Here is a 288,358-nt window from a genome sequence, read left to right on the forward strand (position 1 = left end):
TTTGGGTGAAAATCTTAGACAAGCTGCCTACTTCTTAATGACAGGTGTCATTGAAAGGAAATTAAGTTTGTTTTTAGAAGAAGAGATAGAGTTTAACTGAATCACCTTGGGATTTTCACCCATGGTTTGGGACTTAGGGAAAATTAGTCCCTCAATCTAAGTAGAGACTTGTGATATTTATAAAGTAATATGGTATTAAAAATAGAATACAGACATATATTGTGGAAGTTATTAATAAATAAAATCTGAGGCTCCAGGTAGAGAGCTTGACAGATCAATATATTTTAGGCTAAAGTTTTGGCTCTATAAGTTGCTTACATCTTATTCGTATTAGAATTGATAGAAGGTGTTTAATTTGTTTTATAAGTTATCCTGCTAAGGCTATGTGGCTCAATGATGCCAGCTAGTGAGGGTTCATGGCTATTTTTGATATTTACCACAGCAGGAAGATCAGGTTCTCATAAAGTGGGCTCCTCAGGAATTTTGGGTTAATTTCCTGACATGAGAGACTAGAAAAGTCTAAACAGGCTCATCCACTATTGTTTAGCTTACTTCTTTTTTTAAATTGTTTAATCTTCATAATGGGTGTGACTTTGAATTTTTTGGTTATATTATAGCTCTGGGAGAGACTGCAAGATATAGACTTTTCTGGTTACAGTCTAAGAAGCACAGTGCTTTGGGAGAAATGTTTTGTCTTTGTGTTTTTAAAAAGGGTAATTAGGCTCTGGACACCTTCCAGAGTCATATGGATTAGATTTGATAGAGGGAGACTGCTTGGAGAACTAAATTCAAAAGAATCATACAAAAAGATATCCCAATTCTAAACATTTTTCTTGAGAATTATACTTTGGATTCCTGATCTCTAGGACTTTCAGCTGGGACCAATCAAGACTGACACATCCAGCTACAACTTTTGCTCCATTTTCCTACCACCCCCCACAAAGATGTCTCAATGCTCATGTACAACTTGAAGAAGTTATTGAAGTGTCACTGCTATGATTCCCTGGATTTGGGTGGGTCTGAAGGTGGTTATTCTAAGTTTATTTCTATGAGGAATTTAGAAATGATCATAATTTAACAAGGAGGAATTAGCTAGATTGATTTGTAAAGCCATAATCTCATTTAGTAACTAAGGTAAAATCATATCTTCACTTTGGTATAGAATTTATTGGTTACAAAATTTTAAAATACAAGGTTTGGACCCTTCTATTGATGCCATAACAAAATTCTGATAGACTTCACCGAGCCAGAATTATCAGGCCTTCAAGACTTCTGCATTTCAAGGGTCTGTCAGTTGATCCTAGGCCAGAAGGGGGAAGACTTGCGCTCACATGTATCTAGTAGAAGACTGTGCTAGTGGAGATTTGTCTCCACAACCCTATTAAAGATGTTGGAAGCAAGAGAACTGCCTAGGATTTTAAAATACATCATTTCTGTGTCAGTTTTATTTGCCTAAACATTCAACATAAATTAAAAACACCAAATCCAGTAAATAGTGTCAGATCAGCCTGGAAATTCCTGTGCTGGCAGGAGGCTCAGTGAGAGTGAGTGAGTCCATTCCTCATTCTGTTAGTGTGTGTAACCAACTCCATTATCATTTCCAAAGGTCTGGGTATGAGTGTATTGTTTTATTTAGTTAGTTGCCACAAGGCAGGACTATCCTGAGTGAGAGAAATGTGGAGGGTGTGTGGGTCACAATAAAATGACCCAAAAGGACAGTGAATAGTAAAACATTTATACTGATATCATGTCTGTTTTCAGGCAGAAAAATAGCCACTGGAGAGACTTGCCTTAATACTTAAAGTCCGGTCTGGACCGGTCTTGACCAGTCTGGACTGGTCTGGTCTGGTCTGAACCAGTCTGGTCTGCTCTGGATACAATCCACAGACAACATGAAGCTCAAAAAGAAGGACAATCAAAGTGCAGATGCTTCACTCCTTCTTAAAAAGGGAAACAAAAGTATCCATAGGAGCAGATATGGAGGCAAAGTTTGGAACAGAGACTGCCTGAGCCCATTTATATACAACCACCAAAACTAGATAAGATTGATTAAGCTAAGAAGCACAAGCTTACAGGATTCTGATATAGCTGTCTCCTGAGAGGCACAGCCAGAGCATGTCAAATACAGAGGCAAATGGTAGCAGCAAACCATTGAACTGAGAAAAGGATTCCTGTTGGAGGTATTAGAGAAAATTTTGAAAGAGGTGAAGGGGCTTGCAACCCCATGAGAACAATGTCAACCAACCAGAGCTTCCAGGGATTAAACCACTACTCAAAGACTATACATGGACTGAACCATGGCTCCAGCTGCATATGTAGTAAATGACAGACTTGTTGGACACCAATGGAAGGAGAAGCTTTTAGTCCTACCCAGGTTGGGACTACCCCCCAACACTGTAGGGGAATGTCAGGTGGCAGAAAAGCTGGCAGATGGGTAGGGGAAAACCATTATAAAAATGGGAGTGGTTGCAATACGGGGCTTATGTCCAGGAAACCAGTGCAAGGAATTACATTTGAAATGTAAATTTAAAAAACTAATAAAAGAAAAAATGGAACAAGGTATGCCCAGTGTACTGTGATTGGTGTAGCATCTCTGTGAACCTCCCTTCTCTCAGCATTAACACATTTACTGTGTAATGTCCAACATTTTTGTTTTCATTTCTTTTTCTTTTATCTTTCTTAACTTGAGTATTTCTTATTTACATTTTGATTGTTATTCCCCTTCCCGGTTTCTGGGCCAACATACCCCAACCCCTCCCCCTCCCCTTCTATATAGCCTTACCCTCCCCATCCTCCCTGCATTACCAACCTCCCCCCAACAATCACGTTCACTGGGTGCTCAGTCTTGGCAGGTCCAGGGCTTCCCCTTCCACTGGTGCTCTTACCAGGCTATTCATTGCTACCTATGAGGTTGGAGGCAAGGTCAGTCCATGTATAGTCTTTGGGTAGATGCTTAGTCCCTGGAAGCTCTGCTTGGTTGGCATTGTTGTTAATATGGGGTCTCAAGCCCCTTCAAGCTCTTCCAGCCCTTTCTCTGATTCCTTCAACGGGGGTCCCGTTCTCAGTTCAGTGGACTGCTGCTGGCATTCTCCTATGTATTTGCTGTATTCTGGGTATGTCTCTCAGGAGAGATCTACATCCAGTTCCTGTCAGTCTGCACTTCTTTGCTTCATCCATCTTATCTAATTGGGTGGCTGTATATGTATGGGCCACATGTGGGGCAGGCTTTGAATGGGTGTTCCTTCTGCCTCTGTTGTAAACTTTGCCTCCCTATTCCCTCCCAAGGGTATTCTTGCTCCCCTTTTAAAGAAGGAGTGAAGCAAACACATTTTGGTCATCCTTCTGGAGTTTCATGTGTTCTGTGCATCTAGGGTAATTCAAGCATTTGGGCTAATAGCAACTTATCAATTTCTGTGATTGGGTTACCTCACTCGGGATGATATTTTCCAGTTCCATCCATTTGCCTATGAATTTCATAAAGTCATTGTTTTTAATAGCTGAGCAATATTCCATTGTGTAGATGTACCATATTTTCTGTATCCATTCCTCTGTTGAAGGGCATCTGGGTTCTTTCCAGCTTCTGGCTATTATAAAGAAGGCTGCTATGAACATAGTGGGGCATGTGTATTTTTTATATGTTGGGGCATCTTTTGGTTATATGCCCAAGAGAGGTACAGCGGGGTACTCAGGTAGGTCAATGTCCACTTTTCAGAGAAACCTCCGGACTGATTTCCAGAATGGTTGTACCAGTCTGCAATCCCACCAACAATGGAGGAGTGTTACTCTTTCTCCACATCCTCGCCAGCATTTGTTGTCACCTGAGTTTTTGATCTTAGCCATTCTCAGTGGTGTGAGGTGAAATCTCAGGGTTGTTTTGATTTCCATTTCCCTTATGACTAAAGATGTTGAACATTTCTTTAGGTGTTTCTTAGCCATTCTGCATTCCTCAGCTGTGAATTCTTTGGTTAGCTCTGAACCACATTTTTTAATAGGGTTATTTGTCTCCCTGCGGTCTAACTTTGTGAGTTCTTTGAATATTTTGGATATAAGCCCTCAACCTGTTGGTTGCAGTTTTGTCCTAACCACAGTGTCCTTTGCCTTACAGAAGATGTGCAGTTTTATGAGATCCAACTTGTCCATTCTTGATCTTAGAGCATAAGCCATTGGTGTTTTGTTCAGGAAATTTCCTCCAGTGCCCATGTGTTCGAGATGCTGCCACACTTTTTCTTCTATTAGTTTGAGTGTATCTGGTTTGATGTGGAGGTCCTTGATCCACTTGAACTTAAGCTTTGAACAGGGTGATAAGCATGGATTAATCTGCATTCTTCTACATGCTGACCTCCAGGTGAACCAGCACCATTTGCTGAAAATGCTATATTTTATCCATTGGATGGTTTTGGCTCCTTTGTCAAAAATCAAGTGACCATAGGTGTGTGGGTTCATTTCTGGGTCTTCAATTCTATTCCACTGCTCTATCTGTAGGTCTCTGTACCAATACCATGCAGTTTTATCACTATTGCTCTGTAATACTGCTTGAGTTTGGGGATAGTGATTCCTCCAGAAATCCTTTTATTGTTGAGGATAGTTGTAGCTATCCTGGGTTTTTTGTTATTCCAGATGAATTTGCGAATTGTTCTGTCTAACTCTCTGAAGAATTGGATTGGTGTTCTGATGGGGATTGCATTGAATCTGGAGATCGCTTTTGGTAAAATGGCCATTTTTACTATATTAATCCTGCCAATCCATGAGCATGGGAGATCTTTCCATCTTCTGAGCTCTTCTTCAATTTCTTTCTTCAGAGACTTGCAGTTCTTATTATACAGATCTTTTACTTGTTTGGTTAAAGTCACACCGAGGTAATTTATATTATTTGGGACTATTATAAAGGGTGTTGTTTCCCTAATTTCTTTCTCAGCTTGTTTCTCTTTTGTGTAGAGGAAGGCTAATGATTTATTTGAATTGATTTTATACCCAGCCACATTGCTGAAGATGTTTATCAGGTTTAGTAGTTCTCTGGTGGAACTTTTGGGACCACTTAAATATACTTTCATATCATCTGCAAATAGTGATATTTTGACTTCTTCTTTTCCAATCTGCATCCCTTTGATCTCCATTTGTTGTCTGATTCCTCTGACTAGCACTTCAAGAACTATGTTGAATAAGTAGGGAGAGAGTGGGCAGCCTTGTCTAGTCCCTGATTTTAGTGGGATTGCCTCAAGTTTCTCTCCATTTAGTTTAATGTTAGCTACTGGTTTGCTGTATATGGCTTTTACTATGTTTAGGTAAGGGCCTTGAATTCCTATTCTTTCCAGGACTTTTATCATGAAGGTGTTGAATTTGGTCAAATCCTTTCCCCACATCTAATGAAATGATCATGTGGTTTTGTTCTTTCAGTTTATAGAATGGATTATGTTGATGGTTTTCCGTATATTATACCATCCCTGCATGCCTGGGATGAAGCCTACTTGATCAAGGTGGATGATTGTATTGATGTGCTCTTGCATTCGGTTTGCCAGAATTTTATTGAGTATTTTTGCGTCGATATTCATAAGGGAAATTGGTTTGAAGTTCTCTGTCTTTGTTGTGTCTTTGTGTGGTTTAGCTATAAATGTAATTGTGGCTTCATAGGAGGAATTCGATAGCGTTCCATCTGTTTCAGTTTTGTGGAATAGTTTGGATAGTATTGTTATAAGGTCTTCTATGAAGGTCTGAGAGAAATCTGCACTGAACCCATCTGGACCTGGTCTCTTTTTAGTTGGGAGACCTTTAATGACTGCTTCTATTTCTTTAGGAGTTATGTGGTTGTTTAAATGGTTTATCTGTTCCTGATTTAACTTTGGTACGTCGTATCTGTCCATTTCCTGCAGATTTTCAAGTTTTGTTGAATATAGACTTTTGTAGTATGATCTGATGATTTTTTGAATTTCCTCTGGTTCTGTAGTTATGTCTCCCTTTTCATATTTGATTTTGTTAATTTGGACAGACTCTCTGTGTCCTCTCAGTATTCTGGCTAAGGGTTTATCTATCTTGTTCACTTTCTCAAATAACCAACTTTTGGTTCTGTTGATCCTTTTTATGGTCCTTTTTGTTTCTACTTGGTTGATTTCAGCTCTGAGTTTGATTATTTCCTGTCTTCTACACCTCCTGGGTGTATTTGCTTCTTTTTGTTCTAGAGCTTTTTGGTTTGCTGTCAAGCTGCTGATATATGCTCTCTCCTATTTGTTTCTGCAGGTACTCAGAGTTTTCCTTTTAGCACAGCTTTCATTGTGTCCCACAAGTTTGGGTATGTTGTACCTTCATATTCATTAAATTCTAAGACGTCTTTAATTTCTTTCTTTATTTCTTCCTTGACCAGGCTATCATTGGGTAGAGCATTGTTCAACTTTCATGTATATGTGGGCATTCTTCCCTTATTGTTATTGAAGACCAGCTTTAGCCTGGGGTGGTCTGATAGGGCACATGGAATTATTTCTATCTTTCTATATCTGTTGAGGCCAATTATATTGTCAATTTTGGAGAAAGTACCATGAGGTGATGAGAAGAAGTTATATCCTTTTGTTTTAGGATAGAATGTTCTATAAATATCTGATAAGTCCATTTGGTTCATGATTTGTCTTAGTTTGCCTATGTCTCTGTTTAATTTCTGTTTCCATGATCTGTCCATTGATGAGAGTGGGGTGTTGAAATCTCCTACTATTTTTGTGTGAGGTGCAATGTGTGCTTTGAGCTTTAGTAAGATTTCTTTTATGTATGTAGGTGCCCTTGTATTTGGAGCATAGATATTTAGGATTGAAAGTTCATTTTGCTGAATTTTTCCTTTGATGAATATGAAGTGTCCTTCTTTATCTTTTTTGATGACGTTTAATTGAAAATCAATTTTATTCGATATTAGAATGGCTACTCCAGCTTGCTTCTTCAGACCATTTACTTGGAGAGGTGTTTTCCAGCCTTTCACTCTGAGGTAGTGTCTGTCTTTTTCTCTGAGGTGTGTTTCCTGTATGCAGTAGAATGCAGGGTCCTCATTGCATATCCAGTTTGTTAATCTATGTCTTTTTATTGGAGAGTTGGGACCATTGATGTTGAGAGATATTAAGGAATAGTGATTATTGCTTCCTGTTATATTCATATTTGGATGTGAGTTTATGTTTGTGTGCTTTCCTTCTCTTTGTTTTGTTGCCAAGACGATTAGTTTCTTGCTTCTTCTAGGGTGTAGCTTGCCTCCTTATGTTGGGCTTTACCACTTATCCTTTGTAGCTCTGGATTTGTAGAAAGATATTGTGTAAATTTGGCTTTGTCGTGGAATATCTTGGCTTCTCCATCTATGTTAACTGAGAGTTTTGCTGGATATAGTAACCTGGGCTGGCATTTGTGTTCTCTTAGGGTCCTATGACATCTGTCTAGGATCTTCTGGCTTTCAGAGTCTTCGGTGAGTAGTCTGGTGTAATTCTGATAGGTCTGCCTTCATATGTTACTTGACATTTTTCCCATACTGCTTTTAATATTCTTTCTTTATTTTGTGCATTTGGTGTTTTAACTATTATGTGACGGGAGGATTTATTTTCTGGTCCAATCTATTTGGAGTACTGTAGGCTTCTTGTATGTTTATGGGCATCTCTCTCTTTAGGTTAGAGAAGTTTTCTTTTATGACTTTGTTGAAGATATTTACTGTTCCTTTGTGCTGGGAGTCTTCACTCTCTCCTATACCTATTATCCTTATGTTTGATATTCTCATTGACTCCTGGATTTTCCGTATGTTTTGGACCAGTAGCTTTTTCCATTTAACATTATCTTTAACTGTTTTATTGATGATTTCTATGGAATCTTCTGCTCCTGAGATTCTCTCTTCTAGCTCTTGTATTCTGTTGATGATGCTTGTATCTGCAGCTCCTTCTCTCTTCCTTTGATTTTCTATATCCAGGGTTGTCTTCCTTTGTGCTTTCTTTATTGCTTCTATTTCCATTTTTAATTCCTTCAACTGTCTGATTGTGTTTTCCTGGAATTCTTTCAGGGATATTTGTGATTCCTCTCTATAGGCTTCTACTTGTTTATTTATGTTTTCTAGTGTTTCTTTAAGGGAGTTCTTCATGCCTTTCTTGAAGTCCTCCAGAATCATGATCAGTTGTTATTTTAAATCTAGATCTTGCTGTTCTTGTGTGTTTGGATATTCAATGTTTGCATTGGTGGGAGAATTGGCCTCCGATGGTGCCATGTAGTCGTGATTTTTGTTGCTTGGGTTCCTGTGCCTTCCTGTTGCCATCAGTTTGTCTCTGGTGTTACCTTGTTCTGTTATTTCTGAGAGTGGCTAGACCGTCCTATAGGCCTGTGTGTCAGGAGTGCTGTAGACCTGTTTTCCTGTTTTCTTTCAGCCAGTTATGGGAACAGAGTGTTCTGTTTTGGGGTGCGTACTCTTTCCTGTCTACTGGTCTTCAACTGTTCCTGTGGGGCTGTGTCCTGACTCCACCAGGCAGGTCGCTTGGAGCAGAAAAGTTGGTTTTACCTGTGGTCCATGGCTCATGTTCCTCATGGGGGGCTGCTTTTGAGCTCTCTGTGAGGTCGGCAACCAGGAGGGCCTGTGCTGCCTTTTCCTGGTGCTCCCATGCACAGGGGTCTCAGATGGTATTAGGTGTTTTCCTCTGGAGTCAGAAATGTTGGCAGAGTGTAGTCTCTTCTGGCTTCCCAGGCATGTCTTCCCCTCTGAAGGTTTAGCTCTCCCTCCCACGGGATTTGGGTGCAGAGAACTGTTGACCAGTTCGCTTCAGGTCCGGATGGTGTCTGGACTGTAGGGGATCTCTTTTCATTTCTTTACTAATCATTAGGGGTGTGTTTCCTTTATATTTGTTAGTATGGTTGACATCATATACTTTACGCGGTAAATGTGTGTTGTTATGAAATATTTCATTTCTTGCATTTTCTTGGGCATTGTTGGCCTTGACCATACATTTGTATGTCTTTTTTTTTCTTTTCTTTTTTTAAAGATTTATTTATTTATTATATATAAGTACACTGTAGCTGTCTTCAGACACACCAGAAGAGGACATCAGATCTCATTACAGATGGTTGTGAGCCACCATGTGGTTGCTGGGAATTGAACTCAGGACCTCTGGAAGAGCATTCAGTGCTCTTAACCACTGAGCCATCTCTCCAGCCCTTGTATGTCTTTTTAAAAGGAAAATATATTCATTTTTATTTATTTTTGGTGAATATTTCCTTGGCTGACTTTTGTCATGTGGTCCCTCTGCATGCAGGTCCCTCAGTGGCCAGAAGAGGGAATAAGATATCTTGTTATAGATGATTGTTAAGCACTCTATAGGTCCTCTGAGTAAGCAGCACATATTGCACTGGGTTCTGCTGTTTATGGTCTTGAGTGTGCCTCTCCCCAACTAGTTATCTCTGGTTTTAACTGTCATGGATGTCTCGGACTGGATATGGCTCCATTGGAGGAATGTGGAGCTCTGTGAGCTGGGTTATAGCTGGTGTCCTGGGAGTCAGGTTATACTCTCTTTGTTTAGGGTGGGTCTCCCATGTCTTGGTTAGAGCAGGCCTCCAGGGTCCCTGGAGTACAAACCCACAGGCCTAAGAGAATTTTGAGAGAGTTTGTACTGTTATTTTATATCTTCCCTTCACATTTCCAACATGCTTTAGTAGGGTACAGAGTTGGCAACTATGAATTACCTTTCCTAGGTGCCTCTCAAATCAAGAATACGCATGTAACTAAGTTCTAGCCATATGTAACATATGAACAGAATATGAGAAAAGTGATAAGGTGCAGGTTCTTTTAGTATCTCATTTCCTTGTAAACCATGCACAGATGCAAGTTTTAAGTTCTAGTGTTATCTTCCTTTGATTGTTGGATTAGTGCCCTCCCTAGTATCCTATTGCATTTGATATTCCTGACATTACAAGCACAATGATCTTTTGAAAAAGAGCCTGGATTTAATCTTTTGTGCTAAAAATCTTCAAATAGCTCTGACTTACATACAGAATTGAATCTAATCTCCTTCCTGCCATCAGGGCAGCTGCCAAGTTAACGTTAGCCTTACCCCACTACTCTCGTTATTGGGCTTCAGGGTGCTACCCAGGCAGATAGACTGAACACATCTTCTGGCTGGTGGCAGTTGTTTTTGTCTTCTATTGCTGTTCTTTTCTTGAGGGTGCTTCTCCTGCTTTCTAAAATAGGAGCAAGTCTGCCTTTCACTGTCGTTTGACTCTTTTGTTTGGTAGTAAATTAAATATTTTTTCTTTTACTCTTTTGTATTTATTATCAGATACACTTTCCACTTGTTAATTATGTCCAATAAACTCTTTGACTCTATCTTCCTAACTATGGGTAGAGATTGCATTAGATTTATTCATAAATTTATCCGTGGTACTTAGAACTATGCCTGGTTTCTAATAGACTCTTTGTAAAAATTTCTAAGTGAATGCTGTAGTTGTTTTTAACCTGTTGACATCTAATTTCTAGATCCTGGTTATTTCATTTACTGCCTATTACATTTACTGATTCCATGACCCTGGACAGGTTAATGACTTCAGGTGCTTCATTTTATTCAGCTGTATATGATGACTATAGTATTACCTACTCCACAGCATTTCAATGAGTACTTGAGACAATACATGTTAAAGATCACACATCTGAGTGTTCTATGCTCTGTGCAGTGGTCAGAGGTCTGTGTTCAGAGGAACAGGTACCCTGCATAGGAAACAACAGTTTTACTCAATAAAACTGGGGTGCCTGATTCCCTTGGAAATGGAACTTCAGATGGGAGCTGATTTGTCATATGTAATTACTCAATATGTCGGTTTACCAAGTAAGTCAACTCAAGCTCCACGGGAATATTGCAAAAGAGTTCTACCAGGCCACTAGCTCGACAGAATTGCAACCTTTACATTTGGGCTATGATCAACATGTTTGGATACTTATCAAAAGATTTTTGCTTGTCAGCAACTAAAATGTGCCCATTATTTGTACCAATTGAGAAATGTCATTAAATGTACACTTCTGCCATAATATTATTAGTCTACAAGGAATTTAGAAGGATTGGGTGCCAAAATGCCCAGTGCAATACTTGTATAATTTTAGTGTCATACAGAATCAAAACTCCAAGAACTAAGAACTCTCTTGACCTTCCATTGTGTATTTCTTCAGTCGTCTCAAACACCGCAGGGCTTCTCTTGTTATCTATTTATATCTCCTACATTTACACCAGAATACATCAGGTTTGCTTTGTCATCATTCTATTTTTTAAACTAAGTCGTGCAGTGATTATTCAATGTCTCTGTCTTATTTTGTGCTGTTTGGGAAACCTCCGTTTGAAAAATCAACTTTGTTACAGAGGCACATATCTTCAAAAATGTCTCCAGACAGTAAGTCTCATAGGTGCAACATAACAGGGAGGGCCTGAAAAAGAAAGGAGAGGAGGATATTAAATACCTTTAGTAATATGTTGCCTTTGTCTTGTGCATAACATGTAGAGTATGCTCTTTAATTGAGTAAATATTTTTAAGATGTAGAGATAATTCTTAATGTAGCTACATTGTTGCAGCTAGCCAATTCTTAATCAAAATTTCTGGACTTCTTGTATTTTCCATACCGATCAGAAGTTTTACAATTCATTTTAATTATGGTATTTCCCTTCTCTTTCCAATCTGTTGTAAAGAAGAAAAACTGGGATCTGCTATTTAACTGAGCAGAGGTATTTCATAAGCAGTTAGAATAATTGGATACTTGATCATTTGTTTTATTATGCACTTGGTAAAATGGTGGTATGTATTAATGTTACTTCTACCATATATTTTTACAGTCTAGGAATGTGTGGTTATAATTCTGTGGGAGAAATAGGTTGTCAGGGCTCACCAGCTTGTAAAAACCTAGTGTGAGAGCTTAAACATCTAAATAAACGATGAAATGAAAAGTCTGAATATCATCCAACATGCTTAATTCTAGTACCGTGATTATCCTACTAACTGGGGTTCCCAAACTCCTTTTGCTCCTAGCAATAATGGCTCAATAATTTTTAAAATATTATCCATAAGCCAAAATAAATATCTAATCCTGTTATTACAAATAAATAAGACCACATAACTTAAGTATTTTAATTTAACAGGTTGGTAACTCATCAGGCAAAAACATATTATACTTAACACAACAGTGGAATTAAGATATTTATTTACTAACGGGTCATCTGTAGCCACTGGTCAATGTACCACTTCTCAAACATGGGACCATTCGACAATATCACCATTGTTTCCAACTATACATTGTCAGAAAAATGTCAGGCACAGTGCTCTGCACTTAATCTTCTATCATAGTGAATGGAGATATGTTCCTCACTGTAAGACTTGAGAAAAATCCTCCAAGTCCTACGTTCGGGATGTCCCACTCACAGAGACACAGTGAAGGAGATCGATGTAATAAACAAGAGGTCTACTGATCCAGTGCATTGGGGTCATTCTGCAATCAGGGCAGAGGTGACTCACAAGAACAAGGGCACACACTTTTTATACCTTTTAGGGGTACAAATTATATCAGCAAGGTTACAGTTTAAACTTATATGCATTGACTACTGGCTAGTAAAGGCCATCAAGCAGGAAGATATCTTTGGCACATAGAGGGGATGGGAGAGGATCCCAGCCCTACTGCCGATGTGACACTTCTTAAACAGAGTGTTTACTCAGAAAATTCTTGCGGATCTCTCCAGGGAGAAGTCCCAGTCACCTGATGTTTTATACTATAGCTTTTGTCTGCTTGGTCCCCACATTCCACATCTACAGCTTCTACAAGACAGATTTGACTAGCGGGTGTTCATGTCATCCTTTCCCAAGTGCCCCTTCCATGGCTCTTCATGAGTGTCCAGAAGGCTCCAAATTTGGCCATGCATGCAGCTCAGGATTTATTTCAGAACTTAATGTCAATTCTGCCTCTAACTAGGCTACACCCATGTTTCTATCCTGGCACTGCCTCAGTTCCCTAGGTAGCTTTTCCCTCATCCCTGAAATATTCTAGCCCTTACTGCATTGATCTATGTTTTTGCGAAGTGCTGGCCCGGTCCGGTCCCATCCGGTCTGGTCCAGTCCAGTCTGGTCTGGATCGGTCTGGATCAGTCTGGACTGGTCTGGACTGGTGTGGTAGTTTTCCTGTTGCCATTTGGACTGCAATCTTAGGAACAATTGCCTTCAAAATTCTCAAGGAACTAATCGATCACCAGGGTGACCTACTTAGCAGAACGTTCTTTCTTTTGGTTCTGCTTCAGCAATATGTTGCTTCATAAGTCTGCCTTCCTCTTTCACCTGTGTTCTCTTCAAGAAAACACTCCTCAGCTACACTTCCTTAGGTTTTCACCCGTGTCCATGTATGAAACCATTCATTCATGTGTTTCCCTCAGCAAAACCCTATCAAAGATAACTGACTTTCCAAAGAACACTGAATTTCCACTTCCGAAAGTAGCACTGAGTCCTAACAATAACTCTATCATAATCATAGGTCAAATGACTTCTTCACAATAAACAGAGACACTTCTTCCTAGAGTAGACGGCAAGAAATACAGAGACCCTCAGCAAGTGAATACACTTAGAAAAATAAGCTTCATGGCTGCTATCCCAAACTCTACTATAATGGACTGATGGCTTATGCATAAACTGAAAGTGGACCGAGCTGCTACAGCTCACAAAACCTGAAGAGACTGCCCCCAGTGGAGGGATGAGGCTGACCACCCATCTCAAAATTTTTAACCTAGAATTGTCCCTGTCTAAAGAAAATACAAAGACAAAAAAGGAGCAGAGGCTGAAGAAAAGGCCATCCAGAGACTGCTGCACCATGAGAATCAATTCATCCACAGACACCTAATCCTATCACTTGTTCCTGATACCAAGATATGTTTGCAGAAAATAGCCTGATATTGATATCCCCTGAGAGGCTCTGCCACCACCTGTCCGAGACAGATAGTAAGGAATACAATGAAAAATAAAATCAAACACTTAAGAAACACCCTGAATAGGGGACTGCTTTGTGTGTGTGAGCCTGATAGATAAGGATAAGCCCTAGTGGGAGGAATACAATGAAAAATAAAATGTAATACTTAAGAAACACCCTGTATAAGGGACTGCCTGGTGTTAGCCCTATAAGAATATGCCTGGAGGGAATAATGTATATGCTCCAAAGAGTATTGGCCAAAAGTAGCTTAAAAACCCAGGTCTGGCCACCACAACACACTCTCTCCTGGAGTCACACTCATTTTCACAGTCATTGAGTCCACCAACCCAGATGCCTGCTGCCGATCGAGAGAAATCCACTCAATGGATCAAGTTCCAGCAAGCAGAAGGACAAGTAGGTTGTGGAACTTACCAGAGAAGCAGACAGTACTATGGGTCAGACAGTAGGTTAGTGAGGAATGGGTATTGTGTGACTGCGTTCCTATTTCCCCATCTGCTGGGCAAATAAAGAACCACATTCTATTACTTCCAAGTCTGAGGCTTCCTTCTTGCCCCTGTTCACCACAGTTCATATAGTTGGCAGGTTCCATCTTGAGAGATCCTAGGACCTAAACTAAAGAACGAAACTGGAGTCCGGTTAGCCATACTGCAAACCGTGGACTATTATATTCTGGGTGGTAAAATTTGGATATTCTCCTAGTTACTACTGAGACCTTTCGCTCATTGTGTACTCTCTTGAGTCTTTTGAGTTTCAAATTACTCAAGTTGAAGGGACTCCAGGAAGCCAACCTTGACCTAACTCTGGGGAAGAGCAGGTCACTGGCACACCAATAGACCAAGTTTTTTGAACCTCTAAGGTCGAGACCTAGAGAAGTGGAGGGCTGGAGCCCACCACCCATGGCTGAATAACACCAGGAAGCCAAACTTGACCTAAATCTTGGAAAGAACAAGTCAGAATGGCAAGTGTAGAATCCACCCTTGCCAGATGAGAGAGTGGTTACAGAAAAGACTAGTGAGATAAGAGGATAAATTATTCAACAAGTATTAAAAAGTCCACCCAAAAGTAATTTTATTTTGTATTTGAAAAAAAAGTCAGTAAAGGCTCTGTACAACACTGCTAGTAAATTGACCTAATGAGTGGAATTAAAGGGCTCATCAAGGGTTTAAAAAGGCAAAAATAGAGAATGCAGAGAACTCTGACTCGGTGGAAAGGACTTGGCAGGATACTAACCGCATAGTTAAAAAATAAAACTAAGTTCAAGAAGGTTAAAATTCACATCCCACTAACATCTACACAACAGGTGGAATGTATAACGGAGAGAGCAGCACAAAAGGAAGTACTCAGTAAACTTATAAAGACTATAGTCGATTCATACAAAGACAGACTTATGGGCAAAAGGTTAGCCATGAATAATACCAAGAAACTGAAGGACTCTAACCCTTTCAAAAAATGCCCTGAAATTGGATGAAAAAGGACTGGTTCCCTCATTATCTGTAATAACCTCCTTATTCTACAAACCATATGGGGAGCCTGGCAGGCCTATACAACAGATACAATACTTGAAGTTAGAGACTACAGCCCACAGGAATTAAATGAGCAAAGGAAAGATTATGCCCAAAATGGCATGAAGAATGCAACCTATATAGTAAAACTGTGTGAGAAGGGAAAAGATGCCATACTATTATCAGATAAGGCAATGTGCAAAATTAGGAACATCGTGGAAAATCCCATTATGTTTGAAACTCTAGAACACATATTGGAAAGCTCCCAAGGAGATATGCACCCACTGCTTAATTGGATAACTACAGCTTGAAGACATGCATTCCCCTCTTTAGATTTAACTCAATTTGAGGCATCAGTTAAAAGAAATACTTTGAAGGAAGCAATTCAACTAGCAAGAAAAATAGGAGTACTTTATTATATCTATAACCAGGTTCGTATCCCACAAGCAGCACCAATGTTGCCCCAATTTAGGAAAATCCTGGTAAAAGGAGCTCCACAACATCTCAGGATGATGCTAGCTGGACCATTGTAAGACCCTGGCACACACCATAGACCTCTTAAAAGCATGGAGAGTTAGACTCAGAGAAGGGTAGAAAGGTGGATGGAATAAGAAGACTTAAAAGTACTAGATCACTTGAAAAAACAAATACCCACCTCCCTCTTAGGCCAGGACCAAGCAGATCATTTAATACCACCAGATGCCTCTTTGAACAAGCTACTAGAAGACCATGTTTAGGGCAGAGGGGGCCCAGTGGCCAAGAACCCCCAAACCTAAGTTACAACAACCAAGGACAAAACACAGGTGCAAGGCCATGGAACAGGTGTCCATTCAGGAACAGTCCATGAGGCCATCCCACATCCAAACCCTTCAGATATCAGGGTTGCAACATCTGAAACCCAGTTTCACTACTAGTTGTGCATCTGGATGGGGCCATTAAGATGCCCCATCTTATAATTATAAATTATATTTATCTTTAAATTATATGTATCTTTAAATTATAAAAGAATACCAAGAGTACTATTAGCCACAGTTAAAATCCCATAGATAGAATTTCCCAAAATACTACCCTCCTTCACAAAACAGTACCCCATAAAAGGGGAATGGAGGAAGTAAAAGAGATGATAGAAACTTTACTGAAAGAAAACATCATAGAACCAGAATAGAGCTTCAACGATAATCGTTCCATTTGAACAGTTAAGAAATCAAATGACCAATGGAGATTCACAGTAGACTACAAAAACAAACTTACAGAACAAATGCCAGAATAATTGCCAGATATAGAAGACATACTCCTAAGAATAAGACAAGTGGCACCTAAATGGGTAGCCACTAGAGATTTAACAGACATGTTCTTTGGCATTCCTTTACACCCTAATTATAGGGAAATAGCTACATTTTCATGAGAAGGAAAACAATACCAATTTACCAGGGTCCCACAAGGATATAAAAACGGTCCAATCATAGCACATAATGCATTAAGATGGGCATTAATTTCATTTCAGAGACCATAGGAAGTCACCATCTTTTTGTATATAGATGATTTCTAACTAATAAATATCAAATGAGAAACAGATTCTACAGATTCTACAGAAAACAGTATCTGATTTAATAGGACACTTAAGAAATGAAGGATAGACCATCAATAAGGATAAGCTACAGGGACCAGCAGAGGAAGTACATTTCCTTGGGGTACACTGTTCCACCAAAGGACCATCCTACCACCTCAAGTGATTAATAAAATAATAAAAACTTAAAAGACCACAAAATAAAACAAAAACACAACATCTCATAGGCCTATTTGGATATTGGAGAAAACACATACCTTGTTTACAGTTGTTGCTCAAGTCACTATATAACATAGTGAAAAAGGCATCTGACTTCACCTAGGGACCATCCCAGGAAGAGGCAGTAAAGACCATATTAGAATATATAGAGAAGTATCATAATTTAATCTATATTAATATAGATGATAAGTAATAATAGATATCCTATTTATGGAAGAATATGGAAGTTGGAAAATTTGGTTAGGCAGCCTTGAATTAAATCTATTGGATGTTATTGCAAATGCTTCCCTTGGCCAGAGAACAAGTATTCAATGTTTGAAAAAACAATATGGACTTTGTGTGAAGCACTCCAGACCTACCACAGTATCCTAAAATGGAACTCGGTGGTACTCCGATCAACCAAACATGGGAGGAGTTAGAGAAAGGACTGAAGGAGATGAAGGGGTTCTCATCACAATAAGGACAAAACACCAACCATCCAGAGCTCCCAGGGAATAAACCACCATTCAAAGAGTACACATGGCAGACCCATGACTCAGGGGCATATGTAGCAGAGGATGTCCTTGTTTAGCACCAATAAGAGGTGAAGCCTTTGATCCTACCAGGACTGGACCCCACAATCTAGGGGGATGTAGGGCAGGGATTTGGGAAGGGGTGGCTGGTTGGATGGGGAACACCCTCATGGAAGAATGGGGAGGGAATATGGGATAGGGGTTTTATGAATGGGAAACTTGGAAAGGGGATAACATTTGAAATGTAAATAAATAAATAACATATCTAATAAAATGTATTTTATTAAAAATGTACTTAATTCCCAGACAACCTAAAGGGCAATTTATAATCCTCTGTCATTTCAGTTGCATGGGCAATCCACCGAACTCTGCTGGCCTCTGGCAGTAATGCATGCAAACAAACATCAAGAGTTGGGAGAAAGTGGGTGGGATGGTTGGGGAGACCCTCATGGAGGCAGGGGTTAGAGGGATAAGATAGGGGACTTATTGAGGTGAAATGGGGGAGGGGCATAATATTTAAAATGTAGTTAAATAAAATATGCAATAAAGATGAAAAAAGAAATAATTCAAAAACCTAAACAAAATTTCCCCCTATGTCCCCTATAAAAAGAAGCTATCAAATATATTGATGAGGCCTCAGCAATAAATTAGCATTATCAAGAACAAAAACAAACGACCATCACTAATAATAATAACACCCATTTGTCTCTCCAAGGATGCTGGAATTCATTATCTTTGTTCTATAATTGTAACTGATGATATATTTCAAGAAAATCAGAGGCACACCACTCTCTGCTTCCTGATTCCATTTATATAAAAAGAGGATCAGAATGACTTGGGGGATTCAAGGAAAAAAGACAAGTTTGGGGGATGACATTTGCAATGTAAACAAATAAATGGATTTATATATATATATATATATATATATATATATATATATAACTTAACATTCTGTGTTTAAGTGCAATCAGGAAAATGATTTTCACCATGAGTACACCCTGGAGTTGTAGACTACCATGATGTGAGGAAATATAGCCTTAAGAGACATCTCAAGACAGTCAACAAAGAACTTGCATTGTGACTACCTGTTGTTTAACTCCATTCTGGGTTAAAAAGAAAGAATTTTCTGGATTTCTTCTCTCTCATTTTACATCTTGTGGAGAGCAATTTTTAGGTTCTCTAGACACTTCATTCTCTCCTCCTCATCAGGGGTCATGGAGGGTTGGGATATTGCCTTTTGAGCAAATTCTGTAGGTAGATAAATGCAAGTAAACTGGCATATATGAGGACACAGTGCCAGGAAAAACTATGCTTAATCTAAAACATAAGTCTGAGGACAAACACTTCTAGAAACACAGTGAATCCCTGACAGATCAAGAAAGATATCTTTAAGCTGAATTCAACTATGTCCCTGTTTCCCACCATCATAGACAATAACGACATATGCCACCATAGACATATACCACACTTCCTAATGCCATTACCCTGACACTGAAATGCAAAAGCTGGCCCAAACAAGAAGAAATGGAGGACATTCTCAGCTAATATCTGATGTAAGGCAGGTCCAAACTGCTTAACATCTTGAATCCCTAATCATGTGTGTTTGAGTACAACATAACTGAGGCCTTGATATATGACCAGGAGAGTATCCCTCTTGGCAGCAATTACCCATATAACCTACAGGACATGACTAAAAAGAAGTACTTCAACAGCCTATCCTGAGAGACACTTTGTCATTCTTACAGAGAATCATCCTGGTATTCTTTGACATTCCCCAAGACATTAAAGAGCTCCAAGGAAAGTTGCTTGGCATGTATCAATTCTTGGCTCTCTGTCAACCTATTGATCAGAAATTGTTGAGTCTGGGTCAGCCATTTAGGAAAATTGAGGCTCCAAATCATAAGACCTATTCCTGTAAGGACCAGCTCAAGCCAACCTCCCCAAAGTTCCCCTAGCCCTGCCCAGTACAAGTTGGGCCTTCCCTGGGGCTCGTTACTTTGTTTTGTTCTCCAATGTGATAGAAGGCTGGCCTCATCCTGCCTTTGTCTGGTCTCTACATGTATATGGTTCTCCCTCTGAAATAGAATGAGCAGCCTGGATAAGATGCCTGCTTCTGAACCCATTAGGCTCTGAAGGGATAGTGCAGAGGCAGTTGGTGTCACCACAACACTGGTGACATCACAGAATATTCTAGGTTCTCCTAGATACAAAACAATGTCCAGGGAAGAAGCTATGATGATGTCACTGGGAAATGCCATAGCCTACTTGCTAAGTACCTCTACCCAGACTGACCAGTTTCTGGAATGCTTTTTCCAGAGACTCACTTTTGATCCAGGGAATACCCATTTGCACACTCTCCTTCCAAAGCTACAGAGGTCTCACTATTTCATTACAATTCAGTTGCTGAGGTTAAGGACAGTTGGTTGAGGCCTTGGTATGGGTATAAGATATTTGTTAACACCCAAAGATCTAAAGACTTTGAGTGAGGGAGATTCTTCACTTGAAATGTATAAACCAGGGTCCATTCATGCGACATACAGTCCAATTCCCACAGTTTTTGCTCTTTCCCAAAGGCCAATATATTTTTCCTACTCCTTTAAATATATGCAAGTTGAAGTATATTGTTCCATTGAGTATGCCTGGAGAGGGGCATGGTTTCAATATATTTACCCATGTGTTTTCCTGAAATCTCTGTCTTACACTCTCATTTTGTGCAATGAAAACTCTATTGCCCTGACAACATAGGTCCTCACGTATACGGAAGGAAAACATCGAATTGTAAACTTTCTGTCCATTCTTAAAAGTTAAAGTCCTCAAAAGTGAGGGAACTGAGCCCCAAGCAAGAGCCATGGAGGGGCAGAGTGTGGAGTTGCTGCTGGCCAAGGCCGAGCAGCAGGAAGCAGAGAAGCTGCAGTGCATTCTGGTACACAAGGAGCTAGAGCTGGAGTTGGAACTGGTCAATCTGCTGGCTGTGGACAGCAATCTCCTCATGGTGCTCTACCAGGCCAGGCCTTTGATAAGGGCTGAGCTGCGGGCCCTGGCGCAGGAAAACAGGAAGCTTCTCATGAACCAGCCATGGCAGCTGCAGACCCAGACCGAGCCCATGGAGGAGGCAATGGTAGTTTGCTTTGCAACAGCCCGCCACAAGCCTGCCCTGCAAGAAACCACTGTACCAGCTACTGCCGCTCACCTGCTTTCAGCAGTTTGAGTGCCTTAAGGTTATCCATCCCGAGAAGAGGAACAACATCCTTTGGGAAGAGGAGAGTAGCCAGTGGCAATGCTGTTCTGGCTTCAAGCTCCCCCAGGATGACACTTAGGAGTGGCTGATTGAGGTACCTAGGAGCGCTGATCCCAAGGAATACCCGTTCACCAAGAAAAGTTCAGGCCAAGAAAGAATGCGGGGATAAGAACTAGTTGAACCATCCGCAGAACCTTGCCCATGCGCACAAGATGCAGATGCCCAGCTCAGCTCGCTGCAACCAAGGGGCACCAGAGGAAGGAGGACCTGTGCTGCACCGTGCAAGTGGCCAAGGTCTCCACAGCTTTGGTGGGATGCTTCCAGGAGCGTCTCTCCAAGGAGAAAGCCCCCTGGGTCTCTGGCAAGAAAAAGTTTCAGACCCTCTTTTGGGACTTCGCAACCAAGAAAAAGAACCAATTGGAGCTACTTCAAGTCATGAACAGCAAGAAACCTCCTCTGGAGGTGACCAGGACCACCAATAAGCAGATGAGGGAAGAGGACCAAGAGGAGTTTGCCAAGAGGAGGATAATGAGGCAGATAGGCAAGAGAAAAATAGCCCAGCAAGGACTATCAGGCAGAAGAAAGGGTGGCCTGCCAGGTCAGGGAGGGAAAACAAAAGGAGGCTTGGGGGCCAAGAAGCATTCTAGGCTGCCTGCTTTTGGTGACAAGAAGAAAGGAGTTCTAAATCAAGTAGGGAAGAGGAGAAAGAAGTGCTTTCCCCTCTAGACCTGTTCTGAAAAGCTAGAAATGTAAGTACTGTAGGCTGGTTCAGGAGATGGCTGCTGTCCTCAATGAGCTTAACACTCAATGAAGGATAGGTTTGCCTCCTCTCCAGTCAATGCTGTACGAATTAATGGAGACACTGGCTGGAAGTTGGTGTATTTTGAGAATATGAGAATTATAGAACTAATATGATCAGAACCAAAAATAAGTTAAGGCCTGCATTTTTATCTTGACTTTGGAAGCTGGGTAAAGGTTGATCAAATATGTAGGGTATAGTAGATTGGTTTCAACATTTTCACTTTATTTTTGTAATAAAGCTTGTATATTTATCAAAGCAGGGAGGATGGGGGGAAATTACAAGTGTGTAAAAGTATACCGGTACCTGGTGTTGCTTTTAACTTTTGCTGCCATTAGAAGTTGTATGTGAAGCCAGTGACCTGGGTACCAATGTGGAGTGTGCTTGCAAAAAACAAAGGTACAATGGTTATAAAAAGGCCCCTTGAATTAGGAAAACTCAAAAATTCTTTTGGCACTAACTATAAATAAAGTATAGTGCTTCTTGATCTTAGTTCAGGTGGTGCATTTGGCACAATAATTTGGAACCACACGAAATAATGATAATTAACATAGTTACTCAAGAAAATGATTGTCCTTCTATTTGTAGGTGTTGGCTTTTCTTTAATTGGCTTGGGTTTTAGTTTTTAGCAAATGCTGCCCTGGAATTCTCTATGGAGCTAAGCAAGGCTGCCTGGAATTCACTCAGGCCAAGTGCTCAGGTTACAAATGAGCATCCACACCCAACAGATACCATGTTACTTTCTGTCCTGGATGTTTTTCCCTGTTTCATTGTCTTTTTTCCCTCTTTCATTGTCTTTTTTTATCTTAATAAACTTAACTTTGCATAAGAAAAAAAAATGAGTTAAAGTCCCACATCCTCACAATCTCCAATACAACCAGAAAATTAAAGTAGAAATCAGTGGGCAAAGTTCAACAGTCACTGTCCTTTACTACTCTGTGGTCTCATCAACTATTACTTCTCCAATATCTACCTTCCTGAATTCTCAGGTACAGCCCCAAGTTAGTTGTGGGTTGGACCATGATTCTGTATTCATAATATAGCTAAGACTAACAAGGATAGACAGGGAATGAAAAAGACTCAGATCTAGAGAAACCTCAATTTTCATTTGTTCTTTTTCTTCCCCATCTTTATTAATTTGAGTATTGCTTATTTACATTTTGGTTGTTATTCCCCTTCCCGGTTTCCGGGCCAACATCCCCCTCCCCCTCCCTTTCTGTATGGGTGTTCCCCTCCACATCCTCCCCCCATTACCACCCTCCCCCCAACAATCACATTCACTGGGGGTTCAGTCTTGGCAAGAACAAGGGCATCCCCTTCCACTGGTGCTCTTACTAGGCTATTCATTGCTACCTATGAGGTTGGAGCCCAGGGTCAGTCCATATATAGTCTTTGGGTAGTGGCTCAGTCCTGGAAGCTCTGGTTGGTTGGCATTGTTGTTAATATGGGGTCTCAAGCCCCTTCAAGCTCTTTCACTCCTTTCTAAGATTCCTTCAACAGGGGTCCCGTTCTCAGTTCAGTGGTTTGTTGCTGGCATTCGCCTATATATTTGTTGTATTCTGGCTGTGTCTCTCAGGAGAGATCTACATCTGGTTCCTGTCAGTCTGCACTTCTTTCCTTCATCCATCTTGTCTAATTGGGTGGCTGTATATGTATGGGCCACATGTGGGGCAGGCTCTGAATGGGTGTTCCTTCTGCCTCTGTTCTAAACTTTGCCTCCCTATTCCCTCGCAAGGGTATTCTTGTTCCCCTTTTAAAGAAAAAGTGAAGCATTTGCATTTTGGTCATCCTTCCTGAGTTTCATGTGTTCTGTGCATCTAGGGTAATTCAAGCATTTGGGCTAATAGCCACTTATCAATGTGTATTTTTCTGTGATTGGGTTACCACACACAGGATGATATTTTCCAATTAAATCCATTTGCCTACGAATTTCATAAAGTCATTGTTTTTGATAGCTGAGTAATATTCCATTGTGTAGATGTACCAGATTTTCTGTATCCATTCCTCTGTTGAAGGGCATCTGGGTTCTTTCCAGCTTCTGGCTATTATAAAGAAGGCTGCTATGAACATAGTGGACCATGTGTCTTGGTTATATGTTGGGGATCTTTTGGGTATATGCCCAAGAGAGGTATAGCGGGGTCCTCAGGTAGGTCAATGTCCCATTTTCTGAGGAACCTCCAGACTGATTTCCTGAATGGTTGTACCAGTCTGCAATCCCACCAACAATGGATGAGTGTTCCTCTTTCTCCACATCCTCGCCAGCATTTGCTGTCACCTGAGTTTTTGATCTTAGCCATTCTCACTGGTGTGAGGTGAAATCTCAGGGTTGTTTTGATTTGCATTTCCCTTATGACTAAAGATGTTGAACGTTTCTTTAGGTGTTTCTCAGCCATTGGGCATTCCTCAGCTGTGAATTCTTTGTTTGGCTCTGAAGCCCATCTTTTAATAGGTTTATTTGTCTCCCTGCAGTCTAACTTCTTGAGTCCTTTGGATATAAGGCCTCTATCTGTTGTAGGATTGGTAAAGATCTTTTCCCAATCTGTTGGTTGCTGTTTTGTCCTAATAACAGTGTCCTTTGCCTTACAGAAGCTTTGCAGTTTTATGAGATCCCATTTGTCCATTGTTGATCATACAGCATAAGCCCTTGGTGTTTTGCTCAGGAAATTTTCTCCAGTGCCCATGTGTTCGAGATGCTTCCCCACTTTTTCTTCTATTAGTTTGAATGTATCTGATTTGATGTGGAGGCCCTTGATCCACTTGAACTTAAACTTTGTACAGGGTGATAAGCATGGATCAATCTGCATTCTTTTACATGCTGACCTCCAGTTGAACCAGCACCATTTGCTGAAAATGCTATCTTTTTTCCATTGGATGGTTTTGACTGCATTGTCAAAAATCAAGTGACCATAGGTGTGTGGGTTCATTTCTGGGTCTTCAATTCTATTCCACTGCTCTATCTGTCTGTCTCTGTACCAATACCATGCAGTTTTTATCACTATTGCTCTGTAATACTGCTTGAGTTCGGGGATAGCGATTGCTCCAGAAGTCCTTTTATTTTTGAGTATAGTTGTAGCTATCCTGGGTTTTTTGTTATTCCAGATGAATTTGCAAATTGTTCTGTCTAACTCTCTAAATAATTGGATTGGTGTTTTGATTGGGATTGCAATGAATTTGTAGATCGCTTTTGGCAAAATGGCCATTTTTACTATATTAATTCTGCCAATCTATGACATGGGAGATCTTTCCATCTTCTGAGGTCTTCTTCAATTTCTTTCTTCAGAGGCTTGAAGTTCTTATCACACAGATCTTTCACTTGCTTGGTTAAAGTCACACCAACGTATTTTATATTATTTGGGACTATTATAAGGGGTGTTGTTTCCCTAATTTCTTTCTCAGCTTGTTTCTCTTTTGTGTAGAGGAAGGCTAATGATTTATTTGAGTTAATTTTTGCCCAGCCACATTGCTGAAGGTGTTTATGAGGTTTAGTAGTTCTCTGGTGGAACTTTTGGGATCACTTAAATATACTATCATATCATCTGCAAATAGTGATATTTTGACCTCTTCTTTTTCCAGTCTGTATCCCGTTGATCTCCTTTTGTTGTCTGATTGCTCTGGCTAAAACTTCAAGACCTATATTGAATAAGTAGGGAGAGAGTGGGCAGCCTTGTCTGGTCCCTGATTTTAGTGGGATTCCTTCAACTTTCTCTCCATTTAGTTTAATGTTAGCTACTGGTTTGCTATATATGGCTTTTACTATGTTTAGGTATGGACCTTGAATTCCTATTCTTTCCAGGACTTTTATCATGAAGGGGTGTTGAATTTTGTCAAATGCTTTCTCAGCAACTAATGAAATGATCATGTGGTTTTGTTCTGTCATTTTCTTTATATAATGGATTATGTTGATGGTTTTACATATATTAAACCATCCCTGCATGCCTGGGATGAAGCCTAATTGATCATGGTGGATGATTGTTTTGATGTGCTCTTGGATTCGGTTTGTCAGAATTTTATTGAGTATTTTTGTATCGATATTCATAAGGGAATTTTGTGTGAAGTTCTGTTTCTTTGTTGGGTCTTTGTGTGGTTTAGGTATAAGAGTAATTGTGGCTTCCTAGAAGGAATTCGGTAGCGCTCCATCTGTTTCAATTTTGTGGAATAGTTTGGATAGTATTGTTATGAGGTCTTCTATGAAGGTCTAAAAGAACTCTGCAATGAACCCATCTGGACCTGGGCTCTTTTTTTTTGGGGGGGGGAGACTTTTAATGACTGCTTCTATTTTTTTAGGAGTTATGGGGTTGTTGAAATGGTTTATCTGTTCCTGATTTAACTTCGGTACCTGGTATCTGTCTAGGAAATTGTCCATTTCCTCCAGACTTTCAAGTTATGGTTAATATAGGCTCTTGTTGTAGAATCTGATGATTTTTTGAATTTTCTCTGATTCTGTAGTTATGTCTCCCTGTTCATTTCTGATTCTGTTGATTTGGACACAGTCTCTGTGTCCTCTCATTAGTCTGGCTAAGGGTTTATCTTCCTTGTTGATTTTCTCAAAGAATCAACTTTTGGTTCTGTTGATTCTTTGTATGGTCCTTTTTGTTTCTACTTGGTTGATTTCAGCTCTGAGCTTGATTATTTCCTGCCTTCTACTCCTCCTGGCTGTATTTGCTTCTTTTTGTTCTAGAGCTTTTAGGTGTGCTGGCAAGTTGCTGATATATGCTCTCTCTTGTTTCTTTCTGCAGGCACTCAGAGCTATGAGTTTTCCTCTTAGCACAGCTTCATTGTGTCCCATAAGTTTGGGTATGTTGTACCTTCATTTTCATTAAATTCTAAGAAGTCTTTAATTTCTTTCTTTATTTCTTCCTTGACAAGGTTATCCTTGGGTAGAGCATTGTTCAACATCCATGTATATGTAGGTGTTCTTCCCTTATTGTTATTGAAGACCAGCTTTAGCCCGTGGTGGTCCAATAGGATGCATGGGATTATTTCTATCTTTCTGTATCTGTTGAGGCCTGTTTTATGACCGATTATCTCATCAATTTTGGAGAAAGTACCATGAGGTGGTGAGAACAAGGAATATCCTTTTGTATTAGGATAGACTGTTCTATAAATATCTGTTAAGACTATTGTTTCATAACCTCTGTTAGTCTGTCTATGTCTCCGTTTAATTTCTGTTTCCATGATTTGTCCATTGATGAGAGTGGTGTGTTGAAATCTCTTCCTATTATTGTGTGAGGTGCAATGTGTGTTTTGGTCTTTAGTAAGGTTTCTTTTATGTACGTAGGTGCCCTTGTATTTGGAGATAGATATTTAGGATTGAGAGTTCATCTTGGTGGATTTTTCCTTTGATGAATATGAAGTGTCCTTCCTTATCTTTTTTGATGACTTTTAGTTGAAAATCGATTTTATTCGATATTAGAATGGCTACTCCAGCTTGCTTCTTCAGACCATTTGCTTGGAGAGTTGTTTTCCAGTCTTTCACCCTGAGGTAGTGTCTGTCTTTTTCTCTAAGGTGTGTTTCCTGTAGGCAGCAGAATGTAGAGTCCTCATTGCATATCCAGTTTGTTAATCTATGTCTTTTTATTGGGGAGTTGAGACCACTGATGTTGAGAGATATTAAGGACTAGTGATTATTGTTTCCAGTTACATTCATATTTGGAAGTGAAATTATATTTGTGTGCTTTTCTTCTCTTTGTTTTGTTGCCAAGACAATTTGTTTCTTGCTTTTTCTAGTGTGTAGCTTGCCTCCTTATGTTGGGCTTTACCATTTATTATCCTTTGTAGGGCTGGATTTGTAGAAAGATATTGTGTAAATTTGATTTTGTCCTGGAATATCTTGGTTTCTCCATCTATGTTAATTGAGAGTTTTGCTGGATACAGTAACTTGGGCTGGCATTTGTGTTCTCTTAGTGTCTTATGACATCTGTGCAGGATCTTCTTGCTTTCATCATCTCTGGTGAGAAGTCTGGTGTGATTCTGATAGGTCTGCCTTTATGTGTTACTTGACCTTTTTCACTTTCTGCTTTTAATATTCTTTCTTTGTTTTGTGCATTTGGTGTTTTGACTATTATGTGATGGGAGGAGTTTCTTTTCTGGTCCAATCTATTTGGAGTTCTGTAGGCTTCTTGTATGTTTATGTACATCTCTTTCTTTAGGTTAGGGAAGTTTTCTTCTATGACTTTGTTGAAGATATTTACTGGTCCTTTGAGCTGAGAGTCTTCATTCTCTTCCATACCTATAATCCTTAGGTTCGATATTCTCATTGACTCCTGGATTTTCTGTATGTTTTGGACCAGTAGCCTTTTCCATTTTACATTATCTTTGATTGTTACATCGATGATTTCTATGGAATCTTCTGCTCCTGAGATTCTCACTTCTATCTCTTGTATTCTGTTGGTGATGCTTGTATCTGCAGCTCCTTGTCTCTTCCTTTGGTTTTCTATGTCCATTGTTGTTTACCTCTGTCCTTTCTCTATTGCTTCTATTTCCATTTTTAATTCCTTCACCTGTTTGATTGTGTTTTCCTGGAATTCTTTCAGGGATTTTTGTGATTCCTCTCTATAGGCTTCTACTTGTTTATTTATGTTTTCGTGCCTTTCTCTAAGGGAGTTCTTCATGTCTTTCTTGAAGTCCTCCAGCATCATGATCAAATGTGATCTTGAATTTAGTTCTTGCTTTTCTGGTGTGTTTGGATATTCAGTGTTTGCTTTGATGGGAGAATTGGGTTCCGATGATGTCATGTAGTATTGGTTTCTGTTGCTTGGGTTCCTGTGCTTGCCTCTCACAATCAAGTTGTCTTTGGTGTTACCTTGCTCTGCTATTTCTGACAGTGGCTAGACCAACCTATAAGCCTGTGTATCAGGACTGCTGTAGTCCTGTTTTCCTGTTTTCTTTCAGTCAGTTATGGGAACAGAGTGTTCTGCTTTTGAGCGTGTAGTCTTTCCTGTCTACTGGTCTGCAGCTGTTCCTGTGGGACCTGAGTCTACCAGGCCGGTCACTTGGAGCAGAAAAGTTGGTCTTACCTGTCGTCCCATGGCTCAAGTTGCTCGTGGGGAGCTGCTTTTGAGCTCTCTGTGAGGGCGGCAACCACGAGGGCCTGTGCTGCCTTTTCTCTGAACCTTCGTGCACCAGGGTCCCAGATGGCATTAGATGTTTTCCTGTAGAGTCAGAAATGTGGGCAGAGTGTAGTCTCTTCTGGCTTCCCAGGCATGTCTGTCCTGCTGAAAATTTAGCTCTCCCTCCCACGGGATTTGGGTGCAGAGAACTGTTGATCGGGTCCCTTCCGGTCTGGGCTGTGTCTGGAGCACAGGGGACCTGCCACTTGAGTGCCCCTATCTTCTGGTTCCCAGAGACCCTATACAGTTTCCTCTTGGGCTAGGGATGTGGGCAGGTGTGGGCAGTATTGGTGGTCTCTCCCACTCTGCAGTCTCAGGAGTGCCCACCTGTCCGGGTGGTGAGCTCTCTCTCCCATGGGATTTGGGAGCAGTGAGCTGTGGGCCGGGATCAGCTTGGTTGAGGCTCCAGCTAGAAACCAGAAGTGTCCAGTCCCAGAGGAATTTTGCCTCTGTCCCGAGTCCACCAGGCATGTCAGAGCAGAAAAGTTTGTCTTACCTGTGGTCCCGCAGCTCAAGTAGCTTGTGGGGGGCTGCTGTTGAACTCTTGGTGAGCGTGGCAACCAGGGGGCCTGTGCCACATTTTCCTGGGGCCCCCTGCACCAGTGTCCAAGATGGCATTAGCTGTTTTCCTCTGGAGTCAGAAATGTGGGCAGATTGTAGCTCTTCTGGCTTCCCAGGTTTGTCTACCCCTCTGAAGTTTTAGCTCTCTTTCATTTTTTCGTAAGTTCCTGAGGGACTCCTTTAGACATTGTCATCTGGGGCTTCTGGCTTCTTCACAAGGGTTTGCAGGAGCCATTGTAAAATGCTGCCTAACCACAAAGGTGTAAGAGTGGAAATTGATTTCATTACCTTTGGCTACCCTCTTCAGCAGGCATTATCAGGATGACAAGGCTCAAAGTGGGAACTGGGGGAAGTTTGGGGAATCAGAAGTCCAATGAATCTCTGAGATACTTCAATCAATAGCCTTTATGGAGAACTAGAGTGCCTGGAGAATGAAAGAGAATTGGTTAGAGATTTTGGCCAACTGCTTACCTGTGAATCTGAGAAACAATGAACAAGGTATTTTAAACTTAAAATTATATGGATGAATCCCTCCACTTATGTGGTACAATAGGGCCAAGTTAAGTAGGAGGCCTAGGCATCCTTTCTTCAACACTAATGAGAGTTTTGTGCTACAAACTGTAATGTCCTTTTCTTTATTTGCACGTGACCAGAACTCTAAAGTCCCCATGAACAATAAATTTCCCATCTAAACATGTATCATTAACTTTAATTGACAAGTTTTGAGTATGAATGTTCATCTTCTATCTGAAACAAGCTTGAGGGAGTGGTAAAATGTGTGGAACAGTACCTAGAAGGATTTGTAGCTATTTCTTTTTTTCAGCATTTTCAGTCTGATGGAGAAAACATCTTCCCACCCGGAAAAGGCTTCATTAAAAACAATCATGTACCCGGCCCGCAACAGCTCTCTGCTCCCAAACCCCGTGGGAGAGAGACCTCACCGCCTGGTCAGGTGGGCACTCCTGAGGCTGCAGAGCGGAGGAGACCACAAACACTGCCCACCCCTGCCCACATCCCTGGCCCAAGAGGAAACTGTATAAGGCCTCTGGGTTCCTGTAGGGGAGGGCCCAGGAGCGGCAGGACCCCTGCACCTGAGACACCGCCTGAACCTGGAGGAAACAGACCGGATAAACAGTACTCTGCACCCAAATCCCGTGGGAGGGAGAGCTAAACCTTCAGAGAGGCAGACACGCCTGGGAAACCAGAAGAGACTGCACTCTGCGCACATCCAGACGCCAGAGGAAAACACCAAACGCCATCTGGAACCCTGGGGCACGGAGGCTCCCGGAAAGAGTGGCGCAGATCTTCCCGGTTGCTGCCGCCGCGGAGAGGACTTAGGCAGTACCCCACGAGCAAACTTGAGCCTCGGAACCACAGGTAAGACCAACTTTTCCCCTGCAAGAAACCTGCCTGGTGAACTCAGGACACACAGAGGCAAAATTCCTCTAGGACCGGGCACTTCCTGTGTTTACCGGAAGTCCCACACCCGCGGATCCCGGCCCGCAGCAGCTCTCTGCTCCCAAACCCCGTGAGAGGGAGACCTCACTGATTGGTCAGGTGGGCACTCCTGAGGCTGCAGAGCGGAGGAGACCACCAATACTGCCCACCCCTGCCCACATCTCTGGCCCAAGAGGAAACTGTATAAGGCCTCTGGGTTCCCATAGGGGAGGGCCCAGGAGCGGCAGGACCCCTGCACCTGAGACACCTCCGGAACCTGGAGGAAACAGACCGGATAAACAGTACTCTGCACCCAAATCCCGTGGGAGGGAGAGCTAAACCTTCAGAGAGGCAGACACGCCTGGGAAACCAGAAGAGACTGCACTCTGCACACACATCTCGGACGCCAGAGGAAAACACCAAACGCCATCTGGAACTCTAGTGCACAGAAGCTCCCGGAAAGGGCGGCGCATATCTTCCTGGTTGCTGCCGCCGCAGAGAGCTCGTGGGCAGCATCCCATGAGCAAACTTGAGCCTCGGGACCACAGGGAAGACCAACTTTTCTGCTGCAAGTGACCTGCCTGGTGAACTCAAGACACAGGCCCACAGGAACAGCTGAAGACCTGTAGAGAGGAAAAACTACACGCCCGAAAGCAGAACACTCTGTCCCCATAACTGGCTGAAAGAAAAGAGGAAAACAGGTCTACAGCACTCCTGACAGGCTTATAGGACAGTCTAGCCACTGTCAGAAATAGCAGAACAAAGTAACACTAGAGATAATCTGATGGCGAGAGGCAAGCGCAGGAAGCCAAGCAACAGAAACCAAGACTACATGGCATCATCAGAGCCCAATTCTCCCACCAAAATAAACATGGAATATCCAAACACACCAGAAAAGCAAGATCTAGTTTCAAAATCATATTTGATCATGATGCTGGAGGACTTCAAGAAAGACATGAAGAACTCCCTTAGAGAACAAGTAGAAGCCTACAGAGAGAAATCGCAAAAATGCCTGAAAGAATTCCAGGAAAACATAAATAAACAAGTAGAAACCCATAGAGAGGAGACACAAAAATCCCTGAAAGAATTCCAGGAAAACACAATCAAACAGTTGAAGGAATTAAAAATGGAAATAGAAGAAATCAAGAAAGAAGACATAGAAACAACCCTGGATATAGAAAATCAAAAGAAGAGACAAGGAGCCGTAGATACAAGCTTCACCAACAGAATACAAGAGATGGAAGAGAGAATCTCGGGAGCAGAAGATTCCATAGAAATCATTGACGCAACTGTCAAAGATAATGTAAAGCAGAAAAAGCTACTGGTCCAAAACATACAGGAAATCCAGGACTCAATGAGAAGATCAAACCTAAGGAAAATAGGTATAGAAGAGAGTGAAGACTCCCAGCTCAAAGGACCAGTAAATATCTTCAACAAAATCATAGAAGAAAACTTCCCTAACCTAAAAAAAGAGATACCCATAGGCATACAAGAAGCCTACAGAACTCCAAATAGATTAGGCCAGAAAAGAAACACCTCCTGTCACATAATAGTCAAAACACCAAACGCACAAAATAAAGAAAGAATATTAAAAGCAGTAAGGGAAAAAGGTCAAGTAACATATAAAGGCAGACCTATCAGAATCACACCAGACATTTCGCCAGAAACTATGAAGGCCAGAAGATCCTGGACAGATGTCATACAGACCCTAAGAGAACACAAATGCCAGCCCAGGTTACTGTATCCTGCAAAACTCTCAATTAACATAGATGGAGAAACCAAAATATTCCATGACAAAACCAAATTTACACAATATCTTTCTACAAATACAGCACTACAAAGGATAATAAAGGGTAAATCCCAACATAAGGAGGCAAGCTATACCCTAGAAGAAGTAAGAAACTAATCGTCTTGGCAACAAAACAAAGAGAAGAAAAGCATACAAACATAACCTCACATCCAAACATGAATATAACAGGAAGCAATAATCACTATTCCTTAATATCTCTCAACATCAATGGCCTCAATTCCCCAATAAAAAGACATAGATTAACAAACTAGATACGCAACGAGGACCCTATATTTTGCTGCCTACAGGAAATACACCTCAGAGACAAAGACAGACATTACCTCAGAGTGAAAGGCTGGAAAACAACTTTCCAAGCAAATGGTCAGAAGAAGCAAGCTGGAGTAGCCATTCTAATATCAAATAAAATCAATTTTCAATTAAAAGTCATCAAAGAAGATAAGGAAGGACACTTCATATTCATCAAAGGAAAAATCCACCAAGATGAACTCTCAATCCTAAATATATATGCCCCAAATAAAAGGGCACCAACATAAGTAAAAGAAACCTTACTAAAGCTCAAAACACACATTTCACCTCACACAATAATAGTGGGAGATTTCAACACCCCACTCTCATCAATGGACAGATCATGGAAACAGAAATTAAACAGAGACGTAGACAGACTAAGAGAAGTCATGAGCCAAATGGACTTAACGGATATTTATAGAACATTCTATCCTAAAGCAAAAGGATATACCTTCTTCTCAGCTCCTCATGGTACTTTCTCCAAAATTGACCATATAGTTGGTCAAAAAACGGGCCTCAACAGGTACAGAAAGATAGAAATAATCCCATGCGTGCTATCGGACCACCACGGCCTAAAACTGGTCTTCAATAACAATAAGGGAAGAATGCCCACATATACGTGGAAATTGAACAATGCTCTACTCAATGATAACCTAGTCAAGGAAGAAATAAAGAAATAAATTAAAAACTTTTTAGAATTTAATGAAAATGAAGGTACAACATACCCAAACTTATGGGACACAATGAAAGCTGTGCTAAGAGGAAAACTCATAGCTCTGAGTGCCTGCAGAAAGAAACAGGAAAGAGCATATGTCAGCAGCTTGACAGCACACCTAAAAGCTCTAGAGCAAAAAGAAGCAAATACAGCCAGGAGGAGTAGAAGGCAGGAAATAATCAAACTCAGAGCTGAAATCAACCAAGTAGAAACAAAAAGGACCATAGAAAGAATCAACAGAACCAAAAGTTGGTTCTTTGAGAAAATCAACAAGATAGATAAACCCTTAGCCAGACTAACGAGAGGACCCAGAGAGTGTGTCCAAATTAACAAAATCAGAAATGAAAAGGGAGACAAAACTACAGATTCAGAGGAAATTCAAAAAATCATCAGATCTTACTATAAAAGCCTATATTCAACAAAACTTGAAAATCTACAGGAAATGGACAATTTCCTAGACAAATACCAGGTACCGAAGTTAAATCAGGAACAAATAAAGCAGTTAAACAACCCCATAACTCCTAAGGAAATAGAAGCAGTCATTAAAGGTCTCCCAACCAAAGAGAGCCCAGGTCCAGACGGGTTTAGTGCAGAATTCTATCAAACCTTCATAGAAGACCTCATACCAATATTATCCAAACTATTCCACAAAATTGAAACAGATGGAGCACTACCGAATTCCTTCTATGAAGCCACAATTACTCTTATACCTAAACCACACAAAGACCCAACAAAGAAAGAGAACTTCAGACCAATTTCCCTTATGAATATCGACGCAAAAATACTCAATAAAATTCTGGCAAACCGAATCCAAGAGCACATCAAAACAATCATCCTCCATGATCAAGTAGGCTTCATCCCAGGCATGCAGGGATGGTTTAATATACGGAAAACCATCAACGTGATCCATTATATAAACAAACTGAAAGAACAAAACCACATGATCATTTCATTAGATGCTGAGAAAGCATTTGACAAAATTCAACACCCCTTCATGATAAAAGTCCTGGAAAGAATAGGAATTCAAGGCCCATACCTAAACATAGTAAAAGCCATATACAGCAAACCAGTTGCTAACATTAAACTAAATGGAGAGAAACTTGAAGCAATGCCACTAAAATCAGGTACTAGACAAGGCTGCCCACTCTCTCCCTACTTATTCAATATAGTTCTTGAAGTTCTAGCCAGAGCAATCAGACAACAAAAGGAGGTCAAGGGGATACAGATTGGAAAAGAAGAAGTCAAAATATCACTATTTGCAGATGATATGATAGTTTATTTAAGTGATCCCAAAAGTTCCACCAGGGATCTACTAAAGCTGATAAACAACTTCAGCAAAGTGGCTGGGTATAAAATTAACTCAAATAAATCAGTAGCCTTCCTCTACACAAAAGAGAAACAAGCCGAGAAAGAAATTAGGGAAACAACACCCTTCATAATAGACCCAAATAATATAAAGTACCTCGGTGTGACTTTAACCAAGCAAGTAAAAGATCTGTACAATAAGAACTTCAAGACACTGAAGAAAGAAATTGAAGAAGACCTCAGAAGATGGAAAGATCCCCCATGCTCATGGATTGGCAGGATTAATATAGTAAAAATGGCCATTTTACCAAAAGCGATCTACAGATTCAATGCAATCCCCATCAAAATACCAATCCAATTCTTCAAAGAGTTAGACAGAACAATTTGCAAATTCATCTGGAATAACAAAAAACCCAGGATAGCTAAAACTATACTCAACAATAAAAGGACTTCAGGGGGAATCACTATCCCTGAACTCAAGCAGTATTACAGAGCAATAGTGATAAAAACTGCATGGTATTGGTAGAGAGACAGACACATAGACTAATGGAATAGAATTGAAGACCCAGAAATGAACCCACACACCTATGGTCACTTGATTTTTGACAAAGGAGCCAAAACCATCCAATGGAAAAAAGATAGCATTTTCAGCAAATGGTGCTGGTTCAACTGGAGGTCAACATGTAGAAGAATGCAGATCGATCCATGCTTATCACCCTGTACAAAGCTTAAGTCCAAGTGGATCAAGGACCTCCACATCAAACCTGATACACTCAAACTAATAGAAGAAAAACTAGGGAAGCATCTGGAACACATGGGCACTGGAAAAAAATTCCTGAACAAAACACCAATGGCTTATGCTCTAAGATCAAGAATCGACAAATGGGATCTCATAAAACTGCAAAGCTTCTGTAAGGCAAAGGACACTGTGGTTAGGACAAATCGGCAACCAACAGATTGGGAAAAGATCTTTACCAATCCTACAACAGATAGAGGCCTTATATCCAAAATATACAAAGAACTCAAGAAGTTAGACCGCAGGGAGACAAATAACCCTATTAAAAAATGGGGTTCAGAGCTAAACAAAGAATTCACAGCTGAGGAATGCCGAATGGCTGAGAAACACCTAAAGAAATTTTCAACATCTTTAGTCATGAGGGAAATGCAAATCAAAACAACCCTGAGATTTCACCTCACACCAGTGAGAATGGCTAAGATCAAAAACTCAGGTGACAGCAGATGCTGGCGAGGATGCGGAGAATGAGGAACACTCCTCCATTGTTGGTGGGATTGCAGACTGGTACAACCATTCTGAAAATCAGTCTGGAGGTTCCTCAGAAAATTGGACATTGAACTGCCTGAGGATCCAGCTATACCTCTCTTGGGCATATACCCAAAAGATGCCCCAACATATAAAAAAGACACGTGCTCCACTATGTTCATCGCAGCCTTATTTATAATAGCCAGAAGGTGGAAAGAACCCAGATGCCCTTCAACAGAGGAATGGATACAGAAAATGTGGTACATCTACACAATGGAATATTACTCAGCTATCAAAAACAACGGCTTTATGAAATTCGTAGGCAAATGGTTGGAACTGGAAAATATCATCCTGAGTGAGCTAACCCAATCACAGAAAGACATACATGGTATGTACTCACTGATAAGTGGCTATTAGCCCAAATGCTTGAATTATCCTAGATGCGTAGAACAAATGAAACTCAAGACGGATGATCAAAATGTGAATGCTTCACTCCTTCTCTAAAAGGGGAACAAGAATACCCTTGGCAGGAAAGAGAGAGGCAAAGATTAAAACAGAGACTGAAGGAACTCCCATTCAGAGCCTGCCACACATGTGGCCCATACATATACAGCCACCCATTTAGACAAGATGGATGAAGCAAAGAAGTGCAGACCGACAGGAGCCGGATGTAGATCGCTGCTGAGAGACACAGCCAGAATACAGCAAATACAGAGGCGAATGCCAGCAGCAAACCACTGAACTGAGAATAGGACCCTCGTTGAAGGAATCAGAGAAAGAACTGGAAGAGCTTAAAGGGGCTCGAGACCCCATATTAACAACAATGCCAAGCAACCAGAGCTTCCAGGGACTAAGCCACTACCTAAAGACTATATATGGACTTACCCTGGACTCTGACCTCATAGGTAGCAATGAATATCCTAATAAGAGCACCAGTGGAAGGGGAAGCCCTGGGTCCTGCTAAGACTGAACCCCCAGTGAACTAGACTGTTGGGGGGAGGGCGGCAATGGGGGGAGGGTTGGGAGGGGAACACCCATAAGGAAGGGGAGGGGGGAGGGGGATGTTTGCCCGTAAACCAAAGAATTATTATTAAGTATTAAATAAATTAAAAAAAAACAATCATGTACCCTTAAGCTCCCCTATCCGGCAGATATCAGAGAAGTCAGTTTCTCATTCTTGACAATAGTCTCAGCACCTCATATTGCCCACTTCTGAAAGAAGTTACACTGTTTTAGATTTACACTACTACAAACCTGACACATTGCTTTGATATACAGGGCCAGCCTACCAAGTCTAGTTACAACATATTTAAATGTGAACAACTCAGTATTTTGGACCCCAGACAGGGTGCCTGGTAAAGGTTCGTTAACAGAGCCCTGCCAATATTTTCTGGCAGTGCAATCCTTCCTGTGATGTCCTCCATCAACCTTTGGGCTCAAGCTCTCCTTTTGTCCTTTGTACATTCTCAATTTCCCCATGGTCATACCATGGAGTCTCAGGCAACAGTGGGTCACAGTATTCAGCAGAATGTCAGTACATCCCACTGTTCTTTGGGCTAGTTTGGGGCAGACAATTCAGTGCCCTGTTAACCTCTGGCCTCTATGTAGAAATTATGTTGATATGCTTAGCCTTGAAACCAAGGATCTCATGGAGTAATGCAAATAGTCACCAGGAGAGCTAAGAATTACTCTTTGATTTTAATGTCCTTCTAGAAGCTGTGAGGACACTTCTTTTCCTTTAGATCATACCATGGACATGTGTAGTAACAAAGGGATATTGACTTTTCTCACACAGGATGACAAGTATTCATTTTCACCATGTATTCTGGCTCTGTCTTGGGTCCCGATCATTTCATTTGCAGTAACTGCCAAAGCCCCTTTGTATCTGTTTCCATATTTAATGAAGGTATTTTCATCTATGTAGTACATTGTATCAGAAACTTTCATAGGATGTAGGGTGTCCAATACCTCTAGACAGATTATTTAGAACATGTTGTTTTCCTCATACAATCATTGATGAGTATGTTTGGGTCAACATCAGGTAAGAGCATAGCAGGATCGATGACAGTGGTTTTTTCTATCCAGATTCCAGAATGGTTCAGAAATAGAACCTGTTACTGTTTCACACATGCAATAAAAATGCAGGGTTCTGGTGTTTCTTTGAGGAGAGCCTCAACTTCATGATGTTATATGAGATTAAGTTTCTGACCCAGAGTTAACTACACCAGTAGAGGTGGCAAACACAGCACTTAGACAAGTGGGGCAGCCTGATGGTGCAGGATTCAATAACTTGGACTGGTATATTACACAGCAATTGCATGTAACTTACAGTGACTGGTTACACATATACTGCAGTAACATTTCTTTCATGATCTTATGAATGAAAATGTTTGGAGACATATAGAAGTTCTGGGATTGGATGCAAATCATCTGTCTTTAAAGCTTCAAAAATGTTTTGTACACTCTCCTTCCAGATTAGATATTTAGTGCCCTCATATTTGCAGGGCTATTTTGGTTGGGACAGTTATAAAGACTACTATTTTCATAGATGTTATGTAATTGGGTAGATAGTTTAACAGAACGTGATTTAACTTTGTACATGCTATCTGTGTATGTCACATTTTTTTCTAGATTACCCACTTCTGTTGAGTATAAGCTTCTCTAGTGAGACATGATTTCTTTGAATTTCCTCATTTTCTGTTGTTATTTATCACTTTTCTTTACTGATTGTTTTAGCTTGGATAGAATCACTGTGCCTTGTAGTTAGCTAGTCTAAACTTTGCTCTATCTTATTGAGTTTTTCAAAGAGCCAGTTCTTGGTTTTGTTGACCCTGTCTCTTTCTCTGTATTTCTATTTCAGTGAATTCAGCATTGTGTTTGATTATTTCCTCCATTTTACTCTTCTTCAGTGTGTTTGCTATATTTTTTTCCAGGAGCATTTAGATATGCGGGTCATTTGTCAGCATAGAATCACTCCAATTACTTTCAGAACACTCAGTGAGGATCTTTCTTTCCCTGTATATCACCGTGTACATATGTGCAGTAACAAAAGCATAGTGATTTTCCTGGTATATTATTGTAGACTTTCCTTTTCACAATCTGACCATTTGAGTCAGAGTGATAAGTTCTCTCTGGGAAGAAAAACCTGCATATAAGGTTTGAGTCCAAATCACTTCATTTACAAAAACTGCTGAGGTCCATATGTATGTGGCTCTATGTTAATGATGATGCTCCCACCCACAAAAATAAGTTTGACTTGAAATTTTCATCAGTTGAAACTATGGCTTGAAGGTATAGGAAAATGGCTGGGACCATGGTTGTTATCGCACACAATCATTGATGAGTACTACCCTTAGGTCATAATGAGGTCAGAGAGGAACAGGATTGATGTCAGTGGGTTTCTGAAACCATGTCCAGGGTGGTTCAGGGGAAGCATCTGCTATGTTTCACACATGCATTAAACAGCCAGAGATCCCCTGTCCCTATGAAGAAAGACACAACCCTATGGTGGAATGTGTGTTTAAGATCTTAATCAGACTCAACTTTTCTACTTCTTTCACTAGTAGTGGCAGCCACCATAGCTCTTAGACACATGGGCCAGGTTAGGGCTTCAGGTTCCAGTAGTTTGGACATGTGTAAACCAGGACAATTCTATGGCCCTGAGTTTTGTTTAAACACCCTTTGAAGTACCTTTTGTTTCATGAACAAACAGGTCAAATTGTTGAGAAGCCTCTGGAAGTTGTAGGTCTATATAGAATTTCACCTCTGTTAAAAGACCTAAGCACAGTTTATGTACTTCATTCCTCTTTAGGGGATAGAGTCCCTCATGTGTTCTTGTGTACAGAGCTTTGCTATATCTGTAGGCCCTAGTGTCCAGGGTATACAATACCCAACCACATGGGATCTGATAAACTTGTCTTTTAGTCTGGTATCAATAGGATGTCAGGATTCCTTTGCCAGGCTCCTATGCTTCCACTAAGTTGGTGTCTAATATAAGTATGCTCTTATGAACAAAGTTGGATTTTCTCAGCTCACACTCTGTAGCACATTGCCTGGAATTCTTGCATCAGTTTCTTCCCGATCCCTTTATAATATAGTTCAGGATCAAAGATAGGAGGAGATCATATACATAGTGTAAGAGTTGGGTCATGAGAAACTTCTGAAAAGAGGGCAGGAAGTCAGCACTTCCTGTCTCATCAAACAGGGCTGGAGAAATTTTAAATCCTTGAGAAAATTTGTTCTAAGTAAATTAGTCACTTTAATCAGAATCTCTGATTCTGTCCTTCAAAAGGTAATTGAATCAAATTTCCCTAAAGGTAACTTGAAGAAGCACTGTTTGGATGTATCATGTAATGCAGAGCCACTTGGTTTTGGCTAAGTTAGAATCATGTGATGTTTTGGTGAGGCCAGCCTCTAGGGAGAACATGTTGTGTTTGTAGAAAGTATAAATAGGACTCATGGACAGAGATGGGTTGCTTGCATAACTAGATTTGAAAAGCTTCCTTGGATGTCTTCATTTTCACTGAACTTCACTTTTTTGACAGAGGCAAGACAGAGCACTTGTGCTGGTATCTCAGCTGATTCTGCTGCAAGGCTCATACCTCGATATAATAGAAGCAATATACAGCAAACCAGCATCAAAGATCAAATTAAATGGAGAGAAACATGCAGCAATTGCATTAACCTCTGGGACAAGACAAGGCTGTCTCCACTGTTTTCCTATTTACAAAATAGAACACTCAAAGTTCAAGTTAGAGAAATTAGACAACTAAAAGATATGAAATGGATACAAATCAGACAAGGAAAAGATAAGTTTTCACTCTTTGAGGATGATATGATAGTATACATAAGCAACCGACATATCTTACCAGAGTACTCCTTTGCTTGATAAAAAAAAAAAAACTTCATCAAATTGACGATACATAAAATTAACTCAAACTATACAGTGACCTTTCTCCTCACAAAGGATAAATGGGCAGAGAAAGACATTAAAGAAAAAACATCCTTCACAATACTTACAAATAATTTAAAATATCTTGGCATAACTTGAACCAAGCAAGTGAAAACACATAGAACAAGAAATTGAATTCTCTGAGGAAAGAAATCAAAGAAGACCTCAGATGATGGGAGGATTTCCCATGCTCATGGATCAGTAGAAGGAGCATATTAAAAGAAATTCATCTACAGATAAAAAAATCTCCATCAAAATTGCAACCGAAATCTTCACAGAAGAAAACAAGAAGGCCAAAACAATTCTCAACAATATAAGAGACCATTCCTGACCTCAAGATGTACTACAGAGAAATAGTGGGGAAAAAATCCTTCAGGATGTTGGTCACACTGATAGGTAGATGAGTGGAATAGAATTGAAGACCTTTAAATAAGCCAACACACCTATGATCACTTGATCTTTGACAAATATTCCAAAATGATTCAATGTAAAACAGAAAGCATTTTAGGAAATGATGCTAGCCTAACTGGTGGTCTACATGTAGCAGAGTGCAAATTGATTCATTTCTATCCTTCTACAAAGTTCTAGTACAAGTGGCTCAAGGACATCCACATAAAACCAGATATGCAGAAGGTAATAGAAGGGAAAGTGTCATAAAGTGCCTAGAACACATTTGCACAGGAAACAATTATAGGAACAGAATACTAAAGGTTCAGCCTCTAAAACCAACAATCGATATATGAAATCTCATAAAAATGAAAACTTTCATTAAGGCAAAGGACACTGTCAATAGGGGGGAAAAGCAACCTACAGATTGGGAAAAGTGTTTTTACCAACCCTACATCTGACAGAGTGCTAAAACTCAAAATATACAAAGAACTCAAAAAAATTAGACTCGCAGACAAATAAATACCCATCTTTTAAACTGGGGTAGAGTGCCAAACCAAAAATTCTCACCTGAGGTTTCTTTTCTTTTTTCTTTTTTTTTTTTCTACTCTTTTTTCCAGAGCTGGGGACCGAACCCTGGGACTTGCGCTTGCTAGGCAAGCACTCTATCACTGAGCCAAATCCCCAACCCCTCACCTAAGGTTTCTTAATTCCCAAGAAACACATCAAGACATGTGCAACATCGTTAGTTACCAGAAAAAGGCAAGTCAAAGTGAATGTGAGATTCTACATTACACCAATCAGAATGGCAAAGATAAAAAACTTAGGCCGTAGCAGAATAGGCTAGGATGTAGTGACAGTGGAACATTCCTCTATTGCTGGTGAGAATACTAGCTGAATAGCCACTTTGGATGTCAATGTGGAGGTTCAGAGAAAATTGCAAATAGCTTTACCTGAAGACCCAGCTATACCACTCACTTCTGGGCATATACTCGAATATGATCTACATATAACAAGGACATGTGGTTAAATATGTTCATAGCAGGTTTACTTATATTAACTATATGCTGGAATCAACTGTGATATACCTCAACTGAAGAATGAATATAGAATATGTGCTATATTTATACAAAGGAATACTACTCAGGTATTAAAAACGAGGAGATCAAGAACTTTGTAACCAAAGAACTGGAAAATAGTGAAGTAACAGAGATGGCAAAGGACATAACATGGGATGTACTTAAATGACAAGTGGAAATTATCCCCAAAGTACAGAATGCCCACTATACAAATCATTGATCACATGAGGCTTAACAGTGTAGAGGGCCAAATTGCGGATGCTTGAAACCCACTTAGAATAAGGAACAAAATAATCCTGGGAGACAGAGAGGTGCAGGGAACTAGCTTGAGGCAGAGAAGTATGGACAAAGGGGACTAGCAAGTATGGGAAGATAAAAGAGAGAAATCTAGAGGGAAGGGGGGATGAATAACAATAAGCATCAGTGGTGGTTGGTGAACATGGGTAACCCCTGGAAAGTCCCAGGTGCCAGGGATGCAAGAGGCTCCCACATACTTACTGTGATGATGTTAGCTGAAATACCTAGCAGCAGGAAGATAGAACCACAAGAGACTTCCTCCTGTACCTAGACATGTCCGCCATGGGAGGGATGGGACTGCCCACACACCTCAAAAATTTTAAACTACAATTGCCATGTCTAAAATAATGCAAAGACAAAAGAGGAGCAGAGGCTGAAGGAAAGGTGATCCAGATCCACCATGACAACCATTTCATCCACAGACTCCAAATCCTGGCACTATTCCTGATAACAAGATGTGCTTGCAGATGAGAGTCTAATATGGCTGTGCTCTGAGGGACTCTGCAAGCACCTGACTGAGACTGATGCAGATATTCAGAGACAAACATTTGACTGAGTCTGATGACCACAAAAGAAGAGTTAGGGGAGCGCCTGAAGGAACTGAATGGGATTTAAACCTAATAGGAAGAACAACAGTATTAATTAAGTTTACACTTCAGAGACTCTGGAAATTTACCACCAACTAAAGAATATATGTGGGCCAGTCCATGGCTTCTGTTACAAGGGGAGCAGAGCGTATGGAGAAGACAGCTGCCTCATCTGCCATCTCTGGGATGGGAGGCAATTGGTCCTGTGGAAACTTGATATCCCAGAGAAGGGGGATGCTAGAGGGTTGAAGTGGAAATGGGTATGTAGATGGGGGAGCACCCTCTTAAAACAAAAGAGGATTGGAATGAGAAAGACTAGTTTGGGGAATGACATTTGCAATGTAAACAAATATATATATATATATATATATATATATATATATATATATGTTTGCTTATCTACATGTCCACTTGTTTGCATGTATCCCTTACCCAGGTCCTCACTCCTCTCCCCAGTATTATGCCAGGTCTGTTACATGGAATAATTTCTCAGGAGTACACCTCAATTTTCATAACACCTGGGTCTGGGCAGCCATGGGCCATACTGTTTTGTATAACAACTTAAGATTAAATGCTGTTTTGTATAACAACTTAAGATTAAATGCTGTTTTGTATGAGAGCCTAAGACTGAGCACTGCCTCTAATAAAACTATTGAGACTATAGCACCATGGGGTAATGGGACTGTTTCTGTCATTGTATTTGATACAAAGACTAATTGGATTATACTTTCAGCTATAATCTATTCCCAAATCTCTGAGTATATTGACTGACCATAGCTTTAACAACAGAAACCATACTAGCTTCTTCCCCAAGGCTTCAGCTGTGTCCTCAGTTCTCTTCTTTTGCAAAATATCAGGCCTCAAGCCTCACTTAACTTCTAGGTAAGTGCTAGAGTCTAGGCCTCTAGCTGAGAAAGACAGTTTACCTTCTCAAAGTCTCAAAGAGATAGTTACAAAACAGATTTCAAAGTAACTTCTACTCCTTTATATTTCAAGGTATATAAATGCAATTTATAAAAGTAAAACAAAATATAGTTTAGGTATCTTTCCCTTGACATACTATTATTATACTTGCTTTAGGATAAGCTATTTTCTAGCTCTGGTAGAGCACTGCTAATATTTTCATAGTCCAAAGCTCAAAACTTTAAATTTTCTTTGGTTGTCTTTTAAGTACAGACTTAACAATATTTCTCATGCTGAAAACATCTCTCTCCAACCTACAGTCTTCTAAAAAATGTGTTAATGCTTTTAACCCCAAATCATTTTAGGGTCCCCAAGCTTTCACTGTGAATCAAAGGGCATGAGTCTACTGCCTATTCTATGACATAGATATTGGTACAGATTACAAATAGTGGTAATGCTAACATATCAAAAACCTTTATGTCTTTTTGTTAACTTAAGAAAAAACTTGTAAGCTACAAGGAATCTACTTGAATCTACCCATCACAGTTGAAATATACTCCAGATAAGCACTCCTGTCAAGCAACAATGTAACATTTCTTGCATATTCCTGAGGGTGGTGTTTCATCCCTTTTCCCTGATCTTGGGACTCCTCTCTGCAAGCTCACAGGACCTACAGTTTCAAATGTAGACCATGGACAATTTTTTCCTAAACTCCTTAACTTTACCTTCTCTCCCTAGACTATCTGTCTCAGCAGATTTCAGATCAACAGCAGACTGCCAGCTCCAGTTGTCCCCTAGACAACTTCAAAGTGGCTAGCCTCAGGTAGTTCAACTTTACAGACTCCTTCACAACTCTGCCTGAACTTTCTTGGCCCAAATTGTCCTGTAGAGCTTGGACAATGACTAAAAGAGCCTGCTTTTCCTGAGTGAGCATTCCAGCTTTCTTCTCCCCCACATCTTCCCTTGCCCCCAATAACACCAATGCCTCGGTGTCAGCAGGAATAGTCATAGAGAAAATTATACATAGTCTCATTTGCTTATTATCAACAAAAGGTTTCAAACCAAGACAAAAGGCTAAGGTGCTTATGTAACATATCAAAAGGGCACTGGCTGCCAATCCCTGCAGTCCCTTAGTCCCTACTGGACCTGCAGGTTGTGGTTGTAGCGTTCTTCCCTACCCAGAACTCCCCAGCCTAGGGACCTGGCATGCTCTTCCATGTATTATCTAATAATTTTAATTACCCACCATCTTTGTACCTTTGAGCCTCCTGGTTTCTGCAGGTGGGGAGAACCACATATCACACCTCAGTCTTGTGACGACCACTGTGGACTCTTCCAGATATCCATGTCTCCATCTTTGCTCTCCTCTCTCCATTTTATCTATAATAAGACTTCTACTTTACCAAAGTAGTAGTAGGAGGAGATGAGGAGGTTGTGCAGGAAAAGGATGAGGAGGGGAAGGGAAGGGGAAGGAGAAGAGGAAGAAGCAACATCCCATATCAGTTCCTTGAAACTTGGTTTGGCAGCAAGAAGTAGAAAAATATCTACCAAATAAAGAAACTTTGGCAAGAAAGCCTAAGTTTCCCTTTTCAAATTTGAGTCTTTTTATTCCATAGATGGCCTTTTCTGTGATCTCTCTGCAATGATCTCACAATATTTAAATGCTTTATAAAGTAATTAATAAATTTACAACACACTTTTATGTGATATTTTTCCTCAAAGACCCAAGAACTTGAAGCATCTCTACTCTTCTATTTTTAGTATTGTTTATTTAAATATTTCTTTTGTTTTAAATTATGTATATGTCCCCATGTTTGTGTGGAGGTTTGTACACATGAGTATAGGTGCTAGAAAAGTTCAGAAGATAGCATTAGATAGGGAGTTCCGAGTATCAGAAAGCCAACGTGAGTTCATTACAAATTGTTTTCATGATACTCTTCCCCTACTATCCTCCCTTTTGTTACTTACCTCCAAGCCTCCATCTTACTTTAATTTCTTCCTTGTTAGTCTGCCTTTCTGTTTGCCTATTACATGTATTCAATTATTCTCCTTTCTCTGCACCTGTCTTAAAATCTCATATGATTCCCTTTTCAGGTTCATGGCTTACCAATACACATATACAAAGAGATATGTGAATGCATTTGTGCACATATGTAAATGACATAATAAATTTAGGTTTAACAGTAAAAGGAAATAGTGTTTGCATTTCTAAGTCTGAAATTGAGCACATGACCAAACACATAATCATCAAAAAACCAATGATATATGATGTTCAGCTTAGCTACAAACATGGTGCAAACTACTACTGAACATGTGTTCTGTAGCTGCTGATTTTATGCTTTCGAAGAATCTTCACTATTTCTCGTAGTGCTAGCAACAAATTCAGGGTGTGTTTGTGTGTAGGTCATTTCTGTGAAGTGCACCATTGCTTCCTTGCAGAACTTCTTAACCTTACCTTCCTCCAAAATTATGATTTAGAGGAGAGGATATGCTGCATCTTTTATTTGGTCTTCAGTTAGGGACATCTGGGATTCTTCAGATTTCAGTTATTATAACAAGGCTTCACTGAATATTGGTATACAAGGTTGATGTTATTCATATATTTCCACTAAATGGGAAATGATGTAGGGATGGGGCAGATTGAGGACCTGCTAAGTATATGGTTAGATTTAAAGAAACTGCAAATTTATTTCACACATTGGTTGTACCTTCTTTTTCTCTTCCTTTCTTTATTCTTTTCTTTTGTTTGTTTTTAGAGAGTTTTTTTTAATGTAGCTTAGACTGGATTTGAACTCTCTGTGAAGTCAGGATGCCTCTACCTTGCAGTGGTTCCTTGTATGTTGCCTATAGGGTGCTAGGACAATAATTGTGCACCATCATACCAGAACCTTTCATATTTTCTTTCTTTTTATTATTTTACTTTATTTTTAACTAAAAAGACATTTTTGATAAATATCTTCCTATCTAGCCCTTCTGGCCTTGAAATCAATATGTAGACCAGGTTGACTTTAAACTCACAGTAATCTGCCTGCCTCTGCTTCTGTGCCTTTCCCCTAACTCTGTCTCTCTTAGCCTCTCCTCTTTCAGTTTTCCTTAGGCTCTCTGCCCATCTGCCCCTCTGCTCCTGCCCTTGCCCCAGACCTTGCCTCTGTCTCTGCCTCTTCTTCTGCCTCTGCTTCTCTGTCTCTCTGTCTCTTTGTCTCTGCCTTGGCCTATATCTGCCTCTCTGCCACTATGCGTCTCAGCTTCTCTCAGCTCCTCTTTGCTTCACTCTGCCTCTTTTCCCTTCTGTTCCTCTGCCCTGCCTCTGCCTTTGTTGATGATGTGTCTCTACCTCTGCTTCTGTCTCTCAGCCAATGCCTTTATGCCTCAGCTTCTAATCCCTTCTCTGTCTCTCTTGGCCTCTTGATTGAGATATATATATCCCTCTGGCTCTCCTTCTCTCTCCTCCTCTCTCCCTCTTCTCTTCTCCCCCTCTCCCCTTCTCCTCCTGTCTCCATTTCCCCTGTCTCCTTCTCCCTCTCTCTCCTCCCTCTCTCTCCTCTCTCTCCCTTCCCCACACCCTTCCTCCCCCTCTCTCTGTGTACATGCGTCCTTGTCCTCTGCCCCTCTGCCTCTTTCTCTGTCTCTGTCTTTTTCTCTTTCTCACCCCCACCCATTTCTTCCCAATCTCTGCCTCTTCCACAGTCTCTCTGCCTTTGATCTGATTCTGCCTCATCCTCTCTGCCACTCTACCTCTTCCATGGTCTCTCTGCCTCTGCATCTCTGTTTTGTTGCCTCTCAGCCTCTTGTCCTCTCTAGGCCTTTCTCAGATTCTCTGCCCCTCAACACCTTTTCCTGTCTGCTCCTTTGCCCTTCTTCTTTGCAGTTCTGCCTTTTCTTCTGCCTCTACCTTTGCCAGTCACTAACTGTGTCTCCCTGCCTCTGCCCTCTGCTTCTACCCCCTACTGCCTCCATCTGTCTCTGACTCTCAGCCTCTGCCCCTGTGTTCTACTTGCCTTAGTATCTCTATGCCTCTCTTGGCCCCTCCTCTCTTAGCCTCTCTCCCTCTCTCTTGGGCCCTCTTTTCCTCTCCCTGCCTCACTCAACCTCTCTGCTCCTCTGCCTCTTTCTGCCACTGGCTCTGCCTGGCTCTGCCTTTCTGCCTTTCAGAATTCCTCAGCCTCTTTTAATGTCTGTTGACTCTCTTATCTTCCCTGCACATGGTACTCTCCATTTCCCTGCCTCTTTCTTTGCTTCTGTCTCTCTGCCTCATCTTGATCTTGCTTCCTGTGCCTCTGATTTTCTGCCTCTGCACTTGTCTCTCTCTGCCTTTGCATGCCACTTTCTCTCACCCCTTCCTCTCTGCTTCTTTACCTCTATCAGCCTCACCTCTCTTGACTGTTCCTCTCTTAGCTTCTCTACAACTTAATGTCTCTTCCTTTCTGCCCCCTGACCCTGCCTTATCTGTGTTTCTGCCTCATCCTCTACCTATCTCTACATCCCTCTCTCCCTTTCCCTCACTCTCCTTCTCCCTCTCTTTGCTTCTGCCTACATTTCTGCCTCTCTCTGCCTCTCTGCCTCTCTGCCTCTCTGCCTCTCTCTCTGCCTCTCTGCCTCTCTGCCTCTGTGCCTCTCTCTGCCTCTCTGCCTCTCTGCCTCTCTGCCTCTCTGCCTCTCTGCCTCTCTCTGCCTCTCTGCCTCTCTGCCTCTCTGCCTCTCTGCCTCTCTGCCTCTCTGCCTCTCTGCCTCTCTGCCTCTCTGCCTCTGCCTTTTGGATTCTCTCACCCTCTCCTGATGTCTCTCAACTGTGCTTGTGTCTCTCTCGCCCCTGCCCCACCCCTGCCTCTGCCTCTGCCTCTGCCTCTAGCTGCCTTATCTTTCTGTTTTTTTTTGTCTTTCTGCACATCTGCACCTCTGCACTTCTGCACCTCTGCACCTCTGCACCTCTGCACCTCTGCACCTCTGACCTCTGTTGCTTTGCTTTTGCCTCTGCCTCTACTTGCCTCTGCCTCACAGCCTTTGCCTCTCAGACTCTTGGCCTCTTATCCTCTCTCAGCCTCTCTAGGCCTCTACGGGTCTCTCCTTTTTTGACCTACTAGACCTCAGCTTCTCTTCCCTTCTGCCCCTCTGCCATTGCCTATGCCTTTGTTTTTCTGCCTCTGTCTCTATGCCTTTCTTCCTCATAGCACCCTCGCTCAGCCTCTCCAGAACATTAACAGACTTGCCACTCTTGGCCTCTCTTTTCTTGGCCTCTATATACTTCCCCTCTGCCTCCTTGCACCTGTCCTTGCATCTGTCTCTCTGATTCTGCTTCTATCTCTATGGATGTGCCACTCTAACCCTGCCATTGCTTCTGTCTTTGTCTTGTTGCTTCTGCCTCTCTTCCTCTCTGCCTGTCACCTTCTGCCTCTGCCTCTTTCTGCCTCTTGGCCTCAGCCTCCCTAGGTCTCTCTCTTTCTCTCTTCCTCACCTCTCTCACGCTCTTCTCTCTTGACCTCTATGCTTCAGATTCTTTGCCCCTCTACCCGTGCTACTACTTTACTGTCTCTGTCTGTTTTTATGACTAATTTTCTGACTCTAGAACTCTCTCTCTACAACTCTTGATATTTTTCAACATCTCTAGGCTCTCTAGGCCTCTCTGTCTCTTTTCCTACTTGTCATTCAGCCCCTTCCCCCTCTGCCCCTCTGTCTCTCTGCCTTTCCTGTCCTCTCTCAGACTCACCTCTCTCATCCTGTCAGGCTCCATCATAGGACAATTTAATAACTAAACAGGTGATCTTCCCAAGATGGTCTGCTTCAGATTATAATAATCCATGCAGAGTTTCTACAATAGGCAAGGCCCCTGAGAACACCATTCTAGGAAACATTCCTGCTATTAATATGCTATCCCTGTTACTATTGAATATACATAAACACACACATATACATGATATGACAGTACATAAGTATTTCTGCAGATACTATATAGACAAATGGATGACTTCTTAATTCTTAATGATGATCCCATAAGAATTACCAAAATTATCTATTACCTCAGTATTTATTAAGCTTTTTTATAGTGGGACTGATATTAGATCTTTTCCTGATAGTCAAAACTGCAATGAGAAGTCTGGTAGTATCCCATGTGTCACCAGTTAATTGCTTCAAGACTTTCTATTATTCAGAGTACATTCCAAGAGGTTGCAAAACCATTAACCAAAAGTCATAAAAATGAAAATAACAATTTATTATAGGTGCAAGGACAGAAGATAACATATTGACTGGGTTTATCTATAGAAAACTTCATTAATGACTTAATTATGGTTTTTTAACTCCCAGTGACCCTGTGGGGCTGTGATATATGATGAATGTTTAGCCAGATAATTACTCCTAATGGATATGCATGTAAAAATTCTCTATTGTAAACGTCTATTTCAATTTATGATTTGAATTTTGTATGAACTTGTGATGAACTTTTACCATGTGATCATGTAGTCTTTTTTTTTTCTTCTTTATTTTGGAACTGGGGACCGAACCCAGGGCCCTTGGCTAGGCAAGCGCTCTACCACTGAGCTAAATTCCCAACCCCGTGATCATGTATTCTTAAACATATGTAAGTGCTGAGGACAAAAAGAAGAATTAGAACTGAGCTGAGGAGAACATTTTTGGACAGAATGCTTCTTAGACAAAGAGGCAAATAACAATTTTCCCTTATCCTCCTTTTTCATTCATTCCATTTCCCCCTTTTTTAGAGAGCTTTCATAGGAAACTGTTTACAACTTAGAAATAAATGCTATAATCACTTTTCAAAGAATCCCTTTTTCTTCTAGTGACTTCTACTAGCAGGCTGAAATTTAGAGCCATGTACAGTTCCTACTGAGACAGAACACAAAGAACACATTACTTAATCGCCAGCTGTTAGGTGTCAATAGCCTAAGCCAGCAGCTTTTTACCCTCAGAAAGAGCAAGAACATTTTTAGGACTTTTTAGAAGTTACCATCAGCATTTTAGTATAGTTAGAGAAACAAAGATTTTCTGTAAGGTTGTGCCTTCTAGAAATATCAGAAGCTATACCCATAAATTCCCACCAACATGACTACTCAAATATGACCCAAATAAAAATGAGAAGAATATACATGTTAATGTGGAAGGGGCAGAGCTCTTGAGGTCTTTGCCCTAGAAAAAGCACTACTAGAAAATTAAAGAAAGCTGAGAGATGGAGAAATACCCTTCTCCAGAGAAGAGCACACCAATTGTTTATCCAATACAAAATGGCCATCCCTGAAAACATGTATAGTCAAGTAACACTATATAGACTGAGCAGGTTTTATTTATGTGGTATTTAAGTATGTGTGTTTGTATGCATATATGTATATGACAATAATTGAAGAAAATCCAACCACTTGAATAAAAGGCAGTTCACATGGAGGGGTATGAAAAGAAGGTGAAAGGTAAATTTTGAAATAATGCTATAATCTCAAAAAATTTAAGACTTAACTATTGATTTACCTATGTGACAGGTTATAGAAAAAAACTAGAAGGCTATCTACTGTGTACACTATCTATTTTATCTTTTTTATTGTGATACAGTGTTTTCAGATCAGTAAATTCCCCTGTCTTAGCTTCCCAAGTAGCTGGAATTCCTTTTTGGAGCAAGTATACTTGCCTTAGTTACTTTTATGTTGCTGTGATAAAATGGCCTGACCCATGCAACTTAAAAATGAAGCATTTAATTTGGAACTTATAGTTTGAGAGGGTTGCTGTACAATATGGCAGTTCAAAACTATGGTAGCAGGAACAGCTGTGAGTTTACATCATAATCCACAAGTTGGAGGCTGAGGAACAGAGAAGGAGGACTGGAATGGGTTAAATTATTTGAAACCTCAAAGTCTATCTCCAGTGGCAAGCCTCCTTCAACCAGACTAAATACTTTACTCCTTCCAAAAAAGTTAAACAAACCATCTTGGGACCAAACATTCAAATACATAAGGCTATGTGAGACAATATCATTCAAACCACCACATTCAACTCCATGGCCACCAGGTTCCTGACCATATCATAATGCAAAATGTATTTACTCCATCTTCAAAAGTGTCAACAGTCTTTCACAGTCTCAACACAGTTTAAGAGTCTAAGGCTACCCTGACAAGAGAAAAATCTCTTATTTGTAACTCCCTGTAAATTCAAAGCAAATTACACACTTCCTTTAGGATTATTGTGTGGTCCTGCTTCTACTCTGCCACAGGGATCCAGCCACTTAGGAGGCAGGACACAGGAAGTTTGAACATGCTTGCCTCACGCTGCCACGTGGAGGTTGTCAAGCTGTGGGAAGCTGCGGGACACTGCTCCAGGAAGCACAGGCTGTGGTGCAAAACACAGCCAGAGTTGGCTCTGGGTTTCTTTGGGTCTACAAAAAGACCAGTGCTGTCTGGTTCTCAGGCTCTTGGGCATCCAGGCACCAATGGGATGCTGCAGAAGAGCTGAGAATGGAATGGATGCCCACAGGCTAGATCTAGCCCAGGGCCAAGAGGGAAAGAGGAGGGACTCCAGCTGGTTCTGTGGGGTAGTCCTTGCCTTGATGGCAGTAGGCTTGAGCTTGGTGGCGGCTGTTACTGTGAGCAAAGGGAGGCCTTCTACTGGAGATTAGATGGCAGCTCTACAGGCCTTCTTCATGGCACCCCACAGCAGATCCCGATGAAAAGAGGCAGTCTATGGTTTTAAGGCATCTATTGCCATGGAGGAAATTGTATGAGTAAAAACATACCCCACTTCTTTGGGTGGCCCTGAGGTTAAAGACATTTTTCAGGGATGAGTGTCTGGGAATAAAATTGTATTGGCTAAGCCCCCAGGCCATTAGGTACCTCATTATAATGGAGATCTGTCTTTAGCCTATGTCACCTGTGGTCATGTTCTCTAACCTGTGGAGGGTTTGGGGGCATTTCCCTTATGTGACTGATGGCCACAAATCTATGGAGTGCTGTGGCTAGTGATGAACCTGGTCTCCTCCTCAACCAGAAATCAAGGTGGCTTTCACGGTCCCACAACTTCCAACATGCAATAGCACAGATTCTACATTATCATTCCAAAAATGAGCAGAGACCACATTGATAAAGTGCTGGACCAAAACAAGAAGTTTAAAATATATATATTATGGCAAATTCCAAGTCCTGTAGCTTGATTTCCAAATTCAAAGGCCTTACATGGTTCTTCCTTCCCAGATTTACTGCCTGCAATACACACATTTCTCTCCCTTTGACTGGTTCCACTTTCTGTATGCTGCTTTTCCTAGAAGGCCTTCCTAGGCTCTGGCACATCCAACATCCTTGGGTTTCCAATGTACTCCAGGTTTCAGTTTCACAGATTCACACAAAGGTCTCCCAGGGAAGAGATACTTATGATTTTCATCTATGATGTTCTGTGACCTGGAGTTGTAAGCTGAAATCCCTATCCTCCCCATGTTGATTTTGCTCACCTTAATTTGAGAAACTTAAATAATTACTGCTTTGCTATACCTGGTCACATACTGCTATTCATTCCTGACTATTTCCTGTGAAGAGCACATTTGTGTGAACCTTATTTTAATGCAGCAATTAAGATAGAACTATAGGGGCGGGGCAGGTCTGTGTTGTTGCCTGATGAGCATTCTCCAGCATGTTAACGGATAGACTGAAAAGTCAAGAAAGATGTCTAAGCAACAACCAACCCAGTTTATAAATCCAGAAACTCCTGGCTATGTTGGATTTGCAAATCTTCCCAATCAAGTTCACTGAAAATCAGTGAAAAAGGGGTTCGAGTTCACTTTGATGGTGGATGGTGAATCTGGTCTAGGAAAATCAACTCTCATAAACAGCTTATTCTTGACTGATCCCTACTCAGAAAGAGTTATTCCTGGAGCTGCAGAAAAAAATCAAAAGAACCGTTCAGATAGAAGCTTCAACAGTTGAAATTGAAGAGCAGGGTGTCAAGCTGCGGCTTACAGTATTGGACACGCCTGTCTATGGGGATGGCATCCACTGCAGGGATTGTTTCAAGACAATTATCTCCTACTCTACATTGATGAGCAGTTTGAACGCTACCTACATGATGAGAGTGGACTGAACAGGCGGCTCATCACTGATAACAGGGTACATTGTTGCTTCTACTTCATTTCATCTTTTGGACATGGACTGAAGCCTTTAGATGTTGCATTTATGAAAGCGATACACAATAAGGTGAATATTGTGCCTGTCATTGCGAAAGCTGACACTCTTACTCTGAAGGAGTGGGAGCGGCTAAAGGAAAGGATTTTGGATAAAATTAAAGAGCACAGCATTAAAATCTATCATTTACCTGATGCAGAATCAGATGAAGATGAAGACTTTAAGGAACAGACTAGACTTCTCAAGGCCAGTGTCCCCATTCTCTGTGGTTGGCTCTAACCAGTTGATTGAAGCCAAGGGCAAGAAGGTTATAGGCCATCTCTACCCGTGGGGCATTGTAGAAGTGGAGAACCCAGAACACAGTGACTTTCTGAAGCTGAGAACAATGCTCATCACCCACATGCAGGACCTACAGGAAGTGACCCAAGACCTTCACTATGAAAACTTCCGTTCTGAGAGGCTGAAGAGAGGCAGCAAGAAAGTAGAGAATGAGGGCATGAATAAAGACCAGATCTTGCTTTAAAAGGAGGCTGAGCTCTGCCACATGCAAGAGATGATTGCTAGGATGCAGATGCAGATGCATAGTGGTGACAGTGACAGCAGCACTCTTGGGCACCATGTGTGAGGTAGAGTTTTCATATTGGAAACATTTTGGATAAAAAGAAAGTCTTCCTGATAAGTGCTACAGCATCAAGTTTCTTAGCCCCATGGAAGGGTACCCATCTACATTGAAGTGCCTGTGTCTGAGGATTTCAGTTGTTTTGGTGTGTTTTGTTTTGTTTTGTTTTAACATTTGATGGTTTTGATTTTTGGTTTTATTCTTTTTCCTTTTCCTTCTTTCTCCCTCCAACCCCTCAACTCCTTTTGGTATGAAGTACCTTTAACATTTATATTTCATTGCTATGTTACATTTTAAATTTTGTGAGGAAAACTGAAAAAATTTTATTCCTCCTAAACAACTAATATTAGAATTTATTTCTAACATTACATGTTTCTAACATACATATAATACAGATAAGAATCTGTCAACATGTATACTCTTAATAGTGAATTTCTTCATTATAGCTGGCATGACTAATCACTGACAAGTACTCTTGATTTCTATCCAGCCATTTTTGTTTGCTCAGAATGTCCCTGTGTGGTGGACATGCTGTACCTGTGAGAGAAGTGGCTGTGCATACTTGGTGGCAAGATGTTTGCTTATTAGAATGAAGTCACACTGTTAACTTTATATTTGTACAGAACACCTAAAACCAATTTTGCTGCTGAAGTTCATTTGGTTAATTCATCTGCACCATTATCTGTTAACCAGTAGACCTGAAGAGCATTATCTAATGAGATACATGTTTATACTTGAATAGCTTTTAAAAAGCAGGATTTCAGGGTTGAATTTTAACAGCTCCGGATTCTAGTGTCAGATCATTTTCAAACCCCTGTAGAGAAAACTCACTACAAGGACTTTTTATACTGTGGGTGGTGATTATGCTGTGCTGTGGAGAGAACCAAAGCAGCTATGAGCTCCAGCTTCAGTTGTAACAAGACTCTTTATAAGGAAGAGTCAGTAAACTTTTTACTCAACTAAAAAGGCAATACTTTTTTTTTAAAGAAACCAAAATTTTTATATTTTATACTGCACTTTAATGTACTTTCTATAACTAGGTGCAAAAGATCAGCCACGGCAGTGGAAATCATAGTCTTTGGCTGGCATGGGTCCAAACCCAGGCTTGGGATTGGGTGTGCTCTTGCACAAAAAGCCACTTGAAGCCCAAAATGTCTGCCAGGTTTTCCTCTAACTCTTCCCCTTTTCAGTGATTCTCCTATTGAAAGAGAAATAACAGTGCTGTGGGTTTTTTTTTGGTTTGGTTTGTTTGTTTTGTTTTTTGTTTTTTAACATGCAGACTGTCTCATCTGTTTTCCGCCACTGTCATTTTCTTCAGTTTGTGTAATATAAATGTCTTCATGACATGAATGAAAGGCTTTTCAGATCTGTGCCCCAAGCAAGTGAGCAGAGTCAGGCCTGGTTTACATTCCAGCACTTCCCTTTTCTACTTTTCTGTCAGTTAGTGGTCTTAGACAGGAAGAGGCAGGTGAATAAAGGAGGCAGAGGTGTGGAGAAGCAGAGCCGGTGCTAGCTGTGTGCTTTCTTTCATTTGCTGCAGGAGGAAGTGCTTGATTGATGATGAGGCAGGGATTTACATTTAATTCAGGCCAAAAATCAATAGGATGAATAAAGTGAAGCTTAAGAATGGTTATTTATGGTTGGGGATTTAGCTCAGTGGTAGAGCACTTGCCTAGCAAGCACAAGGCTCTGGGTTCTCAGCTCTGGAAAAAAAAAAGAATGGTTATTTATCAATTACAAAGGAAATGCATTTGCTCACTTTACCTCTTCACATCGCATCACTGTGAGCAGTCAGGGAAGTTCATTGTGTGAAGTTCCTACAAGGAAAAGTGTCAGTGACTTTAAAGTGGACCCATGCGGTCCTTTGGCTTATTTTGATATTAGTTTTGTTGGAGAAAGATTTAAAAACAAAAGCAAACCAACAAAAAGGAAGGAATTCCCAAGCATTCAGTCTGAGTTCCCTGTTTGTGAGTTAAGGGTGCCACTTAGGACCAGCTGACATTTAAGGATGGCAGTGTACATGTGAGGTCTTGCAGCCACAATTCTAATCCCCTTCAGTTTTACTGCTTTTGCTAACAAATACTTGCTCTTTCACTAAGAAGTAACTTGTACTTGTAGAAATGTATTTTGAAAACATTTCACACTTCAACTTTGTATCCATTTAAAATAACCTTTTTTCAATAAAGTACTATTGTTTGGATATTTAAAAAAAGATAGAACTATAGCCAGAATGGGGTGGGAAATGGTTTTTATGGGTGCTCTTGTGTGAATTACAAAAGACTTAGCAGCATTCCTAAGCTCTATCTACCCTCAATATCAGTGAAATATGACTGATCCTAACTGTGAAAAAGTTTAAGTCACAAAGACAGGGATGTAGGGAAAACATTTTAATTAGAAACCACATTTCTATTCATTTATTGTTGCAGGAAACAACATGCTCTCCTGTCATGGGCTTCACTGTAGTGACTTTCTTTATCAACAAAAGAGGTTCCATAAAGCCTGTACTCCTATATTTTTCATGACTGTAAAGCCATAATAATGTGAACAACATTGCCATATTGACAACCAACTGCTGTTACAGGTGGTTTTGGGCATGTTCTGCCTTAAAGATTGGCCCATACAACTACACTTTTCCTCCAGCTCTCATATTCATTTCACTCCCTCTCCCACAATGTTAAATGACATTTGAAGACAGGGAAATGATGTCTTACTTAAGGTTGAACATTCAATAGTCATTTGTTCTCAATACTTTGATGAGTTAAAAGTTTCTGCAGTAATTTCTGTCAATGTCAAAAATAAGTTTCTCTAATCAAACTTCAAAGCAACTGTAACATATGGGCATATTCACAAATGCTTAGAAGATAATTTGATTTAGACAGTATTTTATATTTCAATAATAGTCTTAAATTTTGGGTATATTTGGTATTGTTAAAATATTTATTTATTTTCACTTGTGTGTTTCTGTGTAATCTTTCAGGATTTTATATGCACCACGTGTGTGCGGGAATATATGGAGTCTATAAGAGTGCATTAGAGCTGCCACATGGAACTGGAGTTTTATATATGACTGTGAGTAGCCATGTGGGATATAGGCACTGAAACTGGGTCTATTCAAAAGAAACCAGCCCTCTTAACTGATGAACCATCTTTTCAGTCACAAATTTGCCATCTGAATGTAAACTTTATTTGATACATTTTCAAAAAATATAGAAAATTGTACATAGAAATTATTTCATGAGAGCTCATTGAATATTGATTTCTTTGCTTTCTGCAGCAATAAATGAATAGAAAGATTGTTTCCAATTAAAATGTTTTCATGATATCAGTGTCTTTTGAACTTTGCACCTTGTAATAGTTGGAACTGGACATATTCACTGATATCTAGTAGAAAGAGCTCAGGGATAGTGTTAACTCTTCTGTAATGCACACAAGAGCACCCAAAAAAATCATTACCCAGCCCATTCTGGCCATAGTTCTATTTTGAGAATTGCTACATTAAAATAAGTTGCACACAAATGTGCTCTTATTAAGAAATAAACAGGGAAAACAGAAACATGTGATCATATATCATCATTGAAGATTATTATTTATTTAATAATATATTTCAGTATTAATTAATATTAAATTTATATATACTTTATCTATTTAAATTATTTATATATACATGTAAATATATTTATATATTTACAATATATATTTAATATTTAAGATTGACCAGAGCAGTAATCATTTAACTTTTTTTTAAACTAAGTTTATATTGCTATGACGAAACAGCACTAGAAAAAGCAATGTGGGGAGGATAGGGTTTATTTTCGCTTAAAACTCCAGGTAACAGGACATCACAGATGGAAGACATCTTAGAAAATGAATCAGGACAAAAAGCTGGAGTTAAGAAATAAAGCAGAAGCCATACATGAGTACAGCTTACTTGCTTGCTCAGCATAGCTCTCACAAACTGTTTTCTCATATATTTCAGGATTACAAGGTCAAGGGTAGCACTACCCACCATGATCTGTGCCCTCCTAAATTGTTAATTCTGATAATGCCTCCAATGACTTGTCTACAAGCCAAACTTATGGGAGCATTTTCATAATTTTGATTACCTCCCCATAAACTCCAACTTGTGTCAAGTTGTCAAAAATATCAACCTCATCATAAATTTAATCTTTCATTAAACCATATAGTAATACTATGTTTTGTTGTAGATTGAAACATAGCAGGCTACTTCTGTTTAACCTCTAACTAGACAAAACAGTAAATATGATATTGTCCTATGATACATTTCTTCCTAATGCTCTAAAGCTCCACAAGCTACATGAAACAGATGACACGGTATAAAATTCTCCTCTCTAAGAGGTGTTTCTTGGAAAAGAGCTGGTCTTGAAACTCTGAAAATTAAAAGAGAGGTAAAGAGTATCCATGCTAAGTTTCTGAAAGGTGAGAAGGTGAGATGAATAAGGAACACAATTTACAAGAAGGCATGGCCATGCTAATTTGACAGGACATGTCCTCATAGGCTGAAATGTTTGAATGGTCACCATTGTGCTGTGCTCTTTGAGTAAGTTTGGGAGGTGTGGCACTGCTACGAAAATTTGTCACTGGGAGTGAGTGGATTTTTAGGTTTTTACACTATAAGAAGTATTATAATAGAGTGTGACACATAGTATGTAGTAAAACCTGATGCTTAATGCTTAGCACTGTTGGTGAATATACATGTATAAGTATGTGAATACTTCTAACAAAGTCCACTTCATATTATAGGGTCTAATAAATGCATTGTCCCCTACATCATCTGTTGTTGATTTCTTATTTAAATATTCTTTAGAAAGAGGAACACTCCTGCATTGTTGGTGGGATTGAAAACCACTCTTGAAATCTGGGTTCAGTGGAGTATTTTATCTGACCTTCATAGAAGACCTCATACCAATACTATCCAAAATATTCCACAAAATTGAAACAGACAGAGTGCTACTGAATTGCTTCTATGAAGTCACAATTACTCTTATACCTAAACCACCCAAAGACACAACAAAGAATGAGAACTTCAGACCAATTTCCCTTATGAATATCAACGCAAAAATACTCAATAAAGTTCTTGCAAACTAAATCCAAGAACACATCAAAACAATCATCCATCATGATTAAGTAGGCTTCATCCCAAGTACGCAGGGATGGTTCAATGTATGGAAAACCATCAATGTAATCCACTATATAAATAAACTGAAAGATAAAAAACACAAGATCATTTCATTATATGCTGAGAAAGCATTTGACAAAATTCAACACCCCTTCATGATAAAAGACCTGGAAAGAGGAGGAATTCAAGCTCCAAACCTAAACATAGTAAAACACATATACAGCAAACCAGTAGCTAACATTAAACTAAATGGAGAGAAACTTGAAGCAATCCCACTAAAATCAGGGACTAGACAAGGCTGCCCAATCTCTCCCTACTTATTCAATATAGTTCTTTAAGTCCTAGCCAGAGCAATCAGACAACAAAAAGAGATCAAAGGGATACATGTTGGAAAGGAAGAAGTCAAAATATCACTATTTGTAGATGATATGATAGTATATTTAAGTGATCCCAAAAGTTCCACCTGAGAACTACTAAATCTGATAAACACCTTCAGCAAAGTAGCTGTGTATAAAAATAACTCAAATAAATCAGTAGCCTTCCTCTACACAAAAGAGTAAAAGTTGAGAAAGAAATTAGGAAATGACACCATTCATAATAGTCCCAAATAATATAGTCCCAAATAATATAAAATACCTCGGTGTGACTTTAACCAAGCAAGTAAAAGGTCTATATGATAAGAACTTCAAGCCTCTGAAGAAAGAAATTGAAGAAGACCTCAGCAGATGGAAAGATCTCCCATACTCATGGATTGGCAGGATTAATATAGTAAAAATGGCCATTTTGCCAAAAGCGATATACAGATTCAATGCAATCCCCATCAAAACACCAATCCAATTCTTCAGAGAGTTAGAACAATTTGCAAATTCATCTGGGATAACAAAAAACCCAGGATAGCTAAAACTATCCTCAACAATAAAAGGACTTCCAGGGGAATCACTATCCCTGAACTCAAGCAGTATTACAGAGCAATAGTGATAAAAACTGTATGGGATTGATACAGAGACAGGCAAATAGACCAATAGAATAGAATTGAAGACCCAGAAATGAACCCACACACCTATGGTCTCTTGATTTTTGACAAAGGAGCCAAAACCATCCAATGTAAGAAAGATTACATTTTTCAGCAAATGATGCTGGTTCAGCTGGAGGTCACCATGTAGACATATGCAGATCGATCCATTCTTATCAACCTGTACAAAGCTTAAGCCCAAGTGGATCAAGGACCTCCACATCAAACCAGATACACTCAACCTAATAGAAGAAAAAGTGGGGAAGAATCTCGAACACACAGGCATTGGAGAAAATTTCTTGAAAAAAACACCAATGTCTTATGCTCTAAGATCAAGAATCGACAAATGGGATCTCATAAAACTACAAAGCTTCTGTAAGGCAAGGGATACTGTTGTTAGGACAAAATGACAACCAACAGATTAGAACTCAAGAAGTTAGACTGCAGGGAGACAAATAACCCTAATAAAAATGGAGTTCAGAGCTAAACAAAGAATTGATAGCCGAGGAATGCTGAATGGCTGAGAAAGACCTAAAGAAACGTTCAACATCTTTAGTTATAAGGGAAATGCAAATCAAAACAACCCTGAGATTTTACCTCACACCAGTGAGAATGGCTAAGATCAAAAACTCAGGTGACAGCAAATGCTGGCAAGGATGTGGAGAAAGAGGAACACTCATCCATTGTTGGTGGGATTGCAGACTGGCACAACCATTCAGGAAATCAGTCTGGAGGTTCCTCAGAAAATTGGACATTGAACTACCTGAGGACCCAGCTATACCACTCTTGGGCATATACCCAAAAGATGCCCCAACATATTACAAAGACATAGTGGATTACGTGCTCCACTATGTTCATAGCAGGCTTCTTTATAATAGCCAGAAGCTGGAAAGAACCCAGATGCCCTTCAACAGAGGAATAGATACAGAAAATGTGGTACATCTACACAATGGAATATTACTCAGCTATCAAAAACAATGACTTTATGAAATTCATAGGCAAATGGATGGAACTGGAAAATATCATCCTGAGCGAGGTAACCGAATTACAGAAAAACACATATGGTGTGCAGTCATTGATAAGTGGCTATTAGCCCAAATGCTTGAATTACCCTAGATGCACAGAACACATGAAACTCAAAAAGGATGACCAAAATGTGAATGCTTCACTCCTTCTTTAAAAGGGGAACCAGAATACCCTTGGGAGGGAATAGGGAGGCAAAGTAGAACAGAGGCAGAAGGAACACCCATTCAGAGTCTGCCCCACATGTGGCCCATACATATACAGCCACAAAATTAGATAAGATGGATGAAGCAAAGAAGTGCAGGCTGACAGGAACCAGATGTAGAACTCTCATGAGAGACACAGCAAGAATACAGCAAATACATAGGCGAATGCCAGCAGCAAACCACTTAACTGAGAACAGAACTTCCGTTGAAGGAATCAGAGAAAGGAGTGAAAGAGCTTGAAGGGGCTTGAGACCCCATATGAACAACAATGCCAACCAACCAGAGATTCCAGGGACTAAGCCACTACCCAAAGACTATACATGGACTGACCCTGGGATCCAACCTCGTAGGTAGCAATGAATAGCCTAGTAAGAGCACCAGTGGAAGGGGATGCCCTTGTTCTTGCCAAGACTGAATCCCCAGTGAAGGTGATTGTTGGGGGAAGGGCAGTAGTGGGGAAGGATGGGAATGGAAACATAGGTATAGAAGGGGACAGGGAGGGGTTAGGGGGATGTTGGCCGGGAAACCGGGAAGGGGAATAAAAATCGAAATGTAAATAAGAAATACTCAAGTTAATCAAGATAAAAAAAGAAGGGAAATACCTGATCCTATGATGATGTTGTTGTTTTGTTCTTTGTAGTGTTCTGACTCTTGTGAATTCTGGTGATTACAATGAACTATGCTTAGGTAATTGCGCACTACTCCATTTGGGGCTTTCTCTTGTGGCTTAAGCCATGTTTAAACCAAGTGATTGCCTGATAGTCAACCCTGGGGATGTTCTGACAGTGAAAAGTCTTCATTGAAATGAAAATGGAATGATTTCCATGAAGTTGACTTGTACACCTGGCCTCTGGAGCTGAGGTAGTGCATCTCTCAGGACTCACAATCCCAGGCCCCTCAGACTGGGCATTTGACACCACCATTTCTGTGATCCTACTTTTTACTAGTCCTCAGTTTAAAATATAGCAGTTCTGGAAGTTCAAGTAAACAGTTCTTTGACTTATTGCTGAGGCCCCTGGTGGCATGCTGGATCAGGGTGAAAACCACCATGTTATAAGCCATTCAAGGAATTTCTCTTACAGAGAAGTACTTCATCTGTCACTAGCATTTTGTAACCAACCAGTTTTCATTGTCTTGTGTCTTCATATATTCCTTTTTCTGTCTTTACTTTTTCTTTTTCTGTGTGAGTTATGATAAACTGGACTGTTTGGGCACCATCTTTGTTTTATTAGTCATTATCTTCTAGGTGAGGCAGACATTTAGATGAAAACTTATATATTAACCCACCTTTGAAGTATCTTTGAATGTTTCTCTGCTGAAACAGGAGATAAGAGTATACAGAAACATCCCTGCCTGTCATTTTTTATGACATTAGCTGAGCATGCTTAGAGCCATTTTGTATGCCATCAGTATAATTTAAATTGAACATGTTCAAAGAGTTCATTTGACCTTTTGGAATATATGTTCTATTACCTTGAGCTAAGCATGATCAAATATGTGTCTGTCATCTTGATTTAATGATGATATTAAGTTGAACATGCTTAGGGAGAAAGTCACCCACAACTTTCAATATCATTATGTATAGAAATTATAAATAAAATTCCCATATGTATTTTGTTTGGAATGTAGAGTTATTGCTTTAGATACAATTTCAGGTTCTCCTCCCTGCTGTAGGAATAGATATGTATTGTTTTATTTCTTGCCTGTACTCATCTTGGAATTTATTCTCCAAGATGCGAGCTCCTTGAAGTAGATTATAATGTTTTAAAGAACAGAATGACTTATCCCTCATAGAATTCTTGAGGTTAAACTTGCCCTCACATACTAGAGGACCTTGTGATCTAGTGTGATACTTGTTCAGGGAGACTGTTATAACTGTTCAATATATGCCAAAGCCTTCAGATTTCAAGAAAACTACACAGTAGGTAAGTAACACACAAAGAAAAAGTGTAGGAATAATAAACTAACCTAGGGTCTATGCCAAGATACCCACCTAGCTTTAAAAGAATCCCCATGTGGTTGCCAGTGTTGCCTGCAAAGAGCCTTCAGTGTTTTTTTTTTTTTTGTTGTTGTTTTTGTTTTTGTTTTTGTTTGTTTTGTTTTGTTTTGGAAATTATGACCATTTATAAAAGTAATCCTACCCAAGGTCTCATCTCTCTTGGAAGAACTGTTATTTATGGTTGGTTGCCATTAAACAATAAAGTCTTTTTCTTTTTTATTATGACTTTTCTCCATTTTAATACTCCTGCCATGGTCAAATCTGGAGTGTGGCTAGTTGAAGCCTTCACTGAGACATACTAAACCGCCCTCTCAAGGTTCCCAATCCTGATTTCTCACTTCCCATTACATCAATGATAGCATGAACACACTTCAAAATCAGTTTGCTTACAGTCCTTCTCAGGATCTGCTCCTCCAGTAGCACAGAGTTCAACACAAGGAACTTCAGGAAGATGACATCTGCATGATTGTCCATCACTGCATGAACTTTGCCCTTAACCTTAGCTAACAAGTTATACTGCATTAATTTTGGTACAAAAGAGGTTTTGAAAAGGACTCTCGCTGCCAACCAAGCAAATGGGAGCAACACTGACAACACAAACTAGAATTAAGGAAGAAGATTGACAACATAAAATCAGTAACTGTGAAAACAAACTGAAGTTCTCTAAACTGACCAAGGACTCAGACAAACACCAGGAGAGACAGTGTGTGTGAGATAAATGAAGGAACAGGATGTTGTCAAGCTCAAGTGGATTGTGCTATTTTTTTAAAAAGAGATAATAAAGGAGACAGACAGAAAGACAGACAGACCCACACAGAGACAGACAGAGAGAGAGAAACAAAGACAGAGAGATGATGATGATGATGATGATGATGATGATGATGATGAAGATGATGATGATGATGTGATTAGTGCCCATTAAATATATTAAGAACTTTTGAACTATTTGGTTAGTCAAGAACAAAGTAACATCATTTATTAAATCACAGTATGTTCAAACACCATTCTTATGTATATATATATATATATATAATATATATATAATTAAATGACTAATTTTTCATGCTCTAGGCATGAAATAAATGGCTACTTGAGAGTTCTAGGCTCAAGATACTTTAATATTCAACATTAAAAAAGATAAAGTGAGGGCTGGTAAGGTGGTTTAGAAGAATGATGCTGCAACATATAACAAGGACATATGTTCCACTATGTTCATAGCAGCCTTATTTATAATAGCTAGAAGCGGGAAAGAACCCAAATGCCTTTCAACAGAGTAATGGATACAGAAAATGTGGTTCATCTACACAATGGAGTACTACTCAGCTATCAAAAACAATGAAGTCAAGAAATTCATAGGCAAATGGATGGAACTAGAAAATATCCTGAGTGAGGTAACCAAATCACAAAAAAAAAAAAACCCATGGAATGTACTCACTGATAAGTGGATATTAGCCCCAAAGCTCAGATTACTCAAGATACAATCCACAGACCACATGAAGCTCAAGAAGAAGGATGACCAAAATGGAGATGCTTCAATCCTTCTTAAAAGGGGAACAAAAATAATCACAGGACAGGATATGGAGACAAAGTTTGGAGCAGCGACTGAAGGAATGGCCATTCAGAGACTGCCCCAGCCCATATAAATACAGACACCAAACTCAGACAATATTGCTGGTGCCGAGAAGTACATGCTGAGAGGAGCCTGATATAGCTGTCTCCTGAGAGGCTCTGCCAGAGCATGACAAATACAGAGGTGGATGCTAGCAGCAAACCATTGAACTGAGAACAGAGTCCCCATTGGAGGAGTCAGAGAAAGGATTGAAATGGCTAAAGGGACTTGCAACCCATTAAGAACAACAGTACCAATCAACCAGAGCTCCCTGGGACTAAACCACTATCCAAAGAGTACACATGAACAGACCCCATGGCTCCAGCTGCATATGTAACAGAGGATGGCCTTGTTGGGCAACAATGGGAGAAGAAGCCCTTGGTTCTGCCAAGGCTGGAGCCCCCCAATGTAGGGGAATGTCAGGTCAGGGAGGCTGGATGGAATGGGTGGGTGGGGAAACACCCTCATAGAAGAAGGGGGTGGGGCATGGGATAGGGGGTTTTTGGACAGGAAACAGGGAAAGAAGATAATATTTGACATGTAAATAGAAAAAGATCTAAGGAAAAAAGGATGGTTTGGAAGGTAAGGTGCTTTCAGAGCAAGCCTAGTGACTTGAGTTCAATCCCTGGAACCCACATAAAGATGGATGGAAAGAACAGACACTACTAAAAAATTTTTCTGAGCTCCACATGCATGTATGCATGGGTGTGTGAACACACACATACACACACACACACACACACACACACACACACACACACCTCATGCATACTCTATATGATATGAGGGCCAGTGAAATGTCTCAGTAGGTAAAGGACCCACATCCTGAATGGAGACAACTAACTCCTGCTTCTTGTCCTCTGACCAGCACAGACATACATAGCAAGTAAGTGTAGTTGTTTCAAAAGCAAAACAAAACAAAATGATAATGTAAATTGTGTCTCAGATAGTTATTAATGCCAGGAAATAGGCAAGCAAGCAAACAAAAATGGCAGAGGCTTAAAGGTTACTCAAGAGCCAATTAAGTCTTCATGTGAAATTGGAATGTATTTCCAGGTCAGGAGAAAGTGTTCTAAGTTTATCATCTTAACCTCAAGACTCAATCATATGAAAGTAGCTCTGTACTTAAGAAACCCAATCACAAAAGCTCCCACATGGAAAGCAAGCATCTGACATTGAGAGTTGGTAGGTGAACTCTAGAATTACTGAGTCTGGAAGTCTGCCCTTGAGATACAGAATAAAAAGATTGTCAGAGGCAAGGGGTGTTGGCAATAGATGCAATGGCCCAAACATAACAAAGGGGAATGCCACCAAGATAATAGGGGAGCAGCACCTTGGCAGTGCTAAAGCTATTTCACTCATTAGAGTGAACACAGCTTCATGTGAGAGAAAACCCAGCTCGACATGCTTTGGACAACAAGGAAAATTTATTGATTGTACAAGAAGTCCTAGCAAAAAGTGGACCCACTCCAATAATTGTTAATCTACCAGTTCAATAACATCTTAGGAAGTGCAGTTGAATTTTGTTTATCTCCCGGCTCTATCTTGTTCACATCATCTTTGTCTTCAGATCACAGCACAGCTGCAGAAGTATCAGATGTCAACAACCAGAAGAAAGGATGAATGGAGAAATATCCCTCAGAAATTTCCCAACGTGTCTCCTCTCTCATCCACAGGAACAAAATGGGGAGTTACCCATCTACTTACAAATCTCTGGCAAAAACAAAATTGTGATTGTTTTGAGTGGGCTAGCATTGTTATGAGTTGTGCCCATCATTCTAAAACTGGACAGCAAGACTAAATTAGAGTTCCTAAAACAAGGAAGGGGGTATTTGGTACCCAACCAACCATGTTGGTTCTACTATCTGTCAATGAAGCTGAAGATGTTAAAGACAACATGGTTCTGTTGTTGACAGACGATCTGACTTTTTTCTTGCAATCCAGGAATTTAGATGTTTATGCACGATCTCGCAAGTTAAAATTTATTCCTAAGAAACCAAAAACAGTTTAAAAAATAAACTCTGTGTGGTCAACATCTTTAATTTAGACTAAATAAAATACATCTGTAATCCAAACCAAGCCAGCAGGTCCCTAGTTTGTGACTTCTGGTTTATGTTCATTTCTTTAGCTGAAACATTATCTATTTAGAAAGGGAGGTTCCCTCTAACCATGCCAGTAGTTAGCATACAAATATCTGTGACCAATTTTTTCTAATAAACACATTTTACTGGATTGTAGAATACTCCCAAATAACAAGGTTACTACAAACGTCAGGAGAAAGGGTAGCACGGACACATAGAACAGGGTGCTTACATATATTTTTTAAACCGGATGTTCTAATTTGACAAGTAAAAAGAATCAATACATTGCTACTTAGTTAGCAATGAATGCACCCCCAGTGTCTTATGATTTTGTTTGTCCTTTCTGTTCTGTTTAATTTTCATTAGAGAGTACATCATTCCTATCCAAATGAGGAAATTAAGGTCTTCAAGATATTCATGCTATCAGTCAACATTATAGTAAAAATAAAGGGGAAAGGGGATCAACTAGAGTTTTACAGTTTATGTATTCCTTTAGCCATCTCCCTAGGAGTATGGAAAGGAGATCATTTAAATTAGCATGGATATTTTCAAATGTGTGTTTCTTAAATGTTTTAATCTTCAAAATATAGCACAAACCAGAACATGTTAATCTCTGAGGGTCAAGAGCACTAGTAAGAACGAAGTAAGCACATGTCCTTTCCTTCCAAAACATCAACGCTTCCACTCTGACCATCTGATCATCGACCCTGGTTTAGTTGTTGCTTCATACTTTTGCATTCGCGTCCCTTAAAGAAAGAAAAACCTCTCAGATGATCAAAGCATCCTAAAAAATTAAATAAGTAGATATAAGTTGACACTAATAAAAATTTAAAAGAATTCCATGAAAACTTACTCTCTAGTGTATAAACTATGTAATGACTTAGCAATGAAGAATTAGAAGCATCAGAACGTCAGAATGGAAGGTGAGACTCTGACTCTACAATTCTAATGTTGGTGCAGGTAATTTGCAGAATAAGAACAGAGGAAGGGAGGGGGAGTTATGAGTATAGAGAAATAGTCCAGGACAAGTAGCCTGACCAAAGGATGAGGTGCAAAGACAGTTATGGATGGGAGGTTGACATGGGGTATTGCATTTATTTCCACCATCCTTGTGCACTATTATGAAAAAATGAGAAACTGGGGTCACCATGATTTTGTAGCTGAGAATTTGTTTCAGTCTCCCTTACTTAGGTTATGAAGGAAACTCAGAGTCAAGGCACTTATGCCAGTCCCTGCCTCACAGTAAACACCTTACGTGACATGGTTGAGACTTTTCTCCTTGGCCCTAGCAGTGAAAAAGGGAAGACAATAATAATTTCATTATAGATAGCTTATGTGGGTGCAGAAGTGGTCTTGCTCTAAAAATAGTGGAGGAGGTGCTTTTGTGTTGCTAGGATAAAACAGAAAATTAAGTCAGTCAGTATAAATGGCACATTTTCCCTTCTTTAGCCAAGTTTACTTCCTTTGTGGGATTACTGCTCACCTCGTCACTTAAGTATAATCCACTTTCCAGGGGCTAGTTCACATTCCAAATACCCTGTCAATGGTCTTTGGCTTCACCAGCTTCACATGTTGACATCAAGTGTTTTTGCATTAGCATCACACACTTCGGCACTAATAGCATTTGAGGAGCTAGGTACACCGGGCATGTGTGACCAATTTGCTCACTAAATCTGAGACATCTTGACAAAAGGAGCTTTGGCCCTTCCTCTTCTATATACAACAAAGAGCTAGGCATAAAGGAACTACACATGAGTAAATGGATTCTGCCATTTACTAAAGATTAAAAAGGACTTTACTTTTATTCAAGCTTCCCTTCATATGTCTGCTTTGCACATTCTACTTCTTACAAAATTAGCAATAACTTCATAAATATCTAATTTTATATCCTCTGGAATGAACATCCAGAAACAATTTTTTGGAAGACATTTGCCTTATACAGTAGATATATTAAGTACTTTTAACATTTATAAAAGAACTATTGTTTTTACAGTAAAGATTCAGTAGCCATAGGAAATCAGTAAAGAAGAAGGCCTTGCCTTCCAATGTTCCCCAGAACAAATGTGCTATGATAGGGTTATACTAGACTAGGGAGAATTGACAAAAACACTGTGAATTAGAGCCAGTTGACAGAAAATCCACCAGTGAGAATTGGATACTTACCAGGAAACAGGAATTGGTGGCGGTGGGAAATTTGGCTTTGTGATTAGCTAGTAAGAAGATAAAAAGGGAAAATCAGCTTGGAGTAGTTTCTTCAAAAATGTTATATGCATGCTGAAATGGTTAACAGTTTTCAGGGACAGAGACTTTATAAACTCACCCACAAGAATATTTCTATACCCATGAGTTTGACACTTTCAATTAGTTCTGAGCCTCTAATCCAGATATAACCACAGTGTCAACACCTACGTGATGATAAGGGCTACTTTGGACTTAATTTTGTGTATCCACAAAAATACCATGTTAAAGACCTAAGCCCTGGTGTAATGACTAAGTTTGGGGCATTCACAGCTTGAGATGGAATTCTAAGAATTGGATCCATGTCTTTATGTGGAAAGATACAAAAAGATGATTGTATCTCTTCTTTCCCTAATCTTTCTCTCCTCCCCTTCTATTTTTTTCTTCTCCTGTCCCCTCAATTAAAAGCCAGGAAGCAGCCCTCACCAGACACCAGGAACTTCCAGCTTCTCAATTTTAGAATTCCCAAACTCAAGAATGGGCAGAAATAAATGTCGTCTAATCTGTATAACCTATGCCAAACTTATTAATAATGGATAATATAGAGGGTGAATTGTACTAGTTGCCAACTTAACACAAACCTAGTTGTATCTGAGAAGAGAAAATATCAATTAAGAATATGCCTTTACAGGATTGAAATGAAGGCAGGTCTCAGTAATATCATCTTGATCTATGATTGATGTGGTACAGACTAGCTCATTATGGGTGACGCCAGACTGGAGAGGTAGTCCTGAGTTGTATAAGAAATCAGGCTAATCAAGCCAAGAAAAGCAATTCAGTTAGCATTATTCCTCCTTGGTTTCTGCTCCAATGTTTACCCTGGCTTCCCTCAATGATAGACTTATAAGATAGAAGCTGGAATAAACCTTTTCCTCTTCAAGTTGACTAGTCACAATGTTTTAATTCAACAATAGAAACACCAACTAGGACATGAACATTCTGTTATTATCAACTTCCAGATCTAGGTTCTTAATTTGGGAGATAAGCTCAGAGGTAAAATTGTACAGATATATTCTCACATTTAGCATTTTAAAAAAGATTAGTGGAAGAGATTGTGTTTTAAGTTAATATGAACATAAATCTCTGAATAAACATAAATTCTGAATCAGTAATGTGGTCTCTGTCTTTTGGGAGCATTTCATTGAGGTTGGACTGGATGGAAGAGAAGGGAAGTTGTTAACGCACGACATCAGGTGGAGGCTCCTGCTTTTCAGTGGGCAGATCAGACACATGGAGCTTTTTCATCTGACTCATCTAAAAGGAAAATGTCAAACTTTACAATGAAACCATCAAGTGCCCAAATACAGCTTGAAGGTAAGTGACCCTTTCCCAGCTTATTTCAGGAAATAAGACAGGTAAGATCTCAGTAGCAAAGTTCGACCATTTACAGCAGGATGTCCCCAGGGATACCAGGAATAACTTCCATCACAAACATTACCATTGATGCTGTCCTATAGATTTACTTCAGATGAAAGCCCTAAACATGTAAGACATGGCAAAGGCTGTGTCATAATGTTACATATTACATGGGTAAGCATACAAATATATGCATCACATTATAGAGAGAAAAACTTACCTGAAGTAAGAATAAACTTAGAGTTTAAAGTGGACAGAATGAGAGCGGTTAGAGAGGGGAGAGGACGGGGTGCGGGTGGAGGAGGGAGAAGGAGAGGGAGAGAACCTGTAACATTTCCTCCTTTATTCTTTTTGTATTTCATGAGCTCTTTCTACAAGGGATTTTTTATTTTAGGATTCTCTTTTGTGTTAACAAAACACAAGGGAAGATTGACAATGTGGGTGTGCAGAGTTCACAATTCTTACTATTTGTTGTTGTGTGGTTGATTTCTATGTACTACTATACACAACTGACAGACATGGTCATATTGTAAGAAGGATGGAAATGACAGACTCAGGCCAAACTAGAATTCACCTCCTGGGGTTGAATATCCTTCACCTTTTGGGGTCTACACTTCTGCTTGTGTAGCTTGGCATCCTTGATGGGTGGTAGCCTGTAAAAGAAAACAAATCCTGTGAACAAAACACCACTTTTACCATGCCAGAGAGATCCAACAGAGGATGAACAACTTCTGCTACCAGTGTTCCTTCTGCTCCCTCACAGATGATCCCTCAGCTTTTAGTTGCAAGTTAGGCACCACTACTATCCTGTGATTCATAACCATGACTAGACATTTTCTTTATTTCTTGGCAGAACCCTGATCACTAATAATAATGGTGTTAAGTCAACCTTTGTCTAAATCATGATATTTAATTATTCTTAATTCATCAAGTATTTACCTAAGAGTTATTTTTTTTGAATAAGTTCCACCAAAATAAGTCAGTCTTGGAAAGAGATGAAAAAAGATCTTGCTATGCTAAGATGATGTTTGCAAGAGAAATGATCTCCATACACTGAAGCTGCTGCTTCTCACTTTAGAGGTAAACAACAGGCTTTATGAACATTTTCCCTTTCCCCACACTCATTGAAAGTGATTTCTATACCCTTAGGAGACATAAATCATATTCATGCAGAAAGTGGGAATATTGCAGCTTACTCATAGAGAATCTTTTGCACGATGTCTACTAGAAAATAAATGTGTTCTCTGCTAATAATAAAATGCAAAAGTACATAGTAATGAGAGCTAATGTCAACTCTTGTCATAAATTACAAAAATAGCCACAGGGAGAAAAGGATGCATATCTTGCTGTAAAAGATTGCCTGGGGGAGAGCTCATAGCCCGGACAGGTGGGCACTCCTGAGACTGCAGAGTGGGAGAGACCACCAATACTACTTACCCCTGCCTGCATCCCTGGCCCAAAAAGAAACTGTATGGGCCTCTGGGAACCGGAAGACAGAGGCACTGGAGTGGCAGGTTCCCTGCAGTCCAGACATTGCCCAGACCTGAAGGGACCGATCAACAGTTCTCTGCACCCAAATCCCATGGGAGGGAGAGCTAAACCTTCAGGGGGGAAGACACGCCTGGGAAGCCAGAAGAGACTACACTCTGCCCATATTTCTGACTCCAGAGGAAAACACCTGACCCCATCTGGGACCCCGGTACATGGGGGCTCCAGGAAAAGGCAGAGCAGGCCCTCCTGGTTGCCACCTTCATGTAGAAATCAAAAGCAGCCTCCCCACGAGCAACTTGAGCCACAGGACCACAGATAAGACCAACTTTTTCTGCTCCAAGCAACCTGCCTGGTGGACTCAGGACACACAGAGGCAAAATTCCTCTGGGACTGGACACTTCCAGTTTTTAGCTGGAGCCCGAAACTCGCTGATCCCAGCCCACAGCTCCCTGTTCCCAAACACTGTGGGAAACAGAGCTTACCGCCCAGACAGGTGGGCACTCCTGAAACTGCAGAACAGTAGAAACCACAAATACTGCCCACTCCTGCCCACATCCCTGGCCAAAGAGGAAACTGTATAGGGCCTCTGGGAACCTTAAGACAGGAGCACTGGAGCGGCAGGTCCCCCACAGTCCAGACACTGCCTGGACCTGAAGGGACCAATCAACAGCTCTCTGCACCCAAATCCCATGGGAGGGGGAGCTAAACCTTCAGAGGGGAAGACACGCCTGGGAAGCCAGAGACTACACTCTGCCAACATTTCTGACTCCAGAGGAAAACACCTAATGCCATCTGGGATGCTGGTGCACGGGGGCTCTGGGAAAAGGCGGCACAGGCCCTCCTGTTTGCCGCCCTCACAGAGAGCTCAAAAGCAGCCCCCCACGAGCAACTTCAGCCAAGGGACGACATGTGAGACCAACTTTTCTGCTCCAAGTGACCTGCCTGGTGGACTCAGGACACAGTCCCACAAGAATAGCTGAAGACCAGTAGTCAGGAAAGACTACACGCCCAAAAGCAGAACACTCTGTTCCCACAACTGTCTGAAAGAAAACAGGAAAACAGGTCTACAGCACTCCTGATACACAGGCCTATAGGTCGGTCTAGCCACTGTCAGAAATAGCAGAACAAAGTAACACCAGAGACAACCTGATGGCGAGAGGCAAGCACAGGAACCCAAGCAACAGAAACCAAGACTACATGGCATCATCGGAGCCCAATTCTCCCACCAAAGCAAACACTGAATATCCAAACACACCAGAAGAGCAAGATCTAGATTTAAAATCACAATTGATCAAGATGCTGGAGGACTTCAAGAAAGACATGAAGAGAAACGCAGGAAAACATTAATAAACAAGTAGAAGGCTATAGGTTATCACAAAAATCCCTGAAAGAATTCCAAGAAAACACAATCAAACAGGTAAAGGAATTAAAAATGGAAATTGTAGGATGATGTCACAGGTGAGGCAGGTACAGGATAGAAGGAGGCCTGTCATTGGAGGAGAAGGAAGGATGGGCAGGAGAGAAGTTTGAAGGAAGAGGAGGAGATTAAGGGGAGAGAGGAGAAGAGGAGTTGGAGAGAGGGGAGAAGCCATGGCAGGTGATGTTAAGATTCTGCTCTGTGTATTTACAGGTTGTTCTTAATGTTCTCAAGGGATGGATGGTACTGGGCTTTGTATGTATAAGTGGGCAATTATATCTTACCAATTGGATCTAAGATTATTGTGTTGTGTGTTCTTTCATGTTAGGGTTTGAGTGTAGGAAAGTGTGCGGCTGGGTTGTGTTTCCAACAAGATATCTAACAGATATCTTGGGACACCGTGGCACGGACCTAGCAGGGTAAAAGACTACTACTTCTTTTATATTTATATTATTACAACAACAGGAAATAGAAGCAGTAAAGAAAGCACAAAAGGAAACAAACCTGGATATAGAAAACCAAAGGAAGAAACAAGGAGCCACTGATACGAGCATCACCAACAGAAGAGAAGAAATAGAAGAGAGAATCTCAGGAGCAGAAGATTCCATAGAAATCATTGACACAACAGTCAAAGATAATGTAAAACAGAAAAAGCTTCTTGTCTTAAACATACAGGAAATGCAGGCCACAATGAGATCAAACCTAGGGATAATAGGTATAGAAGAGAGTGAAGACTCCCAGCTCAAGGGACCAGTAAATATCTTCAACAAAATCATAGAAGAAAACTTCCCTAACCTAAAGAAAGAGATGCCCATAAACATACAAGAAGCCTACAGAACTCCAAATAGATTGGACCAGAAAAGAAACTCCTCCCATCACATAATAGTCAAAACACCAAATGCACAAAGCAAAGAAAGAATATTAAAAGCAGTAAGGGGAAAAGGTCAAGTAACATATGAAGGCAGACCTATCAGAATCACACCAGACTTCTCACCAGAGACTATTAAAGCCAGAAGATCTTGCACAGATGTCACATACACATTCTAAGAGAGCACAGATGTCAGCTCAGGTCACTGTATCCAATAAAACTCTCAATTAACATAGGTGGAGAAACCAAGATACTCCATGACAAAACCAAATTTACACAATATCTTTCTACAAATCCAACCATACAAAGAATAATAAATGGTAAATCCCAACATAAAGAGGCAAGCTACACCCTAGAAAAAGCAAGAAACTAATCATCTTGGCAACGAAACAAAGAGAAGAAAAGCACACAAACATAATCTCACATCCAAATATGAATAAAACAGGAAGCAATAACCACTATTCCTTAATATCTCTCAACATCAATGGTCTCAACTCCCCAATAAGAAGACATAGATTAACAAACTTGATATGCAATGAGGACCCTGCATTCTGCTGCATACAGGAAACACACCTCAGAGAAAAAGACAGACACTACCTCAGAGTGAAGGCTGGAAAAAAACTCTCCAAGCAAATGGTCTGAAGAAGCAAGCTGGAGTAGCCATTCTAATATCGAATAAAATCGATTTTCAACTAAAAGTCATCAAAAAAGATAAGGAAGGACACTTCATATTCATCAAAGGAAAAATCCACCAAGATGAACTCTCAATCCTAAATATCTATGCTCCAAATACAAGGGCACCTACATACATAAAAGAAACCTTGCTAAAGCTCAAAGCACACATTGCACCTTACATAATAATAGGAGATTTCAACTCCCCACTCTCATCAATGCACAGATCATGGAAACAGAAATTAAACAGAGACATAAACAGACTAAGAGAAGTCATGAACCAAATGGACTAAACAGATATTTATAGAACATTCTATCCTAAAATAAAAGGATATACCTTCTTCTCACCACCTCATGATACTTTCTACAAAACTGTCCATATAATTGGTCATAAAACAGGCCCACATATACATTGAAGTTGAACAATGCTCTACCCAATGATAACCCGGTCAAGGAAGAAATAAAGAAAGAAATTAAAGATTTCTTAGAACTTAATGAAAATGAAGGTACAACATACCCAAACTCATGGGACACAATGAAAGCTGTGCTAAGAGGAACACTAATAGCTCTGAGTGCCTGCAGAAAGAAACAGGAGAGAGCATATATCAGCAAGTTGACAGCACACCTAAAAGCTCTAGAAGAAAAAGAAGCAAATACACCCAAGAGGAATAGAAGGCATGAAATAATCAAACTCAGAGCTGAAATCAACCAAGTAGAAAACAAAAAGGACCATACAAAGAATCAACAGAACCAAAAATTGGTTCTTTGAGAAAATCAACAAGATAGATAAACCCTTAACCAGACTAAGGAGAGGACACAGAAAGTGTGTCCAAATCACCAAAATCAGAAATGCAAAGGGAGATATAACTACAGAATCAGAGGAAATTCATAAAATCATCAGATCCTACTACAAAAGCCTATATTCAACAAAACTTGAAAATCTGCAGGAAATAGACAATTTCCTAGACAGATACCAGGTACCGAAGTTAAATCAGGAACAGATGAACCATTTCAACAACCCCATAACTCCTAACGAAATAGAAGCAGACTTTAAAGGTCTCCCAACCAAAAAGAGCCCAGGTCCACACGGGTTCAGTGCAGAATTCTATCAGACCTTCATAAAAGTCCTCATACCAATACTATCCAAACTATTCCACAAAATTGAAACAGATGGAGCGCTATGGAATTCCTTCTATGAAGCCACATACTCTTGTATGTAATGCACACAAAGATCCAACAAAGAAAGAGAACTTCAGACCAATTTCTCTTAAGAATATCGACGCAAAAATACTCAATAAAATTCTGGCAAACCGAATCCAAGAGCACATCCAAACAATCCTCCACCATGATCAAGTAGGCTTCATCCCAGGCATGAAGGGATGGTTTAATATATGGAAAACTGTCAACCTGATCTATTATATAAACAAACTGAAAGAACAAAATCACATGATCATTTCATTAGATCCTGAGAAAGCATTTGACTAAATTTAACACCCCTTCATGATAAAAGTCCTGGAAAAAATAGGAATTCAAGGCCCATACCTAAACATAGTAAAAGGCATATACAGCAAACCAGTAGCTAACATTAAACTAAATGGAGAGAAACTTGAAGCAATCCCACTAAAATCAGGGACTAGGCTAGGCTGCCCACTCTCTTCCTACTTATTTAATATAGTTATTGAAGTCCTAGCCAGAGCAATCAGCCAAGAAAAGGAGATCAAGGGGATACAGATTGGAAAAGAAGAAGTCAAAATATCACTATTTGCAGATGATATGATAGTATATTTAAGTGATCCCAAAAGTTTTACCAGAGATCTACTAAAGCTGATAAACAACTTCAGCAAAGTGGCTGGGTATAAAATTAACTCAAATAAATCAGTAGCCTTCCTCTACACAAAAGAGAAACAAGCCGAGAAAGAAATTAGGGAAACGACACCCTTCATAATAGACCCAAATAATATAAAATACCTCGGTGTGACTTTAACCAAGCAAATAAAAGATCTTTATGATAAGAACTTTAAGCCTCTGAAGATTGAAATTGAAGAAGACCTCAGAAGATGGAAAGATCTCCCATGCTCAGGGATTGGCAGGATTACTATAGTAAAAATGGCCATTTTACCAAAAGCGATCTATAGATTCAATGCAATTCCTATCAAAATACCAATCCAATTCTTCAGAGAGTTAGACAGAAAAATTTGCAAATTCATTTGGAATAACAAAATACCCAGGATGGCTAAAACTATCCTCAACAATAAAAGGACTTCTGGGGGAATCACTATCCCTGAACTCAAACAGTATTACAGAGCAATAGTGATAAAAAACTGAATGGTATTGGTACAGAGAGAGACAGACAGACCAGAGGAATAGAATTGAAGATCCAGAAATGAAGCCACACACACCTATGGTCACTTGATTTTTGACAAAGGAGCCAAAACCATCCAATGAGGTAAAAATAGCATTTTCAGCAAATGGTGCTGGTTCAACTGGAGGTCAACATGTGGAAGAATGCAGATTGATCCATGCTTATCACCCTGTACAAAGCTTAAGTCCAAGTGGATCAATGACCTCCACATAAAAGCAGATACACTCAAACTAATAGAAGAAAAAGTGGGGAAGCATCTCGAACACATGGGCACTGGAGAAAATTTCCTGAACAAAACACCAATGGCTTATGCTCTAAGATCAAGAATCAACAAATGGGATCTCTTAAAACAGGAAAGCTTCTGTAAGCCAAAGTCCACTGTTGTTAGGACAAAATGGCAACTAACAGACTGGGAAAAGATCTTTACCAATCCTCCAACAGATAGAGGGCTTATACGCAAAATATACAAAGAACTCAAGAAGGTAGACCGCAGGGAGACAAATATCCCTAATAAAAATGGGGTTCAGGGCTAAACAAAGCTAAGGAGTGCCGAATGGCTGAGAAACACCTAAAGAAATGTTCAACATCTTTAGTCATAAGGGAAATGCAAATCAAAACAACCCTGAGATTTCACCTCACTCCAGTGAGAATGGCTAAGATGGCAGGTGACAACAAATGCTGGCAAGGATGTGGAGAAAGAGGAACACTCCTCCATTGTTGGTGGGATAGCAGACTGGTACAACCATTCAGGAAATCAGTCTGGAGGTTCCTCAGAAAATTGGACATTGAACTACATGAGGACCCAGCTATACCACTCTTGGGCTTATACCCAAAAGATGCCCCAACATATAACCAAGACACATGCTCCACTATGTTCATAGGAGCCTTCTTTATAATAGCCAGAAGCTGGAAAGAATCCAGATGCCCTTCAGCAGAGGAATGGATACAGGAAATGTGGTACATCTACACAATGGAATATTACTCAGCTATCAAAAACAATGACTTTATGAAATTCATAGGCAAATGGATAGAACTGGAAAATATCATCCTGAATGAGGTAACCCAATCACAGAAAAACACACATGGTACGCAGTCATTGATAAGTCACTATTAGCCCAAATGCTTGAATTACCCTAGATGCACAGAACACATGAAACTCAAAAAGGATGACCAAAATGTGAATGCTTCACTCCTTCTTTAAAAGAGGAACAAGAATACCCCTGCGAGGGAATAGAGTGGTACAGTTTCGAACAGAGGCAGAAGGAACACCCATCCAGAGCCTGCCCCACATGTGGCCCATACGTATACAGCCACCCAGTTAGATAAGATTGATGAAGCAAAGAAGTGCAGGCTGACAGGAACCGGATGTAGATCTCTCCTATGAAACACAGCCAGAATACAGCAAATACATAGGCGAACGCCAGCAGCAAACCACTGAACTGAGAACGGGACCCACATTGAAGGACTCAGAGAAAGATCTGGAAGAGCTTGAAGGGGCTTGAGACCTCATATGAACAACAATGTCAACCAACCAGAGTTTCCAGGACTAAGCCACTACCCAAAGACTATACATGGACTGACCCTGGGCTCCAACCTCATAGGTAGCAATGAATAACGTAGTAAGAGCACCAGTGGAAGGGGAAGCCCTTGGTTCTGCCAAGACTGAACACCTAGTGAATGTGATTGTTGGGGGAGGGTGGTGATGGGGGGAGGATGGAGAGGGGAAGCCCATATAGAAGGGAAGGGGACGGATTAGGGGGATGTTGGCCCAGAAACTGGGAAGGGGAATAACAATCCAAATGTATGTAAGAAATACTCAAGTTAATAAAGATAAAAAAAAATGATTGCCTGGGAAAAGGAATGCCTAGTTTCTGCTCTGCAAACAAAACAAAACAGCAGCAATAAAACAAAAAAACCAACCGAACAAACAAAAAACTCCAAACCAAACCAACCAAACAACCAAACAAGAAAACAAAATAAAAGAAGGCAAAAATGAATACAACCCCCCCAAAAGCATATGTATGGTTTTATTAATATTTGAAATAAAATAAAATCTGAAGAATTAAATCATAGACTGTACTGTCAAATGAAGCAGATATCAGAGGGTCCCCAAAGCACATGAAGGCATACCTCTGAACTCTCCTTTGCTTTCTTCTGGCACTTTGATGATGGATCACTATAGCAATCACCACAAATATGGCTGCCAGAGGAAAGAGCACGCCAACCATGATGGAGACGCCTATAACAAAGAGCACAAGAACTCTGTTGAGGACCCAGAATCTTACCTCCCACTAGTCTGCCTCTTTTCTTCCATTCCTTTTTCCTCAATTCATTCTTTCCCTGTCTTCCTCTATCCTCACCCTTTGCTTTTCTTTCTTCCCTCTTTTCCATTCTCTTTTTTTCCTTCCCTCCCTTTCTTCTTTCCTTTTTTCCCCTGTAATGACACAGTCATGTAACCTAGGCTAGCATTATACAGATTATATAGCTAAGGCTATTCTCAAATTTGCTGTTATCCTCATAACTCCAGCTCCCATGTAATAAAATTGAATGCTTTGTACCTGTCCTGACATTTCTATTTGTCACAAATTTTATATAGCTTTTGCCAAGTGAATCTGTCTGCATGGAAAGTTTCTCACAACTAATGTAATGGTTAACCTTCACTGTCACAATATCTGTGGAATAGGAAGAGGGAAGAACTCTTGAACATGGGCTGGGTTTCCAGGCTGAGCTGAAGAGGGAATGAGAAGAAATACCTATGGACACTGTATTTCTTTCTGCTTTCCGACTGTAGGAATCATGTGACCTACTATCTCCTTCTCCCACTATGTATTCCCCACCATGATGGACATTATTTCAAAACTGGAAGCTAAAGCAAGCCCTCCCTTCCTAAAGACAATCAATTATTTTGTCAAAGAAACAAGAAAACTAGCAGAATTGGAAGAATGAAATTAGTGTTGGTGATGATTACAGTTTATAAAGAACAAGTAAAACAGAAATCCACAGGACACCTTCCAGAAAAGTTGGGCTAAATGTCTTCTTACTGAGAAGTCTTAGCAGAGAAGAAGGGAGGCTGCAGTAGGAGGAGGGTGAAGCCTCGGAGTCTAAAAGAGAGTATAGACTAAGAGGATGGCAAAGCAGGAAGCAAACACATTTTAAATCCAGCCTTGGAATGAGAAGAGAAAGAAATTAAAGCCTTGAGATAGCATTGCTCTCACTGACAAATAAGGAGCTAAGCCATGAGCAAAAAGCTGATGGAGATGTAGTTCCTGTTTCATCTTTGTTCCTAACCTACCAGCCTAAGCAATTAATTCAACCTGGATGCACTGACATCTCATCTGTTCATTTGTTTTACACTTATCTGAAACCATCAGAGACCAGAAAGTTCACACATCTGAAGAACAGATTAACCACTCCTCCTAGTACATAGATTAGCAATCTAGTCACAAGAGAAAAATGCAAAAAAAGTTACACATGTGAAGACATATTACACAGGTGGAGGTAGACACTACAGAAAGCAGAATTCAATAGAAGAGAATAGTGTGCATTTGAATATGTAATTCTCTTCAACTTCCATAAAATTATTATTCACTGAAGTCAAAGGAAAATAAAACTGGCATTTCTGCTAGGTACAACTTAGCTTCAGAATGGGAGTATAAATGGATGTATTTGGACTAACATTAGAATAGTAAGTATTTTAAGAACACAAAGGACCTAAATGGAGTGCTTACAAACACTCCAAATCAGAGAAAACAAAGTTGTGGCTTGGGGAAAAAAAGCCAGATAGTAAGTGTGTATTTTAGGATAAAACTAATTAAAGAGAAATGCTAGCTTTTTATATTGCTAATAATGGTGGTCTTGATCTGCATACAGCATGAAACTTTTACAAAACAAAAAATACCCTCAATCCAGTAAATCACTAAAACATAGGAAAATTTTATTTGTGGACATTAATGAGGGAGTAAGCATTTAGACAAACACAAAGGAAACAGAGTCAGTTTCCTTTAACATGTGACACCTCAAAGGTCAGCACATTCCAGGGCAGGCCCTACCTACAGGCTCAAGATGGACTGGATGGGAGAAGAAGAGAAGACAGTGCCTGGAAATTGAGTTGGGAAGGAAGGAAGGGCAGGGAAGGTGTAACTGGGAGGAGTTGGGAGAGATGGATACAGATGATCAAAATGCATTGTATGAGACTCTCACCACATTAATACAAACATTATTTATAGAGCAGACAAAGAGGAAGATGATTGGGGAAAGCAGGTTCAGTTGTACCTTGGTGGGAAAATGCTTGCCTAGCATGCACAAGGTCCCAGGTGCAATCTCCAAGACTGACAACAAAAAATGAGAAGGAAGAAAGGAGGGATAGTTTAGAATCACAGAAAAGCAGAGAGCACAAATGAACAAGTTAAACCCAAAGGAGCTATGCTTTGGATGAAATTGTGCTGTCAATAAAGGTTTATTGACTCTGAAATGTACTGCTCTACAGTAGGGATGCAGGGGCATAAGAGAACCCTTGGACATTGACTCAATGTTGCTGTGGATCCACAACTACTCTAAAAACAAAATCTAGTTAAGCAAATTAAGGTAAGTGAAAAATTTTGGGACAACTAGTAAAGGAATTAAAAACTGCACATCCTCCAAATTAATAAAATAATGGTTACTAAAATGGCCAACTGGTTTATAATATAGCACAAAATGAAATAAAAATGAGTAAAAGAAGCTTAGGTGAGGCAAAATACATAGAAACTGCACAATATAAATGAGGATTTGTGTCCCAGAATATTAGTAATATGTTCTCCAATTAAACTTTGAAAAGTAAAGCTAAACCTAATGGTTTATGAGAGAGCAAAGATTTTAATACTGCATGATTTTCTCAAAATATGCAAGTTTCAAGATGACTCAGGAAGGACGAATGTAAATGTGAAAATGTTATAGCAACACAAACACAAAAGATTGTGGACCAGCCATCTTGGTCTCTTGGAACTGTAGACTTTGAAAGACAAAAAGCCATAAAGATGGACAGCATTAAGTTCACATTGATAACCATGTGAATTTACTGAGACTACATAGCCATTCTAAATGTGTATACAAACAAAATCTTGGTTTCTAATTAGATTGTCACTGACAGTACCATCTTATAATATAAAAAAATCAGTCAAAGGTTTATTTATTTTATATTATTTTATTATATTTTATTTATGTTTGAGAGTTTGAATGCATGTATGCATGGGCATCATGGGAATATAGCGCTGAAGAGTCCAGGAGAGCTTGACAGATCCCCTAGAAATGGAGTTACTGATGACTGTGAGCTGTCAGGTGAGTTCTGGGAATCCAGCCAGCATCCTTCACAAAAGCAGCACGTGCTCTTAATTGCTAACCCATATAACTAACCCCCAAATAGAGTGGTTATTTTTAAGAATTCTACACAGCAACTGGTATAACAAAAAAAAAACTATTAGTTGGGATTAAAACAGGCAATGGTACTGACCAACCTGAACATCGGTAGCCACAGAAGGTCACAGTACAAAGCACATGTTAATACTTTTCCTGTTCATACCCAGAACACCTGCACATGTGATTACATGCTAGGCCATAAGGTAATTGTCAATGAATTTTACCATATGTTTTATATGTTCTCTGATTACCATGTAATCATTCTTGGTATTAACTAAATAACTAGAAAAATCCACATTTTCTTTCATGGTAGGAAGCAGGTGGTAGTAGGATGCTGGTGGGGAGAGTCAGGGGAATAATGGGATATGTTGTAGTCAACTACAAATGAGCTCAGTTATATTACATACTAGGGCTAATATAGAAAGAATTTCACTGTTCATCTGAAAATCTAGCAAAGGGATTTATTGGCCCCTGTTACCATAGAGAAATGATGAATATTCTTCAAGTACTTTTTGATAATGTATATATGTACCATGAGGATTTTTTGCACATAAAATATAGCTCACTTGGCATGTATTAAAAGGTTTACTTTGGCTTTCAGAGTCTGTTATCAAGTCACTGGGTAGTGAAGTTAAAACATGGCAACCATTGTTTATAGAAACAAGTCTGTTCAGAGACTACTACAAGATGAGAGTCAGATTAAAAGTGGTGATTTGTATATCATATATCGATTTAAAAGCTGTAAGTAACTGGAAAAATAATTATATATATGTTTTCAATTAGTGGACACAAAATAATTCATTAGAAAAAAATCATGTACAATGACTTTACAAACTTCCCTGAATAAATTTCAAATATTTCAACAGAAACCAGGAAATATAACAGCAAAAGGAATGTTAAATGTTTGAAGAAGAAAATGTGTTTAAACTGACTCCAAAGTTATATAATGTAAAATGTACCAAAATATCACATGGTATCTCATACCTACATAGAAATATTTAGTAACATAAATAAATGCTTTTAAATGCATTTTAGATAGTTGGGTGAAGAAATCTTTCTGAAAGATTACTCATTACTTAGCAAATTTTATTGTCCTAAATTGTTTATTAGGTATGAATTTTACCATAAACATCATGTATGTTAAGGGTGGCAATGGGCCCTAATAATGCTATTTCTTTTTTAGACTTAACAGTAACCACCACCCACTGAAGGGTAGAACTTGGGGCTTTTTTCTAAGGTCATAAGTCTTGATGCCAGCCCACCATTTCTCTGTGCTTGTGGAGTGTTTTTGGTGATCTACTGGGTGTCAATATTTCTTCTGAACTTTATGGAATGGGTCAATGAGGATAGTATCAAATCAGTATGGAGTCTTTACCAACTCAGTAAAGATAAAGAACTCCAATAGATTAATAAATACACATAAATAAATGTTTCAGGGAGAGCAAAGTCAAGATGCAAGGTTATTTTAGTAAAAGACAGAATCATCTAAGAGTTTTCTAATTAAATTGTTGAGTCTGTTCTGAATGTACCCTGCAACCACACCCCAATCATGATAAACTGAAGATAATAATATATTGTATAATATATTATATAACTTTAAAAACTAATGACGTTTAGAATCTCCGTGAAGATAGAAAGTAAAGGAATTTGGATAAAAAGAAAGAGTAAGTTGAAGTGTAAACATTAAAATTAAATGTTATTCTTTTGTTTGAAAATCTTACAAAAGCAGTTGAACTTGGGACAAACAGTTCATTTGGGCCTATTTCTATGATCTTCATTTCTATCCCCTGTGAACATAGGACAATATTGGTTCATAAACCACAGGGACAGTATTCCAGGAGTCTCTCCCTATACACACTGGGGCTTGATACACAAGTAACCAAAGCTGTTCTTACCTGGCTCCAGACTATCACCTGGAACCATGCAGAGAGAGGAGTTAAGGGAGGGCACTCAATTGGAGGAGGAGGAGGAGGAGGAGGAGGAGGAGGAGGAGGAGGAGGAGGAGGAGGAGGAGGAGGAGGAGGAGGAGGAGGAGGAGGAGGATTCATAGAACTCTCTTCTCTATGTGGAATATTATTCATGATGGCAAGTGGGAGCCAAAGTTCCCAGTTTGGCAAATCCCCTCATTTATGACCTAGAAGGAAGCCTGCCTCCTACTTACAGCCTTATCTTCTACCCAAAGATGTGTCAGTGGGAGCATCAGGCAATTCAAAATGCAAGGAAAAACCATGTTGGCCAGTTTGAATCAGCTTATCTCTTGGTCTAAAAAAAGATTACATGTCCCAAAGAAAGTGAGTCCAATGAAATGCAGGCAGCATGTGAATGAATAGAACAGCCCAAATGTAGGAACCATGTGAGTGAACAGGACAACCAACCTATAGGCAGCTTGTGAATGAACAGAAGAGCATACTACAAAATACAAGAAAATAACTCAGAGAACAGAACCCAGGGTTACCATCATAATCCAAGTCATGTTCTCAAGGAGTCCCATGAGTTAATATTGGCTAACATATTGTCTACCATGGAAGTGGAAAAAAGCCAAAAGCAAGAAAATGTGGTATATTAAAGTCATATTACACATGAAGAGTGGAAGATATCTTTCTGTATGAAGACTGACAATGCAAGAATCCTTAAAATATGATTAGAATGTTGCAAAAAGAGATCTTGGGGATGGATATCACATGTTCCGTAGCCATAGTGGATGACTCCAGGGAGACACCATGATCCAGACACAAATGAACTCAACAAGAGGGTGACAGCATTCACAAGACCTGAATAAATTCATGAGACAAAATCCCAGCAGGGAGAAAAGAAAGTAGACACAATATCCCACTCCTACACAAGAAGCTGTTTGTAATTGACATCTACTTGGAAAGGGAAGTCAGTTTTCATAAATGCAGTCTCACTGGGTATGCTAATTACACTCCAGGACTGACTCCACTTGTCCAGTTGGTCAACACAAGATGAAGTCCATGTGTTTCTGTGAAGTTTTGTATTCTTTCTGTTTTGTTCTATTCTTTAGTTTTTTGACACACACACACACACACACACACACACACACACACACACACACACAGAGAGAGAGAGAGAGAGAGAGAGAGAGAGAGAGAGAGAGAGAGAGAGTATGAAATGGTGAGTAAGGAGGTAAAAAGTTTGGGAAGGTTAAAGAGTATAACCAAAATATATTCTATGTAAGGAATTGTAAAAAAATAATATTTATAAAAACAGCAAAGAGGTGAGCACTAGAATTCATCTGTTTTCTGATTGTGGAGTCAATATAATCAGCTGTCTCATGCTTCCCCTGCCACCATGACTTTACCCCATAATAGATGCTACCCATAAACTGTGACCCCAAATAAGCCTGTCGTGTCTTGAGTAACTTTTGTTGGGTATTTTTAATCACAGCAGCAGGAAAATAACTAATACAAACAGATAGGAAGAGCATGGCAGAGACAGTTTTCTCAGACAGGATATGCAGTGTTACCTACGGAAGACTGTGGCAGAATCCTCACAGTCAGGAGGGGCCCATCCTTCCTTGCACTGACACTGAAGCTCATGGTCACACACCTAGTGGAAGATAAATACTGTGAGTGTCACCATGAGACTTAGTGCACCCTTCAAGGCCCCATTCTCCCACATGAAGTTGATTTTGACATGAAAGAGACCCCTGCTCTGCTGGCTTTCGTCTGCCAAGGTGAAGTATGAATGACACATAAGGATGCCAATAATAAGTGCTCAGAGGTAGTCTCCCATGCTCTGGAGTGTCAGATAAGCATAACAACTGTGATCACTAAGTGCTGAGGGTATTGTTTCTGCTTCATCACAATAGATCTAAGACTACATAAGGCTCAGCAAACTGGAGATGCTGGCTTTCCAAACTTACTGCGTGGCCTTTGCACTTGGAGGAGCAGTTGGCTGACTTGTATGTCTTCTCCATGTCCACACACTCTGCATTAATGCACACCTGAAATGATGTGGAAATGTGAGCTTTATGAAACATTCCCAAAGCTTCTATCTCAGTCAACAACTAAATGGGATTGAGTCTTAATTTTTCATCAACTCTGTCTTCAAACACACTTTTTTTAAAAGGACTTTTTATTATTGAGAACTTTCTACAATATGTTTTGATCATGTTTATTCCCCTAACTCTTCCTGTATTCAGCCTTTTTCCTATCCACTCAACTTTGTCTCTTTAAAACAAAACAAAACAAAAATTAGGACCAGTTTGTGTTGTCTGAATATTCTTGGATGTGTAGCTTTCCATTGGAATATGGTCTACTTTCTGGTGGTTGGGGTATGCTTTTAGAGAAAACTGATACTCTTTCAGCCAGCCGCAACTAAATTCCAATGGGACCTCAAGTAGGCATGGGGCTTTGTGCTTACCTTCTCTCCATCTTTTGGGATTTCCTTTTTTTTCCGGAGCTGGGGACCGAACTCAGGGCCTTGAGCTTGCTAGGCAAGTGCTCTACTACTGAGCTAAATCCCCAACCCCCATCTTTTGGGATTTTCAATGGCTTGAGCTTACACAGGTCTTACTCATGCTGTCACAATATCTTTGAGTACCCATTGCAGATGTCTTGATGTGTTTGTTTAAGATTTGTTATTATTTATCCAGGTGTCTTTGAGTGAATGGCATGTATATGTTGGTGCCTGTAAAGGCCAGAAGGAAGTGTGAGGTCCCATGGGAATGGAGTTACATGATGTTGTGAGCTATATGTGCGCTGGGACCCAAAGGTTAGTTCTATGGAAGAGCAGCATGTGGTCTTAATCATGTAGTCATCTCTCGGTGACTAAACTGAAACATCTTATTAGGTAAACACTATCATGCTTTGAAAGAGACAAATCAAACTCTAATTTCTACTATATAATAAAATATTTAAAAAGCCCTCCTTAAAATAGCTTTGCTTCTTTCTGATAGGTACCTCATTTACTCTAACAGCTTCTCACATATAGAGCTAAATGCTGATCATAGAACCAAGCATAGCTGTAACTGACATCTAGAAGTAAGTGCTGGAATTAAACCACACGTGATGCTACAGTAACTACCATGAGGAGGAAGTAAATGGCATTCTCCTTTGTTCTTTATCATTATCAGAGGAGCTGTCATCCACTGAGCACCCACCAGGTTTGAAGCACTGAAATTAACACACTTTGCCTTTCTGAGCCTGAATCACCTCACTCAGGATAATTTGTTTTAGTTCTTTCCAGTGACCTATAAATGTTGTGCTTCCATTTATCTTTACAGTTAATAATCCATTTTGTATACATACTGTATTTTTTAGCCACCCATCTCTTGATGGACATCTAGGTTGATTCCATTTCCTAGCTGTTGTGCATAGAGTGGTGATTAGCACTGGTGTCTATAATACCATATAAATTTCTTTTGTTTATGTCTAGAAGTAGTATGGTAGGTTCAAGTGCCTAAACAAGACCTTCAGAAGATCAAGCCAGCCACAATTTCTGCACAGAGGCAATAGATGATCTCCAGGCCCTACCCTTTATTAAGGAGCTATTTTGACAATTTATATCTGCTGGAGATGAGAGCATTGATCTTCTTTGAGTGTGTGACAACTGGTAGGTTTAATGTTCCTGTGAATGTTCCTACATCCTGGCAATTATGAGCACGATGAGGAGGATAGCGAGGGTTGGTGGGAATAATAATGAAATTATTAGGAAAAAGAGGTGGAGAGGATGCTGGGAGAGTTGAAGGGAGAAATAAGATATATCTGAGCATACACATACACATCTTGAAATCTCAAAGAATAATAAAAAGAAAAGATGCCCTACCCAGATATTTATGAAATTTTATAACATGATCCTAAAGACATGGTGGGTCCTTATTAAATGTTATTGAAGGGATGGGTGCAGACTTGCATAAAACAAAGTCAAAAAAATATTATGAGCGTGGTGTTCTGAGGGAGACAGGAGATGGTCACAGGTATGGAGTGTGGCACTACTCTCATTCTTTTTTTACATTTGAGCTTCCTTTGCATGATTGCATTTGAATAAAATGCTCTGTTAAAAACACGTGGGAAACATTCAAGTAAAGACCTAATGTATTGAAGTAGAGTTCAATGGTGGTTGTTAATTTGAATTGTTTGACAGGCATGGAAGTTGACACCTGGGTATTAATAGGGTAAGAATCTATGTGCTTTCTGGCCTTCTTTAGTCCTATGAATGAGTTTAAACAAACATAGGTCAACTTTGGTACTTCCCTGTCCTTTGTCAGGGCAGCTGACTACTATACTACAAGTTGATGCTACAAGCAATTGGGTGATAAAACTCTGACAATGAAAACTCATGTCATGTTGGTGGTCATATTATGCTTCAGGGACAAACACCCTCTTGTTAAGAAAAGATACACTAGCTGGAGTGATGGCTCAACAGTTAAGAGCACTGACTGCTCTTACAGAGGTCCTACTTTCAATTTCCAGCATCCACATGGGAGTTCATAACCATCTGTAATGGGATCCAATTACAAATGCCCTCTTCTGGTGTATCTGAATACAGTGACAGTGTACTCCCATACATAAAATAAATAAATCTTAAAAAATATAAAAAAAAGGAAAAAAAGTGCACAAGGGACAGGTTTTTGTTTCCTGCTTCTGCATTGCTGGGTAATGAGCATGGGGCATGAATGAATACAATAGCATGCTAGAAATGGCAGGAAGCAAGGAGAGACAGCATTGGTCCTTGGTGGTAGCACTGTGTCGGCGAGTTTAGCACGCAGGTTCTTACATCTCTGAACTTACTGCTGTGTGAGTTAACAATTGTCTGTATTGTTTCAGTCTCCTTTAGTTCCTCTTTTGTTCATCTGCATGTGGACTGAGATCCCAGGTTCATAATAAACAGCATTGAGTTAAAATCAAGGTACAAATGTGGAATAATGTACTGTCAAGGCACAATTTTGACTTACCTTGTTATTTCCACATTTGGTTCCATTGGCCACCATGTCTACTCCTTGATTGATGTCTTCAGGATCAAATAATTTACATGTCAGGAAAGCTATTGTAAGTCCTTTCCAGGGCAGATCACCTGACCCACCCTCACAGAACAACTTCCCACACATGGCATCTCTACAAACAACAACAACAACAACACATTACAAACTTTATCCCAGGATTTGAATTTCAGTTTTATAGAAATGTAAACCAACCTTCGCTATTTAATGAATAATATCTCCCTTATAGCTTCTAGTTGTACCCATGCACAGTGTATTAATAAGACCCTTAGATGTTAGTAAAATATGTTGTTTCTCAAATATAGACAGACCCCTTTACAAGTAATTTTTGCCAGTTGGCTAAGTTATTGCTAATGGGGGAAGGGCTGGATTGTAAACCTAAATTCTAGAAGGTGGTTTTGAATAAGGGAGCATGCCCCATTTCTGGGCATTTTTTTCCATCAGATTTGATGATGAAATGTATGCTGGTTTATTTTTATCAACTTGACTCAAACTGGAGTCACCTAGGAAGAGAAAACCTTAATTGAGGATCTATCTTCATCAGATTGGTTTGTGGACATATCTGTTTGGCAGTTTCTGGCATAATTACTGATGTAGGAGGGCCTAGCTTCACTATGGATAGTACCATCCTGAGGCAGACAGTACTGGGTGGGCTGTGTAAGAAACAAGCTGAGTAAACCATGGGGACTGAGGCAGTAATCAAAACCCCCCAGAGCCTTGGCATCAGTTCCTGCCTTCAGTTCCTGCTCTGGCTTCCCTCAATGACGGACTGTAATTTGGAAGTTAAAATCATTCAAATCCTTTCCTCCAAAAGTTGCTTTTGGTCAGAGTGCTTCATCACAGAAACAGAAAGCAAATTAGGACTGAATGTGATGGGTGAAGCTGGAGAAGCCATCACTGACAGAGAAGTGCCTGGGGATGGAGCTAGAAGATGCTCCAAAGAAAGATCCTTGACCTTACAAAGGTGCCTAGACAGTCATGCATTTTTCACTATTTTACTTCCTTCAGATAAGCTGTAAAAGTTAAGTGCCTCAATTTTCCACAAGAAAGCAGTCTGCACAAAGCCAAAGGTCTCTTGACATTTCAAAGAATTAAGCATGGCACTCAGAGTTCTCCCTCCAAACATCCAGATTCAACTGCTCAACACATACAGAAGCCTTCAGACAACCAACACAAAATGTAAGAAAAGTCAAGCCAATCAAACCATAGTCAACTGCTTCATGTGAAATTAGAGAAAGACTGTGAACAAGTATTCTAAAAGGGAGAGAATGAGACTGTGCTATTTCTCATGGTTAGAGACAATATGAGTGCTGAATCAGGAAGACACAGCTCTTCCACACTCTGCTTGGTGCTTTTCAGGAAACAGACAATGATTCATAGCAAAACTGCAAGGATGGTGCTGGGCATAGAAAATGTGGAATAAATGCCCACCACAGACAATGACTACTAGATGACCAGGTGATGTCTGAAGGGGGACAAAATGTCTGGCCATCATGTTACACTCATTATCTGTTGTTAACACAGTTAGAAAGGCTAATCCAATACTCACAGGCTACAGAGGAGGGATGGACCAGCCCTACTACCTTCCCACATACACCCCATGTATTGCTTTGCTAAACCCTGTGTATTTCCTTTTCCATTACTGTTTCACTCACACCCTAATATATGTGAATAAAATGAAAAAATAATGTAACATATTTAAGTTGAATTTTAAAGATTGTCTTAAAGTTGCAGAATAAAAAAATCATAACAAAAATCTCAGGTATATCTGATGTGGGTTTTATCCTTTTTTCAAGATATCAATACTGAAATTAAAGTGAGTTCTTTGGGTAAATTGTACTTCATTTCCTTGCTATAATCTGTCTCATGCAAATGTAATAAATTTAAATGTAATTATATATATGTACATATATATATCATGTAGTGGTTATTTTCTGTGTCAATAAATATTTCTATCCAGAAATTCATAATGAAAAGTACTAGCTTGCAAAAGTGCCAAAAGAACACCAATTTCTTTTCAGTGTTTTCCTAAATGTATTTATTGTGTGTGTATGACTGTTTTGTCTGCATGTATGTATATGTACCACCTGCATGCCATGTGCCTAAGGAAAGTCAGAAAAGGGCTTCAGTACCCCTGGAACTATAGCGACAGGTGGTTAGAAGCCTCCATGTCGGTGCTGGGGTTGAACTCAGGTCCTCTGTGATAGTAGCCAGTGCTCTTACCTCTGAACTATCTATCTAGCCTATCACCTTCTCTTGAACTAGAATAAAACAACATATGTGGGAGAAAATGTGTCATTGTCCCAGTGAGGACTGTGGAGAGAAGATTTAAACAATACATCTGCTTACTTGGCTTTGCAGGGCATGTGGGTACCATTCTCCACGTGACAGTATCCGTACTTTGACCCACCTTCATTCTGCTTGTAACATGACTTATTTGCAACCTTGGTTTCTTGAATCAGGCACAGATGAAAGTGACATATTTGAAGAGAAAATAGGTAAGAAATATAACACTATAAAGTATTAATAAAACATAAAGTTAGAATTAAAAGTACAGATTGAATATCCCTTGTCAAAAATCATTGACACTAGAAAGGTTTTTGGTTGCAAATAATTTATGCTTTGAGGTATTTTCATGTAAACCTTGTGATAGCTACAGACATAACCACTGGTCATTACAGGCAGTCATATATATATATATATATATATATATATATATATATGGCTAAGAACCAGGCTTATTCAGTAGTATGTGGGTAGTAAATATTAGCCATTCCTATTGCTGTCTCAGATTATAAATAAGGAAGTAGATATTCACTCCAAGTAACACAGAAGACCGAGAGGCCAATTTCACCTACCTCTCCCCAAGTTGAACCCTCAAACCCTGACTCTAAGCTGCCCCACTCAATGATGAATAACTCTTATACAATGGTAATTGTTAGACAAATCTTTAGTGGATAATTAACAAAAGTAAAACAAGAAAAAATTTATAAAGAGCTTGTTTGTTTTCAAGAAAAATATATTGATTTATAAACTTGCAACATTTTTAATGAATTTCATATTTTGATATTCAAGATGATAAAAATACTTGTAACTATATTTCCTGGATTATTTGGATCTTAGGAACATGTTAAAACTAAACAGATATATACTGAAAGCAAATAACTTCATATAAAAGCAAAGGAAGCATTATAATCAAAATCAATAACTTCTGAGTTACTGATTCTAATATTTTTGAAAGTATCATTTTTATGCCCACTGCCTAGCACCTTCATTGCAGTCTTTCCTCAACATCCCTGTCAATTGTTTGATCCATCTTTATTCTTGGAATTTTAAAATTCCTCTTCAATTATTTATTGCCATAAAAACCAGCATTGGAAGAAAAATTCTCATTGATAAATATTTCTGAACTCAATGGCTAGGGTAAAGAAGGGCAAAGCAATGTCTTTGGCTGTGTGTCTAGTTTTCTAAATCTTTGTCTCTGTAAACATTTCCATATTTTGCAAGTAAGGTACAGTGTTAAGTGAACATCCTGTCCCATCTTTCTTTTTTATTAGTAAGTATTTTTTATTTATATCCCAAATGTTGTCCCTCCTTCTCATCTCTCCTTGCATAATTCTTTCCTAATGTCTGCCACAACTCTTTACTGGGTCACAAATGTAGAAGGTTAAAGGTTAATTAATACTTCTTTTAGAGTTTTGTAGAGTAAAGACAGCTTTAGCCTTTATTAATTGAGCACTTACATTTCTTTACTATTATAAAATATTTTATTATATCATAATAATAATTTTGGTACCATGAGTTTTGATCTGCAGGATTATCTTGGATAAAACTGTGACTTTTATTATGAAATCATGTTATGAACTTTTTCAGATTATTTAAAATAAATACAATCATTTATGAATCACAAAATTTGGAATTTGAAGACAAATCTGATTTTCACATATTTTATGGTGGCTACCTTTGAATGAGCAATTTAATGGTCTTTTATCCAATATCTGACAAATATATTCAACATTAATTCAATAAATAATTTTGATATCAACTAAAGTCAGGCCCTGATTAAAAAAACTATGTATAAAATGCACTAGGTCCCTGGATATGGAGGTAACAAGACTTGAAATAGAGTCAGACAGAAGAAATTAATACCAAACACAACCATTCTTGTCTGTTACTAGGTAATACAGAGGACATGTTGAGCTTCTCTTATGCATGTAGGATTTTCTTGCCTTAGATTGCTGCCATCTAAGGAAGCTAAGTTGGGATGATCTCTTGTGAACTATATAAAGGGTGACTTTGTATGAAGCATCACTAGTCTCAATGTTTTGTAAATTTCTTCTCCATCACCTCCTTACTAGTTTAATAAAAATATGAATGGTGCATAGAAAAGCAGAAGACAGGCAGAACTTCCGGGCAGAGATAGGAGTTCAGGGAAAGAATCAGAGGGGAGAGATTAGCCAGATAGCCATAGAGAAAGAAACAGGTGACTGGACTTAGGTTTGCCTTTCTATGTTACTTGACATTTTCCCCTTACTACTATTAATATTCTTTCTTTGTTTTGTGCATTTGGTGTTTTGACTGTTATGTGATGGGAGGAATTTCTTTTCTGGTCCAATCTACGTAGAATTCTGTAGGCTTCTTGTATGTTTATGGGCATCTCTTTCTTTAGGTTAGGGAAGTTTTCTTTTATAATTTTGTTGAAGATATTCACTGGTTTTTTAAGTTGGGAGTCTTCACTGTCTTCTATACCTATTACCCTTGTTTGATTTTCTCGTTGTGTCTTGGATTTTCTGGATGTTTTGGGTCAGGAGCTTTTTGCATTTTATACTATCTTTGATTGTTGTGTCGATGTTTTCCATGGTATCTTCTGCCCCTGAGATTCTCTCTTCTTTCTCTTGTATTCTGTTGGTGATACTGTGTCTATGACTCCTGATGTCTTTTCTAGGTTTTTATCCCCAGGTTTGTTTCCATTTGTGTTTTCTTTATTGTTTCTATTTCCATTTTTAGATTCTGGATAGTTTTGTTCAATTACTTCACCTGTTTGATTGTGTTTTCCTGTAATTCTTTAAGGGATTTTTGTGCTTCCTTATTAAGAGCTTCTACTTGTTTACCTGTGTTGTCCTGTATTTCTTTTTTTTTTTTTTCGGAGCTAGGGACCGAACCCAGGGCCTTGCGTTTGCTAGGCAAGCGCTCTACCACTGAGCTAAATCCCCAACCCCCCTGTCCTGTATTTCTTTAAGGGAATTCTTTATGTCCTTCTTAAAATCCTCTATCATCATCATGAGATGTGATTTTAAATCCAAGTCTTGCTTTTCCAGTGTGTTGGGATATCCAGTATTTGCTTTGGTGAAAGAACTGGGCTCTAATGATACCAAGTATTCTTGTTTTCCATTGCTTAGGTTCCTGCATTGGCCCTAGCCATCAGACTGTCTCTGGTGTTAGCTTGTCTTGGAGTCTCTGACAGTGGTTTGACCCTCCTGTAAGCCTGTGTGTCAACACTCCTGTAGACCTGTTTTCTTTCAGCAGGATCTGGATAAAGAGAGTTGATGGACCAGTTCAGCTCTGGATGCAGGCAGAAACCAGAAGTGTCCTGTTCCAACTGCTCCGGTGTTTGTGTGTCTTGAGGCCACCAGGTGGGTTGCTCAGAGCAGAAGAGTTGATCTTACCTCTGCTCTCAGTTGTGTCAGTACTCCTGGCAACTGCTTTCAGCTCTGGGTGCAGGCAGAAACTGGGAAGTTCCTGCCCCTGACTGCTCCTAGGTTCATGTGCCCAGAGGGCACAGAGGGCACTAGGCGGGTTCCTCTCGGGCCAGGAATGTGAGCAGAAGTTGTTATCTCCTCTGAGCTCTCAGGATTGTCTAAACTTCTGAGAGCCCAGCTCTCTCCCCCAGGGGATTTGGATACAGAGATCTGTGGGACCAGTTCAGCTCAGGGCACAAGCAGAAACCAGAAGCTGTTTTCTTTTTAAATGTTGTGTTTTTTCATTGTGTAGAATTCTGTAACCTTGGACCAATGGCTCCTTATTTCCTATCTATACCTTGATAAGCAATTTGCTACTATGTCCTTCCAGGAGTTAAGATCTTTACAGATTTCACCTAGAAGTGAGCACATTTGTACATCTAAAGTTAGTTTTCTGAGGAAGCTTTTGAGTTCAGTTTAGATTTGGGTTTAATCTTTTCAGCTATCTTTATAAAACACTTTATTCTAAAGCCAGTATTACCATTCCCTTAGTGTGGCCACTAAACTTCCAGTGAACAGAAGTGATCACGGAAATGTCTCGTTTCCTCACTGCTATTCTGCATTCTACAGCATCTATTCATTTGTCTTCCATCTGAGATTATGGCCCATCCAGCAACACCACTGTCACTTCTGGGTGCACAAAAGAATTTGAATTTGAGGTTAAATAATGACTTTTGAAAAGTATGTCTCAAACATTGAGTGCATGGCAGACAGATATTAAAATAAAAAGTTGTCAGTCTGAAAGTAAAATTTTGTCTTTATTTGCTACATTTAATTTTTTTTTTAGTCTTAAAAAGATGCCCTCATCCAGCTTGGTTCCTCCCATTCCTGTTCTGAAGTGTATGGAATCCTCAGCAATAAGTCTTACCTTCAAGGTCTCAGAGTCAATAGCTTGTAATAATGAAGGGATTCTATGGGATATACCCTGAGCTACAACTCCAAGAGAATTTCTGTTGCTGGTCACTAGAGTATTTCATAAATAATCTATGGCTCCTGGATTATCTGTTATTGCTCAGTGTTACACAATTTCTTACAAAAGCACACACACACACACACACACACACACACACACACACATTCTTTTTTCCCCCATCTTTATTAACTTGAGTATTTCTTATTTACATTTCGATTGTTATTCCCCTTCCCAGTTTCTGGGCCAACATCCCCCTAACTCCTCCCCCTCCCCTTCTCTATGGATGTTCCCCTCCCCATCCTCCCCCCATTACCACCCTCCCCACAACAATCACATTCACTGGGAGCTCAGTCTTGGCAGGACCAAGGGTTTCCCCTTCCACTGGTGCTCTTATTAAGCTATTCATTGCTACCTATGAGGTTGGAGCCCAGTATAGTCTTTGGGTAGTGGCTTAGTCCTGGAAGCTCTGGTTGGTTGGTATTGTTGTTCATATGGGGTCTCAAGCCCCTTCAAGCTCTTTCAGTCCTTTCTAAGATTCCTTCAACGGGGGTCCCATTCTCAGTTCAGTGGTTTGCTGCTGGCATTCGCCTCTGTATTTGCTGTATTCTGGCTGTGTCTCTCAGGAGCGATCTACATCCGGCTCCTGTCGGTCTGCACTTCTTTGCTTCATCCATCTTATTTAGTTTGGTGGCTGTATATATATGGGCCACATGTGGGGCAGGCTCTGAATGGGTGTTCCTTCTGTCTCTGTTCTAAACTTTGCCTCCCTATTCCCTCTCAAGGGTGTTCTTGTTCCCCTTTTAAAGAAGGAGTGAAGCATTCACATTTTGGTCATCCTTCTTGAGTTTCATGTGTTCTCTGCATCTAGGGTAATTCAAGCATTTGGGCTAATAGCCACTTATCAATGAGTGCATACCAACACACACATTCTTAAGCAATATTATACAACATGTGTCCCTGTGACCTAGAATCCTTCCCTCAGAAGTATCAGAAGATGCTTTACAAGCTGCAAAGGGAGCTGTTGTTCCTTTGACCACAACAATGACCAGCCCAGTGGGATTTTTCCAATGGTGCAGTAATGGCATTTATATTTTGGGGATAATCAGCAATATCTAGTTAGGCTTAATAGCTAGTTCAATACAAGGGAATTCATGCCTGATACTATCAATAATTTGTATCTAGAAAGGTTATACACACTAGAGGAGACATTACTATTACTATTTATTCTAAATCAATACAGCATCTAACTTGATTCTAAACACTTATCCTTATACTCATTAACAACTCTCACTCTCATCCCCTTATCAAAGAAGCTTTAAAAAAATTTACAACAGACAGAAGCTACTACAGAGATACAAATATGGTCAAAATGCAGGGAATGCATGACTTACTGGCATCAACGTGACACAACTGGAGTTATAACAGAGAAAGGAGCCTCCCTTGAGGAAATGCCTCCATAAGATCCAGCTGTACGGCATTTTCTCAATTAGTGATCAAGTTGGGAAGGCCTAGCCCATGGTGGGTGGTGCCATCCCTGGGTTAATAGTCCTGGGTTCTATAGGAAATCAAGCTGAGCAAGCCAGGGGAAGCAAGCCAGTAAGCAGCAACCTCCATGGCCTCTGTACCAGCTCCTGCCTCCAAGTTCCTTCCCTGTATGAGTTTCTGTCCTGACTTCCTTTGCTGATGAACAGCAATGTGGAAGTGTAAGCTGAATAAACTCTTTCCTCCACAACTTGTTTCTTGGTCATGATGTTTTGTGCAAGAACACAAACCCTGACTAAGACCATGGCCATGGGATCCCTATCCTTAGCACACCTACAACACAATCCCTACACTTTAGGCTCTAGGAACATTGTTTAAAAGAGGGCAGAAAAATACAAGAGCCAAAGGACTGAGATGTTTGCTGCAAGATAGTGCCTTCTAGATAAGACCCCATAAAATCTCAACAATGCCATTGTCTACAAAAGGTCTGCATAATGACCACATCATGCAACACACAATGGAAATAAGAGAATCCACAAGACACCATTCCTAGATGAAAGAATTACAGGCTGTGGAGGGAGAACCAGTTTTCATTACTGATAAGTTATGCAATACCAAGTGGTTAACCTTAAACACATGTATGCATGAGCAGCACTAAATGGAATCAGTAAATGGGGGTGGGGGAATAATACAAGTTGAGAGTGAGAGAGGAGCTAGATTAAAGAAGAGGTGGAATTGAGGTAAATACAGTGTACTTGTGTATAAAACCTCTAATTAAATATGTTAAAGGTATTTATTTGTAATTTTGAGAAGTGACACCATTTCTAGGAGGAATGGGATAATTCCTTGGCCAAAGTCAAGCCCTGTTACTAGACTGATAGAGAAGAATTTGTCCCTGTGACACTCATCCTTATTAACATGATGACTGTTGGGATTGCCATGGAAACTCACTTCTGGGTATATGGATGAGGATGATTCCAGAAATATTTGACTAAGGAGTGAAAGTCCACCTTGAGTCTGGATAGCATCATCCATGAGCTGTAGCCCCAGACTGCATAAAAGGAAAAAGCTGGACTCATTTCATCTTCCTCTGCTTCCTGATTTGGGATACAATATAACCAACTGCCTCCTTGACTTCTCCTTCCTGAAGGACTTCCCCTGGAACTAAGAGTCAAAATTAACCCTCATTTTGTTAAGTTTCTTTCCTTAGGCATTTTTATCACTGTAGTAAAAGATGTAACAAATACAGATCCTTACCTGGGCCCCACATGTCCATGCACTGCTGCTGCAGGGTGGGACAGTTGCCCTTCAAGCAGTAGCCATGCCCATTTTGGCAAGGGAAGCCATTGACTCTGAATCTGTCAACTGGGCAGTGGCTGGATTTACCATCACACATTTCAGGCAGATCACACTCATCTTTTGCTGCTCTGCACACAACCCCAGGCTTTTTAAGCTGCAAGGAAACAGAAGTAGGGAATATGTGTCATCCTGCCTTTTGCCCCAACACCTTAGATTAATACAAACAACCATTTAGTCTTCGGGGCCATGGCATAATTTTACTGTGATTCATTTTTGCACTACATCCATGTCATGTCACTTGTGCTGGTGTTGGCCATACTCTGAGTCTTCGAACAATTAATTTTTGAATTAGTTTTTGCAGTCTTATTCTGATATGGACACTAGAGAAACTTACAGTAATGTAAGAGGCACACTGGGCAATGTTTCAGATGGCATGCGGGGAGTTGTTTCTCTCCCTTTGTTGAATGCTTCTTTGTCATGATTTACAAGATTTAAGTCTGTAAATTCAGGATTCACTAGTGAAGTGAAAGGGAGACAGATCTGCCAACAGCAGATCCGCATACCTCAAAACTTTCCCAGGCATCAAGTTTCCTTCAATCTTTTCATCCCAGAGTAGTGCATTTCTTCTCAGCTCTTGTTATGGAATGTTGTATTGTGAAAAAAGAGAAATAGCCAAGTACCCTTTTACTATATGAATTCTATTGCAACAGTACCATCAATTTTGCTCTTACTTCCTTAGAAAAACCTTGATAAAACAAACTCCTCTTCTATGTCAGTAAATCAAAGGAGGACAATTCTTTGCTAGCTGTGTGAGTAGTCACAGACCACACACACCAAACAACTTTCACTGTTTTAATATTGATTATAAGATCAGACCAAAACTGCAGCCAAAGTTTACCAACCCTCCAAACATAGTTCCCACAGCTCCAGCCAGCTTGGTTCTCTTACAACAAACCACACAACCCTTCCCACACTCTCTTATTATTTAGACATGCTTTCTTTTGGTGTCGAAATCTATATCTAAAATCAGATCATTTTGCTTCCCGGTAGGCAAATTTTTTTTCCATGTAAAGTGCCCTTTGATCTCTCCAGTATAGATCTCTGCTTCCTTTTCCTCCATGTTGTGAGGGAAAGCACTTGAATTTAGATTTAAATAATGTGTTTGTGAATTTGAGCTATGATTGAAGATGGGAGAAACTCCAGGCAATTTAAAATACTTTTCTAACAGATCCATCAATACAAGCAGTTGTAAGATGATGTGCTCTGGGTGCAGTATGAGAAGCAGTAGAAAGAGAAACTCCCAATGGCTGGCATTGAGCTAGCCATGTTTGCTCATGTTGGTTTCTCAAAGATTATACTGTATGAATTCAAGGTGAACAATATGGCATTTTGGTGTGTGTGTGTGTGTGTGTGTGTGTGTGTGTGTGTGTGTGTGTATGCACATTTCTATAGTGAACCAATTATTATGGTCAGCAAATTAACACCAATCTCCAATAGTTACCTTTTTGCATTTATGTGTATGTTTATAGAGAGAACATCTGAAATCCACTCTCATCAGACTTCCACTATAGTATCCATTATTTTTATATTACATGTAGGCAACATATGTTTGTTGTACATTAGACCTCCAGCTCTATTAATCCCATATAACTGCCTGTTGATTCATTAGCCAACAGTCCCTCATTTTTCCACCACTGATAACAATGGCTTTATTCTGTATCTGCACAGTCAACTCTTTTGTTAAATGGGGTCTGATGTATTCCAGACTGGCCTTGAACCCTTTACACAGCTAGTAATAGTTTTGAACTTCTAATTCTCTTACTTCCACCTCCTGAATGTTGAGATTAAAGACATGAGCCATCATAATTTGTTAATGCTAGACAAGCACTCTGCCATCTGAATGCAGCATTTCTCACTGACTCTCTTTTCTTTTACTTGCATAATGTTCTCATGGGTTATCTTGGCTGTCACTAATAGGAAACTTCCTATTTTTCACAATTTCTGCCCTAAGACTCCATTAACTCAAAAGAAAATGAGATTATATCTTAATGATATTTGCATTATCAGGTATCTGGCTGAATTTGTAAAGTACCCAGTGAGAGATTGAGTTTTTGTTTTTCAAGAAAGAAGAACACTGTCTTGCCTATGTGACTTAACATAATCACTGAAACATTAATATAGAAAAATAATCATAATTATAAAAGATGAAACATCCAGATCTTACTTGGCATTTCTCGCAGCATTCTCCCAAAGCACACTGGAAACCTGCTTTAATTTTACAGGTCTCTGCATCACAGCATTTGTTGGTACACTCCTAGGAAATATCAGCCACAGATGATTTGAGTCCAATTCATAATATAGATCATTTGTCACATATACTGACTATTTTATATCATTTAAAATTCTCCTTCAGTACAAGAAGAATAAACCAAGACATTATTAGAAAGCATCCGAGCAGCTAGTGGATTGGTTTTTCTTTTTTTCCTGACTTGTTCTTACATGTTTTAACAAAAATATTCTTTCTAGTCTTTTAAACAAATATATTTCCCTCAAGCCCTTCATATGACTATCAATGGGTTCTTTTTTCTTGATGAAATATGAAGAAAACAAAAGGAAAAAGATAGTTTTCAGAAAATTCCAACTTAATTAAACACAACTCATCAGTTATGTTTCTATCTCATCTTCAGGTCAATTCCATCCTCAACATAGATACTGAATGTTGTTAATTTAGTCTTTGACATACATACTTTGTCCATTAATTCAATTCTAGTACATATCCCAGAATAACCACTAATGGTGTCCAACAGATTTGTCAGGGACAATGTCAAATAGTTGGACTCCCATGAAAGCAATATAATTTATTTTGATTTTGGTATTTTTGAGAGATCCAAACTCCAAACCCTTTCTGCAGAGGTGCTAGAGAACCTAGAACCTCAGGCAAATTATATTGCACCTGTCAAGTTTCCTATCAAAAAGTAAGACCTCAACTGTTGAAATGGTTTTAGAGTTAAAACTACTTTTTCCTTAATTTAAATATAAACACCATCAGGGGAAGATGACCTTTGAAGATAGAATAAATAAATCTTTAAACTTATTCTGAAGTTACTCTAAAGCTAATCCTCAGAAGAAATCATACATCACTCCTGTCAAATACAATAATGGGGTTAGGGCAGAATCCTACTTCCAATTTTGGCTGCTCTTTAAAGAGGATGAGACCTAGACAGGGATTGTGATGTCTGGGTCTTGACAGATGTGGGATATGTGACACCAATTCATGCTGCAAGTGGGTGTGAGAGTCAATAAATAAGACTCAGGACTAGATCTTGACTCTTACTCTAGTCAGATCTGTGAGCCCCGAGGAGCAAATGATTTACTCTCTCTAAATAGTGCCATATTGTTATGCCTAAAGTGATGCCCAATGACATACAGTCATTTGAGCTACCAGAAGAATTTCAACCAGAATGCTATGGATGAAGGCAAAAGGTCCATAATGGTGAGGGTTGTTGCAAAGTAAGGATGGAAAGGGATCTAGTGAGGAAGATAAAGAAATATTGAGCTCTGCAAACCCCATATTAGCCCGAAAAATACTCATCTATCCAAAAGTCCCCAGAAGTTCAGTTTTATGGTGGGCCATAATATATGTATTCACTTAACAATTGCTAAATAAACTGGATTATTGTAAAGGGCTAGAAGTACCTTGGGAGTGCCACAGTCACAGTCCTCATTCATTTCCAATAACTGGTTCCCACAGACTGGGGTGGATATGATATCTGAAGGCAAAGGACTATTAAAGAGGCAATGAGATAATTTCTCTTCAAGAAATCGTCTGTAATTGTCACGACTGCAGGAGCTGAAGTCTGTAGGCATGTGGAATCTATGCAGATCGAGAAGGAGAAAAACCAGTACCATTATGCTTTCCATACGGGAAGCAATGGCTGATACCAGCTACAATGATACTTACAAATGACCTCAACAATCAAATCCAACACACCAGGTGCTAAGATACAAGAACAGCTGCATTTCTAGACTCACCCTCCTGTGTGAATGTAAACGTCTCAACTTAGTGGGAAAATATGACCATTCTCAAAGTGTAGCTGATCTTTCAGTAAGAACAAAAATGAGCCTTGGCCTGTCTATGACATATTCTCATCCCTAGATCATTTTGGAACAACAGAATCATATTTATGCATAGACCTTAAGGTTCATATTCCCTTAGATAAGTATCAGTTTCATTATTTTCATCTTATTAAAGAAAGTGAGGGTTAAATATGCAATAACATCTGGGAACAATGACAACTGTGCAACTGGAAAAAAGCCAGATCCTCTGCATGGAAGGAACATGGAAAAAACATGATAGACTTGGCAGAAAGATAAGAACAGCAAAAAGGAAGTGTATGTGTGTGTGTGTGTGTGTGTGTGTGTGTGTGTGTGTGTGTGAGTGTATGAGAGAGAGAGAGAGTGTGTGTGTGTGTGTGTGTGTGCGCGCGTAAAGAGAGAGTTCATTTGAGATAAGACTGCCCCAAAATTTTTTTCTATCAAGACAGCAATAGAAATAACTTTTCCATTTTCTTTCCTGTGAGAAGTTTCTTCTCCTTTTCCCATTTTATTGAAAATAGATTTTCCCCCTCAAATAATATATTCTGATTATGGTTTCCCCTCCCTCTTTTCCTCTCATTTCTTCCCCTCCCACCCAGAAAAGAATGGGCTTCCAAGAGATAATTCTAAAATATAACAAAATAAAATATAATATGAGAAAACAAAAACTATAACGTCGAATTTAAACAAGACAAACAGACAGGAAGAAAAGAACACACAAGAGGGCACAGAAATAAGAGACCCACTTGTTTGAACACTAAGGAATCCTATACAAACATTAAATAGGAAGCTATAACAGACAACTTGGTACAGACCCATGCAGGCCCTGTGCATGCTGCCTCAGTCTTTGTGAGCGAGTTCATAGAAGCTTTGCTCATGTTGACTTAGAGGCATTTTTCCCTTGGTGTCCCCTCTCCCCTCTGGCTCTAACACTCTTTGCACCTCTTCCTCTACTGGTTCCCTGAGCTCTAAAAGGAGGAACAGGATCTCATTTAGGGCTGGTTGTTTCAAATTTCTCACTCTATGCCTGACCTTAGGTCTCTTTATACGTTGCCCTCTAGTGGTGCAGAAGGAAGCATCTCCAATGCTGACTGACCTTGATTGTCTTTCTGGATCTGAGTTACCTCATTTGGGCTGATTGTTTTCTAGTCCCATTTATTTGCCTGCACATTTCGTGATGCCAGTTTTTTCTTTTTCTTTTCTTTCTTTTTTTTTTCATTAACTTGAGTATTTCTTATATAAATTTCGAGTGTTATTCCCTTTCCGGGTTTCCGGGCAAACATCCCCCTAGTCCCTCCCCCTCCCCTTCTTTATAGGTGTTCCCCTCCCCATCCTCCCCCCATTGCTCCCCTCCCCCCAACAATCTAGTTCACTGGGGATTCAGTCTTAGCAGGACCCAGGGCTTCCCCTTCCACTGGTGCTCTTACTAGGATATTCAATGCTACCTATGAGGTCAGAGTCCAGGGTCAGTCCATGTAGAGTCTTTAGGTAGTGGTTTAGTCCCTGGAAGCTCTGGTTGCTTGGCATTGTTGTACATATGGGGTCTCGAGCCCCTTCAAGCTCTTCCAGTTCTTTCTCTGATTCCTTCAATGGGGGTCCTCTTCTCAGTTCAGTGGTTTGCTGCTGGCATTCACCTCTGTATTTGCTGTATTCTGGCTGTGTCTCTCAGGAGCGATCTACATCCGGCTCCTGTCAGCCTGCACTTCTTTGCTTCATCCATCTTGTTAATTGGGTGGCTGTATATGTATGGGCCACATGTGGGGCAGGCTCTGAATGGGTGTTCCTTCGGTGTCTGTTTTAATCTTTGCCTCTCTATTCCGTGACAAGGGTATTCTTACTCCCCTTTTAAAGAAGGAGTGAAGCATTCACATTTTGATCATCCGTCTTGAGTTTTATTTGTTCTACGCATCTAGGGTAATTCAAGCATTTGGGCTAATAGCCACTTATCAATGAGTGCATACCATGTGTGTTTTCCTGTGATTGGGTTACCTCACTCAGGATGATATTTTCCAGTTCCAACCATTTGCCTACGAATTTCATAAAGTCATTGTTTTTGATAGCTGAATAATATTCCATTGTGTAGATGTGCCACATTTTCTGTATCCATTCCTCTGTTGAAGGGCATCTGGGTTCTTTCCACCTTCTGGCTATTATAAATAAGGCTGTGATGAACATAGTGGAGCACGTGTCTTTTTTATATGTTGGGGCATCCTTTGGGTATATGCCCAAGAGAGGTATAGCTGGATCCTCAGGCAGTTCAATGTCCAATTTTCTGAGGAACCTCCAGATTGATTTCCTGAATGGTTGTACCAGTCTGCAATCCCACCAACAATGGAGGAGGGTTCCTCTTTCTCCGCATCCTCGCCAGCATCTGCAGTCATCTGAGTTTTTGATCTTAGTCATTCTCACTGGTGTGAGGTGAAATCTCAGGGTTGTTTTGATTTGCATTTCCCTTTTGACTAAAGATGTTGAACATTTCTTTAGGTGTTTCTCAGCCATTCGGCATTCCTCAGCTGTGAATTCTTTGTTTAGCTCTGAACCCCATTTTTTAATAGGGTTATTTGTCTCCCTGCCAGCTAACTTCTTGAGTTCTTTGTATATTTTGGATATAAGGCCTCTATCTGTTGTAGGATTGGTAAAGATCTTTTCCCAATCTGTTGGTTGCCATTTTGTCCTAACCACAGTGTCCTTTGCCTTACAGAAGCTTTGCAGTTTTATGAGATCCCATTTGTCGATTCTTGATCCTAGAGCATAAGCCATTGGTGTTTTGTTCAAGAAATTTCTTCCAGTGCCCATGTGTTCCAGATGCTGCCCTAGTTTTTCTTCTATTAGTTTGAGTGTATCTGGTTTGATGTGGAGGTCCTTGATCCACTTGGACTTAAGCTTTGTACAGGGTGATAAGCATGGATCGATCTACATTCTTCTACATGTTGACCTCCAGTTGAACCAGCACCATTTGCTGAAAATGCTATCTTTTTACCATTGGATGGTTTTGGCTCCTTTGTCAAAAATCAAGTGCCCATAGGTGTGTGGGTTCATATCTGGGTCTTCAATTCGGTTCCATTGGTCTATCTGTCTGTCTCTGTACCAATACCATGCAGTTTTTTTTATCACTATTGCTCTGTAATACTGCTTGAGTTCAGGAATAGTGATTCCCCCTGAAGTCCTTTTATTGTTGAGGATAGTTTTAGCTATCCTGGGTTTTTTGTTATTCCAGATGAATTTGCAAATTGTTCTGTCTAACTCTTTGAAGAATTGGATTGGTATTTTGATGGGGATTGCATTGAATCTGTAGATCTCTTTGGTAAAATGGCCATTTTTACAATGTTAATCCTGCCAATCCATGAGCATGGGAGATCTTTCCATCTTCTGAGGTCTTCTTCAATTTCTTTCTTCAGAGTCTTGAAGTTCTTATTGTACAAATCTTTTACTTGCTTGGTTAAAGTCACACCGAGGTACTATATATTATTTGGGTCTATTATGAAGGGTGTCGTTTCCCTAATTTCTTTCTCGGCTTGTTTCTCTTTTGTATAGAGGAAGGCTACTGATTTATTTGAGTTAATTTTATACACAGCCACTTTGCTGAAGTTTTTTATCAGGTCTAGTAGTTATCTGGTGGAACTTTTGGGATCACTTAAATATACTATCATATCATCTGCAAATAGTGATAATTTGACTTCTTCTTTTCCGATCTGTATCCCCTTGACCTCCTTTTGTTGTCTGATTGCTCTGGCTAGAACTTCAAGAACTATATTGAATAAGTAGGGAGAGAGTGGGCAGCCTTGGCTAGTCCCTGATTTTAGTGGGATTGCTTCAAGTTTCTCTCCATTTAGTTTAATGTTAGCAACTGGTTTACTGTATATGGCTTTTACTATGTTTAGGTATCGGCCTTGAATTCCAATTCTTTCCAGGACTTTTATCATGAAGGGGTGTTGAATTTTGTCAAATGCTTTCTCAGGATCTAATGAAATGATCATGTGGTTTTCTTCTTTCAGTTTGTTTATATAATGGATCACGTTGATGGTTTTCCGTATATTAAACTATCCCTTCATGCCTGGGATGAAGCCTACTTGATCATGGTGGAGGATTGTTTTGATGTGCTCTTGGATTCGGTTTGCCAGAATTTTATTGAGAATTTTTGTGTCGATATTCATAAAGGAAATTGGTCTGAAGTTCTCTTTCTTTGTTGGGTCTTTGTGTGGTTTAGGTATAAGAGTAATTGTGCCTTCATAGAAGGAATTCGTTAGTGCTCCATCTGTTTCAATTTTGTGGAATAGTTTGGAAAATATTGGTATGAGGTCTTCCATGAAGGTCTGATAGAATTCTGCACTAAACCCGTCTGGACCTGGGCTCTTTTTGGTTGGGAGACCTTTAATGACTGCTTCTATTTCCTTAGGAGTTATGGGGTTGTTTAACTGGTTTATCTGTTCCTGATTTAACTTCGGTACCTGGTATCTGTCTAGGAAATTGTCCATTTCCTGCAGATTTTCAAGTTTTGTTGAATATAGGCTTTGTAGTAAGATCTGATGATTTTTTTGAATTTCCTCTGAATCTGCAGTTATGTCTCCCTTTTCATTTCTGATATTGTTAATTTGGACACACTCTCTGTGTCCTCTCGTTAGTCTGGCTAAGGGTTTATCTATCTTGTTGATTTTCTCAAAGAACCAACTTTTGCTTCTGTTGATTCTTTCTATGGTCCTTTTTGTTTCTACTTGGTTGATTTCAGCTCTGAGTTTGATTATTTCCTGCCTTCTACTCCTCCTGGGTGTATTTGCTTCTTTTTGTTCTAGAGCTTTTAGGTGTGCTGTCAAGCTGCTGACATTTGCTCTTTCCTGTTTCTTTCTGCAGGCACTCAGCGCTATGAGTTTTCCTCTTAGCACAGCTTTCATTGTGTCCCATAAGTTTGGGTATGTTATACCTCCATTTTCATTAAATTCTAAGAAGTCTTTAATTTCTTTCTTTATTTCTTCCTTGACCAGGTTATCATTGAGTAGAGCATTGTTCAATTTCCACGTATATGTGGGCATTCTTCCCTTATTATTATTGAAGACCAGTTTTAGGCTGTGGTGGTCTGATAGCACGCATGGGATTATTTCTATCTTTCTGTACCTGTTGAGGCCTGTTTTTTGACCACTTATATGGTCAGTTTTGGAGAAAGTACCATGAGGAGCTGAGAAGAAGGTGTATCCTTTTGCTTTAGGATAGAATGTTCTATAAATATCCGTTAAGTCCATTTGGCTCATGACTTCTCTTAGTCTGTCTACGTCTCTGTTTAATTTTTGTTTCCATGATCTGTCCATTGAGGAGAGTGGCGTGTTGAAATCTCCTACTATTATTGTGTGAGGTGCAATGTGTGTTTTGAGCTTTAGTAAGGTTTCTTTTACGTATGTAGGTGCCCTTGTATTTGGGGCATAGATATTTAGGATTGAGAGTTCATCTTGGTGGATTTTTCCTTTGATGAATATGAAGTGTCCTTCCTTATCTTTTTTGATGACTTTTAGTTGAAAATTGATTTTATTTGATATTAGAATGGCTACTCCAGCTTGCTTCTTCTGACCATTTGCTTGGAAAGTTGTTTTCCAGCCTTTCACTCTGAGGGAGTGTCTGTTTTTTTCTCTGAGGTGTGTTTCCTGTAGGCAGCAGAATGCAGGGTCCTCGTTGCGTATCCAGTTTGTTAATCTATGTCTTTTTATTGGGGAGTTGAGGCCACTGATGTTGAGAGATATTAAGGAATAGTGATTATTGCTTCCTGTTATATTCATATTTGGATATGAGGTTATGTTTGTGTGCCTTTCTTCTCTTTGTTTTGTTGCAAAACGATTAGTTTCTTGCTTCTTCTATGGTATACCTTATGTTGGGCTTTACCATTTATTATCCTTTGTAGTGCTGGATTTGTAGAAAGATATTGTGTAAATTTGGTTTTGTCATGGAATATCTTGGTTTCTCCATCTATGTTAATTGAGAGTTTTGCAGGATACAGTAACCTGGGCTGGCATTTGTGTTCTCTTAGGGTCTGTATGACATCTGTCCAGGATCTTCTGGCCTTCATAGTTTCTGGCCAAAAGTCTGGTGTGATTCTGATAGGTCTGCCTTGATATGTTACTTGACCTTTTTCCCTTACTGCTTTTAATATTCTTTCTTTATTTTTTGCGTTTGGTGTTTTGACTATTATGTGATGGGAGGTGTTTCTTTTCTGGTCCAATCTATTTGGAGTTCTGTAGGCTTCTTGTATGCCTATGGGTATCTCTTTTTTTAGGTAAGGGAATTTTTCTTCTATGATTTTGTTGAAGATATTTACTGGACCCTTGAGCTGGGAGTCTTCACTCTCTTCTATACATATTATCCTTAGGTTTGATCTTCTCATTGAGTCCTGGATTTCCTGTATCTTTTGGACCAGTAGCTTTTTCCGCTTTACATTATCTTTGACAGTTGAGTCAATGATTTCTATGGAATCTTCTGCTCCTGAGATTCTCTCTTCCATCTCTTGTATTCTGTTCGTGAAGCTCATATCTACAGCTCCTTGTCTCTTCTTTTGGTTTTCTATATCCAGGGTTGTTTCCATGTGTTCTTTCTTGATTGCTTCTATTTCCATTTTTAATTCCTTCAACTGTTTGATTGTGTTTTCCTGGAATTCTTTTAGGGATTTTTGTGACTCCTCTCTATGGGCTTCTACTTGTTTATTTATGTTTTCCTGGAATTCTTTCAGGGATTTTTGCAATTCCTCTCTGTAGGCTTCTACTTGTTCTCTAAAGGAGTTCTTCACGTCTTTCTTGAAGTCCTCCAGCATCATGATCAAATATGATTTTGAAACTAGATCTTGCTTTTCTGGTGTGTTTGGATCTTCAGTGTTTGCTTTGGTGGGAGAATTGGGCTCCGATGATGCCATGTAATCTTGGTTTCTGTTGCTTGGCTTCCTGCGCTTGCCTCTCGCCATCAGATTGTCTCTGGTGTTACTTTGTTCTGCTATTTCTGACAGTGGCTAGACCGTCCTATAGGCCTGTGTGTCAGGAGTGCTGTAGACCTGTTTTCCTGTTTTCTTTCAGCCAGTTATGGAAACAGAGTGTTCTGCTTTCGGACGTGTAGTCTTTCCTGTTTACTGGTCTTCAGCTGTTCCTGTGGGCATGTGTCCTGAGTCAACCAGGCAGGTTGCTTGGAGCAGAAAAGTTGGTCTTACCTGTGGTCCCAAGGCTCAAGTTTGCTCGTGGGGTGTTGCTTACGAGCTCTCCGCAGCAGCAGCAACCAGGAAGATCTGCACCACCCTTTCTGGGAGCTTCCGTGCACCAGGGTTCCAGATGGCGTTTGGTGTTTTCCTCTGGCGTGAGAGATGAGTGCAGAGTGCAGTCTCTTCTGCTTTCCCAAGCGTGTCTGCCTCTCTGAAGGTTTAGCTCTCCCTCCCACAGGATTTGGGTGCAGAGAACTGTTTATCCGGTCGGTCCCTTCAGGTTCTGGCAGTGTCTCAGACACAGTGGATCTGCTGCTCCTGGGCCCTCCTCTAAGGGGACCCAGAGGCCGTATACAGTTTCCTCTTGGGCCAGGGATGTGAGCATGGGTAGGCAGTGTTGGTGGTCTCTTCCGCTCTGCAGCCTCAGGAGTGCCCACCTGGATGTCAGTTTTTTCATTGTTTAATCTTGTTTGTTTGTTTTCTTACAGCTTCATTGTGCAGATGTACCATGTTATCTCTATTCTTCTTATGAGGGATATCATGAGATTTTTTTTCTTCAAAAACTCTTTCCCTGTAAACACCTACTCTGAGTTTATGGAAAATTTGACAAAAATCTAAGGATATTTTGGAACCATACATCATATAGCTAATACAAACACACACACACACACACACACACACACACACACACACACAAAGAGAGAGAGAGAGAGAGAGAGAGAGAGAGAGAACACAAACAACAACAACAACACAACTAGCTGCCTTAACCCAAAGAGAGAATGTATTTCTAGTGTGGCACATTTCTTTTAAATCACATATTGGGCTGGCTTCAGTTAAAGCTCTCACTGGCTGCTCCTCCAAAGGATCCTAGTTTGACTGCAAACACCCATAGGGCAGTACCACAATGTTTGTATCTCCAGTCTTAGAAGATATGAAGCCCTCTTCTGGCCTCCAAGGGCACCATATGCAAGTGGTGCTTAGACATATATGCAGGCAAAACCACTATCCACATGTAAATAAATAATTTTAAAAGTACATATAGGTGCAGGTCAGTGGGTGTGGTACAGGTTTGCCCTGAAAGGAATCACATATTAAATTATCATGAAATAGTATGAAATAAATGGAATTGAGTAAAATGAATGAAATTTTAAAACTTATAGTAATGTTTGGTTGGGTTGTCAATACCATTTAACCTTGAGAATTCTCTATCTGCCTAGACATTTTTACAGAAGTATCACCAAGGCTGTGAGAACTGTGTCTGAGTCCAGAGCTGAGAGGATCTATGAGTTGTTTGCTACCCCAGGAGCACAGCTGGTGCCTTTGTGGTCACACTTCTCCATGGTGCCTCCTGAAAACCTGTGTTTTCTCTTTCTTTCTGAATGTTTTCCCATGTAAACCTTTGTCTCTGTGACATTGTCCTTTGGTTATTACTGGGTGCTATATATATTCAAGTTAAAAAAATATAAGCTTGCTGATTTTACTAAGATTCTTCCAATTCTAAAACCTAGAATCTTGAACAAGTTGATGACCATGACCTTGAGGATAGCACCAACTGTACATCAAACCAGGGATACACAGTGTACCCCCAACACCCTTACCTTAGTGACTGCTCCATTACACAGACTTCAGATGGGCACTTACAACTCAAGTAGTCATGAATCATGCCAAGGTTGTGACCCATTTCATGTGCCATTGTTCCTGCGACTCGAAGATGGTAGTTACTGTGGTCCTAAGGGCAATAATGGGGGAAATGTCATGTACTTTGCATGGAGACATACTCTTCCTTTTATCCAATTCAGCTAAAGATCTCTGTCTCTGTCTCTGTCTCTGTCTCTCTCTCTCTCTCTCTCTCACACACACACACACACACACACACACAAATAGGAAGAAAACAAGTAAGGAAATAAATTTATCATTTGAACAATAATCCCAAAATGTCAGTGTAACCATTTCAACACGAGACAAACTTCTGAGTAATCAGTACTTCAGGGATGATCATTAGTGAGGATGGTAAGATATTAAATGGATCAGTTCTTCAGAGAGACAATCAGTATACTTACTTAAATGCTCAAGAAGCGTTGAACCCATGAAACATAAACAAGCAAGTGAAAAATAAAAATGAGCAAACTAGCAACTATGTTTCTATATTTTAGTGACTACTTTCCTTTAAGACTCAACAGACCCAAACAGCATTATAGATGACCTTGATATTATTGACATTTATAGAACACAAACAGGAGACAATTTTGTGTCCATTTATATGGAGCCACTAACTAAAGACACAATATCAAAAAATCAAAATTGTACAGAGTATACTCCAATATGCAAAAGTAATAATAGAAAATTTTATATAACACTTATAAACAATATATGAGCTAAAGTCTAAAAGAAAAATTATAAAGTATTTAAGGTGAAAAAATATAACATCTGCCCAATGCATTGGTGCAGGTAAAATGGTGTATAGTGAGGCACTGATTGTGTTAAAGAAGAATAAATTCAATCTGGTATAACTAGAAGAGAATTATTAACATGAGAGCAAAGGTCACTGAAGTTTACAGGAAAAATCACTGAAAGTATCAATGATTTTTGTAAAGATAAAGAAAATTAAGAAACACCAATGGAAACTGGCCATGATAACCAAAAAAAGTATATGTAATCAATATCTTAAATAGTTGTAAACAGATAGGGGATAGGCCTATAAGTTAGTGATATGGTGACTTGTGCTGGATATCATCAGTCAATTTTGTCCCTGAAATATGTGGACATTTTTTTCCAAGAAAGATGAAACTACCAAGTTTACTCAAATAAAGATAATCTCTACAGTATGAATAAATCAATGAATCACTGAAATTTGATTTCAGAATTCTTTCCAAAAGGAAACTACAGTAACACACAGTTTTACTGGTGAATTTCATTCAACATTTGGGAGAAATAGATGCAATTCTATTCTAGTGGTGAAAAAAATCAGTGTGGAGAGTACATCCCAACTCCCTTAATGTGATCAAATTTACTATACAAACAAAACCCTTAAAAATCATGTTACACAAAAATAAAGCTACAGTCGGATACTGCCCTTGAATCTAGATGCAGAGAACCTGCAACTGCATTACCATTGTAAATTAAGACAGTATTTTATGAATATGTTGGCTTTATCCAAGAATGCAAGGTTAGGTCAATATTGGCCATTTATTTACTGTATTTACTGAAGCAGACAATAGGCAGCCCTAGTGACCTTCTCTATAGATGGGGTAGAAAAATTTGGGAGATGCATAGATCCAGCGTTTGATCTTCAAACTGACCTGAACAATGCCAACAGAATGGTAAGGAGAACACATTGAAGACATGAAGGCTAGACCAACTGTTGAACCAGAAAAATCTGTTGAGCTATTAGGAAGAAAGGAACAGAAGGGAAAATGAGAAAACTAGCTTTTTAAGAGATAAACAATTCCTTTGAAACTCTAAACAAATACTAGAGAAATTTAAGTTTCCAACTATCACGTAAGTATTTACTTGGGTTTTGAAATAATAAGAGATATTTTTCCAATACTGTCTACCGCAAAACTTGAAATCCAAGCATTTGGATTTAAGAACATCCAATGTTCACCATGTGCTCATGATAATACAATTTTTTGTGTCTATCTATTTTTTATAATATAATTTTCCTTTCCAAAAGGAAACATTTTGGCCTTTAGCCCTAACAAGTGCTCCCCTGTAAATAATTGCTTGATTATAAGCTAAGTGTTATGTATTTTTTAATTTGTATCTTTCTCATACTTTATTTTAAATACTTATTCTTATGTTCTTTTTATAATGTTTTTGTTGGAGTAATATTTTAAAAGAATTTATGTTATTAAGTATTTTGAACTGAACAGAAACAGGTTTGGATGAATTCTGTTTATTTGCTAATGGACTTTAACTTTGCTTTTGGAGTTCATTTTTAATTAGCAGTGGTGACACTGCCTTTCTAGTCAATGTTCTTTTGCTCTCTGCACAAGGCTTTGAGGCTTGTTCACTTACAGAAATTTTAAACACTTGTCAAATTTTTAACTGATTAAACTGATTAAATTTTTAACTGTCAAAATTTTAGCTGATTCAACTTGTTTTTTCCAACTAAACAACATTGATTCTGCCATGAAAAATCAGAAAATTAATAGAATTATCCCCTCACTTTCCATTCCCTGTACATTTTGTCTTTTTATTTAATCAGATTTTACATACTTTTTATTTGGAAACTATACTTCTGCATTTTGTCATATTTAAAGATTTATCATGTTGGTAACTTATTTTGAATTCATATTATAGATGATTTAATATTTGATTCTACCTTTGTATGAAATCAATTCTCAACATTGATACCATTTATTAAAGTAACGCCTTCCTCTATTCTATAATTATCTATTTTTTCCACTAATACAGTATATCTGGACATTAATATTCTTATCTGGTTATTCCTGCACATGGGCATCTTGTTACTTTGTTTAGTAAATGGTAAGACTTACAATTTAAAGTTGGAACTGTAAATCTTCTATCCAGAGAATTGGTGTCTTTTTTTTTCCTGTTTGAGCTCATCTCTTTAAGAAATCTCACGGGGTTGGGGATTTAGCTCAGTGGTAGAGCACTTGCCTAGGAAGCACAAGTCCCTGGGTTCGGTCCCCAGCTCCAAAAAAAAAAAAAAAAGAACCAAAAAAAAAAAAAAGAAATCTCCTATCAGTATTCCATTAACCTTGACTACACATTTAAATCTTGTCTATTGTTTGCATCTTTTCATGCCATTGTGCTATAGTGCATGAATATCCAGCAATTTGACTGACTTGGGAGGGCTCACATCATTCAAGTTTTCTAGCTACTAGGTTCCTATCTTGGGAACTTGCTATGCTCCTCCTTAAAGACACACCAGAGTGTGTCTCAATCTAGAAGTCACTCTTCCAGGTGAAGGAGTTGCATCTGCTACTATGTCCTTTACTATGTCCTTCAATGAGTCATCCTTGTAGTGCTCACAGTCTGATGAACACCTTTAGGTGGGCCCTATAGTATGGAATTTTAATTATGTTCATGAAATCATTGTGGTTAAGAGCATAAAACCATTGTGGTTAAGAGTATTACATCCATTGCAGTGCTGTGTGGACTTGAGCATTTGGTCACAATGATCCAAATTTCTTCTGAACTTCATGGAATTCTGGTGTGAGAGAAGCCAACAACTTTTTAAAGATCCTACTATGTTGAAATGGAAGTATATATTCTATATAGACTTCCTATATACTAGAGGAAATCTAATATATATTTATCATACATGGTAATTAGGCTTATGTTAAACGTGTAAGTTTTGAATTGAATTTGATCTGTGCAAAAATATAAATTAATTCTACAGCACATAGGATACCTATATTCATGGCATGGACTATTTCCTGAGGAAGCAGACTCTCTAGCCATTTCAAGATCACAGTGGCAGCTTTCTCCTGTCTGATGCCCACTGAAGCAATGAACCTGTGCTGGGGGCACATCCATGATTTCATACACTAAAGTACAAGGCTTTTTTCATTCACTATATTTATTTCAGCTCTTCTTATTAAATGGTCTTTCAGCTGAATAATCTTAAGTGTGGGGTTTTGATATAATACACAATCTTACTTTGATTCTATCAGTTTCCCTTAACTCAAGGCTAAAGTCAATCAGTTCTTCTACACATAGAGTCTCAATTCTTCTTTTCATGATCTACATTTGTCCTTCTTTTGTGTAGACCCAATAAAACAGAATTCTGACAAATGTTTGCCTTATCTATATTTAAGAAAATAAAACCACTATTTGTAGCCAAAAAGGACCAATCTGAGAATGTTAAAAAGACAAACAAAAACCTGTGTGTAGATTCTTACATCTTACCTATGCCCTGATATATCGCTCTCATTGTGCATAGAAGAAATTGTACATACGAGATTAGCTGGGCAACATCATGGTGCTTTCGCTTTAGCAGATCATTTCCCCTCCACTTAGAGAAGTTTTCCAGGGTGGTGTTGGCATCTGGTGTTATCTTTATTTTATCCTCATCAGTCCAGATTTCCATTCCAACTAAGGCCACATGGGCATCAAGCTTATTGTAAAGCTGTCCAAAGAGAGTACATTGTAAAGCAAAGAATAATGATAGCAAGATCAGTTTTTAATATTTCCAATGCACTTTGTTTTTCAAAAGTCAACATATATGTCATTCCCTTTATCACCTTGAGCATTGTTGGACTTATCTAGATAAAATGCTCCTGAACTTTAAGTAACTTCTTCTTGAGGGTTATTTTCAAGGAGAAATGAGAGGTTCTACAGCTCCAGAGATGAAAAGCCTATTTTGTTTCTTGTTTACTTTAACTCCCTGAAATGATTTTCTACTAGAATTTGGTTATTAGAATTCCTTAAGTGGATTTTGGGAAACAAAATTCTTTTAAGCAAAACTCGACTTGTAATCTTTTGGTCCTAACATGTGATATTGATATCTAATGAAGCAGCAACATTCAAAGTTATTCCTCAAAAGTGCTGGGACCCATAGCCCCAGGAGACTCACTTTCCTTCCTAGATTCATGTTCATCCATAACAAAATTCAAGAACACCCCTTCACAAAGTGTTTAAAGTTACATTTAGTAAAATATATCATACCATGTTGACATAATTGGCCATCTCATGTACTCTCTTTCTTATTTCATCAAGATTTTTATTGTATTTCTTAAACTAAAAGACAATGAAAAGAAAGAAATAGGAGCAGATAGAAATTAATATAATTGGAAGATTTAAAAACTTTAACTTATTTTACAGTGATTATAATTATCCATTATTAATGATTAAAAATTAAAAGCAAATTGAGTCATTTTTGATGTAAACTAAAGAATTTGGGGAACAATATTATGCTTTCTCCCTTGTAATAACAGGTCAGCATAAAGATCTTGGAAATCGCAGAATGCATGGTGGCACACCTGCAATCTCAGTATTGGAAGGCCAAGGCAAGAGGACCATGGGTAAGGACAGCCTTGGCTGTATAGAAAGACTGTCTCAATAAAATAACCTCAATAAAATAAAGTAAGGAATTATTCTAAATATGTCTTAATTTCCATGGTTTCCTAACTTTGTAGAAATAGTACAAAGCATGGTTAACCATGTTTTAAATCTATGCATAGTAGATGAGTCCAACACAAGAAGCCCAGAGATTTGAGTTCTGAGATAATTATCCCAATAATTTAGAGATTCAAAGATTTTTCTTGTTGGCATTAAACACAAAGAGAACTTGTTTAGAAACTTACAATTAATATAAATAAAAAATATCCAATAAGAAAAGAAAAGAAAAAAAATATGTTCCTAGAAAAGAAATTAAATTAAGAATTGCCTTTCTCCAAAGAGCCCATCCACTGGGCCTTTGTATATTTGACTGCTTCCTCTAGAATATAAATCCTACATTACAAATGAACAACAACCTTACCAACGACAATATGACAAAGGAGTTTAAATGGAAACTAAATTCAGATCTCTAAAGATAGTAAAAAAAGAGATTTTTAAAGCCAACAATATGATTTATGCATATTTGTCAGTTATTTCTGAGAATATCTGTCAGTTTCATTATAAATATCAACTTCATAAAATAATTTCTCCATATGGTTCATATTACTGATCTTTCTACATAGATCTAGACATTCCTATTTCACACAATGAGCTGTGAGCAAGATAATTTTGTGAGATGCAGTAGTCTGATGTCATTACCTCACCATTGTCCAGGACCACATAATATTCTATGTACTTCTTAGGTTCTTGGACCATCCCATCATTCAGCTTCTGAAATAGAAGGAAAATCATAACTAAGATAATACCTTTTGCTGTTGATCATGTGTGGTCTTAGAAGAGGTTGGATTGCATCTGAGAATCAAGACAGACAAGATTACTATTTTAACTCTACTACAACATCTAGGCATACATACAGAGAAGGCTCAGAAAATGTTAGAAAATGAAGGGAAAAGATTATCTTTTATGATTTCATCATCAGAAACAAATTATCTAATATAGAATCATATAATACCTAATAAGATGTATACTTACCTCCCACTTTCCATAGGAACAAAATATTTTCTACCAATTTCTTATGCATTCACGTACTCTGGATATTGGAATAGATAAATCTATTTGCCCTATCAGCATAGCGGTTCACAAGAGACAAAGAAATAGATGTAAGTATCAGGTGTGACAAGTATTGTGGATGGATTCAATGAGTTACTGAAGGTGTGCTATTAGGTAGTGATTTCAAAATAGACAATTAGAAAAAGCATTTTTAGAGCCTTGGTCTATATATTATACCCATAAAATTGTGAAAAACATTGAAATATAATCCAGAAAAGAAAAGAACTAAAACACCAAGATCTTGGTTAATTGACAATGATATGTTTAAAAAAACAGGGAAAGTTTTTTGTCAGAATAAATGGAATGTAAATTTTGTAGGCCGGGGACATACAATGTAGTGGATGCTGGGCAGAGTCAAACAGACATTTGTTAACTCTTAATGGTGCTTAGGCTCTTATGTCACATGTGATGATTGGAAAGACATCCATAGGTTTTAACAGTATGCATTTTATAATCAAACATCACTCAACCTAGAACAAGGAGAGTCTGTTAAGGTGAGAACAGACATAAAAAGGACAGATCAAGTTGACATGATGATCTTGAAATACTACTTGAGAGCTCAGTGAAGAACTGAAATATGTGAAGAGATGGACACCATGTGAGAAAAGAAAAGAGAAACCAACAATAATTCCAGTGCATGGGAAGAATTACAAAGCAAAAAGCAGAAAACAGTTTATCAAGTGACTGACCAGAAGAGGGTGACCAGAAAAATGCTTCAGAAAGCCAACACAAAAGCTTGTCGGAAAAGCATGGTCATTTCTACATGGCTCCCAAAGACTCAAGATGGAACCAGAGGCTGGTGCCAACCAGAACCAGAGTGATATTGAGAGAAAAATGTACATTTTCATCTGGGTTCCTAGATAAGGCTAGTGAAATTTAATTCCATGGCAAAGAGAAACAATCTTTTTGTTTTGGTTTGGTTTGGTTTGGCTTTTAGTTTTTTTAAACTTAGATGGTTAGATGTTTTTACTTAGAATCAGTCTGCCTGGTGCTTACAGATTCTGAGAACACTTGGAAGAAATAATCAAGCAATGAAAGTGAAATGACAGAAACATTTTAGTGCACATCACACAGCTGAAAATAGCTGGGTTCATATTTCCTTCTGTGGTCATAACAGGATTCCATATAAGAAAGAATATTCTGTGTTCCAACAGGTAGATCCTGTGTTTATAAATGCTGCTTGATACTGCATTCCCAGTACAGTGAACATCTCTGAGGACAAATTTCTCCTGTTTCCAAATCAAAAAAGTTCCGACACATGTGCCTTGTTTTGAGATTTAGAGGGTACTATTGTCTACTCCCTGCAGTCCAATATTACATTTCAGTCTTCTTTTTTGCCCTTGTACATTGTTGATAATAGCTCATGCAGATTCTTAATGAGAAAATAATTAATGTAAGATTACATCGTGAGTATAAACTATAACTATTAGTTTTAGTAGTGACTACAAAATGTGAGTCAAGCTTACTACTAGTATTAGAACCTAGGGCTTCAAAGGTGGCTGAGCAGATAGAACCCTCCCTGTGAAAATTTGAGCTCTGAAATTCAAATGCTCAAACCCAATGTGAAAGATCGATGAGTGTAGTGGCCTACCTCTAATCCAAGTTCAGAAAGGACAGAGACTGGAATTCCTAGAAAAAGATGGCTAGTCAGACTATCCAAAATTTAGGCCCATTGAGAGCCAATATTTTAATTGTGCCTCAATATATCAGGATCATTTAAGAAAAGCACTTGACAGCAACCTGCAGTCTCCACAGACACAGACACAGAGACATGGTCATATATACACATATATGTATATATGTATATATGTATACACATATATACACATATGCATGAAATATATATATATATATAAATATATATATGTATATATATACATATATATATATATGAAAAAAAGGTAAATGATTAGAACCCAGGTTAGGACACAAAACAAGCCCTACGCACAATCAACCTGGTGGCAGGAAGGACCACATCCTGATGCAGTCCTTGGAGCCATAGCGCATCATCCACTCCACAGTTACTGTTCTCCTGGTCTTCTTTGGGATCATCCTTGAAGAGTGCATGTGCCTGCTCATCCAAGATCTCCGAGCTCAAAGGTTCAATAAAATACCTTTCATCAGCTTGACTGAAGTAACCCCTGAGGAACATGAGCATTCACATTTCTTAGCACAATCGTCTTGCTTCCGAGTTGTACAGCCAGAGTTCTCAAAGTCCTCATGATCAAAAGATAACCCAGCTTACCTGTTGCTGGCACTAGAAACGTTTCCTCACTCAGTCCCGGATTTTATACTGTCCCTGCACTACAGTGGCCTTGGAAGTGAAGGATGTTTTGGAGTCTTAAAATTCTAAGCCTATTTCCGAATAGCTGTGAATCTAAAGTAAGGCTGTTTAACTAAGTAGCTTCACCTTTTAATCTGTAAGATGGAAGAACATAATGAGTGATAGGAGGGTGTTATGGGGTGGAGAGCAGGGGAAGCATGTAGTCAGCAAAGATTACCAACTTCTTCACAAACCCTGGTACTAACGTCTAAGCTGACTTGTTGACCACTCTATGCTGTTATTCCCTGTAAATGGCTGATTGCACATTAGATTGCTTTTAAGATTTACTAGCTTTGGTAAAAATGATGAGTAATTTCAGTTGCGTTTTCATTCCTTAATTAATCTAGAGTTCTAATGAGTTAAAATTAGTCTGAATCATATTTAATGAGACTCACTCTAAAGTAAGCACTGCACTAAAAGCAGAGGGTAAAGAGATCTGCAATCTCTTCCTTCATAAACCTTTTTATTCAAAAATGAGGAAAACGTGCATGTAGAAATACTTCTTAAAATGTATATGTAATTATTTACCAAATGAACATATATCCAATTATATCTAATTAGTATGAAGTAGAAATGCATGAGCATACAGTTTCTAGTACTGGAAGACAGTGAGTGTGGGTGATTGTTTCAGTTGATTTAGTTAAAGTACATGGTGGTTGAAGTAAGATGTCTCAATAGAGGCAGATGTAGTGACAAGCAGGAAATAATAGAAAATAAATAATACAATCCCTGGGGCTTGGTAAGGAAATGGAGGCTGGAGGAATGAGAGAGAGACTCTTCAAAGACTTCCTGATGCCTGACTGAGGAAATTACTACTTGATTATTCTGTCACTAGGGTCAAAGATAAAGGAAAAATAATGGATTGATAAGACAGTTTGCTTGGCTTAGAACACATAGAGATTTGAATTCTTTAAGGTATCCACCTAGAAGTATAGAAAAGGAAATTAATCAGTTCTTGGTATTGATGAAATATCAGATGGTAGAAGGACACATACAGAAAGTCAAAAGTAGGCAGAAGGATATAATATTCTTAAGAATAAAAACTAAAAAGAATTAAAAGTGAGGAGAGAAAGAAGAGGGGCTGCACTCCCTCACAGAGTCTGACTATAAAAGTGTGTCTCAAAAATCTTCATTTTTAAATGAACAAAAATAAAAATAAAACTGAAGGCAGTTCAGTAGTTTAAATTTCATGCTTCAAAAAGAAATGGCATTTTGAGGCAAAATTTCAAAATTTTGAAGCCGTTAGGAATCACACTTAACTATATTATATAACTAACTATACTTGCAGGTCTTCAGACTTATCAAACATGAACTGTGCACCACTGGGTACTCCTCAAGTCTCACCCACCGTAGCCCTTGACACATGCTGATGCTGGCTGCTGAATCTTTCTCGTTTATGATGTGTCCTTGGTAGTAACAGCTATCCTAAGGGAAACAAAAAAGCATCTTGTAAAGGGAATTCTTGCGAGTTCTTAGACTCTACAAACAATTAGAATTTGAAATCTTGGAACAGGAACAATTTTCTGCTGCTCAGTAGTTAAGTTAGAGACTTTAAAAAATTAAATACATTTTGTCTCAAAATTTAAAGGTAGTTAATAACCCCAAATGCTTATATTATTCAGTCTGTATATTTATATTACCATAAGTATAGTTTAATATATAATGTCATACACTATGAAATGTATTTTATATTTTATTATAATGTATTAGTATTGCCGACACAGTATACAATAGCTGAGCATTATTTAGAAAAAAATTATTTAGTTATCTATGTTTAAAATTGAATTCTCCGAACATCTGACTTATATTTTTTAAAAATTATACTTTTCCAATTAGAACTAATCACCTTTGTCCCCTCCTTTAAACTTATGGGTTATTCAGGTGGTTTGTCCTAAGAGTGAAACTTGATTTAAGTGAATATGCTCAACGTACTAGAGTTATTTCTCCATGTGGCCCTTCTATCTTGGAAGAGATGTGGCATTACCTTATGTAACCCCTGAAAATCTGAAGGTTTGCAACAAGAAGGGATCCTTGAGGAGGATGCCCGGCCACACAGTTATGGTCCCCATGGGAACAAGGGGAAGTCTGGAGGACACATCAAGAGTAGAGTTACTTAGGGCAGTATGGAGGTTTACATTTGATGAAGAAATAGTCTTGAGTGTAACAGACCCCATAATTGGGAGGTGTGAAAGTTAAGAGCTAAAAATAGCAGACATGCTCAGCTCTTCATGTTACAGAGTCCATCTGCAGAAAACAACCCTAAAGGTTGCTTCTTCTGCCTTCTGCCTGCTTCTTGTGAAAGCTAAAAATGGTGAGTAGGGCCATCTTTCATCAATCTTCATGGAATGCAACCATGGGAAAAATTTGCTAAGTGATTACTGCTATTTGTGAAAATAAAACAAAACAATCAGCACCAAAGCTGTAAAAGCAGTTTCATTTTTTATTTGCCAGGCAAGGACATTGTATTTAGGTCTTACAGACCTAAATGGGTATATTTTATTACCAAGAGACCTAGCAGATGTTATACCATGATTTGCGGGCTTGTGGTGACCTTGTTTCCACTGGAATTATAGTATGTTTCCAAGTAGCCAGGTGCTAGGAGCTTGCTGGAGAAAGAAAATGGAAGAGCATGGTTACACACATCAAGTCAAATGCAAAGTCCAGCAAATGAAGAGTTCCCAGGCTGCCCAGACAAGTTTAAACTCCTAAGCTTCTCTTGTGCTCTAGACAAGTCTACACAGGAAAACTTTGGACAGAGAGATGCTGTGTGTGTGTGTGTGTGTGTGTGTGTGTGTGTGTGTGTGTGTGTGTCTATGTGTGTCTGTATGTATCTGTGTGTGTCTGTCTATGTGTGGGTGAGTTTGTGTGTCTCTGTGTTTCTATGCATCTGTCTGTCTGTGTTTCTGCGTGTCTGTGCATCTACTGGGCATGTGTGTCTGTGTGTTTATGTTTGTGTGTCTGTGTTTATGTGTGTGTGTATGTGTGTGTGACAGACAGACAGACACACACACAGACAGAGAGAGAGAGAGAGAGAGAGAGAGGTTTTCCAGAGGACTGTGAAGCAAGCCCTGTTCACATGAGACGGTTGCTATTTCCAGAAGAAACTTAAGAAGCATAGCTGAAGTCAAAGGTGACAAAAGTAAGAACTTGCAACGAGTTTGATGAGAAGGCACAGCATTAGCCCCACCTGAGCCCTTTCCAGGGAACAGTCCCATGAGACCCTCTATCAAGCCCCAAACAAACAAAACTTAAAGCAGGTTTCATTGGACCCACTCAGTCATTTGGTAAAGTAATAAAATCTGCCTACAAGCACTTCATCATTTTTTATTTATGAAGTGTCAAAAGCCTAGTAAACTGTTATTTTGCCTAATATGTTTCCCTCATTTTAAGAGAAAAAAATTCACTGATTCCTTGGTCCATTAGGAGTGAAGATTGTTGGGTCAGTTTTGGGAGCATTAATGCTGACAGCAGCCTCGCCAGCCACTTTCCACACTTTGACTTGTAGCAGAGGAAGACAAGAGAGATGGACAAACACTCACTTGTTCTTCTTCAGGTATAGCTCCACAACCTTTCCGTTTACTGTCATTTTGTACCTGAGCTCAGTTTCAAATGTTTCCTGCAAAAATACACAAAGACTTATAATCAAAGATGGCTATGTCTACTGATTTAATCCTTAGCAAGTAATGCCTGCTTTTCTCTAGCAGTGGACTGTGAGGCCAGCCATCTGTCTAGACCATAGGCAACAGATTGTTCTGTCAACTATATAGACAAAGTAGCTCTGTGTTTGTGTGTATGCATGTGCATGTGTGTGCATATATTTGCATGCCAATGTGCACACATGTGCATGTGTATATGTGTGTGTGTCTGTGTTTGTGTGTGTGCATGTACATGTGTATCTATATATATATGAATGTGTGTACATGTGTGTATATGAGTATGTGTATTTCTTTGAATATGTGTGTGTGTGTGAATATGTATGTGTGTCTGTATGTGTGTGAATAGTGTGTTGGTGCTGGGAATTGATCCTAGGATCTTGAAAATGCTGGCTAAGGATTCTACCTCTAAGCCACATTCTAGGCTCCTTATCTGATATCTTTATATGCAGCCTTGATATGTTTAGCAAGGTTTTATTTGGATTGCTGTTTATGAAAATAAATATTTATATTTCCAAATGTAGGTTAGGAGATGGAGTGTGGGGGTAGATGGGAAAAGAGATATGTCAAAGACATAGAAAGAACCCTTAACTGGGGCCAGTTTAGTGGGTGGCTTAGTGGGTGAAGGCACTTGCCTGGCAACTTGACTTCCATCCCTAGGATTCATGTGGTTGAAGTGAAAAGCAACCCTTGCCCATCCACATTCACTCTTTACATTAGGTCATCATATATCAGGCTAGGGTAAGTCTCCTGTAGCTGTTGAGAGGTAACCTAGGCAAGCAAGGTGTCTCCAATAAAACCAAACTCATTTTGTAATTATAAATTGGATATGTTTTTATTCTTTTACATTTGAAATGTTATCCCCCTTCCCAGTTTCCCATCCAAAATCCCCTATCCCATGCCCCCTCCCCTTCTTCTATGAGGGTGTTTCCCCACCAACCCCTTCCAGCCTTCCGCCCTTGACATTCCCCTACACTGGGGGTGGGGGTCCACCCTTGGCAGGACCAAGGGTTTCTTCCCCCATTGGTGCCCCACAAGGCCATCCTCTGCTATATATGCAGCTGGAGCCATGGGCCAGTCCATGTGTACTCTTTGGATGGTGGTTTAGTCCCTGGGAGCTCTGGTTGTTGGTATTATTGTTCTTATGGGGTTGCAAACCCCTTCGGCTCCTTCAATCCTTCAATCTCTAACTCCTCCAATGGAGACCCTGTTTTCAGTTCAATGGTTGGCTGTGAGCATCCACCTCTATATTTGTCATGCTCTGGCAGAGCCTCTCAGGAGACAGCTATATCTCAGGAGACAGATATATTGGGTTCCTGTCAGCATGCACTTCTTGGCATCAGCAATATTAGCTAGGTTTGGTGACTGTATGTATATGGGCTGGATCCCTGGGTGGGGCTGTCCCTAGATGACATTTCCTTCAGTTTCTGCTCCAAATTTTGTCTCCATATCTCCTCCTATGAATTTTTTTGTTCCCCCTTCTAAGAAGGACTGAAGCATCTGCACTTTGGTCATCCTTCTTGAGCTTCATGTGGTCTGTGGATTGTATCTTTGGAAATCTGAGTTTTTGTGCTAATATCCACTTATCAGTGAGTGCATACCATGTAAGATCAAGAATCAACAACAATAAAAAACAAAAACAAAAAACAAACAACAATCAAAAAACCTAAACTCTTAGCAACAAACACACGGCTCTGCAACTTACTCAAAACTCAGCATTGTGAAGCTGGAGAAATGGCTCACTCATTAAGAGCACATGCTCTTTTACAGAACCCTAGTTGGACCCGTAATACCCAAGAAAAGGTGACCCACAAGCACCTGTCACTCAATCTTCCAGAAGTATGATGACCTCCTTTTGCCTTTACCTAACTGTACATGAATATACATACATACATATATACATACATACATACATACATACATACATACATACATACACATGGCAATACACATAAATAGTTTTTGCAGCTATCTCCTGCACATGCACATGTATATTGAGACACATGGCACATACAATTAGCTTTACTCTAATGAGTAATTAAATTTTCAAGCTAGCATTGGCTAGCAATGTGTTGTTTCATTGCAATGTAAGAATTGTACAAATTTTAATGCTGTCTACATAGAAAAATATACAAATTTCAGATAACAATGCCAATTTGCATTCATTTCCATTGTTTTCTTTTCTGGTTCTAATTTAAGGCAACGATTACGTGTGTGTGGATAGATGGTAGATAAGCAAATAATATATAAGGTAAGTTATAGTAATTATTTGGAAACATACAGCATAAATTATAAAATATTACAGTCTGCATCACTGGCCAGGCTAGTTGTGAATGAGTGTGTTCCAGTCCATTGAGAGACTCAGTCTCCACAGTCAGAGTGGATATCATGACAGTGTAAGAATAACCTATGACCTCACATGTATTCACATGTAAACAGGCATACACATAAAACTCATGTACATGAAATAAGACAATCATAGACATACTAACCTTTGGCTCTGGCTCTTTGGTCTCTCTTTTATGCAACAGATGAAGTCTTATGGGATAAACCACTTCATAATTCTTGGCTTTAGGGAGTTCTTTTATTGCACTTGCTAGGAGAAAAAGAAGGAAGAGAAGACATAGCTTTTCATTAATGCTGGTCATGCTCACTCTGTTGGTTGATGGCCCCCAGAGACCGTCAGTGATTTGTGTCAGTAGTTTCAGACATGAGAAGTGGGTAACAACCAGAAACTCACCTACTCATCCCCAATCTTTAATCTCTGACTTTCAATATTTTTCAGGGAGATATTTACAAGTGCTTTTCTGATGAAAGTATTTCTTGTCAATTTTCCCATTTCTCTTTAACCTTTTGGATCTGCACAGTGACTGCCTAGCAGGAGAATGAAACAAGGTAAAAGCTAGGCACAATCAAGTTCTCCTGGAAGTTGATCAGTCCAGACCACACTGCTATGAAACTAGAAGCAGACACCCACTATTTCTGGTTGATCACATGTTCCTTGGAATTTTCAATAGTAATATTTGAGACATAGTCCCAGTAAGAAAAGGCTCCAACATTAGTCTCATAGAGAGGGCTGGCATGAGCAATACTGACAAACCTTCATTTTGGGCAGAAAAATTATGAAAATGAGAATAGAAGGTTTGTACAGAGTCACTGACCAAGGAAAGGATGTATGGTGGCTGGAGTCATACCAGGAGGAAAGTGGAAATTCATCTTAAACAACCAATTAATTGAAGGTACTCATGCCCAAGTCTTTCCTGGGCTTTCCAATGTTTTTTTATTGGATTTTAAGTTTTATTTCTGTTGTCCACAGAGCTTTCCTGTGGGAAGCTGTGGAGGGAACTCTGGCTGCTACAGGATTAAAGATCCACTTAGGATGAAGACACAGAGAAACTTAGAGAACTGAGGTAGGAAGCTGGCAGCAGGGTTTAGGAAAGCTTCTTCTCTGTGTTGTGACTTGCAACTTCTCTGAATGAAATCCTAGCTCACCAAAATACTATGCTATTTTGGTTCATTTAACAGCAGACATAATCAAGGAGGCTCACCAAGCATGGAAGTTGAGTACAGACATACATACAGGCAAAATATTCACATACATAAAATTATATATATATATATATATATTTTAAAGACATAGTACAGATACTATAATATCTTAATTTTAGATTTGAAACTTTAACTGCTTGAAAAGTGATGGCCAATTAGGCTGGGTCTATGATGTGTTGTGTAATTTATAACATACAAATAAACATAAACTACTATTGTGTCTTCAAAAGACATTCATTCAGATACATTCACAGTCATTCAGATACATTCTTGTCAGCTGTGACAAATAAGTCACTGTCATACTCTGTAACAATTGTACAAAGGTTTTCTTTCTCTTTTCTTTGATCTCTCTTGTCTTTTTGTTTGTTTGTTCTTTGTTTTGTCAAGGGCTCAGTAGTCTAGCCTCAAATTCAAGAGCATTCTGCTTCTCAACCCCAAACACTGAGCTTTAAGGTATGCATGGAAGCCCAGTACACCAAGTTCTTGAGTTGCTTGTGTTTTTGCAGTCCAGAGGTAATCCTTGTTCTCTCTATGTTTATGGAATTTAATGTAAATTTTTATTAAATAAAAATGCAATCAATTGAAATGTTGGTGAAGAAAAGTAAACGGATTATTTACAAAATAGTTTGAAGTTCTAAAATGTGAGATGATCATTTCTCTCCTGTTAAAATTTTATGATTTTATGATTACTTCATAGCAGTAAGATACCACAGCTCTTGCCAGAAATGTGCAAATGACATGGGCACAATTCCCTGCCACCTCCTTTTTCACTACCACAGGGCAAACACACCCTAAGGTGCCAGAACGCTACCTGGTGTCCTTTGGTGACTAATCAGCACAGTTAGCCTCATAGACATTGAGTCATGAAGCCATTTCTCACTGATGTTGCAGTCTCAACAAATATCTTCTTTACATGCCATTCTAAGGAGGAGTGGGGCTGCAGAAATGCCTCAGTCATTAAAAGTACTTCCTGCACTTTGAGAGGACCCAAAGTTCACTTCCTAGAGCACATTTTAGGTGGTTCACAACTGCCTAAATCTGCATCTCTGGGGCACCTGACATCCCCTTCTGGTCTGCACAGGCACCTACACTGTATTAGAACACACACCCACTCTCATAGCAGTATTTTTAATGCCCTATTGGAGGGATGGAGACAGGGCTCAGGGTTTAAGTTTCTCTTGCAAAGGACCCAGTCTAGATTCTCACCACCCACATGGAGAATGTCTCTTTAAGATCTGAAACCTTCTCTTGGCCTCAGAAAGCAGATATAAAATACCCATATGCATAAACTTTTTTTTTTTTACTTTTACTAAAATTCCAAAGATACCCTCATCTGTGGGTTTCATCCACATGTGTGATCCTAACAGGAAGTCAACTGGCTTTTCACAGCCCACTCCTTTTTGACAAGAAAAGTGAACAGAAAACTTGGTTGCCCTATCCAACAGTAAGCAGTTTTCTGTGCTGTACCTGCAATTTTCGTTAATCTAAAGCCTAATATTTCATGAAACTACAAGTTACCAACTGAGTTTTAAATATTGAGTCAAAACATAAACTAAAAAATTTATTCCCAGCTCACTCTTTGATGGGATAACACTTTCAAATAGAAACCAAAACAAACAAACAAAAAATATGTCTTCTTAAAGTCTTTAGCAAATTCGCTGAGCTAAATGAAATAAGTTTCCAGTTCATGCTGAACTCTTACAACACAGTCAATTCTATAAAGAAATAGATAGAATTTCTCTTAGAAAGCTCTGGTTCTCCCAAAAGCGGTAAGGCCCTTGAATTAAGACATTTGAGATGAAGGGATTTCCACAGCACAGAAAGGGATGAAGTAGGCAGATATTGTTTGCTTCACATGCACTCCCCTTTGATGGAGATGGGGCAGCCTCATCCCAGGTGAATAAAGTCAAGTTAATTTTTTAGAAGCCAGTAGCATAAACAGAGCTAACTGGCATCCAGGGATTACACAAATCCAAGATGTAACACAATATGTTTCTATTAATTTATTTTAATGCTTGTTTCCTCTCTCCCACAGAACTCATGTGTTGGGTAAGTTTTGAATGGCAAAACTGGATCTAGAGAAAAACAATTATTTTGGTTTGAGTTAGAGGTGCGTGTGCGTGCATGAGTGTGTAATTGTGGATTAGATTCTTTTAACCACGTATTAGTTTAAAATAAAATGAAGCTCATTAATGAGATTGATATAGCTGACCTCAATCTAGAACTAGTACTAGTACTTCTAAATGTTATTCAATGAAAATGAGAATGGGGAAGACTAGAACCCATATTCTAATGAGGTTATTACTTGGCTATAACAGTTAAATTGTGCTTACTGGCTTACTTTTTCCAGTCACTAAAAATAACTGCTCTTTTTTTCTTTTTTAAGCCAAAGTGCCTACCTAGACATACATCTGAAACAGGATGGAGACTTGCCTTTGTCAATGCATCAATTTATTTTGTCTTCCCCTAAACACTTGCCATGTCCTTTTAAATATTTGTTTTTACTTTCCCTATGATGTAATCCAATGTCACTTTTCTTAGGGGATGGTGAGGCTCATTACAAGCACCAGGCCCTATTTTACATATCCATCATTTATTTAGAAATAAACGTTGAAGCAGGTCCAAGTTATAGCCAGAGGGCGCGGGCAAAGAGTTCTGATGATGGGGAGGGCGAACTACAGAAGAAGAGATAAGCCAAAAAAAAAAAAAAAAAAACTTTGTTACTTGCATTCTGGCTGTGAAACCAGTCCCCATGGAGAATCTAGCAAAGGTACTTCAGTAGGTAGGGGGATGACTTGGAAAGGGCAGCATGGAAGATAAAAAGAAGTAGTGTGGCATCCTACTGAAGATGAATGCCCCCTTGCTGGAGAGCAATCAGAATGCCTATTATCACATCCTTGGAATGAATGATGTCACACTTTTAGCCAGGACTCTAAGGCTTACATCTCTTGCTGCCACATTGCTGATACAGAATTGTGGGTAGCAGAAATAGTTTGGTGCCTGATTTCTTTGAAAAGACAGTAGGATACATAGGCCCCACTGTTACCCATAGGTTTCTGTTACTGGAGCTGCCTGATCAGTTACTTCCCCTCCTTGAACAGAGCTGGATACCAAGTAGTTCTTCAGCATCTAATGAGAGTGGAGTCCTCAAGAGTCCTGGGGACAAAATACTTCCTATTAAAAAATTTTTGGAGCTGGAGATAATGGGTCAGTGGTTAAGAGCAGTGACTGCTCTTCCAGAGGTCCTGAGTTCAATTCCCAGCAACCACATGGTAGCTCATAACCATCTGTAATGAGGTCAGATGCCCTATTCTGGTGTATCTGAAAACAGCTACAGTGTGCTCAAATACATAAAATGAATAAATAACTCTTTTTTAAAAATTCCTAATAAAAAAGAATTCCTACCCTTTGATTTCTGTGAATCTAGAAATTTGAAGTCAAGGGGTATTTAAGGATATATTAGTACCCTAAATATTAAGGATATTAACACAAGTTTTACAAGTCTGGAAAACAATGGAGAAGTCCTGTTTGGTAAGAAAGTGCCAAGGGGATTAGGAAGGAGGAAGACCCTTCTGTGCTTGATGCCTTTGTTTGTTCCTGGGTCCCAGCAAACATTCTATGGCCTAAGAAAATATTTGCCAGCTAGTGTGCAGATGGAAGCTCTGAACACAGAACAAGCCAGAGAAATATGACATCAGATCCCAGGCATGTGAAACCAAGCTGAGTATTTACAAAATGGAGAGAGCTGCATGCTATAACATGTTGTTAGGGGGTAGTAGTCACCCCATCTAAATTCTTAGATGATTGCTCTAACTAGTGAAACGGAACTGCGTTATCAAGCCACATGGAACTGAAACTCCTCCTCACCAATAACCTCATGAGACTTTGTGCTTATGGCCCCCTACCAGTTAACGATATCTATTCTCTCTAAACATGACAATGCACATTCCTAAGTTTGCAAGTTGCTGAACTGGCCCAAATTACGAGATACTTTCTGCAAGTCTTGGCCATCACAACCAGTCAAATCTGTTTTATTGAAATAAAAATTGACACAATTAGTTCTGATTAATTGCTTTTGGACTCAAAGATCATATCCATTGTTTAAATGTACGAGAGCTTCTCTTTTTTTTACAGATATCAGAGCTGATATGTAAATGTTTCAGAAAAACCTCTAATTTTTCTCCTTCACATCCATCACAGTTCCGGGACAGCAGATTAAAACCATGCCAAATGGTTAGAAAAATTGGTTAAAGGGAAAAAATAAAACATCTAGCCAACATATTATATACCATAAGACCAGGAGCAGATGACATACAGTCCTGTGACATGCTGAAAAAATCTGAAAGGGTTAACGCCTACCTGGAACTGGAGAAAGGAGGAACCAGACTACCAGAAGTCGCCATTGCTGCATTCTGTGATCCTGGGAGCAGTGGGTGCATCCGCTCACACCTGTGAGGTTGCTTCTGCCCCAGTCTCCTCTTAAGGGAGCCAGAATGAAACTTCCTGCTCCATTGTGTACGCTTGAGCAAGTATTTACTAAAGGTGTTGCACAACTTGGGAACTGTGGTTCTGCCACAATGACATAGCAGGAGGAAGTCCTGACTGCCTCTTGGCTGGCTATAAAATTTCCTCTATTAGGAGCTATTGTTTCCCTCTCTTTCTTCTCTGTGTTACCCATTCAAAATTAAAAGAGTAAGTTTTCTTCTATTGTAGCTCAATAGGTCACATGGAGGTAACTGCTGTGATGTTTCTTGATATGTTTCTTGATAAATGTTTCTTGATATATACATAATAATATGGCATAAAATTCTTAGAATATGTATGTGCTATATAATATACACACATGCATTATTATGTGTACATGTGATATATGTATATATGTGTGTGTGTGTGTGTGTTTAATCATATGGATTTATCATTTTCAGCTAAATCAATAAAGGTTGTGGGTAATATTCTCTACATATGTAGATTTGTTTTATAAAGTGATTTCTAATCACATCTAATACGTGAAATTCTTATTTTCAATTACCTTACACTGTATTCTCCCACAATGATGTTCACAAGAAGCTTATACTATCCTGAATTAAGATGTTTCTAAAGAATTTCACAAATTCTAGGCTAGCTTCCAATGTGCTGTGCAGCTCACAATGAACTTGAACTCTTGATTCACCTGCCTTTAACCTCTGCATGCTGGGATTTGTTGGGTTTACCTTCACACTTCAAGACTTTTATGCATTGCTGCAGATCAAATACAGAGTTCAATGTATGCCTGGCAAGCATTTTGTCAGCTGAGCTACACTCCTCTCCATGAAATAATAATTTTCAATAGCACGAGTACAAGGCTTTCCAGATCACCAAGGTGTTCATGCCCTAACTGAAGGCTTGAATAAGATGAGAGAAGATGACTTAGGGATGGTGGAGGGGCAGTCTCTGAGTCTGTTACTGCTATTATGAGGCTAAATTGGATATGTGCACAAATCATATTCTATAACCAAAAGATTATATTCAGTTGCTTATTAAATTTTAGGTGCCCTTCTAAACTAGTATTCTTTTTTTTTTACATTTTATTTTTTTTTATTAACTTGAGTATTTCTTATATACATTTCGAGTGTTATTCCCTTTCCCGGTATCCAGGCAAACATCCCCCTCCCCCCTCACCTTCCTTATGGGTGTTCCCCTCCCAACCCTCCCCCCATTGCCGCCCTCCCCCCCGTCTAGTTCACTGGGGGTTCAGTCTTAGCAGGACCCAGGGCTTCCCCTTCCACTGGTGCTCTTACTAGGATATTCATTGCTACCTATGAGGTCAGAGTCCAGGGTAGTCCATGTATAGTCTTTAGTTAGTGGCTTAGTCCCTGGAAGCTCTGGTTGCTTGGCATTGTTGTACATATGGGGTCTCGAGCCCCTTCAAGCTCTTCCAGTTCTTTCTCTGATTCCTTCAATGGGGTTCCTATTCTCAGTTCAGTGGTTTGCTGCTGGAATTCGCCTCTGTATTTGCTGTATTCTGGCTGTGTCTCTCAGGAGCGATCTACCTCCGGCTCCTGTCGGTCTGCACTTCTTTGCTTCATCCATCTTGTCTAATTGGGTGGCTGTATATGTATGGGCCACATGTGGGGCAGGCTCTGAATGGGAGTTCCTTCAGTCTCTGTTTTAATCTTTGCCTCTCTCTTCCCTGCCAAGGGTATTCTTGTTCCCCTTTTAGAGAAGGAGTGAAACATTCACATTTTGATCATCCGTCTTGAGTTTCATTTGTTCTAGGCATCTAGGGTAATTCAAGCATTTGGGCTAATAGCCACTTATCAGTGAGTGCATACCATGTATGTCTTTCTGTGATTGGGTTAGCTCACTCAGGATGATATTTTCCAGTTCCAACCATTTGCCTACGAATTTCATAAAGTCGTTGTTTTTGATAGCTGAGTAATATTCCATTGTGTAGATGTACCACATTTTCTGTATCCATTCCTCTGTTGAAGGGCATCTGGGTTCTTTCCAGCTTCTGGCTATTATAAATAAGGCTGCGATGAACATAGTGGAGCACGTGTCTTTTTTATATGTTGGGGCATCTTTTGGGTATATGCCCAAGAGAGGTATAGCTGGATCCTCAGGCAGTTCAATGTCCAATTTTCTGAGGATCCTCCAGACTAATTTCCAGAATGGTTGTACCAGTCTGCAATCCCACCAACAATGGAGGAGTGTTCCTCTTTCTCCACATCCTCGCCAGCATCTGTTGTCCCCTGAGTTTTTGATCTTAGCCATTCTCACTGGTGTGAGGTGAAATCTCAGGGTTGTTTTGATTTGCATTTCCCTTATGAGTAAAGATGTTGAACATTTCTTTAGGTGTTTCTCAGCCATTCGGCATTCCTCAGCTGTGAATTCTTTGTTTAGCTCTGAACCCCATTTTTTAATAGGGTTATTTGTCTCCCTGTGGTCTAACTTCTTGAGTTCTTTGTATATTTTGGATATAAGGCCTCTATCTGTTGTAGGATTGGTAAAGATCTTTTCCCAATCTGTTGGTTGCCGTTTTGTCCTAACCACAGTGTCCTTTGCCTTACAGAAGCTTTGCACTAAACTAGTATTCTTGCTATATTAGTTCTACTGACATGTTTGTCTTTAAAATACCATTTATCTCCATTTCTGTATATGAAAAATGGAGTTTAAAAACATTTAGACTCCTCAAGATTAAGACTCCTTGTTTCCATTGTGTAGATTAAGAGGCTTAGGCTGGTTACTCACATTACTCATGAAGAAAATAGAAGGGGTGGAATTTGAACGCCATGCTGTCTGAGCTCTTGGTCACACACCTTCATGTTTCTTGCTTGATTACCTGATTCACCTGCAGTCTTATTGCTAATGATAAGATGCCTATGGAGTAGAAATAGTCCGAAAACAAACTGTTACTACAAATCCCTAAGTAGCTAGATCATGTGAGTTATGCATAATTTTAATATGAGGCACCTTTTTGGCCTGGAGAGATGTCAGTATAAAGGAGTGCCTTCCTATAGGTCTGAACAAAGACAGAAGCAAAGGGGCTGGAAGGAACGGGCACGTTTAAGGAGCAAAAGCAGTAATAGTGAGGAACTAGGAGCAACAGAGCTGTAATTTAAAGATGCAGTTTTGTCACTGAATACTTATTTAGTGTCTCCTGTGAGCCAGCTGCTGCAGTCAGCCTTGGTGATCACATTTCAAACATTAGAGACAAAACCTCAGAAACTGTCAAAGCTTAGAATCTGGCTGTAACAAGACAGCTGGTGAAAGAAACTCTCCAAAGAAAACAAGATAAGTTGATGAACTTTCACGGGCAGGATAGTCCATATACATCATTCTGGGCTGCTTTTGCCTCCAGTAGCAGCAACGTAAGTGGAGGCCAGGATTTTCCACCCTGCTCTGTCTGTCAGCTTTCTTACAGACACTTTTCCTTTTACATTAAAGTTTTATTGAATGGGCTGTCTTGATCTATTATTTTATACATAAATAAGTGTTACTTTAGTAGATTACAAAATCATTGGTTGGGATCATAATCTGTTGTGAGCTGGGTAATGTCTTATTTACTAAATGTTTCAAGATTTTCAATCCACCTATGACACCAGTACTTGTGAGCCTAAAGAAGAAGGATTGCTGTAAATGTGAAGCCAATTTGGGTTCCATAATGAGTTCCTGACCAGCCTGAGCTATAGAATGCTCTTCATCCTCTTCCTCCTCCTCTTCTCCTCCTCTTCCTCCTCCTCTTCATCCTCCTCCTGCTGCTGCTGCTGCTGCTGCTGCTGATGATGATGGTGATAAGAAAGAGAAGGAAGAAGAAAGGGGAGGAGAAAGAGAAACAAAAGTTTTAAGCATATTTTTATGAAATTTTCTAATATACAACTACTCTAGGGACCATAACTCTTACCTAAGCATGTGACTTGGGAACCTGGTCACCAAATGTTTTGAATGGAATATGTAGGATGGAGTATTGGGTACCATTGCTTTCTTAGCTCAGTACACAGGCCTCTGATATGAGATCGCAACCATGTTCTGAATGGTGCCATCATCCACAGAGGTAACATTCCCCAGCATTTCTCTGACATAAGACACACTAGTTTTACTTAGAACAATGATTAAGTGTTCCACAGTTGCAGTGGAAGATGTCTGAATTCCAGAATAAACTGAATTTAGAGTTTAATTAAAAACCCAATGAAGACTAGAAGTGAGGGAAAAGAATAAAGACAGAAACTGTCAACGTTAATATTTGGGGAAGCTAAGAATTGCCAGAATGCTGCAAATGCCTGGGTCTTTCTCATGCCTCTCCAGAAGCCAGAATGATACAGAAATAGAAGCTGCAGCAAGAGGAGGAGCACATAAGTCCAAGTGGATCAAGGACCTCCACATCAAACCTGATACACTCAAACTAATAGAAGAAAAACTAGGGAAGCATCTGGAACACATGGGCATTGGAAAAAATTTCTTCAACAAAACACCAATGGCTTATGCTCAAAGATCAAGAATCGACAAATGGGATCTCATAAAACTGCAAAGCTTCTGTAAGGCAAAGGACACTGTGGTTAGGACAAATCGGCAACCAACAGATTGGGAAAAGATCTTTACCAATCCTACAACAGATAGAGTCCTTATATCCAAAATATACAAAGAACTCAAGAAGTTAGACCACAGGGAGACAAATAACCCTATTAAAAAATGGGGTTCAGAGCTAAACAAAGAATTCACAGCTGAGGAATGCTGAATGGCTGAGAAACACCTAAAGAAATGTTCAACACCTTTACTCATAAGGGAAATGCAAATCAAAACAACCCTGAGATTTCACCTCACACCAGTGAGAATGGCTAAGATCAAAAACTCAGGGGACAGCAGATGCTGGCAAGGATGTGGAGAAAGAGGAATACTCCTCCATTGTTGGTGGGATTGCAGACTGGTACAACCATTCTGGAAATCAGTCTGGAGGTTCCTCAGAAAATTGGACATTGAACTGCCTGAGGATCCAGCTATACCTCTCTTGGGCATATACCCAAAAGATGCCCCAACATATAAAAAAGACACGTGCTCCACTATGTTCATCGCAGCCTTATTTATAATAGCCAGAAGCTGGAAAGAACCCAGATGCCCTTCAACAGAGGAATGGATACAGAAAATGTGGTACATCTACACAATGGAATATTACTCAGCTATCAAAAACAACGGCTTTATGAAATTCGTAGGCAAATGGTTGGAACTGGAAAATATCATCCTGAGTGAGCTAACCCAATCACAGAAAGACATACATGGTATGCACTCACTGATAAGTGGCTATTAGCCCAAATGCTTGAATTACCCTAGATACCTAGAACAAATGAAACTCAAGACGGATGATCAAAATGTGAATGCTTCACTCCTTCTCTAAAAGGGGAACAAGAATACCCTTGGCAGGGAAGAGAGAGGCAAAGATTAAAACAGAGACTGAAGGAACTCCCATTCAGAGCCTGCCCCACATGTGGCCCATACATATACAGCCACCCAATTAGACAAGATGGATGAAGCAAAGAAGTGCAGACCGACAGGAGCCGGAGGTAGATCGCTCCTGAGAGACACAGCCAGAATACAGCAAATACAGAGGCGAATTCCAGCAGCAAACCACTGAACTGAGAATAGGAACCCCATTGAAGGAATCAGAGAAAGAACTGGAAGAGCTTGAAGGGGCTCGAGACCCCATATGTACAACAATGCCAAGCAACCAGAGCTTCCAGGGACTAAGCCACTAACTAAAGACTATACATGGACTGACCCTGGACTCTGACCTCATAGGTAGCAATGAATATCCTAGTAAGAGCACCAGTGGAAGGGGAAGCCCTGGGTCCTGCTAAGACTGAACCCCCAGTGAACTAGACTGTTGGGGGGAGGGCGGCAATGGGGGGAGGGTTGGGAGGGGAACACCCATAAGGAAGGGGAGGAAGGAGGGGGATGTTTGCCCGGAAACCAAAGAATTATTATTAAGTATTAAATAAATTAAAAAAAAGAGGAGGAGCACAGGGCTCTTGAATGGGACTGCACACACAGCTGCATTTCTTCCAGTTCCCCCTTACTGTACCATTTCCCATGTCTCACTGAACAATTTGGTCTCAGATCTCATATGGATAATAGTGAGTTCTAATGTTGTACAACAAGCAGCAGCCAACAGTTGATTCAAAGATGGCTTCATGGGGAACAATGACAGTGTACATTGTACATGTGTTTGTAGAGTGCCTACATTGTTCCCTATAAACTGCAGCTTCTCTGAGCTAAAGGTCATTGGAAGAAAGATCCCTGTGAGATGATCACTTTTTAATAATCACATTACCAACAGTGGGATGAAACTGGACCTGGACGCAAAATTCATCAACTTTTTAAACCTCAAATGCAACTGTGTGGCTCTTGTCTGCTGTGATTTGTGGAAGGGATGCTGGGAAAACCACGTCCTCCAATATGTGTCTAATATCATTTTAAGTGCATTTTTGTAATTCCACTAATTATTTTTTAATTTTAGCTTTATTTATATATGTGTGTATATACAAGGTGTGTACAATACCAACAGAGGCCAAAGGAGGTCATTAGATGCCCCCAGGAGTTGAGTTAAAGGAAGTTGTGAGTTTCCAGGTGTAGGTGTTGGGAACTAAACTCAGGTGCTCTTGCAAGAGCAATGATCAGCACTTACATGCTGAGCTAGCTCTCCAGTCCCATGTCAGTGCTTATGAAAGCTTAATGGTATTGCAAACCTCAGTGACACATGAAGAAACCAAGACCCACTGGCATTGTTAGAGTTTGGGACACTAACCAGTAGATCTGTTCAGCTCTTGATCCCTCACTGAGGAGACACAATTCACTGGGAGTTCCATGTAAAGTTGTCATTCCAAAGTGTTAGCTGCGGTATTCTTGCTAGAGAGAACACTCTCTAACACCAAAGCAGAAGAGAAAAATTGAGGTGGTGGATTCATTCTGCCACCTGCCTAACATAAAAATCTGCACTTTAGGCATGGGGAAAATATCTGCAGTAAGATACAATGTCCCTTTCCCCAACCCCTTTCCATTTCTGGTGGCCATATCAAGAAAATGACTGCTGGAGAAAGACCCAGAGAAGTGGGCAAAGGGATACACCAGGACTGTATTGCTGACTTTTCCTGTTGCAGTGATAAAACCCTCAACAGAAACAACCTAAGAGTGGGGCATTTGCTGTTCACAGTTTAGTGTCCAGTTCATCCATGTGGAAAAGGGGTAGTAACTGCAGTTGCCATGGTAATGAGAGATGGTGGTGAGGTTTGTTCACATGTGGTAGAGTGAGCCCAGGCTGGAAGTGAAACAGGGCTATACTCCTCTAATGTTCACTTTGTAGCCCTAACTCCTAGATATTCCCTAAACTTCTACGGCAAAGGCACAAGCTTGTGACCTTGTAATCAAACACATGAGCCTGTAGGGAGGACCTCATATTAAACCAAACAAGAGTTAGATGTATTGTATTTGTGATAGTGCCAAAAATCTAGACTGGGAAGACTGACCCAGTTTGGGTTGACTTCTTTAGATTTATAGATTAGCTGTGGTTAAATACACATAATGCTGTGCTGTGTTTTCTGTGTGTTTACCCTATTCAAGACTTAAAGAGACTTTTCAAAATCCATTACTTAAGAGTTCAGATGAATGAAAGACCTTACTTGTCCTCTGACCAATTGCTTTATGTCCTGAACCAGACAAGCTGACAGATGAAGGGTTGCACAGTGCAGGAAAACACCTCGCATCTTATGTGTCCCATGTTGGTGAGGAGGAGAATAAGGAGAGAGTTGAACACATGCCCTCCTACAGATGGGCAGATGAGAATGACACAGTACATGTCCCATATTCTTACCTTCTAGGGAAGAGGACACCACATGCTATTTAGGGCCACACAGCCTACATGGAAATGCTCAGCAACCAGGGCTGTGGGAAGAAGACTTTTGGCATTGGAAAGGGAGACGAAGCCTAGTTCCTGTGATTGACTCACCTGAGTGGTTCTGTAGATGACATGGAACTGAATCACAGCATTCCTAAATGCATAGGACCTGAGAAGGAGGGCTCTTTGACCAGAGAGCCACATCTGTGGGAACAGAGTAGAGAGAGAATGCCACCATCATGCCTCCAGAACCAAAAGCAACAAGAAACTCAAAAATTCACTTAATTGTGTCTTTCCACCACCCCGGAGTGAAGGGAGAAGGCACAAATGTATCACAGCTCTGTGGATGGGCATCATCTGCCCTCCCTCTAGGTAGCAGCATTTTGCTAGGCTATAAGGATCACAAACCGGAGCGTGTCTGCTGATCAACTATCACAGTTTAACCAACATAATACATAATAAAAGATGTCATGTCCTCTTACTGGGAACCTAATAGGACATGGCATACTTAAGTACTTAGCCTCCCAAATCCAGGGCTTGAGGGCTTGTTGGCAGGTCATAATCAAGAAAGTATCACCTTGTGCAAATGCAGGTAATTGAGCTGCTAACAAACAATCATGGCTTTTCTTTCTTTTAATGTATTTACCAAGCTAAAAATCAAATAGTTTCAGCTTACCACAGGTGGAGCCTGTATTTGAACAAGAAACTGTAAGACTCTGAATTGTTTTTGTTAATAAAAGGCTCACACCCCTTTCCCTGCATTTCTTTTGAGACTCAGGAGCTTGTGATATGTGGCCTTTTAGCTTTACGTTCTTTTCAGTTATCCTTCTTCCAATCATAAAGTCAGCACATAGCATTTGCTCCACAGGCACTGCATCCTATTCTTAGCTGTTTATGTGTCTAGGTGGGTGCAGGGCTGTTAGTAAAGCTAAGAGTATTCAAATAGAAAAGAGTGTTATCCCTTCTACCCCTGGTACCTAGAGTTGTTGACATGCACTCCAGTCAGTTTTAACTATCATTTATGCAAATATTGTGCATGAATGACAGACATTCACATATTCATAAATTCTATTCATTTTGAACTGAGCAATAGGAAAGCCATATTTGAAAGTGGTTCAATAGCAGAGAAAATGAGTACAACTGAATACTAAAAAATGAGAGAAGAGTTTGAAAAGACTTAAAGATTAGAATTTGACATGTGGTGTTTAGTTTCTTATGTCAACTCGTTTGAGTCTTCATGTCCAGACATATGCTCAAATATTCTTCTGCATATTTCTGTGAATGTGTCTAAACACAAGGGTAACACTTAACTTAGTGGACTATGAACAAACAGATTACTCTCCTTTTGTAAGTGAACCTCATCTAAGTAGCTGAAGGGTTTAGCCAAACAAGACTGACTCGCCTGAGTCAGGACATCCAATGGACTGCCTTTCAACCTTTCTTGAGTCTTTCGAGTCTTCTGCTAACTGCATAAGATTTTTGCACCTAACCATCTGTAATTATTATGTATGGGGGATCCATGCCACCTCCTCCTGCCTGTGCCACACTTTTGAATTTGTTTCTTTGCAGTATTTATTGATATAGAGTATATCTTGACTATAATACTCTCCTTACACATTGACAGGCTCCTTTTTCCACTTTTTTCACTTTAGGTGAAAAGTAGAACAGATGTTCATAATAGTTTAACCAAGATTCTCCCACCAGCCACATTCAGCAATCTGTAGGGTATGAGAGTAAGAATACTACAACAACACTCATGAGAGCATCAGACAACTGCATTCACCCAAAGAATACAAGGAGGGGAAACCCAGCCTTGAAGAAACACTTAAGAATAAGTAAGTCAATGGGATAAGAAGCTAGGGAGCATTTACAGAAGAGAAATTTCTACACGAGTAGGTGTTCAACAACACCAAATAACCCTTCTGTCCCCCAAACAAATTAACTATAGAACCAGCAACAAAGCATGAGGCAGTAACAGATGTCTTTCTCAAAGAGAGTTTCCATGGAGAGAAAAAGACACCATTGAGCAGAAATTGTTCATAAAAATGTGCAGAGAAGGGGGAGACAGAACCTGCAGTGACCACCTCCAGCAGATAGGAACAGTCCCTGGTGGAGAGATTGGGACACCTACCCATCTCAAAGTTTTTAACCTGGAAGTGTTCCTGTCCAAAGAAAGAAAAGGAGGGAATGGAGTAGACACTGAAGGAAGGGCCATCCAGGGATTGCACTGCTTGGGGATTCAACCTGTCTACAGACACCAAACCTTACACTTTTGCTGTGGTCAAGAGGTGTTTGCTGACAGGAACTGGGATAGCTGCTCCTTGGGAGGTATGGCCAGAAACTGACCAGTGCAGATGAGGATTCTTGGAGCCAACCATCAGACTGAACTCAGGGACCCCACAGGGAGCTGGAGGAAGGACTGGAGGAGCTGAGGGAGATTGCAGCCCCATAGGAAGAACAACATCAGCTGGCTAGACCACCCAGTGCTCCCAGGAACTAGACCACAAACCAAGGAGTGTAAAGGGAGGGATTCATGACTCCAGATACATATGTAGCAGAGGATGGCTTTGCCTGACAGCAGCAGGAGGGTAGACCCTTGGTCCTGTGGAGATTTGATGCCCAGAGTAGGGGGATACTGGAACAGTGGGGCGGGCAGGAGAGGGTGGGTGGGTGGGTGGGGGAGCACCCTCGTGGAGCAAAGGGGAGGGGGTGAGAGTGTGGATATAGGATGCGGAGTTTGTGGAGGGGTAACTGGGAAGTGGGATATCATTTGAGATGGGAACGAATGGAGTGAGTAATAAAAAATAAAAAATAATAAAACATGATATTTAAAAAGCACATCTCCCTCTGACCCTTGCCTGCTTGCTCAGTTACCCACTGAGAATGATTGTGTCTTACCTTCTTAAAGATCATTTCAGAGTCAAGTCATACAAACTAAGACAATTAAAATATATTTTGACTGAATTCTTTTTAAACAGTGGCACTCTTGCATTTGATCAAGACACTATTTGATGCATATGAAATTTATTATGTTCTTTTTTCTCTTACTATATTGTTCTTAACATCATAACTTAAATCCACCAAGATATTTGTTCAACTTTTCCAACAGACTTTCAGTTGTGCACACAGCTAGGCTAGAAGAATTTTACCTGTCTACTTCAGAGACTTGACTGTGAACAATTTCTCTTCAGATACCTGACAAATTGCACATAGCCCAAACTTTCCATCACTGAAACAATACTGAGGCCAAATTTACTTCCCTAATAGATCAAATTTCTCCAATCAAGTTTATATTATGCATAGTTTAGTGTATTATAAAGTCGCTGATAAAAGTTTTGCTAAGATAGACTTTCTGAACAATTTGGAAGAAATTGGTCTCCCATAGAGAAGAAACGTGAAAAATGGCTGTTTTGACTTCAGAGAGGAGCTGAGAGCTGGAGAATGGTGAGGTCTGCTGGTGCTACCCCAACATTCTTGAGTTTTGCCCACTAGGGGAACCCTGAATCACTGCTCCTTCTGTGTGACTGTTGGATTCTCTCTTCTCTATCACTGTGCCTACCTTTTTCTTGTCTGTAAAGTTTCTCTGAGACTGTGGTCTACTTTCTGTGTTCTACTCCCACCTTCTGGGCTGAGATTCTGGTTCTGCTTGCTTTGAACCTATTAATACTATATTTGCTAGCTCCTTCATTGTGTTTTTCTGCTCTTGAAGCCCCTGGTGACTCCTTTCCAGTAACAGATTATTTCTATAATCACAATGCCCCTGGAACTGTAGATCTTGTTTGTTCCAATCCTCCAAATAACCTGCTCCAGTCTGCCTGTGTTTCCTAAGCTGACCAGTGATGGGATTTGTTCCTGGCTTGTAGAGCGTTGGCCAAGAGGACACAATTAGATGATAGGAAGATGTGAGAGTGTAAGAGTATAGCCAGGGCATTTTCCATTGCACATTCCATGCAAGATCTCTATAAGCTGGTTGTCTTCCCTTCTAAAGACAATACCTATATGGGCGTCTTTCCCAGACAACATCCTTTTCTGTGGATTCCTGCAGTGAACCCCTCCCATTCCACACTGAACTTACTGCAGATAAAGCTTCTCTACTTTCATCAAACTCGTGCGCAGACATTTGTTCCCTTAAGCTCTGTGCACACTTTTGCCGACACTTCCCTTGTTTAACTCTTCAAATTACCAAGCATCATCCCTTGCTCTTTCCCTAGAAATGTAAAAGACATACATGTTTTCTCTGGATTTTCTTTATTTGCATGTCTATTTCCATGTATGAAAAACAAATATCAGACTTCTTCTGACTTCCAGTTAAATGCCTGAGCCCCAATGACAACCATCAGGTTACACATGCATGCAGCACTGAAGAAAAGGGCAAACTTTTCACTGTGCCTCAGTTTCTCGCATTATATATAAGGTTAATGCACAAATACAGGAAGAGACTAAAACCCAATTACAATAGTTAAAGTTATCCTCAAGATGAAGAGGCAAAGAGACAAGGCACACTGAGGACATTTTATTACCAACATGGAGAGCAGTTGCTCTGCCTTTGACCTTCAGCTTAACTCTGCAGGAACGAGTGGGCAGGCTGCTGCCCCAACAGGCATCTGTATCTCTGCTGTCAATGAAGAGATTGTTTTGAAGGTAGGGAATAGGGACTATGACAAAACACTGGGAATCTGAAATTGAACAGGGTTAAGGAAGAAGTATTATTCACAAAAATAATATAAGGACAAATCAAAATATGAAAGTATAAACTTCAGTTTTATCACACAACTCAGTTTCCCTCAATGTCCAATTAAATAAGTAACATTGAAGTCTCCCTTGGTTTATAAAACACTTAAAAATTGATAGGAATGTTGTGGACTTTAATGCAAAGCTAAAAATATAACAGGAGGCTTTGTAGACTTTCATGTGGGGAGTGCTGTATCTCTGAAGTTCATCTGTGAACCCATCTCAAAATCAGTGTTCTGGAACGCATATTGACTCTGAGTATCAAAGGCAAACTGTAACAGGAGGCCACTTCAACTGGGTTACTATTAAAACCCTCACCTCTGCAAACTAGTCAGGCAGGACAGAGTGAAGGCTGGCTTCTAGCAAGATTCCCATTCTCCCACTCTGCTTCCTCTGTCAGGAAGACCTGCTAGTCCAGGGAAGAGGTCTTGGATCATTTCACTCATTTCCTAGAACATCTTCTTCCTCAACTGAATTTATTCAGCAATATTCAAAAACTGGGTGGCCCTCCACAGACAGAGAAAGTCAAGAATTCAGGGTAAATTTTGACTTGAAGATGTAGAGATTCAGGACAGTGACCATATAAATTTTTATACTTTACTTAACCTGTTCATCTTTAAAATCTCTCTGGACATCAATACAGTCAGATAAAATTATCTTAAATCAGGGTACTTTTTAGATGTATTTATTTTATGTGTATGATTGTCTTGTCTATGTATAGGTCTGTGTGCCACATGTGTGCCTGGCAGCCACTAAGGTCAAATGAGATATCAGATCCTCTGAAACTGGAGTTACATGTGGGTGTTGGAATCAAACATTGGTCTTCTGCAAGAACAAGTAGTCTTAAATGCTGAGCTGTCTCTAGCCTCAAGATGAGTTCACATTTTCCTTTTTAAACTGTAAATGAGTCCAGAAGAGGGAAGTTCAAAGTCTGGAGGGTCTGACAGGATTAACAAACATAAGAGTTAGCTAACTGTACATTTTTTTGTTAGATTTTGTTTTGTTTTAAAAAGTGAGTTAGAAATTAGTAAAAAATAATTTCTAAATTAGAAATAGCAATAAACATAATTACCTGTCACTGTAAGGTGATAAACTTAATGGCAGTCCTTCTTCTTGTAAGATATACACACATATTATATGTACATATATATGTATGTACCTAGTATATGTGTACACATATACATACATGCATAGACAAATACACGCTTAAAATATGTCAACCCCATGTCTTTAAGCCAGTGGCCCAAGGATAAAATATATTACCTCATAAAGATGAATAGAAACATACCTCCTAGTGCTAAGAAGGTGCTAATAGTCTGTATTAGAATTCACATATGCCCTGAGCAGGTCTATATCACCCAATAATTCTATAAATCACATACATTATTAGAACTCCCATATTTACATGGCCATATGTAATATTACAAAGCATATTGCCAACAATTCTTCATTTAATTGGACTTAAATTCATAGAATAAACTCTTGGTAGTAAATTCTAAATTTTGTTCTCCTGGTGTAAGCTAAAAGATCATTAAAATTGAGAGAAGTCCTCATTCCTGATCATTCCATTTCTTTGATTGTTCATTTATTTTTACCTTTATTTCTTACCTGTTAGAGTATTTCATGTGTCATGTGTAGTTCTATGAAATAAAAATTCAAAGTATCAATTCAAAACCTCTATGAGATTTACATTAAAAGAATTACATTTAATTTTTCACATTTATTGAAGTGTAGTGTGTGTGTGTGTGTGTGTGTGTGAGAGAGAGAGAGAGAGAGAGAGAGAGAGAGAGAGGAAGAGAGAGAGAGAGTCAGAGAACAACATGTGGAAACTGGCTCTCTCTTCTCACAATGTGGGTGTCAGAAATCAAACTAGGGTGGTCAGTCTTGGTAATTAACCTTTACCTATTGAGACACTTCATCAACCACCAAAATTAAGATGAAAAACTATTCTTAAAAATCTGCAACTGATGTGGGCACAAAGGTGGGGGGCATCTCCAGGAAAAATAAAGACCTGGGATAAGGGAGGAACCCAAGTATCAATGGAGGCATCCTTAGCTGTGACTTACAGCATTGAGGTCATGAAGCATGAAGAGGCCACCTCCTGCAGTCATGTAGGAATCAATAGGGACACCAATCCACCCACAAAACTTTCAACCCAAAATTTACCCTGGCCACAAGAAATGCAGGAACAGGGAATGGAGCAGAGACTGGGGAAATAGTCAACCAATAACCAACCCAACTTGAGACCCTTCCCATGGGCAAGCACCAATCCCTGACACTATTAATGATACTCTGTTATCCTTACAGACTGTGGTCTAGCATGAGCATCCTCTGAGAGGCTCCACCCAGCAGCTGACTCAGACAGATGCAGAAACCCATAGTCAAACATTGGAAGGAGATTGGAAGAATAGGAGGATAAATTGCAACCTCTAAGGGGATAGAAACTTCACAGGAAGACCAACAGAGTTAACTAACCTAGACCCAGGGGTCACTTAGAGACTGAACCACCAACCAAAGATCATATACAGGTTTAACCTAGGCCTCTCCAAACATGTGAAGTGGATGTGCAGCTTGGTCTTCATTTGGGTCTATAACAACTTGAACAGGGGCTATTCCAAAAACTGTTACCTGTATGCAGGATATGTTCTTCTAGATAGGCTGCCTTGTCTGGCCTCACTGGGAGAGGATGTGCCTAGCCTCACAAGACTTGATGTGCCAGGGTATGGGAACACCCACTAAAAAGAGAAGGGAGTGCAGATGGGAGGAAAGATTGTGGGAGGGGTGATGGGAGGGAGGCAGTGAGCAGGATATATAGTGAATAAGTATGATGATGATGATGATGATGATGATGATGATGACGACGACGACGACGACGACGACGATGACGATGACAATGATGACAATGACAATGATAATAATGTCTTCCTAAAAATTCTTACACTATGCTTAAAGTTTTTATCAGCGAGTGTAAGCAGTAACCACACCTGCACACTTGTGTTCAGCAAGTTGTAAAAGTCCATGTAAGCCTCATTCCCATAGTGAAAGTAAGAGAGAGAGGGATGGAGTTCATGTGCTTAAAATGTTACTGACATTAAAGCAAGAGACTGAACTTTCTGGACACTTTCAAGCATGTACTAGAGCCAATGTCAAGCAAACCCATGAAAAGTTGTGGAAAACCAACCACAAACCCCACACATTCCACAGGAACCCACTTCCAATGTAAAACTATAAATGCCAGATTTTTCTCCTTAAAAAGTCTTAATAGTTAATTATGGAATCTTAATGAAATTTACAGTTCCAGATATTAGACTCCCTAAGTTTATCTTACTCTTGGCCTAAGTAACTTTAAAATGTCTAAGCCAGAGGTTTTCAACCTGCAGGTTACCCTTTCAGAGGGGTCATGTCAGATATCCTGCATATCAGATATTTGCATTATGGTTCATAACAATAGCAAAGTTACAGTTATAAAGTAGCAGTGAAAATAATTTTATGGTTGGGGGTCACCACATGAGGAACTGTATTGAAGGGTCACAGAAGTAGGAAAATTGAGAAGAACCATTGCTTTAAACTTTATACACAAGCTCTTTCAGTACCACCACCCATCTCGTTCCCAACAACCAAAAATGCTATGAAGTGATTTGCCCTGTTTTGATGCTTCTCATTGTTACAGAGTTAGTCACAGAAGTACTGATAGTTGTGAAGTAAGATTGCTCAAAGTCAAAAGGAAACTTATGATATTTCTGAAAGAAGCAATAATTAAATTAAAAGCATGATTTACCAATAATGAGGAAAACCAATAGGCTATGAGACATGTGTGGTAGAAACTCATAGTAGAGCTTTGTCTCTTGCATTAACTCATTCTCCTCTTGCTAAAGACATCATGTTGTGGCGGAGCCTGGGAATAATGCATAAGGAAGCAAAATCATTTACTCTGTTTATAGTATTGCCTCTGGCCACTCAATTGAGGGGAAGTTATTATTCTCATTCTTCCTCAGTCCATAAACGTCTCTGTAACTTTAGTGGCTCTTTATTTTATTATCTATGGGCAATGCAATAGAGACTTTAGATAAACTAGAAATAAACAGTCCATAGTTTTCTATTGAGCCTTCACATTTAAAAAAAATTCAAAATATACAAGGTGGGAGAGGATGCATCTAATCCTATAGAAACTTGATGACCCAGGAAAGGGGATGCTGTAAGGAAGTGAGATGGGGGCTGGGGGAAGCACCCTCTCAGAGGCATAGAGAGAAGTGATGGAGTGACAAACTCTGGGAGGAAGACTGGGAAGAGGGCAACATTTGGAATGTGAATAAAATAATTTATTTAAAAAGACTGGATATGATAGTATAATAAGCAAAATATGTACCACATTATGTAGTTGACCAGATTAGCTGCTTGCTAATTATATATAACACTGTAGTCAATCCACATGTTTTTTCCTATGAGCATAGTGCAGGTGAGTGAAATTATTCCTTGTAATTCATTTCATACTAATATTTACACCATATCTATATTATTTCCAAATTACTTTTCTATGAAACATATACATATATGTATGTATGTATACAAACACACACACACACAGTGGGTTTCAGGTAGCTTCTAATATGGTGATGGAAACAATGTTGATCCATTCCCATCTAAAAATGACAGCCAACTAATGTCCTAAAGAAATGGTAAATTACTAGATCAGTATAATAAATATAAGGAACAAAGGATTATTAAAAAGAAATATTTGAAAATTTGACCCCAACTTCTCTGTCATCATCCTGAACCACAATTCTAATCCTATCTGCTGTCAACAGACTGACTCCCAAGGTTCTAAGCCACAGCAGGCCCCCAATGCTTTGAGCTGTAGCACCTTCCCAGTGGGGAGGGCTAGTCTCATCCCACTGGCTCACTGTTACTTCTCATGTTTTCACCTTCAAGAGGCAGTGAGTAACAGGACACTGACAGCCTATAAAGTAGTTGCCAGTTTTTACCTATAGCTAGCTCCCCAGTCAAGAATTTGAGCTACTGATTTTGGAAGAACATCCTTGCAGTTCTATACTTATCAAAGACCACTGGTTACTGAAATAACTGTTCCCATGTGGAGAATTTGAGCAATAGTCATTAAAAACTGTATTAAGGACCAAATCCTCTACATTTGGCTAGAGCCCAAAATCATCCTGGAGTTTTACTGTGTTTGTATATTTAATGACATTGCTTACTGGGAATGAAGGAAGTCATGGAGCAGTTAATCTGAACTTCCAGTAAAAATGCAAATGAAGGGCAGTGAGAGTAGAGTACATCACATGGTTATTTCCCATGAGCAACTGAGACATTGATCAAAGCCAGTAATCCTCACTCCTGACTGAACACTTTCTCTGGAGAGCCCTTAAAAATACCAAAGCCCAGACATCATCATGTCAACTGAATTGGAAACCCCAAAAGTGAAGATCACATTTTCCTATGTATTTAAGATTCCTCTGGTAAGTTCAACACTTTGGGGGCTTAATCTCAGCCTGTTGACCCATCAGGCTACTTGGCCAAAGTATTCAATTTAGGAAATGTTAGGATGATGGCTTTGTTTCTCTACTACTTCACCTCATTTTGGAAACACTAACTTCTTGTGGAATCCATTGCTGTGCTTCCTTGTTTCATACTGTCACTCTTTCCTGAAGTGCCTGGTCCCATTGTACAGCTATGTGACTCAACAAGGGTGAGACAGAATGAAAGGCTGCTCTTCAAACTTGCCTGGGAAAGCCACCCATGTGGAAATGGAAAACAGACGTGCAAGGACATCTGTCCTCAACCAGACAAAGACTGGGGTGTTTTATACCCCAATTACTTAACATTTTGAAGATTAAGAAAGCTTCAAGTGTTGCCTTCTGTCATTGATCACTGTCCAGGTCACCGGGCTTGAGGCTACAGCACCAAGAAAGAATAGCACAAACAAGCTAGCAAGGTAAGAGTTTCCTGGTACCTGCAATGCACAGCCCACTGTGGACTTTCTCACTTCAAGAAATGCCAAGCCTTCTTTTTTTTTCTTTTTCTTTTTTTTTTTTCGGAGCTGGGGACCGAACCCAGGGCCTTGTGCTTGCTAGGCAAGCGCTCTACCACTGAGCTAAATCCCCAACCCATCCCACGCCTTCTTAAAGAACTGGAAATTGTTAGAGATGTTTATTTAATCTTACTGAAAGTGAAAGAAGCAAAACTAATTTGATTCTTAAACAGCATTCTCCCATGTTTATTTCTGCTCTACCTTGTTTCCTGTTTAATGCTTTCTTTTCCTTTAAATCCAAAAAACAGGTGGTTTTTCTAAGCATTATTTATTTTGCATGTATACAGTATATTTTGATGATATTCATGCCTCACACTCTGGAATTCCTCCTGGACCCTTACAACATGTTTTACTCCCAAATTCACAGTCTTTTTTCTTTTGTAACCCAGAGACCAATTAATGCTTCCCCTATGCCTGTGGAGATTGGGTCATCTATTGGAGCATTGACAACCTGGAGCTATATCACCAAAGCAAAACAATTTTCTGTGCCTTCACAGCAGTGATCTATGACTAATAGGTTCTCAGCTCATGTTGAGACTATATAAGCCCTTCCCCAGCAATGGAATTTTGACTGTATTGATCTTGAACAGACCATTTCCAGCTGATCACAAATACTGTGACTTCATAAATACAATGGCCATGCTATATCCAGAAGAGTGTTTTGTATCTCTCTTCTCTCTCCTCTGTCTCCATTTTCACCCTTTCTTTTTCTATGTTCTATGAGTATTGAATAAAATAGATGTCCCATTTAGGGCTGAGCATGCAACAGTCATTTATTCTAAACATTTTGAGCAGTTACAATCTCCACATTAATTAAAGCTCCTGCCCACAAAAGAGATTTGCTGATCACAGTTGGGAGTAGCAAAGATTTATAGATATAAACATAAATACCAAGGTGCTAATCTGACAATGCAACCATTTAATAAAACAATAGTAGGTTTCCCCCTAAGACCAATAGTTTCCCAGCCAGCATCTTTTGACCAAGTTTATAGTAATAACCATGAATTCTCTCCTAAGAATAATGCCTCAAATCTGCCAAAATGTGTTTCATTATCCCATAACATTGTACATTTTGCCCAAATCAGTATTATAATATGCAAAGTCCAGAACACTGGACTGTGCAAAGGTAAGAACACTGATGAATTTTTGCTTATATAACACCCTCTGGCACTAAGAAAAATAGCCAGAAGGGAGGAAGATTTCAGGTAAGTTTCTACTTTGATTTCTTTCTGACTTATAACAGAAGTTTGTGGGCTTTTCCACAGTAGTCTGAGCCATCCACACATGGTCAGCAACTAAGAGCAAAGGAGATAGCCTGGATAGTTTGGTAGGGTTCTAGGGGGTCTTCCTACAGAATAGATGAGAAGTACAGGTTCGGGTCAGAAGACTCCTGGCTTTCTTCCTTCCAAGATCCCCATCTCTATTCTGTGATAATTGAAATCATCCTGCAGATAACTGGTTAGGAAAGGCTGCAGAGGCTCACATTGTTTCATTCAACTATGCTTCAGTAAGTTTATGTCAGACTTGAAAACTATTATTCTGTCTTCCAAGACCCAGGACATGTTGTCTTACCATAAAGGCCCAGCCTCGTTCTTCAGTTTTGAGGGAGTCTGTAGTAGGCATAACCTCCTTAGTAACAGTTTGGCAGAAGCTTTTTACATGAGTGCTCTTAACATGGATGCATCTCATTGCTGCTCTCACTGCAGACTGTTTAGAATGTGCAACTCCTCTCTGCCTCAGAGGCAACATGCTGCTTGTCTCTTTAATTTAGTAAGAGGCTTCACCAAATTAATTCGACCAGTGTATATATTTAGTGAATCATTAAAAAACAAAACAAAAATTTGTATGCCACATTTGTGAAGTAATTGGTAAAATTGTGTTTTTCCAGTGAGTTTTAATGAGGTTTTTTTTTTTTTTTTTGTTGCTGCTGGAAAACCACAGGCTATCATGAGTGTTCAGTGTCTCAGCACAATAAGACTCTTTAGGAGCATCCATCCTGCCTCCTCCAAAGGGTTACACACCAATGGCACCCCCTGATGCATTGCTCTTCTAAAATGTAGTCACAGAATTTCTTCACTTCGCTTTAAATGCCACAATTCTTCAAGATGTCAGGATAAAGGATATCTATCATTTATTTCTCTCACTTCTCTTGACACCTTCCCCTCTTTTAGCCCTACCAATGTCTCCCACAAGTATGACAGAATATATACTCACGCAAGCCCATCTTAGCCTTTTCTACACCCCAAAAAAGCAAGAAGGAGTCAATGAAAGAGCCCTCAAGAAGTTTGCACTCATAATTACTCATTAGCATGACTCTTCAGAATTTACATAGAATTAGGAGGTTTTTTATGGATGTCTTAGTAAGGATCAAAAAAAGATCTAACTAGCATTTCTCAACCTGTGGGTTGAGACTTGCCTATCACGTATTTACATTATGATTCATAGAAGTATCACAATTACAGTTATGAAGAAACAAGATAATTTTATGATCGGGGGTCACCAAAACATGAGAAACTCTATTAAAGGGTCAAAGTGTTGGGAATGTTGGGAACTACTACACTAACTAAAACTGAATAGGAAAAGCTTCTACCAGCGTGGAGTCAAATTCTTCTTTTCTCCTCTAAGAAGCTTATATCAAAAGTGCATGCATAAGTATGCACATGTTTGTGAAGGTTAGAAGACAGCCTTGGCTGTCAGGGCCTCTCAATGGAACCTAAAGCCTGACAATTCAGCTAAGATGGCTGGTCAGTCAGAGATCTTTCTGTTCCTGCCTTCTAGTGCTGGGAGTATAAGCACATTTCCACATCTGGATTTTAATGTACATGCTGAAGACCTCCTGCCTGCACAGCTAGTGTTTAAATGACTGAACCATTGGCCCAGTACCCAGAAAAATATGTTTAAATAGAACTTTGTTAACAGTGAACTCAGGACTTCACATCAGTCAGACAAGTGCCCCCAACACTAAACAAGACTTCAGTTCCAAGCCCTTACTTCAGAGTTTACTCTTTCTTCTTTCAAATGATTGTTTATGACTCTGTGTATTTTTCAGTACAATATTTATCTTCTTTCTTTTTGTATTGAGGAATAGAGTTCTGGGAGGGTAAACATTTTAAATAAATGCCCAGCTGCTCACTGACAAGTTTGGGCAGAAAAGCCACCTTCATGATATTAAGAAAAATGACAAGGAGTTGGAAAGTTCCACTTCTGGAATTATCCAGATATGGAGAGGAGCAAGTAATGATTAATGAATATTAATTCAGGAGGCAGAATGTCTAAAGTTATAGTCTTTACACCTTATACTATAATGATTCTGGAATTTTATTCCAGATTTCTTACCAAATTGGAAATGCAATGTTACAGAATAGATATCTGTATATGATTAGGGTGAGAAACAAGAACACAGTTATGAGTAAAAAGAAATGTGGAAGAAGCCACCACAGTGACAGACTCTAATCTCTCTTCCCTGATCCCCTTGGAACACTTAGCACATGTCCCTATAGCCACCTCAACCTCTCATCTGACTTGACAAGCATGTTTCTTTGACTTTCTTTGACTGCTGGGAAAACAAGCATAGTATGCCATGCCTCATCACAATTCTGAAAGTGCTCACTAATCTTCTTTTGTCAAGAAACTCCAGAAAATATACTGATATTTTTCTTTGAAAACTTGAGTTCATAAATTGGCACAGACATTGAGAGCTATTTTTAGCCTGGATTACCACCTTGAAGAAAGTAACTGAATAAAACCCCTTTGTGTATTTTTTACTACATTTTCCTTTTATTTTTGAGATTATAATAACATCATTTCCCTCTTCTCGTTATTCAGTCCAAAGCCTGCCATATGCTCCTCCTTGCTCTCTTTCCAATTCATCAGTAGTTTTTTCATTAATTGTTGTGACATGTGCTTTTCTCTGGACAAGACTGTTTCTCCTATTCTCCATATTTCTTCATTGCCTGAGTAGGGCTCAGGTCTTGTGAGTTTCCCAGTCCAGTTTGGCATGTCTATTGTTGTTGTCTTTCCTCATCTCATCTTTAGGTAGTTATGTTGGTAAGACTTTATGGGCATAACTTTTTTTTTTATATTATTTTTTTTTATTAACTTGAGTATTTCTTATATACATTTCGAATGTTATTCCCTTTCCCGGTTTCCGGGCAAACATCCCCCTCCCCCCTCCCCTTCCTCATGGGTGTTCCCCTCCCAACCCTCCCCCCATTGCCGCCCTCCCCCCATAGACTAGTTCACTGGGGGTTCAGTCTTAGCAGGACCCAGGGCTTCCCCTTCCACTGGTGCTCTTACTAGGATATTCATTGCTACCTATGGGGTCAGAGTCCAGGGTCAGTCCATGTATAGTCTTTAGGTAGTGGCTTAGTCCCTGGAAGCTCTGATTGCTTGGCATTGTTGTACTTTTGGGGTCTCGAGCCCCTTCAAGCTCTTCCAGTTCTTTCTCTGATTCCTTCAATAGGGGACCTATTCTCAGTTCAGTGGTTTGCTGCTGGCATTCGCCTCTGTATTTGCTGTATTCTGGCTGTGTCTCTCAGGAGAGATCTACATCCGGCTCCTGTCGGTCTGCACTTCTTTGCTTCATCCATCTTGTCTAATTGGGTGGCTGTATATGTATGGGCCACATGTGGGGCAGGCTATGAATGGGTGTTCCTTCAGTCTCTGTTTTAATCTTTGCCTCTCCCTTCCCTGCCAAGGGTATTCTTTTTCCTCATTTAAAGAAGGAGTGAAGCATTCACATTTTGATCATCCGTTTTGAGTTTCGTTTGTTCGAGGGATCTAGGGTAATTCAAGCATTTGGGCTAATAGCCACTTATCAATGAGTGCATACCATGTATGTCTTTCTGTGATTGGGTTAGCTCACTCAGGATGATATTTTCCAGTTCCAACCATTTGCCTACGAATTTCATAAACTCGTTGTTTTTGATAGCTGAGTAATATTCCATTGTGTAGATGTACCACATTTTCTGTATCCATTCCTCTGTTGAGGGGCATCTGGGTTCTTTCCAGTTTCTGGCTATTATAAATAAGGCTGCGATGAACATAGTGGAGCACGTGTCTCTTTTATATGTTGAGGCATCTTTTGGGTATATGCCCAAGAGAGGTATAGCTGGATCCTCAGGCAGTTCAATGTCCAATTTTCTGAGGAACCTCCAGACTGATTTCCAGAATGGTTTTACCAGTCTGCAATCCCACCAACAATGGAGGAGTGTTCCTCTTTCTCCACATCCTCGCCAGCATCTGCTGTCACCTGAGTTTTTGATCTTAGCCATTCTCACTGGTGTGAGGTGAAATCTCAGGGTTGTTTTGATTTGCATTTCCCTTATGACTAAAGATGTTGAACATTTCTTTAGGTGTTTCTCGGCCATTCGGCATTCCTCAGCTGTGAATTCTTTGTTTAGCTCTGAACCCCATTTTTTAATAGGGTTATTTGTTTCCCTGCGGTCTAACTTCTTGAGTTCTTTGTATATTTTGGATATAAGGCCTCTATCTGTTGTAGGATTGGTAAAGATCTTTTCCCAATCTGTTGGTTGCCGTTTTGTCCTAACCACAGTGTCCTTTGCCTTACAGAAGCTTTGCAGTTTTATGAGATCCCATTTGTCGATTCTTGATCTTAGAGCATAAGCCATTGGTGTTTTGTTCAGGAAATTTTTTCCAGTGCCCATGTGTTCCAGATGCTTCCCTAGTTTTTCTTCTATTAGTTTGAGTGTGTCTGGTTTGATGTGGAGGTCCTTGATCCACTTGGACTTAAGCTTTGTACAGGGTGATAAGCATGGATCGATCTGCATTCTTCTACATGTTGCCCTCCAGTTGAACCAGCACCATTTGCTGAAAATGCTATCTTTTTTCCATTGGATGGTTTTGGCTCCTTTGTCAAAAATCAAGTGACCATAGGTGTGTGGGTTCATTTCTGGGTCTTCAATTCTATTCCATTGGTCTATCTGTCTGTCTCTGTACCAATACCATGCAGTTTTTATCCCTATTGCTCTGTAATACTGCTTGAGTTCAGGGATAGTGATTCCCCCTGAAGTCCTTTTATTGTTGAGGATAGCTTTAGCTATCCTGGGTTTTTTGTTATTCCAGATGAATTTGCAAATTGTTCTGTCTAACTCTTTGAAGAATTGGATTGGTATTTTGATGGGGATTGCATTGAATCTGTAGATTGCTTTTGGTAAAATGGCCATTTTTACTATATTAATCCTGCCAATCCATGAGCATGGGAGATCTTTCCATCTTCTGAGGTCTTCTTCAATTTCTTTCCTCAGTGTCTTGAAGTTCTTATTGTACAGATCTTTTACTTGCTTGGTTAAAGTCACACCGAGGTACTTTATATTATTTGGGTCTATTATGAAGGGTGTCGTTTCCCTAATTTCTTTCTCGGCTTGTTTCTCTTTTGTATAGAGGAAGGCAACTGATTTATTTGAGTTAATTTTATACCCAGCCACTTTGCTGAAGTTGTTTATCAGCTTTAGTAGTTCTCTGGTGGAACTTTTGGGATCACTTAAATATACTATCATGTCATCTGCAAATAGTGATATTTTGACCTCTTCTTTTCCGATCTGTATCCCCTTGATCTCCTTTTGTTGTCTGATTGCTCTGGCTAGAACTTCAAGAACTATATTGAATAAGTAGGGAGAGAGTGGGCAGCCTTGTCTAGTCCCTGATTTTAGTGGGATTGCTTCAAGTTTCTCTCCATTTAGTTTAATGTTAGCAACTGGTTTGCTGTATATGGCTTTTACTATGTTTAGGTATGGGCCTTGAATTCCTATTCTTTCCAGGACTTTTATCATGAAGGGGTGTTGAATTTTGTCAAATGCTTTCTCAGCATCTAATGAAATGATCATGTGGTTCTGTTCTTTCAGTTTGTTTATATAATGGATCACGTTGATGGTTTTCCGTATATTAAACCATCCCTGCATGCCTGGGATGAAGCCTACTTGATCATGGTGGATGATTGTTTTGATGTGCTCTTGAATTCGGTTTGCCAGAATTTTATTGAGTATTTTTGCGTCGATATTCATAAGGGAAATTGGTCTGAAGTTCTCTTTCTTTGTTGTGTCTTTGTGTGGTTTAGGTATAAGAGTAATTGTGGCTTCATAGAAGGAATTCGGTAGGGCTCCATCTGTTTCAATTTTGTGGAATAGTTTGGATAATATTGGTATGAGGTCTTCTATGAAGGTTTGATAGAATTCTGCACTAAACCCGTCTGGACCTGGGCTCTTTTTGGTTGGGAGACCTTTAATGACTGCTTCTATTTCCTTAGGAGTTATGGGGTTGTTTAACTGGTTTATCTGTTCCTGATTTAACTTCGATACCTGGTATCTGTCTAGGAAATTGTCCATTTCCTGAAGATTTTCAAATTTTGTTGAATATAGGTTTTTATAGTAAGATCTGATGATTTTTTGAATTTCCTCTGAATCTGTAGTTATGTCTCCCTTTTAATTTCTGATTTTGTTAATTTGGACGTACTCTCTGTGTCCTCTCGTTAGTCTGGCTAAGGGTTTATCTATCTTGTTGATTTTCTCAAAGAACCAACTTTTGGTTCTGTTGATTCTTTCTATGGTCCTTTTTGTTTCTACTTGGTTGATTTCAGCTCTCAGTTTGATTATTTCCTGCCTTCTACTCCTCCTGGCTGTATTTGCTTCTTTTTGTTCTAGAGCTTTTAGGTGTGCTGTCAAGCTGCTGACATATGCTCTTTCCTGTTTCTTTCTGCAGGCACTCAGCGCTATGAGTTTTCCTCTTAGCACAGCTTTCATTGTGTCCCATAAATTTGAGTATGTTGTATCTTCATTTTCATTAAATTCTAAAAAGTTTTTAATTTCTTTCTTTATTTCTTCCTTGACCAGGTTATCATTGAGTAGAGCATTGTTCAATTTCCACGTATATGTGGGCATTCTTCCCTTATTGTTATTGAAGACCAGTTTTAGGCCGTGGTGGTCCGATAGCACGCATGGGATTATTTCTATCTTTCTGTACCTGTTGAGGCCCATTTTTTGACCAATTATATGGTCAATTTTGGAGAAAGTACCATGAGGAGCTGAGAAGAAGGTATATCCTTTTGCTTTAGGATAGAAAGTTCTATAAATATCCGTTAAGTCCATTTGGCTCATGACTTCTCTTAGTCTGTCGACATCACTGTTTAATTTCTGTTTCCCTGATCTGTCCATTGATGAGAGTGGGGTGTTGAAATCTCCCACTATTATTGTGTGAGGTGCAATGTGTGTTTTGAGCTTTAGTAAGGTTTCTTTTACGTATGTAGGTGCCCTTGTATTTGGGGCATAGATATTTAGGATTGAGAGTTCATCTTGGTGGATTTTTCCTTTGATGAATATGAAGTGTCCTTCCTTATCTTTTTTGATGACTTTTAGTTGGAAATTGATTTTATTTGATATTAGAATGGCTACTCCAGCTTGCTTCTTCTGACCATTTGCTTGGAAAGTTGTTTTCCAGCCTTTCACTCTGAGGTAGTGTCGGTCTTTGTCTCTGAGGTGTGTTTCCTGTAGGCAGCAGAATGCAGGGTCCTCGTTGCGTATCCAGTTTGTTAATCTATGTCTTTTTATTGGGGAGTTGAGGCCATTGATATTGAGAGATATTAAGGAATAGTGATTATTGTTTCCCTTTATATTCATATTTGGATGTGAGGTTATGTTTGTGTGCTTTCATTCTCTTTGTTTTGTTGCCAAGACGATTAGTTTCTTGCTTCTTCTAGGGTATAGCTTGCCTCCTTATGTTGGGCTTTACCATTTATTATCCTTTGTAGTACTGGATTTGTAGAAAGATATTGTGTAAATTTGGTTTTGTCATGGAATATCTTGGTTTCTCCATCAATGTTAATTGAGAGTTTTGCTGGATACAGTAACCTGGGCTGGCATTTGTGTTCTCTTAGGGTCTGTATAACATCAGTCCAGGATCTTCTGGCCTTCATAGTTTCTGGCGAGAAGTCTGGTGTGATTCTGATAGGTCTCCCTTTATATGTTACTTGACCTTTTTCCCTTACTGCTTTTAATATTCTTTCTTTATTTTGTGCGTTTGGTGTTTTGACAATTATGTGACGGGAGGTGTTTCTTTTCTGGTCCAATCTATTTGGAGTTCTGTAGGCTTCTTGTATGTCTATGGGTATCTCTTTTTTTAGGTTAGGGAAGTTTTCTTCTATGATTTTGTTGAAGATATTTACTGGTCCTTTGAGCTGGGAGTCTTCACTCTCTTCTATACCTATTATCCTTAGGTTTGATCTTCTCATTGAGTCCTGGATTTCCTGTATGTTTTGGACCAGTAGCTTTTTCCGCTTTACATTATCTTTGACAGTTGAGTCAATGATTTCTATGGAATCTTCTGCTCCTGAGATTCTCTCTTCCATCTCTTGTATTCTGTTGGTGAAGCTTGTATCTACAGCTCCTTGTCTCTTCTTTTGGTTTTCTATATCCAGGGTTGTTTCCATGTGTTCTTTCTTGATTGCTTCTATTTCCATTTTTAATTCCTTCAACTGTTTGATTGTGTTTTCCTGGAATTCTTTCAGGGATTTTTGCGATTCCTCTCTGTAGGCTTTTACTTGTTTATTAATGTTTTCCTGTGCTTCCCTAAGTGTGTTCATGTCTTTCTTGAAGTCCTCCAGCATCATGATCAAATATGATTTTGAAACTAGATCTTGCTTTTCTGGTGTGTTTGGATATTCCGTGTTTGCTTTGGTGGGAGAATTGGGCTCCGATGATGGCATGTAGTCTTGGTTTCTGTTGCTTGGGTTCCTGCGCTTGCCTCTCGCCATCAGATTATCTCTAGTGTTACTTTGTTCTGCTATTTCTGACAGTGGCTAGACTGTCCTATAAGCCTGTGTGTCAGGAGTGCTGTAGACCTGTTTTCCTCTCTTTCGGGCATAACTTTTGATATCACTAGGAGACATAATCTCACAGCAAACTCCTTGATCTTCTGAATTTTCAATCTTTCTTCCCCATTCTCTGCTACATTCTTTGAGTACAGGAAATGTTTTGTATTCATTAGGATGGAGTCCCACGACTCTCCATTTTGATTGGTAGTGAATTTCTGTAATTGTCTATCTGTTACAAAAATCCATTTCCTTGATGAGGAGTCCATGTTTTCTTTAACCATCCATCTGTTGATAGACATTGTGGATGATTCCATGCCTTGAATATTATGAATGTTCAGTAGTAAAGGGTGATGTACAACTATGTATGTAGTCCTTCAGGTATGTACCCTGGAGTAGGATAGCTGTACTGTTCGAAAGTTCAAATTTTACATTTGCTGAGGAACCTCCATTCTGATTCCACAGTGGTTAGACTAATTTGTAGTCCCACTAGAAGTGTATAAGGGTTCCTTTTCCCCACCTTTCCACCATCATGTTCTAGTACGTGTTTGCTTTGTGAAACCCATTCGGACTATTACTGGAATAGCAATGCAGGTTTAGTTTTATATAGATATATAAAAGCTCTCTCTCTCTTTCTTTCTCTCTCTTTCTCTCTCTCTCTCTCTCTCTCTCTCTCTGTGTGTGTGTGTGTGTGTGTGTGTGTGTGTGTGAGAGAGAGAGAGAGAGAGAGAGGAGAGAGAGAGAGAGAGAGAGAGAGAGAGAGACTGTCTTTTAAAAAGCAATACCAAAACAGCTCCCTGCACCCAAATCACGTGGGAGGGAGAGCTAGACCTTCAGAGGGGCAGACATGCCTGGGAAGTCAGAGGAGATTACTCCTTGCCCAAATTTCTGACTCTAGAAGAAAATGCCTAGCGCCATCTGGGCCCCCTTGTGCACAGGGTTCTGAGAGAAGGTGGGGCAGGCCCTTCTGGTTGCTGCCCTCAACAAAGAGCTGAAACCCGGCTCTGAGGAGCGACTTCAGGCCCAAGACCAGAGGTAAGGCCAACTTTTCTGCTCCAAGTGACCTGCCTGGTGGACTCAAGGCACACAAAGGCAAAATTCCTCTGGGACTGGGCACTTCTGGTTTCTAGCTGGGGCCAAAACATCACTGATCCCAGCCCATAGGTCCCTGCTCCCAAACCCCATGGGAGAGAAAGCTCATCGTCCAGAGAGGTGGGCACTCCTGAGACTGCAGGGCAGGAGAGACCGCCAGTACTGGCCACATCCCTGGCCCAAGAGGAAACTGTATAGGGTCTCAGGGAACAGGAAGATAGGGGCGCTCAAGCTGCAGGAACACTGCAGTGCAGACTCTGCCCGGATCTGAAGGGACCTAATCAAAGAGCTCCATGTACCCAAATCCTGTGGTAGGAAGAGCTAGACCTTCACAGGGGCAGATATGCCTGGGAAGCCAGAGGAGACTACTCTATGCCCACATTTCTGACTATAGAGGAAAATGCCTAGTGCCATCTGGGTGCTACGTGCACAGGGACCAAAGAGAAGGCAGAGCAGGCCCTGCTGGTTGCTGCACTCATGGAGAGCTAAAACCCAGCTCTGAGGAGCGACTTCAGGCACAAGACCAGAGGTAAGACCAACTTTTCTGTTCCAAGTAACCTGCTTGGTGGACTCAGGATATATGCCCACAGGAACACCTGAAGACCAGTAGACACGCCCAAAAGCAGAACACCCTGTTCCCATAACTGGTTGAAAGAAAACAGGAAAACAGATCTACAGCAATCTTGACACACAGGCCTATAGGACGGTCTAACCACTGTCAGATAGCAGAACAAGGTAACACCAGAGACAATCTGATGGCAAGAGGCAAGCACAGGACCCAAAGCAACAGAAACCAAGACTACATGGCATCATCGGAGCCCAATTCTCCCAACAAAGCAAACACTGAATATCCAAACACCCCAGAAAAGCAAGATCTAGATTTAAAATCACACTTGATCATGATGATGGAGGACTTCAAGAAAGACATAAAGAACTCTCTTAGAGAAATGCAGGAAAACACAAATAAACAAGCAGAAGCATATAGAGAGGAAACACAAAAATCCCTGAAGTAATTACAGGAAAACACAATCAAACAGGTGAAGGAATTAAAAATGGAAATAGAAGCAATAAAGAAAGCACAAAGGGAGACAACCCTGGATATAGAAAACCAAAGGAAGAGACAAGGAGCCATAGATACAAGCATCACCAACAGAATACAAGAGGTAGAAGAGGGAATCTCAGGAGGAGACGATTCAATAGAAATCATCGACACAACTGTAAAAGATAATGTAAGAGCTGGAGCCCCAACCTCGCTGGTTCCAGCCAGCAGCTCACGGCCCCCAAACCCCTTGGGAGAGAGAGCTCACCGCCCGTGCAGGTGGGCACTCCTGAGAATGAAGAGCGGGAGAGATCACCAATACTGCCCACTCCTGCCCACATCGCTGGCCCAAGAGGAAACTGTATACTGCCTCTGGGAACCGGAAGATAGGGGCACTGGAGCTGCAGGTCCCCCGTACTCCAGACACCGCCCAGACCTGAAGGAACCAGAGCAACAGTTCTCTGTACACAAATCCTGTGGGAGGGAGAGCTAAACCTACAGAGGGGCAGACATGCCTGGGAAGCCAGAAGAGAATACACTCTGCTCACATTTCTGACTCCAGAGGAAAACACCTAATGCCATCTGAAAACCCAGTGCACAGGGGTTACTGGAAAAGGCAGCGCAGGCCCTCCTGGTAGCTGCCCTCACGGAGGGCTCAAAAGCAGTCCCCCAAGAGCAACATGTGCCAAGGGACCACAGGTAAGACCAACTTTTCTGCTACAAGCGACCTGCCTGGTTGACTCAGGACACATGCCCACAGGAACAGCTGAAGACCAGTAAACAGGAAAGACTACACGCCCCAAAGCAGAACACTCTGTTCCCATAACTGGCTGAAAGAAAACAGGAAAACAGGTCTACAGCACTCCTGACACACAGGCCTATAGGACGGTCTAGCCACTGTCAGAAATAGCAGAACAAAGTAACACCAGAGACAATCTGATGGTGAGAGGCAAGCGCAGGAATTCAAGCAACAGAAACCAAGACTACATGGCATCATCGGAACCCAATTCTCCCACCAAAGCAAACACTGAAGATCCAAACACACCAGAAAAGCAAGATCTAGATTTAAAATCATGTTTGATCATGATGCTGGAGGACTTCAAGAAAGACGTGAAGAATTCCCTTAGAGAAATGAGGAAAACATAAACAAGTAGAAGCCTATAGAGAGGAATCACAAAAATCCCTGAAAGAATTTCAAGAAAACAAAATCAAACAGTTGAAGGAATTAAAAATGGAAATAGAAGCAATGAAGAAAGAACACAGGGAAACAAGTCTGGACATAGAAAACCAAAGTAAGAGACGAGGAACCGTAGATACAAGCATCACCAACAGAATACAAGAGATAGAAGAGAGAATCTCAGGAACAGAAGATTCCATAGAAATCATCGACACAGCTGTCAAAGATAATGTAAAACAGAGAAAGCTACTGGTCCAAAACATACAGGAAATCTAGGACTCAATGAGAAGATCAAACCTAAGGATAATAGGTATAGAAGAAAGTGAAGACTCCCAGCTCAAAGGACCAGTAAATATCTTCATCAAAATCATAGAAGAAAACTTCCCTAACCTAAAGAAAGAGATGCAAATAAACATACAAGAAACCTAGAGAACTCCAAATAGATTGGACCAGAAAAGAAACTCCTCCCATCATATAATAGTCAAAACACCAAATGCACAAAATAAAGAAAGAATATTAAAAGCAGTAAGAATAAAAGGTCAAGTAACATATAAAGGCAGACCTATCAGAATCACACCAGACTTCTTGCCAGAGACTCTGAAAGCCAGAAGATCCAGGACAGATGTCATATAGACTCTAAGAGAACACAAATGCCATCCCAGATTACTGTATCCTGCAAAACTCTCAATTAACATAGATAGAGAAAGCAAGATATTCCATGACATAACCAAATTTACACAATAGCTTTCTACAAATCCAGCCCTACAAAGAATAATAAATGGTAAAGCCTAACAGAAGGAGGCAAGCTAAACCCTAGAAAAAGCAAGAAACTAATCATCTTGGCAACAAAACAAACAAAAGAAAAGTACACAAACATAACCTCACATCCAAATATGAATATAATAGTAAGCAATAATCACTATTCCTTAATATCTCTCAACATCAATGGTCTCAACTCCCCAATAAAAAGACATAGATTAACAAACTGGATACACAATGAGGACCCCACATTCTGCTGCCTACAGGAAACACACCTCAGAGAAAAAGACAGACACTACCTCAGAGTGAAAGGCTGAAAAAAAACTTTCCAAGAAAATGGTTGGGACAAGCAAGCTGGAGTAGCCATTCTAATATCGAATAAAATCGATTTTCAACTAAAAGTCATCAAAAAAGATAAGGAAGGACACTTCATATTCATCAAAGGAAAAATCCACCAAGATGAACTCTCAATCCTAAAAATTTTTGCTCCAAATACAAAGGCACCTACATACATAAAAGAAAGCTTACTAAAGCTCAAAACACATAATGCACATCACACAATAATAGTAGATTTCAACACCCCACTCTCATCAATGGACAGGTCATGGAAACAGAAATTAAACAGAGACATAGACAGACTAAGAGAAGTCATGAACCAAATGCACTTAACTGATATTTATAGGACATTCTATCGTAGAGCAAAAGGATATATATTCTTCTCACCACTTCATGGTACTTTCTCCAAAATTGACCATATAATTAGTCATAAACAAGCCTCAACAGATACAGAAAGATAGAAATAATCCCATGCATCGTATCAGTCCACCACGGGATAAAGCTGGTCTTCAATAACAATAAGGGAAGAATGCCCACATATACATGGAAGTTGAACAGTGCTCTAATCAATGATAGCCTGGTCAACACAAAATAAAGAAAGCAATTAAAGACTTCTTAGAATTTAATGAAAATGAAGGTACAACATACCCAAACTTATGGGACACAATGAATGCTGTGCTAAGAGGAAAACTCATAGCTCGGAATGCCTGAAGAAAGAAACAGGAGAGAGCATATATCAGCAACTTGACAGCACACCTAAAGGCTCTAGAACAAAAAGAAGCAAATAAACCCAGGTGCAGTAGAAAGCAGGAAATAATCAAACTCAGAGCTGAAATCAACCAAGTAGCAACTAAAGGACTATAAAAAGAATCAACAGAACCAAAAGCTGGTCCTTTGAGAAAATCAACAAGATACATAAACCCTTAGCCAGACTAACGAGACGACACAGAGAGTGTGTCCAAATTAACAAAATCAGAAAGGAAAAGGGACATATAACTACAGAATCAGAGGAAATTCAAAAAATCACCAGATCCTATTACAAAAGCCTATATTCAACAAAACTTGAAAATCTGGAGGAAATGGACAAATACCAGGTACCAAAGTTAAATAAGGAACAGATAAACCATATAAAGAACCCCATAACTCCTAAAAAATTAGAAGCAGACATTAAAGGTCTCCCAAACAAAAAGAGCCCAGGTCCATATGGGCTTATTGCAGAATTCTATCAGACCTTCATAGAAGACCTCATACCAATATTATCCAAACTATTCCACAAAATTGAAGCACATGGAGCACTACCAAATTCTTCTATGAAGCCACAATTACTCTTATTCCTAAACCACACAAAGACACAACAAAGAAAGAGAACTTTGGACCAATTTCTCCTATGAATATCGATGCAAAAACACTCAATAAAATTCTTGCAAACAGAATTCAAGAGCACATCAAAACAATAACCCACCATGATCAAGTAGGCTTCATCGCAGTCATGTAGGGACAGTTTAATATACGGAAAACAATCAACATGATCAATTATATAAACAAACTGAAAAAACAAAACCACATGATCATTTCATTAGATGCTGAGAAAGGAGTTGACAAAATTCAATACCCCTTCATGATAAAGGTCTTGGAAAAAATAGGAATTCAAGGCCAATACCTAAACATAGTAAAAGCCATATACAGCAAATGAGTCGCCAACATTAATATAAATGGAGAGAAACTTGAAGCAATCCCACTAAAATCAGGTACTAGACAAGGCTGCCCACTCTCTCCCTACTTATTCAATATAGGTCTTGAAGTTCTAGCCAGAGCAATCAGACAACAAAAGGAGGTCAAGTGGATGTAGATCGGAAAAGAAGAAGTCAAAATATCACTATTTGCAGATGATATGATAGTATATTTAAGTGATCCCAAAAGGTCCACCAGAGAACTAATAAAGCTGATAAACAACTTCAGCAAAGTGACTGGGGATAAAATTAACTCAAATAAATCAGTAGCCTTCCTCTACACAAAAGAGAAACAAGCCGAGAAATAAATTAGGGAAATGACACCCTTCATAATAGACCCAAATAATATAAAGTACCTCGGTGTGACTTTAACCAAGCAAGTGAAAGATTGTATGATAAGAACTTCAAGCCTCTGAAGAAAGAAATTGAAGAAGACCTCAGAAGATGGAAAGATCCCCCATGCTCATGGATTGGCAGGATTAATATAGTAAAAATGGCCATTTTACCAAAAGCGATCTATAGATTCAATGCAATACCCATGAAAATACCAATCCAATTCTTCAAAGAGTTAGACAGAACAATCTGCAAATTCATCTGGAATAACAAAAAACCCAGGATAGCTAAAACTATCCTCAACAAAAAAGGACTTCAGGGGGAATCACTATTCCTGAACTCAAGCAGTATTACAGAGCAATAGGGATGAAAACTGCATGGTATTGGTACAGAGACAGACAGATAGACCAGTGGAATAGAATTGAAGACCCAGATATGAACCCACACAATTATGGTCACTTGAATTTTGACAAAGGAGCCAAAACCCTCCAATGGAAAAAAGATAGCATTTTCAGCAAATGGTGCTGGTTCAACTGGAGGTCAACATGTAGAAGAATGCAGATCGATCCATGCTTATCACCCTGTACAAAGCTTAAGTCCAAGTGGATCAAGGACCTCCACATCAAACCAGATGCACTCATACTAAAAGAAGAAAAAGTAGGGAAGCATCTCAAACCCATCGGTTCTGGAGAAAATTTCCTGAACAAAACACCAATGGCTTATGCTTAAGATCAAGAATCGAAAAATGGGATCTCATAAAACTGCAAAGCTTCTGTAAGGCAAAGGACAGTGTGGTTAGGACAAAACAACAACCAACAGATTGGGAAAAGATCTTTACCAATCCTACAACAGATAGAGGGCTTATATCCAAAATATACAAAGAACTCAAGAAGGTAGACTGCAGGGAGACAAATAACCCTATTAAAAGATGGAGTTTGGGGTTGGGAATTTAGCTCAGTGGTAGAGCACTTGCCTAGCAAGCGCAAGGCCCTGGGTTCGGTCCCCAGCTCTGGAAAAAAAATGGTGTTCAGAGCTAAACAAAGAATTCACAGCTGAGGAATGCTGAATGGCCAAGAAACACCTAAAGAAATGTTCAACATATTTAGTCATAAGGGAAATGCAAATCAAAACAACCCTGAGATTTCACCTCACACCAGTGAGAATGGCTAAGATAAAAAACTCAAATGACAGCAGATGCTGGAGAGGATGTGGAGAAAGAGGAACACTCCTCCATTGTTGGTGGAATTGCAGACTGGTACAACCATTCTGGAAATCAGTCTGGAGGTTCCTCAGAAAATTGGACATTGACCTACCTGAAGACCCAGCTATACCTCTCTTGGGCATATACCCAAAAGATGCCCCAAGATATTAAAAAGACACATGCTCCACTATGTTCATAGCAGCTTTACTTATAATAGCCAGAAGCTGGAAAGAACCCAGATGCCCTTCAACAGAGGAATGGATACAGAAAATGTGGTACATCTACACAATGGAATATTACTCAGCTATCAAAAACAATGACTTTATGAAATTCAAAGGCAAATGGATGGAACTGTAAAATAGCATCCTGAGTAAGGTAACACAATCACAGAAAAACACACATGGTATGCACTCATTGATAAGTGGTTATTAACCCAAATGCTTGAATTGCCCTAGATGCACAGAACACATGAAACTCAAGAGGGATGACCAAAATGCAAATGCTTCACTCCTTCTTTAAAAGGGGAATATGAATACCCTTGGCAGGGAATAGGGAGTCAAAGTTTAAAACAGGGGCAGAAGGAATGCCCATTCAGAGCCTGCCCCACATGTGGCCCATACTTATACAGCCACCCAATGAGATAAGATGGATGAAGCAAATAAGTGCAGGCCGACAGGAACTGGATGGAGATCTCTCCTGAGAGACATAGCCAGAATACAGCAAATACATAGGTGAATGCCAGCAGCAAACCACTGAACTGAGAACAGGACCCCCGTTGAAGGAATCAGAGAAAAGACTGGAAGAGCTTGAAGGGGCTCGAGACCCCATATGAAAAACAATGTCAACCAACCAAAGGTTCCAGGGACTAAGCAACTACCCAAAGAAAATACATGGACTGAACCTGGGCTCCAACCTCGTAGGTAACAATGAATAGCCTAGTAAGAGCACCAGTGGAAGGCGAAGCCCTTGGTCCTGGCAAGACTGAACCCCCAGTGAATGTGATTGTTGGGGGGAAGGCGGTAATGGGGGGAGGATGGGGAGGGGAACATCAATACAGAATAGGAGGGGGAAGGTTTAGGGTGACTTGGCCCGGAAACTGGGAAAGTGAATAACAATTGAAATGTAAATAAGAAATAATCAAGTTAATAAAGATTAAAAAAGATAATGTAAAATGGAAAAAGCTACTGGCCCAAAACATACAGGAAATCCAGGACCCAATGAGAAGATCAAACCTAAGGATAATAGGTATAGAAGAGAGTGAAGACTCCCAACTCAAAGGACCAGTAAATATCCTCAATAAAATCATAGAAGAAAACTTCCCCCACCTAAAGAAAGAGATGCCCATAAGCATACAAGAAGACTACGGAACTCCAAATAGATTGGACCAAGAAGAAACTCCTCCTATCACATAATAGTCAAAACACCAAATGCACAAAACAAAGAAAAATATTAAAAGCAGTAAGGGAAAAAGACAAGTAACATATAATGGCAGACCTATCAGAATCTCACCAGACTTCTCACCAGAGACTATGAGAGCCAGAAGATCCTGGACAGATGTCATACTGACCTTAAGAGAACACAAATGCCAGCCCAGGTTATTGTATCCAGCAAAACTCTCAATTAACATAGATAGAGAAAACTAGGTATACCATGACAAAACCAAATTTGCACAATATCTTCCTACAAATCCAGCCCTACAAAGGATAATAAATGGTAAAGCCCAACTTAAGGAGGCAAGCTACACCCTAGAAAAAGTAAAATAATCATTTTGCAACAAGAGAAGACAAGCACACAAACATAATCTCACATCCAAACACGAACAGGAAGCAACAATCACTATTCCTTAATATGTCTCAACATCAATGGACTCAATTCCCCCAATAAAAAGACACAGATTAAAAAACTGGATATGCAAGGACCTAACATTTCGCTGCCTACAGGAAACACACCTCAGAGACAAAGACAGACACTACCTCAGAGGAAAAGACTGGAAAACAACTTTCCAAGCAAATGGTCGGAACAAGCAAGCTGGAATAGCCATTCTAATATCGAATAAAATCGATTTTCAACCAAAAGTCATCAAAAAAGATAAGGAAGGACACTTCATATTCATCAAAGGAAAAATACACCAAGGTGAACTCTCAATCCTAAATATCTATGCTCCAAATACAAGGGCACCTACATACATAAAAGAAAGCTTACTAAAGCTCAAAACACACAATGCACCTCACACAATAATAGTAGGAGATTTCAACACTCCACTCTCATCGGTGGACAGATCATGGAAACAGAAATTAAACAGAGACATAGACAGACTAAGAGAAGTCATGAACCAAATGGACTTAACAGATATTTATAGAATATTCTATCCTAAAACAAAAGGATCTACCTTCCTCTCACAACATCATGGTATTTTCCCCAAATTGACCAGATAATTGGTCATAAAACAGACCTCAACAGATACAGAAAGATAGAAATAATCCCATGCAACCTATCAGACCACCACGGGCTAAAGGTTATCTTCAATAACAATAAGGAAAAAATGCACACATATACATGGAAGGTGAACAATGCTCTACTCAATGATAACCTGGTCAAGGAAGAAATAAAGAAAGCAATTAAAGACTTCTTAGAATTTAATGAAAATGAAGTTACAGCATACCCAAATTTATGGGACATGATGAAAACTGTGCTAAGAGGAAAACTCATAGCTCCGAGTGCCTGCAGAAAGTAACAGGAGAGAGCATATACCAGCAGCTTGACAGCACACCTAAAAGCTACATAACAAAAAGAAGAAAACACACCCAGGAGGAGTAGAAGGCAGGAAAAAAACTCAGAGCTGATATCAACCAAGTAGAAACAAAAAGGACTATAAAAAGAATCAACAGAACCAAAAGCTGGTCCTTTGAGAAAATCAACAAGATAGATAAACCTTTAGCCAGACTAACCAGAGGACACAGAGAGTGTGTTCAAATTAACAAAATCAGAAATGAGAAGGGAGACATAACAACAGAGCCAGAGGAAATTAAAAAAAAACATCAGATCCTACTACAAAAGCCTATATTCAACAAAACTTGAAAATCTTCAGGAAATGGACAATTTCCTAGACAGATACCAGTTACTCCAGTTAAATCAGGAACAAATAAACCATTTAAACAACCCCATAACTCCTAAAGAAATAGAAACAATCATTAAAATCTCCCAACCAAAAAGTGCCCAGGTCTAGATGGGTTTTGTGCAGAATTCTATCAGACCTTCATAGAAGACCTCATACCAATACTATCCAAACTATTCTATGAAATTAAAACAGACAGAGTGCTACCGAATTCCTTCTATGAAGCCACAATTACTCTTATACCTAAACCACACAAAGACCCAACAAATAAATAGAACTTCAGAACAATTTCCCTTATGTATATCGACGCAAAGATACTCAATAAAATTCTTGCAAACAGAATTCAAGAGCACATCAAAACAATCATCCATCAAGATCAAATAGGCTTCATCCCAGGCATGCAGGAATGGTTTATTTATGGAAAACCATCAACGTAATCCACTATATAAACAAACAGAAAGATAAAACCACATGATTATTTCATTAGATGCTGAGAAAGCATTTGACTAAATTCAACACCCCTTCATGATAAAAGTCCTGGAAAGAATAGGAATTCAAGGCCCATACCTAAACATAGTAAAAGCCATATACAGCAAACCAGTAGCTAATATTAAACTAAATGGAGAGAAACTTGAAGCAATCCCACTAAAATCAGGGACTAGACAAGGCTGCCCACTCTCTCCCTACTCATTCAATATAGTTCTCGAAATCCTAGCCAGAGCAATCTGACAACAAAAGGAGGTCAAGGGGATACAGATTGGAAAGGAAGAAGTCAAAATATCACTATTTGCAGATGATATTATTGTATACGTAAGTGACCCCAAAAGTTCCACCAGAGAACTACTAAACCTGATTAACACCTTCAGAAATGTGGCTGGGTATAAAATTAACTCAACTTCCTCTACACAAAAGAGAAACAAGTCGAGAAAGAAATTAGGGAAACGACACCCTTCATAATAGTCCCAAATAATATAAAATACCTTGGTGTGACTTTAACCAAGCAAGTGAAAGATCTGTTTATGATAAGAACTTTCAAACCTCTGAAGAAAGAAATTGAAGAAGAGCTCAGAAGATGGAAAGATCTCCCATGCTCATGGATTGGCAGGATTAATATCGAGGGAGCCATCCTTATCCTGCCAGTCTCAAGATGAGATTTTCAGGGTTTGGAGACATCTCGATCTCACTCTTGTTCCAGGTTCATTCCTCTGGTCACACAACTCTCACTTTGCCCCAATATTTTCACTTATATTTATTTATTTGCATGTGTGTGTGTGAGAGATAATACACATGTGCATTCACACACACTTTTGGATGCTCATACATATAGAATTTATAGGACGACTTTTGGACAGACTCCATTCTATCCTTCCAACATATGGAACCTGGGAATCATAGTTGGATTTCAGGCTTGCTTACAAATAACAGCCTGCTGAGCCATCTCACCAGCTTAATATCCAATTTTGAAATTTTCAAATTTAGTTGAAATAGTCACAGATAGATAGCATAGAAAATATAGTGTCTGAAAATGCTGGTGATATGTGTCAATGGAAAGGACCCATACTGCTATGCAAAGTTCTAGAAAGAATGTTCCATTTATGTTCAGTGTTAACTAGAGCCAGATGATAGTAGGAACAGGAAGAGAAGCTTAGTTCCCCTTTCGAAGAAATGGAGAGTCTGAGCATTGTGGCTTCCCTAGGGAATAAGAAAATTGTCTTTCTAGACAGTGGTGCTCAATCAATAAACCAAGACCCCTTTGGGGTTCCATATCAGATATCCTGAACATCAGACATTTACATTAAGATTTATAGCAATAGCAAATAATAGTTATGAAGTAGCAACAAAAATAGTTTTATGGTTGGGGTCACCACAATATGAGGGACTGTATTAAAGAGTTGCAGCATTAGGAAGTTTGAGAAGCACCGCCCTAAAGCTCACAAGCTGGCCAGGGCTGGTTAGGCCTGCAAGTGTAAGGATAGTAGGTGGTGAAAGTGACTGTCTTAGTGAGGGTTCCCATTACTATGAAATAACGCTATGACGACAGCAACTTTTATAAAGGAAAATATTTAATCAGGTTCAGAGGCTTAGTCCATGGAAGCATGGCCCCATGCAGGCAGACATGGTGCTGGAGAAGGAGCTGAGAGTTCTATATTCAAATTGGCAGGCAGCAGGAAGAGAACTGCCTTTACTTTCTAAAACCTCAGTGACCATACCCAGGGTCATAGCTCCTCCAAAAAGACCACACCTCCTGTGATGCCACTCCCTTAAAGCAAACAGTAAAACCCATGAGTGTAGGGGGGCTGTCTCTATTCAAACCACCACAGTGATTGAGAATAGAATCTCAATAGTTTTCACTGTTGCAACAAGACAATGACTAGGTGAGAGTGGTGTTGAGAGCCAGGCTGTGATAGGTACCAGATATTCACAGTATGAAAAAATATTACTACTTCTGGATTCGTATTTGATTATGTAGATCTGGTTTTGTTGTTGTTGTTGAGACAGTAGCCCTTGTCTTTCTAGTACTGAGATTAAAGACATATGCCACCATGGCTGGCCCTGCATTTACATATTTTCCATACCAAACCCCAAAGAGAATCATGATGTGCTTGTGGGGAGGTTCATATTTCTGCACATTCACTCATAATTAATAACCTATGTGTGTTGTAATAAAAGTACTGGTACATTTTTCAGGCATATGTTTACCCAAGATTGAGATTAGCTTGTATTTTTAGCTTTTTAAATTATAAACCTCTGCAAACTTATATTTACATATGTGTATTAATATTTAATAAATATTTATACACAGTAGGGTCCTGAAGAATATTAAAGAAAAAATATTAAATTTACCTAAATCAGATGGGATTATCATAAATAATGAAACAATTCATCTTTATACTGTAATGTGGGCTTCTTTAAATTTCAAGTATGATCCCCAGTGAACTAGACTATGGGGGGAGGGCGGCAATGGGGGGAGGGTTGGGAGGGGGACACCCATAAGGAAGGGGAGGGGGGAGGGGGATGTTTGCCCGGAAACGGGGAAAGGGAAATGTATATAAGAAATGTATATAAGAAATACTCAAGTTAATAAAAAAATAATAATAATAAAAATTTCAAGTATGATAAACAGAATAAAAATGTTTATTTTTTAGGAAAACTGTGGAGAAAAAAACTATGTGGGTGAAGAGATGGTTCAGGGCTTAAGAGCACCAAAGTCAATTTCTCAGCACCCACATTGCAGTTCACAACCATCTGCAACTTCAGAGGTTCTTATGCTCTCTTCTGGCCTCTTCAGGCACCAGGCATGCATGGGGAATACAGACATATATGCAGGCATAACACAGATACACATAAAATAAAATAATTCTTAAAGGGTTTTAAAAAAGAAAGGACTAAAAGACAAGCTGTCCATGGATTGTAGACAAAAACCTTTTGAGTATGGAAGTCTTGTCGTGTATGTTTCAGCCAATCTTCAGAGGATTATACTGTGAAGTCTTATAGTTCAAAAGCTTCCAGCAGTGAGTAGGTAGTATTAGCAGGAAGTCTACTCAATCCCACCAACACAGATGTCAACAATTAGAAGCTTTTCAGGCTGAAAAATGCTGTTATTATGACATAATTTTTATGGAGAGAGCATATGTATATACATTATTGTATCAAATTTAAAAATTGATCACTTCCTTTGCTTGCCTCTAGAATAACCCAAGGAACATATAACAAAGGGTAGTAAAAACTGATATACTAAGACTGCACTTTACTTAGAGCCGGGAATGGTAGCGGTGAAGAGCTGGCCCCAAGCTGAAGAGCAGAGGGAAATGGACATAAATTACCCTGGACCTGTGTAAATTCAATGGCCAACAATGTGTCTCAAGTCTCCTAGGCTCTGTAAGTGTATACTGGGTATGGTGGGACCCATGGACAGTTTACCTATAGGTCAGATATTCACCACTAGTCCCAGATCCCAGCTTCTCAAACATGAAAACCAACATCATTGGACACTTGAAAAAGATTTCTTGGTCTCAATATGGTCTTTTCTAAAATCATAACCCTATATATAAACCTCTCCAGGTGATCGGATGCCAAGTAGAAGGACCTAGCTTATTCCAGACATACTCTATTTGGACTTACTTGTTTCTTCTCCTCTCTGGTAACAGCTGGTAGACTTCCATTAAACACATTTTTTTCTGAAAAACTTCATTTTCACTCTATTTCCAGATCTTAGACTATTCACAGAAGAGAATTATTCTTTTCAACCAGCATCCTAAATACAATGGACAAGGCTCTGTCTTTACTTTTCCCATGTACCAAAGAGGAAACTGAGTAACTGGTTGAATAACCTGACACATAAGGATATGAAGCAAAATTAAAGTAAAAAGCTACATAAAGAACAAAAGAGGGGCTGAGAAGGTAGCTCAGTTGGGAATGTGCTTCTCACTGAGGCAGAAGGACCTGACTTCAATTCTTAGCATACACATAAGAAACTGGGTGTGGTGGTGCTTGCTTGAAATATCAGCTTGTAGTGTGACTTTTCCTAGTTAGATATGAGCAAAATATGTACTCACTGAACATAGAGCAAAGTCCAACAAAGTTTATCTTTTCTAGCTAATCAGTTTACCAGGTTACTCCCAGGAGCATGGGTGATGGTTTGCTTTCAGGAGTATAGACAACTCCAGGGAAGTCTTAAAAGGGGCAAATGCACTTTCTGTGTCATATTCTACACAGTTATACACTTACTCTTTGTACAAGATGTCTATCTTTCTTAGAATACTTAGCTGCGCCTCTTGCCTTAAGCCTCTAGATGTCAGCACTGCCATCATTCTCCATCTGTGAACATCAACAGATTCACACACTGCTGATGGAGGAACGTTCTCCCACTTGGGAAGTATTGCTATAGACTTACAACCTTACATTACTTTGAATAATGGTTTTAGCTCTTAGCCTTCATATCACAGGTTTCAGAAATTACCTCTCCCAGACTTGAAAGTACCAAGTGATAAAACCAATACTGAGCAATAAAGCTCTTAGATGCTCTCCTAGGAGCAGTACTTGAAATTGTCTTGTAAGGGCTTAAGTAGAGTCATGGCTATTTTGATTGGTCTTAGGAGAATACAGACCATGGCTCCATTCCCAATTAATAGATGTCTGGGTAGAGGAATGTAGAACTCTAGCAGGACCATTTCAAGTTAAGAAAGTCATTGAAGACAACAAGCTGAAATGGACTTGGTGCTTTCCGGGAAGAAATTTTGGCTTTAAATCCATTAAAACACACAGGGCAATTTCTACTGGAGCAGCACTGACTAGTCCATCATGTTCAGTCTCTGATTAGATTGGCACTTAATTCCCTACATGGTACTTTTACTCTGCTGACCCAGTTCTTCACAATTCAAGCAACTTAAGATCCATTATTTGAACTGACGAAAACTCTTTTATTCAGTAGTCACATGCTTAGTGAATGTGCTTAGTTTCTAGTTAGTAAAGTCCAGGAAGCACATTGGGTATTATTCCTCATGAAAGGTCCTGACACTAAGAAAACAATCATTGTTTAAATCCTACTGAAAATGTAAAGGGAGAAAGATTAGCTATGAGCGAACAAACATAAAGAACTAATAACTGACAGGGAGTAGATTGAGCAACTCTGAAACCAGAGGCACACACCCAAATGATACAGCATGTACTAGGAACATCTGGAACTATGCAGGTTACAGATGTGATGAAATGGGAAATTAGAATAGTGTTAAAGACAATTGGCAGGAATAAGCTCATCTGGAGCAGAGAAATGTCCACACGAAATACAGTAGCAGAAAATGTGCAGATTGAGCATCTTCTAAAGAAAAATCACATTTGAGATTTTATTTAGGAGTCACTACAGTTTCACTGCTGTGAAATGGAGAGTGGCCTGGATTTTTAGTTCAATGTTTTGTGACCAAGGACATGACGAGGGTATGCTGTGAATGTCAGATGGAGATGCAATCTTCATTTGTGGAAACTTCACATGTTTTTTTAATAAGGGATGGCAGAACCATCAGAGCCATTTTATTTAAATCAGAAAAAGATGGTGTAATCTCAACACATGGGAGGTAAAGGTGGGGAGACTGTGAGTTGTTTGTAGTGTTTGCAAAAAGCACTATCTCAAAAAAATGAAATATATAAGAAAGATCTTATCAAAAGCTTATAACTATAAAAATAAGTCAACAAAGGACAAGCATGCAGTATTATACAAGTCTCCCATGTGGTAATATGTAATACTAAAATTGTCTGAAATTTCCAATAACATACTGTCAGCACTGCTGGGGGGTTAGAGAGGTTCTGTCCACATCTGCTGGGAAGTGCGTTCTCACTGATGCGAAGTACTGGGGCCAATAGCAAGGACTGGGAGCTGGCAACCTGACTGGCAGAAGTAGCCACCTTGCTAGCACCAGTCAGATCTTCTGCATGTTGCTGCCACCTAGTGTGTAAATATTTATGAGAAGCACCAAGATTAGAGAAATGTGACCACTGTTATCTTTTACTTTTATGCTTATGTCAAGTGGGGAAGGATTATAATGTGTTGAATAACTGTTTACATGAAACACATCCAGGTTTTTTGGAACATACAGAGATGCTACCCAAATAAAGCTTGAAATTTATTGATTAAAGAATTAATTTATATGCAGTATTAATAGGACACAAATTATTGCAACTTCCACCATATTTTGGAAGCTTTCATATAATTACATGTATTAATCTGCATATTTTCCATTGTGGGAGGCAATGGACATTGTAATTAAGACAAATGGCACTTGTGATCTTCAATCTCACTTTGAAGGAAGGCATTATTGGGCTGTAAAAATGGCTCAGTAGTTAAGAGCACTTTCTCCTTTTCCAGAGGCCCTGAGTATGGTCAGGTGGCTCACAACTGTCTGTAATGACAGTTTGGGGAATCTGATGCCCTCTCCCCTCCTCCATAGGCATGCATACTTATGGCATTCACTCACGCAAACATATATGTGCAAATAAAAATAATTTCTTTTTGTAAAGTATGACATTGTTTACATATTTAACTGTGATAAACTTTATTCTTCTGGAACTCTCTGAAAACAAGCACAACTTGTATATAGTATATAGACTCAAGTGGGTAACTGGGTTCAAATTTGTGATATTTTGAACAATAATACTGCTGCTTTGGTTAGGGTTACTATTGTGATGAAACACAATGAACAAAGCAACTTGGTGGGGTCGGTGGGAGCAGGTATTACTTAGCTCACACTTCTATATCACTGATCATCACTGAAGGAAGTCAGGACAGAGACTCAAACAGAGCAGGAACCTGGAGGCAAGATCTGGTTCAGAAACCAGAAAGGAGTTCTTCTTACTAGCTTGCTCCTCATGGCTTGCCCAGCTGGCTTTCTTTTAGAACCTAGGACCACCAGCTCAGAGATGGCACCATCCACAATGGGTTGGGCCCTTCCCTATAAATCACTAATTAAGAAAATGTCCTACACCCAAATCTCAATTGAGGTACTCTTAGTTAGGGTTTTTACTGCTATAAATAGACCTCATGACCAAGGCATGGTGTCTTATGAAAACAACATTTAATTGGGGTTGGCCTTCAGGTTCAGAAGTTCAGTCCATTATCATCAAGGTATCATCAAGCATGCAGTGTTCAGGCAGGCATGGTATAGGAAGAGCTGAGAGTGCTACATGTGAAGGCTACTAGGAGTAGACTGGCTTCCAGACAGCTAGAAGGAGGGCCTTAAAGCCCACACCCACAGTGACATACTTCCTCTAACAGGACCACACCTCCAAATAGTGCCACTGCTTGGGTCAAGCATATTCAAACCACCACACTTCCTTTCAGATAATTCTAGTTTGTGTCAAGTTGATAGAAAACTATTAATCACAACTACACTGGTGAGTATTTTAATAATAATTTATTTCAAACACACCCTTGTCCTTAACTTTAGCTAGGTTCATATGCCTCTCTTCACCAAACTGCACGTTTTTATGCCCTCACTTTATACTTTATATGTATCTAATGGTAAATTCAGGAAGCATGCCACAGCCTGGATGCTGTGCTGTCTTGAAATTTCCTTCACCAAACAAGTTAGCCCATTACTTCTTCATTTATGTTCAGATATGTTCTCAGGACAAAGACAAGGAGCAGACTGAATCCATCAGAAGAGAACATGAGTGGCCTCTAGTGCTTTCCTTCCATCCTTCTGTGCACAGTTGAGATTGCATTCTGGTTTGCAAAACTCCCCTAAAAATAATCCACTCACCTCTCTGACTTTAGCTGAATTTCAGTTTTAGGATTCTTTATTCTTACTCTCATAAGTTCATCAAAACTATAGTAGAAGATATAAGGGTACAAACCCTCCAAACTCTACAACAGTCATGAATATTACTATCCAAAAGAATAGAGGCAGTTCTCAAGAGCAAACTTTGAAATAGCATAAGCTGTCAACCCAAGACAAAAGCTGAATTTGAATGAAAAGTTGTATTTAACTAACTGTGTAAAAGGACTTGTTAATGAAAATGACCATTTTTTTCCTTCATTAAAACAGAGACAGCTGAAAGACAAGGCTAGCACATTCAGATTCCTGAAAGGGGAAAAAAGACAAAAGCAAAACAACAATAACAAAGACAGACCACCAATCAACAATCCTGCACCCGAGAAACCTATCCAAAATGTATGAGAAACCAAAACATCCTCAATAAGCAAAACCAGAATGCTTTCAATGGATGACATGATCTATCAGAAACAGAAAGAGGGAGGGCCCGGGAAGATGGCCCAGAGGATAAGGGAACTTACTGTCGAGACCGAGGACCTAAGATTGATACCTGGGATCTGTGGTGAAAGGAAATAATCGAACCGACTCCTGCAAGTTGTTCTCTGGCATGCACACAAAGTCTGACTTGCACACACACAGGCATATACAGACATACACATTTGTGTGTGTACATATGCACCATATACATTACATATAGACATATACAATATCATATATATATATATATATGAAAAAAGCTCTACAATTGAAAGGAACCAGTAATTATTTACAAATAAATAAAGAACATCAATAAAATGACATCTACAGGTAACTACAGAAATAGAATAGATGAGTGGGGTAGAACATGTTCATTCCCACATGACTTTCCTTGGACAAAGCTGGAGCTAACAGAGGTAATTTTTGAGAAGCAAGGATAATTCCCAGGCCCCTTCCATCACCACATCCCTTAACGACCTTTGTAAAAAGTAACAAATTCTTTTAGTCTTTTGCTTGGAATAATGCTTGCTTGGATAGTCAGTGTTATCAACTGGATATTCAAGATTACAACTAAGCTAACACATAAATTACCATTGGGTATGATTATAGCTAGCAACTTTCCCACCAAGGAAGTTGGTAATATTTAAGATTCATATAGTAGCATTCTCAGTATTGTTGCTGATTTTTTTTTCATAAAATCATCCATACAGTTAAGGGCTAGATGCTGTACATGTGCTGTTAAGGTCCCCAGTGACAAAGACCCATTGAATATCACGGTTTGGAGGTGGAGCATTTGTGGATTTGAAGGAGTAAAAGCTAGAAATTCTCACATGTTTCGAGGTAACTACTTTCTTCTGGTAGTGGGCAGTCTAAACAGAGGGTAACAACTGAAAAGCCTCAAATTCAAATCTAAGCACTGACAGAGAACGGAGGAGTTTTTGATACTACTAAAATACTTTATCACTTGCACCCCCAAAGGCAAGGAGATAAGTTTTCCAGGTTCTAAAAAGTCATGGCCCCATAAGGGCATTTTCTTATTTACCTTTTAAAATTATTTTTTCTAAGGTAAGTCCCAATTTTAAGTAGTTTTCTAAAATAGATTTCACAGGATATTTTTCCATTTGCATTTATTAATGCTTTCATATCGAATATTTACCACTTTTCATGTACAAATATTATAAACAAGTTGGTTCTAAACAGTCACCAAGTGTTTTTGATACTATAGTTCAGTTTTTCATTCACTCTTCTGTTTCTTGCTTGTGACACTCTTACTCTGTATCCCAGGCTAGCCTCTTATGCATTTTGTAACCTAGGCTGGTCCTAAGCTACTTACTAGCAATCCTTTCCTCCTGAGTACTGAGATTGCAGACATGAGCTACCGCATTAGGCTCCTGCAATTTCTTGATTTCCCTGCTATGTATTTAATCTCTATGTAATAATAACTCAGAATTATCTTTTTAAATGTCTTTCTATTAATTTACTTATGTATTCACTTTACATCCCAATAGCAAACCCCCTCACATCCCCCCCCCTTCACCTCTGAGAATGGGGAGTTAACCACAGGGAACCAACTCACCTGGGTGCCTCAAGACATTGCAGCACTAGGCACACCCTCTCCTACTGAGGCTAGACAAGGAAGCCCAGTTAGGGGGAAAGGATCCACAGTCAGGCAACAGAGTCAAGGTAAGCCCTGCTCCAATTGTTGGGGGACCTGCATGAAGACAAAGCTGCACATCTGTTACGTATGTGCTATGTCCATAGGCTCAGCCTTTGTATGTTCTTTGATGGTTCAGTCTTTGGGAACCCCCAAGACTACAGGTTAGTTGACTCTAGTAGTCTATTTTGGAGTCCCTATCCCCTCCTGGTCCATCAATCCTTCCCCCAACTCTTCCCCAAGACTTCCCAAGTTCTATCTAATGTTTGGTTGTGGGTTTTTGCATCTGTTTCCATCTGTTGCTATGGGGAGCCTCTCAGAAGACAGTTATGCTAGGCTCCTGTCTGTGAATCCAGGTTGACAGATATAAACATAGCCTAAGGGTCTGAAATATTTGAAGAAGGAAGGCTGGCCTGCAATGTGTCCCTGTTGATCCTCTGAGGACAGCTTGGCATGGTGCCCCCGTAAATTGGCAGGGGGTGCTACTGTATTCATTTATGTTCATCTCACACAGGGCACCTGTATATCCAGGCCAGAAGTGACAAATAAAGATTTCAATAATATAGTCACATGTTTATCATTGTTACAAGGCTTTGACCAACAAAGAGACATCACAGTATCACGGTGTGTGCCTGTGAATTCACTACTGGTGCAGTCACAGTAGTAGCTGTCTCCTCCATCTGCATACAGATCTCCATGGAGACATGGCTAACTGGTGCATTCATCAAAGTTGAGCTCATAGTAGGAATCCAGGTACATAGTTTAGGAGGGCGCAAGGAAGATTGTGTGAATCTCTCTCAGAAGGAGAAATAAAGTTGTCATCTGAAGTGGATGTAGTAAGGGAACTGAGTAGAAGAAGAGATGGGGAGGGGAATGGATAGAGGAGAGAGCCAAGGAGAAAGGGGCAGAAGAGTGAACACAAGTGGAGGACTTGCGGGGGGCAGTGGGGGACATCTCTCAGATGCACCAGAGACCTTTGATGGTGGAGGCTCAGGGAGTCTACGTGAGTGATTCTAGCTGAGACTCTTAGCAGTAGCCTAACTACAGGGATACACGTGAGCTGATGACCTCCTACTGCTGGATTTTCTCTCCTTTGGGAGAATGATATTTTGCAAAGGCAAGTCAGGGAACTCACTTAACAGCTGTAAGCAAATATTAGGAGCTGACTTAAATGGATGCCTTAGTGTCTTCAGCACTTCCTAGTGCTGAGTTAGAAGGAAACGGGGTGGGCAGAGTAGTGTTTCCTGTTCTCCGTCCATTCCCATCCAGAGCCAGAGGCATGTGACTGACCGGGACATGAAATGAAAACTGTAACCATGGGAACTTAAGCCAAGCAAGCCAGTTAAATTGACTATGTTATCTGAGAAAGGACATTTTAGTGTTCCCTCACTAAATACAATAGAGTTGTGATTCTGTCACTTCTATGTTGCTTCTTACATGCCTAGGTGAACTCTGTCCCTGAAGATGGCACGTGGATAGTAACAGGGGCATGCCTAGGTGAACTTTGTCCCTGAAGATGGCACGTGGATAGTAACAGGGGATGAACTTCTTTTCAAGTTGCTTTTACATCTTTCACTCGAGAGGTTGAATTTCACCTCTTGGGTGGTTGGTATCTGGTAACTGATGCTATTTGTACAGAGTAGTGCTGACCTAGAGTGCACAGTGCCTTAGGTTTGTGGACCTGGCAGGGGTAGAGTACTCATAAAAAAACCTCACTCACATTTGAATATATTATATCAGCTCTTCCAATTATATGGCTACGATTAAAACAGAACTATCTTCCAAAAATTATATGTTCATAGATTGAAGTTTAAATAATAACAATATTATCTCCCATCTTTCTTTTGTTAAAAATAATGTGAGTGGCTATTTTTTTCTTGATATCATCAAGGAAGGAAGTTTGAGCACCAGCTCATTTGTGTCTGCACAGTCTTTCTTTGAATCACCAGAGGGTTCACAGTTCTAAAGCCTCTGTACACCCAGCCACACACCACCAAGTCCAGTCCTGCTCTGCGTTTATTAAATGTCTTTACCTGCCTCAAGCCCCTACTGTCTATTCAAAGCTTTCAAGGGTCATGCCACATTGTCCTTTCTCTGTCTCCTGTAAATGTTGCCATTCTCTTCCCTCTGAACAGCTATAAGGTTCCAAAAGTTAGATCTCAGCAGTTGGCTGTACTTCAGCATCATCCAGTGTGTTGTCTATGCTGGCATGTACTACACAGCCTTGTTTCAACTAGTTGGTTCGCTCTGCTGATATCCGGCACCACATTAATTGTCAGCACAGGTGGATGTACACTCACGCAGCATCAAAAGAGCGAGTCAAGAGGGGGACTTTGAGAGTTTGTTCTTCTGCTTCATTGTCTGTGAAATCAGTTTATTAATGAATAATAGAAAAATAAGATTTAAGTAATGATGGGCAGATTTATATGAAGCATTTTAATGGGTTATAAGTAAAAACAAAGCAAAACAAACAAAAACCAAAGATAACCAGGCCAGTGATCTTTAAGCTGTTTCCCTTGATGCTCTGGTGATCTCCAAAGAGCTATCAAGACCTTTGGGAGAAACTAGTACAAACAAACAGGGCAAAGTTTAGCTTCCTGAGACCCAAGCCAAAATGGTTTCACTGTCCTTCGCCAAAGAGAGAGAGAGGGAGAGACAGAGAGAGAGACAGAGAAAGAGAGAGGCAGAGAGAGAGAGAGACAGAGAAAGGACAGAGAGACAGAGAGAGCCTGTGAGTCAATGAATAGCTTTAAAAATCATTCATTTCAATATTTTCCTTTTAAGAATTAATAATCTTTGGGTCAGTAAGAACTAATAGCTTTCCTTGTTAAGAGCTTATATCTCATCCAGCTGAATCCTGGTGGATTAGAGATAAAACTCCAGAAAACATCTTTCCTTTGATAAGCACCCATATCTCCTAAACTGTATGTAACATAGACTCTCATGTAAGAACAGAAACACTTGCATTACTTATATGAGTGCTTGGATTAACAAGAAGAAAAAGAAAAAACGGAACAAGAAAGAAAGAAGGGGGGAGGGAGGGAGGAAGACTGTACCTTCACTGCTCAAGGCTGGCATTCTATTTAAATCTGAAAATAGTGCAGCATTCTCACAGAATAATAATTTTGTTAAAGCATATTAATCTAAAGTACTGAATTATCTGGTTAAAAAGTGCTTGCAGCTTTTTCTGGGACCCAAGGTTGAGAACTGAAGTCAAGGCTCATAACAGGCTGTTCCTTCCCCTCCAGGGATTGACTCCTTCTGACCTTATCTGGCATACACACTCAAGTGCACATACCCCAAACACGGACTCAGACACATACAAATATGTAAAATTAAAAACTAGACCTTAAAAAATAGAAATATTAATCAAGGACTAAGGATTGTCAGGTTTGAAGCACTGGATCCAATCTTCACTGATATTAAGCTGGTATGAAGGCGTGCTCATGGAGGCCTCCGGTGCCCTGGAGGTGGAGGTGTGAGGAGGTAGAAACTTGAGATCTAGAAGCGATTTAGAAAACTTTTGTTTATCGTTATCCCTTCAAAACTAGCATGCTTACGGAGAGTATTTCGCCAAGCTCTAGCACTCTGTTGATTACTGAGAGGAAACCACTAGGGGGCAGCAGAGGAACTGCTCTCAATCAGGATTAAGGAAGATGCTGTGGTTGCCCTTGTCATTTTAGAGGAAGTGGGTGGGAAGCCTAAGGTCTGGGAAAATGACCATAATAACAGTACCTAGTGTTTACATAGCACCTTTCTTCAATTAGCTCAGCGTGTTTGGATGTGATTATTCAGCTGGGAGCTTCCAATTGTGGGAAATGAAGCACAAGGCAAACACGTGGCCTAGGTGGGATAGAGTAGAAAACTAATTCTTACTCATTCCACTCATTATTCTTACTCAGAAATGCTGATGCGTGATCCTTCCTGGTCGCTTCCTTAGAGACAATAAGCTGAGAGGTCAAGAGCCCTAAACTGAAATGCGTTAAATTGAAAGATTCGTAAATTCAACCAACTGGGGGAGGGAATCCCATGACTCAGAGTCAAGAGAAAACTAAAATAGAACTATATAAATTGTGTGTCTGGCAATAAAGTGTCAAGTTGAACATGTCATTTTCCAATAAAGAACATTTTAAACGTGTAAATAATCCCTGTAAATTCTTAAGCTAATTTTTATTTTTAAGCAAATCCATTCTAAACTGAGCCCCCCTCAAAAAAAATTAGCAGGAATTGAACTTACATTTTGAAAGCTAAATAAATCTTTACTGCAGAAAGAAAATGCCAGGTTCTACCATAATTTAGTAGAGAAACATTGTGATATGACAGGTAACCCAGAACTAATGAATGAACTGAACAGATAGATCCGTACCTTAGTCACAGAGGAAGTATTGCCTAGTCAGTGTGTCCAGTGAGAACATTTATCAGGAATGGTGTGCGATGCATGGTTAAGATGACACCTCATCTGCTGTATTAGCTGTGTCTTCTATAATATGAAACACCTGCCTACAGTTAGGAAGCAAGGGTTTGTTTTGGCTCACAGGTGTGGGGCAGCAAGGGAGGCAGGTGGATGGCCACCTTTTATCCACAGTCATGAAGCAGAGAAGTTAATGTTGGCACTCAGCTCGCCTCTTTTTACTCAGTCTGTGTCCCCAGCTAGTGGACAGAGGATGCCCAGATTTAAAGATGGTCTCCCCACCTCAACCTAATCTAGAGATCCCTGTGAGAGGCAAAGGGCCCTTTGGGCCAAAACTTGGGATTCAGTCTGGCCTTGAACTCACAAAAAACCTATCTGTCCCTACCTTTGTCTCCCAAGTATTGAGATCAAAGGCCTGGATTTATTCATGTATGTATGTACCCTTGAAAATACTTATATCAATCCCAATCTCTTTCTCCCTTCTTTTGGGGATCAATATCTCTGTGGACAAATACATTTATATTCTCCTTCTCTTTATATAAAATAATCAAATATTTTCTCTACTCAGATTTATTTAAATTCCTTTTCATTTACTGTATAAGCCTATTCCCAAACCATCATGTATCTGCTGAGTTTTATAGCTTGGGCCATGTGCCATGAGCCAGGCTGAGCCATTGACAGTTCTCACATGGAAGACCAAATTATATTGTGGAAGACTTGTGGTTCATAATCTGTAGCAAACCCCTCACAATCAACTCAGAGTCCTATTTCCCTAGATTCTAGACACTTTCCAGTTGACAATATTAGCCGTAACACCTGCTAATAAAGTCTACCTCCTCCTCCTCCTTCTCCCCTCCTCCTCCTCCTTCTCCCCTCCTCCTTCTCCCCTCCTCCTCCTCCCCCTCCTCCTCCTCTTCCTTTCTTCCTCACCCTCCTCCTCCTTCTTCTTCTTGCTATGTTTCTTCCACTTCACAACTGGGGTGTTGGAAGATGACTACCTCTTTATACACTCAACCCTAATAGATCACCCTCTGATTTCACCAAATACCACTCTCCTTTAAGTTGAGAAGGTAACTTTAATATGGTTTCTAAATAGTTCACAGGCTCTTTGTATAGGTCTCTTCAAAAAGGGGATTGTCTAAAAGTGGTAGACAATCTGAGTCCTAGGTGAACTGAGCTTTGTTTTATAAAAATACATAATTCAGAGACTCCAAGTCCTAAAACAGGAACTGCATGTTGTTCTTTATAAGTTATCTTTTTCTCCTCCTTCATGTTCACTGAATTTCAGAAATAACAACGTTTTATTGGATTTCATTTTATTCATCTGGGTATTTACATAAGATATCTGGTCTGATTTCCTAGAAAAAGACAAAGACTGACTCTAACTGAGGCTGGCAGCAACAACTGTTTCCTCCCTTCCTCCCTCCCTGGATCCTGCCTCCTTCCCTCCTCCCTTTTGTGTCTTTCCTTTCTGCACACAGATGTATATGAGAAGTTTAACTTTGAAGAACAGGACTTCTATGAATGGAAGACCCTGACAACTGAAGACAGAAGTGCTCCTGTGTGGGCATCTCATACCACCCAAACATGACTTAAATCAACGGTTCATGAGTGTTAGTGCTGGACAACTGCTCAGCAGCAAGAAAAGGTTGTTCACACACAATCAGTAACAGATCCAAATCTCTCATTTGAGTCTCTCCTTATTAAAGCAGTTCAAATTTTTGTATGAGTGTGTGCCTGTATTGGTATGTGTGCATATGAGTGCAGTTGCCCATAGAGGTCAGAGGAGGGTAGTAAAGGCCCTAGAACTGGAGTCACCACGTTGTTGCGCATCCTCTCCCACTGGACTTTGTTCCTAGGAACCAAACTGGAGTCTTCTGCAAAAGCAGTAATAACTCCAACCTGACCACTGGGCTACCAATCCAGTCTACAAATCTTTTTAAATAATCTTTATTCATCTTATTTATATTCATTACAGGCTTCTTTTTTTAAACGCTTTTTTGAAATAGGATTGCACTACTTAGCCTTGGCTGGCCTGGAACTTACTAAATAGATCAGAGTGGCTTTAAACTCACAGCAAACCTCTGTATTGTCGACCATGTTCTGGGATTACCAGCATGTACCATCATGCATGGTCTCTGTGTGGATTTTTCTTATTTTTTAGCAGATATGTATTTTTTTCTTTTTCTTTTTACTTGTTCTTCTCTCATACATCCTGACCACATCATCCCCTCCTTCCATTCCTCCAAGTTCCCCTACCACCTCCTCTTTGCCCCAGATCCACTGCTCCAAATTGAGAGTTTTTAATATATAATAACTCAGAACAAAATATCACATTTTAATCAATTGGGAGAAAATGAAGAAAAATTAAATCTTGATATCTGTCATATTAGATTTCCAGAATTGAATTTTCTCTCAACTGGGAAATAGCCACATTCTATTTAAACCAAAATAAAAATGTCCAGCCCTGTGGTCATTTGAGATGGTTCTCTCTGAGAGTTCTGATATATGAACATCTGTTGAACAAATTTCACCAGAAAAGGAGCACACAAAAGGCTTCATTGAGAGCTAATGATATTGCTTTTTATATTTAAAGTAGAGTTTTATAAGAATAACTTTGTATTGGCCAGGTTTCAAAGCCTTTGCTTGTTTTATGCACTGGAATTATAAGGGTTTGGGGTAACAGGGTCTCACTGTGAGCTCAGATTGGCCGCAGACTCCCACTGATGTGCCCACTTCGGCTTCCTCAGTGCTCCAAGACAGTCGATCATATACCACACAAGTCAGAACATGCAGCTCATTTGACTAGCACTGTCTCACCTTTCTCTTTCCAGCTAATCTGGGACTTCCCAGAAGGTAGGAATGTTCTTAGTCACATGTTCCATTAAACAAATAGAACAGGTGCTTCACGGAGGGTTAAGCAAATGACAACTGGGAGCACATGTCCATATCTGAGTAGAATCATAGCGTTCTTTAAGAGCAGAGAGAGAAGAAGAAATAAAGAATGAACCAGGATGGTAATGTCAGAATCTACTACACTTAAGTCATGATGAAAAGGAGACTCAGGGAAAGCCCAATAAACGATCACTGAGCTAAAAGGAGAAGCCATTGGATTTTGTGTTGTGGAAAAGAAAGAAAATACTTGGAGGTTTGGGTTGGCATGACTGCAAAGGTTAAAAATGATGGAAATGTGGTAGCTATTAGAATGGTCCAGAAGTACTCAAGCTCATTCCCTCTGCTCTGGGGTACATTCAAGATCATGTCTCCCTGCCTTGTTTAGCATAACGAAATGCAATTGAAAGTCACGTGTATCATTTCCTACAGAGGGCTTTGAGGGCCAGTGAAAATCTTTTCAAAATCTCTCTGCTATGCTGACTAAAGGTTTATAGTACATGGTTTAGGATTAAGCGTGATCTGGTGTGACACAGTCCACTGTCACCCACACAAGGGCAGATACAGCAGATAAAACAAATGTATAGTAGCTATCTCACTCCACTGACTGTGCTGAGGTGATTACAACATAAATTCAATTATTCTGACATAGGAACTAAGAAAAACAACTTTTGCTGTTAGATTGGAATTGAAAGAAATAAAACAGAAATCCAATTTTCTAATTCTATAATCAGTTATTAAAAATCAATGAAAAAATCCACAAATAACAATTTGAAAATACTTAATCTAAAAAGTGACTCAATTAGACATTTAGGTGTTCTATTTCTGTTGCTAGCTAATTGCCCCAAATTTGTAGCAATATATTCTAAATGGGCTAATGTCAATCATAATTTCTACTCTTCTCCCCAAATACCTAAAAATCTTAGATTGCTTTTCTTGCAATTATCTACCCTTTACTTTATATCATTACTGACTAATGCTACACTATCTATTAAAATTATTACTCTGTCTAGTTAATGCTCATTTATATTTTCCTTATACTTAATACTCACAAGGTCACCATAGTGACTTGATATTTCCATTTTCAAAAGGGAATTCTCTTCTTTTCCTCTCAGAAAAATAAACCTCTCAGAAATATATAGGGTGGCAAATCTATGCTAATGTTAAATATATTCTTTGCAGGGAATTTGTTTTTCCTTTTTGGATACTTAGAAAGCATTTTCCATTCTGGTGTCTTGAAGTCCATTATACTCTGTGGACCTAAATACTGTTTTATGTGCCCTTCACTGGGCTTCAAAGGTTTTCTGAATATGACACGCTCTTATCATCTTTTATTTCTGAGACAATTCCATGTTCTTAGTAAAGCATCTCTCCATTCTCTTTATTCAGCTCTTCCATAACTCTAATCATCAGCCCAGTTGAAGACACCGCCAAAAGAAGCTCCAGATTGGGATTGTGTACTTTTGAGGGTCCCTTATATTTCTGCACATGCATGCACACACCCACACAGACTGAGACACACACGCATATGTACATGCAAGCATGTGTGCGTGCACACACACACACACACACACAGAGGGGGGGGGAGACAGACAGACAGAGACAGACAGAGATAGACAGAGACAGAGAGTGACAGAATGACAGAGGCAAAGACAGACACACAGAAAAAAGCACATTAGTTGGTGGCAGAGGAGAAATGGGGAAAGGAGATGACATTTGAAATGTAAATAAACAAAATAACCAATAAAAAAGAATTATTGTCATCAAGGATTCCATATTCAATGTCAACGCAATATAACTGTAACTATGTATCAGACCTTAAAATTAATGCCATTATTATTAGGAAAAAGCAATTAAGTTGTAATATTCAATATTCTCAAGAGTTAAGTTGTAATGTTGTCATGAGTATCGGAGTTGCAGGGCCACCATTATCAACAATGTGTGGTACTGACTAGTACAGAGTGTATGTGCATGAAGACAGGGATAACAGAAAACTTACGTAATTGTTCAAGCCCCTTTTCTATAAGGATGGGTAAAAGCTTCTCTCATCACTAAGCACATTTCCAATTAACACGTTGAGACTATTCTCTTTTTCAGTTCCTGGCATGGTTGCTGGGTGGCTACCAGTGCCTAGGCTATGCCATTTACACACTGGTAGAAGGACACCTACAAATATATTTATGTAGGGGGTATTAATTTTATGGAGTGTCATGACTGGGATAAAGGGCACTTAGACAACAGGACATGCAGTATTTCTATGTGTATCTTTGAGTGTTTTCTAGAAAACATTAGAACCACAATCCATGGATTGAATAAGTAAGGTCCTGTCTTGGTGTTAGTGGGTACCAAAGGATAGAGGAAGGACAGACTCACTCTCCTGAACTGGAACACCCATCTTCTCTTGTTTTCTCATGCCCATGATCTGTGTTTAGAAATTATAACTGTTACTTCTGTCCCAGCTCATGGAGGCCTAGGTTCTCAGGCCTCTGCCCTTGAACAAATTATACTATTTTTTTACTGTTCTTCAATTAATAAACAGCATGTCCTGGAACTGTGGGGCCTTCATAATCACAGCCAAAGTAGTAAGTAAACCCTCTCTTCTGTTTATGCTCATGTTTAGGCTTCCACAACTTCTTATCAATTCTTGTTCTATTGAGACCTCTAAGCACTGTGTTATTCTTAAATTTATATTGGTTTGTGTAGATAAACCAACCCTTTATATCATAGTACAGATTTAAAAATCACTCTAAGAAATAGCAAATCTCCTTACTGAAAGAGATTCATCAAACTTAATTAAAATGCTTAAACATTATTTACAATAGTCATGAATGACCTTATAGATGTGTCTAAATATACTATAAGCTTATTAATTTATCAGGATGGGACGTTTTCTGTTCCTAAACTTTATAATTGTTTCAAAACCTAGTAATATTTAAAGATGGAGAGTTGACAAAAGAACAAACTTTTATGTCCTATTCTTATTAATAAATTAGTGAGTTTTGGAGTAAATAAAAGAGAAATATTTGTGTGTCTATTACAATTCACAGATCATGTATACATTCTTATATCATACACCTTTTCATCATGCTTGACAATCTGCCAATGTTTAGTCCTATGAAACTCATAGCTTTACATGTTTTATACTGTTATAAAGATGTTATCTATGCAGAAATAACATCATAAATTGTTTAATAATTAGCCTGTTAGCTTGCTTAATAACTTTAAGGTATTTAGACATTCATCATATTGACTTATATTATTCTTTGGGCCACACAAACATGGCCAACAAGATAATTATTTGGTGTTCTTCCAAAGCAGTGTTTTGAACTTCTTCAAAACTTCAAATAATGGGAGATTGTATTGATGTAAGAGAAGATTTTTTTTGTCCTCCTCTGTGGCTCTAATATTTCTATTGATTCCAGTTTCTTTTCAATCTAGAAGTTCTAGTTGATTTCGAGTTTGCTATGCCTTTTGAGCCTGATTTTGAGTAGGTAGGAGAATTACCCCTGCCAAACAATAAGATTAAAATCAAAATGGAATCATGCTATTTGGTGATACATGGTAGTATCTGGTGCACAGCACCCTAAGTGCTGCACAACCTTTGCCTGCACCACAGTGTTGGCATTCTTTTATCCCATTTATCTATCTATCTATCTATCTATCTATCTATCTATCTATCTACCTATACATACATACATACATACATACATACATACATACATTCACTTTATATCCTGATCCTAGCTCCCTCCTCTTCCAAGCCACCCCTCACATAGCCTCTCCTCTCCATCCCCTGTCCCTCTATTCACTGATATGGAAGAGTCTTCCCTGGGTACCAACTCATCCTGGCACATAAAGTCACTGATGGACTAGGCATATCCTCTCCCACTGAGGTCAGACAAGGTAGTCAGTCCAGTTAGAGGAACAGGATCCACAGGCAGGCAGCAAAGTCAGGAACAGCTCCTGCTCCACTTGTTGGTGGACCAACATCAAGTTCAAGCTACACATCTGCTACATAATGTGGGGAATCTAGGTTCAACCCAGGTACCCTCTTCGGTTGGTGGTTCAGTCTCTAGGAAACCCCAAGAGTCCCAAGTTGGTCTTTTTGTGGCGTCCCTATCCCTTCTAGTTCCCTCAATCCCCCCCCCCCAACTCTTCCAGTTTATCATTGGAAAGGAATAGCAGAGCAGCACAGCTCATAGTAATGTGAACTCGGGAAGACGTGTCTAATGTTCACCTCATTAGAGACTGGAAATCAGAAAGCAGGTTAAGTGGGGCTGGCATAACCTTCAAAAGCCCAATCTGCTGACTTACTCACATCTTCTAGGACCCAATCCTTCTTGGGGATTTGTTGCTGGGGTCTGAGGAACTTAGATAGATTTCTACCAGATGCTATTATGTCTCTACCTGGCATCTTGCCTTAAGAATTCTGGGATTATAAGGGTGCTTTCACATCTGGCTTTATATGGATGCTGGAGATCTGAACACAACTCCTTGAAAATGTCTGGGAAGTGCTTTACCCACTGAGCCATCTCTTAAACTCCCATATATTCCTTTCTCCTGATGGATTTATGTGGGTTTGTGTATTAATTGTATGAAATAATGGGTTTCTTTCTTGCATTTAAAAATAATCTAACCAGGCATGGTGGTGCGTGCCTTTAGAGTCACTGCACTTGGGAGCAGAGGCAGGCAGATCTCTGAGTTTGAGGCCAGTCTAGACTACAAAACATGACCAGGACAGCTAGGACTTGTTATACACACACACACACACACACACACACACACACACACGCATAAGCACACACACACACCTGTATTTTTAGTTAATATGTGAGTTAGTATACAAAATAATAAAAGCATGTGATATTTTCGTGAGACTGCATTAATCTCCCATATCCAGTGTGGCTACTTGCTCCATTCTCTCTCCATTGATGAGCACCTAGGCTACCTCCATGCTTTGGCTTCTGTACCAGTTCCACAGTACACAGAGACTCATATGTATCTCTGCAGTATGTTGACTTACATTTCCTCAGGTAGATAGATACCCAGGAAAGATAGAGTTGGATCATATGGACTTGTACTTTCATTTAATGCGGCTCTGCCATACTGGCTCCATAGTTTGTGCTCCCAGCCCTAGTGTGGAAGGTGTTCTCCCACACCCACATATCCACCAACATTTACTTTCTCAATGATAGCTGTCCAGCCTGTAGTAAGATGGTGTGCCAATATAATTTAACTTCCCATTTCTCTGATGTCTAGGGATGTTCAGATGCTTCTCATATATTTATTGACTACTTGTTTTCAATGTTTAGAATTTTGCATAGAAGTTAGACTGGATGATTTGGCTTCTTGCTGTTAAATTATTTTAGTTCCTGATTTCTAGAGACATATGCCCTGTCACATGTAAACTTGGCAAAAATTCCTGGCATTCTGGAGGCTGGCTTCATTCTTCTGTCTCTTTGTTTCCTTTGGAATGTCACAATCCTATTTATCAAGTCTAGCAATTGAAGTTTCTTTCAGAAAATCTTTGCCTATGCTCTATCTTGAAGTTCTATCCCATGGGTTTAGAGTGCCAGGTAGTAAACTCTTTGGTACATTTTCAGGTGAGTTAGTCCAGTGCTTAGCCAGTTTTCACAGTATCCAGAGTTAATGAGGCTGTCGTTAAGTTTTTGGTCAACTTTGCTAAAATTCAGATGGCTGTAGGTGTCCATGCTTAACTGTAACTACTAAGTTCCTACATGGTTCTTTTTCATTGGAATTGGTTTAGCTTTTGGGGGGGGGTCTTTCTGTATCTCCATATGAATATAAATTTTAGGATTTTTTTCTATTTCTATAAAGAATGTCATATGAACATTTATGAGGATTACATTGAATTTTATTGCTTTGGGTAATCTAGCCATTTTCATGTTAATTTTGCTAATATATGAGCATAGAATGTTTTCCAGTCTTCTGGAGTCTTTTTTAATTCCTTTCTTTAATGTTTTGAAGTTTTCACTGCTCAGATTTTTCACTTCCTGGTTTGGTTTGTATATATACATTTTTATAGAATCTATTATGAATTAATTTTTTTCTGACTTTTTCCCACAGCAATATATTGGGGACAGGAAGTTACTTAGTTTTATGCTAATTTTCTATCACAGAATTGCTGTCCTTGAGTTTCTGCTGTTATTGTATCCATTTATTTGGAATGTTAGACTGTCCTTGTATTTCTGATGAAACCAACCTAATCATGATGAAATACACACACACACACACACACACACACACACACACACACACACACACAGAGTTGTTACATGTACTTGGCTGACTGGTTAATATGTAGTGACCTTCCTTATCTCTTCTAACTAATTTTGGCTCAAAGTCTACTTTATCAGATATAAATAAAACTATTCTTGCTTGTTTGGGTTTTCATGTGTTTGGTATGTTGAATCTATCCTTTCACCCCCAGTGAGTCTGATTCTTTGCCAGTGAAGTGTGTTTTCTTATAGGTAATAGGTAGTTGGGTTTTATTTTTTCATACAACCATCTACCATTCCTCTTTTTTTCTCTATTTTTATTTTGTGTGTGGTAGATGCACATGTGTGCACACCTGTGTGTGTGTGGAGGCCAGAGAAGGACATTGGCTATTACATCTCACCTTATTATCTTAAGATAGGATGTCTAACTATTCCAATCCCCACACCCCTGGGGTTACAGGTGCAGGCAACCATACCTAGAGGCTTCCAGGGGCGCTGAGGATTTGAACTTGGCCCTTTATACAGCAAGTACTCTCACCCCCAGAGCCATCTCTACCATTAGAAATGTCACCTCCATAACTAAAGCTATGCCATACTTGGCTCTCACTTGTGTCACCCTATCTTCTACAGCCTGTGTATTCTTCCAAAAATATTATATGCACTGATGTACTCATGTACCTGCATTGGTATAGTGGCATGTGCAGCATACTCTAATATATATTTTTAATAAAACTATTACTTTGGAGGTAATTCACTTTCCCTTTCCAATAAATAGATTTCAATTGTTTAAATAAGATATATTATTCTGTTATATAAACATGTCATCTGCTATTCACCATCTTTTCTTAAATGCTTTGGTCTTTTGATATCATTAATATATTCTTAATTGGAAATGTGTAAACCTTTGCATATGGAAGCACTGCAGATTAGTTCAAAAATAAATGTAATCCAAATACTTAGATTTGTTTGTTTTGCTTTGATTCGACTTTTGCTACATATACTTTACCAATTTATCACAATGCAACAAGTTTAGTATTTTCCTATGCTCAAAGGAAGATGATAGTATCAGAATCAATAGCAGCAGGTTAAATTAATGATTCTTTGGAATTTTAGCTTTCCTTTTTTTCATCTTTATAAATGAGATTGAATTTTAATACACACATGGAGGGTTAAATATTTTTCTTTTTGTGTGAATTTCTGCACTTATATACCTCAGCCATTTTTACAACAATCATTGGTCCTCTACAGAACTGGAGAAAATATACCCTAGCCTGCATTTGTATAAGTGAAGTTCTGGCATCTTACCTAAACAGCAAGTCTAGTCGTGTTACTGATCTGTGGAAATCCATTTAGCTAGATGACAAAAATACCCAGCCATCCTGAAGTGGCACGTGATGTTTTCCATCCCCCAAATCCCTATACCTTAATCCCTTTTTATATTTATTATTTCTTCTACAGCAGTGAACTGTTATTGTATGTATCATGCCCCTCTCCTGCTGTGTCCAAATTCCAAATAACTTGGCCCCAACCCATTCACCCTTCAGGTGCCACCTCCTGTCCCTGTATTCACCTTCTTTCCATTGTCACATTCGTGTCATAACGAATTGCACTTCACATGTCATCGCAGGTAAGTCAGAGTGAGATACCGTGTACTCAACATAGAATAGAACTGTTGACGGCCTGTAGCTATGTGGCAAACTCTCCACCAAGCTACGAATTTATTGTGAATCACTCTGCTAACTCCTGAATGGCTAGAGTATAGCTGAGCATCAAACACAAAACAAATGTTTTATAGTTCTTTTCTATTTTCTTTTAAACTTTTATTCTTTATTACACGAGCTTTACTGCATAAGCAGAGATCTTATGTCTTATTATCCATTTCAGGATCATCAGGGTGGTTTGTTACATGCACTTGCTGCCTAACAGCCAGAGTTAGATCCTCAGAGGTCTTTCTAAAGAAATTAGTATAGCTACCAAAGAAATAAAGCATCCCACACATAAAGAAGCAGAACAGTGATAAAACTGTGTTATTTTCTCTGTGGTTACACTAAGAAACATGGAGAATGGTTCACAAAGTGAGGGAATATACACACGTGTCCTATACATACACCATAACCACCCGTGGTTAAAATTATCATGAGTTCTTTTAGAAGGTGGCAAATGTCTTAGGACCCTGGAGAATGCATCATCTTAAAGAAATGACCAAGATGTACCAATCTAATAAGAGTCTATTAGACACTCGCCATCACCCTTACCACAAAGTAATTGCAATTTTGAGCAATACTTTTTTAAAAACATATTTCTAGCATTGAGATGACTCAGACATGAAGAAACAGAAAAGTACAAATGGGTGAGTCTGCCCTGGACGACCTCAGCAGATGATGACAGCTGTGGCCACTTCAGTCATTTACACAATTCCACATGCCCTTCTCGCATGCTGTGCTGTGAGTGGTCTGCCAGAAGGCCGCTGAAGATCTTTGTGGAACCTTTACTTGGGCTGAGATCCCCAACGGTGAGAAGCGCCATGGATCTGGGCATTCCTATCTGAGAAAATAGTTAATATTCCAGTTATAGTAACAGAAAGAGCAGAGTCCAGGTTTGAGCTCCTTCTCAACCACCTCTGATATTGATGTTGTTAAACTCAAGACCTTTCTTATACTGTGCACAAGGTAGGCTTCTCAGTATTAGCCTCTGACATCACTACAAGCTGAACCAGTATTTCTTAGCACAAGAACTTGAGAGGCAGAAATGTCATGAAAAATACACTTTAGAAAAAAAATAGAGAGAGGGAGATAAGTTTGCTTTGGTTTTGACCCCACCTGGGGTATCTGTGCTGAAAGGGTTAAAAAGAATGGACATTGAAAACCAAGATTTAACCCAGCGCTGGTCCTCAGGCATGAGAACCCTGGGTCCAGCGTAGGCAGCACACTCCCTGTCCTTCCTCTCTTATCTTTATTGCTCTTGGCCTATCGGTTTTATTCTTCCTCATGATAAGCCAGGGTCCTCACACAGAAGACTCTGACAGCAAAGGGTTCACAACCTCACAGCTTCACACTGGAGAAGGTGGGTGTATTCCCCACCACCACTTCCCCACCGGTTCCAAGTTCCCTTAGCTCGGTACTTAATAAATCATTGCTACCAAGGAAGAGCTATCATGATCACCCTCGACTTGAACTGAGTCCATTTCTTCAGTCACTGAACTCAGTGAAATGGCTGAGATCAGGGATACAGAGGCAAGCTATGAGAAACACAGGATGGGAGGCAGAGAAGTGGGCATGGTCGGTACGAGAAAAAGGGAGGGGCTGAGGCAGAAGAAAAGGGAATCATCAGCCTTAGAAACCACCAGCACAATACTGATTTCATGGGACGTTATGTTCTGAGTCCTTGATAAATGAACTTGGTGAACTTACAAGTTGGGGACCGCCTATATCTGAATAATGCACAAGGCGGAAAGGACAGACGATGGCCATGGGAGAAGGCCCATGATGCCATTTGCCATCTGGTTTTCCCTTGGAGAACAGGCGTGCCTTTCCTCTGGGTTTCTGGTTGTCCCAACTGAGGTTGCTTCCTTAGTTGATAGGCTAGAGCTATTGCCCTTTAGCTCAAAGCCCAAAGTCAATATGAGTATCAGCAGTTCTGGGGGATGGGGAGTGCAAAGCCTCCAATGTTCAGAGAACTGAATGAAGATGGTATTTACTTTTAACAGAATACAAGATATTTGTGTCTAGATATAGATATAGATATAGATATAGATATAGATATAGATATAGATATAGATATAGATATAGATATAGATATAGATATATTGATTCTTGGCCCCAGGTTCATATTAAAGCATTGTCTACGATGAAACTTCTGTGTATAACTATTTCTATATTATATAGACATCTCTTGTAGGATAAGAACTATATATATAAGCAGTGTACTATATTCTTTATTCATTTTTAGGTCAATGGCAAAGTCATATAAACCAACGCATCTCAAAAGTCTTATGTTTGTCTGGACTCATATCCCTGCCATTAGGCAACTGAGGAAGTTTGTCAGCCCCAAAGAAAGACCTTTATAACTACAGTGGGAAAAGTTGCTCTGAGATTCTTGGCAGAGACATGTGGAAATATTTTTAAAGCTATTTTGTGCAATTATTTTTACAAACATTAAACAAGAGAAATCAAGCACCAACCAAGGATCACTTCTTAAAATCACACCTCCCCCCAAACTTAATATCACAACCAAAATGTAGTTCCTAACAGTTGCAGAGTCTTGGACACTTAAGGAAAATGTTTTCAGAAACAGAACAAAACAAAACAAAAACCTATTTTTTTGCTTGTTTATAAAATTTTAAAAGGTCCCGCCTCTTTGCTTTATTTTCCTTTGTTCCCCCACTGTGGAAGAATGTTAAGATTTCATAACAACAGACACTCAGCTCCCTTTCGATTGAGTCACTTTATGCAGATATTTCACTATGTAGGAAAAAAAACTTGGGAAAGAGAATTCCTCTGTCTGTCCTTGGCAGTGTTCAGAGGCTCTCTGGAGCATCTGAGGTGACAGGGTGGCTGACACAGACTGGCATGTTCTTTGATTCACATGCAGCTGTAAACTTTCACATTGTAGAACGGAAGGGTTTTGCTTGAGAACACTTTTTTTTTTGCCCAGTGTTAAACAAGTCAGATTTCTTGAAGTCGCAGTCAGCATTTACTGGAACTAGTGTCAGCCCTTAGCTGAGAGGAAACAGGTCACAAACCTCACCCTGGCTTCAACCTTTTCTGATGCTGCTGTGGGTGCAGAAGTTTTGTTATGTTCTTAGCTGCTGGGGGAGAACCCCAGCGAGATTTACATCTGCTTTGGTGCAAAGTTAAATTTAGCCTCATTTTGGCAGTTTACTTTGGCTCCAAGTCCTCTCCCTTAGTCAAATACCTTTAACTGTCCAACTCATCTCATTGGCATGGTTGGAGCCATAGATGGAACTGAATAGATTCATAGTCCCATAAGACTATCATCTGAATCCAGATGAAGAGGTGACCTCTGGAGACTCCCAAATGGCTGAATCTGCAAACAGAGCTGTGGATAACATTTTGTATTTTCAATAACTGCTTGATGTCTATATATGCCTTCCCTTTTTATCACTGTCTCTTTAAATCATCAACTAGAGGATATATTGAGATGATCACTACCAAGTGCCCAACAGAATTACTTAGTGCCCTGAAATACAAGAAATTATGAAATGCAGAGATGCTGTGATTGAGTGGAATTACGATATATCAAATAACTCAGTGGTAGTTTCATACATTTAAACACTTCATTTTATTTTAGCTAGCTGAAACTAAAGGGTGGGAAAGGGACAATAAATATAAAAAGCCATTAAATTGGGGACCATAAATCTGTAGCTTCAGTCTTGGCATGAGGTCACAATTTAGAATAGGCTGTTTCAGCGATCCATGGGGTGGTTTCTTTCTCTACCCTCTGTATGTAAATGTAATGATAGCTTCAGCAACAGCCTTAACACTTACAGAGTTCACCTAATAACGGTTATTGAGTGATACTCAAAGTCCCCGGGATTTTCTTCAACCAGTGGTTCATAAGTTTGCATTCTACCAGACAATCATCCAGGAGCACTGTCACAGTGGCTTCCCACAGTCCTGAGGCTTTCATTTCACAAACCAGAAGAGGAGGAAGAGCATGGAAGTTCTTCTAGAATGATCAAGAAGCTAGATCCAGAAATAATCTGCTGCTGCTGTTCTTTTGAGATAATGAGATCCCCTATTTCTCACACAGCTATGGCTAGCCCTGAACTCCAAAACCTTCTGCAACCAGATCCCCGCTGCCATGAGGTGGGGTTTTGTTTGTTTGTTTGTTTGTTTTGTTTTCATGTTTCCTTCAGACTCTACAGACCAATGGTCTCAACCTTCATAATGCTGTGAACCTTTAATACAGTTCCTCCTGTTGTGGACTCCCCCAACCACAAGATTATTTTCTAGCTACTTCAAAACTGTATTTTTGCTACTATTATGAATTGTGATATAAATATTTTTGGAGATGGAAGTTTGCCAATGGGGTTGTGACCAACAGGTTGTGCTCTAAAGACAAGAATCCAATCAGTCATATTCATGGACCAGATAACTTCTTGTTTTAGCCAGACTTTTCATTACTATAACCAAATACATTTTTTAAAAAAATTAAAGGAAGTTTAATTGGACTCATTTTTAGTGGCCACAGTTCATTGCCTTCATTCGTATGGCCATGAGGTAAGAGAGAACACCATTGCAGTGGATGTCTATGGAGTCAGGGCCAATATCTTATTTTCTAGGGCACACATACAGCCATCTACTTTCTTCAATGAGACTCCACTTGCCACAGTTCCCCAACTGCCAATAGTCTGTTTAAATCTGAAGGTACCATAGCATGGAACTATTGATTATGCTCTTGTCTCTGTTGATGCTCTCACAGACACCTTCAGAGGTGTACTTTATTAGTGTGCAAAGTGGGCTCATAATGTGATCAGTTTGACAATAAGTATTAACCATGGCATACCTCCATTTACTCTGAATTTAGCCAAAAAATATACTCTATAGATGTAACATGAATCTTTCACAGCTTTCCATATGCCTATGAGCACTTTGGAGATCTTGTTATTGAGCAGGCTAACAGCTGTAGAGCTAAAGACTGGACAGAACCAATGAGTTAAGCACTAAGATCAGGGCCCGATGAAGACGAACCCTTCAACTTCATGTTTGATTCTAGGCAGTCCTGGAATTTACAACAAGAAACCAGTCAGCTCAGAGCCATGAATTCTCCAACCTTTCTTCATAGGACATCATCATTGCTCCTCAGGGACCTGGTTATAGTTTCCAGTCATAGTGATATACTTGTGTTTAATCATAGCAATGAGGAGGATGGGTCCTCAAAGCACCTCAAAATTGTTAATTTGCAGTTCTGTGGTTTTTTTTCTGTTTTATTTTTATGTTGATAATCTTTTTTTTTCTTTGTTTTGTTTCTAAAAGGAAAAACAAAACACTTGTGGATCAAAGTCTTATTTTTATGGGGACTTTTCCAGAATCTATAAACTATCCATGAAGATAATTCTTCAAACACAAAGTAATTCCAACAGAATAATGGACTTTAGCCCATGTTGTCAGGGACAAAGGTGTGGCATGTCCCTTAGAACACTCATTTCTATAGCCTGGCCTCATGACTTGAAAGCTCCTGTGACTTACATCAGCTGCCAACCTTCCTGGACTCTAAATTCTAAAGAAGTAAGGATTCTTACAAACATACTAATACTCTCACACTAAGAAAGAAACACACACACACACATACACACACACACACACACACACACACACACACACCCCTCTGTAAAATTAATAGTAATCAATACTCATTAGGAATTTCTTTTTATGAAGCAATGTCATATATGTGTGTGTGTGTGTGTGTGTGTGTGTGTGTGTGTGTGTGTGTTGCACATATCATTGATTACATGTATATGCAATCCTCCCCTTGAAATAAAAGTTACCTTAGTTACAGATGGAGAAACTGTCAAAAAGCCAGGTGAAACATTGCGTCAAACATATCTGAAGAAATAAAAACATTCTTCAAACTCTGCTCTTTGGACTATGGAGGCAAATGCTAGCATAAATAACTCTGTCACCCACCTCCAGACAAAAGAACGGAACTGAAAGGAAGCGTCCTCAGAGAGTGAGGCATTCACCCTAGACATTAGAGAATACAGAACTACATCCCCACAGTCCGCCCATCAAAACATGTCTTCCAGATCCTCTGACACAAAGTCAACATTTTATCTTTACAATAAGAAAAGCCTAGACTAAACCCTGAGAGTTTTTCTCAGGTATCAGAAAACTGAAAGCTGTGGTTTCTGCAAGTGTCTCTCAGAGGTTAGAAACTGAAGGCTCATTGCTGTGCTTGTAAAAATGGGAGGCCATATTCTTTAGGAAGTGAGGTCTACTTGGGAGTCTGATCATTAGAGGTATGCCCTCAAGGGGAGGTATAGAATTCTGTAATTTCCGCTTCTCTTGCTTTGCTTCCTGGCTCTTGAGACCAACACTTTTCTTCCATCATGATGAACACATGCTGCCTTGCTGATGTCAAAATCAACAGAACCCTTCCATCATGAACCAGAGCCTCAAAACTGTGAGCTAAAGTAAATCTTCCCTTTCATAAGTCAGTTGCCTCAGGTATTGCATTATACTGACGAGATTGTTTACTAATATCTTGAGACTGCAGAGAAAATCACCATCTGATCAGCATAGACTGTAAGACAGTGGTTCTCAATCTGTGGGTCATGACCCCTTTGGGGGTCCAATGGTTCTTTCACAGGGGTTGCCTTAGATTATAGGAAAAACATAGATATTTGCATTATGATTAAGAGTAGCAAAATTATAGTTATAAAATAGCAATGAATATAATTTTATGGTTATGGTTCAAACAGCATGAGGAACTGTATTAAAGGGTCACAGTGTTAGGAAGGTTGATAAACACTGCTGTAAGAGAAGAATTCCTCTGATAGTCATCCTGTAACCCTTCCCTGGGCTTTAGCTCCTAGCAACTCACATTCTTTTGGCAGTAAAGAACTAAGGAAGCTCTTTTCCTGGCATTTGTAAAGAAAGAGCATGACTAGTTGCTGGGGAGATAGCTCAGTTGGTAAAGTGAGTGTCACACAAGAATGAACACTAAAAATCTTAATTTCAGTAACCTATATGAAAAGGTAAGCTCTTATAATTCCATCACGAGAGAACTAAATAGACACAGATGGATTCATGAGGCTTCCTACAAATCAGTGAGCTCCAGGCTCAGTGAAAAACTCTGTCTCAAAAAAGGGGGGGAGGGGTACAGGAAGTGATCTGATGACATCAGACTCTGGCCTCCACATGGATGAACACACCACAGAGGAACACACATACATGCACATGCACACACACACACACACACACACACACACACACACACACACACACACGCACAAACCTATCCATACACATCAAAAAAGAAAGAGCAAACCTAGAGATAATTAATAATGCTTCAAATATTCTCCACAAAATCTGTCCTATTCGACAGGGGAAAGTAAACCTTCCCTGGAGCCTTATCCCCTACAACATAAGTGCCTTTCTCTTGCCCTGTCACTGTTGAGCTCATTTCACTGAAGAGGACAAGGACAGCTAATAAACACCCATGAAGATCATAGCCCAGAAACATAGGCCTAACAAAGAATGAAGTCAGTGTGCTATTGAAGATGGCCATGTACATAATTTGTGTGAGTATGTGGGTATGCATGTTCCTTCATGGGCATGTTGAGGCTAGAGCAGGATATCTGGTATTGTCCCATATTGATTTCCACAGGATTAAAGAATGATTTCCCCAAGTCACGTGTAGCAGCACATGCCCAGCACTATATAGGCAGAGGTCTATAAATCTAAGTCTAGCCTGCTCTACATAGCTAATTCCAGGCCAGCTAGTGCTAGATTTAAATCAACAAAGACAAGAAGACAAGATAAGGAAATCGTGAGACTGGGCTGTGGGGCCACAATAACCCTTAACTGCCACACAATCTCCATCACAATTAAAATAGTGTGCACCTGAAGACCCATTTAGCTCAGTTTCTCCTTCTTAATACTTAATGTGAAACTTTCAAGCATAAACTCCAAAGCAAAGCATGCTAAAAAGGTAGCAAAACTCCAGTCCAAAGAGGCAAAGTAACTATCTGAACTATACTCAGATGCTGCTAAGATTTTGAAATTATCCGAAGGGGCTGTAAAAATAACTATGATTAATATGCTAGAGGCCTTAATGGAAAAAAAGGAGTGGAGAGCATGCAAGAACAAATGAGTAATGCAATCAGAGATGGAAACTCTAAGAACAAAAAAAAAAAAAAAGAGGAAATTCTCAAAATTGAGAACACTGGTGGAGGAGCAAGGAAGGCCTTTGATGGGCTCTGCAATGCTGGGGCGTGGATGAAGAAAGAAACAGTGAGATTACACGTAGGTCAATAAAAATAACAAAGAACTTTCCAAACTGAAATGTAGACAGAATGGGGGAAGATGGAAGGGACAAAACACCCAAAGGTGACATTCTGAAGGACTCAAGGAATATACCTCCCTGCCCTCACTCACAAATACAGATTATCTTAAGTAAATTGTTTTTAAATAGACATATAAAAGCTATCTTGAAATTGCTTTTAAAGATAAACAAAGAATGAAGAAAGCAATTGACTGGAATTTAGTAAGAACCAGAGCCTGTTATTTGTGCTATAGCCTGACTTCCCCTTCCAAGCTCAACCTAATGGATCCTTCACCCTAGGCAGAGAGGTCACACTGCCAGAGCTCCCTTGCTACCTTTCCCCATCAAGGTTTACCCTGTTTTCCTGTTCTAACCAGGAAAGGCCCATCAAAAGCAAGTCAGTCATCATCCCTGACATCTATCCTTGACAGACTGTTGAACAGTGATCTTCCTGGGAGATTTTTTTTAAAGACAATTAGAAAAGTCTGCCTGGTATGACTGAAATCTAACAGGTTGCAGGGGTGATTTCTGATAAAGGAGACAACTGAACAAGTAGAAGAAGAGAGATAGTCAATAAAGCCATTGCTAAAACTGTTATCCTTACCAAGACCTATACAAAGCCAAGACTTGGCTTTCCCAGTAAACATATCAAAGTCTTCACGTTGTGGGGATAAACAGAGCTCATTAACATGGATCAGACACAGCTCAAAACAATTGAAAAAGAAAACAACAAAGATAAGCCCCCGAGAATGGGAAGTTAAATCATACCCATAAGTACCATATTAACTACTATGGTCAGTCTTTAACAAAGTATAACAAAACAATAAAGTGGTGTTTCTCAACTCTCCTAATGCTGTGATTCTTTAATATAGCTCCTCAGGTTGTGGTGACGCCCAGCCATAAAATCATTTAGTTGCTACTTCATAACTGTAATTTTGCTACTGTTATGTATTGTAATGTAAAAATATGTAATGTGCAACCCCCAAGGGGGTCATGACACACAGGTTGAGAACGGCTGTAATAAAGGACCAAACACACAAAGCTGTGGAAGAAGGTAGCTAGCACAAAGACTGAAACCTGAGAAGGTACAGATGTTGGTTACTTCCAAGCAGACAATCAGCATGTTTAAGGGACTGAAGGAAGCCATAATTAAAGATAAAGAAAGGTATAACTGCTTTAGTTCATAGGGCACATGATGGTGTGATCCAGGTATTTTCCCTGACAAGCCCTACGATAAAACTCAATTCCTAAAATCCAGTGTTAATATTGTTTGCAGGTACAATACTAGAGAGGTAGTTAGGTTCTCCCAGGTATGGAGCCCGCATAGCATTGGGGCCATAGTAAAGGGAAGACGGCAGGTCCAGGTCTGCAAGCATGTTCTACCTATGCCATGGTTTATAGCCCCCCATCACAGATGTCAGTGTTATGTCCCTGGATTTCTGTAACAAAGAGCTAAATGAACTACTTTTTCTTTGTAAGTTCTCCTAAATCCTGGCATTCATTTATAGCAATGAAAAATGCATTTAGGTGAATGACATCAATAAAAGAAAATTTATAAGAAAGAAGAAAATGGAAACATCTGAGTTAATGGGCAATAATCATAAAATAAAATTTCACTAGAGGGACTCAATAATAGATTTGAAATGGAAACAGAAACAATCGGCAAACTTAAAAGTATGCAGTTTGAAGGGCAAAAAGAAAAATGAATAAAAATGAAGAACCTCAGAAACAGATACCTCTTAGTATATTTATCAGCAACTTCTGTATGAAAAAAGGAAATAAAAGAAATGACCATAAAACATGTGAAATGCAAAATATTTAGGAAAAAACTTAGATATCACATATAATAGAAAACATATACTATTTGTATCTCTGAGCTTAAATTAATTTAACATGGTAATTTTTAATTTCATCCTTTCCTTCAAATAACATCATTTCCTTTTTCCTTTTGGCTGAATAAAACTCCACAGTGTCCATATATCACATGTTTTTTCTCTGGTCTTCTGTCAATGTAATGGACATCTTGACTGGACTTCTTGGTTGTTATATAGCAGTAAACCCCAATGTGCAGTTATCTCTGTGCTATGTTGACCTTCCGACCTTCGGGGTCACACTGGGGCATTGCAAAGGTAGGCCCTATAGTAGTTTGTGCTTTGTTGATGACTCCGCAAATTGAATTTCAGTGTGGCTTATCAATTTACATTTGTACTGGACATATGTAAAGATTATGCTAGTTTTAATTTTCCTAGCCTAATGCTCTGCTTGGCTAAGCATCTATAACAGTTCTATCCAAAAGCAATCTGGCCCTGCACATTATTGGCTCTGATCAGGGAATAATCCTCATCCATGTGCTTTGCAAGAACTTGTGTGGCAATCTCTACCTTCTTCAGACAAGACATCTTTTACACATGCATACCTAGCTTGGATATTTAGGGTTTACAAATTCTATATATTACATCCAGGTGAAGCTTTTACTTGTGTATTGAAGACAAAGTCTTCATAGCAAGAAAAGACAAAACAAACACACCAGAATCCCAAAGTATACTGACAATTGAGACTCCTAAGGACTCTGCCTCCACACAGGACCAGGCTGTGTGTGGGATATGAATGAACCACAAAGATCTATGCAAGGGATCATGACATTAAGGAATGCCCTAACAAACTTCTGATAGATCTTTCTGTCAGAACAGACATATCAAATCTGGTTCTTAACTATCAATAAAAAAAAAAATCTGAGGATAATTCAGCGCACTGTAAATGCCACTGATCTTGTCTTCCTCCAGAGTCAAAAACATCCAAACCTCCTCCTAGCCTTAAAAGCTAAAAAGCATTGAGCTTACATTCTAGATTTTACAAACTCCATTCCCACATTTGCCCTATTCTTGGTCAAAGCAGGCTAAAGTTAAGTTGCTCAGTCATGTGCCTTCTTTTATAGTTTTCATTTATTTGCAAAATAAAATAAAGCACAACTATTCAGGTCATCTGTATCACTAAAGAGTTGTGTTTACACCTTTAAAGAAACATTCCATTTATCGGAAGATTTCAGTACAAACTTGTCTGTAACCCTCCACCAGCTTAGCAAGCATGTTTCCTTCTTCTGCCACTGCAATGGGCACTTCAGGAAGGTGCCCATAGATTAATTCAGTAGAAAAAGCAAGTCATGGTTAGCTAAATGGAGAGTCTCTCCTGCCGTATCAGCTTTAGATGCTCCTGCATTTGATGATTATCGATGTTATTAAGAGTTTAGCTTTTAGGCTCTGTATGATGGTTTGAATATGCTTGGCCGGAGGAGGGACACTACTAGGAGGTGTGGCCTTGTTGGAGTAGGTGTGGCCTTGTTGGAGTTGGTGTGGCTTTGTTGGAGTAGGTGTGCTACAATGAGCATGGGCTTTAAGACCCCCTGTCCTAGCTGCCTGGAAGCAACTCTTCTCCTGGCTGCCTTGGGGGGTGGGGATGGGGGAGGAAGGAGGAACTCTCAGCTCCTCCAGCTCCATGCCTGCCTGGATGCTGTCACATTCCCGCCTTGATGATAATGGACTGAACCTCTGAACCTGTAAGCCAGCCCCAATTAAATGCTGTCCTTAGAACAAAAAAAAAAAAGAGTTTAGCTTTTAAAAATAATCTCAATGAAGTAACCTCATCAATTGCACATGTAGTACATCAAAAAGCAAATCAATGACTGTGCATGAGTCCAAGTGAGCTGGAGACAAGAGCAGAGGCTGAACTTGTGATCTGAACTTGTGAACTTGTGCCAGGCCGCCCTGCAGGAACATCAAGGAGACCCAAGAAATAGTTCCTATCATTAAAGCAGAACCAGATGAAAACAACACCCAGTTATTTTCATGTGGTCATTGTGGATCCCAGGATTCCCCCTTTGAGGGAGGGACATTTAAACTTAAACTATTGCATCTAGAAGAATACCCAGTGAAAGCACCTAAAGTATGGCACATGAACAACATTAATCTTCTTAATGTAGTCAGGTTTGGAAGAATATGTCCAGATATTTTTGAATGATAAGTGGTCCCCAGCATTGCAGATCCATACAATTCCACTATCAATTCAGGCTTTGCTCAATGTTCCTAATCCAGATGATCTGTCAGTAAATGATGTAACTGAACTGTGGGAGACCACTGAAGCCCAAGCCATAGAAACAGTGAAAGCGTAGACTGGGCTGTGTGGTATAGATAATGTTTAAGTTGATCAGATCACCAAGTGTGCATCACTTCTCTTCTACCAGAGCTTCTTCCTTTGGTTGTTTGCATTTAAACACAGTCTTAAAAACACTACAGATGAAAATCCCACACATTAGCAAATCTCTGTCTTGTCCTGGTTTGCTGTTGCATTGTAAAGCATGAGAAGAGACTGGAAGTACTATCTGGTTTGTTGCAGTGACTCTCTGCTTTGCCTCACTTCTCCATCTTTCTCTCCCTGCTTATGGGGCCTAATTACATTTGATAAAAGCAGTTAATCAAAGTTTTAGTATATGCTCTATCCAAGTCCAACTTTAGATGCTATATGGACAGGCTTGATTGTCTGGACTGAAATGGGAACATTAAATAAACACTGTGACTTAGCTGTCAAGTGTAGATTCTCAGCACTACCCTTTAAAAAGATAGAAAAAGGGAAGGAGGAGGGAGAAGAGGAAAGCTTGTGATAATTTTGTATGGCTTTTCTTGAAACTTCTGTAAATCTAATGTTTTAGAAAAGTGTTTTATTGTTTTTCAAAAAAAAGCAATTTCAACTTCAAGTTCTATTAATATTACCAAAAACTCCATGGTTGCAATAGTATTCCTTGACCTTTCCATTGGCATGAACCCTACATGCATACCTGAAGGGCCAAACCTCTGTCAATTGCCCAAGACACTTGTGAAAGTAGCTACCCATTGTGTGTTACACCACAAGACTTTGTTGGCATAGGATCTTGGTGAGGCTTATTTTAATGAAATGTCCATTCCTCCTTCCAGTGTGGAAACAAATTGAGCTAAATAGGCTTCTTTATCTATTTTTATCTATGCACCAAGGCTTGATGGTTAAGATATACATAGGTGGAAGTTGTGGTTTTTATTGGGAAATTTCCATTCATTCAAGGAGATCTTAAGTATCTAGTAATCCATCTCTGTCGTCTGCCAACAGTATCCTGGGCATGTTGTGCAGCATCCACTGCTTCCATGTGAGGGTGCATACTGCAGTTTTCTGTCTGCATAGTAGCATGCCCTCCCCATCTGTGCTGCCTAGTGGACTGGTATACTGCCTATAGGGCATGCTTGGCTACTTCTCCAAGGCTTATCATCTATCTGATCTTCTAAATTATCTTCCCTTTATCCATTAATAAAGCTCAGTTTAATGAGCCCATAACTTTCTTTAGAATGTTTTTCTGTATCTTAGTGTAAGAATGTTTTAGTTGTCCTAAAAGTGGCCAGGCTAGTTTCGTTCATCTTGCTGAGATGAACATTGGCATTGTTGGGTTTTACACTAAATGTTCTGCTGACATAAAGTAATCATTGACTAAAATTCGGGTTCCTATCTTGAACACAGAATGCTGGATTTCTGGGGACAAGAATACAGTTAATAGGAATGTTAATAAGCCCAAATTTCAGTTTAAGGATCTTCATTGTAGATTTAAACTTCACAGAATATGGTACTTTTGAACCCATGTTAAAATATTTGGTTAAATCATACATAAATGTACAAACAGGAAACCTAGGCTGAAATAATTTTCTGTCTCTACAATGTTAGAAAAAATAGTTGCTTCAGGCATTAGATAAACAAATCCAAATCCAGAAGGAAACTCTAAACAGAGAAAGACCTTTGGCTCCAAGTCCACTTGCCACCTGTATAGGTGGAGCCAGATCCGATCAGCCGAGTAGAACCTGGAGCTGTATTTAGTCTCTGAGGTTTCCCTGATGAATAAGTTAGTTTTAAGTCACAGTTCAACCCCCTGGAGGAGACAGTCTTATCCATCTTTTCCTTTCTCAAATCCCACTGAATGAATGTTTGATGTCTGTTCATGGTTCACTTTATGAATTCATGAAATCCAACCCCAAAGTGAATTGAAGATGGGCCAAGTCCCTTCTAAAACCAGAAGAAGACCTTTATGGGCATGACCACTGCCTATACCACTGCCCTCTTAAAGTTCACAAAGTCTTTCACAACAACATAGAACCAAGTTTCTTTCATCCTGCTATCTAAGGCCCGTTTTCCAAACCAGTAGCTAAGCTCCTATCCCCAAATCCTAGCTGTGGCCACTGGATGGCAGTAAGAGACTTCTGTCAGAAACTCCTGTTGCTTCAGCTGCAAATAGCTCCAAAATCTCCCCAAATGACCACCAGTCAATTGACCATCAGTCAATTCAGGCAGGGATCATCAGTATCCAGGAAGGATCAGCTTGGCTCACAGCACATAAAGTGTTGGTGTGTGTGGTGTGTCTGGGAGGTGGGGGGGTGCTTATGTGACAACTTAAAGACCTTCACATTAGAACTGTAATTAAAGAGATTTTTTTCTAGATGTTTTCTAGAGTATAATACGGTTGCAATTTAGTCATGTGAATGGGACCAGAGAAATCTATAGATTCCCTCTTCAGTATATTTAGTCAAATAGGGGAGGATGAATCAAAACTCCTGTGTCAATGCATTTGAATAAGGAGAAATGCCATTTGTGCATCATTGAGACTGAAGAGATGAAATAAGGGTTGAAGCACTGGCCACACACAATTTGCATTTAGAAGTTTCCCCTTGGAAACCTCATATCATTTGTGACTGACTTCACCCCATCCTGCTAATGGCATTACAACGCCCATTGACAGTTAATTTATGGGTTTAAGTAAGAGTGCCTAGCAATCTGAGAAAGCGGATGTCCCAAAGACCACTTCACCCTTACCCATGCAAATGGCCCAAGTCCTGACAGAAGACTGTGAAGGAAGGGATTCCAAGAGGCTTCTAACCCATTAGAGTCAGAATCTAAACCCTGAACTTTTTAGATAGATGCAGGTGCCTTTTCTCTTGTGTAAAATTGCAGACATTTAATCCATGAAATCAAAGAATCATTCAGTGAGACGGCCATAGTCATTTTATAAACAAGGTAACATGGAATTTCAATAATGCTTATAACAACATATTTATAATCTCCTCTCTCTGTGTCTCTGTCTTTCTGTGTGTGTCTGTCTCTCTGTCTCTCTCTTTTCTCTATCTCTTTCTTTTGCATGTGCATGTGATGAGTGCAGTGCCAAAGGAGGCCAAAAGAGGGCATCAGATCCCTTAAAGTAGAGATACTTGCAATTATGAGGTGCCTAATGTGAATGTTGGGAACTGAACCCGAGTCCTCTGCAAGAGCAGAGTGTGCTCTTAAGCTGGTTCTGCGAGAAGATCTTATTTAAAGGAAAAGGGTGTAGTGCTTACTGGGGAAGGATGAAAATTCCAACAAAGACTAGGGTTGCCAAGACAAACCCACTATGCAAATTTTAAAGTCCTTGTCTTTGTGTACCAGGAACTGACTGAGCCCCAGATTTGAATCACCAAATACATGCAATGGATCTTAGAAAAAATAACTCCTCAAAGCTCTCTGTGGCTTTGACACAGAGACCAGTTATCAAGCTTAGTGTGCTATTTGCAAAATATTAATGAAGAATCTGATAGGTTACTTTTGATTGATGGGGGATAGAGGAGTACTAAAAAGTATACCATAAGTCCATAAATACCACTGTCATCTTGAAGAAAAAAAAGGAGCATTTTTAGTCCTTCTGTAAACCAGCTCTCTAAATACCACCTCATCAAGCCTGCATCCTTATTGAATTATCACATGATGGTAAAAAATAGAAGTTATAAAAATTAAAACAGTGTTTTATGAGTGACTATGGCCTCTCTCCCCCAGTTCTTCAAAGACTGAGTCCATTTGTTAACTGCTACCTTAATATTTATTGAATGAAATACTTAAAAATTTTTTAATAATAAATGAAAAGTATAGGCATCAATGCATTAGAAACAGTGACTACAAAGCCAGTATGGAAAAAATGGACTCTAATGATCATTCAAGAAATGCCTCCAAAAGTTTCTGCCTGAAGGAATTTAGCATTTCTAGGTTTCTTCTTAGGCTCTTATCACGGAAGTAGAGTCCTGAGAAGCGCTGGCTGATTCAGTTGGAGAAGTACCACACTTCTCAAAAAGAAAAACAAAACAAAACAAACAAAAAAATCAGGAAGGCATGACACATAGCAAAGAATGATTTTAATTATCAACGATTTTAGGTGGTAGGTACATGGGAATTTACTATAACTATTATTGTACTAGACATTTTGTTGAGTTTTTGAATATTTGCTATACCACAAAAATTTAAAACTTAATTTAAAATTAATCTACTAACAATCTGTAAGAATTATGACACTATTTGAAATAAGATAAAAAATCTGTACTGTCTTTATTAAAGCAATAATAGTTCAGAAAGTATTACTAAAGACCATCTGTAAGAAAGTAACATCAACTTTGGGAGGAGTGTGATGGGGCAGACCAGATTAGATGGCACCGTGCTTGGCAAGATAAAAACCTGGAGAATGCCCTCTGAACTCAGCAGAAATAAAACAGATACCAATCTGCTTTGTGGGAGATATCTAGCATGTGGGAACTATGAAGATAAGAAATTAACTCAAATTATTTTCTTATACTAAAATGTCTCAATGCTAAGGTTATAATTTTTCTCTAAAATGTTGTTGATGGCACTTTAAGAAAATCACCACCCTTGCATTCTCTAATTGCACTGAGTAAATGGTCCACATTTATCAAAAATGGCATTTTTTTCTCTGCACAGATATGATTAGGGAACAGATTTGTTTAAAACAATTATCTCTCTCTACCCTTCAAACATTCTTCCTAAGAGAATCGTGCCAGAGAGCCATCTTTTCTTCATTTCTATTTTTATTCTTTTCTGCGAGTTCAATTAAACATGCTTGTTCAAATTCAGTAATGTGCTAGAAAAAATTAGAAGTCACATAAAAAGTGTTCTTCCTGAGAAATAAATTTAGTTTATTGTGGATGCTGACATTTATATGAGTATATGCATGTACCTGTGCTTGTGGGTGTGCGTGTGAGTGTGTGTGTGTGTGTGTGTGTGTGTGTGTGTGTGTGTGTGTGTGCATTAATGAATCGAGTACGTGAATATGTATGACTGTTGAGGCCATTGGTCAACCTCAGATGTCTTTTTCACTCACTCTCCTTCTTCTTGTGTTTTAGAGATAGGGTCTCTTTCTCCCTTTTACAAAGATATTGCCTATTCAGTCAAGCTGAACTGGCCAGTAAGTAGGGACAGCCTGTCTCTACCTCCTCAGCACTAGAATTACAGATACATACCACGACATGGTTTGTGGCATGGAACTCATGGTTTTATAGCAGGCACTTTACCAAGGGAACCATCTCAATGGGTTTAAAATCTGTATTCATCTGTATGTGAGTTATAAAGCTTTTGTAAATGTGGTACAATCTATTCTTCTTAGTAGGTCTCTTGGTTTTTGAATACAGAATCCATCAAGTTACCTTATCATACCAATCAAGCATCTTGACCATTCTAAGCATTCCATAACTGCTAGTCTGCAGTTATTCATTTATTTGTGACACACAGTCCCAACAGACCATAAGTATAACAGGAAAATTGGAGGGTTATTTTCCTCCCCATGGTTATTGTTAAGTAAGTAACTGTCACATCTTTGCTATCGTTTGGGAGAGTAGAGAGTATGGGTGGACCTTGACTTACTTCTCACTTTAACGAGTCATCATCATGAAGTGAAATAAGGCTGTGGTAGAACAGAGGAAGGAGAACAGTTCCGACTGGGGTGAACAGCGGTGGTCAAATGATAATCAATGATAATCGTGGCACTATCATACATTCGTGTAGTATATAAACTTTCCAAAGTTATTCTACATTTTCTCCCATAACTACCATTAGAGGCAGAGGCACAAAGCACACTAAGGAGGTTTTATGCAGAGACCTCTAGAGGAAAAAAGTAGTAAATAAATAAATAAATAAATACATACATACATACATACATAAATAAATAAAAATAGTCTGGTTACGCTGTACAAAAGAACAACAGGAGAGCCAGTATGCATCAAAGTTGGGGATTATTTAAAGAAAGAATGGGTACCACCAAGCATGTGATTCCAAGAACAGGCATTATATAGTGTCTCAAGAACAGACATAGCACCATCTTAATGGCTTTTGAGTTATTCTCAAAAGAGTTGCTAAGAAAATTGTCTTTCTTTTTTCTCTTCTTGAATAAATGAGATTTCAGAATGGCCCTTGGGGTGTCAGGAATGAGATTACAACCTATTAGGATGAAAAAGGAGCCATTAGAGTTGTGTTGGGGGGTAAGAGGGATAGAACCCATCATTTACTGTTCCTGGGGGTTTTGATGATTCCTAGATTTTGAGATCTGAAAGTAAAAGGGCTGCGCATAACTGCTGTTGTGTTAGAATTCTTGATTCTCAGCTAGCAAGAGGCTTCAATTGGTCTCTTTGGTGAGGGCATTCTCTCCCTTCTCATGCACCATAATTTTCTTTTTCTTCCTGTTCTTCCACAGTTTTAGAAGATGCTGTCCTCTTTCCACAGAAAGGGAAGCAACATGGAGGAAGTCGCCTACTGAAAGCAGCCACTGAAGTCCTGTCATACTCTGGGTGTGCTTTGTACTGCGTGACTCTGGCATCAATTTAGGCCAGCACAGAAAAAAGCAATCTAAACCTAACCATGTTGCTTCAAAATACAAAGCAACTAATTTTTTAAATGATGAACTATAAATCAATCAAATTATAGCTCACAGGAAACAATAAGTTTGAAATGTAAACAAAACACTGTTTTTGTCATTAAATGGCTCAGTTTTTGTCTCATACCTGTGATGGTTAATTTCAATTATCAAGTTGACACAAGTGAACCACCTGGCAAGATCCTCAGTGAGGAACTGTCTAGATAACATTGATCTTTGGGCATGTCTGTGGGGAGTTGGGTTGCATATATTAACTGGTATGAGAATAGAAACTATGCTGGGAATTAAAGTATGCATGCATTCATTCTCAGTGGTCAGCAGACTTAAGTTCCTGCTGCTTTGCCTCCCCTGCTGTGATGGGCTGTAATCTGGAGCTGTAAGCTAAAATAAATTCCCTAAGTTGCTGTTTTCAGGATATTTAATCACAGAAACAGACATGAAACTAAGACAGTGTCATTCATACCTAACCTACCAAAGAAATGATAAGCCAAAATGAGTAAAATTTTATATTTTCAGATTATGTTGTACTGCATGCTAAGCATTTTGCTGAACATTCTGTAGAAATAATGGTCTCTAATCTGCACAGTGAATTTTTATTTAAGGGTAAATATTATTTCTGGTAAAATAAGAAGTTTAAAACTTATTAAAACAAATGGAAAGACATTTGACTGTCAAATGGCAAAGCTATAATTAGAACCTGGGTTACCCTAGATTGCCATCTGTGCCCAAGTCACTCTGCTAATCTGAGCCCCCTGAATGAAGAAGAGGGGGACTGGGAGGAAAATTTTGAACATCCTGTGTTAACACTGTTGTTAATTAGAATGCCATCAAAGAAGCAGAGTTACAAGACACACATGGCTTTGTTTAAAAGAACTGGATCTGTGATGACTAAGAGACTGTAGCTCTAGGTTATAATCACTGCTATAGTGTCCTCTTCACTTTAGATGCTGGAATCCAATGCTGACTGCATAGGTAGTTAGAGAGAGATAAGAGTTATAGAATGAGGACATGGCCAACTTCCCACCACTGTGACAAAGAGCCTGAGACAAAATTTTTTAAAAGAGAAAAGGTTTCAGTAGGGAGGAAGGATGAGAGTTACACAAAAGGCCACAAGGAGCCTAAGAGAGGAGAAGAGACTCGGGGAAGGACTTGAAGAGATCAAGGAAAGCAGAAGAGTAGGAAGAATATACTACAACATATTTGTTTAGAAAATGCCAAAATTTTATTTATTACCTTTGAAATTACATTTAAGATTTTTCAAGTATTTTAAAGGAGAAAAATTCATTGTAATACTTTTTCTAAGGTATTAGTCCAAGGTCAGTTACATTGTTGTTTGGGGCCTAACATAAGGCAGTATGCGATTGCAGTAGTAACACATGGAGGAGGTACATCTTCTCCTGGCAACCAAGAGGCAGAAAGAAAGCAAAGAGGCAGTGACAAACTGTACCTTTCAAAGACATAGATGATGTCTTTCAAAGACAATGATGGACTTCTGACAACTTCCTTCACTTACTATTTCTACCACTTTCTGAACTGGGAATTTAAGGGTTCTTTGGAAAGTCAGTTAGATGGTGTTTTGCTAGGACAAACGTGTGAAGGAACTTTTAGCTGAAGTGGACACAGGTGAAAAACTAAGGAATACTTATGAAGAACATTTTACTGAAACAGACACAGGAGAGAGGATGTTCTGCTAAAGCAAGCACATGAAAGGACATGTGATAAAATATTCTTTGCTAATGTCACACATGTTATTGTTCTACCTTACACTGAGTAGGTGACTTGCATTTGTTGGGACTACATAGAGAGAAAGGCACCAAAGAACTCCTGATGGTGTACTGTAGTTTCTTGTCACTTCCTTGGACCCAAGCTAATGGTCAAAGTGATGCCAGCTGAGAGAGAAGCATATGCTGAGGCAAGACACATGCTAAGGCAAGACCTATAGGGGACACGTGATATTTGGTTGGGACTCGGAAGGACAGTGACAGAGGCTGAGATAGGCTTGCTTATAGAGCTAGCCATGCAATGCTAGTTGGCCTTGTGGCTTCACTGATCTTCAATTTGCTGAGAGGCATAGGTGAGAACTTCTGGTGTTCTTCTGGGTCCCTCCTGCTGACTCCAGCTGAGGTTGTGGCCTGGTTGTCTCTGCTAGGTAGGGCCACTGCTGCTGATTCCTGTTTCCTATCCCGACTCTACTGAACTGGACTGCTGGTGAATCCATAAAGTGTTTGCAAGTGGATGAAGCTGCTGCTGCTGACCTGTGAACTGAACTGCCAATTTCCAGACAACACATGTAGGAGTTACTCCAAAGAACCATTTCTAAACAGGTCCACTTCCCCTGTATCCTTTCTTTTCTACTACCTCTTGTTGGCAGTGGGCTACAAGAGAGTTTAAACTGTTTAAAAGCCATCATTAAAAGTAGGATTTGAAAAAAATTAAAGTCACAACCTTCCATTATGCCACCAATTGGGGGCTAAGTTTTCAACAGAGGAGCCTTCAGGAAACAGTAAAAATCTCACCTGGAAGAGGAATAGCAGATTCAAATGGAAATCCCCAAGCACAGGATGAAGGACACTGAAAAACTGAAGCTGGCTACAATGGGCTCATATCTCCATAAATACAAAGTCAAATAAATCAATCACAGCCAAGAAGTAAAGAGTGGGAAATTTATTACCTGCAGCCAGAGAGCATGGGTGTCACTTCCAAAGCCATGATATTCTAGACTAATGGAAGCATGGGGATTTTATTCAACTCCCCATTCATATTCATATAGAGCTTGGCCCAGCCCTAAACATGTCCAGCTAAGGAATGCATTCCTGAGCATGCTCAGTTCAAGATAATGATTTCAAAAGAGAAGCTAGTAGGCATATGTTAGAGTGTGCATAGTTCAGTTATTGAGCACATGTGAAAAAGTAAAGTGATAGAAATGCCCAATGGATTTGCTCAGTTTATTAGTAGAAAATAACAGGAAGGATGTCTGACTGTGCATCAACCTAGAAGCTTCCCCCAAAGGTGGCTGCCTTGCTCAGTTACTAACAAACTATACCAGTTTTAGTCGAAACTGAACATATGGATAAGGAGATCTTATTGGAGCATTTGTCAGAGTGGCAGGCACACACTCAACCCAGGAAAGAGTTAGTGAAGCAGAGAGAGGATCCCCATGGCAATTTGAAAAGACATTAGGTCCATGAATTGCCTCCTACCACTGGAGTGATTTAGCAGATTTTGGATGACATGCCTGGTCTTCAAGATGGTTCCTGCCTCACTTCCTCCTTCCTAGTCTCCTAGAAGGATCTTTCTGCTGGTCCAGGCTAACTAGAAACACACAGGGGAAAAATTCTGAGGAATGCAAAGTAGCCAAGCCAAGTTGACATATCACAGAGTCACCACTGTCTATGGTTTTACAGATGTGGAAAGTAAGTCTTAGATAGGTTGGGTGGAAAAATCTAAGACCTCAGGGTTGGCAAAAAAAAAATCCTACTAACCCCCCACACCTTTTTCTTTTTCCAATAAGATGCTTGAAGTAGAAGTCTCACTTAACTTGACAGATGAGTATAGATTGGAAGAGAATACTTTTCCTATGCTAGGCTGTGAAGGAATTTGAGCTGAGAGTTCTTTTATTGACCTTTTGATGTCTACTATAGTATGAAAAAGAAAAGTTGTAATATCTGTGTTGTGAAAACCCAACCCTTCAAAATTGATAATTGTAAATGGACTTGAGAAAGAAACTATCAAGAGCCATTCATATTTACTAAAAGGACTCACAGTTGAAGGCAAAAAAACTTTTCTTACAGAGCAGGCTATCAAGAATCACATAATCTCGTTGTGTGGTCTTATTGAAAATAATACAAAACTAAATGACTGTTCCTGTGTGTGTGTGTGTGTGTGTGTGTGTGTGTGTGTGTGTGTGTGTGTGTGTATAGATGAGAGATGTCTTCCTTGATCATTCTTTTTTTTTTCTTTTTTTTTTTTCGGAGCTGGGGACCAAACCCAGGGCCTTGCGCTTGCTAGGCAAGTGCTCTACCACTCAGCTAAATCCCCAACCCCTTCCTTGATCATTCTTCACCTTGTAGTTTGAGACAAGATCTCTTACTTGTTAGTTGGGCTGTGACTATCCTGGCTGACCTGTAAGATCCAAAGATCTTCATGATGCTCCCCTCTTAGTGCTAGTGTTATAGAGGTGCACTACTATACCAGGCTTTTATGTGGATGCTAGGGATGTGACCTCAGGTCCTTGTGCTTATATGACAGGCTCTTTACTTACCAAACCATCTTTTCAGTCCCTAAACAACTCTTTGTAATATTCACAGCAAATAAAGAGTCAAACTTGTTAATCACTTCCTCCTTCAGGATCTGCTTCTCAGTGCATATTAGTTTGCATTTATAAATGCTCTTCTTGATATAGAAAACATAACACAAAACAATAGTTGCTGCCCACAGTCAGCTATTCATATAGTTCAACTAACCATGGTTAGTTGACCAATTGACCCTGATTCTTGGCAGCTTCACAGAGCAGCATAGAACTGAAGCATTCTCCCACTCAGACACTGGCGAATTCTGAAAAGCTTACATGGTGCATCCTCACTTTTAGCCAACAAACATATATCTTTTTTACACTTATGTATTATCTCACTTTTTTCTCTAACACTGTGGAGTTCCTGTTTCCACAGACTAAAAAAATTAAGTTCACAGATATGACATTGTCAATAGCCACATATTTGTTAAGTAACAATGAGACAATTCTAGTTCTGGCCTATTGGCTATAAAGCATGCTGATCCCTTCCCAGTGATGCTTCAGATATTCATGCACCCTAGCCAGGGGCACACACATAAGAAAGCACACACAGGAACCTCACTTACTATGTCTTTTCAAGCTTCCTTTCCCTGCTGTTCTATCATCTATACTTGCTTGACATATTCAAAGTTGGAACAGGAGAGGTCACTCAGTAGTAAGGATGCCTGCTGCTCTCTTAGAGAATCTGAGTCTGGCTCCCAGAATATGCAAGAGGCATCTCACAACTGCCTACAACATTAGCTCCAGGAGATCTGACACCCTTTTCTGGTCTCAATACACACACACACACACACACACACACACACACACACACACACACACTCATGGCATCCATTCACACAGACCTACACATATATATACAAATAACGAAAACAAATAGAAAAAAAATAAATACTTAAAGATAGTGTCTTATTTAATAGGGGGAAATAAGAGGGGTAAAGTTTTGTCTCTTTCTACTCCTTTCTGTGTGGTGGGAGAGAAGGAAAGAGTGCTGTGGGATTCTGATGGAAAGTTTTTAAGTTTATAACAACATACTACCTGTGAATGTATACATCTGTGTCTATACTTGCCTTAGCGTCAGAAGAATACACACATACCTATTTAAGGAAAAAGTATTGGCCAATTAGAACAAGTGGCAAACAGATTTGGTCTTTGTACTCAAGACCAGAGAAAATGGCAAGGATATCGAACTAATATTTTCTTTTCAGTGAGAGACTAGAACTCATTTAAAGATAACTCTTTTAAAGATTTAGGGATGTGTGTGTGTGTGTGTGTGTGTGTGTGTGTGTGTGTGTGTGGTGTGTGTGTGTGTGTGTGTGTGGTGTGTGTGTGTGTGTGTGTGTGTGTGTGTGTGTGTGTGTGTGTACGCTGTATGTGTATAGCACCCACAGAGACCATAAGAGGACATCAGATGCCCTGGGGTTGGAGCTGCTGACTAATTTGGGTGTCAGAAATCCAACCCTGATCTCCTATAAGAGCAAGAAGTACTTATCACCTGCTAAGCTATCTCTCCAGACTCCAGAACTCTGAATTATATTAGTTCTTCCAACCCTGCTCTAAAATTTTTCTCATCATTTTGGTTTTATAAAGAATCAAGTTTTGAAAAGCTGATGGGAGCTACTTCAAAACCTCTGATAACTATTATGCTCACAAAAGATTTCTTTATGTCTCTATTTACCTGCATCTTTTCCTGAATTTTCTTTTCTATTCAGCTGATCTATTTGTCTTTGATTTGCAACTATCATGCTACCTTGTTTAATGAAGCTTTATAGAGTGGAGCTAAGCAGCACCAATTGACAACTTTGTCTTTTCTTTCAATATTGAGTTGGCTTTTCTGAGTCTTTTGCATCTCTATATAAAAGTAGAATGAGTTTGTTAAAAAGACTCAAGATAGCTTTCTGGTATTTTGACTGTGTAGGGTTGACTCTCTCCAGGTCAAGTTGGAAAGCATGGACAGCTCTGGTAGTATTTTATCTATCTGTCTTCCCATAGTTTGGTTCCTTAATTCCTTTCACCAGAGTTTGGTAGTTTCCCTCATGCAAATCTTTTGCTCTGTGTTAGATATACACCTCAGCATTATTTTAGATTACTAAAGTGAATTATAATGTTATTTTGATTTACATTTCAGCTTTTCACTGCTGGTTTAGGAGAAAGTAATTTATCTTGTTTCCTGTACCATTAGTGCTGGAATCACTAACTCTGGGAAGTGGAGTGGATATTTTTATAAATTTGCTGTTTATTCTTTTGAATTTTCTGTATAAAATCATCATCAAAGAATATAATTTCTTTCTTCCCCAGTCTTTATTTCCTTCTTCTTGGCTCTTCTGAGTGTCTTAGACTTCCAGGGCATTATTGGAAAACATCAAGATTAGATATTATGGGGGAAAGATTCAAACTCTTTACCGTTAATTATACCATAGGATGAATGTTTTGGTAGTTGTTCATTATGAGTTGTTCATTGTGCAATAAGTTTGGTTTGCAGATCGTTTTATCATTAATTGATGTTGAATCGTGTCAGAAGCTTTGCTAAATTGATACCACATAGTTTTAAGTTAGCCTGGCTATATAATTATTTCAATTTTTTAATGTTCCTCTAGTGCCTCCTACATGATGTATCTAATTGTCTAAATCATTAAGATTTTATTTGATAACTTTCCTTGGTTATTTTTATATCTATATTTATAGATGTTGGCCTCCTGTTTCTTCTTGAAATACTGTCTTTATGACATTATGGTTATCCTGGCCTCACCAACTTTAGAAATATCCCTTCTGCATCTATCTTCTGCAAGTTGATAACATTTTTACTGACATGTTTGGAACAATTCACTAGTGAAGCCACCTGGCCTCAGTGCCTTTCTGTTTTGATAACTATCAACTATTGCTTCAAGTTTTACATTGATAGTGGTTTATTTAAAACATCTGTTTCTTCTTGAGTGATTTTATCTTTCAAGTAATTGATCTATTTCATATGGTTGTCAAAGTTGTAAGTTGTTTACACTATTCTTTGTCTATGTTTAGTGACTGTGGGGTATACAGTAATGTTACTTAGTTCTGTGGGTAATTATGCGTCCTTTTGCTTTTATTTGCTGTCCTGAAACAAACTTGATGCCCTTTGCAGAGATGGCTTTGGGTTTAGTGGTTATATCTATTAAAGTTTTGCTTTCAATGTCAAGGAATTCTACTCTAATCTTTATTAATTTTTTTCTTCTTATTTCAGATTCCATTTGCTCCTCTCTTCTCAATTTCCTGTTTATATTGCTGGTTATTGTTGATTTTTAAGTGCCTCTAATTTGCTAATACATGTATTACATAATATATTCCCCTCCAAAAACAAACTACCTTCGATTAATTTTATTAAATGTTATTTTAATTTTGAATTCAAAGTATTTTACTAACATTTTTATTAACTCTCTGAGAATGTTAAGACATTTTTAAGGTTCTCCTAAAATTTCCTCAGTGTCCTGTGTCACATAAAAATTTATTTAATCCTCAGCATTTAGGGGAATTTCCTAATGATATTTCTGTTATTCAGTTCAATTTTAAGTCTGTTGTAACCTGAGCAGAAATTATATGCTTCTCAGTCTTTTAAATTTATGGAGGTTTATGGCCCTGAATGTGTTCTAAGTCAGTGACTGTTCCATGCAATCTTGAGAAGAGTATGTATTGTACTGTCAGAGAAGACCATTTATACATGTCAATGATATGGAGTTGATGTATTATATTGTTTGTTTCAGCTATTCCTTTATTGATTTTATGACCACTAGGTGTGTTGATGCATCATTGAAAAATGTTGAAGTCTTTCACTCTAATAGTGGATACATCTATGTTTCCCTGGTAGTTTCTTAAATTGTTGTCTCGTGCATTTGTTGTTAGCCACATACACACTAAGTATTGTCCTGTCTTCCTGGAGAATTGACAGCTTTGCAATTTTATCATGTTCTATATTCTGAGTAATTTCTCCTTGCTCTGAAGTCTGGTTTGTTCCCAGTTTCTTTTGAGTAACACAGGATAGTGATCAATATCATTTTGTTTTTGGTTTTTTTCCTTTTTCTATTTTTTATTTTTTTATTTTTTATTTTTTTATTAACTTGAGTATTTCTTATATACATTTCAAGTGTTATTCCCTTTCCCGGTTTCTGGGCAAACATCCCCCTAATCCCTATCATTTTGTTTTTAATTGATATGTATATTATTTAAAGTGGATATTTATTGGTTTATAGGTACTGGGGGTTAAACCTAGAGCATTATACATGCTAGAGACTTTTTCAGATAGGATTTTTCTACTATGACCAAGCTTACCTTTAATTTTTCTGCAAGTCAAGATGGCTTTGAACTTGGGCTCCTTTGGCATCCCTCTGCCTCACAGCTGGGATGACAGGCCTGTGCCACAAAGCCTGGCTTGCAAGTAGAGCTCTTATAGGTAGCCCATAACTGGGTTTTTATTTTGCCACCCTGACAACCTCTCTTTGGTAGTCGAATTAGATCACTGATATCCAAAGCAATCAGAGAAGCTATTAGCAGAAAGGTACATGTATTAAAACAGTGGCTGTAATAAAATACCCTAGCATAAAAAGCAACTTAGAGGAGTAAGGGTTTCCTTGCTGAGTGTTCCTCTTCCTCAACAGCCTGCTTCTCAACCTTCTAATGCTGTGACTCTTTAATATAGTTCCTCATGTTGTGGTGACCAATTCCCAAACATAAAATTATTTTTGTTGTCACTTCATAACTATAATTTTGTTGCTGTTACAAATTGAGATTTAATTATCTGATATGCAGGAGGTCTGATGTGATACGCCCATGAAAGGATTATTTGATCCATAGGTTAAGAACCACTGCTATAAAGAAAGAGTTAAGGCAAATTTGAATTATGCTATAGTGCATTCCATATTTTTTATTCAAATTTAGCATATGTGTTGTTGGAAGGTATGGGACAACTTAGTGTGTGACAAATATACTCAATTTGTTGGGCCTCTCAGAGGGTAGACATGCTAGGCCCCTGTCTGTAAGCACATAATAGCATCAGTAATAGAAACTCCCCTTGAGATGGATCTCAATTTGAGATGGTCACTGGACCTCCTTTCCCTCAGTTTCTTCTCCATTTATGTCCCTGCAGTTCTTTTAGACAGGAATAATTCTGGATCAGAGTTTTTGACTGTGTGATGGCAACCCCATCCTTCACTTGATGCCCTGTCTTTCTACTGGAGGTGAACTCTACAATTTCCCTCTCCCCAGTAGTGAGCATTTCATATGAGGTCCTGAGAGTCTTTCACCTTCAAGGTCTCTGGTATATTCTAGAGGGTCACCCCCAAAACAGAAACATGTATTAATGAGATGCAGAGAAAAGAGACTTACTCAGTGTGGTTACATTGCAAAGAAGGTGGGGTATGGAAGTCCTAGGACCCTGCAGCCATGACATGAGAATAAAATTGGAATAGACAGCAGACAGCATGCATAGCTGAGCAGTTCTAATCCAGGTATAGTCCTGCCCATCACTGACATGGCATTATCTACTCTCTAGTCTCTCCGGAAAGGTGGCCTGACAAGTTGCCTGAATTGTTTGAAATCTCTTCCTGGAACACTGATTGCTCCTCTAGCTGGAACCAAGACTTCAGCCCTTTCATCCTCCTGACAAGAGAATCTGCCATTGGCTGGGGGGGTTCTATTGAGAATGAGCTTTTAGTGGTCTGATATCTGAAGGGTAGGACACAGGTGTCTCTTTAGAATACCATTTTTCCTAATCCTTCAGTGGCCATTGGTCTAAGATCAAGCACAGGGTAACATCATACTCGCCAGGACAGTTACACCAAGACCTGAATTTTTTTTTCGGTTTTTTTTTTTTTGTTCTATGTGTAATTTTAATTTAAGCTTTAGTAATTTTTTTTGTGAATGTGTATGCTCTGTCTTTATTTCTTTTTTTTTACATTTTTTCTTTACTTTTTTTTTTATTAACTTGAGTATTTCTTATATACATTTCGAGTGTTATTCCCTTTCCCGGTTTCCGGGCAAACATTCCCCTCCCCCATCCCCTTCCTTATGGGTGTTCCCCTCCCAACCCTCCCCCCATTGCCGCCCTCCCCCCAACAGTGTAGTTCACTGGGGGTTCAGTCTTAGCAGGACCCATGGCTTCCCCTTCCACTGGTGCTCTTACTAGGATATTCATTGCTACCTATGAGTCCAAGTCCAAGGTCAGTCCATGTATAGTCTTTAGGTAGTGGCTTAGTCCCTAGAAACTCTGGTTGCTTGGTATTGTTGTACATATGGGGTCTCGAGCTCCTTCAAGCTCTTCCAGTTCTTTCTCTGATTCCTTCAACGGGGGTCCTACTCTCAGTTCAGTGGTTTGCTGCTGGCATTCGCCTCTGTATTTGCTGTATTCTGGCTGTGTCTCTCGGGAGCGATCTACATCCGGCTCCTGTCGGTCTGCACTTCTTTGCTTCAACCATCTTGTCTAATTGGGTGGCTGTATATGTATGGGCCACATGTGGGGCAGGCTCTGAATGGGTGTTCCTTCTGTGTCTGTTTTAATCTTTGCCTCTCTATTCCCTGCCAAGGGTATTCTTGTTCCCCTTTTAAAGAAGGACTGAAGCATTCACATTTTGATCATCCGTCTTGAGTTTCATTTGTTCTAGGCATCTAGGGTAATTCAGGCATTTGGGCTAATAGCCACTTATCAATGAGTGGATACCATGTGTGTCTTTCTGTGATTGGGTTACCTCACTCAGGATGATATTTTCCAGTTCCAACCATTTGCCTACGAATTTCATAAAGTCATTGTTTTTCATAGCTGAGTAATATTCCATTGTGTAGATGTACCACATTTTCTGTATCCACTCCTCTGTTGAAGGGCATCTGGGTTCTTTCCAGCTTCTGGCTATTATAAATAAGGCTGTGATGAACATAGTGGAGCACGTGTCTTTTTTATATGTTGGGGCATCGTTTGGGTATATGCCCAAGAGAGGTATAGCTGGATCCTCAGGCAGTTCAATGTTCAATTTTCTGAGGAACCTCCAGATTGATTTCCAGAATGGTTGTACCAGTCTGCAAACCCACCAACAATGGAGGAGTGTTCCTCTTTCTCCACATCCTCTCCAGCATCTGCTGTCACCTGAGTTTTTGATCTTAGCCATTCTCACTGGTGTGAGGTGAAATCTCACGGTTGTTTTGATTTGCATTTCCCTTATGACTAAAGATGTTGAACATTTCTTTAGGTGTTTCTCTGCCATTCGGCATTCCTCAGCTGTGAATTCTTTGTTTAGCTCTGAGCCACATTTTTTAATAGGATTATTTGTCTCCCTGCGGTCTAACTTCTTGAGTTCTTTGTATATTTTGGATATAAGGCCTCTATCTGTTGTAGGATTGGTAAAGATCTTTTCCCAATCTGTTGGTCGCCATTTTGTCCTAACCACAGTGTCCTTTGCCTTACAGAAGCTTTGCAGTTTTATGAGATCCCATTTGTCGATTCTTGATCTTAGAGCATAAGCCATTGGTGTTTTGTTCAGGAAATTTTTTCCAGTGCCCATGTGTTCCAGGTGCTTCCCTAGTTTTTCTTCTTTTAGTTTGAGTGTGTCTGGTTTGATGTGGAGGTCCTTGATCCACTTGGACTTAAGCTTTGTACAGGGTGATAAGCATGGATCGATCTGCATTCTTCTACATGTTGACCTCCAGTTGAACCAGCACCATTTGCTGAAAATGCTATCTTTTTTCCATTGGATGGTTTTGGTTCCTTTGTCAAAAATCAAGTGACCATAGGTGTGTGGGTTCATTTCTGGGTCTTCAATTCTATTCCATTTTTCTATCTGTCTGTCTCTGTACCAATACCATGCAGTTTTTATCACTATTGCTCTGTAATACTGCTTGAGTTCAGGGATAGTGATTCCCCCAGAAGTCCTTTTTTGTTGAGGATAGTTTTAGCTATCCTGGGTTTTTTGCTATTCCAGATGAATTTGGAAATTGTTCTGTCTAGCTCTTTGAAGAATTGGATTGGTATTTTGATGGGGATTGCATTGAATCTGTAGATCACTTTTGGTAAAATGGTCATTTTTACTATATTAATCCTGCCAATCCATGAGCATGGGAGATCTTTCCATCTTCTGAGGACTTCTCCAATTTCTTTCTTCAGAGTCTTGAAGTTCTTATTGTACAAATCTTTTACTTGCTTTGTTAAAGTCACACCGAGGTACTTTATATTATTTGGGTCTATTATGAAGGGTGTCATTTCCCTAATTTCTTTCTCGGCTTGTTTCTCTTTTGTGTAGAGGAAGGCTACTGATTTATTTGAGTTAATTTTATACCCAGCCACTTTGCTGAAGTTGTTTATCAGCTTTAGTAGTTCTCTGGTGGGACTTTTGGGATCACTTAAATATACTATCATATCATCTGCAAATAGTGATATTTTGACTTCTTCTTTTCCGATCTGTATCCCCTTGACCTCCTTTTGTTGTCTGATTGCTCTGGCTAGAACTTCAAGAACTATATTGAATAAGTAGGGAGAGAGTGGGCAGCCTTGTCTATTACCTGATTTTAGTGGGATTGTTACAAGTTTCTCTCCATTTTGTTTAATGTTAGCAACTGGTTTGCTGTATATGGCTTTTACTATGTTTAGGTATGGGCCTTGAATTCCTATTCTTTCCAGGACTTTTATCATGAAGGGGTGTTGAATTTTGTCAAATGCTTTCTCAACATCTAATGAAATGATCACGTGGTTTTGTTCTTTCAGGTTGTTTATATAATGGATCACGTTGATGGTTTTCCATATATTAAACCATCCCTGCATGCCTGGGATGAAGCCTACTTGATCATGGTGGATGATTGTTTTGATGTGCTCTTGGATTTGGTTTGCCAGAATTTTATTGAGTATTTTTGCGTCGATATTCATAAGGGAAATTGGTCTGAAGTTCTCTTTCTTTGTTGGGTCTTTGTGTGGTTTAGGTATAAGAGTAATTGTGGCTTCATAGAAGGAATTCGGTAGTGATCCATCTGTTTCAATTTTGTGGAATAGTTTGGATAATATTGGTATGAGGTCTTCTATGAAGGTCTGATAGAATTCTGCACTAAACCCGTCTGGACCTGGGCTCTTTTTGGTTGGGAGACCTTTAATGACTGCTTCTATTTCCTTAGGAGTTATGGGGTTGTTTAAATGGTTTATATGTTCCTGATTTAACTTCGGTACCTGGTATCTGTCTAGGAAATTGTCCATTTCCTGCAGATTTTCAAGTTTTGTTGAATATAGGCTTTTATAGTAAGATCTGATGATTATTTGAATTTCCTCTGAATCTGTAGTTATGTCTCCCTTTTCATTTCTGATGCTGTTAATTTGGACACACTCTCTGTGTCCTCTCGTTAGTTTGGCTAAGGGTTTATCTATCTTGTTGATTTTCTCAAAGAACCAACTTTTGGTTCTGTTGATTCTTTCTATGGTCCTTTTTGTTTCTACTTGGTTGATTTCAGCTCTGAGTTTGATTATTTCCTGCCTTCTACTCCTCCTGGCTGTATTTGCTTCTTTTTGTTCTAGAGCTTTTAGGTGTGTTGTCAAGCTGCTGACATATGCTCTTTCCTGTTTCTTTCTGCAGGCACTCAGCGCTATGAGTTTTCTTCTTAGCACACCTTTCATTGTGTCCCATAAGTTTGGGTATGTTGTACCTTCATTTTCATTAAATTCTAAAAAGTCTTTAATTTCTTTCTTTATTTCTTCCTTGACCAGGTTATCATTGAGTAGAGCATTGTTCAATTTCCACGTATATGTAAGACCTGAATTTTTTAATGAGCACATGCTATCCTATCAATGTACAGGAACTACCATAAAGTGAAGGGAAAGTTGGGCAAGGGGACAAGAACAAGGTCAGGTAAATTTTGATCCTTTTTTGGTTAATCTTTAGGTGCAATAATCCCCACCTTTCTCCTTTTCTCATTCCTAATTTTTCCTTCACAATGTTACCAATTCACTCCTCTGCCAACATGGCTGGTTTGGAGTTAGAGGAAAAACAGCTCTCTGCCTCCTACAGTCCTACACAGTTCACTTCCTCTCTTGAAACTGGGGAAGACTCACAGTTGTATTTAGAATGCTTTTGATGTTGGTGTTTGTGTCTTGCTGTTGTTCAAAACGAGTTCCTGGGTTGTAGAGACATCTTAAAGGGCTTATTATCTAAAACTATAAAATATAGCAGCCATTTATAAGTACTCAATTTTGTTTTCTTTCAGTCACCCCAATATGCAAGGGCAGTCGCCCCTCAGGCCTCTGTGCATGCTCTGTTCCATGCTTGTAACATTCTTTCACAAGGCAGTCAAGAGTCAAGCCTTCATTTCATAGACAGGTAACCTCTTCCTTGACCAAACTATCTGATGGAGAAGTTGCAATTACTATTCCTTAAATTGCTAATGGTTTGTCATAGAAACCAACGAGTGTGCTATGGAAAGTGTTCATATGTACATTGTCTCCCCCAATCTCCAGCTCCTTCTTTGCAGAGATGCTAGCTACAGACCCCAGAATGGGCCAGATGTGAAGTAGCTGACACTGACACTTGACAGAGTAAACCAAAGTTTGTCCTAATATCTGTGCTTCCACAGTGTTGAAATACAGTCATGTCAGCTTTTATTCTCTGACTTCTACGTGGAAGAACACCAGGCCTGTTTGTTTACTCTTAATGAAATAATTTGATATTGGGGTGTGCCAAGTTCCGACTTTAGCCTTGGAATTTTGCCTAAGTCCTACCATATGGTATAGAATTTTCTTTTTGGAAAGGTGGAAGTCTATTCCAAAGTCATGACTGCCTCTAAAATTGTGTTTTGTTTTGAGACTGTTTCTCATATAGTTCAGGTTATCCTCAAAATCACAGTGTAGCTAAAGGTGACTTTGAAATCCTGATTCTCCTGATATTTTAGAAGTATTCTGATAAGATTTATTTGATAGATTTGATTCTAAGGAAGGGGAAATGAAAAAGTCACCAAAAAATTAATAATACTGCTATCCAACAATCAACCTTTAAAAGTTTGACAACTCCATGGGGTGTTGTCAGTTTCCACCCTGCCCATATTTGGCTTGCTCCCTAGTGGATTCTGGATCCCACATAACCAATAACACACAAAATTTCAATGGAGAAATATTTATGGAATATAGAGTAAATTTTAAAATGTCATGCAAGAGTGACACAAACCAGTCTGTTTGTATTATGTACCTTTCTGTTACAGTGGGGGAAAAAACACAGTGACCAAGGCAACACAAGACAGAACCTCTTTCAGGTCATGGTCAGAGGATAAGGGTCTTTCATGGTGAGGAGTCATGGCAACAAGTGGCAGTCCTGGTAGAAGAAAGCTGAGAATTCACATCTTGAACCATGAGCAGAAAGCAGAATGAGCAAATGAGAAATAGGCGAGAATTTTTACTCTCAAAGTCGACCCCCCAGTGACAAGCTACCTCCAGCAAGGCTACACATGCATACCTCCCCTAATAGCGTCACCAAATGGGGACCAAATGTTCAAGGGCCAAAGATTATGGTGGGACTAGGACTCTTCATTCAAAAATACCACAGTGTCCTATGGTTCTAACTTTAATTGTCACAGCCTAGAGACATCTGAGGAGAAAGCCTCCTTTGAGGTATTGCCTAGGTCAGAATAGTCTGTGAGCATGTTTATGAGGGATTGCCTTGATTATGAATTGATTCATGAGGTCCGCGCACCAACCCTGAGCATATTGTGCTGAACTGTGTAAGGACATAAGCTAAGCTTGAGACTGTGAGCAAGCCAGCTAGGAACCATCCTTCATGGTTCCTCCGGTACATTCTTAGCTATAAATGAATTCCCTGGGAAGAAGTCATATTGCATGGATTAGTCAACAGTTCTTCCTTGAGCATCCTGCTTTGAGCTCCTACACTGCCTTCCCTCAATGATGGATTGAAACTCAGAAGTACAAGTTGAAATTAACTCTTATGTCCCCTAAGTTGCTTTGGCTCAATGTTTTAGCACAGCTGCAGAAGGAAAACTAGAACAAGCCATAAACAGTACATTATTTGCTAGTCGTCAACATACATTCCTTTGCCAACACTTGTTAGTTGTAAACTCAGGAGTAATCACAGGACAAGCTAATATAGAGAATGTGCATTGCCTTAGCAGAAATACACTGAGCATACATACATGCTTTTCAGACAAGGCAAACTAAAGTATAGGACACACAAGTTATTAAAGGGGCTGCTTTTATATGTGTTTACTTGAGATTTATAAATAATATAAACTGAGGATCACCATTATAAGTCAACATTATATATAAAATAAAAGTTCAATCATCTGTTATAGAAGACCATAACAGTCTCGTGGGAACTACTACATTCCTCATTTCTTACACAAATCGCCACAAGTTAAACAAATACTGTGGAAGATGTAACCACACTGAAGTATCTAGAAACTTCATGAATTTCTTACATTTTACTAGCTGCAAGTATTCTCTTGATATCCTGCTCCATCAAAATGCTAAATTAATATTCATTAAGGGAAAGCTAAGCTGCAGAATATTAATCAAAGACAATTTGCTATCCCCAAAACTAATTACATTGCTTTCATTTCTGCTATTTTGGGAGGGGCTATATAGTCTAAGGGCATCTTTCTTCCAGTGGTTATGTAAAACTGCAAATGAATGCAGGATTATTTAAAATAATCATTATAGTGAGGACAGCCATCTTAAGCATAAAATCTGAAAATATTCATAAAACAGCTTCAATTTTCATATAGAATTTTAGGTCATAAGAGTACTTCAAAAAATTATGCTACCTAAACCAGGGCAGTTGGATCCAGAGAAATCTTCTAGACATGAAAGAAGAGCTGTACTCGTGAAACATCAACAATGTGTTTTTTTACACATGATCCATATCCTCGCTAATATGTCAATATGGATATGAGAGAAATTTCACAAAGGCATACAAATAGGTAAAGAGCTAAAGGCAATCATGAGAAATGGAGAATTGGTCTTCCTCAGAGATGAGTCTTCTGATAGATTTTCTTAAGCATTCAACCCCAAACACATCTACAAATGAACAATAAATGAACTCAGGAAGTGGAGTGTAGGGGTAAAGGGTGGGGTATGTGGGGATGTGGACTTGTGTCTGTGTTTATGTATATTATCACTTTCTCCTTTGCCCTCTCTTCTGGACTCTCACTCCCTCTTGTTTGTCTCCAGCCCTACAGTCACATCCTTGACTAGGTCCTTTGCCCTACTGATCTTATGATCTTCTGAAATGATCACCAATTACTATAGCATCATAATTGATAAGGGGTCATAAATTTGAGAGAGATCTGGGGGTGAATATAGGAGGAGTTTGATGTGGAGAGGGGCTGGAAGTAGTGTAAATATAGTATTCATATATAAAATTCTCAAAAAAGTAGAAAAAATTATAATTGCTAATAAGTTCAGAGGCTAAGTCAGGAGATAAAGGATGAAAATATAGTGGCTTAATGCCTCATGATCACAAATAGAAACTCTTTTTCATTGGAGGCATAAAAAAATGATCTTGGTCATCCACCAGATCCAACTGAAACTAAACATTTACTTTATCAAACAGTCATAGCTTGGTGACTGGTCTTGCAAATTTAAAAAGGTGCTGAGAGAATGTTGGACTTGCACTAAATTTTTTTTCTTTTTTATCTTAAAATTTTATTTCTTGAGGATCAAAAGAGTTTTCCTTTACATATGATAATGCACATTTTACTTTGAAGTACCCAAACAATAATCTATAATTCTCAAATGTACATAAAAATTAAATGTAAAACATAAAAATTAATAGGTCCGATGCTTCCAAAAAGTAATTCCCATGTCAAAATTTTGAAAACATTATTTGATGTCATACAATATTCATAAATACAATGTTCATAAATAGAAACTTTTCATATTTTATTTGATACTTTAAGAAAATTATTAATACTGCAAATTTATAGTGATTATTTTCTCTTAATTTGTTGACAATTACTTTTGTGGTGGTAATTTCAACATTAGTTTATCAAATAACAAATGGAGCTTTTCATGTGAAGGGACTGCTTGTATCTGTTTAGGTAATTAGGAAGAAAACTCAAACCTCTGTAGGTACAGCGATTAAGGACAGCACACCTATCACCATATCAAATTAGCTATGACATGGTCTTAAAACATGTTTATAACATGCTCTTACAAAACAGTCAAGTTTTACTTTACATGACAGTATGCTGTACTCTATATGTATTTTAGTTTCTGAGAATTTCAAACATGAGTACAGTACTAACATTCTTTCTATTCCTACTTCAAACCTCCTTTGTGCCCCTCTACCTCCCATTCAAATTTGAGATTTTTAAAGTTATTTCTACATACATTCACACACACACACACACACACACACACACACACACACATGCACACATACACATTACTGTGTTCTTTTAGAGTTGCCCACATGCATTTGTGTTTCAGGCTGAACACTTTAGACAAAATATAGCCTATAGTGGGTATATCCCTCCCACTCTCAGAAGCTAATGTTTGCCTGTAGCTCTTAACATATATATATATATATATATATATATAATTTTTCATCTTTATTAACTTGGGTATTTCTTATTTACATTTCGATGTTATTCCCTTTCTTTCCTGGTTTCTGGGCCAACATCCCCTTAACCCCTTCTCTATGGGTGTTCCCCTCCCCATCCTACCCCCATTACCGACCTCCCCCAACAATCACGTTCACTGGGGGTTCAGTCTTGGCAGGACCAAGGGCTTCCCCTTCCACTGGTGCTCTTACTACGTTATTCATTGCTACCTATGAGGTTGGAGTCCAGGGTCAGTCCATATATAGTCTTTGGGTAGTGGCTTGGACCCTGGAAGCTCTGGTTGATTGGCTTTGTTGTTTATATGGGGTCTCAAGCCCCTTCAAGCTCTTTCAGACCTTTCTCTAATTCCTTCAGTTGGGGTCCTGTTCTCAGTTCAGTGGTTTGCTGCTGGCATTCGCCTATGTATTTGCTGTATTCTTGCTATGTCTCTCAGGAGAGATCTATATCCGGTTCCTGTCAGCCTGCACTTCTTTGCTTCATCTATCTTATCTAGTTTGGTGGCTGTATATGTATGGGCCACATGTGGGGTAGGTTCTGAATGAGTGTTCCTTCTGCCTCTGTTCTAAACTTTGCCTCCCTATTCCCTCCCAAGGGTATTCTTGTTCCCCTTTTAAAGAAGGACTGAAGCATTCACAGTTTGGTCATCCTTCTTGAGTTTCATGTGTTTTGTGGATCTAGGGTAATTTGAGCATTTGGGCTAATAGCCACTTATCAATGAGTGCATATCATGTGTGTCTTTCTGTGATTGGGTTACCTCACTCAGGATGATATTTTCCAGTTCCATCCATTTGCCTATGAATTTCATAAAGTCATTGTTTTTGGTAGCTGAGTAATATTCCATTGTGTAGACGTACCACATTTTCTGTATCCATTCCTCTGTTGAAGGGCATCTGGGTTCTTTCCAGCTTCGGGCTATTATAAATAAGGCTGCTATGAACATAGTGGAGCATGTGTCTTTTTTATATGTTGGGGCATCTTTTGGCTATATGCCCAAGAGAGGAATAGCTGGGTCCTCAGGTTGGAAGTGATCCCCTTAAAGCCCTCCATTATTGATGTTATTATTGTTAGAATTAAGTATCACTGGGTTTTTAATCCCCAGCCAGCTGCAGAAGACTAATACAAATCTGGTGGTCAAAATGATAATAATATGATACGTCAAGATGCCCAATGTGATGATGAACTGTAACCTTTCTGAAAAACCAACATCCTGCTGACTAATAGATATGACAAACCTGTGACATTTCTAATATCCTGCCAACATCAGCCGATTCCCTGACCACACAAATATTGTCTCCGTGGCCTGCGTAAATGTTTCTTACTTCCCCCCTCCCTCTGTTACCCCTGTTATGGTATAAATTCAGCCTTGGGGTAAAATAAAATTGTTGCCTTGATCAGACTCTTGTCTTGGTGTCCTTCTTCGTGTCTCTTGTCCCGCATTCTCTACCAGGTACACTCCGAACCCATCGTTTACAAATGACACCCAACGTGAGGCTGTTTGGAGGTCTCCTGGAGGAGAATGTCATCCCCAGTGAATAGGCAGGCCTGTCTTCCTTGTTTGTTGGAGCCTTTGCTCCCCCCTTGGAGCTTTTGCTCCCCCAGAGATTTTGCTCCCCCTCGGATCCTTTGCTCCCCTGCTTCTGGGAACCATGGACTACCTGACCTTGGTTCAGAGGCTTGGTGTGTGTTTCTCCCTGGACGATGCAAATCTCAGTGGTGAGTGATGGGACAAGCATTCTACAGTCACCTTTTGTGACAGGACTCAGGGAGTCACTCAGGATGAGAAGAATCGGGTTAAAAAATTCTTAGATTTTGTAGGAAATATTTGTCCATCGTTCCCCCATGAGGGAACAATTGATACAAAAGATAGTGCAGAGTTAGTGATTGCTTAATGGATCGGCTAACCTTGTTGCTGAAGTCTGCCCTCTGTAATGAATAAAAATTGTGTGATTTTTGGGTTTGAGGTTGCCTCTCCCTGCATGGATGAGCAACCCCACGTACGTGGATTAAAAACCTTATACCTCATGCTATTGCAGCGGTCACTTTGTCAATCTGTGCTCTGTGGGTGGTACTCCTGAAGTAAGGCACTATGGGATCTTACAACATTTTGGTGCATCAGCCACTTCCCCCAGACCACAATTGGTGAGGAGATTGGAGGCAAGCTCAAGGAAATCTGTGTTTTGTGTTCTGTGTTACTTTCTGTTTTGTCTCTGTGTCATGTGTCTTTGTTTCATGTTGTCTTGTGTTGTCTGTGTCTGCTGTCAGAAGGGTTTGAGTCCTCCCGGAGAGGGGTTAGAGTCCCCTTGGTGGTTGCTGTGGGTACTGTCAGTGGCTTACAGCTATGACAGGCAGATATGCTAGTTGTCACAGGCCACAGGGCCTAAAGGATGCTCTAGGAGGAGAATGTAATCTAGAGGACACTCTGGTATCCCATTGGGAGCTGGGATCAGATAGTCCTCCTCTTCCTGGAAGCAGCTAAGGTTAAGCTGCAGTTTGAGCCAGGTACGGAAGGTATCAGGCATCTGTGGAAATTGCTTATAGGACGCCTTGTCTTGGTCTTGTTTGTCTAGTTTGTTTTCTGTGGTATTGTAGAGTGTCTTTTTGGCTTTTGTTTTGTTTTTGGACTTGGACTGACGACTGTGTTTGAAATCATGGACTGACGACTGTGTTTAAAATCATGGAACTTTTTGTTTTGTCTGTCAAAGAGTTTTACTTGGTCCTCTTGGTGCTTAACTTGGAAATAATTTGCTTGAGAGAAATTCTTTTCTGCGAGGGAGCCTGCCTTATCTGCTGGCCCTATTCCAAGAGAGGAGTCAGTCTCCAGCATTAAGTCACCTTCCCCATTAGTCATCACTGACATAGAGAGTGCCTCTTATCCTATACCCGCAGCAGTCAGTTCCTGCCCCTGTGATCAAAATGCCCCAGGTTGGGGGCAGGGGAGCCCCTAAAGTAGTTTCAGAAAGAGTCTGCAGCAGACTATGAGTAACTTTGTTTTGTTGACTATGTTTACCCTACAATGGTAAGAGGAGAAAGTCTTGGCACCGGCTCTTCAGCATACTCCAACTGGAGGCTGTGGCCAAGGTCAGGATCAAAGTTTTCTTTTCTATGGCCCTCTAGCCCAGTGAGACAGCTTGGTGAAGGACTGCTACTAAAGTCCTGGAATTCAGGGGCTATAGTCCTACTAAAGGTCAATATTCCAGTGTTAGCAATCTCTTTATTGGATATAAGAGGCAGGAAGCCCCACTCAACTATGGACTCCTGCCTCAGGAATGGCGGCAGAAAGATTCCTTATAAACCAGTTATCTTTGACTATAGCTTGCTCTCTGACACCCCAGGTTTCAATCGGATCATACACCCCTGGGTGAACCTCCTTCAATACTCCGATGCTATTTTCTCCTGGTCTCTTGACTCAAGGTTGCCAGGCATGTCTGACAGCCTGGAAGAAACTTCCCCCCTAAAGTGAATGAACCATACAATTCTTTTATCAGCTGCTTGGCATCTAGCACCCAGGTCCTAAACCATCTCTCCATCCTTTTGTTATTAGTTCTTACTGGAAGTCTAGTGACATTTGGAGGCTGGGTCTCTTGAGAGGCAGAGCCACCGAGCAGACACTGAAGAGAGTGACTCCTTAAGGGAGAATCTAAGTCCAGAGAGACAGCCGGTAACAGACTCCTGCTGCCCCTCTGCTCACCTTTCTGTTTCACAGACACAAAGCTTGCGCTCATTTTTGCACTGGTCTTTTTTTTCCCAAGAAAGCTTCCTCGTTTAGCTGTGTGACTGAATGCTGTTTGTCACCTGATCTGGTTGTTCCACCAGCTCTCAACGGGCCACCCCCTAGCTTTCCTGCCTGGCCTGTTACCCCTGTTCTTAAGAATTTTATCACCTAATACACTGTGTTGTTTGACTTATAATACCTCCCGTCCTACTAATATACATGTCCCAGAGTCCCGTTGTGAAGGTTCTAATTCTAAAACAAGGGGATGGTGCATTCCCCTAAATATTAAATTTACCTCCGTGGTTTGAAACCTGGATTGGACACGTGGATATACTTGGGGTCTTAGAATGTTTCAATCAGGTGCTGATACAGGGATTATATTTACCATAAAATTGCTAAAAGAGCCTGTACATTCCTACAACTTCTGGGCACTGATCCAAAGAAGGAGCCCAGGGAGGCACTGAACTTGGTGCAGGGCACATACGACTTCATCTACAGCCTGCACTCCACCAAGAGGAGCTGCTTGCTCAAAGAGCTGCACCGCATTGAGTCCATTGCCATTGCACAAGAAGAATTGGAAGCTCTGCCACCCACTCCAGGACACTGAGATATGTATTCTTCTACAATGTGATACCTTTCGTAGGGTTTGGATTTTTGGATAATGCAATTATGATTGTTTCAGGAACCTAAATTGAATTGTCTATTTGATTTATTTTGAGAATTTCAAAAATGTCAATCAACATGTTATCTTTTCCTTCTATGTACCAACATATTATTTAACTTTCAGTTATTGACACTGTACTGTACTGAGTTGGGGTTTGCTTATTTCTTATATAACGTGCACAGGATATCTATGTATGTCTTTATTTTTTTCCTGATGGTTATAATTCAATGCTGCTGTTTCTCCAAATTATTTAAGATGTTTAATATCAGTTAAAATTGTATTTCCCTGCCTGGTGGCATCCCTTCTGTGATATTTCATGGTAAACATTTACAATCATATAAATTCATTCAATTTTTAAACTTCCACATGTATCAAATATGAAGCAGTTTTAAGTATATCTGACTATTTTAATTTTGACTCACACTCTCTTTAAGAGTCAGAGGTTAATCAAAAAAGAACAATTGTCTGGCCCTGCTTTTACATAAGTTGTATATGCCAACAAGTGTACTTTTTTCTGGTTGGCTTTTTACCTTTAATTTCCCAACTTTGAACAATCACAGTGAATTCTGGTTTGTAAGAGAAAGGCAGTGCTTGGATACTTCCTGTGTCTTAGAATATGGTTAAAGAGAGATAAAAAAGTCAGGGAAGGCTGGGAAAAGAGAAAATGAGAAAGAGAAAAAGCTGAGAACTGATATCAAAATTGGTCTCTGTGGGCCCCCTAGTAGGCCTTCTTTTGGTTATATCCTTTGGCCCTTGGACATTCAATCATTTAACCAGCCTTGTTACACAACAGGTAGATAATATAGCAACAAAACCTATTCAGGTATATTACCATAGGCTAGTTATGGAGGATGCTTTGATGATGATGGTCAAGCTCACCTACACATCTCCTCCCAGTCCAGGCAAGGACATTTTTCTCCTTCAGCCAAATGAGGCCAACATTCTTTTCTGCCTGTTGTCCTGATGCCTTTGCTGAAACATCAACAAATTGTCACCCCTGCATGCTGAGCTGGACAGTCAATGACGGGTAAGAGAGTGATATATTCATGAATAAAGAGCCTAAGACAGGAGGGCCACCATTAGCTGTTGCCTTATCTCATGACGGACCCTAGTCACAATATTCTCTTGGCCATGTGACAAATATTACTCCAACCTAAGAAAGACACAGTTCCCAAGGGGCTCATTCCAGGACAGCACCTTTGGCCACCTTTTCATTTGACTATAAGGAAAGGGGAGATGTTGGGTGCGATTCCCTTGAAGCCCTCCATTATGGATGTTATTATTATGGTTAGAATTAAGTATCACTGGATTTTTGGAAAATCCCCAGCCAGCTGCAGAAGACTAATACAAATCTGGTGGTCAAAATGAATAATAATATGATATGTTAAGATGCCCAATGTGATGATGACCTGTAACCTTTCTGAAAAAAAAAAACCAACATTCTGCTGACTAATAGATATGACAAACCTGTGACATTTCTAACATAATGTCAACATCAGCTGATTCCCTGACCACACAAATATTGTCTCCTTGGCCTGCGTAAATGTTTCTTACTTCCCCCTCCCTCTGTTACCCCTGTTATGGTATAAATTCAGCCTTGGGGAAAAATAAAATTGTTGCCTTGATCAGACTCTTGTCTTGGTGTCTTTCTTCATGTCTCTTGTCCCCCATTCTCTACCAGGTACACTCTGAACCCGTCGTTTACATTTTATTATTCCAGATGAATTTTCAAATTGTTCTATCTAACTCTCTGAAAAATTGGATTGGTATTTTGATGGGGATTGCATTGAATCTGTAGATCGTTTTTGGTAAAATGGCCATTTTTACTATATTAATCCTGACAATCCATGAGCATGGGAGATCTTTCCATCTTCTGAGGTCTTCTTCAATTTCTTTCTTCAGAGGCTTGAAGTTCTCATACTGACCTTTCACTTGCTTGGTTAAAGTCCAACCGAGGTATTTTATATTATTTGGGACTATTATGAAGGGTGTTGTTTCCCTAATTTCTTTATTGGCTTGTTTCTCTTTTGTGTAGAGGAAGGCTAATGATTTATTTGAGATAATTTTATACCCAAAGAAATTTTAACAATTTCTTTGTTAGTAGTTCTCTGGTGGAACTTTTGGGATCACTTAAATATACTATCATATCATCTGCAAATAGTGATATTTTGGCTTCTTCTTTTCCAATCTGTATCTCCTTGATCTCCTTCTGTTGTCTGATTGCTCTGGCTAGAACTTCAAGAACTATATTGAATAAGTATGGACAGAGTGGGCAGCCTTGTTTATTCCCTGATTTTAGTGGGATTGCTTCAAGTTTCTCTCCATTTAGTTTAATGTTAGCAACTGGTTTGCTGTATATGGCTTTTACTATGTTTAAGTATGGGCCTTGAATTTCTACTCTTTCCAGGACTTTTATCATGAAGGGGTGTTGAATTTTGTCAAATGCTTTCTCAGCATCTAATGAAATGATCATGTGGTTTTGTTCTTTTAGTTTGTTATATACATTGATGCTTTTCCATGTATTAAACCATCCCTGCATGCCTGGGATGAAGCCTACTTGATCATGATGGATGATTGTTTTGATGTGCTCTTGGATTCGGTTTGCAAGAATTTTATTGAGTATTTTTGCATCGATATTCATAAGGGAGACTGGTCTGAAGTTCTCTTTCTTTGTTGGGTTTTTGTGTGGTTTAGGTAAAAGAGTAATTGTGGCTTCATAGAAGGAATTTGGTAGCGCTCCATCTGTTTCAATTTTGTGGAATACTTTGAATAAGTATTGGTGTGAGGTCTTCTATGAAGGTCTGATAGAATTCTGCACTGAACCCATCTGGACCTGGGCTCTTTTTGGTTGGGAGACTTTTAATGACTGCTTCTATTTCTTTAGGAGTTATGGGGTTCTATAAATGGTTTATCTGATCCTGATTTAACTTTGGTACCTCGTATCTATCTAGGAAATTGTCCATTTCCTCCAGATTTTCAAGTTTTGTTGAATATAGGCTTTTGTAGTAGGATCTGATGATTTTTTTGAATTTCCTCTGAAACTGTAGTTATGTCTACCTTTTCATTTCTGATTTTGTTAATTTGGACACACTCTCTGTGTCCTCTCGTTTGTCTGGCTAAGGGTTTATCTATCTTGTTGATTTTCTCAAAGAACCAACTTTTGTTTCTGTTGATTCTTTGTATAGTCCTTTTTGTTTCTACTTGGTTGATTTCAGCCCTGTGTTTGATAATTTCCTGCCTTCTACTCCTCCTGGGTTTATTTGCTTCTTTTTGTTCTAGAGCTTTTAGGTGTGCTGTCAAGCTGCTGATATATGCTCTCTCCTGTTTCTTTCTGCAGGCACTCAGAGCTATGAGTTTTCCTCTTAGCACAGTTTTCATTGTGTCCCATAAGTTTGGGTGTGCTGTAACTTCATTTTCACTAAATTCTAAGAAGTCTTTAATTGCTTTCTTTATTTTGTCCTTGACCAGCCTATCATTGAGTAGAGCATTGTTCAACTTCCATGTATATGTGGGCGTTCTTCCCTTATTGTTATTAAAGACCAGCTTTAGCCCATGGTGGTCTGATAGGATGCATGGGATTATTTCTATCTTTCTGTATCTGTTGAGGCCTGTTTTGTGACTAATTATATGGTCAATTTTGTAGAAAGTACCATGAGGTGGTGAGAAGAAGTTATATCCTTTTGTTTTAGGATAGAATGTTCTATAAATATTTGTTAAGTCCATTTGGTTCATGACTTCTCTTAGTCTGTCTATGTCTCTGTTTAATTTCTGTTTCCATGATCTGTCCATTTGTAAGAGTGGGGTGTTGAAATCTCCTACTATTATTGTGTGAGGTGCAGTGTATGCATTGAGCTTTAGTAAGGTTTCTTTTATGTATGTAGGTGCCCTTGTATTTTGGGGCATAGATATTTAAGATTGAGAGTTCATTTTGGTGGATTTTTCCTTTGATGTATATGAAGTGTTCTTCCTCATCTTTTTTGATGACTATTGGTTGAAAATCGATTTTATTCGATATTAGAATGGCTACTTCTGCTTGCTTCCTCAGACCATTTGCTTCCAAAGTTGTTTTCCAGCCTTTTAATCTGAGGTAGTGTCTGTCTTTGTTTCTGAGGTGTGTTTCCTGTATTATGCACGGTTCTCATTTTATATCCAGTTTTTTAGTCTATGTCGTTTTATTGCAGAATTGAGTCCATTTATGTTGAGAGATATTAAGGAATAGTGATTGCTGCTTCCTGATATATTCATATTTGGATTGAGGTTATGTTTGTGTGCTTTTCTTCTCTTTGTTTTGTTGCCAAGATGATCAGTTTCTTGCTGTTTAGGGTGCAGCTTGCCTCCTTATGTTGGGCTTTACCATTTATTATCCTTTGCAGGGCTGGATTTGTAGAAGAATATTGTGTAAATTTGGTTTTGTCATGGAGTATATTGGTTTCTCCATCTATGTTAATTGAGAGTTTTGCTGGATACAGTAACCTGGGCTTGCATTTGTGTTCTCTTAGGGTCTGTATGACATCTGTCCAGGATCTTCCAGCTTTCCTAGTCTCTGGTGAGAAGTCTTGTGTAATTCTGATAGGTCTGCCTTTATATGTTACTTGACATTTTTCCCTTACTGCTGTTAATATTCTTTCTTTGTTTTGTGCATTTGGTGTTTTGACTATTATGATATGGGAGGAGTTTCTCTTCTGGTATAATCTATTTAGAGTTATCTAGGCTTCTTGTATGTTTATGGGCATCTCTTTCTTCAAGTTAGGCAAGTTTTCTTCTATGATTTTGATGAAGATATTCACTGGTCCTTTGAGCTGGGAATCTTCACTCTCTTCTATACCTGTTATCCTTAGGCTTGGTATTCTCATTGAGTCCTGTATTTCCTGTATGTCTTGGACCAGTAGCTTTTTCCATTTTATATTATCTTTGACAGTTGTGTTGATGATTTCTATGGAATCTTCTGCTCCTGAGATTCTCTCTTCTATCTCTTGTATTCTGTTGGTGATACTTGTATCTATGGCTCCTTGTTTCTTCCTTTGGTTTTCTATATCCAGGGTTGTCTCCCTTTGTGCTTTCTTTATTGCTTCTATATCCATTTTTAATTCCTTCACCTGTTTTATTGTGTTTTCCTGGAATTCTTTCTGGGATTTTTGTGATTCCTCTCTATAGGCTTCTACTTGTTTATTTATGTTTTTCTGCATTTCTCTAAGGGAGTTCTTCATGTCTTTCTTGACGTCCTCCATCATCCTGATCAAATGTGGTTTAAAATCAAGATCTTGCTTTTCTTGTGTGTTTGAATATTCAGTGTTTGCTTTGGTGTGAGAATTGGGCTCTGATGATGCCATGTAGTCTTGGTTTCTGTTGCTTCGGTTCCTGTGCTTGCCTCTCGCCATCAGGTTGTCTCTCATGTTACCTTGTTCTGTTATTTCTGACAGTAGCTCGACTGTCCTATAGGCCTGTGTGTCAGGAGTGCTGTAGACCTGTTTTCCTGTTTTCTTTCAGCCAGTTATGGGAACAAAGTGTTCTGCTTTCAGGCGTGCAGTTTTCTCGTCTACTGGCCTTCAGCTGTTCCTGTGGGCTTGTGTCCTGAGTCCACCAGGCAGGTCACTTGAAGCAGAAAATTTTGTCTTACCTCTGGTCCCGGGCCTGAATTTGCTCCTAGGGGGCTGTGTTTCAGCTCTCCATGAGGGAGGAAATCAGAAGGGCCTGCCCCCCTTTTCCCAAGCCCCTGTGCACAGGGGTCCTAGATAGTGTTAGGTGTTTTCCTCTACAGTCAGAAATGTGGGCAGAGTGTAGTCTCTTCTGGCTTCCCAGGTGTGTCTCCCCTCTGAAGTTTTAGCTGTCCCTCCCACAGGATTTAGGTTCAGGGAGCTGTTGACCGGGTCCCTTCAGATCCGGGTGGTTTCTGGACTGCTGGGGACCTGCCACTTGAGTGCCCCTATCTTCCAGTTCCCAGAAGCCCTAAACAGTTTTCTCTTGGGCCAGGGATGTGGGCAAGGGTGGGCAGTATTGGTGGTCTGTCCTGCTCTGCAGTCTCAGGAGTCCCCACCTGTCTGGGCAGTGAGGTCTCTCTCCCACGGGGTTTGGGAGCAGGGAGCTGTGGGCCCCTTGCACTAAATTTTAAACTTTAAATTTGGTTGTTTGATCTACCTCCCCCCATCCTCCTCCTCCTCTTCCTCCTCCTCGTCCTGCTCTCTGTCTCTCTCTCTCTCTCTCTCTCTCTCTCTCTCTCTCTCTCTCTCAATGCACACACATAAGTGCATGTCTATGTAAGACAACTGATCTTTTTCTGTCTCTTAATTTATTTTTTGAGACAGGGTCTCTCATTGGCCTAGAACTCACCATGTCAAGCAACTGAATAAGTAGTCCATCCCCTGGTATCTTTTAACAATAAGCTAGTATTAAATGGAAAGTCACTGATTGTTCACCTATCAAGATTATTCTTGAAAGTAAGGTTTGCCTTTTCTTAAATATATTTGGTACTGACAAAATTATAGCCAACAACCCATCCGAGCTCCTTTTGTACAGAGGCTGTCAGGCACAGTGAATAGAAACAAGACCTTCTTAAGTTTATACTCAGTGTGTGGATGTGGGGGAACAGAACGACTTGCTATCTGTGCAAAGTGCTATGAAGATTAATGAAAGAGGCTGGGGAATGGTGGGAGAGAGTTATTATAGACTGGGTACTGGGTGGGATCACAAAAATAACTAGGAAAGATTATTCCTGGCAAGGAGACCAGTAATCCAAAGGACCTAGACAAGGACATAACCGACGTGCATGAGACATGTAAGAAGGAGTGTGGTACCAGAAGAGAGGGTAAAGGAGAGAGTGATAGCAGAAAAAGTTAGAAAAGATAATGGAGTCTGAATCACAGTGATGAAGTTCAGGAAAGATGTAACAGCAAGGTAAACTTATTGGACATTTATTCTTAAGACACTATCATTTATGTCATGAAAAGAACAAATGTAAAGGGTATGGGGTATTTAACACAAAATTGAGGTCACCCCTTATAAAGGGTATGGTTCCACTACTGGCTGGTTTTTGTGTGTTGACTTGACAGAAGCTGAAGTTATCACAGGAAAAGGAGCCTCCCTTGGGAGAAATTCCTCCATGATACCCAGCTGTAAGGCATTTTCTCAAATAGTGATCAAGGGGAGAGGGCCTAGCCCATGGTGGGTGGTGCCATCCCTGGGCTGGTAGTCTTGGGTTCTATAAGAAAGCAAGCTAAGCAAGCTAAGAGAAGCGAGCCAGTAAGTAACATCCCTTCATGGCCTCCTGACCTGCTTGAGTTCCAGTCCTGACTTCCTTTGGTGATGAACAGCAATGAGGAAGTGTAAGCTGAATAAACCCTTTCCTCCCCAACTTGCTTCTTGGTCATGATGTTTTGTGCAGACTAAGACAATGGTGTTCACTACTAATAAGGGGTGGTCAAATCAATGTATACTTATAACCTGGCCAGAAAGCCTAGTCCACTAGATATAATAGAAAGCAACCTCTCTTCCTTCTATCACCTGTCTAAAATGGATGAAAACTTGGAATGGTCAAATTTTCCTGTAGCCTCCCTTCAATTTGCCTTGGTGAGTTCTGTCACTCCAAGATCTTGACACACAGATGAAAACAGGTTGAAGACAGGGCACTGCTGGACTGCGGACAAACAAGTAGAAACTTCTGTCCATTCCTGTAACCCATATTTGTTGTCCTAAGTTTGGGTTGGGGGGGGTGTTTAATCACATCTTTCTTTACCTCAGGACTAGCTGTATTTGGGCATTAGATAGCTTTGCCTAAGGAGGACAATTACCTCAGAGCCTGAGGCATTCCAGCTGAGTTTACAGTTGGCAGGGGGTTCCAATGGAGGGCAAGAAGGAAAGAAAAAGAGTTGGTGAGCGTGGTCTACAGTGTGAACTATTAACAAATACAGACAGCCTCTGTTTCTTCGGGCATGTGATTCAGCCCTGAGTTGGGGTCCTTCATTTGCTGAATGTTTGCAAATTATAACTGGGACATGACAGACTGTCATGTCTCTTAAATCATGAACATGTGTGGCCTCTTTCTAAATTAGCCCTCATTCCCAGTAAAAAAGAACTTATATTTTTTTGGTCCCCTCTGCTCCTTTCCACTTGCCAAAGAAACAACTAGATGGACTCAAGATTCATTTAAGCCTCCGCTGGACTTGCCAAAATCATCACACTTCACACCATCTGTTGCCTGATAAGCCTATGCCAATGTCCCCAACTGGTAGAGAAGATCGTTGGCCTCAGAGAATATTTTCCATTGACATTCTGCCCAGCTTGTAATGAGCCCCAATGTAGGATGAACAGCTTTCCAAACCAGAAAAAAAATCTACATCAGCAAGGTATTTTTGGACCAGGATGCAAGGTATCCTCCACACTAACCTCACCATTTTTTTCATCTAGTACTACAGCTAGCAGTTTCAATTTTGCTCCCATTAGGTGTCAGTGCCCACAAAGAATGAATATTTTGGCAGAGAGCTGTTCCTCATCAGCCTGGCTGCAGAGAACTTCTGCCACTTTAGCCTGCTGTGAAGTCATGGGTGCCACACTTTTAACTGTGAGGTATGCCCTCATTACCTTTGCCTGTTCAGTAAATAGCAGAGGTATTACAATATTCAGCACCTGTAGGTGAATGACCCATGCAAGTATACCACTCTCATTGGGCAGCTTGGTGCTGGTCACTTAAAAGTAATTCTAATGGTGAAGGTTCATTCAAATACTAGAGATTACTGCTTGGCAAGGATACTAAGGTACAAAGATAGACAATAAGAGATACAAACTACAAGGAAGCATAGCAATGTCATACTAAGCTATAATGTGTGTATTCCAATTTTTTCATATATGTCCGTGTGTGTTCATGTGGTGCATATATGTATATAACTATGTACCTGTGTCTTAGGGTTTCTATGCCTGCACAAACATCATTACCAAGAAGCAAATTGGGGAGGAAAGGGTTTACTCACATTACACTTCCACATTGCTGTTCATCAAAAAGGAAGTCAGGACTAGAACTCAAGCAGGTCAGGAAGCAGGAGCTGATGCAGAGGCTATGGAGGGATGTTACTTACTGGCTTGCTTCCCCTGGCTTGCTCAGCTTACTCTCTTATAGAACCCAAGACTACCAACCCAGGGACAATACCACCCACAATGGGCTGGGTCCTTCCCCCCTTTCTTCAGTTGAGAAAATGCCTTACAGCTGTATCTCATAGAGACATTTCCTCAACTGAGGCTCCTTTTTCTGTGAAAACTTCAGCTTATGTCAAGTTGACAAATAAAACCAGAAAGTACAATTGACCACTTGTCAACTTGACACACAAACACATCACTATTAAGCCTCAACCCTTATTTTCTTATTTATCCCCAAGATCTAAATAACTTGAGTTCCATAGTTTTTACACATTCTTACATAGTAAAATTTCAATCCCTTTAAAATATCCAATCTCTTTTAAAATTCAAAGTCTTTTTACAGTTCAAGGTCTCTTAGCTGTGAACTCCACAAAAATACTCTCTCACTTCAAGAGGGAAAAATATCAGGGCACAGTCACAATCAAAAGTGAAATCAAACTCTAATTGTCCAATGTCTGGGATCCTCTCACAGTCTTCTAGACTCCTCCAAGGGCTTGGGTCACTTCTCCAGCTCTACCCTTTGTAGCACACACCTTGTCTTCTAGGCTCCAGAAGCCTGTTCTCCACTGCTGCTACTGCTCTTGGTGGTCGTCTCACAGGCTTTCTTCATGGTGCTGAGCCTCAACTCCTTTGCATGACCCCTTCAGTCCTGGGCTATCAATTGCAACTGAAGCTGCACCTTCACCAATGGCCTTCCATGGCCTCTCACAGTACTAGCCTCAGCTGTTCTTCATGACTCCTTTATGCCTTCAAAACCAGTACCACCTGAGTAACTCTTACATATTATCAAGTCCAGTCACAGCACAACGTAGAACCTTGGCCTTCTTTGGAACACAGCCTCTTTGTGCTCTCAGAAAACACTTCCCAGAAGATTTCACCTCAATGATGCTGGTCTCTTCTTAATCACCACTAATTTCTTAGCTCCAACTTACCAGCATCAATAGTCCCAGTAATGCAAAGGTTTGCTTTAGTAGTTCTGGTATCCTATTAATCACAGCTGATTCTTCAGCCCCAGCTAACTAAAACTGTCACAATCAAAACAGCAAGAGCCCTAACAAGAGTCTTCAATCTTCCCTCTGACATTTCACAAGCCAGGCCTCCATCTTCTGCACTGTTCTCAACATTATCTTCCAAGCTCCTACAGAACATTCCATAGAGCTCTTAACATCCCAAAGGCTCTTCTAGCTCAAAGTTCCAAAGTCTTTCTACAGTCCTCCCCAAAACATGATCAGGCTGTCACAGGAATACCCCATTTCTGCTACCAATTTGCCTTAGCCCAGGTTTCTATGCCTGTACAAGTATCACGACCAAGAGGCAAGTTGGGGAGGAAAGGGTTTATTCAGCTTACACTTCCACATTGCTGTTCATCACCAAAGGAAATCAGGACTGGAACTCAAGCAGGTCAGGAGGCAGGAGCTGATGCATAGGCCATGGAGGGATGTTACTTACTGGCTTGCTTCCCCTGGCTTGCTCAGCTTACTCTCTTATAGAACCCAAGACTACCAGCCCAGGAACGGTACCACCCACAATGGGCTGGGTCTTCCCCCTTGATCACTAGTTAAGAAAATGCCTTACGGCTGGATCTCATGAAGGCATTCTTCAACTGAGGCTCCCTTCTCTGTGATAACTTCAGCTGGTGTCAAGTTGACGAACCAGCCAGTACACGGTGTGATGCTCAGTGAGCAGCCTTGACTCTCATTCCTCAGAAGGAAGCAATCTACTTTATTTTTAAGGATGGGGTTTCTCACTGACCTGGATGCCACAAAATAGACTAGCTTTCTGTGCAGTAAGCCTCAAGGACATTTCTGTGTCTGCCTCCCTAGCACTAGAATTATAAGTACATGCCATCATGCCTGTTTTTTTTTTTAATGTAGCCCCTGGGAATCAAAGACATGTCCTTGTGCTTGGATTGCAAGTACTTTACCAGCTGGGCTATTTCATCAGCCCTAAATTCTAATTTTTGATGCCTAACCATTTAAGACTATCTATGATCAGCTTAACAAATTATTGTATACTGATTAAGCAGAGTCAAATAATCAAGATTTCCCCTGTCTTCACTGGTACATGTAATGAATTGAGAGATGTCAGAGTTGATCAAGAAAATAATATATGATCACGAGATAATTATTAATGACATTTATTTGGATGCCACTACAACATATTGTCATATATATATATATATATATATATATATATATATGTGTGTGTGTGTGTGTGTGTGTGTGTGAGAGAGAGAGAGAGAGAGAGAGAGAGAGAGAGAGAGAGAGAGAGAGAGAGAGAGAGAGAATGGGACAGGAAACAGGAAATGCCCGTTATAACATCAGATTTCCCAAAAGAAATTGGCACAAACCATTACCTGAATGGAAAAGATAAACAAGTCAGGCAAATTACCAGGAGGTCTGACAGATCCATGAAGCAACATAAAATAGTCCCTGGGAAAAGATTTCTAAAAAGCTTCAATGGGGGTTTTATAACCCTAAAGTTTATCCTATTTATGCCCAGTGGATGTTGGTTACAGTGTTTTAGACTATTTAAAGCAGATGGGTTATGGATTTCTAAAAATGGGTTTAATCTGACAGTTTTTTGGTTGGATTAATAAGCAATAATTAAATATTACTTTGACCTAATAACTCATTAGTGGTACTCTAAAGATATAAGCAATATAAAGTCAACACAGGGTCTTCCCATAATTCATTTTTGAATTATGTAAAACCTTCATTGGAAGCAAACTCTTGGGTTGCTCGAGGAAAACAGCAAAACTTTAATCCCAGAAACAGGAAAAGAATGGCAGATAGTATGAATGAATAGAAAACAATCTGTTTCCATCTGGGAAAACAATAAAACCTCCCCAAGCATAGGACACATTGGTGTCCTTAGAGGATGATTCATGTAGAAAGATGTAGGGAACATCCTCTATCTCTGGAGGAAGAGCAGTCCATTATCTGTCTTAGGATCCTATGCCAATGCTAAGCAGAAGCCTACCACCACAACGAACTTTCTCCAAAAGTTGACAACTAACTCATGGAATCTTTTTGCCATGAAGGGGACATATATAAACATTGAAAATCCCCAAACATGAGAATTTCATCCAGTAAGAAAGAGGCTAACTCTGAGTGAGCATGAACTAGGGCACAAAAAAAACCACTCTGTCTACTGTGGTTCTAGATTTGGTATCAAGCAAGAGGAGTGCACTTCCCAGAAGGGTCATCCCTGGGTTCAGATATGCAGGATTATTTATGACCTAATGAGGGCAGAGGAGAAACACCAACACAGCACTCTGCTGTTTTACTATCTGTATTTAGATACTTGTGGTGTACTCGAAGCATGAATAAAAGCACAAAGTCACAAAGACAGCTTAAGTTCTCACTGGAAAAAGTCCATCCTCTACAACAACAGTCTGGCATATAAAAAGGCATGACCATGTTTGAATGTGAATATAGTTTACCTCTGTATGACATCGTGGTGATTTGAATATGCATGGCTCAGGGAGTGACACTATTAGATGTGGCCTTGCTGGAGGAAGTATGTCACTATGAGGGTGGGCAATGAGACCCTCTTCCTAACCACATGAAGCCAGTATTTTCCTAGGGGCCTTCAGAAGAAAATGTAGAACTCTCAGCTCTTCCTGCACCGTGCCTGCCTAGATGCTATGTTCCTTCCTGCCTTGATGATAATGAACTGAACCTCTAAACCTGTAAGCCAATTTCAATTAAATGTTGCTCTTATAAGAGTTGCCTAGCTAGTGTTGTCTGTTCACAGAAGTAAAACCTTAACTAAGACAGAAGTTGGTGGTGGTTTGAATATGCTTGGTCCAGGGAGTGGAACTATTAGGAGGTATGGCCTTGTTGAAGTAGATATGGCCTTGTTGGAGGAAGTGTGTCACTGTGGGGGAGGACAATTAGACCTCCACTTAACCACATTGAGCCAGTCTTCTAGAGGCCTCCAGATTAAGATGTAGAACTCTTAGCTCCTCCTGCACCATGCCTGTCTAGATGCTGCCATGATCCTGCTTGATGATAATAAATTGAACCTCTGAACTTGTAAGCCAATCTAATTAGAGAGATGGCTCATAGGTTAAGAACACTGACTGTTCTTCCAGAGGTCCTCAGTTCAATTCCCAGCAACCACATGGTGGCTGATAACCATATTAATGGGATTTGATGCCCTCTTCTTATGTGTCTGAAGACAGCTACAGTATACCCAAATACATGAAATAAATAAATGAAAAGAAAGAATTGCTTTTGTCAAGGTGTCTGTTCACAGCAGTAACACCCTAACTAGGACAAACTGTAAGCCAGCCTCAATTAAATATTGTCCTTACAAGAGTTGCCTTGCCCAAGGTGTCTGTTCACAGTAGTAAAACCCTAAGTAAGACAAACACTATGCTCGATATTCAATCAAAAAGTGGGAGATGCAAAATAAAGCAAGGGAAGGCTGTATACTGCCAATAGCTAAAATAATTAATATGACAGGACTCAGAGATGAATTAAATACTGGAATAATCCACAAGGGAACATGACTCTGATTAATATATTTTAGGCAGTAACATAGAAGATGAAACATCTACAAATACATGGGAAACTTCTGTAAGAAACGTAAAAGAATAAAATAAAACTACTACAAATACTCACACATGTGAAATCAGTATTGAAGATGTCTTGGCAACAGAGTTTACATCAGTGTGCATAACTAAATTTGGCAGTATATAAGAAGAGTGCCATGGTCCCTGTGCAAGATAACATGGAAATTTTTGAAGCATTCTGTATTTCCTAAACACTTTTTTGAAAGAATTTTTGATGGGTTTACAAGCCAATTTATTAGAGGCAATAAAAGAATTGATGAATTATAAAACAAGTCTGTTCGAGTTATTTTGTTAATATTTAAACAGATTTAATATAAAAAGATTTACACCAGGAAAAATTCCACCTTTCAAAGGCTCTTCAATAATGCATGCATTAGTACATATTGGATGAAACCTGAAAGAAAAAAATCAAATGAGTCCAAAAAATATTTGAAAGACAATAATCATGAACTTTATAAAAATAATTAAATATTTCAAAAGAAAGATCCTAGATGTGTAGAAAAAGACAAACAGAATAAATGCCAAAATAATATGGCTACTGAAAATAAAATATTATTATAAGATTTTCAAAATAAAGGATGAAATTAAGCACATTACTTAAATAGGAGCAAAGTATAACACCAGAAAACTGTGTAACTAGCAAAATAGTGGAGTATCATATTACAGTAATAAAAAGGGAAACCCAGAACTTGTTCCATCAAGTGTGTCCCTTGAAAGTGCTAAAATATAAAACTGTTTTAGCCAAGCAATAAAGAATTTTTTCCCTAGAATATCTGAGTCACACGAAACGTTAAACAACATTCCTCAGTAAAAAGAAACAAAAGTCCAAGTACAGTGTCTTAGAAATGCTTGTCATTTTGTCTTAAACAATGGAAAAATTAGCTAAACACACAGAAAAACCTTTAATATGCATATTAAAGGAAAATAACTGATAGCTGATAATATTTGTGGTATATGAAGTATTTGAGTTAATAACAACGGATTTTAAATGTTTATTTAAACAATTAATACATTAACAATTAATAAAAGAACAAGTATATACCAGTGTTCTACTTAATTTTTGTTGTTGAAACAAACATGACCAAAGGCAATCTGAAGAACAAATTTATAGTCCATCACTGAGGGAAGGAATTCGAGGCAGCAACTTGAGGGCAGAAACTAAAGCAGACTCCATGGAGAAAGGCTACTCACTCACTTGCTTCTTGCTTGCTCACTATCTTGCTTGCTTATACAGTCTGGACCCATTTGTCTAGGGATGGCACAGTCCACAGTAGACCAGACAGACCTACTTATATGAGAAGATACTCGATAAACATGCCCACGTGCCAATCTGATAGAGGCAATTCCTCAACTGAGCTTCTGTCTTCCCACATGTGTCAAGCGGATGATTCGTAATCAAAAGGAGAAACTAATCTATAAATTTAAAATGGCCATTTTTGCTAGAAGTGCAAATGGTTGTCAAACAAAATAACAGCACCACATTTTAAATTTTCACATAGGTCCTTAGAAAGTCAAAGGACAACTCTATGTACATAGGAAAAATTTATGAAACACACAGTTTTTTAAAGAGTATAATTTCTCAGTACAAACTAAGAGTAGCTTGTCACTATGTTCATGTTTTCGTTGAAGATACTGTGTGTTTTAGTTCACTTTACCTCCCTAAGAGTTTTGATTCAGGGATGCTACAAATGCTAGATACACAGGAAAAATGACATATGGAAAATTTGTCACATTCTCAAGCAACATTACTACTATCATCACTAATGCTTCCAGACTTCATAAACTACCCTGCCATCATGACAAAGGATGTTAAAATAAACCAGATCCAAACCCACATGAAAAATACAGGGTAAGAAGTAATCATCTTCTAAATATTCATCCTAGAAGCTTGCATACCATAATAGGAAAAAGAAAATGCTCAACTAATAGAAAGTATTTTTATTTAATAGCTATTCTACTAGCAATACATTAGGAAGTAATAAGATGTCACAGAAAAATTCCAGATTATAAATAGATGATAATTTGTGTTATTTAGGGAACGAAAGTTTGAAAGAACAGTCTAACATTGGTAAAAATCTAGAACCATACATGCAAAAGTAATCACAAGGTGATTGAAGAAAATTCGGTTTACTGTTTTATCTGTATTTCTAACCCTTTGATAGCACTTTAAAAGGAAAAATTCTAAGACAGAAGAAAATATGTGTGAATATTTTAACCTCTTTACATGACTGTTATTCTTTAGGAAAACAGAAAAAAATTAAAACCCTATTTTTCTACTTCCTTAAGTGAAAATTTTAAATATCTGAATGCGAAATTGCTGAAGTTAAATTTAATTTAAACTGAAAAAGTTAAATTATTTCCAGTACATACTATTCAAAATGCTATCATACTATGTTGCTGAAAATGCTCAAAATCTTTCTCAATATTGCTGGGATACCTTAATAGGGAAATCATTATAGACATGTGTATTAGAATATTTGTGTTATAATAAGTTAATCAGGAAAGGAACCAACAAAGAAATTTCAGCCAAGTGATTATAAAGAAATTGTGCTAAGATACAAAGGAGATAAATAAATGGAAATGGCCAAAGGTCCATTTATAAGCACATTCAGATCCAGTAGTAATTATAATTATCCTTACTAGTTAGAAGAGCTCTGTGTTACTGCTGAGTTAAAGATGTTCTATTTAGGAAACCTTTATAGTGTATGGTGTGATCATGAAGTTCTTTGTGGTAGCAGGGACAGGTTGGTATCGGCCCCTTCGGGACGCACCGTTATGAACACCACTCCTTATTTCCAGTGTTAGCTCTCTATTTCAATGACCCAATTTCCATGATCTAGACAAAGTTAAGTGTTTTCTACTAGAATTCTACTCTTGTTCCTTGCCCCCTACATTTTCTCTATTCAAGTCAGGATTTGTTACCCTTATTCTTAGAACTATCAAGGAATCTCAAATGGCATCTTCAAATGAAATGTAATTTATAAGGGCTGGAAGGACAGCTTATAACATGCTTTTGACACAAGACTGAGAATCTGGGTTGTGCTCTCTAGGACCGTTATAAAATGTCAGACATGGTGAAGTGCGTGATCACAGCATTAAGCCTATGAAGACAGGAGGAATCCTGTGCCTGGTTGTCCAGCCAGCCTCAACCAGTAGTGAGCTCAGTCAAACACCCTGTCTCAAAAATAATTGGTGAGCAAAAAGGACACCACACATCAACCTTTGTGCACACATATGTATAAATTATATGTACAAATATATGCTATCATATTATTAGTCTTGTTTCCTTGATCAGATTTATTAAAACCTGAAACATAGTTTAGGGAAATGGAAATTATTTACCTACCCATTACTTCTGTGTCTAGCATAAATGTGATAGAATCAATGGCTTTAGTTATCTGGTGAGCACAAGTTGCCTCAGACAGTGGGACACACTAAGTATTCACAGGGTGTGTACTGCTTTAATAAGTTGAGTAAATGGGAAAACATATTAGGAGGCCTCAAGAAGAAACTCAGAGCACATTCCATTTTACTTCAGAAAAATTTTATACCAAATCTACTTAAACATCGTTCTAAGGCTGCAGCTCCCAATTAAAAGCTAGGTTTTGATTTTCCTCCAACCATCAAGGGTCTCAATTGATCTTGTTCAATTCTATGTACAACTTGTCATCTTCATGAGCCAAGTCTTATAGGCAAGGTTAATATCAGGCTGATATAAGCTGTGTGAGATATACAGAAATTCTGCACTGGATAAGACCACAGAGCAATCAAAGCAACAGCTCATCTATGAAGTTTACTTAGAATTTATTAAGAAAAATAAGCACACTTACATTGACTCATTAGAAGCTGTTTCTTCTCTAATACATGAAGGAAAAAACTGACCTGAAGGATTTGTGTGCCAATGATTCACAGAAGTGTAATTGATCATGGGTGAAAATCAAGCAAAATTAGCCACCTTAAACAGAGGCAGAAGGATGATGTTCAGGGTCCCTCTGGGTGGCAATGTGAGTTTAAGGCCAACTTGGGCAGTGTAGTGAGATCCTGTCTTACAGTAGAAAGTTAGAAGAAAGCTGTTGTTATAGCTCAGCGGTAGAACATTTACCTAGCATGCAGAACTTCCTAAACTTAATCCTGTACTACATACCAACTCAAGGTAAACAAATATATGTGTACTGTCCTACATAGTTCATCCTTAAAAAGAAATGCCATCTGACCAATGATAAAACATAAGTGAATTCTGAGGACACCATGCTTAGTGAAAGAAGCTATTCACAAAAGGATCAAGTGCATGGTTTATTTCTATAAGATAGGAACAAAGAGCATTGGTAGTTGCTCTCCTGAGGGAGGGAGAAAAGAGAAAGTTGTTTAAAAGGGGCAGAGATCAGTTTTGCAAGATGAATATCATTCTGGGGATTAGTTCAACAATGCTGAATATTATTAATACCATTGAACTATAAATTTATGAATGATCAATAAGCTACATTTTCTTGTTTATTTTTTACTAGGATTAAATCATTTTTAAAAATTTGATTTGCTTTGAATTCAAGTAAATATTCTTCTAAGTAAATGAAGAAAGGAAACAAATTAGTGAGAATCAGAGTAGAACAATCTCAAGTATAAAACTTAAGATATTAAATAACTTGAACTAGAAATACGTACAATGGATATTGCATCAGGATCCAATCAGAAAGTTCATACTGTGGAATGCTCTGATCAGGACATGGCCTTTTCTTTTCAACTACCAGTAGCTGTGATTACCCATAGGAAATCTACACAAGACAGGGACAAGAGACCAGCCTTTACCTTCTAGTCATGGAGGTGGAGAGAGGCTCAGGAGGCCATGCTCATTTCTAAGGATTTATAGGCAGTTCACGATTGTTCAGGAGACTTTCTTCAGTGATGTGGCTGCTCATAAGTTGCCCATGTAAATAACCTTCATCCAAGTTCCTGTAGGAACCAAACTAGACTTGAGTGAAACTGTTTCTCTGATTTGTGGTTGGCACCGGGTCTGGGATGTAGGGATATTTGTTTTATTCGTCACCCTGAGAAGTTTATGCAACAGCCTACAACCTTTAAAACTCAGCATTTGGAGTGGCAGAGATAGCTTAATGGTTAACAGGACTTATTGCTATTACAAAGACCTGAGTTCAGTTCCCAGCACCCATATGATTGATCATAACCACCTTAATATCAGCTCCAGGGGATCCTATACACATGTGGTACACACCTAAGTTCACATGGACAAATTACAAACACAAACATATAACAATATATAAATCTTTAATAGATAGCTAAATAATTTCAAAAGCTTAGAAGTCAGGACGTTTCTCAGAAACATGCACTAATATGATTCCTTCAGTAGGTAGAAAACAAGTCTGGTATGAGCTGACACATCTTAGTTCTCCCATGAGAATTTGTGGGGCAAGTGGAATCATGTCACCAGACAGAAATTTGGTAAGGTTGAATGGATTCAGAAACCCCAGTATTCTCATATTGTGTTGTTGTAAAAATATAAAAATAAAAATGTATTGTTGGTCTTTTACCCCGCTAGGTCTGTACCACGGTGCCCCAAGATATCTGCTAGATATCTTGTTGGAAACACAGCCCAGCCGCACACTTTCCTACACTCAAACCCTCACATAAAGGAACACACAACACAATAATCTTAGATCCAATTGGTAAGATATAATTGTCCACTTAAACATACAAAGCCCGGTACTATCCATCCCTTGAGAACATTAATAACAACCTGTAAATACACAGAGCAGAATCTTAACATCACCTGCCATCTTGTCCTGCCACGGCTTCTCCCCTCTCTCCGTCTCCTCTCTCCCTCGTCTCCTTTCTCATCTCCTCCTCTTCCTTCAAACTTCTCTCCTACCAATCCTTCCTTCTCCTCCAATGACAGGCCTCCTTCTATCCTGTACCTGCTCCTCACCAGTACTTTACAAATTCAATGGAGAGGTGGTTCTGGCGAAGTCACCTGAGTTCTGAGTCCTTAACTAGGCAGCTGTCTTGGGGCAGTGGAATTAGCATCAAAATACAGTAACTTCAGGGCAAACCACAACAATATTGGAGGAAGGTAAGAGTTTCATCTACTTCAGACAAGGTTCCTGTCCTGGAACAGCAACTACGATGGAAAGGACTGTGATAATCGAGTCACGAAGGGTCCTGAAGTGCCTTTGAGAGCATCTGTCTTATAGAGCTGTAACACTTTGAAGAAGAGAAATCTCTCCAGAAGCTATCCATGTTGGAAGCTAGTGGAGCAGACCAGTCACTTCCAGCTTGGTGGCTCTGACCTTGACTCCTAGCCACCTACTGTGCTCCATCACCTTCAGTTTATCATCCCAAAGCACCACAGGACTCCAGAGCAGGGAAGGCTGAGGAAGAGATCTAGCAGTTCACCTCAAACTGACTCCCCCTCCCCTTCAGAGACTGCAACTCTGGCAGCTCTGGCCAGCCCCACAGAGGTCCACATATAGCATCTGGTATATAGACCTGCAAGAATTTATTATATTTGAGTTTTTCTTTGAATCAATAGGAAACTTATACAAATATTTGAAGGAGACTTCCACACAGTGGGTGTTCCATCCCAGATCCTGGATTAGGCACAAACTGTACCCAAACTCCTGTTTTCCCAGAGAGAGCCTTTACTAAGCCAAGTTCTGATTCAGACAGAAAAGCAGCAGCAAATGACCTAGCAGGTATATTTTTTAAGAAGAAGGAAAAAAGTGGAGAGGTCTGTGTAAGAATGAGCTAGGCTGCAGTGGCCTGTTCATTGGGCATGTTAATTTGGTGGCCCAAAGGGGGCTTATGACTGTTGGACTTCAATACTTTCATAGCTGGACTTTAGTAGTCAGCCTCAGAATGTGGAAGTGGTGAAGTAAGGAAATAGACCTTGGTGGTTGGCTTTAGGAATGTAATCTAACGGTTTTCGGCAAGGGAATGGGAGAGAAGAGTAAGATCTGCCAGAGCCATGTTTGCCAGGCCCAGTCTGACTAGAACTTCCGAAATATGGAATGCATCTTCTTTGGGTTGTTTTTTATACACTTTTTCTATTTTGATTAGCAACTGCTATTATCTTTCAAATCTTTTGATATGTGACAATCTTTGTCCAATTCAAGCATGGCAGCAAAACATGGATATACATAGTATATTATACTTAATTAAACAAACTTGCAGTAGAATTCGCTTAAACATTTTTTTAAATGTGGTATTTGTAAGTTATCATATACACAGAACTTAGAGCAGCCACAATTCAAATGTTTTTTCCAAGCCATGAGTGAGTCCTTCATTCCCAACTGAAATGACAACTCACTATTAAGTTAAACTTATATAAATACACAATGGTGTATGAAACACATGCTCTTTCTCAGAATAGTCTTGTTTTTTATCTTGAAATCCAAATGAGGATAAGGGTGTGGCTTATTTGTAATGTGCTTGCCTGATAAGCACAAAACTCTAGGTTCTATTCTCAGTATAAGAACAAGACGGAAATGGAGGAGGGAAAGGAGGAGGAGGGTGGGGAAGCACAAAGGAAGAAGGAACAGGAGAAGGGATGGATGGGTAAACTGTGGATTTACATGGTATGTTAGTATAGTCTAGAACATTTTACAATCACGATCCTACTAGTGAAAGGAAAATACTCAACATCACATATGTACTTCATAGCTCATGTTCCTTTACAGTTCTGTGGGGAAAGTGACTGGTCAACAGGTTATTTGAAGAAAAGCTGTCAGGTCTTGGTACCATGACTGCCAAAGTCTGGAGATGCTTGGATCCTTTGATAAAACTCTCATGTTCCCGCAGATTGTGTGCACTTGCTTTCCCATGGAGGGTCATTTCCAAACTACCCACAATGCCTAGTAATATTAGTCCTAGACTGGCTGTACTATACTATTTATGAAGAACAAGACAAAGGGGCGTGTCTCCTAAATATTTTTTTCATCTATTGTTTATTAAACCCACAGACAGAGTCGGACTCTATAGACATGGTAGGCTAACTCTATTATAAGAAAAAAAAAAGACGCTCTTTTCATAAAGCTCTCTGCTTTCCTTCTAGCAAAATCTTGAAAGTAAACTAAAAATAATCCAGTCCACCAGTTTTAGATTAAGACCATCAAAAGCACTGGTCAGGTGGGCACTCCTGAGGCTGCAGAGCGGAAGAGACCACCAACACTGCTCACCCCTGCCCACATCCCTGGCCCAAGAGGAAACTGTATAAGGCCTCTGGGCTCCCGTGGGGGAGGGCCCAGGAGCGGCAGGACCCCTGTGCCTGAGACACCACCAGAACCAGAAGGAAACAGACCAGATAAACAGTTCTCTGCACCCAAATCCCGTGGGAGGGAGAGCTGACCCTTCAGAGAGGCAGACAAGCCTGGGAAACCAGAAGAGACTGCTCTCTGCACACACATCTCGGACGCCAGAGGAAAAAGCCAAAGACCATCTGGAACCCTGGTGCACTGAAGCTCCCGGAAACGGCGGCACAGGTCTTCCTGGTTGCTGCCGCTGCAGAGAGCCTGTGGGTAGCATCCCACAAGCGAACTTGAGCCTTGGGACCACAGGTAAGACCAACTTTTCTGCTGCAAGAAAGCTGCCTAGAGAACTCAAGACACAGGCCCACAGGAACAGCTGAAGACCTGTAGAGAGGAAAAACTACACGCTGGAAAGCAGAACACTCTGTCCCCATAACTGACTGAAAGAGAGGAAAACAGGTCTACAGCACTCCTGACACACAGGCTTATAGGACAGTCTAGCCACTGTCAGAAATAGCAGAACAAAGTAACACTAGAGATAATCTGATGGCGAGAGGCAAGCGCAGGAACCCAAGCAACAGAAACCAAGACTACTTGGCATCATCGGAGCCCAATTCTCCCACCAAAACAAACATGGAATATCCAAACACACCAGAAAAGCAAGATCTAGTTTCAAAATCATATTTGATCATGATGCTGGAGGACTTCAAGAAAGACGTGAAGAATTCCCTTAGAGAACAAGTAGAAGCCTACAGAGAGGAATCGGAAAAAATGCCTGAAAGAATCGCAAAAATCCCTGAAAGAATTCCAGGAAAACATAAATAAACAAGTAGAAGCCCATAGAGAGGAGACACAAAAATCCCTGAAAGAATTCCAGGAAAACATAAATAAACAAGTAGAAGCCCATAGAGAGGAGACACAAAAATCCCTGAAAGAATTCCAGGAAAACACAATCAAAAAGTTGAAGGAATTAAAAATGGAAATAGAAGCAATCAAGAAAGAACACATGGAAACAACCCTGGATATAGAAAACCAAAAGAAGAGACAAGGAGCTGTAGATACAAGCTTCACCAACAGAATTCAAGAGATGGAAGAGAGAATCTCAGGAGCAGAAGATTCCATAGAAATCATTGACTCAACTGTCAAAGATAATGTAAAGCGGAAAAAGCTACTGGTCCAAAACATACAGGAAATCCAGGACTCAATGAGAAGATCAAACCTAAGGATAATAGGTATAGAAGAGAGTGAAGACTCCCAGCTCAAAGGACCAGTAAATATCTTCAACAAAATCATAGAAGAAAACTTCCCTAACCTAAAAAAAGAGATACCCATAGACATACAAGAAGCCTACAGAACTCCAAATAGATTGGACCAGAAAAGAAACACCTCCCGTCACATAATTGTCAAAACACCAAACGCACAAAATAAAGAAAGAATATTAAAAGCAGTAAGGGAAAAAGGTCAAGTAACATATAAAGGGAGACCTATCAGAATCACACCAGACTTCTCGCCAGAAACTATGAAGGCCAGAAGATCCTGGACTGATGTCATACAGACCCTAAGAGAACACAAATGCCAGCCCAGGTTACTGTATCCAGCAAAACTCTCAATTAACATTGATGGAGAAACCAAGATATTCCATGACAAAACCAAATTTACACAATATCTTTCTACAAATCCAGCACTACAAAGGATAATAAATGGTAAAGCCCAACATAAGGAGGCAAGCTATACCCTAGAAGAAGCAAGAAACTAATCGTCTTGGCAACAAAACAAAGAGAATGAAAGCACACAAACATAACCTCACATCCAAATATGAATATAACGGGAAGCAATAATCACTATTCCTTAATATCTCTCAATATCAATGGCCTCAACTCCCCAATAAAAAGACATAGATTAACAAACTGGATACACAACGAGGACCCTGCATTCTGCTGCCTACAGGAAACACACCTCAGAGACAAAGACAGACACTACCTCAGAGTGAAAGGCTGGAAAACAACTTTCCAAGCAAATGGTCAGAAGAAGCAAGCTGGAGTAGCCATTCTAATATCAAATAAAATCAATTTCCAACTAAAAGTCATCAAAAAAGATAAGGAAGGACACTTCATATTCATCAAAGGAAAAATCCACCAAGATGAACTCTCAATCCTAAATATCTATGCCCCAAATACAAGGGCACCTACATACGTAAAAGAAACCTTACTAAAGCTCAAAGCACACATTGCACCTCACACAATAATAGTGGGAGATTTCAACACACCACTCTCATCAATGGACAGATCATGGAAACAGAAATTAAACAGTGATGTCGACAGACTAAGAGAAGTCATGAGCCAAATGGACTTAACGGATATTTATAGAACATTCTATCCTAAAGCAAAAGGATATACCTTCTTCTCAGCTCCTCATGGTACTTTCTCCAAAATTGACCATATAATTGGTCAAACAACGGGCCTCAACAGGTACAGAAAGATAGAAATAATCCCATGCGTGCTATCGGACCACCACGGCCTAAAACTGGTCTTCAATAACAATAAGGGAAGAATGCCCACATATACGTGGAAATTGAACAATGCTCTACTCAAAGATAACCTGGTCAAGGAAGAAATAAAGAAAGAAATTAAAAACTTTTTAGAATTTAATGAAAATGAAGATACAACATACCCAAACTTATGGGACACAATGAAAGCTGTGCTAAGAGGAAAACTCATAGGGCTGAGTGCCTGCAGAAAGAAACAGGAAAGAGCATATGTCAGCAGCTTGACAGCACACCTAAAAGCTCTAGAACAAAAAGAAGCAAATACACCTAGGAGGAGTAGAAGGCAGGAAATAATCAAACTCAGAGCTGAAATCAACCAAGTAGAAACAAAAAGGACCATAGAAAGAATCAACAGAACCAAAAGTTGGTTCTTTGAGAAAATCAACAAGATAGATAAACCCTTAGCCAGACTAACGAGAGGACACAGAGAGTGTGTCCAAATTAACAAAATCAGAAATGAAAAGGGAGACATAACTACAGATTCAGAGGAAATTCAAAAAATCATCAGATCTTACTATAAAAACCTATATTTAACAAAACTTGAAAATCTTCAGGAAATGGACAATTTCCTAGACAGATACCAGATATCGAAGTTAAATCAGGAACAGATAAACCAGTTAAACAACCCCATAACTCCTAAGGAAATAGAAGCAGTCATTAAAGGTCTCCCAACCAAAAAGAGCCCAGGTCCAGACGGGTTTAGTGCAGAATTCTATCAAACCTTCATAGAAGACCTCATACCAATATTATCCAAACTATTCCACAAAATTGAAACAGATGGATCACTACCGAATTCCTTCTACGAAGCCACAATTACTCTTATACCTAAACCACACAAAGACACAACAAAGAAAGAGAACTTCAGACCAATTTCCCTTATGAATATCGATGCAAAAATACTCAATAAAATTCTGGCAAACCGAATCCAAGAGCACATCAAAACAATCATCCACCGTGATCAAGTAGGCTTCATCCCAGGCATGCAGGGATGGTTTAATATATGGAAAACCATCAACGTGATCCATTATATAAACAAACTGAAAGAACAGAACCACATGATTATTTCATTAGATGCTGAGAAAGCATTTGACAAAATTCGACACCCCTTCATGATAAAAGTCCTGGAAAGAATAGGAATTCAAGGCCCATACCTAAACATAGTAAAAGCCATATACAGCAAACCAGTTGCTAACATTAAACTAAATGGAGAGAAACTTGAAGCAATCCCACTAAAATCAGGGACTAGACAAGGCTGCCCACTCTCTCCCTACTTATTCAATATAATTCTTGAAGTTCTAGCCAGAGCAACCAGACAACAAAAGGAGATCAAGGGGATACAGATCGGAAAAGAAGAAGTCAAAATATCACTATTTGCAGATGACATGATAGTATATTTAAGTGATCCCAAAAGTTCCACCAGAGAACTACTAAAGCTGATAAACAACTTCAGCAAAGTGGCTGGGTATAAAATTAACTCAAATAAATCAGTTGCCTTCCTCTATACAAAAGAGAAACAAGCCGAGAAAGAAATTAGGGAAACGACACCCTACATGATAGACCCAAATAATATAAAGTACCTCGGTGTGACTTTAACCAAGCAAGTAAAAGATCTGTACAATAAGAACTTCAAGACACTGAGGAAAGAAATTGAAGAAGACCTCAGAGGATGGAAAGATCTCCCATGCTCATGGATTGGCAGGATTAATTTAGTAAAAATGGCCATTTTACCAAAAGCAATCTACAGATTCAATGCAATCCCCATCAAAATACCAATCCAATTCTTCAAAGAGTTAGGCAGAACAATTTGCAAATTCATCTGGAATAACAAAAAACCCAGGATAGCTAAAGCTATCCTCAACAATAAAAGGACTTCAGGGGGAATCACTATCCCTGAACTCAAGCAGTATTACAGAGCAATAGTGATAAAAACTGCATGGTATTGGTACAGAGACAGACAGATAGACCAATGGAATAGAATTGAAGACCCAGAAATGAACCCACACACCTATGGTCACTTTATTTTTGACAAAGGAGCCAAAACCATCCAATGGAAAAAAGATAGCATTTTCAGCAAATGGTGCTGGTTCAACTGGAGGGCAACATGTAGAAGAATGCAGATCGATCCATCCTTATCACCCTGTACAAAGCTTAAGTCCAAGTGGATCAAGGACCTCCACATCAAACCAGACACACTCAAACTAATAGAAGAAAAACTAGGGAAGCATCTGGAACACATGGGCACTGGAAAAAATTTCCTGAAGAAAACACCAATGGCTTATGCTCTAAGATCAAGAATCGACAAATGGGATCTCATGAAACTGCAAAGCTTCTGTAAGGCAAAGGACACTGTGGTTAGGACAAAACGGCAACCAACAGATTGGGAAAAGATCTTTACCAATCCTACAACAGATAGAGGCCTTATATCCAAAATATACAAAGAACTGAAGAAGTTAGACTGCAGGGAAACAAATAACCCTATTAAAAAATGGGGTTCAGAGCTAAACAAAGAATTCACAGCTGAGGAATGCCGAATGGCTGAGAAACACCTAAAGAAATGTTCAACATCTTTAGTCATAAGGGAAATGCAAATCAAAACAACCGTGAGATTTCACCTCACACCAGTGAGAATGGCTAAGATCAAAAACTCAGGTGACAGCAGATGCTGGCGAGGATGTAGAGAAAGAGGAACACTCCTCCATTGTTGGTGGGATTGCAGACTGGTAAAACCATTCTGGAAATCGGTCTGGAGGTTCCTCAGAAAATTGGACATTGAACTGCCTGAGGATCCAGCTATACCTCTCTTGGGCATATACCCAAAAGATGCCTCAACATATAAAAGAGACACGTGCTCCACTATGTTCATCGCAGCCTTATTTATAATAGCCAGAAACTGGAAAGAACCCAGATGCCCTTCAACAGAGGAATGGATACAGAAAATGTGGTATATCTACACAATCGAATATTACTCAGCTATCAAAAACAACGAGTTTATGAAATTCGTAGGCAAATGGTTGGAACTGGAAAATATCCTGAGTGAGCTAACCCAATCACAGAAAGACATACATGGTATGCACTCATTGATAAGTGGCTATTAGCCCAAATGCTTGAATTACCCTAGATCCCTAGAACAAATGAAACTCAAGACGGATGATAGAAATGTGAATGCTTCACTCCTTCTTTAAATGAGGAAAAAGAATACCCTTGGCAGGGAAGGGAGAGGCAAAGATTAAAACAGAGACTGAAGGAACACCCATTCAGAGCCTGCCCCACATGTGGCCCATACATATACAGCCACCCAATTAGACAAGATGGATGAAGCAAAGAAGTGCAGACCGACAGGAGCCTGATGTAGATCGCTCCTGAGAGACACAGCCAGAATACAGCAAATACAGAGGCGAATGCCAGCAACAAACCACTGAACTGAGAATAGGTCTCCCGTTGAAGGAATCAGAGAAAGAACTGGAAGAGCTTGAAGGGGCTCGAGACCCCAAAAGTACAACAATGTCAAGCAACCAGAGCTTCCAGGGACTAAGCCACTACCTAAAGACTATACATGGACTGACCCTGGACTCTGACCCCATAGGTAGCAATGAATATCCTAGTAAGAACACCAGTGGAAGGGGAAGCCCTGGGTCCTGCTAAGACTGAACCCCCAGTGAACTAGACTATGTGGGGAGGGCGGCAATGGGGGGAGGGTTGGGAGGGGAACACCCATAAGGAAGGGGAGGGGGGAGGGGGATGTTTGTCCGGAAACCAGGAAAGGGAATAACACTTGAAATGTATATAAGAAATACTCAAGTTAATAAAAAAAAAAAAAAAGAAACACACACACAGACACACACACAGAGAGAGGGGAGGGGAGGGAGGAACGAAAGAACACAGCAAATTAAGGAAATTGTTTGGGTGACTTATAAGTAAATTTTCAAACAGTCCAAGGCCCCAGGGGTCATGTGACTCTATTTTCCTTCCCTGGTTCCCAAGGCCTTTATGGAACCAGTCAGAATAGTTCTTAAAGTTCGTGTATTTCCTGAGTCTTGGCATTTCGGAAGTGAGAAGGCACAATGGAAATGTTTCCGGCTCCAGTGGCAAATACTGTTTAACAGGGCTGATTCACAGCCATGAGAGTCCCTTTTCAAACAAAACCTATCACTTACCAGTGACGTCTATGGCCGCCGGGTGTTTGTTTCAGTTGGTGACTCCGTACATGAAATATGTACTAATATGCAATGCTCAAAATAAGTTTATATCTCTTCCATTCCCAGTTCCCACCAGCTCCTTCCCACACACACTTGTTTTAAATGAATGAAAAGTAACCAAAACAATTCAGATGGCTACGTGCCATCATGAGCATAGTCATCACCTTAAAGCAAAACAAATATCCTAGCTCCTCCCCCTAACCCTCTCACGAGTATCCCTGTCCTTCTCATTATACAGAGCTGTCCTTCTGGAGATGATTAGAGAATGTTGGAAGACAACAAACATTGCACCAAAGGCTACCTGCACACACGTATGTATCTGAGTAAACACCTATGGCACCCAGCAGAGAAGGACCTCACAGATTAGTTCCCTCCTGTGTGAAATAAACAAGGAACAAATCCCAACTCAGCCTCTTACTCCTCACACCTGAATGTAGCCCGAGGTAGCGCTCAAGCACAGGGTCGTATGAATTCCATCATCTAGTAAACTGTTATTGCATACAGGATTAGGGAGATGAAGGGGAAGTATTAAATTAATAATTAAGCAGTTGGCAATAACATAAATAAGTGAGGGGGCATCACAAGAACATACTTCCTCTATTATTTCCAGGAAATAATAATGTAACAGAGATTAGAGAGAACAAAAGCAAGGCTGGAGAGATGGTTCAACTATTCTGAGCATGTATCTAGCAGAGGACCCAGTTTGGTTTCCCATACCCATATGGGTCTCCTCACAGTGGCCCATAATGGTCTATGAGATCAAATGCCCACTTCTGGTTTCCACAGGCATGTGTGGGCACACACACACGCTTAAAAATAACTTTTTATATAAATCTTACTAGATTTCTTATTTATTTCTTTACTTACTTATTTTCTTTCTTACTTACTTACTGAGACAGATTTGCTCTGTGTAGCTCTGACTGTCCTAGAACTTGCTCTGTAGACTAGGCTGTCCTAGAACTCAGAGATCCACCCACTAGGTTTAAGTACACCACTGAGGAACATTAAGCTTACTCAGACTTCTGTGAAACCAATTTCTGAAATGTCTTTAATCTCACAAACTCGAACCCTTATGCCTTTCTCCTTTCATTTTCAGTACTGGTGAGTTGCTTGTCTCTTTAAGTACTCTACAGTCCTTATCCAAACAGAATTACATAAACTTTTCTTTTGCAAATTGGCTCATTTCACTTAGCCAACATTGCAAGTTTCATTGATGTTATAACATGGATTAATATCCCCTTACTTTGAGGCTAGATAATATTCAATCATGTGCATTTAAAACAAAATTTGTTCATTTGCCAATATACATTTGGTTGGCTTCTAACTTCTGGCTATTGTGGGTAAAATAGTTGTGAATTAAATATATAAACATCATTTCAATCCTCTGCTTTCAATTACTGTGTATATAGAAGAAATGGAATTGCTGGATCCTATGATGTTATTTTCCATAGTAGTTGTAACCATTTTACATTCCAACAGTGCCCAAATATCTGTGTTTCTCTATACCCCTCTCTAATACGTGTTATTTTCTGGTTTTCATTTTGTCTTCTGTTTGGACAATAGCTTTCCTAATGCATGTGAAGTGCTATCTCATTGGGATTCAATTTGTTTTCTAAGGTAAAATTTCCAGAAAGCTATCTGTTCTTTCAGAAGACATTTAAAACAACAGAGGAGTGCTCAAAAAGAATGGTAGATGTGCAAGTGATTTATGAAGAACCTCTTCTCATTGGGTACCTGTCTCACCCAACCTCGACCAGCAAGGAAGACACGACCAGAGGAGATCTTCTTCAAGCAGTTTACTCAGGAACCTTGATACAATCTTCTACTCTGGGGAACGCCCTACATCAGCTTAAGTACCCAATGCCAACCAACCCCAACGTGCCACGTGGGTCATGCAGACAGGCTGTCACTATGCAGGCCAGGTAGGCATAGCCAAATAAGGGCCTGTTTACTACAAGGAGCGCTCACCATCAGGAGCATGGAAGGCGGAAACCAGCGCCATCTTTGAGGCACGACACGTCGCAGCTCCCTACAGTCCCCTTTTTGTTTAATTAATCAAGCAGGCAAAGGCACCACAGAGCGTGGCGACCCCCCCCCCCCCCGTCTTAGGATCATCCCTTCATTAAACCCGTCTTAGGACACCTTGTCACCCACAAGGTTCCATGCCTTAGGTAGAAGGGAAGTTGCCCATCACTGGACAGGGTCACTCACACATACTCAGGGGCGAGGTGCAACTAGGTCTTCTGAATACCGTAAGCCAGGCTTGAGGGGACTGTTCTGCCTCAATGGCTGCAAATGCCTGTACCACCATAGCCGTGTGCCACCTCTGGACAAACCTCATTCTACAGAGATACCACAGGCTCACTAGGGAGACCAGCAGCAAGAGTCCAGCTAGGGCTCCAATACCCACCCACTCCCTCAGATGATTCATAGCAGCAGCAATCCAAGATGACAATCCCGTAGCCAGTCCAGCATCTGCACGTGTGGAGCTCACGGTCACGATGGCTACACATAGCTGATCCATTAAGAAATCAAATTCTCCAGTCCAATTACCCAGAAGATAACTTGACAACTGTTTAGACAGATTAGCTGCATGTGTAAAATTTTCATACTGAATACTGGTCACACATAGGCCAGAGTATCTCCACTGGCAACCTAGCTGTGCAAGCTGCCACAGTGTGTCAATTTGCTTTTGTACCAGGTCAATTCTTTGATTGACCACCATCAGGCCACCTTTATTCAACATATGGGCTGTCTGCACGGAATGACTCATAGCTATGGCAGCAGTCATTGCTCCTACTGCGGCAAGGGATATAGCTGTGATTATGGCAGCAGTGATGCTGAAATCCCCTTTTTGTCTAAATAGAGTTATAGCATAGGGGGCATCCACAGGAACTAGAACCCATCTGGGCATGCGAGCAACCACAGCGATAGCAAACTTTTCGGCATCCCAGCATTGTGTATAAAAACAGGTATTATTAGAGCACACCAAAACCTCCCAAAACTCCTGACTAACATTACTAACAATACAAACAAAAGGAAGATAAACACATAGAGGAGTGGGCTTAAAGATCATGGCGTATCGGCATGGGTCTCGGGAACATCGATAGTATCCCCCACTGGGGCTCTGTTTGGACCAGCACTTGGGTCACACTGAGAAGTGTCAGCAACAGCAGGATCTTCATTCTTGCTGCATCTCCTGGTCAATCTCTCAGGGACCCACAACGGATCTTGCCAGTCCTGGGGAAACACACAAACAGACCCTCTCGCCCACGCCAGCACAGGATCAGGCCCATGCCATAAGCCAGTGAGCACATCTTTCCACTTCACATAATCTTTCAACGTGCCCGCCTGACACTGATGTCAGTCAGTGGCAGAAAGGCCATCATCATCCATAATCAAAAAATTAAGAGTAAAAAGGGCTAAGGATATCTGTTCCTTGGGAGTTCTGCCATGGCCTATTCCCCCTTTTTGTTTAATTACGCATTCCTTCAAGGTACCATGTGCTCGCTCAACAATACCTTGACCTTGGGGATTATAAGGCAGGCCATGGCTCAACTGCACATCCATCTTTTGCAAAAGGATTTGAAACAGTGTGCAGTGTATGCTGGGCCATTATCAGTCTTTAAGTGTTGGGGCTTTCCCCAAGCAGCCCAGGCTTCTAGGCAGTATCCAATAACATTGCGTGCTTTTTCCCTACTCATAGGGGTAGCATGAATGACACCTGAGCAGGTATCCAGAGAAACATGAATGTATTTTAGAGTCCCAAATCCAGATATGTGAGTCATGTCCATTTGCCAAATCTTTACGGGCAAGAGGCCTCTAGGATTAACCCCTACACTAGGGGGATGGTGAAAAGTAATACACTGTTGACATCCTAAAACTATCTGTCGAGCATCTGCTCATGACAGATGAAACGTCTGCTGTAAGGTTTTGGTAGGCACATGAAATTGTTGATGAAACTGTCAGACCTGATCCAATGATGAGCTTAAGAAGATACACTCCATTCGGGTACATCGATCCACAAGATCATTTCCCTCACTTACAGGACCAGGCAAGCCTGTATGAGCTCTGATATGCTGGGCAAAAAAACTTGTGATCTCTTCCCCAGATCAATTCCTGAAGTTCCCTCAATAGCTGTCATACCTTCTGCTAATTTTAATAGGGCCAGCCACTTCTAATATCTTAACTGCATTAACAACATATGATGAATCAGAGAGCAAATTAAAGGCAAAAGAACAATTTTTAAACACTTCCAGCACAATCTTGAGTTCAATTACTTGTGGATAGCTGGGTTGATATTGACACAAAATTGGCTCTTGATGGTCACCCATATAGGCTCCACAGCCAGTTTTAGATCCATCTGTAAAAATGTTTGGGGCCCCCTGTATGGGAACACTGGAGGTAACCTTAGGAAAAATTACGGGATGTTCCTTAAAAAATGATAGCAAAGGATGTTTTGGATAATGACTATCTATCCTTCCATAGAACCCACAGCATAATATGGCCCAATCATCCACAGTGCCACATAAGATCTTTATCTGCTGACTTGTATAGGGCTCTATAATAGAGGTTGGGGACACACCAAAGAATTGAGTGCATTGTTGGATCCCATTCAGGGCTAATTCTGCAACGGCTGTAGGATAATACTCTACTGATTTAGTTGGAGAAGCCTTGGGATAAATCCAAAGCAGAGGGCCATCTTGCCACAACAATCCTGTGGACTGCATGTAGGTGGCTAGAATGCATAATATGATGTCTGCACCCTCCTTCCGTCGATGTAAACCGGTGCTTTGTAATCTTTTTTCAACCTTCTTTAAAGCTTCCCTTGCTTCATCAGTCAATTGTCTAGGAGCATCCAAGGCCGAATCCCCAGCCAAAATATTATACGATGGTTTTAATTCATAATTTGTTAATTTTAAATAACATCTGACCCAATTAATATTTCCTAGTAATTTTTGAAAATCATTAAGAGTCTTAAGATTATCTTTCCTCAATTCAACCTTCTGGGGGATAATGGTATAAGGACTTACTTTTGCTCTGACTTCCATGCCTTTGTTGCAATTTCATTTATCTGTGCATAAACTTCCTCAGGGAAACCTATCTGCTGATTAGCAAAACACGCTTGCCCTAACAACATGTCTCTGTCCCAGGCTGCCCGCCCACCTCCTGCCGCTAAATTGGCAGCAGCCTGTTCATTGGCATATTCAATTAGAAAAGCTCTCCAATCTAGATACTGTCCTGGGCTGAGGCACGCTCATGCCAGGTTGGTCCAATCATTAGGAGACATGCAAAATCTGTGCAGAGCCTCTATCTGAGCAATAGTAAAGGAGGCAGTGATACCATTATGTTCTCACTGACTCAGCCAAGGCTTTAATCACCTTGAAATCAAGAGGCTCATGATATCTTTGTTGATTAGCATCCACATAGACAGGATAGGCCAAATGCAGCTCAGTACGAACTGCTCTCCACACTTCAGGGCAGAATGTACTACCCGAAACTCTACTTCCTCCCTCTACAACATTGCAGGGAGGAGGAGCCGAGGGGAACCGCCAGGAGGTTCCTCCATTTTAGGCTTTTTCTTTTTCCTTTTCTTCTTCTGTCTATTCCTTAGAGACTATTTCCGCATTTGATCTATCAACTCTTGTAATTCTTCTGCTGAATCTGTTTCGTCTGTTTCCTCCTCTGTATCTGTCTTTTCTGAGTCTGTCTCCTTTGCGCTTCCCTGCTTTTCTGACCTCTCCTCTTGAAGCATTTCTAGGGCAGCTTGCCCCTTCTCTATAGCTGCCTGACAACATTTCTGATCCTCAAGGCAACTATGCACTAAGTGCCACACTGGACGGACTCCAGGTCTTAGAGTCCCCTGTTCCCAGGCAAAATCAAGGTCTCTGCCTAACTTGTCCCAGCTTGCCACCGTGAGATTACCGGAGACTTCGAACCAAGGTGCAATGGCATCGCATTCGCTCAAAAATCTCTCTATGGTGCTCCTTTTTATTTTTAACTTCTTTTGCTCAAACAGCTCTTAAAGAGCCAGAAAAATTGGATGAGACTGTGAGGTCCCCATGACAAAACCTTTCTATGCTGCTACAGCTAAATTCACTGCGCGTCTTGCTACTTTTGGTTCGCTGCTACCGAGAACTTTCTTGCTCACTACCCTGAGACTTTATGGCCGCTTATTTCCTGCGGTCTTTATGGTCCCACCTTACCTTGGGAACTTACCAGTGCTGCCCTGACTGCAAGAAGTTCTGATCTCAGGAGTTCTCTGTACAGGCCACCACTTGTCGTGCCCAACCTCGACCAGCAAAGAAGACACGACCAGAGGAGATCTTCAAACAGTTTATTCAGGAACCTTGATACAATCTTCTACTCTGGGGAACGCCCTATATCAGCTTAAGTACCCAACGCCAACCAACCCCAACGTGCCATGTGGGTCATGCAGACAGGCTGTCACTATGCGGAACCTAGCAGGCCAGGCAGGCATAGCCAAATAAGGACTTGTTTACTACAAGAGCGCTCACTGTCGGGAGGGTGGAAGGCGGAGACCAGCGCCATCTTTGAGGCACGGCACGTCGCAGCTCCCTACAGGTACCACCTTGACCTTGGTAAGATCATGGAAACAAAATCTGTGCTCTCCCCAGCTCCTGATGCTTACTTAGCCCATGGTCTCCAACATTAAGACTAATTCACAATGCAAAGGTATGAGCTGTAAAACCTGGCTGTTGTTACTCATCCGTGTTGAATTCCAGCTGACACAAGAGGTAGCAACAAATAAGACTGTTAAATGGCATCATCCACTTAAAGCAACGATTGACATTCCAATTTCTCCTTCTATCCCGTCTACACATTCTGCATTTGATAAAACCAAAACACATTTGGCCCTGAGGGACACCTCCCCACTCATCTTTTAAACATGTGTGTTCCCAGAGAATGATTCCATATGTTTCTGATTCATTTACAATTAATTCATCAAAACATTGTTTTGATGTCTGAGAAGCTTTATTAAGGCTCTCCCATGAGTCTTTTTCTTAGAAACAGGAAATTGTGCTTTGCCAAATGCCAAACTCAAAACACACGGAGGAGTTTGAGCTGAGTTTGAAGCATTGAGACCTCGGCATCTGAGCAAACGCCAAATTTGGACAAGAACAGCACTTCATCTTTATGTTCAAGCCAAGCCTACATTTAAGAGATGATTAATCACTGGCTCTTGAGATGCCAGGCATGTCATGAGCTTCTCTAGTAGGAATATAATGAGATCTCAGGTGAGCTGCAAAGAGTATTGAGATGGGGGTGGAGAAATAGACTTTTGAGTTTGTTCTAGCAAGACAGACTTTCTAGGAACACCTTGTAAACACACACTCACAGAGAATATCTGAGTAGTCTTCCAATTTGTCTTTCTCTAAGTTATTTCAAATAAGAAAGCTTAGTATTGAGTGCTTCTGAACAACAGGGTCCTGTTTAAATCACCACTCCCCACCACACACCATCTACTTTCTTATGGAGTCAGGATCATTCCTCCTCTATGCAACATCAGTATTTTCATGGCTATACAACGTCTTTCACGTTGCTATATCACATGTCAATTCTCCCCATCTGCTCCACTCTAACCAAACAGGTTCTCATGACCCCATGTCTCAGCTAACATATGTTATATATTCAGACATCAGATCTTACTTTCTACCATCTGATAGCACTCTGTCTTTCTGAATCTCACTGGCCTTCCACCTGCTTGTGTCTGACTTCCTCCCTTAAAACTTGATGTAAATCCCTATCTTTCCAAAGGTCCAAAGCATCTGTGGTCATTCATCATTTGCTACTCTCTTTATCATCATCATCATCATCATCATCATCATCATTATTATTATTATCATTATTATTATTATTATTAAGTTTACCTATTTAATGTATTTGAGTATGCTATCACAAGGCACACCAGAAGAGGGCATCACATCTCATTACAGATGGTTGTGAACCATTATGTTGTTGCTGGGAATTGAACTCAAGACCTCTGGAAGAACAATCAGTGCTCTTACCACTGAGACATCTTGTGCAACCCATATGCTACTCTTAAGACCTCTTTTACCATGACCTTGTATACACTAAAAGAGAACGACTCTGAATTAAGTTATCCTTAATATCCTTAAAATATTTTAATGGTGTGAAAGGGGATACAGCTTAGTTGCTAGAATGTCTGCCTTGTGTACATGAGGTTCTGAGTTCAATCCTCATCACTGTAAATAAATATGTAATAAGCAGACCTGCATTATGACTAGCATTTTCTATGCCAAGAAGGACAATAGTAGGTAAAGGTTATTGTCTTAGTTAGGGTTTTACTGCTGTGAAAAGACACCATGACCAAGACAATTCTCATAAGGACAACATTTAATTGGGGCTAGCTCACAGGTTCAGAGGTTCAGCCCATTATTGTCAAGGCAGGAGCATGGCAGCATCCAGGCAGGCATGGTGCAGGAAGAGCTGAGAGTTCACCATCTTCATCTGAAGGCTGCTAGTGGAAGACTGACTTCCAGGCAGGTATGATGAGGGTCTTAAGCCATGCCCAAAGTGTCATACCTACTCCAACAAGGCCACACCTCCTAATAGTGTCACTCCCCCAGCCAAGCATATACAAACCATCACAGTTACTTAATACATGGTTGTGTTTCAGAATCCCACATAAGAGGTCCATAAAGAGCTACACAAATGATTTAATCTTCTAAAAAGACTAAACTTTTAAAAAGTTGTATATATAATTCTAAAAGATTTCTAGTAAGATGAAAGTTAACAAAAGAATAATATAACTAAATGAATCTCTTTAAGTCTCTTAAAGTGAAGTCTATAATACGTACCTCCCAGTTGCCTTAAAATCAATTATCAATATCAGGGAAAAGGGGGAACAAAAATTTAAATACTATTTCTTGTCTTATCAGAAGAAATGTTGGTATCAGGATTAAACAGAATTTTGAGGGAAAGTGGTCTCATGAAGCTGAAGCAGGATTTTAGGAAAGAAAAATCTAAAGAGAAAGAAAACAGAAGGAATGATGAAATTGTAATTGTTTGTGACAGTGAAAAACTACCTGAAGAAATCAGATTAAGGGGAAAGACTTATTTCAGCTCATACTTTCAGAGGTATCACTCTAGACCCACTGTGGTGCCAGGGAGTTGTGTTGTGATAGCATATGTTATGGGGGAGCTAAGCTGTTCATCTCATGGTAGCCACAAAACAAAGAGGGAGGGTCCTGGTGCAAGATTTACTCTTCAGAGACATGTCCCTACTAGCCCCCTTCCTCCAGCCTGCTAACAGCTTGTTCAGCTATGATGGACTAATGGACTGTCTACATATGAGTCAGAGTCTTAATGACATAATCACCTAGCAACCAGCTGGCAAGTTTTAACATGTGGGCCTTTAGGAAAATGTTTATATTCCAACTGTAACAGAAACTGTTGGCAGGGAATGATGCGGGTAGGATTTATTGTAAACCACAATTATCATAAGGCCATGGGAGAAAGTTAAAACCAAGATTGGATATGGTTTTATTCCTTCTGACTCAGTTGGATGAATGTCTGCCCACTACTGGGAGGAAAGAAATAAGTGAGGCTACTCTCAGAATTTGTCATATCATAAGGATCCATGAGGACAGGTGACACTATTAAAAATGTCAAAACATCTGAACAATTTCACTGACATCAGATGAAAGAGATAAATTTCAGAGTGTCTTTTGCCATTTATACGGTGCCAGTTACAAGACCAAAACCCACCTGTAATCCTTCGTTTCTGGTTGATTGAAGCAGGGAGGAGCCCAAGGATTTGGAATCAGAAGAAATATTCCAACCTGAAGTTTCCAGAAAGAAAAACATCCACTCAGCAGGAGGTGGCACATTCCATTACATACAAAGTCACTGAATTCAACTCATAGAGCAAAGAGTCCAATTTGGTCCTGAGTAAAGCAAGATATTAGGAGGGGAAATTGATAATCAGCTATTGAAATTTCATTATGTAACCAGGTCTCATTTTCTAGTTGTCAAGATTATAAAGTTTTTCATTTCAAATAATGGATAATTAATGTTAAAACACAATATAAGAAGAACTTGGTTGGCCTATCTCATGATTCCAAATTTAAAATGTATGTTTGGATAATGGTTTTACATTTTAAAACCTTACAAAGTTCAAATTTTAAAAGTTTTGGAGATTTGTTCAGAAGTCTAATTTATTAGATAACAGAAACTCAAGCTTTTGAGAACATTTGCCAGAGAACTAAAATACATGATAAGTACAGTTTCAAATATTTTTGAAAATGTTGAGTTTATAAATGGCATCCAAAATTATTTAGCTGCTTCTGAAGTTGAGTGAATAGAAATAGTGAACTAATAATATCGTCCAAATGATGACCAAGGAAACTGAGAGTCTGGTCCTTAATCCCTTCTACAAAAACACTGACTAGACAATTGAGACCAGTTTCCTTTGAGAACGATGTCCAGCTAAATCAGTTCCTCATGTGTATGCCCACAGACACTGTACTGGCACTGGCAGCCAAATAACATCCCCCTGCCACCATAAAGTGGTGGGAACGGCAGCTCCCAGCTCTTAAAGGAGTATACCCTAGACCTTAGATGTGTTACAGAGCTTTTTAGGTGGCTTCTCTAGAGCTTAGCTTCTGTCTGTCCTGCAGCTAGGAGCTGACAAAAAAAAATAGCTCAGGTTGCAGGAGCTAACGACAAAGGCAATTATCTGGATCAGTTCACACTCAACGTTCATTCCCTTCTGTGTACAGTATGAAATAGGAAGGAGCTTTCTTTTTTTTAAAAATTTTTTATTAGATATATTTCTTTACTTTCAAATGTTATTCCCCTTCCCGATTTCCTGTCCATAAGCTCCCATTCCCTCCTCTCCCCCTCCCCTATACAGGTATTCCCCCTATACATCCCTCTTACTGCACCCCCATATTCCCATGCACTGGGGGTCCCACCTTGGCAGGACAAGAGCTTCCCCTTCCACTGGTGCCCCAACAAGGCTATTCACTGCTACCTATGCAGTTGGAGCCCTGGGTCAGTCCGTATATAGTCTTTCGGTAGTGGTTTAGTTCCTGGAAGCTCAGCTGGTTGGCATTGTTGTTTTTATGCGGTTGCAAACTCCTTCAACTCTTTCAATAGTCCATCTAATTCCCCTCAAGGGGGTCCTGTTCTCAGTTCGGTGGTTTGCTGCTAGCATTGACCTCTGTATTGGACATGCTTTGGATGTGTCTCTCAAGAGAGATCTATATCCAGTCCCTTTCAGCATGCATTTTTTAGTTTCATCAATCTTATCTGGTTTTGGTGGCTGTATATATGGGCCACATGTGGGGCAGGCTCTGAATGGCCATTCCTCGAGTCTCTCTAAACTTTGAGGAAGGAGTTTTATGTTTCTTGCTGGGAAGAATAGAATAGAAGCATGGATTCCACTTCCACCCTTTGAGCAAGATTAGAAAAGGAATCTATTAAATTTTATTTTATGTGTATAAGTGTTGGCACACACACACACACACACACACACACACACACACACACACACTCTGTGAACCATGTGTATGCAGTGTGCAGTGTGCACATAGGCCAGATGAGGGAAGTTAGATTCCCTGGAACTCAAGTTACAGAAATTTGTGGTCTGCCATGTTGCAGCTCTGTTGCAACAGCAGCCAGTGCTCTAAACCACTAAGTTATTTGTTGAGCCCCAAGAAACCTATTTCCATTGTGTCGCAGCAAATATTTTTTTAAAGATGTCTGAACCTTTTTCCTGTGGTAGTGCTGGCACCTGTGGGGCCACATGTCATTGCAGGGTACTTTTATCTCAGCGGCTCCACACTGCCCCCAAGTACTCTCAGACCCAAGCAATCCACCAACTGTTCCAACATGGCACCTTGCCATGCTAGTCTCTAGTGCTAGTTCTGACACTGGAGGGCTATATGGAATTAACCATAATTTATGTCTGGCTAATATCTCTCCTGACATGTCTCCACTAACCGCAAACTCTCTGGTTCCAGCTACCTGGTAAAATCAGGGCACTAGAATTTCAGCATGGACTGGCCTATAGTAACTCCCTGGTATGGACTCTGCTCACACTCCCAACAACTGCCCTCTGGTAATTAAGGTACAAACTCCCAACTACCAGGTGAAATCATGACTCAATAAACTATAATTTATCAATCAGATTTATATGTTAACTTCTCAATCCATAATACATCCACACAATAAACTCACAACCAATTGATAAAGATATAAACGGTCCACCTAGATAAGATAAATTGACCTCTAGAAATCCATCCTTAAGAAATATTTATAACAACCTGTATCTATGTAGAGATGCATGGGGAGGTTCATTTACATCTGCCTCTGTTGCTTCTCTGTTCCTTTCTGCTTCTCTCTTTCCTTCTAAGACTTGTTCCTGACTCCCTTCCTTCTTGTCCAATGACAGGACTCGTTTTATCTTGTGTCTGTCTTCACCTACATAATGACATCAACCTACACTATTGTGCCTGTCTTGGAGGGCTGTTGGAATCTGATTTACTCCATATACCAGAAGACCACTATAATTAAAAGAGATTTGGGTGCTGTTTTCGAGGAGATGTGATACAGCAAACAGAGACCCTATACAGTGGATAGTTGGATTCTTCTAGACATTCAGCCTTTACTGGGGCTGTTTCATAGGAATTATTTTTGACTCATTTTACTTAGAGAACTGGTGATACATAGTATACAATATAAGTCTGTTGGTTTATAAAATCAGTGAGAAACTGGCTGCTTTTAGACAAACTACTCTGCCATTGTCAGAAACCAAAGGAATCAAGGGATTGTGAATATTTGTTAAAAGGAATGAGCATATCTCGTAAATTTTATGTTTATACATACAAGGCTAGAGAAAATGTATTCACTAAAAAAAATGGAGAAAATGCCCCTTAATCTCAAGACAGACTGACAAGTAAAGGTTTTTCCTTTGATAAAGTCTGTGTATAAACACTGGGAGAAATAGTATATTTAAAATTGTGTTCATCCCAACACAAAACTTCAAGGTAAACAAAGATAAAGGAAATAGCCCATTAAAAAGAACAAAAGAGAATCAGGGAAATCAACCTAAAGAAACAGAAATATGTAAGTTATCTGATGAAGAATGCAGCTTAACCATCATGAACATGCTCAACAAAATAATGAATAAAATGAGAATATAAACTGATTTGAAAATATAAAAAAGAAGCAAATTTTGGAGCCAAAGAACATAACAACTGAATGAAGATTCTTGAAAAGAGTTTAACGGAAAACTTGGTCAAGCAAAAGAAAGAATCAAGAAGTTGAAAAGACAACATTTGTTCATGGTTTACCAGAGTAGGAAAAACAAAATACTGAGTAAAGGAAACAAATAAACAAACAAAAACCTTGACTGAATACCATCAAAAGGAAAAAATGTGACAATCTCAGAAGGGAGAAAGAAAATGACAGAGGCATTGTTTGAGAGAATAATTACCAAAATCTAAAAGAAAATGGACATTTTACAGGTAAGAAATCTAGATACCTTCAACAAATTTCAAGCTTAAGTCTATAATAACATACATTGCCATAAAATTGACAAAAAGAAGGAAGGAAGGAAGGAAGGAAGGAAGGAAGGAAGGAAGGAAGGAAGGAAGGAAGACTTGAAAACAGCAAAAGTGTCTGGGGTATATGGAAGACCTGTGTAAAAGTATCAGTCTTTTTTCACAGCAGCAACATTGCAGAATAATGTGACAAATACAAAATACTGGCAGTTCATATCCATAATCCTAGCACTTAGAAGAGAGAGACAGGAGGGTTCCTGAGTGTTCAAATCCAACCTGGATTTCAGAGTGAGTATCGGGGCAGTCAAGGATACAGACTGAGATACTGTCTCACAGCTATAAAAACTGCTGAAAGGAAAAAGTGCTGACACAGATCAATATACCCAGCAGCACTATCAACAAAAAGGAATGATAAAATTTCCAGATGACTACTAGCTAACAAATTTATTGCAAATGAACCTGTCTTTCAAGTAAAGAAAGTCTTGCAGCCTGAAACAAAAAGATGTTAATTAGTAGGGAAAACAAATGAAAGCATAAATTTAATTAATGATGGTAAATACAGAGATAAATTCAAAATGCTGTGTTCCATGGCGACGATGATGTATAAGTCAGCTTTCAGTTTAGTATGTGATTTAAAAATATAAAACATATGAGAACATGTTAAATTGATATGAAATACAATACATAATCCATTGTAATACAAATGTGTAATTTGTGAAATGGGTAATATAAAATAGGGGGAAATTGAAAAAATAAAAGCAGAAAAATGTATTGTAATTAAGTTGTTACTAGTTTAAAATATATTTTATGTTACATTCAATAAAAACATAAAGAAATTACACAAATGAAAATTGGGAAAGTACCAAAGGATGTCACCATAAAAAGAAAAAAATTATTGAAGCAAAAAGGAAGATGGTAAAAGATGAAAAGAAAAGCCAGCTATACAACAGATACAAAGCCTTTCAGGTTTATAACAGTAATCGTTTTAATATAAATAAATTTCTTAATTAAAATAAGTTTAATAGCTTAAAAACAACATGTAACTATTGATATAAAAGCCCAACTTTAGAGTTAACAGCACAGGTGCACTGTGATGGTTTGTTTTCACTTTCAGCTTGATAAGATTTAGAATCACCTAGGAGACATGTCTTTGGGTCTCTCTTTGAGGACATTTCCAAAGAGAATTGACTAAAATGAAAAGAACCACTCTAAATGTTGGCAGCAGCATCTTACAGGCTGTGGTTCCAGGTCTGAATCAAATGGGGGAAAATCAGCTGCATATTTATCTCTCTACACCCTCTGACTGTGGACACAATGCAACTAGCTACCATAATCTCCTGAAAGCTTGTCTTCTCCACAATGAATTATTGTACCTGCAAATCAGTGAGCCTTAAACTCTCTTTGTAAGTTGCCTTTGTCAGGTATTTTGCCACAGCATCAAGAAATATAACAAATTCACAGAGTGATGTAAAGAGATGCAAAGGGATATGAAATGAAGCCCACTTTTCCTGTCAACTTGACTGGATTTAGAGTTACTATGGAAACATACCTTTTAGTATGCCTGGGATGCTGTTTCCCTAAAAGTTGAACTGAGGAGAGAATACTCGAACTATATATAGGTTACTATTAAGTTGACAGGGCTCCCAACTTGAATAAAACTCAGGAATCTAGCAGAGCACCAGTATTCATCTCTTTCTGCTTCATGACTGTGAAAGCAATGTGACCTGCTGCCTCATACTAATATTGCCATGATTTCCCCACTGTGATGGACCTCTTCTGTAAGATACTTTCATTGAGTATTTTAACATAGCAACAAGAGACATGATTGTTAGATCCAAGGGGGTAGAGGTAGCCATATGTGTTTTAGACAAAACAGACTGTGAAGAAATGATAGCTACAAAAGGCAAGTACATAGAGGTTGTGATGAATGTTTCAATTTACTAAGAAAATAGAATTGCATACGTACATAGCATTGGAGAACTAAACCATATAAAATAAGCATGAGTAGAACTACATGAGAACTATTAACTGTAGATTTCAATATTCTACTTTCAAGAAAAGAAATAGCATCCAGAGAGATGTTAGCAAATCAGGATTCTAGTGGCACTAAAGACCAAACAGACTTAATAGATACATACAGAGTATTCCAGCAAACAACAGCAAAATATAAACCCTTTGGTATGCCCAGAATATTCTTCATGATAGATCATAAGTCAGTGCACAAAACAAGTCTTAACAAATTCTAGATTGAAATCAGCTCTTTTCCATCCTCAGTGGAAAGGAACTAGAAATCACCAGCAGAGGGAGCAATGGAAAAGTCTCAAATGGCTAAACATTCAACAACACGCTGTTGAACAACAACTAGGTTAGAGAAAAATCAAAGAGAATCTAGAAAATGAGACAAGTGTAATAAGAACACAACTCAGCAAGCTTATAGTATGCAGTAAAAGGAGTGTAATAAAAATTTTTTAGAAGGGTAAGTGCCTGCATAAGACGATCTAATTCAACCAAGAATTCTAAACTTCACCTTAAGAGACAATAAGCTAGCAGAAATGAAGAAATAACAATGATTAGAATGGAAATAAATGATGGACAATGGAAATGGGAGGAGAGGTCATTAAACTAAGAACTATTGTTTAAAAAGACAAAACTGTCAAAATCTTAGTAAGAGTAACTTGGCTCAAATAAAACTAAACTAAATGATTAAATAAAAAATGAAATGGAATATGTAAGTAGCACAATTGGGCGGGTAATGGGGGTGAATGGGAATGGGAACACCCATATAGAAGGGGAGGGGAAGGGGTTAGGGGGCTAATGGACAGGAAACCAAGAAAGGGAATAACATTTTAAATGTAAATGAGAAATACCCAATTTAATAAAAAATGAAAAAATAAGTGGCTCTTATAAAAAAAGAAATACAAAAGATTATAAAATTGTTGTAAAATTAGCTCTGCCAAGACTAACAAATTGAGTTCCAACCACAGGACCCACATGATAGAAGGCAATAACCAATTGTCACATTTGTCCTTTAACAACTACACCCTCATATCACACACACACACACACACACACACACACACACACACACACACCAAGGTGGAATTGTGAAGAAATAACAAACATAAAACTGATAAAGAGAATGGATCAGTATTTAAAAACCTCCCAAGAATGTACAATCTGGGATGATATGGCTTTCCTGGGAAATTCTATCAAACCAAAAGACCCATGTTTTTTCTCAAGCTCTTCCAAAACATTAGGAAGAAGGGAACACATTCAAACCCTTTTTATGAGAAGAGATACCAAAGCAGAACTGAAAAGCCAGACAAAGGCACTACAAGAAATCTAAGCTGAAGCTTATTTTATCTCTGTTAAATGTGAATGCAAAGCTACTCAACAGCAAACCACATTCAACAGGATATGAAAACATTGCCAATCATGGTCAAGCAGAATTCATCTCTGAAGTTCAAGGGTGCTTCAATACACAGAGACAAAGTGATGGACCATGTTCACATCATAAGAGGTTCAAAATCATGTGATCCTCTCAATGGACATTTTACAAAATTCACTACCTTTTCATGATAGATTTAAAAATAAAAACAAGCAAACAAGACATTAAAGTATATTCTTTTAAATGGTAAAGGTCGTGTCTGGAATGTTCACAGCTAACAAACAAAATATAAAGAAAACTACAAATTCCCTCAAAGATGAGAACCATGCTGCCCACGTCTGCTCACCGTAGACAGGAGCCCTAGCTAGTAAAATTTGGTAAGAAAAGAAAAGAAAAAGGCATCAAAAAATAAAAATGCCTCTATTTTGCTTATATAATTATCTTCCATATTGAAGTCACTAAAGATTCTTCCTGCTCCCCTCTTGATTAAACAATTCTCCAAAGAAAAGATGGAAATGGACAGTAGGTACCCAAAAAGGAAATATCATGCCTTAATCATCAGGGAAGTACAAATTTAAAACCACAGTGAAACATCACCAAACATCTGCTAGGATTGCTAGTGCAAATATTGCAAGAAAACAAAACAGATAATAAGATTGCAGAAAAATTGAAGCACAGCTCTGTTAGTGTGGGTATAAAGCAGTACATCTACTGCAGAAACCACAATGGAGGCCCCTTGAAATTTAAAGACAGAACTACCTGCCACCCAATAGCAAAGGTTTTGAGGATTTATCTGAAAAAGTTTAGAACAATGTGTAAATGAAGTAGTTGTTCTCCCACGGTCAATACAGTATTTTCCACAATCAAAACCAGCAAGGGACTACTCAACTTTGGAAATGAGTGCTGGCAAATTCTGCATGTTGAACCTCAGGACATTATAATAAGTGAAGGTCACCAGTCATACGGAGTAAAGACTATGTCTTATTTTCCTAAAGGATCCACAGTAATCAGATTCATCGAAATTGAACATCTAGTGGTACTAAGCTGGGACTAGGATTTCAAAAAATGGGAAATTGCTGTCCATTGGGCAAGTGGTTTTGATAATGCAAAAAAAGTGTTCCTGAACTATGCTGTGCAAGTTGATGCATATACTTGAGAATATATTATATTATATTATATTATATTATACTTTTAATAATTTGTTGAAGGAAAAAACTCACATTCTGTGCTTTTGCCACAACATACAAAGAAAATAAGACAGAAAATTAAGATCAATAGTAAAATAAGATACATAAGCAGAATTTAAAAGCTTAGGGAGGGCCTGTGAGATGACTCAGACACGTGCTATCTAACTCGCCAACACCAGAGTCCCACACCCACTCCAAGGGGAAACTCAAGAGCTAGCTACTTATGGTTTATAAACACCACTATGCTGACTATATATTTCTTTAATTTCACTCTTTTCTTCATCCCTAGATTCATTAATCACTGATCACTCACCTTAGTCTCAAATATGTTCTGACTGCATGAAGCTGTGTCAAATATTACAGTTCAGGGTATGTTCTGTCTCTTCTTTCAATCATCCTTTCAAACAAAAATGCATAAAGAATTCAATCTGTGGCAGAGTTATTAGATTCTAAAGTGGGTCAATGATCATGCAGGGTCCACCTGTAAAAACCAATCATGTCAACTTATTTTTTACTATATAATAAAAACTGAAT

The 288,358-nt window shown here is 39.5% G+C and overlaps 1 protein-coding gene and 3 pseudogenes across 28 annotated transcripts; 3 read left to right on the forward strand and 1 right to left on the reverse strand.

The window, feature by feature from the left end:
• Positions 1-8,972: 8,972 nt before the first annotated feature.
• Positions 8,973-133,884, reverse strand: Adam28 (ADAM metallopeptidase domain 28). 28 transcript variants are annotated; one of them, XR_015637929.1, is made up of 24 exons: positions 133,712-133,884; positions 128,296-128,399; positions 125,690-125,766; positions 124,678-124,756; positions 123,499-123,575; positions 121,776-121,968; positions 119,417-119,488; positions 118,325-118,396; positions 117,616-117,785; positions 114,988-115,072; positions 113,287-113,417; positions 104,128-104,305; positions 102,656-102,745; positions 100,390-100,585; positions 93,349-93,451; positions 90,955-91,114; positions 87,922-88,002; positions 87,523-87,605; positions 80,775-80,883; positions 72,409-72,487; positions 70,404-70,450; positions 29,373-29,861; positions 28,784-28,918; positions 22,074-22,150 (listed from the first exon to the last, which is right to left on the reverse strand). XR_015637929.1 is itself a non-coding variant. In XM_087585289.1 (23 exons), the coding sequence occupies exons 1-23, from the start codon at positions 133,761-133,763 to the stop codon at positions 68,142-68,144; spliced, it is 2,256 nt and encodes a 751-aa protein (XP_087441415.1). In that variant the 5' UTR covers positions 133,764-133,884; the 3' UTR covers positions 67,979-68,141. The 28 variants fall into 28 exon arrangements, 14 of the variants coding, with proteins under 14 accessions (XP_087441413.1, XP_087441418.1, XP_087441422.1 ...); XR_015637921.1 differs by lacking the exons at positions 22,074-22,150; positions 28,784-28,918 and adding an exon at positions 8,973-11,398 and having other exon boundaries at positions 29,726-29,861; positions 87,527-87,605; XR_015637930.1 differs by lacking the exons at positions 22,074-22,150; positions 28,784-28,918 and adding an exon at positions 11,117-11,398 and having other exon boundaries at positions 29,726-29,861.
• Rrs1-ps13 (ribosome biogenesis regulator 1 homolog, pseudogene 13) lies at positions 20,579-21,724 on the forward strand (annotated as a pseudogene).
• Positions 54,186-55,179, forward strand: Septin2-ps1 (septin 2, pseudogene 1; annotated as a pseudogene).
• A 74,241-nt stretch (positions 133,885-208,125) lies between the features above and the next one.
• Positions 208,126-211,182, forward strand: LOC148001019 (ubiquitin-conjugating enzyme E2 N pseudogene; annotated as a pseudogene).
• Positions 211,183-288,358: the final 77,176 nt, after the last annotated feature.

This window comes from Rattus norvegicus, chromosome 15 (genome assembly GCF_021556685.1).
Source record: "Rattus norvegicus strain SHRSP/BbbUtx chromosome 15, alternate assembly SHRSP_T2T, whole genome shotgun sequence".
Classification (NCBI taxonomy): Eukaryota; Metazoa; Chordata; class Mammalia; order Rodentia; family Muridae; genus Rattus; species Rattus norvegicus.

What these genes read in the sequence shown, in the direction of transcription:
- Adam28 (XM_087585287.1), bottom strand. Translation starts at nt 133,763, where the DNA reads ATGCAGCAATGGCGACTTCTGGTAGTCTGGTTCCTCCTTTCTCCAGTT. An exon ending in CTATACCTGAAGAAGAACAA is followed by an intron (nt 124,757 to 125,689) that starts GTGAGTGTTTGT and finishes TTCTTTCTCCAG; the next exon opens with CAAGCTCCTAGCACCTGGCT. An exon ending in AAGCAAAGGAGAGTTCAGAG is followed by an intron (nt 72,488 to 80,774) that starts GTATGCCTTCAT and finishes TTTCTTTTACAG; the next exon opens with GCTACCACCCATCAAGGATG.